We start from the raw sequence: 288,358 nt of genomic DNA on the forward strand, positions 1-288,358 counted from the left end.
GAGTCCGGAGAAGGCAATGGCACCCCACTCCAGTACTCTTGTATGGAAAATCCCATGGGTGGAGGAGCCTGGTGGGCTGCAGTCCATGGGGTTGCGAAGAGTCAGACACAACTGAGTGACTTCACTTTCACTCTTCACTTTCATGCATTGGAGAAGGAAATGGCAACCCACTCAAGTGTTCTTGCCTTGAGAATCCCAGGGACGGGGAGCCTGATGGGCTACTGTCTGTGGGGTCGTATAGAGTCAGACACGACTGAAGCAGCTTAGCAGCAGCAGCAGCAGTAGCAGAGTCAGAGCAATTTAACCAGCTCATTAACAAAACTAATGAACAGGAGTTAATTGATCTTCATATCAAAAAAAGACATACTGGAAAAAAATTTGATTGGCACACCTCCAGGTAGAAATACATATGTATCACAGAGAAAAGAGCGAGGCTTCTGGAGAAAATAAACTTACACCAGAACACACAGTCTGGAGGCATCTACAGCCCTTCTGAGCAGCAATAAACAACAATTTGTGTTTCAACTGCCCATGGAGCTTCAAGCAACCAGTCCTCACTGCAGCTCAACTATTGACAGAACCTCTACTCAGAACACAGGGAGATCCCACCAGCAACAGTGAAGTGAATGGCAGTCCTGGGAATTTGGCTCACAAGTGAGTCTGCATTTGGCATTGTTACACCTTTAAAAGAATCACCTAATGCTGTATCCCATTTGTGTGAAAACTAATTTTGTTAGCAGTAAGCACTTGAGTCCACGTGTTCCCAGGCAAGGTTGTGCATGTTTCTGTGCTTTCACCCCAAGCTAGACCGGAGCCATGGAGCTTGCAGGGAGCTGTGCACATGACATCAACAAAATTAAAACTTGTCTAATGAGCTAAAACTTGCCTCAGTCTTTGTCACCAACATTTTTAAAGAGTACTGGCCCACTGTTTAGAAGAGTGTCCTCATTTTGAGTTGTCTGTTGATTTGACTCAGGCTATGCTTTTTTCTTCTTTGGAGTGGGGGTAAGAACGTAGAAATGATGTATTGTTGTCACATTGAGAGCCAAATGATGTATTGTGTCAGTAGGCCCGTTATTGGTCATGTTAAATTTGGTCACTTAGCCTGTTGTCTGCCAGATTTTTTCCACTTTAAAAATACCATTCTCCCCAAAGAATTAATCTAGGAAGATACTTTGAGTCTATGAAAATGCCATTTCCCTCAACCCCCCAAACATTCACCCTATATTCATTTATCAGGTAAAGCCAAATTTTGTCTGAATTATTTTATGACAACTATGGCTGCCAAGTGGTACTTTTCTATCAATCTTTCTACACTTGTAAGTTAGCATTCTACTGCAGAAAAGTTTTGCCTTCTTCCTATCTATCTTATGTTTATCAGAAGTACTATAAACTCATGGATTTTAAAAATCCATTGTTATAAAATATAAGGTTTAAAATCCTTATTGACTGTTACTCTCTTACTTGCAACATTTCTACTTGATACATAAACTCTGTCTTCAGAGATCAGATCAGTCTCTCAGTCGTGTCCGACTCTTTGCGACCCCATGAATCACAGCACGCCAGGCTTCCCTGTCCATCACCAACTCCTGGAGTTGACTCAGACTCATGTCCATCGTGTCAGTGATGTAAACCAGCCATCTCATCCTCTGTCGTCCCCTTCTCCTCTTGCCCCCAATCCTTCCCAGCATCAGAGTCTTTTCCAATGAGTCAACTCTTCGCATGAGGTGGCCAAAGTACTGGAGTTTCAGCTTTAGCATCATTCCTTCCAAAGAATCCCAGGGCTGATCTCTTTCAGAATGGACTGGTTGGATCTCCTTGCAGTCCAAGGGACTTCTCAAGAGTCTTCTCCAACACCACAGTTCAAAAGCATCAATTCTTCGGCGCTCAGCCTTCTTCACAGTCCAACTCTCACATCCATACATGACCACAGGAAAAACCATAGCCTTGACTAGACGGACCTTTGTTGGCAAAGTAATGTATCTGCTTTTGAATATGCTATCTAGGTTGGTCATAACTTTCCTTCCAAGGAGTAAGCGTCTTTTAATTTCATGGCTGCAGTCACCATCTGCAGTGATTTTGGAGCCCCCAAAAATAAAGTCTGCCACTGTTTCCACTGTTTCCCCATCTATTTCCCATGAAGTGACAGGACCAGATGCCATGATCTTTGTTTTCTGAATGTTGAGCTTTAAGCCAACTTTTCCACTCTCCACTTTCACCTTCATCAGAGGCTTTTGAGTTCCTCTTCACTTTCTGCCATAAGGGTGGTGTCATATGCATATCTGAGGTTATTGATATTTCCCCCGGCAATCTTGATTCCAGTTTGTGTTTCTCCCAGTCCAGCGTTTCTCATGATGTACTCTGCATAGAAGTTAAATAAGCAGGGTGACAATATACAGCCTTGACGCACTCCTTTTCCTATTTGGAACCAGTCTGTTGTTCCATGTCCAGTTCTAACTGTTGCATCCTGACCTGCATACAAATTTCTCAAGAGGCAGATCAGGTGGTCTGGTATTCCCATCTCTTGAAGAATTTTCCACAGTTTATTGTGATCCACACAAAGGCTTTAGCATAGTCAATGAAGCAGAATGGATGTTTTTCTGGAACTCTCTTGCTTTTTCCATGATCCAGCGGACGTTGGCAATTTGATCTCTGATTCCTCTGCCTTTACCAAAACCAGCTTGAACATCAGGAAGTTCACGGTTCCCATATTGCTGAAGCCTGGCTTGGAGAATTTTAAGCATTACTTTACTAGCATGTGAGATGAGTGCAATTGTGTGGTAGTTTGAGCATTCTTTGGCATTGCCTTTCTTTGGGATTGGAATGAAAACGGACCTTTTCCAGTCCTGTGGCCACTGCTGAGTTTTCCAAATTTGCTGGCAGAATGTGGTCCACTGGAGAAGGGAATGGCAAACCAATTCAGTATTCTTGCCTTGAGAACCCCATGAACAGTATGAAAAGGCAAAATGATAGGATACTGAAAGAGAAACTCCCCAGGTCAGTAGGTGCCCAATATGCTACTGGAGATCAGTGGAGAAATAACTCCAGAAAGAATGAAGGGATGAATCCAAAGCAAAAAGAATACCCAGCTGTGGATGTGACTGGTGATAGAAGCAAGGTCCGATGCTGTAAAGAGCAATATTACATAGGAACCTGGTATGTCAGGTCCATGAATCAAGGCAAATTGGAAGTGGTCAAACAAGAGATGGCAAGAGTGAATGTCAACTTTCTAGGAATCAGGGAACTGAAATGGACTGGAATAGGGGAATTTAACTCAGATTACCATTATATCTACTACTGCAGGCAGGAATCCCTCAGAAGAAATGGAGTAGCCATCAGGTTCAACAAAAGAGTCCGAAATGCAGTACTTGGATGCAATCTCAAAAATGATAGAGTGATCTCTGTTCGTTTCCAAGGCAAACCATTCAATATCACACTAATCCAAGTCTATGCCCCAACCAGTAATGCTGAAGAAGCTGAAGTTGAACGGTTCTATGAAGAACTACAAGACCTTTTAGAACTAACACCCAAAAAGATGTCCTTTTCATTATAGGGGACTGGAATGCAAAAGTAGGAAGTCAAGAAACACCTAGGAATAACAGGCAAATCTGGCCTTGGAATACGGAATGAAGCAGGGCAAAGACTAATAGAGTTTTGCCAAGAAAATTCACTGGTCCTAACAAACACCCGTCTTCCAACAACACAAGAGAAGACTCTATACATGGACATCACCAAATGGTCAATACAAAAATCAGATTGATTATATTCTTTGCAGCCAAAGATGGAGAAGCTCTATACAGTCAGCAAAAACAAGACCAGGAGCTGAATATGGCTCAGATCATGAACTCATAATTGCCAAATTCAGACTTAAATTGAAGAAAGTAGGGAAAACCACTAGACCATTCAGGTATGACCTAAATCAAATCCCTTATGATTATACAGTGGAAGTGAGAAATAGATTTAAGGGCCTAGATCTGATAGATAGAGTGCCTGGTGAGCTATGGAATGAGGTTTGTGACATTGTACAGGAGACAGGGATCAAGATCCCATCCTCATGGAAAGGGTCTTGATCCCATCCTCATGGAAAAGAAATGCAAAAAATCAAAATGGCTGTCTTGGGAGGCCTTACAAATAGCTGTGAAAAGAAGAGAAGCCAAAAGCAAAGGAGAAATGGAAAGATATAAGCACGTGAATGCAGAGTTCCAAAGAATAGCAATAAAGATAAGAAAGCCTTCTTCAGCGATCAATGCAAAGAAATAGAGGAAAACAACAGAATGGGAAAGACTAGAGATCTCTTCAAGAAAATCAGAGATACCAAGGGACACTTCATGCAAAGATGGGCTCGATAAAGGACAGAAATGGTATGGACCTAACAGAAGCAGAAGATATCAAGAAGAGGTGGCAAGAATACACACAGAAAAACTGTACAAAAAAGATCTTCACGACCCAGATAATCACGATGGTGTGATCACTGACCTAGAGCTAGACATCCTGGAATGTGAAGTCAAGTGGGCCTTAGAAACCATCACTACTAACAAAGCTAGTGGAAGTGATGGAATTCCAGTTGAGCTATTCCAAATCCTGAAAGATGATGCTGTGAAAGTGCCACACTCAACTCTGTCTTAGAGACACACTTTGCCTAGGTAGTCTTCAAATTTAATTAATTTTTTTTTCACATAATATCCTCCAAATTTAAATATGATTACCTTTTGGATCAAACACTGGTTTGGAATACCCAAAGCTTCCACCTATTAGGATGGGTAATTGTAACTTGGCTTGTTTTACAAGCATGATTGCTGAGTGAAAGAGAGAATTTAGTCAAAATTGTCTGATGAAAGCTTCCTGCGAAACATTCTTAATGTATCTAAATCTTAATCTTGGTTCTCCATTAAAAAATCATACAATCTCAATTTGACCCCCAAGACAGGTTAGATGATCCTGGAGTACTATAAATGAAGGTCTCATAGGGCTGGGGCATCGTATTCCTTCTATTAATGTTATTCTTTAGTTGTAAATTCCAACAAATTATCTATTTTTCCCAGCTTTTCAACATACGTTGCTATTTTAGTTTTTGGGGGAAATGAGATTATTGTTCTTGTACTATCAGGTTTAAAAATAAAAATCTCAGCTAATCCATATTCTTTCTGTTTTTAAAGGAAAATTAAAAACTTACACATAAGCATTGTGTTTAAAAAAACCTCTGAAGGGTTTTAAAGTGACCTATTGTGTTTCCAGGTACCTTTTTCAACATTAGTACCACACTGCTGATTCAAAAACAAGAATGGGTATAAATACATGCACAGTATTGTTTTCAGACATGAGAGGGAGGAAAGCCCTCTAAACTTGAATAAGAACTTAATTATTTCTAACTTTTAATGCTATTGATAATAGTGTTAATGTATAGTAGGGCATTTTGAAGCCCGTATGGTCTAATTTTAAACATAAATATCATGGTAAGTCCTCCTCAGACAACCACTTTGCCTTATTGAATTTCTTTTTCTTGGGGATGGTTTTGGTTATCATCTCCTGTACAGTGTTACAAACCTCCCTCTACAGTTCTTCAGGCACTCTGTCTACCAGATCTAGGCCCTTGAATCTGTGCATCACCTCCACTGTATAATCATAAGGGACTTGATTTAAATCATATTTGAATGGCCTAGTGGTTTTCCCCACTTTCTTCAATTTGAGCCTGAATTTTGCAAGAAGAAGCTGATGACCTGAACCACAGTCAGCTCCAGGTCTGGTTTTTGCTGCCTGTGTAGAGCTTTTCCATCTTTAGCTGCAAGAGAATCTAACAAGCAGAAGAGATTAAGAAGAGGTGGCAAGAATACACAGAAGAAATGTACAAAAAAGGTCTTAATGACCCAGATAAGCACAATGGTGTGACCACTCACCTAGAGCCAGACATCCTGCAGTGTCAAGTCAAGTGGGTCTTAGGAAGCATTACTAAGGCATGCATGCTCAGTCATGTCCTACTCTTTGCAACCCCATGGACTATAGCCCACCAGGCTCCTCTGTAAATGGAATTTTCCAGGCAAAAATATTACACTGGGTTGCCATTTCCTCCTTCAAAGGGCCTTCTCAACTCAGGGATCAAACCCTAGTCTCCTGCATTGCAGGCAGATTCTTTCCCACCCAACCCACTGCAAACTAATCAACAATCCCACTGTACTCGGCTCATGTGCATCTCAATCATGTGTATCTTCCCTTTCAAGTACAGTACTCACACTGGTCTCTGGCCTGTTCAGGATCCCAACCATCGTAAGTGTGTGGGTGTCACTGCTATAGCAGATGGCTGCACATGTCTATCTTTCTTGAATTTCCTGTATTTATTGCAGACCTAGTTACAAATAGTTCATGGACCAGCACTAATGCACAAACTACATTGTGTCACTGTCGTATTTAATCTTTGCAACAACCCTCCAAGAATTGTGCTGTTCTTATCTCAACTTTCAGACAAAGAAACTGAAGCATAGTGGGTTTTTCAACCTTAAGAGCTCATGATTAACAGGTAGCAGAACTTGTATTCAAACCCAACCTACAATGCTGTTATTGTTCAGTCGATCAGTTGTGTCCAGTTCTTTGTGACCTCATGGACTGCAGCATGCTAGGCTTCCCTGTCCTTCACTATCTCCTAGAGTCTGCTCAAACTCATGTCCATTGAATTGGTTATGCCATCCAACCATCTGGTCCTCTGTCATCCCCTTCTCCTGACCTCAATCTTTCCCAGAATCAGAGTCTTTTCCAATGGACCAGCTCTTTGCATCAGGTGGCCAAAGTATTGGAGCTTCAGCTCCAGCATCAGTCCTTCCAATGAATATTCAGGGTTGATTTCCTTTAGGATCGACTGGTTTGATTCCCTTGCAGTACAAGGGACTCTCAAGAGTCTTCTTCAACGCTACTGTTCAAAAGCATCAATTCTTCAGCACTCAGTCTTTTTTATTGTCCAGCTCTCACACCCATACATGACTACTGGAAAAACCATAGCTTTGACTATATAGATTTTTGTTGGCAAAGTAGTCTCTGATTCTTAATATGCTGTCCAGGAACCAGTATTTGTCCCTGGAAGGCTGATTCCAGGGCTTGTCCTCCTTCTTATGTGCTTACGTTAACTACATATGAGGGAAGAACAGTTTGGTTTAGGCCATCAAATGAGGACTATCTGAAATACAACTTCCATGGTCTCCAACCTACCTTCATCCACACATATCCTGCTCTCCTTCAGTAGAGACTAACAGTCACTATATTCAAAGACTCCACTCTGTGTCTTTGGATGCTGTTGGTCCATCTACCAACCCAACCAAAGAAATTATTCAAGGGCAGGAACTGTATTCACTTTCCAGGTGAAGAAGTTAAAATTCAGAGGTTGAGACACTTACCCAAGCATATACTAAGGTTATATGGCTATAGGGTGACCAGAGCCCATTTTGCCAAGGATGGTGCCAGTTTGTTGACCTGACATCTTGGCTGGTTATTGCTTTCCTTTCACTCTCTGGTGTCCCACTTTGGACAGTACATTCTTTGGACACACACACTGCTAGTAAGTGACAGAAAAAGAACTAACATGCAGAGCTGTATGACTGACTCCAAAACCAGGGCTTTCTGTTATCCCAGGCTACCTCTTAAAATTTCAAAATCATGAAGTTTAGAAGGAAGGATTGTTCTTAGTTAATAGTCATTCAGCAAACATTTATTGAGCACCCCCAGTGTGACAGATACTGTGCTGCAACATGCAGTTAAAAAGTGAATAGGGCACAGTTTCAAGTCTTTATTTAGAAGCTCATGGTTTACTAAGAAAATGGACCACCTAAGAACTCATAGTCAGGACAGGCTACAAAATTTAAAGGACTGAGTACAAAATGGAAAGAACAGGGTCCCTTGTTTAAAAATTAAGTATCACAAGATAGCAATAACAGGCCACCAAATCAAGTATAGTTCTTTTAAACAAAAGACATATGGTAAGGTATAACAAAAATACAAACTACCTAGGATGACGACTGATCTTCAGGTGACTTTCTAGAAGAGGTGACAACTGGACTTACCCTAGAGAATGAGGATATCTCCCCTATATAGGTCTCCTGCTCTTTTTTAGACCACAGGGTATTGAAGAGAATCACTCAGTCAGCATTTTGACTTAAACATCAATCACTAAGTGTTTCCCACCACAGTATATTCTAATCACCTACCTCTGGAGCTGTGATATATGGCATGGGGAGACATGGAGACATGCTGTCCAGACTTCCCTTCAAGGATTCATTGTTCAACTGCTCTGTAAGTGCTGCCAGTGGGCAACCTTAAACTACCAGCCCCTCTGGGGGCAGACTGTGTGCAGTGACCCATCCAGGCGGAGGCATAAAGGCCTGGCCAGTGGACATATCAGGACAACCCTGAAGGGCCATCTTCACTCCAGACACCACATGGAGTCAGCTAAGTCATCTGGACAGTGATTCAGCTTGATATTTTCCTCTGCCCTAATCTGTTCCTCCCTGATTCTACAAATGCTGAGTCTAAGGGCACCTGTAATACACATCCCAACACTAAAGTCTGTCTGAGTCTGCATCCCAGAGAACCAGTCTGCAGTACATTAACAACAACAACAAAATCCTAGTATTTGAGAAGTTTTATTTTAAAATTACTGGTTATATACATATAACATTTCAACCCCCCCAAATAGAATAGAAAACGGTAGAAACAAGGACTTCATTGTGAATGTGGTTACCTTTGGTTTAAAATCCTCAATCTAATCCTCAATTTAATGTTCTCTTATCAAAATGAAATTGTTATATATTAATAACAAAAGAAAAAAATTATGTTGAACCATATTAAACTGCCTTTTTATGGGTTACAAAAAAATATTGAATGCAAACAATTTCACTTGGTTAAATCTAATAGGAAAAAGTCATTAAAATTAGGTTTAGAGAGCATTACACTTATGAATAACTCATGGGTAAAAGACATATTTAATTAAATTAGAAATACATAAAATTATGATTATTAGTCAGTTCTAAGTACCAAAACTTACAGATTACAGCTACAAGACTTAGACTGTATGTACTCATATAGGAAAAATATTGTTAAAAATTAATGTTTCCAATTCAAAAATTTAGAGAAAAAAAAAATCTCAAATGAAGAAAAGCCGAAGGAAAGAAAACATAATATAATGAGCTAGAAAACAGAAGACCATAAAAGGTCAATCAAGCCCTAAAAATGGATACTTTGAAAATTAATAAAAAAAAATGTCATGTAAGATCATTCAAGAAAAAAAGGGAGCCATTTCAAAGAAAATGAAAAAGCAAAAAAGAACACAATTATAGATGCTATAGAGATAAAACACATAAGATATTATAAGTAATATATCAATCAAGCTCAAGACTCACAGAGTATAGATTAATTCCTAGAGAAATAAAACTAAAAATAACTGCTGAAATAACAAACTGAATAGTCCTAGAATAATTACCAAAAACAAACTAGATGGTAATGGTTACATAGCAGTGTGAATGTGATTAATGTACCTGAATTATATGTTTAAAAAGGTTATAATGGCAAATTTTATGTTATGTATATTTTACCACAGTAAAAAATATAAAAAATAAAATATAATAAAATCTTCCATCCAGAAGATGATCAATGATCACATAACTGTCCATTACCAAATCACCTATAAGGCTCCTGATAGCACATTTCTCTATTTTCTTTTCTGGAACATATAATCAATTATTGTTCTTCTATATTTTAACTATGTCTTTTAATTTGATGGGTAGAACCTCTCTCCTCTGTTACTTAAACTAAAGTATAATTTTAGTTTTTCTTATTAGTTTTATCTGTACTATTTTAATTAGAGGTCTTTGGATAGAATAACACAGCCTAGTTCTGTTAAAGAAAATGGTGAGACAAGATGGCAATTTTATAGTCTTCAAATGAACATAATTCCTGGTACAGTTGGAAAGTATTATGTAATTTTGGAAAGAGTAAAAAAAAAACATCTGTGATAACTATGTCTTATACCTTAGAAAGTGAGTTTTGGTTATAGTCTCTCACAGCACAAAACCTGGTAGACAGGTGAACTGGTAGCCTGAATATCTGATTTGGCTAAGACAACAAATAGTATAACATATAAATAAAAGGCTAGAAATAATTGGGTGAAGTTGGAGCAAAAGGTCCAAACAAACATATTTTTTTTGTGCCAACATTTGTTACTTATAGGTGATTTTTTTTTTGTTTTTGTTTTTTTGTTTTTTTTTAAGTACAATACAGCTTATGCAGTGCAAAAACTATTGGGAAAATGCCTTTGAAATAAATTTGACATCATGGTAGGATCATGGCGCTGACGTGAAAATTGTTGCGGTTAGGGTCATCCACTGGAAGCATTCATAACCACAAGGTCACTGTGAGAGATATCTGGCTATTTCTTTTTGAGGTGTATCTGAAGGAGAAAAAGACAAATAAAAACAACATGTTTAAAAGTTTTAAAGTCCTCCATCCTAAGGCAACGCACATCTATCTCCACTCCTTCATGTGAAGCAATTCATACCACTAGTGGAGGCATAGTTGAAAAAACCAGGCATGTATTTATTCTGGAGGAAGCAGCCCTATTAAAAACCTCAGTGGGGCTGGGCTTAATGTCAAATAACCTGTAGATTGACTAGAGTTCTGATTGTTCTGATTCACAGATATGCTTTGTTACTACATTAAATTAAAAAGCAAAATTATTTTACTGACTCAAAACCTAGAGATAAGTTAAAAACAGGATGACAAAGAGGCTGGGAAAGCTAGCATCTGCATAAAGGTTTGTCATTTTCACACAAAATGAGCAACAATAGATTTGGATGTTAATATCAGAATGCAATCCTGTATTTTATAAAAATCTGAGTGATAAGCATTGAAATGCTGGCATATATGTATGAAATATCCTGGCATTTAATTTCCATGGCAAAACAGTTATGGGCCTTCAGAATGTGATCTGTGGATAGTGGATCCCAAGAATGAAAATAGAATCAAAAGCTTTAACAATGACTCTACCAAACAACTTCACTAAAACGGAAGATGATACCAAATAATAGGGCAGGTCCTTGCCAGGCCTCTGGGTTCTTGAATTCTACCAAATTTCTAGCTGAACTGGAAGAGATACAGGTTTTCTGACAAATGTGTCACCAGAACATAAAGGAAATGAAATGTTGTCAAGTTGTTGTCAAATCAAATGTTGTCAACTCTGCTCATAATCATCAGATTTTAGTAGCTGTATCATCTCAGTTTCTTGACAGAGGCACCAAACAAAATGAAATAATGTCAAGGTTTGTGAGCTCTTATCTCAAAGTGTGTTTGGTTGTAAAAGCACTTCAATAGTCATTTTATTCCCCCAAACAAGAATGTGAAAAGTTTTGAGTCTTTAAAATGTACCATCTATCTGAGGCTGACTCACATACCAAGCTGGTTCACTTGGACATATGATTCTAGATCTATTTGATAAAATCTGGCTCCAAATACATTAGTAGGTCCTATCAACAAAGTTATCATGAGAGACAGTGGATATCATACATGAAATAGAATAGCACTAAGACATCCACCTTCATAATAAGTGTACTTTCTTTTTCTCTTGTTGCTTGCATACTTGCTACTGCCCAAACAACACCGCATATGAAATGTTAAATATGAAAATGTCATTTAAAGAGAAAAATTAGAAATTCTGCAAAATTTATTTCACCCACTGGATGATCTGAGGCTATTTCCATTATAATGCAATGGTTTAAAAATAAGGTCTTCTGGTGGCTCATTGCATATTATCTCCCTCTTCCATTTTTTTTTTAAGCTAGCCACATTTTGTGTTGTTATATATTTATGTACTCTCTTGGTGAAACTAAGACCAGCTAAAAGAACAAAAGGAAATACACTTCACTTTCTACTGTTTGAATGTCCCCCCCAAATCAGTTGATTCCTCTCCCCATAGCCCTTCTCAATGTAATTTTTTATAAAGAAAATGCTATTCTTAGCAACTTCTAACCAAAATGGCCTTTACTTGGCAGTCTAAAATACTTGAAACTGAAAGCTGAGACCTAGCTTCCTATTTATAGAGCCATTGTTCTGACCTTTCTTTCTCTCATCTGTTGCCAAGGTGTAGACCACACTGGCTGACAACACAAGTAAGAGAAGCCTTCCCCCCCTCCCCCGCCACCCCCGCAACAGGGCAAGTTATAAAGGGAGTTGAGACATCTGAATGGTTATTAGCAGAGTTCTCGTGGATGGGCTGAGCCTGGGATGGACATGCCCAGTCTCACCTCTCTCTCCTGGTACCACTGCTGACCCTGGAAAAAAATCACTTAAATTTCTCTCTGCATCAGCTGCCTCATTTGTGAAATGAGACAATGAAACCTCACAGGAATTAACTGATGCTACAAACTGCAGGTTGAAAGTACACTACGCTAAGTGTTGGACGTGATTGTGTAATGCTGCCCAGAGATGTGGTCTCTTAGTAGCAGCACCACCCCACTTGAAAGATGAAAACAAAACCTCTTGGAGTCCCTTTTGTGAATCTTCTGATTTTATCTTTAAAGAAGCCCAGAGTCAAAGTTGAGGCACATTTAATTCAATGAATATGGTAACTCAGAAGACAGAAAGGTTACTAACTAAAAAATTACTGCTGCTGCTAAGTCACTTCAGTCGTGTCCGACTCTGTGCAACCCCATAGATGGCAGCCCACCAGGCTCTGCTGTCCCTGGGATTCTCCAGGCAAGAACACTGGAGTGGGTTGCCATTTCCTCCTCCAATGCATGAAAGTGAAAAGTGAAAGTGAAGTCGCTCAGTCGTGTCCGACTCTTAGCGACCTCATGGACTGCGGCCTACCAGGCTCCTCCGTCCATGGGATTTTCCAGGCAAGAGTACTGGAGTGGGGTGCCATTGCCTTCTCCTTTTTCTAACCTGGGACTCTGAGAAGTTACTTAGGTTCTTCTGCCTCACTTTCTCAGATCCCTTCCACCTGGGACCTGTTAAGACCCAGTCATGAGGCTTTTGTTTCTGGAGGCCTCTGATTGAAAGGGCACAGAGTGCTTGTTATCAGACCCTTAGTGGAGATTGTGAGAAGTGAACCTTGGAGACAAATTTCAACCACAACTGCCTGCAGCAGGCTCACCTGTTTTGCTCTTTCAGTAAGAGCAGCGGCCTCAGTCTCACCCAGTTGTTGCACCATCTTATAAAATAGACTGTTTGTGTTTTGTAGCAAATCATATGGATGGCCATATTCTTTCATTCTCCCTGAATCCAAAACCTGTTAGTCAGCAAAAAGAAACTTATTAGGACACAATGTTTTGCAGTAACATAATTCAGACAATATTTTGCAAAGGGGCAGGAGAGGAAGAATTAGAATTTATTCTGGTGGTAGGCCTAGCTGGTGTTTAAATGGTTTGCTTACCCAGTTTGCTAAGTAGACCTAATCTAACCTTTTGTGTTATAATGTTACAGGAAAAGGAAGAAAATGAAAGTTTTAGACTATGGTTACAGGCCCTCAACAGTCTGTAGTATTTTATACTCTGCCCAAGGTATCTGGGGTTGTAATTATTAGTGCTTTTAGTTCAGACTCTGAGCTCTATTTATATAAACATTCAGAGTTGGGAGATTTCTTGATTTAAAAAAATCAAACAATTTAACTAAAATGTAGGTTGATGTCATACAAACCAGATGGCAGTGACTTGATAGCAAATTAATTGCCAAGTTGGTCTGACAGAACCTGAGCAACATTAGGGGTAAAAGTAAATGTTCCTGGAATTTCTTTAAAGTCCTCGACTATGTTCGCTGCCAAGAGAGCCAGAATCCCTAGAGAGATTGAGATGCTTCTTGAAGTTGGCTGTGGTTATAGTTTATTCTTCTGAAAGTGAAAAGTTGGCCAAAAAAAGAACTGCTATCTAATAAGCTTTAGCAGAATTTTTTTACATGGAAGAAATCTATAGAAATCCAGTTTTCTCTTTGGATAAGGCTAAAGATGCAGTTAAGAAATTAAGTTTCAAATTCAGTGATAACGGCCTGCAGAGCACACAGGCACAGCCTAATCTGAGCTCCCGAGGATCTGAATCATTTTCAAAAATTGTCTTTCTTTGTTTCTGTTCTTTCTTCAGTTGCCTGCCTTTCACTCACATTATTGCTCATTAATCTGTCCACTAATTGGAGGAAAAGGAAGAGACTCGTAACTCTGCTTTTCTACTAATTAGTGGCTTTGGTTCACAGTTTCAGAGGGAAGAAAGAATTTGAAACAATTGGCCCAAATGAGGTACCTAGGAAAACAGTTTGATAGTAAGTGCTACTTCATTAAAATCATCTTCAGAGTAAATGCATCTTAAGAGAAAAACGTGAAACTCTAAGCAAGACACAGGTTGTTTTCTACATCTAGGTATTTCAATTAATTCTGTCCCAGGGCAGTTAGAAATGTTTAAGTGTCATAAAGGCCATTTTCTTGTTAATCATTTGTTTACTACTGTGAATCACTGCTAACAGTGACTTTCTCAAAGGAATCCAAGAATAATTGAATCTGTCACATCCACATAATATTTAAAATGTCCTATAATTTACTGTGTCACTTTAGATGTCCTGAATGTGCAATTTACTTAAGCATAGCATGGCCATCCAGGAGTTGGTGATTGACAGGGAAGTCTGGAGTGCTGCAGTCCATGGGGTCACAAAGAGTCGGACACGACTAAGCGACTGAACTATACTAGTGTGACCAAACATAACTACTCCTCCAGACAATGAAGAAGAAACGCAATTTTAAAACATAGGTCTCTCTCATGCTGAAAACTAAATATCAATAAATAAGTAAATTGAATTATTTCATACAGTGAACAACTTTACCTTCAGCAAAAGTAACAACTTTTAAAAATCTCGTATTGAGAGTTGGTGGAAAAGAATTCTGTGACCATAAAGACTTTATATATATTTTAATGGAAGCATTACTCATATATTATCTGTGTCCAACTTTTTATTTATTTAAATTTGAATGAATACAAATTTTTCCATTTCTCTCATATTGTCTAAATCACATGAATGCCACTGAGATGAGTAGTTCTCATCATCTCAACTAATTATTTAAAAAGTCAAAGACAGAAAAAAGTTAATACTCTCAAAAAGCAATAGGACTAACAACATAATGGCAGAAAGATCATTTGGTCAAAATAGTTTGAGCTTTATAAATCTTAGCAACTTAATGGCCTGCATAATATTTTTAAGGGGAGTTTTCAACATTGGAGAGAAGTGACAAAATTGTTATAATCTGTTATAGGGCTTGAACATTTATTAGAACTTGAATTTTAACTTCTAAAGGATAACTTTAGAATGTAAAACACAATATACTTCATTGATACTCTTTTGATATGCAGTTAAACAAATATAGTACCTTAAAGTGAACTGCGTTATGGATACGCCCCAAATGGACAGACTCAAAAGTAACAAACACCATGGTGACTATAAGATCAAAGAAAGCACTCCATAATTAAAATAGCAGTCTTTGGATTTGAAAAGCAAAATAAAATTAGCTGTGAACTGAGGATTTATCATGTAACATGCTTTATAACTATCACTGTTAGTTCTCAAGATACAGTAGACAAACAATGTACATAATTTCCATCAATCCACTCTTCCATTTATTATTCCTTCCTTCTTTCCTTTCATCCTCCCCATCCATCCATCCTCTAAGTACTGAGTATCTATCACTAGAGCACTGTTCTAGGAATGGGAGATTCAAAGGTGAATAAGGCAGTCTATTAGGAAGTTCACAGCCAAAAATGAAGACTGAGTAACTCAGCCAAGGCGACAGAATCAGTTGATGGCAGAGCTGGGATTTGAATGCAAGTCTGAACTTTCATTAATTCTTTCCCATGTAAACTACCAGTGAAAGACACTATTAGATAACATTATCAGAAGTAAAAGAAGGGGCATGAAAATTTTAACATTCAATTTTCTAAGATAGCTTTCCAAATAAATACTTTATAGTATTATAAGGTATCCATGTATTATAAGGTATCCCTCCTCCAGGGGATCTTCCAACCTAGGGACTGAACCCAGGTCTCCTGCATTGCAGGCAGATTCTTTACCATCTGAGCCACCAGGGAAGCCCTATATTATTATATATCTTATAAATAAATATAGTTTTTCTAAGAAAATATGCCTATAATTATAAACATTTCCCCTGTCTACTTTCCAGTGAAATTTTATTATATTCAGGCTCAAATTATTTATTGAGTGCCTTGTATATACTCACAGAAAAAGAAAACCAATTTTATTTAACTTTTAGGATTAATAAAGAGCAAGTTACACATAGTATTTTGGATGTAATGTAAGTAAATTTTCATTAATTTCTGAATTTATTCAGCAAACACTTATTTTATATTTAACTGCATTGATGTCATTATGCAAGGTGCTGTGGAAGAGACAAACACAAGTAAGTCACAGCCCCTGCCTTCAGGGAGCCTATACTGAGAGGAGAGCAAGAAGCAAATCTTCAAGTGTCTATAATGCAAGATAAAAAGCACCACAAGGAGGAGTTTTGTAGTAAATGTTATAACTTCTGGCCAGAGGCTGTGAGAATGAGCTTCAAGAAAGACAGAGGTCAGTGAACTGGGCCTTGAATAATGTATAGACATGAACATGCAGAAACGAGGGTAAGTGACTGAACAGAGCTCATTCCAGACAGGGAACAACAAAGGCCTACAAAAATGGAGGTGAGCCTAGCGGATCCTCAAGGGCAGGCTTATATGGCTTTCCTTGTTCACTGTTGCATCTCAGGGCCCTGGCATTGTACATGGGAGGTAATAGGCATATAATATATGCCAGTTAAAAGTTAAATACAAAAGAAACTAAATTCAGGGCATGACTGGGTAAGCGCCCAATGCTGTGGTTTGTCAAGACTACAGGGTGAGCTCAAGGAGGCAATGAGTCCAGCTGTCACAGGAAACAGTTAAGGCAGGGGATACAGGGATGACAGGATGAGGGATGTGGACCTGGAGGACCACATGCCTCAGGTTGATGGCTGTGGACAAGACGGAGAGTGAGAGGGAAAATGAGGGAGGGTCAAACCAGGGCTGAGGATGGAGGCTTGAAACTCTTTTATGGAAAATATCAGAAAATAGAAGAAAAGGGACAGTCAGAGAGGAAGGGGAGTTAAAGCAATAGAATGTAGTGTGGTCAAGTCTCATCTCAGGGGCTACAAGAGCTGCACTGGAACACAGACTTAAAAAAAGGCCAGGAATAGAATTTTACCAACTCAGCCTATACATTTACTTGTTTGATCAAGGTTCTAGATATTTCAGAACAAATAAATATAAAGCAATTTCAAATTCTCTTTATGTACAGAAAAATATATAACTTTGAATTTTAGCATACTTTATACCTATAAAAAGTGAAAGTCATTCAGTCACATCCGACTCTTTGCAACCCCGAGGACTATAGAGTCCACAGAGTTCTCTAGGCCAGAATACTGGAGTAGATAGCCATTCCCTTCTCCAGGGGATCTTCCCAACTCAAAGATCGAACCCAGGTCTCCTGCATTGCAGGCAGATTCTTTACCAGCTAAGTCACCAGGGAAGCCCACCTATAAGAAAAGTTTCCTGTAATCTCCCCATGTGTTCCCACTCTTCCTGTAACCCAAGTTAAACTATAAACTAAAGCACACACTCACGTTGTTATAACAATCCCTCAACCCCAAGATCTCTCTGGAAATGCCAACCTCAAATTCCTTGTCACTCTCCAGTAGGTTAAAACATACACACACACACACACACACATTCTATTGGATGAGTCAGCCAGTTATATAAACTCGGTGGAGATGCGTTTACCAGATCTGTGGATCTGTAGATATTCCAGGTCCTAGACATAAAAATTAAATGAACCCACTGCAAAATAATTTGATCCATTTTCATTGGCATGATGCCATCAGTGATAATGGGGTGGGTGAAGGGTGATGTGGGGAGGAGGACAGGGTGGAGGAAAAGCCTGGTAAGAAAGAGATGCCAGGGACAGTTTTCAATATGGCAACAGGCAATAAAGGTAGATCCCACTTAGGGATAGGTAGAATGGAGACAAGAAGATCTGAGCCTCAGATCTCTGATCTTGGCTGCCAGGTGACACAGGGAGAGTTATCCAATCTTGGAAGTTGGGTCCCTCATTGGTAAAATGGGTGACTGTGCTTTTCTCAGTGACTACAGTGTGCCAAGTATTAACTTAAAATCCTTTCTTAGGTCTTGAAATAATAAATCATTCTTCTCACCAAGGAAATGATGAAGACTGTGTCACAGTCACCTCCACAGCCACTCTCTCAAAGTTGTTGTGTTTGCACATTAGCAAAAGTTTTTTTTTCTCCCTGACCGGGATTTCTATCTCCAGGTTAGGTATTGTTCCCTCTGAAAACCTGAGTGAAATCTCTTGGCCTGTTTTTGAAGGAGCTTTGCTCTTCTGAAATGTTCTAACTTGGCTCAGCTGGTAAAGAATCCGCCTGCAATGCAGGAGACCCCAGCTCAATTTCTGGGTTGGGAAGATCCCCTGAAGCAGTGATAGGCTACACACTCCAGTATTCCTGCCTGGAGAACCCACATGGACAGAGGAGCCTGACGGGCTACACTCTACAGAGTCACAGAGAGTTGGACATGACCGAGTGACTAAGCACAGTACACAGGCTTATGAAAGCAAAGTTCCTTGCAGGTGAAAAAATAGAGTTCAAGTAAACCTCTGCTTAGTTATGAACTGTTTTGTGCATTTCCAGGTGGGTATGCTACAACAGTTTCTGGCTTTGATTCCTCAGGAAAAAACTATACTAAGAAGAGGTTTCATTTGAGCAGGAAAGTAAAGATTACAAAACCATAAGACTGCCTATGAACAGAAGAGTAGGATCTGAGTTTCCTGGCCCTGCTTTTGGTTATTCAAAATTCATTTCCAAAGAATTCTGTAACTACAGACAGTGAAAATGTTGACCACAGGCAAGGATACTGATAGAGCAATTGCAGATCGTCACGTGCTTCCTTTGCTCACACTTCTAGAGACTCTGCAATGTTACAAAGACTGTAGTGAGGAGGGACTGGAGGGAAGACCTATGCTACTGGCTGAAGAGAAAACAGGTCACAAGCCGCCAGCTAACCCTAAACAGCACAGGAAGAAGCCCTTAATGTAGACACAGTAGTGGTCTTAGAAGAAAGAGGACTTCTAATCTGTCTTGTCCCACTGTTTTGTGGCAGTGGAGCCAGTAAAATTAAATTAGCTATCATTGTGACTTTAATTATTAAACACATCCTATTTAATAAAATTGAAAGAACATCCTTGTAAAATAGAATTCTAAACCTGACACATTAATGGTGCTTCAGTTCAGTTCACTTCAGTCGCTCAGTTGTGTCCGACTCTTTGCGACCCCATGAATTGCAGCACGCCAGGCCTCCCTGTCCATCACCAACTCCCAGAGTTCACTCAGACTCACGTCCATCAAGTCAGTGATGCCATCCAGCCATCTCATCCTCTGTCGTCCCCTTCTCCTCCTGCCCCCAATCCCTTCCAGCATCAGTCTTTTCCAATGAGTCAAATCTTCACATGAGGTGGCCAAAGTACTGGAGTTTCAGCTTTAGCATCATGCCTTCCAAAGAAATCCCAGGGCTGATCTCCTTCAGAATGGACTGACTGGATCTCCTTGCAGTCCAAGGGACTCTCAAGAGTCTTCTCCTACACCACAGTTCAAATGCATCAATTCTTCGGCACTCAGCTTTCTTCACAGTCCAACTCTCACATCCATACATGACCACTGGAAAAACCATAGCCTTGACTAGATGGACCTTTGTTGGCAAAGTGATGTCCCTGCTTTTGAATATGCTATCTAGGTTGGTCATAACTTTTCTTCCAAGGAGTAAGTGTCTTTTAATTTCATGGCTGCAGTCACCATCTGCAGTGATTTTTGGAGCCCAAAAATATAAAGTCTGACAATGTTACCCCATCCATATCCCATGAAGTGATGGGACCAGATGCCATGATCTTAGTTTTCTGAATGTTGAGTTTTAAGCCAACTTTTTCACTCTCCTCTTTCACCTTAATCAAGAGGCTTTTTAGTTCCTCTTCACTTTCTGCCATAAGGGTGGTGTCATCTGCATATCTGAGGTTATTGATATTTCTCCCGGCAATCTTGATTCTAGCTTGTGCTTCTTCCAGCCCAGCATTTCTCGTATGTACCCTGCATATAAGTCAAATAAGCAGGGCAATAATATACAGCCTTGATGCACTCCTTTTCCTATTAGGAACCAGTCTGTTGTTCCATGTCCAGTTCTAACTGTTGCTTCCTGACCTGCATATAGGTTTCTCAAGGGGCAGGTCAAGTGGTCTAGTATTCCCATCACTTTCAGAATTTTCCACAGTTTATTGTGATCCACACAAAGGCTTTGGCAAAGTCAATAAAGCAGAAATAGATGTTTTTCTGGAACTCTCTTACTTTTTCGATGATCCAGCTGATGTTGGCAATTTGGTCACTGGTTCCTCTGCCTTTTCTAAAACCAGCTTGAACATCTGGAAGTTCATGGTTCACGTATTGCTGAAGCCTTGCTTGGAGAATTTTGAGCATTACTTTACTAGCGTGTGAGATGAGTGCAATTGTGTGGTAGTTTGAGCATTCTTTGGCATTGCCTTTCTTTGGGATTGGAATGAAAACTGACCTTTTCTAGTCCTGTGGCCATTGCTGAGTTTTCCAAATTTGCTGGCATATTGAGGGCAGCACTTTCACAGCATCATCTTTCAGGATTTGAAATAGCTCAACTGGAATTCCATCACCTCCACTAGCTTTGTTCATAGTGATGCTTTCTAAGGCCCACTTCACATTCCAGGATGTCTGAATCAAAATTGGGTAAATCCTTCTAGAGAGCCAACACATAAACAAAGTCACAGTTGTTTCTCAATAAGTCTTTTGCTTGATTTGGTAGTGCTAGTGGTAAAAAACACTTGCCTGCAAATGCAGGAGAAGCAACAGACGTGGGTTTGATCCCTAGGTAGGGAAGATCCTCTGAAGGAGGAAATGGAAATCTACTCCAGTATTCTTTTCTGGAAAATTCTGTGGGCAGAGGATCCTGGAGGGCTACAGTCCATTGAGCTGCACAGAGTCAGACATGACTGAGCACAGCACAACAACCAACATAACTACATCCATCTATCTTTGTGCAGAAGTATTCACCAGTGCAACAAAATGTTGTTATGTTATTATTACTCCTTAAGCACTTGTAGTTACATGACTTTATGGGGATAACACTGTTGGTTATGCCCTTCATCAGCATTTGTCACTTCCCAGCCACTTCCCAATTCTTACCACTCATCCTCTGAAGCATTAGACTTTGTAGCAAATTGACTTTTCTTTCTGTCCTTAAATTTCAGAACAATTTTTTGGCATCAAAAGATGTACAAGCATCCCTCAGAGGCTTGGGAATTCAGTTTCAGCACACTACAAGGATGTGACTATCACAATAAACTGAGTCACGAAACCTTTCTGGCTTCCCAGGGCATACAACAAGTATGTTTACACTATACTGTGCCTGTCAAGTGTGCAATGGCACTATTTTTGGAAAAACGAAGTACAGACCTTAACAATAATTAATTGCCAAAAATGCTAATCATCATTTTAGCCTTCAGCAAAAGTCACAATAATAACAACAAGGATCACTGATCACAGATCACCAATATTGATAGCGGATAGTGAAAAAGTTTGAAATACTGTGAGAATTTTCAAAATAGCAAATGCTAGAAGACTCTTGAGAGTCTCTTGGACTGCAAGAAGATCCAACCAGTCCATTCTGAAGGAGATCAGCCCTGGGATTTCTTTGGAAGGAATGATGCTAAAGCTGAAACTCCAGTACTTTGGCCACCTCATATGAAGAGTTGACTCATTGGAAAAGACTCTGATGCTGGGAGGGATTGGGGGCAGGAGGAGAAGGGGACAACGGAGAATGAGATGGCTGGATGGCATCACTGACTCAATGGACATGAGTCTGAGTGAACTCTGGGAGTTGGTGATGGACAGGGAGGCCTGGCGTGCTGCGATTCATGGGGTCGCAAAGAGTGGGACATGACTGAGCGACTGAACTGAACTGATTATAAAAACAGCCCTGAAAGACCTTCAACACTGGGTTGCAATCAAATTTTAATTTGTTTAAAAAAAAAAGCAGTATATGAAAAGCACAATAAAACAGGGTATAACTGTATTTCTAAAGTAAACAAGAAAAAATGCCTAAAAAATCAAAGGTTTGACACAGAATATTACTTTCAAATGGTAATCAGAAAATCTAGAATAACATATAAGGTTTACAACTGGGGAGGATGGATCATAGAGGATAAATACCCAACTCTGAAGCTGGGGGATGCATGTCTCTTGGGGCCCTTAGGTCTAATCCTGCTGTTTCTAACAGAGGAGTCAGCAACTACAACCAGCTTAGACCAAGATGTAAACAAGTGACCTAGTTTACATCTCCTGGTGGGACCTCTGCATGACATCACTGATGACCTCAACCAGGGAGAACATCACTGATGACCTCAACCAGAACTCTTGCATCTTCCTTCTCTCTCAGTCTTCCCTGTTCGCCCAGATGTTCAGTCTCCACACCTAGAACCCAGCATTGACTCCTCTCTCTTCCCTCAGAAAAATGAAAGTAAAAGTTGTTCTGTCATGTCTGACTCTTTGCGACCCCATGGACTGTATAGTCCATGGAATTCTCCAATACAGAATACTGGAGTGGGTAGCCTTTCCCTTCTCCAGGGGATCTTCCCAACCCAGGGACTGAACCCAGGTCTCCCGCATTGCAGGTGAATTCTTTACCAGGTGAGCCACAAGGGAAGCCCTCTTCCCTCAGATCCCATGTTCAATCCATCATACAGTCCACTTGGCTCCACGTCCTTATCTAGCCTAAATACAACCATTTTACCATTTCCACTGCTTGTTGTTATTCAGTTGCTAAGTCGTGTTTGAGTCAGTGATGCTATCTAACCATCTCATTCTCTGCTGCCCTCTTCTCCTTTTGCCTTCAATCTTTCCCAGCATCAGGGTCTTTTTCAATCAGGCTCTTGGAGCTTCAGCTTCAGCATCAGTCCTTCCAATAAATATTCAGGGTTGATTTAATTTAGGACTAACTGGTTTGGTCCCCTTGCAGTCCAAGGGACTCTGAAGAGTCTTCTCCAGCACCACAATTTGAAGACATCAATTCTTCAGTACTCAGCCTTATTTATGGTCCAGTTCTCACATCCATACATGATTGCTGGAAAAACCATAGCTTTGACTACATGGATCTTTGTTATCACCTTAGTCTAAGCTGTCAACAGTCTAGAGAGAAGGCACAGTTATGAGAAACAGTGAACACTGCATTTGGGGAACTGAAAGACCATCAGTGTGGTTTTAGCCATAAAGGAAGGAGGGAGAGCAGAGTGGGACAAAACTAAAAAGGTAGGGAGGGGCCGGGTTGTAAATTGCTTTGTAAAACCACTTTAAGGATTTATTCAAAGACACTGACCAAGAAGGAAAATTTTCAGGCTACAGAAATTAACCAGGAGATACTGGTGGTAAAGCATTAAACAAATGAACCTATTTTGTTAACAGCAACAGAGTTGATTAGTTAAGGGGATAGATACAAACTTTTACATCTGTGGATCAAATGCTGAGTAATAAGACTTAGATGTGGCTGACATATCTGCCAACTTCTGTCCTTTCTTACTGTTTCGCTAACCAATTATACACTCCAAGGTGACAGCATTTTGAAGAATTAAGATAATAAAAGGAAGCTGCTACTATCAATGTAGTAATACCAAAAACATAAATCTAGCATACATTTAGTCCTGTTTGGACAGACCCCTAATTGAGCTGGAGATAAAGCCATCTTTGTGCTGCTGCCTCTAAAGCCTGACAAAGGACTCAATACAGGTAAACTTCACATCACTCATTTCTTGTGAAAGAAGGATGCTTCTGGGACAGTCTGTGAAATACAATACTGAGAGGTGAGGACAAGAAAACAACAGGTAAAAAGTAGAAATAAAGGTTACTTTTCCAATTAGCATTCAAGAACACAAAAATGAGTAAGGATGTTCAATGCTGAACAACGTTTCTGGAATTTGAGTCTCTGTCCTGCAGTCTTGGAATGCTACCCCATCCCTCATGAAAGTAAGCTTGCTTCCTATGGAAATGCTCTAGTCCAGCTGACCAGACACATTGCTTGGAGCCTAGAGCATCTCTTTGGTTAGGGATGTCCCATTCCTGTTATCTGTCTCACCAGAGCTCACTCCTGTGAACATCCAGCTCAGAGGAGTGAGGCCACAGGCACTGTCTCATTGCTGACAGTCTGGTATCTACTCAGTGTCCCCACTGATGATCCCATCTGACAAAACATGTGAAGTAGGGTAGGAGATGATATTCCAGAAATTGCCTAAATCAAAGGAGACAGTAGATATAAGGACATTTAGGTATTACTGTTTTGCCGGGAGCCAGCATATTGCACATTGAGTGCATATTGCATATTGAGTGCAGCACTTTCCACAGCATCATCTTTCAGGATCTGGAATAGCTCAACTGGAATTCTATCACTGCCGGGATCCAGCGTGAGGAGCTCCACCCATGACAAAGGTCATGAGGAAGGAGGCTTGGCATACGCAAAGGCGGGATCGAGCCTCAGGAGTCCCCCTGGAAAGTCTCGAGCATTTACACCCAAAACCAGAGTCTGCCTACTTTCTGCTTTCACCTACACCTCTGACTTTACGGGGGGCTGTCCCCCACTACCTCTCTGAAAAAAGAGTTAGCTTACAGCTCCAGTTAATAATTCCTGGGTGTGACAGTGTTTAACCTACAAACTCCTTTGGAAATCCTCTAGCCTGCCTGAATAGGTTTTTCTGGCCACATGTGATTGTTCAGAGCCTCCCAACTGTGAGAGGCAGGAGATGTTCTAAATTGTCTAAACACAGATTCTTTTGAGTAGTTAAAAGATTGATTAGAAATTGTATTGGTGAAGGGATTTTCACTTGTTGGGCCAATGTTTGCTGCTAAGTTTCCATATCCCTTACCTGCTGTGTCCCTGGCAGTGTATTGATTAATATAATTGGTGTAAGTAGTAGCTTTAATGTTTGTAACCTGGGACCCTTGAGTTAATTCTTTTTCTTGTTATAGCCCACCACACCTTTGCTCTGTAGGAATGCAACTTTATCTAATGCTTTTTGGAGGGTGGCTCCTGACCAATCACCTTTAGAGAAAAATAAGTTTTCTGAAGAAAGGGTCTTAAAATGTTAACAGGCCTCTGGGCCAGAAGATGATGCAAATCACCTAAGCTTTTGCATATGATAAGTTTGCAGGAAGAAAGCGTGGCTTACTGCATGACTCTACCCCTTCCCCCATTATCCTCTATGCATAACTTAAGGTATAAAAACTACTTTGGAAAAACAAAACAAAACAAAACAAAAAAACTACTTTGGAAAATAAAGTGCGGGCCTTGTTCACCGAAACTGGGTCTCCCCATGTTGTTCTTTCTCTTAACTTCTGGCTGAATTATTCAGCCTCTTTTCTCCACTGAATTTCCTCACTGAGCTATCCTTATTCTATTACTCTTTATATCCTTAATTAAAGTTTAATTAAGCAATTGTTTCCTGATCTTCGCCTACGCCATCTCTCCTTCGAATACCCTGGATCAGCTGGGGCTGGTCCCCGGCACTGTTTATTTCGGATTATTACCTACTTATTATGGACATAAAAATCCCTGTTTAACTCCATCTTTTGCTTTTTATGCATTTTGCAGATCTTCTCTATTTGCTTCATCACTAATCAGCATCACTGGATACAGTGACAACAGTTAGCATCTGTAAAATGAGTGAAATCAGATCATTTTCACAGGCTGAAGATTATCTTGAAAATACCTTGCATTCCTTTGGGATTATTTGCAGCCAAAGGTTTTTACTTTGAGGGATGAGTTGCTTAGCATTTCATAAAGCCACACCCTAAGTTTTATTGAAACTCAGCAGGCATCAGAGAGATAGGACAAAAGGAAAGAGAAAAAAAGAAATAGAAAAGAAAAGGATGGACAAAGAAAGGGAATGAAGCTATGGAAGGAAATATTAACTTACTAAGAAGGAAGAGCAAATCAGGCCAGGAAGGAAGATATTAGACTAATATCAGAGACTAAGCCTAGGGCCTACTGTCTGTGCAGAGTCCAGATTTACTGTGTAAGAGATTTGCTAATTGCTTATCTACAGTGTCTCATCCCCTGATCTACTTTTTTTTCTGCACTCTCATTTGTGATGCTGAGGCTGATCTCTGTAAATCACATTTCAGAGATTCTTTGGCCAGCTCCCCTCTGTTAGGTTCTGCCAGTAGGGAGCATAGAGGGAGATTCAAGGTGGGAAGCAGAGCAAATGGTCCATGTGATATCTGCTACTCCTGCAGCATCACCCTAGCAATGGGACCTGACTCCAACTCCCAACTTTTATCAGCACAAGAAGAACTAGCCTCATCCTGCTCCCTCACAAATAAGACCAGCAACTGGGCAGTGACCTCTTCCTGGAGGCCTGAGCACTGACTCTTTAGAGCCTCGCTTCTAAGTTCTTAGTACTGGAAATCCTAGGACATGGTAGCTGTGTCCTAAAATTATTACCCTGATGTTTCTTTCCCTTTCCTAGCCCTCCAATTCCTATGTAACAAATTCCCTATATTAAACCCCTTCTGCTGAAATACTTTGTTTTTATCACTAGGTTTTTTCTTTTTTCTTTTTTTTCATGGAATCCCCCTACAGCAACAAATATGAAATCCTATAACCTCAGTCAACAACCTCGTGGCAGTCTAATTTTTGATTAAGGGAATCCAAAAATGCTGAAACAACCATGACTTAATGAAAATGACTAAGTTCTACCACTCTGAGAGGGCAATGGCACCCCACTCCAGTACTCTTGCCTGGAAAATCCCATGGACGGAAGGGCCTGGTGGGCTGCAGTCCATGGGGTCGCTAGGAGTCGGACACAACTGAGCGACTTCACTTTACTTTTTCACTTTCATGCTTTGGAGAAGGAAATAGCAACCCACTCCAGTGTTCTTGCCTGGAGAATCCCAGGGATGGGGGAGCCTGGTGGGCTGCCGTCTATGGGGTCACACAGAGTCGTATACAACTGAAGCAACTTAGCAGCTACCACTCTGAATAATATGGAGATGTATCTGGGATTTGCAATATTTTCATGGTTGGCCATCTTAAAGTATAATGACAATTCAAATAAACTTTCAATATGACAATATGAAATTACTGAATATATTACTTAGTAGCACATTCTTAAAGCATAAATAAGTACCTGAGTTATTATCAGGAATGAGAGGAAAAATTAAGAAAAAATTAACTTATTGGAGATTCCTATCAAGTTTTACAATGATGGATACTTTGAAAAAATTAACATAAATGGAAACAACTTAAATTCCACAGATGAGGGTCTTACCATTATCCATTTACTGTCAATAATGGTATTCAACCTGTGTGCAATGGTCAGTATAGTGCACTGGGCAAATTTCTCATGGATTTCTTCTTTTATTAATTCATCAGTTCTAGAAACAAAGAAGATAAATTTAGTTCAGTAAATACAAGAAAAGTAGACTTAAGGCTTAAAAATTTCATAAGATATTTTTGCAATGCTTTTTTTTTAATCAATATATTAAGATATAATCATGTTCTTGAAAATCTAAGTATAAAAAATCTCCTTAGAAATTTACTATTTTTCACAAAAAAAAAAAAAAAAAAAAAAGGGAAATTACTTGAAGCTATCAGGAATTATCCAGTTCCTGATCTAGCTTTCTTGGGATGCCTCATAATAACATTAACATGATATAATATGTTTTGGTTTCTTTGTTTTCTGGAATTAATGTTATTAAGAGTCGGTGTGGGCAAAGAGAGCACTTAGAAATTTCTCTCAGAATCACTAAATGTTTCACTTTTACCACATTTAAAATCCAGATTCCAAGTTTCATAGATCTCAGTTCCATACCTTGGATCCACGTGTGATGTTGCTTTGTCAATAATCAATATCCGATTTTTCCTGAGAATAGCCCTGGCAAGGCACACCAATTGTTGCTGTCCAACGCTAAAGTTCAATCCATATTCTACTAATTCAGTATCCATTTTACCAGGAAGATCTCTGATGGTTTCTTTAAGTTGTACCTGTGGATACAGAAAGAATGACATTTTCCTAAACTAACTACTAGTGAAGTAGACAAGCTTCTTAAACATTAGACCTTTGAAGTCTTCAGGACTTATATATCTTAACATGTACAGTCAAGTGATGGGAAGAGCTCCTTCAAATTAGTGTTCACTGAGAAAGATGGTGTAAGCAGCTTTTGACAGGAAACTGTTCTCTGCAGGTGGTTCCTCTGTCTTATCACTAACCTTGAACCAGGAACCCCCATGCTAGCACATTTTTCAAATCTTTTGATCACACGATACTTTCCCTAACTTGTTGGTTCTTTCCATAGATCAAAGAGGGAGGAATAAAGAACAAGTAATTAACAGATGACCAAATCTCTTCCCTAGCTTTCCCTTCAGTAATCTCACTAACAAACTGTGTGAACAAAATAACATCTTAAAAAAGATCCCAACAAGTTCACAAGCCTGCACACAAACCTGTAAACAGTGGAGGATGGCAATGACTTTGACTCTCATCTCAATAATTAACTGGCATTACTTTTCTTTTTAAAAATAGATTTAAGCTGAAAAGAATCTTCAGAAGTGGCTTTAGGGGGACAGTGAGTCAACCATCTACCCAGATTGCCAGCATTCTGAATAAAACCAACTTTCCTTTCTACCAACATTAGTCACTCTTTCAAGTATTGATTTTTGAGTGGTGAGCAGCTGGACTTTGTTACCTAATCGGTAACAATGGTAGAATCAACTCAGGACAGAAAAATCCAGGTGTCCCTCATTCCTGCCACCTGAAATCCACCAGAAACTCTACAAAGGGATTAGTTAAGAAGTCTCTCAAAAAATGAAGCTATTTCTCCCAGTGTGGTCTAAACAAAAAAGTTGAAAAGGATCTTCATGGTTGGGTCTTATTTCCCAAAGTACATTCTGCATGGGAGTTGCTACAATAAAGGGGGACATTTTCTTTTTAATTATTGTAAGAAGTGTGGTTCTCTAAAGATACAATTTATCAGCATTTTTCCATTTTGGAAGATCTAAAGGTCTCTAAAAAAAAAATACAAACAAGGCAAAGTGCACCTCATACATTAGTGAACCTGGGGCCTATTTTGGCAATGGTTCTTTCCCAAGTTTAATCTAATAACTACTGGACTATTCAAGTGTATTTTATTCAATGTCATAAATGTTTTGCAGTGAATGAAAACTCAGGAAAAACAGGACACAACATAACATCCTATTCCCCCCAGGCTATGGGTATAGATGGTTTTTATATTAATCTATCTTCATAAAGTTGTAACCACAAGATCTAAATAAACTAAATTGCCAAAAATAATCTGAAATTACACTGGGTGGCAGGGATCAATTCAATGAATATCTTTTTTGAGAAATATTATACAGTAAGAACCAAACTCAGGATATAGTTGAAGTTAAAGAACAAAACATAAAAATACTTCAAAAATAAAGAGTTTAACAGGCTTCTGGTTCAAGATGGCAGAGTAGAAGAAAGTATCTTCTACTGCAAGAATACCAAATCTCATCCTGCAAGAATACCAAAATTGCAACTAGCTGTTGAACAACCATCAACAGAAGAACACTGGAACCCACCAAAAAAAGATGCCTCATGTCCAAAGACAAAGAAGAAGCCACAGCAAGACGGTAGGAGGGGCACAATCATGATCAAATCAAATACCATACTCACTGGGTAGGTGATCAATAGACTGGACAACCATAATATCAAAGAAGTTTTCAAACTATTGTAAAGGTTCTGAACCCCATGTCAGGCCTCTCAGTCTAAATATCTGATAAAGGGACTGGGAATCCCCTGGTAATCTGTTCTTAAAGGTCAGTGTAATTTGATTATAGGCCTTCCAGAGAAGTGGGGAGAAAAGAGACTCCAGTCTTGGAGGGCACAAACAAAATTTGGGGTACACCAAGACCCAGAGGAGAGGAGCAGTGAGACAACATGAGACTGAACAAAAACTACCTGCTAGTGTTAGAGGGGCCTCCTGTAGGGGCATGGGTCAGCAGGGACTCACCACAGGGACGGGCACACTGGAAGGTCCCCTTGGTGTAAACCCTTTTGGAGGTAGCCATTAACCCTAGCATAGAGCCCAAAGAACTCAGGGCTGAGTAGCCTCAGGCCAAACAACTACCAGGGAGGGAGTGCAACCCCACCCATCAGCAAATAATTGGATTAAAGCTTTACTGAGTAAGGCCCTGCCCACCAGAGCAAGACCCAGGTTTTCCCATGCCAGTCCCTCCCCCATCAAGAAGTTTACACAAGCCTCTTAGCCTCATCCATGAGAGGGTAGACAGAAGAGGCAAAAAAAAAAAAAAAAGCAGTCTTCCAGCAGCTAAAACAAACAAAAAAACATATTACAGAAAGTCAATCATGATGTAAAATCAGAAAGTTATGTCCCAGATGAAGGGACAAGATAAAATCCCAGAAAAACAATTAAATGAAGTGGAGATAGGCAACCTTCCAGAGAAAGAATTCAGAATGATAGTGAAGATGATCCAGGATCTTAGGAAAAGAATGGAGGCAAAGACTGAGAAGATGCAAGAAATGTTTACCAAAGACCTAGAAGAACTAAAGAACAGAGATGAATAATACACTAGAAGGAATTCATAGCAGAATAACTGAGGCAGAAGAATGGAAGTGACTTGGAAAACAGAAAGGTCGATATCACTGACACAGAATAGAATATAGAAAAATGAATGAAAAGAAATGAAGATAGTGTAAGAGACCTCTGGGATAACATTAAAGGCAGCAACATTTGCATTATAAGGGTCCCAGAAGGAGAAGAGAGAGAAAGGACCTGAGAAAATATTTGAAGAAATAATAGCTGAAAGGTTCTCAAACATGGGAAAGAAAATAGTCAACCAAGTCCAGGAAGCACAGAGAGTCCCAGGAAGGACAAACTCAAGGAGGAACACACCAAGACACATAGTAATCAAACTGACATATATTAAAGACAGAGATAAAATATTAAAAGCAACAATGGAAAAATGACAAATAACATACAAGGGAACTCCCATCAGGCTATCAGCTGATTTCTTAACAGAACTCTACAAGCCAGAAGGGAGTGGCATGATATACCTAAAGTGATGAAAGAGAAGGACCTAAAACCAAGTATACTCTACCCAGCAAGACTCTCCTTCAGATTTGATGGAGAAATCAAAAGTTTTCCAGACAAGCAAAAGTTAAGAGAATTCAGCACCACCAAGCCAGCTTTACAGCAAATGCTAAAGGAACTTCTGTAGGCTAGAAACACAAGAGAAGGAAAAGTACACAAAATAAACCCCATCAATTAAGAAAATGGTAATAGGATCATACATATTGATAATTACCTTAAATGTAAATGAATTAAATGCACCAACCAAAAGACATAAACTAGCTGAGAAGATGAGAACATGTGTATGAATGCACTTCCACTTACCATGTCACTCTGCTTGATCCCCCCCAAATTGTATGTAATTATTTTATATTGTTAAGTTCATCATGTTCTCATTACGGCTTACAATTGTAATTATTTTTTATTTTTGTCTGGCTATTGATTGTGAAAACTGATAAACATCTTTTACTATCGTGATTATGTAACTATTGCTCACTTAATACCATTGTATCATGATTGGTCAACAGAAAAATAATAGAACTTTGTATCACCAAAACTAGGATCTAAAAAACAAAAAACAAAAAACCCTATAATCACTTTTTAAAATCCAGATGCATATCAGAATTATCTTGGAGTTTTTTGAAAAATAAAAATGCTCAGGTACAGCTGTTTTTCTTCAGAGCTGCAGATGTTTCTAATGAGAAGCCATGTTTAAAAACAATTGGACTATATGACAATATTTTACTTATCTAGTTTGTTTCACTTTTTCTATTTCATATTCAGTGCTCCCATTTCATTTAGTTTATTTTCTCCATCACGTTTTTGATGTTCTTTCTCAAGTTTTTATCTAGTATAAAAGCTTTTGTATACATATATAAATATGTCTATATATATTTTAGAAATTTTATGAATTTTGCCTATCTAAAAAATTATGACATTTTGATTTCACTTATTTGACTTAGCATAAATAGAATGCTAGATTACTAATTAAAAATATACAAAAAGCAATAAAGGTTTACTGTATAGGATAGGGAACTATAGTCAATATCTTGTAATAAACTATAATGGAAATAATTTCAAAAATAAGATATGTGTATTTGTATAACTGAATAACCTTACTGTGCACCTGAAACATTGTAAGTCAACTACACTTCAATAAAATACATATATTATCAATTTTTTTAAAAAGAGTTTAACAAAATTGATGAGTGATGGCCAATAAGCAGGGATACAGAATTACAATGTCAAGTAACAAAATACCAAGGTTGAATGGGTAACGTTTTCGTGGTATCCTATATGCTGGAGCACTTCTGTGAATGTAATCCTGAATTGTGCTCCTTATTATGTCCAATCCAAAGAAACAGGAATTCTGAGTGAGAATTAAATATGGTACTGGTATTTAGCAATAGCATTAAAGGTACACAAAATCTAAAGGGTAAGATTTGAATTGTGATGCAAGTGGTTGTACTGAAAATTACAAAATGGAAAACATCAGCTTAGTCTCCCACTCCCATTACAAAAAAAGAGAACTTGCTAAGTATTCTTTCTCTGAAATATATTCATAGATTTGCACCAGGTGATGAGACTGACCAAAAGTGTGACAATAGCAAGGCTGTTCTTGCTTTTCCCTCTGAGTTGACTTTGGTAATCCTTGTACATGTAAAATGGTCTTTCTTAAGACTGATGTATTAACTTTGAAGAAATAATCCTACACTTGCCTGACTCAGATAACACCTTGTCATTAATCTGGTTTTTTACTTTCCTTCAGATTGTCCATATCAGCCTGATGAAGAATAAGAATTGTAAGGTGAAAATGTTTTCCAGAAACCATTGTTTCCTGAGACTCAGTCTTCATTTATGAATCAGGATGGTTATGAGAATGATATGAATATGAAGGCCCTTTGTAGTGTAATCATATGATCAAATTATAATTTTAGAAAAAGAGAAAAAGATAATAGAGGCAGTAGACAATAATACCAAGAAATTATAATTAAAAGACTATTGCTTCTTGGAAGAAAAGTTATGACAAACCTACTGAAAAAAGAAGGTGAAAGTCACTCAGTGTTGTTCAACTCTTTGTGACTCCATGGACTGTAGCCTTCCAGGTTCCTCTGTCCATAGGATTTCCCAAGCAAGAATACTGGAATCAGTAAACAGTCGCTTCTCCAGGGGATCTTCCCAAACCAGGGATCAAACCCAGGTCTCCTGAATTGCAGGAAGATTCTTTACCATATGAGCCACCAGGAAAGCCTATGGCAAACCTAGGCAGCATATTAAAAAGCAGAGACATCACTTTGTCAACAAAGGTCTATATGGTCAAATCTATGGTTTTTCCAGTAGTCATGGATGGATGTGAGAGCTGGACCATAAAAATGGCTGACCATCGAAGAAATGATGCTTTCAAATAGTGGTGCTGGAGAAGACTCTTGAGAGTCCCTTGGACTTCAGGGAAATCAAACCAATCAATCCTAAAGAAAATCAACCCTGAATATTCTCTGGAAGGACAGGTGCTGAAATTCTAGTACTTTGGCCACCTGTTGCAAGGATCTGACTCATCAGAAAAAAAAAAAAAAAAAAAAACATGATTCTAGGGAAAATCGAGGGCAAGAGAAGTGGACCACAGGGAATGAGATGGTTAGATAGCATCACTGATTCAGGAGACATGAGTTTGAGCAAACTCTAGGAAACAGTAAAGGCCAGGGAAGTCTGGCATGCTGTAGTTCACAGGGGTCACAAAGAGTCAGGCACAACTTAGTGACTGAACAACTGAAGAATCTGAAAACATATGATATTCCTATTAAATTCCTTGAGTAAGAGAACAGTATAATGTTACATAGGAGAATGTCCTTCTTACTTGGTATATGTTTATATATTTAAGATGAGTTGCAAACTTTAATGAAAATTCTGCAGCTTTCAAAAGTTCAGCAAAATATAGATTGCATAAGAAAGAAAGTAAATATGGAAACATTAACAACTGGTGAATCTAAGTATGTTCATCATATTATCCCTTCCACGTTCCTGTAATTTGAAAAATTTAAAACAAAAGAATTGGGTCCTTAAAGCCAGACAGTCTAAGTGCTGCCTGGTCTGCAACTGGGCAACTTGCTGAACTTTATCTTAGCTTCCAGAACTCTAAATAAAATTATAATGTTGTAACAATAAAGATGTCGACCTCCTATTAATAACATTGTTAGTATAAAATGTGAGTCAGTATAATTCACAACAGTGCTTGATACAAAGAGGTCAGCAGATACTGCCCATTATTAATAACATTATCAGTTAGGCCCTCTTCATATTCTGCCTTATTTTCCTCCTTTATATGTATCTGTACTGAAATTTTATTACAGGGCTTCCCTGGCGGTCAGTGTTTAAGAATCTGCCTACCAATACGGGAGACATTGGTTCAATCCCTGGCCTGGGAAGATTCCACATGCCATGGGGCAACTAGGCCTGTGCATCACAACTACTGAGCCCATGCTCTAGAGCCCTCAAGTTGCAACTACTGAGCCTATGCATTGCAACTACTGAAGCCTGCACACTCTAGAGCCCATGCTCTGCAACAAGAGAAGCCACCACAGTGAGAAGTTTGTGCACCCCAACTAGAGAGAAAGCCCATACATAACAACAGAGACCAAGTGCAGCCAAAAATAAATAAAAACAAAATTTAAAACAAACTTAGGAAGATTTATTACATATGCATTAGCTTGTTTGTCATTTTCTCCATAAGAATGTAAGTTCTAAAAGGGTAGAGATTTTGTCTCATCTGATGACTGTTACAAACCCAGAATCTGCAACACTGAGTGTGTAAAAAACTCTCAAAAGATATTTCCTGGTGGCTGTATGAATAAAATCACAAGTGAATCCGGTCTTGTGACATATCTGTTCCTATAAATTAGAAAATAAATCCATACAGATAGATAATTTATATATATAATACAATTTTCCTATTAAATGTCATTCTAAAAGAAATATACTCTTTACAACAATTAACTGGCACCAGATATTGTAATATAATACTTTAAACTTTGGAAAACACTTAAAAATTATAATTTAAGGGAAATGGAGCAAATAATACTATTCAACATTACACATCCCAGTAGAGAATACTTCAGATCATTTTTAAGCTTGGGAAAATAATAAACTACAACAAACCTGAAAATAATAAACTGAACTTACAAATTCATAACATTTATATCATAAATGTTTTCAAAGTAACCTACTGCATGTACCAACCATGTGCCAATGTCTCTTACAAGAGGTCAACATAGGTATCAGGTGATTTCCATATTTTGTGGAATCTTCTTCTCAAAAGAAAGGCTGGGCAGGAAGGAGACAGTGAAACGCAAGCAACAGATGGGGAAGAGCTTTTACTAGAGCAGGACGAGCAGTAAAGGAAGTAAAGGGGGAGCCCATTCACCTAATACAAGCCCCAGGAAGTCGACATGTGACCTGTCTCCACAACAAGGAATAAACCGTGTGTTTCCTGATGCAGATTTCTGTATCTTGGTTTCCTGTGTGATAAAATCTACTTGTGCCCTAACAGAGACACTATCAATATCGAACCTTTAACTACATGCTTTTTTTCCCAGTTTTGACAGGACAGACTATACCCTTATAAATAATTTCATATACCAGTTACCTAAGCTGTTGTACTTCTGGTTTTTTTTAACAGAAGCAACACATCGATGATTCATTTCCAGTTTTATCTACTGTGATCCTTTAAGATTTGTGGAATACAGTGCTTCATCTTCAAGAACTATTCATGTTATATTTGGAGAGCCGCCCTTGCTTTTTAGGTGACATAATTGGCACTAATTTATGATTAATCTTCTTCAGTTAACTTCAGTTCAGTCGCTCAGTCATGTCCGACTCTTTGCGACCCCATGAACTGCAGCACACCAGGCCTCCCTGTCCATCACCAACTTCCGGAGTTAACTCAGACTCACGTCCATTGAATCAGTGATGCCATCCAGCCATCTCATCCTCTGTCGTCCCCTTCTCCTCCTGCCCCGAATCCCTCCCAGCATCAGAGTCTTTTCCAATGAGTCAACTCTTCACATGAGGTGGCCAAAGTACTGGAGTTTCAGCTTTAGCATCATTCCTTCCAAAGAAATCCCAGGGCTGATATCCTTCAGAATGGACTGGTTGGATCTCCTTGCAGTCCAAGGGACTCTCAAGAGTCTTCTCCAACACCACAGTTCAAAAGCATCAATTCTTCAGCACTCAGCCTTCTTCACAGTCCAACTCTCACATCCATACATGACCACAGGAAAAACCATAGCCTTGACTAGATGAACCTTTGTTGAAAAGTAATATCTCTGCTTTTGAATATGCTATCTAGGTTGGTCATAACTTTCCTTGCAAGGAGTAAGCGTCTTTTAATTTCATGGCTGCAGTCACCATCTGCAGTGATTTTGGAGCCCCCTCCAAAATAAAGTCTGACACTGTTTCCACTGTTTCAGTTTACCATAAAACCAGCAGTTTTTTATAAAGATGAAAATTAATTCAGAAAAAAGTATTTTTCCTTCAAAAATAACCAAAACGAGATGGGCAGCATCCATAGGACTATCTCCCTTCTGAATGCCCATCTCAGTCAAGGGAGAAGGAGGAGAATGAAAAGCATCTTTGCCTTTTAATTGAAGTTCTTAAAGAGGAAAACACTGTCTTTTACTCACTTTCAGGTCAATTCTATGAGTTTGTGCTCAAATTATCAATTTGGCATCATATGTAAACCAATGTCTGGGGTTGGTATCATCCCTTACTGTTTCCCTAGGAACTATTTCTTTATGACATTTGTACACTTTTCAATGAAAGATTTAGTTGTTGTTGTTCAGTGGCTCAGTCATGTCCAACTCTTTGCAACCCCATGGACTGCAGCATGCCAGGATTCCCTTTCCTTCACCATCTCCCAAAGCTTGCTCAAACTCATGTACATTGAGCCAGTGATGCTGTCCAACATATCATCCTCTGTTGTCCCCTTCTCCTCCTGCCTTCAATCTTTCCCAGCATCAGGGTCTTTTCTAATGAGCTGGCTCCTGGAGTAAGGTAGGCAAAGTATTGGAACTTTCAGCATTAGAATCAGATCTTCCAATGAATATTCAGGATTGGTTTCCTTTAGGATTGACTGGTTTGATCTCCTTACAGTCCAATGGACTCTGAGGCATCTTCTCCAACATCAGAGTTCAAAAGTATCAATTCTTCGGTGCTCAGCTTTCTTTATGATCCAACTCTCACATCCATACATCACTACTGGAAAAACAATTCCGGTTCAGTTCAGTCACTCAGTCGTGTCCTACTCTTTTTGACCCCGTGAACTGCAGCACTCCAGGCCTCCCTGTCCATCACCAACTCCTGGAGTCCACCCAAACCCATATCCATCGAGTTGGTGATGCTATCCAACCATCTCACCCTCTATCGTCCCCTCCTCCTCATGCCCCCAATCCCTCCCAGCATCAAGGTCTTTTCAAATGAGTCAGCTCTTTGCATCAGGTGGCCAAAATATTGGAGTTTCAACTTTAACATCAATCCTTCCAATGAACAGCCAGGACTGATCTCTTTCAGGATGGACTGGTTGGATCTCCTTGCAGTCCAAGGGACTCTCAAGAGTCTTCTCCAACACCACAGTTTAAAAGCATCAATTCTGCAGTGCTCAGCCTTCTTCACAGTCCAACTCTCACATCCATACATGACCACTGGAAAACCACAGCCTTGACTAGACGGACCTTTGTTGCCAAAGTAATGTCTCTGCTTTTCAATATGCTATCTAGGTTGGTCATAACTTTCCTTCCAAGGAGTAAGCATCTTTTAATTTCATGGCTGCAGTCCCCATCTGCAATGATTTTGGAGCCCCCAAAAATAAAGTCTGACACTGTTTCCACTGTTTCCCCATCTATTTGCCATGAAGTGATGGGACCGGGTGCCATGATCTTCGTTTTCTGAATGTTGAGCTTTAAGCCAACTTTTTCACTCTCCAATTTCACTTTCATCAAGAGGCTTTTTAGTTCCTCTTCACTTTCTGCCATAAGGGTGGTGTCATCTGCATATCTGAGGTTATTGATATTTCTCCCGGCAATCTTGATTCCAGCTTGTGTTTCTTCCAGCCCAGCGTTTCTCATGATGTACTCTGCATATAAGTTAAATAAGCAGGGTGACAATATACAGCCTTGACATACTCCTTTTTCTTTTTGGAACCAGTCTGTTGTTCCATGTCCAGTCCTAACTATTGCTTTCTGACCTGCATACAGGTTTCTCAAGAGGCATGTCAGGTGGTCTGGTATTCCCATCTATTTCAGAATTTTCCACAATTTATTGTGGTCCACACAGTCAAAGGCTTCGGCATTGTCAATAAAGCAGAAATAAATGTTTTTCTGGAACTTTCTTGGGAAAAACCATAACTTTAACTAAATGGACCATTGTTGGCAAAGTAATGTCTCTTCTTTTTAATATGCTTTGTCACTCTCCTCTTTCACTTTCATCAAGAGGCTTTTTAGTTCCTCTTCAGTTTCTGCCATAAGGCTGGTGCCATCTGCATATCTGAGATTATTGATGTTTCTCCTGGCTATCTTGATCCTAGTTTGTGCTTCATTCAGCCTGGCATTTCACATGATGTACTCTGCATATCTAGGTTGGTCATAGCTTTTCTTCCAAGGAGCAAGTGTCTTTTAATTTCATGGCTGCAGTCACCATCCACAGTGATTTTGGAGCCAAAGAGAATATAGTCTGTCACTATTTCCATTGTTTCCCCATCTATTTACCATGAAGTGATGGGACGAGATGCCATGATCTTACTTTTTTGAATGTTGAGTTTTAAGCCAGCTTTGTCACTCTCCTCTTTCACTTTCATCAAGAGGCTTTTTAGTTCCTCTTTAGTTTCTGCCATAAGGCTGGTGCCATCTGTGTATCTGAGAATATTGAAGTTTCTCCTGGCTATCTTGATCCCAGCTTTTGCTTCATTCAGCCCGACATTCACATGATGTATTCTGCATATACGTTAAATAAGCAGGGTGACAATATACAGCCTTGATGTACTGCTTTCCCAATTTTGGAACTAGTCTGTTGCTCCATATCCGCTTCTAACTGTTGCTTCTTGAAACCTGCATACAGGTTTCTCAGGAGGCAGGTAAGGTGGTCTGGTACTCCCATCTCTTGAAGACTTTTCCATAGTTTGTTGTGATCTGCACAGTCAACAACTTTAGCATAGTCAATAAGACAGAAGTAGATGTTTTTCTGGAATTCTCTCGCTTTTATGATGATCCAACAGATGTTGGCAACTTGATCTCTGGTACCTCTGCCTTTTCTAAATCCAGCTTGAACATCTGGAAGTTCTCGGTTCATGTACTGTTGAAGCCTAGCTTGCAGAATTTTAGCATTACTTTGCTAGTGTGAAATGAGTGCACTGTGCAGTAGTTTGAACATTTGGTAGATATTCTAAAAATTAGGATACTAAATCTTTCATTGAAAAACACACAACAATCATAAATAATTCCTGCAGAAACAACAGTGAGATGATTTTTCAATAAGATATATTATTAAGATAACAGGGTCAATTCCAAAATGAATACAGAGAAATCACACACTTCATTTTGTGAAATAAACTAGCTTCTTTCTTTTTACAGAAAGTTCCAAATGTAGTTTAAATAAAGGTAGATCTTAGTGTCATTGACCACTTCCACCACCTCATTGTTTTTAGAATTGAAAGGCTACTAAAATTTAATATTGGTTTCTACAGATGAACCAATGGGGAAACAATAGAAACAGTGACAGACTTTATTTGCTTGGGCTCCAAAATCACTGCAGATGGTGATTGCAACCATGAAATTAAAGGACACTTGCTCCTTGGAAGAAAAGCTATGACCAACCTAGACAACATATTAAAAATAAGAGACATTACTTTGCCAACAAAGGTCCATTTAGACAAAGCTATGGTTTTTCCAGTAGTCATGTATAGATACGAGAGTTGGACTATAAAGAAACCTGAGAGCCAAAGAACTGATGTTTTTGAACTGTGGTGTTGGAGAAGACTCTTGAGAGTTCATTGGACTGCAAGGAGATCAAATCTCTCAATTCCAGTCCAATTCTTTGGCCACCTGATGTGAAGAAATGACTCATTGGAAAAGACCCTGATGCTAGGAAAAATTGAAGGCACAAGGAGAAGGGGATGACAGAGGGAAAGATGGTTGGATGGCATCACTGACTCGATGAACACAAGTTTAAGCAAGCTCCAGGAGTTGGTGATGGACAGGGAAGCCTGGCATGCTGCAGTCCATGGGGTCGCAAAGAGTGAGACATAACTGCGACTAAACTGAACTGAACAGATGAATTAAGTATAAGCTAGAGATAGTTTTTAACAGTTTTTCCCCCCAATTAATATTTCTTCATTGTCCATGGAACAATGTGCTCTAACATTCTAGAGAAATTTTACTACCTGTGCACCTGTGAAGGCAGTTCTCATGCTTGAAAACAAACAGGAAAATAAGTTACCAGTATTTCAGCTTTTTTTAAAGTGTGTGACAATTTTGCAATTAATTTTATACTATGAATTTAAGAGTAGTGAATCATCCTATCTTTCTTTATATATGATGGTTAACTATTCTCCCCATGTTTTCTCTTCTAGAATTTCACTATAGACTCTTAAGTTAAAATGAAATCAGAGATGCACTTCTTTTCAGGCAAGAGGAAGTGAAGCAATTGGTCCAATTTAGGAAAATAAAACCCCCACATTTGCTGGAAAGCAAGGTGGGTGTGTAAATACTCAGTGCTGATACCCTTCAGAAACCAGAATCACTGGCAGGATATTGTCAAACCTCCAAATCTACTTGCTCACAGTAAAAATTCATTTATTTTTTACAGATTTCAGAGCTATCCCTGGGTGTGTCAGTCACTTGGTCATGTCCAACTCTATTCAACTCCACGGAATGCAGCCCACCAGTCTCCTCTGTCCATGGGATTCTGCAAGCAAGAATACTGGAATGGTTTGCCATTCCCTTCTCCAGGGTATCTCTGGAAGGGTGACAGTAAATGACAGAAAGTGCAAATTCATAACAAAATTAGTGTAAGCAATTGGTCACTGGAATGTGTGCAAAAAGATAAAACCCAAACACAAAAACATAATTCTTTTTAAAGAAGTAAACCACACTTCTCTGAAATGAAGATTAATCAGACATTTAGTACCTATTTATAAGGGCTTACTTTTTAAAAGCAAAAGACTAAGCTAGATCCTATGAGGAATTAAAAGTCTGTCTGTGGTTTAGAGGTCTGGATACAGTTTCTGCCATCATTAGCTTAAAATCAATTTTCAGAACTAGGGCAAATACACAAAATTATTAGTATTAAAATATACAAACCAGCAGTACCTTAACAGTCAAAATTCTTTTCCTGCAAGGGTGAGGAAATTCAAAGTGTTCCAAAGGGAAATAATACACAAATATAACATCCTTTAGAAATGAACTCACCCCTAAAAAACTTAGCAAAAGGTCCAGGCAGGGTTCTATTACCAGTATTCACTCTGAAGCATTATAATGACATGACTGCCAATAATTATTATCACATTCCAATTGTATAATGTAACTTTATAAACACTTTCTTATGAAATTTCATAGCATCTTAATAGTATTATCTCATTTTTCTTTCAGTTAATATTGAAAAACTATTACAGTCTCTACTTAGTAGATGTTTCCAAAGACCAAAGGAATAAAGTAAACACTGTAGGGTAATTAACTTATTAGGTCAGTAGTAGAATTTGAACCAATGGTTTTAATGTTTAGTTTAGTGCACTGCTAAACATGAGTTAGTATATCTAGTTGCTTTGGGTCATGGGGAAAAAGCTAAAATGAAAGCATGAGGGATTATCTTGTTCATTGTTATTATCATCAATATACACATTTTAAATTCACTGATGTCATCAATGTTTTCCTAGGAGGTAAACAAAGTCAGTTAAACTGATAAGCTCCCCTTAATTATCTGCAGTGCTATAAATGTATGCATGCAGATACTGAGGCTAACAAGTGAATTACATTGAATAAATTACCTCTTCTAAGGCATTCCACAGTTCCTTATCCAGATGTTCATTAAAAGGGTCCAGATTGTTTCTCATTGTTCCCGTGAATAAAACAGGTTCCTAAGTAGCCCAAAATAGTAAATGTTATTAGATATTCTTTTAAAATTTAATTCTAATGCCTAAAGAATAGAATTAAAGTACAAAAATATCAAAATTCACTGAAATCATTAATAATAAAGTTGCAAATATCTGCTTACAAAGTAGTATCTCTCAAATAACTTCATTGTACTTCAGTTCAGTTCAGTTCAGATCATTCACTCAGTCATGTCCGACTCTTTGAGACCCCATGAATCGCAGCATACCAGGCCTCCCTGTCCATCACCAATTCCCGGAGTTCACCCAGACTCAGGTCCATCGAGTCAGTGATACCATCCAGCCATCTCATCCTCTGTCGTCCCCTTCTCCTCCTGCACCCAATCCCTCCCAGCATCAGAGTTTTTTTCCAATGAGTCAGCCCTTTGCATGAGGTGGCCAAAGTACTGGAGTTTCAGCAACAGCATAATTCCCTCCAAAGAAATCCCAGGGCTGATCTCCTTCAGAATGGACTGGTTGGATCTCCTTGTAGCCCAAGGGACTCTGAAGAGTCTTCTCCTACACCACAGTTCGAAAGCATCAATTCTTCAGCGCTCAGCCTTCTTTTCAGTCCAACTCTCACATCCATACATGACCACTGGAAAAACCATAGCCTTGACTAGACGGACCTTTGTTGCCAAAGTAATGTCTCTGCTTTTCAATATGCTATCTAGGTTGGTCATAACTTTCCTTCCAAGGAGCAGCGTCTTTTAATTTCATGGCTGCAGTCACCATCTACAGTGATTTTGGAGCCCCCAAAAATAAAGTCTGACACTGTTTCCACTGTTTCCCCATCTATTTCCCATGAAGTGATGGGACCGGATGCCATGATCTTCGTTTTCTGAATGTTAAGCTTTAAGCCAACTTTTTCACTATCCACTTTCACTTTCATCAAGAGGCTTTTTAGTTCCTCTTCACTTTCTGCCATAAGGGTGGTGTCATCTGCATATCTGAGGTTATTGATATTTCTCCCGGCAATCTTGATTCCAGCTTGTGTTTCTTCCAGTCCAGCGTTTCTCATGACGTACTCTGCATATATGTTAAATAAACAGGGTGACAATATACAGCCTTGATGAACTCCTTTTCCTATTTGGAACCAGTCTGTTGTTCCATGTCCAGTTCTAACTGTTGCTTCCTGACCTGCATACAGATTTCTCAAGAGGCAGGAATCCTCTGGACCACTGGGCATTAATAAAAGAAAGTGCTAAAGTATATCATCTTAAGAAAAAATTGAAGACAAAAAAGGAAGATTTGACTTTTTATAAAAATACCTTCCTGGTAATACCTGCTTAATTAAAGAACAAGGCTATAATTATTTGAGGAACTTTATTCAAAACAGCTAAATTATCAAACCTGCTGTGATACTGGGAAATACCAACAGCATGATTAGCTGAAGTTTGTGCCTCAAAGTAAAACACTAAAGATTTTCACATTTGCACTGAAGAATACAGAATAGTCTATTTCCTCCATTGGTAAAACAGTCTTCCAGGAACTAGAATCTCTCCACACGTTCACATGGAATATCTGCACACATGCAAAGAGAATGTCAGTTCCTGGGGTCTGCAGCACCTCTGTCCTTGGAAAGATCACCTCTGATCCTGTACCAGCTGGTCCCTACATTCTCTCACCTGTCCATCAGGATGACCTGCCTCACAGAACATCATTACTACCTGCAAGATCAGGATGACCTGAAACCCACTGTGACATGAGCCATAATAAAGTTATTTTAATTTAAATAGTTTTTCCTCTTTATCTGTTCCAGAAGGAGCCACAAGTAATTTACTATGGAAATATATTCCTCCTCCAGGGTTTCAAGAGAGAATCTTGTTCATAAGTTCATGTAGACCATTTAAGTTTCTTCTGGAAGTCTTCAGTAACCCAGACCACAAGATTATGGGCAGCAGAGAAGAGCCCTGTTGGCTCCAAGAAGTGAAGGGGGCAGAACAAGGGGATGCACATGTGTGGGAACAAGAAGAGAACTGACTCTTCCACAAGTGCCCAGAACTGCTTGGAATCATGGTGTTCAAATCCTGCCTGGCCTTGGGGCTGGACTTTCCTCCTCATTTCACAAAGCTTGAGAAGAAAGATGAAGAAAAAAGACATTTCTTTCCCCTAGACATGAAGAAGAGTGACACTCAAAAAGACCACTGTATCTTCTTTCACTTTTGTCTTAGTTTCAAGTCTGGTGAGACAGAAATGGATACAGAAGACACAAAGTGTGCCACAAAAAAAGATGCATCCCTAGGCAAAATCCAAACTTAAAAAGATAAAGACAGCATTATCTGCACAAAGTTGATTAAATGGCTGATACACATCAAAAGCAATGAAAATCACTGGTCATACAATATTTCAAAATGATTATACAATTGACTAAAAAATCCAAAGACCCAAGTTTAAAGTCTCCCTTGAAGCTAACAAATTTAGAATCAAAGACTGCTTAGACAACCACCTAAGGAGAATAACTATCTTACTTCAGATTTTGAAGAAAAAAAAAAAAAAGTCTTACTTTTTTGCCCAGAGCCACCACGGGAGATCCCACCCATGACAAAGGTCATGTGCAGAGGACCTGACAGGCAAAGGCGGAACAGGACTTGAGGGATTCCCTGGACTTGCTCGAGCATCTACCCCGAAACTAAAATCTGTCTGTCTACTGTTTATTATATTATGCCTTTCACCAACTCTTCTGACATTAATAGGGGGCTATCCCCGACCACCTTTCTCTGAAGAAAATCAACTTAGGGCTCTAGTTAATAGGTCTCCTGGGCTTGAAAGGAGCATTTTAACTTTAACCCCTCTGTCACTATTTTAGCTTGCTTGGCAGGTTTATCCACACTTTTGCAACTAACGCACATGATTGTTCACAACACCCCAAGCATAACCTTCGAGGGATAAAAAAGCTTTATTAGAATAATACTGCATTGTTGAGCCAATGTTTGCTACCAAGTTTCCTTGTCCCTTACCCAATGTGGGCCTGGGAGTGCATTAGCTAGTATAGTTGGTATGCAAGAAAAACAAGCAGTAGCCTTGGCATTAGCAACATAAGACCCTTGAGTTAATAAGTTTTTTCTTTGTTGTAACCCACTGCACCTTTGCTCCATAAGAATGTAACTTTATTTAATACTTTATAAGGGAGACACAGATTGGATAAATAAAGAAGAAGCACTTTAGGGAAAACAAGTTTTCTGGTTGATCAACCTTTAACAAAATAAGGTTATAAAATGTCAATAGGCCTCTGGGCCAGAAGATAATGTGCATAACACAAAGACCCTTGTAAATGGAAAAGTGTGCAAAAAAATCCTGGTCCCGATGAAGGTCAAACTGATGTAATGTTGAGCTGACTCTGCATGACTCTGTATCTTTCACTTCTGGAAATGTGTAACTCAGAGTATAAAAGCTCCTTTTGAAAATAAAGCTGCAGACCCGGCTTCATCAGAGCTTGGTCTCCCCGTGTCATTCTTTATCTCTCTTTCTTTCCTTCCTTTTCTTTCTTTCTCTCTCTCTTCTTCTTTCAGGATGACTCCTTGGAGCACAGGGGCTCTCTGAGTCCATTTTTTTGCCGGGGCTTCTAAGACCCGATTGGGAAAGTGCCCTGCATCTTCACCGGGGAGGGGGCGTCCTGCGTCCTCACCCCACCAAGAGAGCGCCTGCAGCCTCCGTGAACAGAGCAAGTTCTGTGTCAGGAGCTTTATTGGCTTTCTGTGTAAACCAAGGAAGATCAAGCCTCTTTCTCTCCTCTTTACTTTCTTTACTGCCAATGCCGTCCTCCTGAGGGAATCCCTGGATCCTGCTGGGGCTGGACCCCGGTACTCTTTGTAATTATCAGCTTGAAGATTCCAATGAGCCAGGTGATTTCTCTTCCTTTAGCTGTTTCCATATAAGGGGAGGTTGGTACCAGATAGGGGGAGGTTGGTATCCAACAGTCCTCCTCCTCTGATTCTCCTCCACCTTTCCTCCAAGGCTCTAAACCATGGACATGATTCTACCCTGGGATCCAAGCTGAAAGACTCATTTTTGAGGAGATAAAGGGCCTGAAAGAAGTCCCTAAGGTAAGAAACCAGTTTTGAACCCAACTGGAGAAGTGAGACAGGGTCTCTGCTTATAGAAACAAGAATGTTTCTTTGCTCATCATGATTTCTGTGATTTCATCATTTTTTCCTTCAGGTTCCTCTCAGATTGCAATTCACAGCACATAAGGGATCTAGGGTTTGATGAAGTGTTCACCTGGTTTTCAAAGTATATCTAGAGAGGCATTACCTAAGCTAATTTATGGAAAAAAAATATTTTTTTTAAGGTGGATCTTTCTTGCATCATTAAGCCATCATTTGCATGTTTGGGAACAGCAATTTTTGTGGTTCAGGAGAACAGGCACAAGGACCTCATTTAAAGTTCAATCACTGATTTCATAGTCAGTCTCTGTCTACTGTCATCTCCCTTATCTTATTCTCTTCAGGAAACTCCTTGAAGCAGATGAAGCCTGCCAAAGTCTCAGACACTAAAATGGGATCCTTTGAAGAGAGAGAAGTTCCCAGCTTCTGAAGCCCTGACCAACACCTACGGTTGCTTTATGCTGAGCTTTAAACAGCCCTCAGATACTCTATAGGCCTTAAGGAGGTTTTGCTAATTACCACCGAAACACAGCTGATTGTTATGGAAAGAAAAAAGTTTAAGCATGTACCACTGCTATAAGGGTCCACGCTTAAGTCTATCCTGTCAGTTTAAATGAATATATTTGATGATTATGCATATTTATTTAGCAGTATTACATGGAATAATACAGTTAATAAGAATATTTCTGTCATGACATGTCAAATAAATATTTCAAAATCAGTAAAATTAATGAAAACTTGTTGAATGAAAAGAATAATTTATTAAAACATTAACTGATTGAAGCTATATTTTTCTTGGCAGGCAGTTTAAACAAGGTCTATTTGAATATGTTAATCTGTTTCATGCATGGTGTTCATTTTGATTTCTACTCATTCTATTTTCATCCACTTGCCAAGTAAGAAACCATTATATCATCTCCAAAGGGTAGTAAAAATATTCACGGTAGACACATACTGCAAGGGCAGATAAGGGCCAAGTTAATGGTAATTTCTGATAAATATTATTTCAAGTATCCACCTCCAAGCAATGACATATATAAATTAATCTCCTAGGTAAGTGTTGTACACTTCAGTGTAGAGATTGACAGTAGATTGACAGTCAAATAAATATACACTAAATTTATTGGCAAATGTTTATTTTTTATGAAGGTACAAAATGATGCCTCATTTGATAAGAATTAGCCAGCATGGTATGGTACAGACAGAAAAACAAATGTCTCTGTTTAATGTAGGATTTTAAATGAGCACTCATTTTAAATATGTTTTTCATCACAGTTTAAGGTTTTTGCTTTTAAATTTTAATCCTTTGTGCCATATTTAGTAGTAATTTTTCCTTCATTACTTAACATAATACAAATTCATATTAGGCATATGACAAAAATGTCCATTTTGAATCAGAGCATTAAGTGTGGTAAATTGATAATCCTTTAACTGCAAAACTGAAAACTGCAGTCATACTAGGCCTTCTGTATATATTGCTAGAAGACAAGACTTTCATTATCTTACAAAGAAACCCTTCTCACTGATCTTTAGAAGCTTAAAACAACCTGGGACCAAGACAAAAACCATACAAGTAGTTATAAGCAAGATAAATAATAGCACAATCTGTACCCTAATGATTTCAGTCCCAAACCAGAAAACAACCTTCTACTAAAGTATATAAAGAGCAGCTACTGCTGGGGCAGTGGCGGGGGTGGGGGATTCAAAAGCTTTACAGACAAGTAAAAACTAAGAGAATTCCACACCACCAAACCAGCTTTACAACAAATGCTAAACTAAAGGAACTTCTCTAGAGGGGAGAGAGACCAGCAACTTAAAACAATTTTGTGTTAATACATATATCAGATCAGATCAGATCAGTCACTCAGTCATGTCTGACTCTTTGCAAGCCCATGAATTGCAGCATACCAGGCCTCCCTGTCCATCACCAACTCCTGGAGTTCACTCAGACTCACGTCCATCGAGTCAGTGATGCCATCCAGCCATCTCATCCTCTGTCGTCACCTTCTCCTGCCCCCAATCCCTCCCAGCATCAGAGTCTTTTCCAATGAGTCAACACTTCGCATGAGGTGGCCAAAGTACTGGAGTTTCAGCTTTAGCATCATTCCTTCCAAAGAAATCCCAGGGCTGATCTCCTTCAGAATGGACTGGTTGGATCTCCTTGCAGTCCAAGGGACTCTCAAGAATCTTCTCCAACACCACAGTTCAAAAGCATCAATTCTTCAGCGCTCAGCCTTCTTCACAGACCAACTCTCACATCCATACATGACCACTGGAAAAACCATGGCCTTGACTAGACGAACCTTTGTTGGTAAAGTAATGTCTCTGCTTTTGAATATGCTATCTAGGTTGGTCATAACTTTCCTTCCAAGGACTAAGCGTCTTTTATTTTATTTTTTTAATTAATTTATTTTAATTTTTAAACTTTACATAATTGTATTTTAATTTCATGGCTGCAGTCACAATCTGTAGTGATTTTGGAGCCCAGAAAAATAAAGTCTGACACTGTTTCCACTGTTTCCCCATCTATTTCCCATGAAGTGATAGGACTGGATGCCATGATCTTCATTTTCTGAATATTGAGCTTTAAGCCAACTTTTTCACTTTCATCAAGAGGCTTTTTAGATCCTCTTCACTTTCTGCCATAAGGGTGGTGTTATCTGCTATATCAAAACCTCATAAGAATAGCAAATATCAAAACCACAATATATAAACACACACAAAAAAAGAAAAAGCAACTAAAATACAACACAAAAGCTGGTCATCAAACTACAAGAGAATAAAAAGGAAGGGAATAAGAAAGACCAACAAAAAGAAACACAAAACAATTAAGAAAATGTCAATAGGAAAATACATATTGATAATTACCTTAAATGTGAATGAATTAAATACGCCAACCAAAAAACAAAGACTGGGTGAATGGATTAATAAACAGGACCCATATATATGCTGTCTACAAGAGACTCACTTCAGACCTAAGAACACTTATAGACTGAAAGTGAGGGGATGAAAAAAGATAACCCATGCTACTAGAAATCAGAAGAAAGTTAGAGTAGCAATAGTCATATCATATAAAATAGACTTTAAAATAGACTGTTACAAGAGACAAGAAGAATACTACATAATGATTAACCAAAGAAGAAGATATAATAATTGTAAACATATATGCACCCAACATAGGAGTATCTCAATATTTAAGGCAAATGATAATAGCCATAAGAGGGGAAATCAACAGTAACACAAAAATAATGGGAGACTTTAAAATCCTACTTATACCAATGGAAAAATCATCCAGACAGAAAATTAATAAAGAAACACAAGCTTTAAATGACACATTAGACCAGACAGATATAATCAATGTTTATACAACATTCCTCCAGTAGTTTGGTCATCTGATGTGAACAGCTGACTCACTGGAAAAGTTCCTGATGCTGGGAGAGATTGAGGGCAGAAGGAGAAGAAGGCATCAGAGGATAAAATGGCTGGATGGCATCATCGATGCAATGGACATGAACTTGGGCAAACTTTGGGAGATGGTGAGGGACAGGGAAGCCTGGTGTGCTGAAGTCCATGGGGTCACAAAGAGTCGGACACAACTGGGTGATTGAACAACAACAAAGACATTCCATCTGAAAGCAACAGAATACATTTTCTTCTCAAGTGCACATGGAACATTCTCCAGGATAGATCATATTTTGGGCCACAAATCAATCCTCAGTAAACTTAAGAAAACTGAAATCCTATCAAGCATTTCTTTTTAAACCACATTATGAGATTATGTTAGAGGGGAGGACTAGATTGGGAGTCTGGGACTGACATGTACACAGTGCTATATTTAAAGTAGATAATCAACTAGGACCTACTAAATGGCATAAGGAACTCTAATCAATATTCTGCAATAACTTAAAAGGGAAAAGAATTTTAAAAAGAATAGATACATGTATACATGTTATATACTATAACTGAATCACTTTGCTGTACACCTAAAATCACCACATCACTGTTAATCAACTATATTCTAATATAAAATAAAAAATTTTAATAAATCAATTATAGGGAAAAAACTATAAAAGTCACGAGCACATGGAGGCTAAAAAACATGCTACTGAGCAACCAATGGATCACTGATGAAAGCAAAGAAGTAATTTAAAAAATACTTAGAGACTAATGACAATGAAAACTCAGTGATCCAAAACTTACAGAACTCAGCAAAAGCAATTTTAAGAAGGGAAGTTTATAGCAATACTATTGTACCTCAGGAAACAAGGGAAAAAAAAAAAGTCTCAAACAATCTAACCGTACTACTAAAGCAACTAGAGAAAGAACAAATAAAACCTAAAATTAGTAGAGGAAAAGAAATCATAAGATCAGAGCTGACATAAGTGAAATAGAGATAGAGAAAATAAAAGCAAAAAATGATAAAACTAAAAGCTTTTTCTTTGAGGAGATAAACAAAATTGATAAACCTTTAGGCAGACTCATCAAGAAAAAAAGGAGAGGACTCAAATCAATAAAATTAGAAATGAAAAAAAAAAGTGACAACTGTCACCATAGAAATACAAAGGATCATAGGAGACTACTCCAAGCAACAATGTGCCAATAAAATGAACAATCTGGCAGAAATAGACAAATTCTTAGAAAGCTACAACCTTCCAAGATTGAATCAGAAAGAAACAGCAAATATGGACAGGATTTCCCTGGTGGTCCAGTGGTTATGAATCTGCTTGCCAATGCATGGGACACAGGTTTTATTCCTGGTGTGGGAAGATCCCACATGCTGTGGGGCAACTAAACCCATGCTCCACAACCACTGAGCTCTCACTTTAGAGCCCTCATGCCCAAGAGCCCATGCTCTGCACCAAGAGAAGCCATCACAATGAGAAGCCAGCCCAGTGCAATAAAGAATAGCCCCAGCTCATTGAAACTAGAGAAAGTCCGCATGTAACAATGAAGACCCAGGACATCCAATAAATAAATAAATTTTTAAAAAGAAAATATGGATAATTCTGGTGGCAGACCTAAGATGGCAGAGGAATAGGATGGAGAAACCACTCCCCACCCCCTATCCCCCCCCCCCCCCACACACACACACATTCATCGAAACATCGTTTGAGCGCTGAGCAAATTCCACAAAACAACTTCTGAATGCTGGCGGAGGACTTCAGGCACCCAGAAAGGCAGCCCATTCTCTTTGAAAGGAGGTAGGACAAAATATAAAAGATAAAAATGGAGACAAAAGAGTTAGGGATGGAGACCTGTCCCAGGGAGGGAGTCGTGAAGGAGGAGAAGTTTCCAAACACCAGGGAACTGTTTCACCATTGGTTTTGTGGGGAGTTTTGGAATCTTAGAGGGCAACATAACCTGGAGGAAAAAAAATTTAAAAACAAAGACTACACGCCTCACTGCAACTCCCATTGGAGAAGTAGCCTGGATGCTCATGTCTGCCAGCAGTGAGCGGGGGCTGAACAGGGAGGCGTGGGCTGCCTGCTTAGGGTAAGGACTGGGCCTGAATGCCCTGCAGACAATCTGAGGGAGCGGACATGAGATAGCAACCCAAACTGTGGGATAGCCAGAGAGAGAGAAAAAAGAGAGAGAGAGAGAAAGAGAGACCTTTCCCACGAAAAGCTCTAAGGCACAACCTGACCTGCTCACAGAACAAAGGATTGACAGAATACCAGAGGAGAGCTAGCCGGCTGTGGATCTGCCCCTCCTTCCAAGGGAAGCAGAGAAGTAGGCAGGCGACAGCAAGAGCCAGAAGACCAGAGGCAATCTCGGCCCCAGAGATGGCATCCTCCACCAAACTGTGAGCAGGCTCCCAGTTGCTAAACAAGTCTTCCTGGGATCCTGGGCAGTTGATATCTGCCAGGAGGGTCGCAGTCAGAGATAAGCTCCCCAGAGGAGACACATGGCATACCTGAGATGGTTCTCTCTCTGCGCACCCAGGAAACCAAGCAGCTGGGACTGGGGAGGTGATAAGGTCCACGGTACACCTAGGAGAGCGTGCTCACCAAGCACCTGGTTGCCTGAGCTGCTCGGACCAGGGAACGGCACAAAACACAGGCCCAACCAAGTCTGTGCCTTTGTGGAGTACCAGAGAACCTGAACTTGCGCGGCTTAGTCCTGGGAACTGCACACAACCAAGGGCCTGCTTTAGACAGTTCCCCTGCAGAGCAACCTAGAGCCTGAGCAGTGAAGACCAGGAAAGCACACACACGCTGTGAGTGGGGCAAACCCAGTGTGGCCCAGACACTGCGAGTACTCCCCACACATGCCAGTAATATTTGTTTGCAGTGTTCCTCCATCCTCACAGCACAACCGAACAATGAGCCTAAATAAGTGACCACCTTCGTCCCCTTGTGTCAGGGCAGAAAATAGACACTGAAGAAACTTGCAAACAGAGGAAGCCAAAATAAACAAAGAAGAGGGAACCACTCTGGAAGTGACAGGTGCAACAGATTAAAACCCTGTGGTTAGCACTGACTACATTGGAAGAGGTCTGTAGATCTTGAGAAGAAATATAAGCTGGAACAAGGAACTATCTGAAACTGAGTTGACCCCACATAGCCCTCAACAGCTCCAGAGAAATTTCTAGGTATATTTTACTATTATCATTTTTTAATTTTGTAAATTTTTTTTTATTTTAAGTTTATTACTCCTTTAATTTTCATTTTTATAAACTACTATTACCTTGCCAAAAAAACCCTATTTTTAAAGCTAATTTCATATTTTTTAAATAATTTTGGTGATTTTTTTTTAATATTGTATTTTTGAGAGTCTAACCTCTACTCTAGATTTTTTATCTTTGCATTTGGTATTTGTTATCAACTTTATACCTTTAAGAATCCAATTTTCAGTACCCATTTTTACTTATGAGTATGATTACTGGCTTGATTGCTCTCTCCCCCCTTTGACTCTACTTTTTCTCCCCCAAGTCACCTCTGTCTTCTCCCTCCCCCTTCTCTTCTCTACCCAACTCTCTGAATCTCTTTGGGTGTTCCAGGCTGTGGAGAACACTTAGATAACTGATTACTGGCTAGATCTGTCTCTCTCTTTTTGATTCCCCCTCTTTGCCTCCTGGACACCTCTATCTCCTTCTCCCTCTTCTCTTCTCTATGTAACTCCATGAAACTCTCTGAGTGTTCCAGACTGTGGAGAGCACATAGGAAATTGATTACTGGCTAGATTGCTCTCTCTCCTTTTGATTACTCCTCTTCTCCTCCTGGTCACCTCTATCTCCCTCCTCCTCCTTCTCTTTCCATGTAACTCTGTAAACTTCTCTGGGTGTCCCTCACTGTGGAGAATCTTTTCAGCATTAACCTAGATGTTTCCTCAATAGTGCTGTAAGGATGAAGAAGTCTTGAAGCTACTGTAAGAATCAGACTAAAAGTCAGAGGCAGGAGGCTTAAACCCAAAACTTGAGAACACCAGAAAACTGACTTCAGGGAATATTAATCAACTAGAGCTCATCCAAAAGCCTCCATACTTACACTGAAACCAAGCTCCACCCAAAAGCCAACAAGTTTCAGAGGAAAACATACCAAGCTAATTCTCCAGTAATGCAGGAACATAATTCTGAGCATTAAAACACAGGCAGCCCAAAGTCACACCAAACCCATAGACACCTCAAAACTCACTACTGGACACTTCATTGCACTCCAGAGAGAAGAGATCCAGCTCCACCCACCAGAACACATATGCAAGCCTCCCTAACCAGGAAAACTTGACAAGACACTTGTCCAAACCCATCCACAGGGAGGAACCTCCATAATAAAGAGGAAACACAAACTTCCAGCATACAGAAAGGCCACCCCAAACAGAGCAATCTAAACAAAATGAAAAAACAGAGAAATACTCAGCAGGTAAAGGAACATGATAAATGCCCACCAAACCAAGCAAAAGAGGAGGAGATAGGGAGTCTACCTGAAAAAGAATTCAGAATAATGATAGTAAAGACAATCCAAAATCTTGAAAACAAAATGGAGTTACAGATAAATAGTCTAGAGACAAGGATTGAGAAGATGTAGAAATGTTTTACAAGGACCTTGAAGAATAAAAAAGAGTCAATCAATAATGAATAATGTAATAACTGAGGTCTAAAACACTCTGGAGGTAACCAACAGTATAATAACTGAGGCAGAAGATAGGATAAGTGAGGTGGAAGATAGAATGGTGGAAATAAATGAAGCAGAGAAGAAAAAAGAATTAAAAGAAATGAGGACAACCTCAGAGACCTCTTGGAAAATGTTAAACACCCCAACATTCGAAACATAGGAGCCCCAGAATAAGAAGACAAAGAAATACCATGAGAAAATACTTAAGGAGATAATAGTTGAAAACTTCACGAAAATGGGGAAGGAAATACCTAGCCAAATCCAAGAAATCCAGAGTCCTAAACAGGATAAACCCAAGATGAAACACCCAAAGACATATATTAATCAAATTAGCAAAGATCAAACACAAAGAACAAATATTAAAAGCAGCAAGGGAAAAACAACAAATAACACACAAGGGGATTCCCATAAGGATAACAGCTCATCTTTCAATATAAAACCTTCAGGCCAAAAGGGAATGGCAGGACATACTTAAAGTGATGAAAGAGAAAATCCTACCATCCAGATTACTGTACCCAGCAAGGATCTCATTCAAATATGAAGGAGAAATCAAAACCTTTACAGACAAGCAAAAGCTGAGAGAATTCAGCACCACTGAAACAGAACTTCAACAAATGCTAAAGGTTCTTCTCTTGACAGGAAACACAGACAAGGTGTATAAACCTGAACCCAAAACAACAAAATAATTGGCAATGGCATTATCAGTTCAGTTCAGTCATTCAGTCGTGTCCGAATCTTTGCAACCCCATGAATTGTAGCATGCCAGGCCTCCCTGTCCATCACCAATTCCCAGAGTTTACTAAAACTCATGTCCATCAATTTGGTGATGACATCCAGCCATCCCATCCTCTGTCATCCCCTTCTCCTCCTGCCCCCAATCCCTCACAGCCTCAGAGCCTTTTCCAGTGAGTCAACACTTTGCATGAGGTGGCCAAAGTACTGGAGTTTCATCTTTAGCATCAGTCCTTCCAATGAACACCCAGGACTGATCTTTAGAATGGACTGGTTGGATCTCCTTACAGTCCAAGGGACTCTCAAGAGTCTTCTCCAACACCACAGTTTCAAAGTATCAATTCTTTGGCACTCAACTTTCTTCACAGTCCAACTCTCACATCCATACATGACCACTAGAAAAACCATAGCCTTGAATAGACAGATCTTTGTTGGCAAAGCAATGTCTTTGCTTTTGAATATGCTATCTAGGTTGGTCATAACTTTCCTTCCAAGGAGTAAACGTCTTTTAATTTCATGGCTGCAATCACCATCTGCAGTGATTTTGGAGCCCAAAAATATAAAGTCTGACACTATTTCCACTGTTTCCCCATCTATTTCCCATGAAGTGATGGGACCAGATGCCATGATCTTCGTTTTTCTGAATGTTGGGCTTTAGGCCAACATTTTCACTCTCTTCTTTCATTTTCATCAAGAGGCTCTTTAGCTTCGCTTCAATTTCTGCCATAAGGGTTCTGTCATCCGCATATCTAAGGTTATTGATATTTCTCCCAGCATTCTTGACTCCAGCTTGTGCTTCTTCCAGCCCAGCGGTTTTTGTGATGTACTTTGCATATAAGTTCAATAAGCAGGGTGACAATATACAGCCTTGATGCACTCCTTTTCCTATTTGGAACCAGTCTGTTGTTCCATGTACACTTCTAGCTGTTGCTTCCTGACCTGCATATAGGTTTATCAAGAGGCAGGTCAGGTGGTCTGGTATTCCCATCTCTTTCAGAATTTTCCACAGTTTATTGTGATCCACACAAAGGTTTTCACATAGTCAATAAAGCAGAAATAGATGTTTTTCTGGAACTCTCTTGCTTTTTAAATGATCCAGCAAATGTTGACAATTTGATTTCTGATCCCTCTGCCTTTTCTAAAACCAGCTTGAACATCTGGAAGTTCATGGTTCACATATTGCTGAAGCCTGGCTTAGAGAATTTTGAGCATTACTTTACTACTTATCAATAATTACCTAAAATGTAAATGGGTTGAATGCCCCAACCAAAAGACAAAGACTGGCTGACTGTATATAAAAACAAGCCTCCTATATATGCACTCTACCAGAGACCCACGTCAAAACAAGGGACACATATAGACTGAAAGTGAAAGTCCAGGAAAAGATACTTCACACAAATGGAGACCAAAAGAAAGCAGGAGTAGCAATACACATATCAGATAAAATAGACTTTAAAGTAAAGGCTGTGAAAAGAGACAAAAAAGGACATTACATAATGATCAAAGGAACAATCCAAGAAGATGTAACAATTTTAAATATATATGCACACAACATAGGAGCACTGGGATATGTAAGGCAAATGCTAGCAGGTATGAAAGGGGAAATTATCAGTAACACAATAATAGTGAGAGACTTTAATACCCCCACTCACACCTATGGATAGACCAACTAAACAGAAAATTAGCAAGGAAACACAAACTTTAAATGATACAATGGACCAGTTAGACCTAATTGATATCTATAGGACTGATGCTGCTGCTGCTAAGTCACATCAGTTGTGTCCCCATGGTCACTTCACTTTGCAACCCCATGGACTGCAGCCTACCAGGCTCCTCCATCTATGGGATCTTCCAGGCAAGAGTACTGGAGTGGGGTGCCATTACCTTCTCCAATATATAGGACATTTCACCCCAAAAATGAATTTCACCTTTTTCTTGAGTGCACACGGAACCTTCTCCAAGATATATCACATCCTGTGCTATAAATCTTGCCTTGGTAAATTCAAAAAAATTGAAATCATTCCAAGCATTTTTTCCAATCACAATGCGTTAAGATTAGATGTCAACTACAGGGGAAAAAAGACTATTAAACATACATACATATGGAGGCTAAACAACACGCTTCTGAATAACCAACATATCACAGAAGAAATTAAAAAAAAGAAATTAAAATATGCATAGAAACGAATGAAAATGAAACACAACAACCCAAAACCTATGGGATTCAGTAAAAGCAGTATTAAGCAGAAGGTTCATAGCAATACAAGTTACCTCAAGAAACAAGGGACAAATCAAAGAAATAACCTAACTCTACACCTAAAGCAACTAAAAAAATGAGAAATTAAGAACCCCAGGTTTAGTAGAAGGAAAGAAATCACAAAAATCAGGACAGGAATAAATGAAAAAGAAACAAAGGAGACTGTATCAAAAATCAACAAAGCTAAAAGCTGGTTCTTTGAGAAGATAAATAAAATAGACAAACCATGAGCCAGACTCATCAAAAAAAAAAATAAAGGGGGGGGTTAGAATTAAATCAACAAAATTAGACATGAAAATGGAAAAATACAACAGACAACACAGAAATATGAAGGATCATAAGAGACTGCTGTCAGCAGCAATATGCCAATAAAATGGACAACTTTGAAGAAATGGATAAATTCTTTAAAAAGTATAACTTTCCAAAAATGAACCAGGAAGAAACAGAAAATCTTAACAGACCCAACACAAACATGAAAATTGAAACTGTAATCAGAAATCTTCCAGCAAACAAAAGCCCAGGACCAAATGGCTGCATAGCTGAATTCTACCAAAAATTTAGAGAAGAGCTAACACCTATCCTGCTCAAACTCTTTCAGAAAATAACAGAGTAAGGTAAACTTCCAAACTCATTCTGTGCGGCCACCATGACCCTAATATCAAAACCAGACAAAGATGACACAATAAAAGAAAACTACAGGCCAATATCACTGGTGAACATAGATGCAAAAATCCTTAACAAGATTCTGGCAAACAGAAACCAACAACATATTTAGAAGATCATACATCATGACCAAATGGGCTTTATTCCAGGGATGCAAAGATTCTTCAATATTCACAAATCAATCAATGTGATATACAAATTGAAAGATAAAAACCATATGATTATCTCAATAGATGCAGAGAAAGCCTTTGACAAAATTCAACTTCCATTTATGATAAACATTCTCCAGAAATCAGGCATAGAAGGAACATACTTCAACATAATAAAAGCCATATATGATAAACTCACAGCAAACATTATCCACAATGGTGAAAACTGAAAGCATTTCCCCTAAAGTCAGGAACAAGACAAGGGTGCTCACTCTCACCACTACTATTCAACATAGTTTTGGGAGTTTTAGTCACAGCAATCAGAGAAGAAAAATAAATAAAAGGAATCCAGATTGGAAAAGAAGAAGTAAAACTCACTGTTTGCAGATGGCATGATCCTCTACATAGAAAACACTAGAGACACCACCAGAAAATTACTAATCAATGCATATAGTAAAGTTGCAGGATATAAAATTAAAACACAGAAATCCCTTGCATTCCTATACACTAACAATGAGAAAAAAGAAAGAGAAATTAAGGAAACAACTCCATTCATCATTGCAACAAAAAGAATAAAATACTTAGGAATAAATCTACCTAAAGAAACAAAAGACTTATATATCAGTTCAGTTCAGTCACTCAGTGGTGTCTGACTCTTTGAGACCCCATGAAATCGCAGCACGCCAGGCCTCCCTGTCCATCACCAACTCCCGGAGTTCACCCAAACTCATGTCCATCGAGGTGGTGATGCCATCCAGCCATCTCATCCTCTGTTGTCTCCTTCTCCTCCTGCCCCCAATCCCTCCCAGCATCAGGGTCTTTTCCAGTGACTCAACTCTTTGCACGAGGTGGCCAAAGTACTGGAGTTTCAGCTTTAGCATCATTACTTCCAAAGAACACCCAGAACTGATCTCCTTTAGGATGGACTGGTTGGATCTCCTTGCAGTCCAAGGGACTCTCAAGAGTCTTCTCCAACACCACAGTTCAAAAGCATCAATTCTTTGGCGCTCAGCTTTCTTCACAGTCCAACTCTCTCATCCATACATGACTACTCGAAAAACCATAGCCTTGACTAGATGGACTTTTGTTGGCAAAGTAATGTCTCTGCTTTTTAATATGCTATCTAGGTTGATCATAACTTTCCTTCCAAGGAGTAAGCCTCTTTTAATTTCATGGCTGCAATCACCATCTGCAGTGATTTTGGATCAATGCAACAAAATAGAGGAAAACAACAGAATGGGAAAGACCTATATATAGAAAACTATAAAAACTGATGAAAGAAATCAAAGATGACACAAATAGATGGAGAAATACACCATGTTAATAGATTGGAAGAATCAATATAGTGAAAATGAGTATACTACCCAAAGCAATCTAGATTCAATGCAGTCTCTATCAAGCTACCAACAGTATTTTTCAGAGCACTAACTAAAACAAATAATTTTATGATTTTTGTAGAAATACAACAAACCTCGAATAGCCAAAGCAATCTTCAGAAAGAGGAATGGAACTGGAGGAATCAACCTGCCTGACTTCAGACTATACAACAAAGCTACAGTCATCAAGACAGTATTATACTGGCACAAAGACAAAAATATAGATCAATAGAACAATATAGAAAGCCCAGATATAAATCACACACCTATGAACAACTTATCTTTGACAAATGAGGCAAGAATATACAATGGAGAAAAGACAATCTCTTTAACAAGTGGTGCTGGGAAAACTGGTCAACCACTTGTAAAAGAATGAAACTAGAACACTAACACCACACACAAAAATAAACTCAAAATGGATTAAAGATCTAAATGTAAGACTAGAAACTATAAAACTCCTAGAGGAAAACATAGGCAGAGCACTCTCTGATATAAATCACCCATCTCCCAGAGTAATGGAAATAAAAGCAAAAATAAACAAATGGGACCTAATTAAACTTAAAAGTTTTGCACAATGAAGGAAACTATAGCAAGGTTAAGAAACAGCCTTCAGAATGGGAGAAAATAATTGCACATGAAACAACTGACAAAGAATTAATCTCAAAAATATACAAGCAGCTCCTGTCTCTCAATTCCAGAAAAAAAAAGAACCAATCAAAAACTGGGCCAAAGAACTAAACAGACATTTCTCCAAAGAAGACATACAGACAGCTTACAAACATATGAAAAGATGCTCAACATCACTCATTATCAGAGAAATTCAAATCAAAACCACAATGAGGTACCATCTCACACTGGTCAGAATGGCTTCTATCAAAAAGTCTACAAATAATAAATGCTGGAAAGGGTGTGGATAAAAGGGAACCCTCTTACACTGTTGGTGGGAATGCAAACTAATACAGCCACTATGGAAAACAGTGTGGAGAGTCCTTAAAAACTGGAAGTAGAACTGCCATACGACCCAGCAATCCCACTGCTGGGCATACAAACCAAGGAAACCAAAACTGAAAGAGACACGTGTACCCCAGTGTCCATCGCAGCACAGTTTACAATAGCCAGGACATGGAAGCAACCTAGATGTCCATTGGCAGACAAATGGATAAGAAAGCCATGGTACATATACACAATGAATATTACTCAGCTATTAAAAAGAATACATTTGAATCCATTTCAGTGAGGTGGATGAAACTGGAGACTATTATACAGAGTGAAGTAAGTCAGAAGGAAAACACCAATACAATATATTAATGCATATATTTGGAATTTAGGAAGATGGTAACAATGACCCTATATGCGAAACAGCAAAAGAGACACAGATGTAAAGAATAGACTTTTGGGCTCTGTGGGAGAAGGTGAGGGTGGGATAATTTGAGATAATATAATTGAAACATGTATATTATCATATGTGAAATAGATTGCCAGTCCAGGTTCAATGCAAGAGACAGGGTGCTCAGGGCTGGTGTACTGGGATGACCTTGAGAGATGGAATAGGGAGGTAGGTGGGAGGGGATTTCAGGATGGAGAACACATGTATACCCATGGCTGATTCATGTCAATGTATGGCAATAACCACTACAATATTGTAAAGTAATTAGCCTCCAATTAAAATATTTTTTTAAAAAAATAAAAATAAAAAGGGCCATAATTCAAATAAATAAATAAATACAGTTTATAAAAATGAGAAAGAAAATCTGGAAAGATTGACTACAAGTACTGAGTTAGTGATTTTAAAAGTTTCCAACAAACTGAAGTCCAGCACCAGATGACTTCACAGATGAACTCTATCAAACATTTAGAGAGGAGTTAACACCTATCCTTCTCTAATTATTCAAGAAATTGCAGAGGATGGAAAACTCCCAAGATCATTTTATGAGGCCACCATCACCCTGATACCTAAAACCAGACAAAGATACCATAAAAAAGAGGTAAAAATTAAAGGTTAATATCACTGGTGAACATGGATGCAAAAATCCTCAGCAAAACCAATACAATATTGTAAAGTAATTAGCCTCTAATTAAAATAAATAAATTTAAATTAAAAAAAATATTCAGCAAAATATTAGCAAATTTAGTCCAACAATTCATTAAAAGTGTTGCACAGCATGATCAATTAGGATTATCCCAGAGATGTAAAGATTTTTCAATATATGTAAATCAGTCAATGTGATACATAATATTAAGGATCTGAAAGATAAAAAACTTATGGTCATCTCTATAGATGCAGAAAATGCTTTTGACAAAATTCAATACCAATTTATGATTAAAAAAGAAACATCTCTCGAAAGTGGGCATAAAGGAAATATATCTCAGCATAATAAAGGCCACATGCAACAAACACATAGCAAACATCATTCTTAGCAGTGAAAAAATGAAAGCATTTCCTCAGAAGACCAGGAATAAGAAAAAGATGTCCACTCTTTCCAATTTCATTCAACATAGTTTTGTAAATCCTAGTCATGACAATTAGAGAAAAAAGGAAATAAAAGGAATAAAAATTGAAAAAGTAAAGCTGTCACTGTTTGCTGATGACATGATCCTATACATAGAAAATCCTAAGATGCTATCAGAAAAGTACCAGCGCTCATCAATGAATTTGGTAAAGTTGCAGAATAAAAATTAATACATAGAATCCATGATCTTGGTTTTTGAAATGTTGAGTTTTAAGCCAGCTTTTTCACTCTCCTCTTTCACTTTTATCAAGAGGCTCTTTAGTTCTTCTTCATTTTCTGCCATAAGGGTGGTGTCATCTACATAGCTGAGGTCATTGATATTTCTCCTGCCAATCTTGATTCCAGCTTGTGCTTCTTCCAGCCCAGCGTTTCTCATGATGTACTCTGCATATAAGTTAAGCAAGCTGGGTGACAATATACAGTCTTGATGTACTCCTTTCTTGATTTGGAACCAGTCTGTTGTTCCATGTACAGTTCTAACTGTTGCCTCCTGACATGCATACAGATTTTTCAGGAGGCAGGTCAGGTGGTCTGGAATTCCCATCTCTTTCAGAATTTTCCAGAGTTTGTTGTGATCCACACAGTCAAAGGCTTTGGCATAGTCAATAAAGCAGAAGTATATGTGTTTCTGGAACTCTTTTGCTTTTTCAATGATCCAACGAATGTTGGCAATTTGATCTCTGGTTCCTCTGCCTTTTCTAAATCCAGCTTGAACATCTCGAATTTCAAGATGAAGCCTGGCTTGGAGAATTTTGAGCATTACTTTGCTAGTGTGTGCTGCTGCTGCTAAGTCGCTTCAGTCGTGTCCAACACTGTGCGACCCCATAGATGGCAGCCTACCAGGCTCCCCTGTCCCTGGGATTCTCCAGGCAGTAACACTGGAGTGGGTTGCCATTTCATGAACGTGAAAGTGAAGTCGCTCTGTCCTGTCTGTTAGTGACCCCATTGACTGCAGCCTATCAGGCTCCTCCGTCCAGGGGATTTTCCAGGAGAGAGTACTGGAGTGGGTTGCCATTGCCTTCTCTTGCTAGTTTGTGAGATGAGTGAAATTGCATGGTAGTTTGAACATTCTTTGGCATTGCCTTTCTTTGGGATTGAAATGAAACCTGACCTTTTCCAGTCCTGTGGCCACTGCTGAGCTTTCCAGATTTGCTGGCATATTGAGGCAGCACTTTCACAGCATCATCTTTTAGGATTTGAAACAGTTCAACTGGAATTCCATCACTTCCACTAGCTTTGTTCGTAGTGATGCTTCCTAAGGCCCACTTGACTTTGCATTCCTGGATGTCTGGCTCTAGGCAAGTGATCACACCATTGTGATTATCTGGGTTATGGAAATCTTTTTTTGTATAGTTCTTCTGTGTATTCTTGCCACCTCTTAATATATTCTGCTTCTGTTAGGTTCATAACATTTCTGAACCTTTATTGTGTCCATCTTTGCTTGAAATGTTCCCTTGGTATCTCTAATTTTCTTGAAGAAATTTCTAGTCTTTCCCATTGTATTGTTTCCCTATATTTCTTTGCATACTTAGTGAAGGCAAAGAACAATATTGCTTATATTTGGAATCTAAAAAAAAAAAAATGATACAAATGCACCTATTTTCAAAACAGAATTAGGGTAATTAATGTAGAAAACAAGCTTACAGTGACCAGGAGGGATAAACTGGGAGATTGTTATTGACATGCACACAGTACTATATACAAAATAGTTAACTAGTAAGAACCTACTGTTAGGGAACTCAGTACTCTCTAATGACCTGTATGGAAACAGAATCTAAAAATGAGTGGATATATGTATATATATTACTGATGCACTTTACTGTACAGCAGAAAATAACACAACATTGTAGATCAGCTATATTCCAATAAAAATTAATTCAAAAATTTTTAAAAATAGTAGCCACCGCTGCTATTTCTTGAGTCCTATGATCTATGTTTTCATTTCTAATCTGAGGCCCTTTCTAAGGGGCAGCTCATCACTGTTTCAAGATAAGAGAAACACCTGAAGTAACTTTAAATCTTGTTTTCCTTTTTTTTTTTTTTCCTAAATCCTGTATCATCTGAATGAATTGATCATCAACCATATTCAGAAGAAAATGACATTGTTCATCAACATAGGGGAAAGAATTTAAGTCATGTATTATAAGTCCTCTCTGAAGGGCTCAAAGGAGCAGTTTCTTAGGATTTAATAAAGACTTCAATATCAGAAACAAAGGGCTTACTGCATTAGAATCCAGTTGTATTTCTTTACGAGTAACAACATATCCCTTTCTATTCCCTTTGAGTTTTATTCTTAACAAGAAAAAAAAGGGAAAGAAAATAAGGTAACCAAAAAATCTTAAAGAGACAGCTCTGGTTTACTTTCTTCAATCTACTGGGGGTGGGGGGGAACTGAGGGAGGGATTTCCCTGATTGTCAGTGGCTAAGACTCCATGCTCCCAATGCAGGGGGCCCAGGTACAAGCCCTGGCCAGGGAACAAGATCCCATATGACACAACTAAGAGTTCACATGTCACAACTAAAGATTTATTTATAAATAAACTAACATTAGAAGAAAATTCATGGAATGGAAATACCAAAAGAGCAGACTAAGCTTTCAGGATGGGGAACATGTGTGCACCCTTGGCAGATTCATGTTGATGTATGGCAAAACCAATACAATATTGTAAAGTAACTAGCCTCCAATTAAAATAAATAAATTTATATTAAAAATAAAATAAAATGGGGAGGGAGGAGGGAGAAGGGTTCAGGATGGGGAACACGTGTATACCTGTGGCGGATTCATGTTGATATATGGCAAAACCAATACAATATTGTAAAGTTAAATAATAAAATTAAATGTAAAAATAAAAAAATACTCAATATATGACTCAGTAAAAAAAGATAAATAAAAATAAAATAAATTAAAAAAATAAAAACACTCAGCTTTTGCTTTAATTAAAAAAAAAAAAAAACCTATTAAATGTAAAAAAATGACTCTGTTTTACCATGATAAAGACATTGTTGATCTGTGCCAACCAGTGTGTTACAATTATAAATATTGTTTTTGCCTGGAATCCCTCTTCAATTGAAAACATTTTCTTTGTGTCAATAGTATAAAGAGCTATTGGTTCAGAGTAACATCCAAAGAGGTTCTGAAATCCATTCCAGATGCTTTCAGATAAACAGCTACTCCTTAAATATAATCTCACCTTGGTGCTCTTTCTGGGGAACATATTTAACTACTTCAGATCCTGAGGACAAAAGGATGCATGCACTTCAGCTACCTGTTGTGTTTAAGAAAATTGTCTAGGAAGTGTTTTCATTTTTTGGCTTATTCCTGAAATTCTGAACACAAATTGAGGAGTCTCTTCTTAAGAATACAGTATTTATCTTTGAAAGTTCCCCCAGGACTCTAGGACTGATGGTCTATTTTACCACTCCCCTGCCTCTGGTTACTATGCAGGTCTTTTCTACTCTCCCATCTCCTGCAATTCTGATCTGCTCATAGTGGGATCAACAGTTACAGGATGAGTCTGGGAGAGAGAAACCACTCTGGAAGCTCGCTGCTGCTCCCAGGATCACAGGAGGCAGGCATCCAGGGAAGATGGTGTGGGCCTGATTCACTTGAGTGGGGAAGCTCAAAGAAACATCACTGGGCTCCTCCTCTTCAGAGTCTGCTCTCAGCTTCCTAGGTTCCCTAAATCAGGGTGTTGAGACAATCATCACTGCTTCCTACTCATTCATGGGTAAAAGGGAAGTAAACTTTATGCACTTAGACAAATAAGTTCAAGTAACCAAACCAACAGACTTTCTCCATCTCTGTAGTCAGCAAGACATTGTAAAGAGAAAAGGCTCTTGGCTGGGGAGGAGTGAGATTTTGAATATCTTCTCCTGATACTTAATAGCCCATGATATATGTAAATAAACACATTTCTAAATTGATACAGTCCTTCAAATGAGGGACACAGCACTAGGAGAAATATATTCTGGCTTTGTTTTACATTTATTCACTTTTGTAATGGTCTGAGAATTCTTCTAAGTGGGATAGTAGAAAAAATGGGGAAAATTACCATAAGAACATCATTCAGTTCAACAAATATTTGTTCAAAAAATATCTGTTTGGAGTCAGAGAGTCCTAAGTCCTGATTCTATTGCTTATTAGCTATTTGACTCAGTTTAAGTTATTAATCTCCCCAAGACTCAATTCCCTTACTGGAAAATGGGGCCAATCTTGTGGAGCTGAGTGAGAATATAGAACAATTAAATTCCTGGTGTGATGCTAACATGGACCAGGAGCCCAGCCCAACAGGAGACAATGAGGGGTGGTGTTTGACAAACCGCAGGTACAGCCAGTGGATCAGGAAATAATTTTGTGCCTCATGACCATCATTTCCTATTTTATACTAACTAGAATAGAATGGATATAATAATCAGAATACAGAGTAAGAGTAATATTGTTTTTTGAAAATTTTGTTCCTTTGTATGTGTGTGAGTGTGTGTGTGTACATGAAATCATGATACAAAGCAAGTTCTACTGAGGATTACAAACAAGAGCAAGTTGAAGTCAAGTCCACAGCAGAGTGATTAGCTGCTTGGGCTCTGGAATCTCCCTACGTTAAATTTGAATCCTGGCTCTGCTGTATACTTGGTAAGAGAGTTAAGTTTCAGTGCGTCAGTTTTTAAAATTTGCCAAATAAGGATAACCATAGGATTGTTGTAAGGAGTAAGTGGGAGATGGCAGGAAAAGAGACTAAACAAGTTTAGGATTTCACGAATTTTAAGAATTATTATCAACACTTGTGTAACTTGTTAGGGCCTGCAACAAACACTGGAGCAACAGAAATGACAGACATGGGCCCTATCCTCAAGGAGAGGGAAAAAAAAAAAAGTGAGAATGTGGGGAAGGCTGAGAAAAAAGCCAGCGTTCTTTGTTGGGGACCTGGAAAGTATGAATGTGTACAGGGTTGTGGTCAGGAAAGAAGCTTGTGGGAGGGGAAGCAGAAATCAAAAGAAAACAAAAAAAGTGATATTCTCTCCTTTTGTTCCTTACAGAAAAGATGTTAGATATATTCTTCTGTTTTGTCTTTCCCTAAAACTCCTATGTCCTAATTTTTTTCCCTTCACGTTTAAATTTATATAAACAATATAGTTTATGCTATAAGCAATAAATGTAAAAGAAAATCACCAAGGACCACAAAAATATAAAAACAAAGAGCAAAGTCCTTCTAGAATGAATTACTCTTTTTACTTAAGTAGAAATAATACCCAAAGGCCAGTGCCCTGATATTTAAGAATAATTTTACTACTGACTGAGTGTTCCTAAGAACTAGGCATGGTCCACAAACATTTTCTCACCCAGTTACATCTTCACAACAAATCTGTGTGGCAGTAATTCCTAGACCTGTTTTTAAGGATGAAGACTATAAAGCTTGGTAGCTAAGTGACTTCATCAAGTTCTCACATTTGTTTGAGGTCGACCTCCTTTGGGGTGATGCTATGCACTATTTATAATAGCCAAGACATGAAAGCAACCTAAACATCCATGGTCAGATAAATGGATAAAGAAGATGTGGTATATACATACAATGGAAAACTACTCAGCCATAAAAAAAATGAAATACCATTTTCAGCAACAAGGAGGGACCTAGAGATTATCATACTAAGTGAAGAAAGTCAGGAAAAGAAATACAAATATAGTATTATATCACTTATGTGCAGTCTGAAATATGACACAAATGTACTTATTTAAAAAACAGAAACAGACTTAAAGATGTAGAGAACAGAACTATGATTGCCAAGGAGATGGGGCTGGGAAAGGAATGGGTTGGAAGTTTGGAACTAGCAAATGCAAATTATAAAATATAAAATGGATAAACAACAAATTCCTACTGTATAATAAAGGGAAGCATATTCAATATTCTATAATAAGCCATGTGGAAAAGAATATTAAAAAGTATATATATATATATATATATATATATAAATAACTGAATCACTTTGCTGCACATCAGAAACTAACACAACAATGTGAATCAACTATACTTTAATGAAAAATAAGCAACAACAACAACAACAAAAAAACCCTGGTATCTAATGAAAATATCTGTTAAAAAATATTCTCTATTGGGAGAAAAAGGATCAACTGTTCTATGCAATTTGAAAAATCAATCAAATTAAAAGCACTTAAACTTAGATGTCTTATAAAAAGAACACGTGATAATACTCCAACATGCATACCTGAGGTACAACAGAAATTTTCGTCCTTAAATCGTGAAGTCCAATTTCGTTTGTCCTGATTCCACTAATCCAAATAGTACCTGTGGGTTCTGACAGTCTAAAAAGGGTAGAGATGAGGGAACTTTTTCCAGCTCCTGTTCTTCCCACAATACCAACCTAAACAGATTAAGAAGGAATTAAGAATTAACAATAAGCAACAAACCTAATAAGCAATAAGGTTAACCTAATAAACCTAACAAACAATAAGCAACAAAAATTCTGGTTGTTAAAGATGACTATACAGAGTATAATCTGAATGTTCCTAAATCATAGCACTGTTGAGCTTTTAGGCCAAACACTTCATTGCAGAGGGCAATTCATAGGCCTGCCCTGTATACTGTAGGATGTTTAGCTATATATCTAAATTCAACCTACGGGAGGGTAGAAACATCACTTACACTGTGGCAACCAGAACTGTCAGGCATTGACAAAAGTCCCCAGATTGAGACTCCCTTGTCCAAAAAAGAGCTGAAAATAACAACATCAATCTACAGGCAGCAAAAGCCAGCAGTCTCCTTAGTGGACCAAAAAAATTAAGCGTAAATTAACTTTATTACTAGGGATACAGACCTTGAGAAATTATGTCAATAATTTTACAGAGATGGTCAATAACTCATCAGAAGTGTTATACACAAATAACTATTAATTTTCCATGGGTTCTATTATTTATTTATTTATTTATTTTTTTAACCATTTCTTCTTATATTAATAGACCAGGACTTGACGTAACAAAAATATATTAGGTTGATTCACACACTCCAAAATAAATACTCTTAGGTAATCTTCAGCCTGAAATAAGTCTTCATTTATTGACTACTTACAGTACAGCGATTTCATCTTAGCTGGTATTCAAAGATGGTTATGATTTAAGTGAGAGAAGGCATAATCTCTCTTTCAGATACCACCTCTCAGAAATCTGGGCTAATTCAACTTTAAGAACTAGAATTGCATCTCCTGGTAACCACGTGACAGTTGTCACCCTGAGAAGGGGAACAAGGCAAAGAAACTATACAGAACTTTGATTCTCCTACACAGGTTCACATAAAGTTAGTTTATTAATGACTACAATTTGAAGCCAGCCATTTTGATCCAGTATTTAAATAACAAGCTGTTTAATATTAAAGCAGAAGATACTGCCACAATGTGACAGAAATACAGCTTTACCCATAAACCTTTCACACAATTATACATTAAATGCTATTTTTATTTAAGCAAGGCACCCCTACTTGTTCTAAAATATGGGATGTGCTACCCCACTGAAAAAGCAAATGAGGAGACAAGATTTTTTTCCTACCTAGAGCTGGTTTAAATTCAAGTGAAGCCATTAATGTCCTTACAAGTCAGGACTGTTATGACATGTCACTTCACAGTTCTTAGACTAACACACACCTTAAGGTTTACCCCAAAATCAAAACAAGATGATTGAGCGGGGGGGCGGGGGGGGCTCACTGGGATGAGGAGGGGATGGGTTAGACAACTTTTAAGTTGAGACTATAATTCCCTCCTTAATTATACAGGCACCAATATTAAATGCCTTTAGCACAAGGCTGAAAAAGGCAAAACATTTCTAAGACATAAAACTGCCAAATTATTATCATTTACACTCACTAACATGTGGTATTTATTTTGTTTTGTTTTTTAATTCCTACCCCATCTAAGAAATCAAATACATCTAAAATTAAAATAGCTCTGCAAAACTATAATGGTTCAAGGGCCTGAAACTTTTCCTTGCTTTGGTGAGTATTTGGCTAAAATAAATCAGTATTTTATTCCATGAAAAGTTTTACATTGTATCTCTTAATTTATAGGCAAAATCCAAAACCTCAAATGGATAACTTTTAAAATGGGAGAAATATTTTAAAGGACAGTGCTGAATAAAAATATGTAGCCTTCTGGGTCACAAATCATCTATGAAAACAAACTTTAATTATATAAAATAAAGACCAGATTTTTAAACCAGATCCTGGACAATTTAACCAAAAAAACTAAATTTGAGGTTTGTATCATAATCCTAAACTGAATCTTTTTCTCTGAACAGTCCACTATGGAATTTTTCTTTTAAGCAATTAACCCAAAATCTTGAAATCGCTTCTCTAGCAGTTGCTGCTAAAAAACTGGAACTTTAGATCCCAAGTCCAAGAAAGACGTGCAAATGAAATGCTTCTTGCTTCATCCTTATTATCTGGAATCCTTTGAAGTTTTATTTTCCTTTCGGACATGAATTCAGGAACAATTCAATATACCTATGATGAACATGGGACCGATCCTTGAGCATAGCTGCAACAGCATCCTCATGGGTATCGAAGTGCACATCAGCTTCTCCAGTGGCCTTCCCACTGGAACTGTATTCCATGGTGATTCTAACAGGCTTCAATGGAGCAAAAAAATTTATAATGTCTTGGGCATTGGCTTGGAAAGGCAATCCTCTCATATGGACAAAATGTAGTGAAGACGTAGTTCCAAAATCAACAGCCTCTGGTATCTTTTCTGACATCTCCTTAGGCAATTCTATTTCTTTCTCACTTTCAAAAGCTGTCATGGGTCGGATATCCTCATTTACTTCATGCTCTTCAAAGACCATTTCTGGCTCAGTTATATATTTAGCAGTGGGAGAAGATGCTATTTTTTTTCCCTTATGAGAACCAACATGTGTTCGAACTTCATTCCTTCTGCTTGGAAATATCTCTATATATCGGTTGCCAATTTATTCCCTGTGTTTCAAAAGGGCTTGGCTGGCCATTTCTGGTTCTTCAAACTGCACATAGGCTTCTCCTGTTTTTCTTCTCCCTCTATAATCCATGACAAAAGTAATGTCTACTATATTCAGTCCTGCAAAAAAAATCTACGATGTCTTTCTCGTTGCAACTATAAGGAAGTCCTCTCAAGCGAACCACTCCATCATTTACCATAGGTGCAGATTTGACATGCAGGCTCTTCATTAAGGCATCCACATCTTCATTGTTTATCTCATAGACTTCCACATACCGCTGCCCCATGTACATGCGGTGTTTTTCTAAGGCTTTTTGCACATCCTGCTCGGACTCCATTTCAATTAAGGCATCACCCCTTCGTTTCCCATCTCTATTTAAGAGGAAGTGAATTCCATTCTCACCATTGCGAATTCTGCAGTCTGAGAAAAAGCTAAGCACATCTTCTACAGTGCAAGACCATGGCAATCCTTGAGCTCGAATGAGATAAACATCATCCACTTCCTCTCCCAACTTGGACGGAGGCAATTCATACTCAGGGAGAGGTGGAAGATCCTCCAGGTAGGTAGTTTTGGATTCCTGGCTGTAACCCCGCGCCGGGCCCGCCGCAGCCGCCGCCAGTGACTGCGGCAGCAAAGGGGTGCGCAGGGCCGGGTACGAGGCAGCGGCCGCGGCGGCGGCGGCGGACACGGCCGCTGTGGGAGGGCCCGCCAGCCTCCCGGCGGTCACAGGCCCGCTCTGGAAGCCCCGCGTCTGAGAGGCGGCGGCCGCGGCGGCCCCGAGCAGCAGCAGCAGGCGGCGGCGACCCGAGACTCCCGAGGGAAAGGAGCCGGCGGTCGAGTAGAAGGGCAGGCAGGCGGCGCCGGTGCGCCGGCAGCTGCTGCAGTTGCAGCCGCAGCCTCGGAGCAGCGCCCCGAGCACCCAGCGCGTCCCGGCCATGGACTCCGGAGGCGGCGTGGGGCCTGAAGGCGGCTGCGGCGGCAGCGCCAGCGGAGAGGAAGTGGAATCCAGGGCCGGGGAGGCGTGGCCAGGCACATGCGCCGCCGGCACCCGGGTTCTATTATTTAAAAGAATCATTCTTTAATAGAGAAAATGAAATCATTTCCTGATACTAAATATCTCAATTATGTTCTCTCTTGGAAGAAAATACCTTTAAATTTCAAAACACAACCAGTAGCCAGGCAGTATTTAAAAGTCAGAAAAATGGGCTTCTGGTTAAAGACGGCAGAGTAGAAGCATATGCATTCATCTCCTCCTGCGAGGGCATAAAAATTGCAACTTGTTATTGAGTAGCCAATGACAGAAGGACACTAGAATCCACAAAAAAAAAAAAAAAAAAAAAGGATACCTTAATCAAAAGAAAAAGAAGAAACTGCAATGAGATGGTAGGAGACGCCCATTCAAGATAAAATCAAATCCCATACCCACCAGGTGGGCGATCCATAGACTGGAGAACAATAATAGCAAAGAAGTTCTCCCATTTTTGTGAAGGTTCTGAGCCTCACATTAGACTTCCCAGCCTGGGGATCCTACAAAGGGACTGGGAATCTGCAGGGAATCTGACTATGAAGGCCAGTGGGATTTGATTACAAGACTTTCACAGGATTAGGGGACACAGACTCCAGTCTTGGAAGGCACAGACAAAATCTTACATGCACCAAGACCTAGAGGAAAGGAGCAGTGACCCCGCAGAAGACTGAACCAGCCCTCCCTACTAGTGTTGGAGGGTCTCCTGTGGAGACATGGATCAGCAGTGGGTCGCTGATGGGATGGGGGCACTGGCAACAGCAGTCCTGGAAGGTCCCCCTTGGTGTAAGTCCTCTTGACGTCTCCACTAACTCTACCATAGAGCCCAAAGATCCCAGGGCTGGGTCAAGCTAAACAACTATCAGGGAGGGAGCCCAAACTCACCCATCAGTGGATAATTTGATTAAAGTTTTACTGAGCATGGCCCTGCCCACCAGAGCAAGACCCAGTTTTTCCTACCACCAGTTCCTCACATCAGGAAGCTTATACAAGCCTCTTAGCCTTCTCCATCAGAGGGCAGACAGAAGCAAGAACTACTGTAATCCCACAGTGGCTAGAACAAAAATCACATTATAGAAAGTTAATCAGGATGAAAAAGCAGAAAGTTTTGTCCCAAATGAAGGGACAAGATAAAATTCCAGTAAAACAACTAAATGAAGTGGAGATAGGCAACCTTCCAGAAAATGATTTCAGGATAATGATAGTGAAGATGATCCAGGATATCAGGAAAACAATGGAGAAGATGCAAGAAATGTTTACCGACCTAGACCTAGACCTAAAAGACCTATAAGAATGAAAGAACAAACAGAGATGAATAATACACTAGAAGGAATCAGTAGCAGAACAACTGATGCATAAGAATGGATAAATGACCTAGAAAACAGAATGGAGGAAATCACTGCCACAGAACAGAATATAGAAAAAGGAATGAAGAAAAAAAAAAAAAAAAAAATGAAGATAGCCAAAGAGACTCTGCTGCTGCTGCTGCTGCTGCTGCTAAGTCACTTCAGTCATGTCCGACTCTGTGAGACCCCATAGACAGCAGCCCACCATGCTCCCCTGTCCCTGGGATTCTCCAGCAAGAAAACTGGAGTGAGTTGCCATCTCCCTCTCCAATGCACGAAAGTGAAAAGTGAAAGCAAATTTGCTCAGTCATGTCTGACTCCCAGCGACCCCATGGACTGCAGCCTACCAGACTCCCCCATCCGTGGGATTCTCCAGGCAAGAGTTACTGGAGTGCTCTGGGACAGCATTAAACACACCAAACTCACATTATAGCATTCCGAGGAGAAAAGAGAGAAAGGACCTGAAAAAATATTTGAAGAAACAGTAGCTGAAAACTTCCCTAACATGGGAAAGGAAATAGTCAATGAAGTCCTAGAAGTACAGAGAGTCCCAGGCAGGATAAACCCAAGAAGGAACACACCAAGACACATAGTGAATCAAACTGACAAAAATTAAAGATAGAGATAAAATATTAAAAGCAACAAGGGAAAAATGGCAAATAACACATAAGGAAATTCCCATAAGGTTATCAGCTGATTTCTCAGTAGAAACTCTACAAGCCAGAATGGAATAGCATGATATATTTAAAGTGATGAAAGGGAAGAACCTAAAACCAAGAATACTCTATCCAGAAAGACTATTCTTCAGATTTGATGGAAAGATCAAACGCTTTACAGAAAAAAAAAAAGTTAAGTCACAACAATCCCAAAGAACTTCTTTAGGCAGAAAACACAAGAGAAGGAAAAGACCTACACAAAATAACCCAAAACAATTAAGAAAATGGTAATAAGATCATATGTATCAATAATTACGTTAACCATAAATGGATTAAATGTACCACCAAAATACATAGACTGGCTGGGCAGATGAGAATATGTGCATGTATGCACTTCCACTTACCACATCACACTACTTAACCCTCCAATTTGTAGGTAATTATTTTATATTGTTAGGTTAATCATGTTCCCATTATGGTTTGTACTTGTAATTATCTTTTATTTTTTTGTCTGGCTATTGATTGTGGAAACTGATAAACATCTTATAGTACTGTGATTTTTGCTTAATAATACAAATAATTGTATCGTGATTGGTCAACAGAAAAGAACAGAATTCTATATCACTAAAGCTATCATTTAATATAAAAATCTGCAATCACTTTTTAAAATCCACATGCATATCAGAATTACCTTGAAATTTTATGAAAAATACAAATGCCCAGATATTGCCTTTCTCCAAAGCTCAAGATGTGTTTCTAATGAGCAGCCATGTTCAAAAGCAACTGGAATATATGATGATGTTTTTACTTTTATCTAGTGTGTTTCTGTTTTTCTATTTCATATTCAGTAGTCATATTTCATTTAGTTTGTTTTCCAATTTCTTTATCTCTCTTTTTCTTTGTTTGATGTTCTTTCACAGGCTTTACCAAGTATAGTTGAAAAGATTTAGTTGTGTGTATATATATAGCGAGAGTATGCATAACATAATATATATATTTTAGAAAGCTCACAAATTTTTGCCTAGCTATAAAAATTATGACATTTTGATTCCACTTGTTTGACATAGTATGCCAGATTTCTAATTTATATTCACTCAAAACTGTGATATACTTCCATGTATTTTGGCATAAAGTATTACTACTAAAAGTCTAGAAAGTTTATTAGCTTAAATTATTTCAAAAAAGTTTTAATGAGGCTTTAAACTTCTAATCCAATTCTGAGAATATAAAGATATACTATGTTGTAAATAAAAAACAACAACAACAGGAAATTAACATGTGATACAGTACTATTAGCCAAAGTACAGATTTTGTTCAAATCTCACAAAATTTTATTCTAGTATCCATTATTTGTTTTCACACTTTATTCCAGATTCCACATTGTATTTAATTGCATTGAGCAGCTTTAGCTATAAGTAGCAAATTCTGGTAAGTTCTCTTTTCATTTTTATTCTGTTACAAATATTTTCCAATTTTCCTAGTGACAGCATCTTAGATATACCCCTCATTTAAAAGCAGACATTTACCTTCCAAGTACATGGGATTTTTAAAGTATCGTTCATACTAATTTTTCATTTTTACATTACTTTCTCATTCAAATGTTTTCTTCTCTGCAATCACCTTCTGTTTTTTCAATCTTCTAACTTTATTGAGGTTTGCAATGGCTAAGTCAAAGATCTCTCTTGGTAAATGTCACACTGCACTTGAAAATTTTGATATTCATCTCTAACATAATTTCATAGTAATAAAAGAACAGACTCTGTATGATTTCAATACCTTTAGATCATGAAATTTCTACACCTGGTCTTATGTCTCTGGATATGTTTCAGTGTCTCCTAGTTTACAGTCTATAGGAACTTGAATAGAAACCGTATCTTTCTGTTGTGTGAAAACTGTATAAATCTTAATTACGTTGAATTGGTTCATAATGCTTTTCAGGTCTACAATATTCTTCTACTTCTCTCTACATTCATTCTATTAATTTCTGAGAGTTTGATATTGAAACTCCAACTAAAAATCTTAATTTATCTACTTAAACAATTGTAATATATTGTGCAACAATATGTAACTTTGGTCTGTATTTTCCTAGTCTCCTGTAAAGTGTGATCATATTTTCATAATTTAAAAAATAAAAATAATAAAGAGAACAATACAGTTATATAACTAAAATGAAAAGACTGTCAAAGAAAAGAGGCAGTAGTCAGTAGACAAAATACACATAATGAGATCAACAACAGAAACACAAAGAGCACTTGCTATTTATATGGGACCATTCATCTGAGCACTTCAAAGGCATTTTACAAACCAATTAATATGTATAATTGCACCTTGGAAAGACACATGTCAAATATCAGTCTAGTTACTAAAACCAAAGCAGAGAGAAATTAAGTGTACCAACCATATGATCAGAGAATCAATATAATGCAGGTGAAATGCTGGTCATGAATTAAACTATATTACAGTAACTAGCTTTTAGTGGTGTGCATCAATCATGAATGCAGAAACTAGCCTTTTTTACCAATGAGCTTGCCCAACTGCAAATTCTCTGGTAGTAGCCTCCTTAGGGATGATTTTATTTAGACTTCTAAATAAAAGGAAATGAGGGGCATAAGATATGCTCTTAGTCATTTGTAAATTAATTCAGTAAATGAGGACTGATTATTTGGTGGGAACACTACATAGTTTCTCATTTGAATTCCTCCAAAGTTTCAAAGTTTAATATGTAAAATACATAATTGCATTTCAAAAAATAATTATCTTTATAGAGATTAAATGTAAGAAAAGTGGGTTGACTTTACCTACCTTTGTAGCCATATTGTACCTTATGGTAAATTCTAATTTGTATAATTTAGGTAAACCCTCACTGCATAGGCAGGTTTTAGTGCATATATATGTGACTCACATGTTCTGTATACAAGCAGACTTTGAGGATATTGCAGATTTAGTTCCACACCACCTTAATAAAGTGAGTTATCACAAAATAAGGTGAGTCATACTTATATTTTTTCTCTTGCACATTAAAGTTATGTTTATATACTATATATAAACTATATACTATACTGTAGTCTACTATATCTACTACTGCAGGCAGGAATCCCTTAGAAGAAATGGAGTAGCCATCATGGTTAACAAAAGAGTCCAAAATGCAGTACTTGGATGAAATCTCAAAAATGACAGAATGATCTCTGTTCGTTTCCAAGGCAAACCATTCAATACCACAGTAATCCAAGTCTATGTCCCAACCAGTAACGCTGAAGAAGCTGAAGTTGAATGGTTCTATGAAGAACTGAAGAACTGTTAGTTCTATGAAGAACTAACACCCAAAAAAGATGTCCTTTTCATTATAGGGGACTGGAATGCAAAAGTAGGAAGTCAAGAAACACCTGGAGTAACAGGCAAATTTGGCCTTGGAATACGGAATGAAGCAGGGCAAAGACTAATAGAGTTTTGCCAAGAAAATGCACTGGTCATAGCAAACACCCTCTTCCAACAACACAAGAGAAGACTCTACACATGGATATCACCAGATGGTCAACACCGAAATCAGAGTGATTATATTCCTTGCAGCCAAAGATGGAGGAGCTCTATACAGTCAACAAAAACAAGACCAGGAGCTGACTGTGGCTCAGATCATGAACTTCTTATTGCCAAATTCAGACTTAAATTGAAGAAAGTAGGGAAAACCACTAGACCATTCAGGTATGACATAAATCAAATCCCTTATGATTATACAGTGGAAGTCAGAAATAGATTTAAGGGATTAGATCTGATAGACAGAGTGCCTGATGAACTATGGATGGAGGTTCATGACATTGTACAGTAGACAGGGATCAAGACCATGCCCATGGAAAAGAAATGCAAAAAAGCAAAACTGCTGTCTGGGGAAGCCTTACAAATGGCTGTGAAAAGAAGAGAAACCAAAAGCAAAGGAGAAAAGGAAAGATATAAGCATCTGAATGCAGAGTTCCAAAGAATAGCAAGAAGAGATAAGAAAGCCTTCCGCCATGATCAATGCAAAGAAATTGAGGAAAAGAACAGAATGGGAAAGACTAGAGATTGCTTCAAGAAAATTAGAGATACCAAGGGAACATTTCATGCAAAGATGGGTTCGATAACAGACAGAAATGCTATGGACCTAACAGAAGCAGAAGATATTAAGAAGAGGTGGCAAGAATACACAGAAGAACTGTATAAAAAAATATCTTCACGACCCAGATAATCACGATGGTGTGATCACTCATCTAGAGCCAGACATCCTGGAATGTGAAGTCAAGTGGGCCTTAGAAAGCATCACTATCAACAAAGCTAATGGAGGTGATGGAATTCCAGTTGAGCTATTTCATTTCCTGAAAGATGATGCTGTGAAAGTGCTGCACTCAATATGCCAGCAAATTTGGAAAATTCAGCAGTGGCCACAGGACTGGAAAAAGTCAGTTTTCATTCCAATCCCAAAGAAATGTGATGCCAAAGAATGCTCTAACTACCGCACAATTGCACTCATCTCACACGCTAGTAAGGTAATGCTCAAAATTCTCCAAGCCAGGCTTCAGCAATACGTGAACCGTGACCTTCCAGATGTTCAAGCTGGTTTTAGAAAAGGCAGAGGAACCAGAGATCAAATTGCCAACATCTGCTGGATCATGGAAAAAGCAAGAGAGTTCCAGAAAAACATCTATTTCTGCTTTATTGACTTGTCAAAGCCTTTGACTGTTTGGATCACAATAAACTGTGGGAAATTCTGAAAGAGATGGGAATACCAGACCACCTGACCTGCCTCTTGAGAAGCCTATATGCAGGTCAGGAAGCAACAGTTAGAAGTGGACATGGAACAGACTGGTTCCAAATAGGAAAAGGAGTATGTCAAGGCTGTATATTTTCACCCTGCTTATTTAACTTATATGCAGAGTACATCATGAGAAACCCTGGGCTGGAAGAAGCACAAGCCGGAATCAAGATTGCTGGGAGAAATATCAATAATCTTATATATGCAGATGACACACACCACCCTTATGGCAGAAAGTGAAGAGGAACTAAAAATCCTCTTGATGAAGGTGAAAGTTCAGAGTGAAAAAGTTGGCTTAAAGCTCAACATTCAGAAAACGAAGATCATGGCATCTGGTCCCATCACTTCATGGGAAATAGATGGGGAAACAGTGGAAACAGTGTCAGACTTTATTTTTCTGGGCTCCAAAATCACTGCAGATGGTGACTGCAGCCATCAAATTAAAAGACGCTTACTCCTTGGAAGAAAAGTTATGACCAACCTAGATAGCATATTGAAAACCAAAGACATTACTTTGCCAACAAAGGTCCGTCTAGTCAAGGCTATGGTTTTCCAGTAATCATGTATGGATGTGAGAGTTGGACTGTGAAGAAAGCTGAGTGCCAAAGAATTGATGCTTTTGAACTGTGGTGTAGGAGAAGACTCTTGAAAGTCCCTTGGACTGCAAGGAGATCCAACCAGTCCATTTGAAGATCAGTCCTGGGATTTCTTTGGAAGGAATGATGCTAAAGCTGAAACTCCAGTACTTTGGCCACCTCAGGCGAAGAGTTGACTCATTGGAAAAGACTCGGATGCTGGGAGGGATTGGGGGCAGGACGAGAAGGGGACGACAGGGGATGAGATGGCTGGATGGCATCACTGACTCAATGGACGTGAGTCTGAGTGAACTCTGGGAGTTGGTGATGTACAGGGAGGCCTGGCATGCTGCAATTCATGGGGTCGCAAAGAATCGGACATGACTGAGCGACTGAACTGAACTGAACTGTAGTATACTAAGTTTATAAAAATATTTTGTCCAAAAAAATATATGTACCTTAAATTTCAAATACTTTATTGCTAAAAAGTGCTAACCATCAGAGCCGTTAGCAGACTGTAGTAACATTAAAGATCACTGGTGTCCATAACAAATAGTAATGAAAAACTATGAAATATTGGGAGAATTACCAAAATGTTACAAAGAGACACAAAGTGAGCAAATGCGGTAGGAAAAATGGTGCCAATGGACTTGGTTGATACAGGATTGTCACAAATGTTCAACTTGTAAAAAAATGTACTATTTATGAAGCACAATAAAACCAGCTATGTCTAGGACTTCCCTGGTGGCTCAGTGGATTAGAATCCACCTGTCAATTTCAGGGACATAGGTTCGATTTCTGATCCAGGAAGATTCCACTAAGCTAGTACACTGCAACCACTGAGCCCTTGTGCTACAACTACTGAGCCTGAGTGCCTAGAGCCTGTGCTCTGAAACAAGAGAGGCCACAGCAATGAGAAGCCAGTGCACCACAAGAATAGCCCATGCTCACTGCGACTAGGGAAAGCATACGTAAACCAACAACAACAATAATAATAATAAAATCCAGCACAGCCAATAATAAATAAAACTTAAAAAAAAAAAAAGTATGCCTGTACTTCTGGCTGTTCTCATATGTAAACTGACACACATCAGGACACAGGTGAGAACTGTGTCTGTGAGAGTGTGTGTATGTTCCCATACTATCAGCTCTACTGAAACTGATCCATCTGTATAAACTGGAATATTTGCAAACCGGGTAAAAGGGCCACGATATACAGGGGCACCAAGAGCTGCTCTCAATCACAAGACTATAAGCTATAAACTTCAGCGAGGACCTTATGAAGAAGACAAGTGAAAGAAAACCCAGCCCAGGCTATTCCTGCAAAGGAGTCATGAAAACTATAGTCTGTGTATTTCCTGGGTTGCAAATGGGTTTTACCAATTTCCTGTGGAGATTATCATGAGTATAAATAAATTTACATTCCTAACACCAAAAACTGGAGAAAATCTTAATTAAGCTGCTTTGTGACTACTATTTTCCATTTTTCCAAGAGCAGGGTTGGTCTCTGACAACCACATGAATTTAAGACATGTGCAGTTAGACATGATCAACTGGATCTCTCTTTAAACATCAAACTCAACATGACTGATACCCAGTGACCACACAAAACCACAAAACAGCCCCTTCCTCCAACTTCGCTAATTTACTCTCATTACTTCTTTGCCAAGCTGATAGACTCATGACAGCCATATTACTTCCAGTTTTCCCTGAGTCTGGAATGGTGCAACCCCTGAATATTCTACTGCAATGTTTCATGACTCAAACTCATTTTTATGCCTACATTCAATACCAGAATGCCAGGCTGCATCATCTTTTTAAAAATAAAATAAACTCTTTTCTTAATAATAATAAGTGCCAGTGCAAATGAACCTGAAAAGCTAATAAATACTACCCATTATCCCAGCACTCTGATAAAACCATTATTAAGATGTTGATATATATATATATTTTTTTAAATCAGGAAATTGTGATAACACATTTATAGGAGACTTGGAAAATATAGAACAAGGTTACATATGTTTCCACTATATAATTATTTTTTAAGTAAATAAATTAAGATTTTCAGCTGGAGTTTCAATATCAAACTCTCAAAAATTAATAGAATGAATATACAGAGAAGCAGAAAGATATAGCTATGGATATCCATAATAGAATGAATACACAGAGAAACAGAAGGATATAGACCTGAAAAGCACTATGAACCAATTCAACATAATTAAGATTTAAACAGTTTTCACACAACAGTAGGATACAAATTCAAGTTCCCACAGACTGTAAGCCAGGAGACACAGGAGCATATCCAGAGACATAAATCAAGGTGCAAAAGTTTCATGTTCCAAAGGTATTGAAATCATACAGAGTCTGTTCTCTTATTACTGTGGAATTATGTTAGAGATGAATATCAAAAGATATTTGAAAATAACCCACATATTTTCAAGTGCAGTATGACATTTACCAAGAGAGATCTTTGACTTAGTCATTGTAAACCTCAATAAAGTTGGACTGAAAAAAACACAGAGGGCTACTGCAGACAAGAAAGCATTTAAATGAGAAATCAGTATAAAGATACTATAAATTAAATCTCAAGTATTTGGAAATTAAATGTCTATTTTTAAATGAGTGCATCTAAGAAGCCATAAAAAGGACAATTAAAAAAAATATATTTGTAATAGAATAAAAATGAAAAGAGAATTTACCAGAATTTGTTGTGTGCGTCTTAAGCTGCTCAATGCAATTAAATACAATGTGGAATCTTGAATAAGGCATGAAAATAAATAATGGACAATGGCATAAAATTTTGTGAAAACTGAACAAAATCTGTACTTTAGTTAATAATACGGTATTACTTGTTAATTTTTGTTTTGTTTCATTTTTACAACATAGTATTTCTTTATATTCCCATAATTGGATTAGAAGTTTCAGGCCTTATTCAAAATGCTTTTTAAGTCACTAAGATAATAAATTTTCTAGATGTTTAGCAGTAATATTTTATGTCAAAATACATGGAAGTATATCAAAGTTTTGAGTGAATATAAATTAGAAATCCAGCATTCTATGCATACCAAGTCAAACAAGTGGAATCAAAAGGTCATAATTTTTTTCATCTGGGCAAAAATGCATAAATTTTCTAAAACACATATATTATAAATACTATACATATATTTATACAAAAGCTTTGCAACTATGCTTGAGAAAGAATAATAAAAAAGAGATGGAAAAGTTGGAAATATGGACTAAATATACTGGAAACACTGAATAGAAAATAGAAAAAATGAAAGATACTAGATAAAAGTGAAAGATCATCATATAGTCCAGTTACTTTTTAAACATGGCCACTCATTAGAAATACATCAGGAGCTTTGGAGAAAAATAGCAATACCTGGGCATTTGTACTTTTCAAAAAAATTCCAAGATAACCCTATTATGCATCTGGATTTTAAAAGGTGATTACAAGTTTTTCTATTAAATGGTAGCTTTAGTGATATAGAATTCTATGATTTTCTGTTGATGAATGATGATACAATGGTATTAAGTGAACAATAGTTATGTAATTACAATACTAAAATATGTTTATCAGTTTTCACATTGAATAGCTAGACCAAAAAAAAAAAAAGATAATTACAATTGCAAGACATAATGGAAACATTATTAACCTAACAATATAAAATAATTACATACAAATTGGAGGGTTAAGTAGAGTGATGTAGTAAGTGGAAGTGCATACATGCACATATTCTCATTTGCCCAGCTAATCTATGTATTTTGGTTGGTACATTTAATCCATTTACAGTTAAGGAAATTATCAATATGTATGATCATATTACCATTTTCTTAATTGTTTTGGATTTATTTTGTGTAGGTCTTTCCCTTCTCTTGTGTTTCCTGCCTCCAGAAGTTCCTTAAGCATTTTTTGTAAAGCAGGTTTGATGGTGCTGAATTCTCTTTTTTTTTTTTTTTTCTGTAAAGCTTTTGATTTCTCCATCAAATCTGAAGGAGAGTCTTGCTGGATAGAGTATACTTGGTTTTAGGTCTTTCCCTTTCATCACTTTAAATATATCAGGCCATTCCATTCTGGCTTATAGAGTTTCTATTGAGAAATCAGCTGATGATTTTATGGGGATTTCCTTGTATGTTATTTATCATTTTTCCCTTGTTGCTTTTAATATTTTATCTCTATCTTTAATTTTTGTCAGTTTGATTCACTATGTATCTTGGGTGTTCCTTCTTGGGTTTATCCTGCCTGGGACTCTGCACTTCTAGGACTTTGTTGACTATTTCCTTTCCATTGTTAGAGAAGTTTTCAGCTATTATTTCTTCAAACTGGGTTTTGGTCTGGTGGGCAGGGCCATGCTCAGTCAACCTGTAATCCAATTATCCACTGATGGGCAGGGTTGGGCTTCCTCCCTGCTCCTTGTTTAGTCTGAGGCAACCAATCCTGTACTCCATAAGGACTTATGCCAAGGAACTCCTTCCAGGACTGCTGTTGCCAGTGCTCCCATCTCCATGGCAAACAATTGCCCACCCATACCTCCACAGGAAACCCTCCAACACTAGCAGGTAGGTCTGGTTCAGCCTGCTTTGGGGTTACTATTTCTTTTCCCTGGATCTTGATGCACACGAGATTTTGTTTGTGCCCCCCAAGAGTGGAGTCTCTGTTTCCCTAGTCCTGTGTAAGTCCCACAGGTCCCACTGGTGTTTGAAGACTGATTCTCTGGGGATTTCCAGTCCCTCTGCTAGATCCCCAGGCTGGCAAGTCTGACATGAGGCTCAGAACCTTCACAACAGTGGGGGAACTTCTTTGGTATTATTGTTCTCCAGATTGTGTATTGCCCACCCAGCAGATATGGTATTTGATTTTATCATGTTTACACCCCTCCTACCATCTTTTTGCAGCTTCTTCTTTGACTTTGGACATTGGTTATCTTGTTTTGGTGGGTTCCAGCATCCTCCTGCCAGTGGTTGTTCAACAGCTAGTTGAGATTTTGGTGTTCTTGCAGGAGATGAGCATACACCCTTCTACTCCACTATCCTGAACCAGACAAGATGTTGATACATTTTCTTTCTTGTGTGTGTGTGTTATTTCTATTATTTTTTTCTTTATTTCTGTGTATGTGTTTTTAAAGATGTAAGTTCATATATTTAAACAAAATAAGTTTAATATGAGTATATTGTTATAATCTGTTTTCATTTAGTATTTCATAAAAATATTTATTTAATGGGTACATAATATTACAGTGTATTTTATCATTTATTTAGCAAATCTCATATTGGTGGATATTCAGTCTCTATATTTTATTACATATTATATATTATATCATATATAATATATATTATTATAAATAACTTTATTATCCTTGAAGCTAAATCTTTGGAAACAACCTTCTTTCCTTAAGATAAATTCTTGGATGTGAAACTGCTGAGAATCAGGTATGAACATTTTCAGAAGACGCTGTTAAGTACTGCCAACCTACCCTCCAGAAATATAGTATCATTTTCTATTCTCATCCATTTTCCTGCACATTCACAAACCACATAATTTTGTTTTGATTGACATCAGTTTGATTCCAAAAATGGGAATCAGCTTCCTAGGCACAACAGCTCCTGGCTCCCTGCCCACCACATCTGTCCGCTCAGGTCCACATGCATTCACTTCTCAGATTAAACTACCGAAGGACATCTCTGTGCCTGGCACTCCACCTCAGGAAGTCTCTTCTACAAACCTGTCCCCACTAACTTCTCCATTCTTCCTCTCCATGAATCAGCTTCCTTGGGGTCACTAGGTAGTTATGAGGGTTGAATGTGAAAATGTGTGCTAAACACCTGGTAGTTCATTTCTCTAAATGCTTTGAGGTGCCTAATTCTTCATTCACTGAATCATGGCACAGGGCCTTTGTTTATGCTGATCTCACCTCCCCAAATGTCTTTTGCATACATTTCTACCTGCTGAAACCCTATCCAAAGGTCACTAAGTGTCTCACATGCCTAATTCCTCAGAAATGCTCTCCCCTGTCCCTCCACATGGCCTTCTCCCAACCCTAACAGATGCTATATCATCTTTTTCTAAATTTCTATACAAATTGTGGCCACCTTCTATTTTATAAGCACTTCCCCAGTGGCTCAGCAGTAAAGAATCTGCCTGCAATGCGGGAGATGCTGGAGATGTTGATTCAATACCTGAGTTGGGAAGATCCCCTGCAGTAGAGCATGGCAATCCACTCCAGTATTCTTGCCTGGAGAATCCCATGGACAGAGGAGCCTTGCAGGCTACAATCCATAGATTGTACAGAGTCAGACACAACTGAAGCAACTTAGCACAAGCTATAAAGCTAATATAGCCATTTACTCATTTCTTCAACTGGACTATATATGTTGACAGCAGGATATTTACTGGATTTACCTTTATATTATTTGGATTATCTGTGATGTTCTGTGCAAAAGAGGCATTCCATAGAGATCTGAGGTTTTTAACTGAAGCTGGAGAAATTTATGTAAAATTGATTACCATATTATTTAGGTATATGATAAGCTAGAAAGAGATACACACATAGCAGTTAAATCCTCTAGCCATAAATACACCTGAAAAGGCCAACCTCTCATTTTCACGGAAGAAACAATTTATACAGTATAAGTGATGAAGGTCATTTTATAGCTCATGAAAACGAAAAGTATCTGTGTTTAAGCATTTACTGTGGGCTGGCCTATATTCCAGGTGCTTTACATGTCTTATCTTGTTTAATTTGTATTAATCTGTGTGTTTGTAAAGTTGCTCATTTTTGTGTCTGACTCTGAAACCCCATGGACTGTAGCCTGCCAGGCTTCTCTCTCTGTGGGATTTTCCAGGCAATAATAGTGGAGTGGGAAGCCATTTCCTTCTCCAGGAGATCTTCCTGACCCAGGAATTGAACTCACATCTTCTAAGTCCCCCGCATTGGCAGGCAGGTTCTTTACCACTGCACCACCTGGGAAGCCCTAATTTATATTAATACAACAACCCTAACGGTTTGGTCCTATCACTTTCACTTTGCAAAAGTAAAGACTGAGGCTTTTAAGATTAGTCTGTCTGAAACAACAGAGCTCATAAGTCACAAGACAGGACTCAAACCCATGTGCACTGGCCTCTTTTCCACCTGCTGGTTTCCTTCTTATCTCCTGGATATCCTGGCACCTTATCATAGCCCTCTGGGTAGCTAGAACAGAGAAAGTGGGGAGAGGTGTACCTGTAGTTAAAGGAGAAGGCCTACCATATAGATCCTATGGCCAGAGAGGTAAAGCATGACAATGGACACGTGTGTGTATAACGTGGTGGGTGTGTCAAAAAGGATGACATCTCTAAGCAGAGAGGGTACCCGTGGTCAGGTGGGCTGGCTGTCAGCAGGAAGAATCGGCACCCACAGCTGGGCTGGGAGAGAAACCTGCTGTTAAATGGGGCTCGTGGTCCCTGGGCAACAGGCCAAAGAGACCTTGTGCCCTGCTCAGGGCAGCAAGACATTTTTGATCCCATCAGGTAAAGAAAGAGCTGCACATACGCTGCTGCATGGGGTTGCCTCTGACTTCAGGTCCAGGCAGGACTGAATCTGTGGGAAATCCCTCCAGTCCCTACAGGAGGCTGGTGGTGGGGAAGGCGGGAGCAGGATGAAAACTGCCTGTGATAAAAACAGACTCCACTAGAAAGGTACAAATAAATGCAATGGAATCACATAGAGTTGAATTATAATGTAAAAGTGCAATTTGTAGAACATAAAAGCAAATAAATCTGTAGGGTAAGTGGCACAGAACTTTCTATAGCCTCATGCTCAGTTACAACATGGGTTTGGTTGATTAACGAGCTCAATTTCAAACTGTCAAAGGACACTTCATGGAAATCATGGATTATCAGTCATGAAAAACTGTCTGTGGGATAGAAAGGGCTTTACTGGGAGTTTCCTGTTCAAATGTGATGCTGAGTCAAGAGGTCTGGGTGGACCTGAGACTACATTTCTAAGAAGCTCCCAGGTGATGTAGGTGCTGCTGGCCCTGGAAACACAGTCTGAGTCTCAGGAAATTAGAAACCTGGGAGGGGAAGTGGGACAATCTGGAAGTAAGGACAGGGGTTATTGAAAAAATATTAGGTAAAAAATGAGAAAATGTAGGATAGTAATAATTTTCACATTATAACAAGGTCTAGTAAGCATCTGTAAAAATGTATTATCCGAGTAATAGCTTTGAGCAATAAAAAGAATAAATAAATAACAAACCAATCTACCTCTAGAGCTGGAAAATGTTTTACAATGGCCCAGAAAGTACCCTCAAAAATGATCAAATCAATCACAAAATCACCTAAACGAAAAACTTTTAGCCCATGTTAAGAATCTACCTGGAAGATGGCGGAGGAGTAGGACGGGGAGAACACTTTCTCCCCCACAAATTCATCAAAAGAGCATTTAAACGTCGAGTAAATTCCACAAAACAACTTCTGAATGCCGGCAGAGGACATCAGGCACCCAGAAAAGCAATCCAACTCTTCGAAAGGAGGTAGGAAAAAATATTAAAAACAAAAAAAAGAGACAAAAGAGGGAGGGACGGAGTTCCGTCCCGGGAAGGGAATCTTAAAAAGAGAGAAGTTTCCAAACATCAGGAAACCTTCTCACTGCCCAATCTGTGCCGAGCTTTGGAAGCACAGAGGGCAACATAACAGGGAGAAAAAATAAATAAACAATTTAAAACTCGCAGATTGCGAGCCCTACGGTAACTCCCCCAGCAGAGAAGCAGCACAGACGCCTGCATCCGCCATTAGCAAACCGGGGCTGGGCAGGGAGGCGCGGCGTGGGCTGCATCGCTGAGAGTAAGAATCTGGCCTGAATACCCTGAGCGCTATCTGAGCGAAATAATTTGGGCTAGCAAACCAGACTGTGGGATACCTACCACGCGAAAAGCCAGCCCTAACCTAAGACCTCCAGGCCCGCGCACGGAACAAAGGACTGAACAGAGATAGCCGGCTGCAGACCTTCCCCCTCCGGTGACAGGCAGCCAGAGCCGGAAGGGGGCAATCGCAGCCCCAGAGAGACATTATCTATAAAATTGTAAGCAGGCTTCTTTGCTAACTAAAACTTCTTGGGGGTCTGGACGGTCAGCATCTGCCTGAGAAGGTGCGCCGGTTTTACATCCAGATAACCGAGTGGCGGGGAGGCGATAAGTCGCAGCATTGGCGCTCGCCTGAGAAGAGCAAATTGGCGCTCGGACTTGGGAAGAGCACAAAACGCAGGCCCAACTGAGTCTGCGCCTCTGAGGACTACCCGAGTGCCTGAACCTGAGCGGCTTGGACCTGGGAGGTGCATGCAGCCCAGAGCCAGCCTCGGATTGTTCCCGGCGGAACAACCTAGAGTCGGAGCAGTGTGGACAGGGAGGCTACACGCGCCGTGAGCGGGGGCAGACCCAGGGTGGCTGAGGCACTGCAAGCCCACGCCAGTGTTATTTGTTTGCAGCATCCCTCCCTCCCTCCCCACAGCGCGACTGAACAAGTAAGCCTAAAAAAAAAAAAAAAAAAAAGTGTCCTCCACCGTGCCCTTTGAGTCAGGGCGGAAACCAGATACTGAAGAGACTAGCAAACAGAAGAAGATATAACAGAGGGAAACGCCTTGGAAGCTACAGGCAATAGATCAAAACCCTGTGGTTACTACGGACTACATAGGAAGGGGCCTATAGATCTTGAGAAATATAAATCTGACCAAGGAACTAGCCAAAAATGAACTGAACCCACAACACCCACAAAAAAAAAAAAACACAAAAAAGTCCTAGATATATTTTTATTATTTTTACGATCATTCTTTCTTTTTTTTTTTTAATTAAAAAAAAAAAAATTTTAAGCCCTCTATTGTTCCTTTAATTTTCACTTTTATAACCTATTACTTTGCAAAAAAAAAAAAAAAAAGACCCTATTTTTTTCTTCTTCAGCAAACTTCATATATATATATTTTATAATTTTTTGACCTTGTTTTTTTTGTTTGTTTGTTTTTGTTTTTTTCTTCTTTTCTTTAACATTGTATTTTTGAAATTCCAAACTCTACTCTAGATTTTTAATTTTCGCTTTTTAGTATATGTTATCAATTTTGTACCTATAGTTTTTTTTTATATAATTTCTGTGACTTTTTTTTTTTTTCTTCTTCTCTGTTTCTTTCTCTTCTTCTTTTATATAACATTGTATATCTGAAATTCCAAACTTTACTCTAGATTTTTAATTTATGCTTTTTAGTATTTGATATCAATTTTGTACCTGTATTTTCTTTATAATTTTTGTGACATTGTTCGTATTTGTTTGTTTGTTTTCTCTCTTTATTTTTCTTCTTCTTCTTTTTTTTTTTTTTTTTAACATTGTATTTTTGAAATTCCAAACTCTACTCTAGATTTTTAATTTTTGCTTTCTGGTATTAGTTATCAATTTTGTACCTGTACTTTCTTTATAATTTTCGCGACCTTGTTTGTTTTTGTTTGTTTGTTTTTTCTCTCTTTCTTTTCCTTCTTCTTTTCTTTAACATCGTATTTTTGAAATTCCAAACTCTACTCTAGATTTTTAATTTTCGCTTTCTGGTATTAGTTATTAATTTTGTACCTGTACTTTCTTTATAATTTTCGCGACCTTGTTTGTTTTTGTTTGTTTGTTTTTTCTCTCTTTCTTTTCCTTCTTCTTTTCTTTAACATCGTATTTTTGAAATTCCAAACTCTACTCTAGATTTTTAATTTTTGCTTTTATGTATTTGTTACCAATTTTGTACCTTTAAGGACCCAATCTTCAGGACCCATTTTTCACTAGGGAGTGAGATTACTGGCTTGACTGCTCTCTCTCCCTTTGGACCCTCCTTTTTCTCCACCAGGTCGCCTGTGTCTCCTCCCTAACCCCTCTCTACTCTACCCAACTCTGTGAATTTCTGTGTGTTCCAGACGGTGGAGAACACTTAGGGAACTGATTACTGGCTGGATCTGTCTCCCTCCTTTTCATTCCCCCCTTTTATCCTTCTGGCCACCTCTGTTACCTTCCTCCTTCTTCTCTTCTCTGTATAACCCCGTGAACATCTCTGAGTGGTCCAGTTGTGGAGTGCACATAAGGAAGTGACTACTGGCTAGCCCACTCTCTCCACTATTGATTCACCTCATCTCATTTGGGTCACCTCTAACTCCCTCCTCCCTCTTCTCTTCTCCATGTAACCCTGTGAACCTCTCTGACTGACCCTCACTGTAGAGAAACTTATCATCTTTAATGTACATGTTTTATCAATGGTGCTGTATAGAAGGAGAAGTTTTGAAACTACTGTAAAAATAAGACCGATAATCGGAAGCAGGAGACTTAAGTCCAAACCCTGACTCCAGGGAACTCCTGACTCCAAGGAACATTCATTCACAGGAGCTCATCAAATGCCTCCATACCGACACTGAAACCAAGCACCACACAAGGGCCAATAAGTTCCAGGGCAAGACATACCAAGCAAATTCTCCAGCAACAAAGGAACACAGCCCTGAGCTTCAAGATACAGGCTGCCCAAAGTCACCCCAAAACTATAGACATCTCATAACTCATTACTGGACATTTCATTGCACTCCAGAGAGAAGAAATACAGCTCCACCCACCAGAACACCGACACAAGCTTCCCTAACCAGGAAACCTTGACAAGCCACCTGTACAAACCCACACACAGTGAGGAAACGCCATAATAAAGAGAACTCCACAAACTGCCAGAATACAGAAAGGACACCCCAAACTCAGCAATTTAAACAAGATGAAGAGACAGAGGAATACTCAGCAGATAAAGGAACAGGATAAATGCCCACCAAACCAAACAAAAGAGGAAGAGATAGGGAATCTACCTGATAAAGAATTCCGAATAATGATAGTGAAATTGATCCAAAATCTTGAAACTAAAATGGAATCACAGATAAATAGCCTGGAGACAAGGATTGAGAAGATGCAAGAAAGGTTTAACAAGGACCTAGAAGAAATAAAAAAGAGTCAATATATAATGAATAATGCAATAAGTGAAATTAAAAACACTCTGGAGGCAACAAATAGTAGAATAACAGAGGCAGAAGACAGGATTAGTGAATTAGAAGATAGAATGGTAGAAATAAATGAATCAGAGAGGATAAAAGAGAAACGAATTAAAAGAAATGAGGACAATCTCAGAGACCTCCAGGACAATATTAAACGCTACAACATTCGAATCATAGGGGTTCCAGAAGAAGAAGACAAAAAGAAAGACCATGAGAAAATACTTGAGGAGATAATAGTGGAAAACTTCCCTAAAATGGGGAAGGAAATAATCACCCAAGTCCAAGAAACCCAGAGAGTACCAAACAGGATAAACCCAAGGAGAAACACCCCAAGACACATATTAATCAAATTAACAAAGATCAAACACAAAGAACAAATATTAAAAGCAGCAAGGGAAAAACAACAAATAACACACAAGGGAATTCCCATAAGGATGACAGCTGATCTTTCAATAGAAACTCTTCAAGCCAGGAGGGAATGGCAAGACATACTTAAAATGATGAAAGAAAATAACCTACAGCCCAGATTATTGTACCCAGCAAGGATCTCATTCAAGTATGAAGGAGAAATCAAAAGCTTTTCAGACAAGCAAAAGCTGAGAGAATTCTGCACCACCAAACCAGCTCTCCAACAAATACTAAAGGATATTCTCTAGACAGGAAACACAAAAACGGTGTATAAACTCGAACCCAAAACAATAAAGTAAATGGCAACGGGAACATACTTATCAGTAATTACCTTAAATGTAAATGGGTTGAATGCCCCAACCAAAAGACAAAGACTGGCTGAATGGATACAAAAACAAGACCCCTACATATGTTGTCTACAAGAGACCCACCTCAAAACAGGGGACACATACAGACTGAAAGTGAAGGGCTGGAAAAAGATTTTCCATGCAAATAGGGACCAAAAGAAAGCAGGAGTAGCAATACTCATATCAGATAAAATAGACTTTAAAACAAAGGCTGTGAAAAGAGACAAAGACGGTCACTACATAATGATCAAAGGATCAATCCAAGAAGAAGATATAACAATTATAAATATATATGCACCCAACACGGGAGCACCACAGTACGTAAGACAAATGCTAACAAGTATGAAAGGAAAAATTAACAATAACACAATAATAGTGGGAGACTTTAATACCCCACTTACACCTATGGATAGATCAACTAAACAGAAAATTAACAAGGAAACACAAACTTTAAACGATACAATAGACCAGTTAGACCTAATTGATATCTATAGGACATTTCATCCCAAAACAATGGATTTCACCTTTTTCTCAAGCACACATGGAACCTTCTCCAGGATAGATCACATCCTGGGCCATAAAGCTAGCCTTGGTAAATTCAAAAAGATAGAAATCATTCCAAGCATTTTTTCTGACCACAATGCAGTAAGATTAGATCTCAATTACAGGAGAAAAACTATTAAAAATTCCAACATATGGAGGCTGAACAACACACTGCTGAATAACCAACAAATCACAGAAGAAATCAAAAAAGAAATCAAAATTTGCATAGAAACGAATGAAAATGAAAACACAACAACCCAAAACCTGTGGGACACGGTAAAAGCAGTCCTAAGGGGAAAGTTCATAGCAATACAGGCACACCTCAAGAAACAAGAAAAAAGTCAAATAAATAACCTAACTCTACACCTAAAGCAACTAGAAAAGGAAGAAATGAAGAACCCCAGGTTTAGTAGAAGGAAAGAAATCTTAAAAATTAGAGCAGAAATAAATGCAAAAGAAACAAAAGAGACCATAGCAAAAATCAACAAAACCAAAAGCTGGTTCTTTGAAAGGATAAATAAAATTGACAAACCATTAGCCAGACTCATCAAGAAACAGAGGGAGAAAAATCAAATCAACAAAATTAGAAACGAAAATGGAGAGATCACAACAGACAACACAGAAATACAAAGGATCATAAGAGACTACTATCAACAATTATATGCCAATAAAATGGACAACGTGGAAGAAATGGACAAATTCTTAGAAAAGTACAACTTTCCAAAACTGGACCAGGAAGAAATAGAAAATCTTAACAGACCCATCACAAGCATGGAAATTGAAACTGTAATCAAAAATCTTCCAGCAAACAAAAGCCCCGGTCCAGACGGCTTCACAGCTGAATTCTACCAAAAATTTAGAGAAGAGCTAACACCTATCCTGCTCAAACTCTTCCAGAAAATTGCAGAGGAAGGTAAACTTCCAAACTCATTCTATGAGGCCACCATCACCCTAATACCAAAACCTGACAAAGATCCCACAAAAAAAGAAAACTACAGGCCAATATCACTGATGAACATAGATGCAAAAATCCTTAACAAAATTCTAGCAATCAGAATCCAACAACACATTAAAAAGATCATACACCATGATCAAGTGGGCTTTATCCCAGGGATGCAAGGATTCTTCAATATCCGCAAATCAATCAATGTAATACACCACATTAACAAATTGAAAAATAAAAACCATATGATTATCTCAATAGATGCAGAGAAAGCCTTTGACAAAATTCAACATCCATTTATGATAAAAACTCTCCAGAAAGCAGGAATAGAAGGAACATACCTCAACATAATAAAAGCTATATATGACAAACCCACAGCAAACATTATCCTCAATGGTGAAAAATTGAAAGCATTTCCTCTAAAGTCAGGAACAAGACAAGGGTGCCCACTTTCACCATTACTATTCAACATAGTTTTGGAAGTTTTGGCCACAGCAATCAGAGCAGAAAAAGAAATAAAAGGAATCCAAATTGGAAAAGAAGAAGTAAAACTCTCACTATTTGCAGATGACATGATCCTCTACATAGAAAACCCTAAAGAGTCCACCAGAAAATTACTAGAAATAATCAATGACTACAGTAAAGTTGCAGGATATAAAATCAACACACAGAAATCCCTTGCATTCCTATACACTAATAATGAGAAAACAGAAAGAGAAATTAAGGAAACAATTCCATTCACCATTGCAACAGAAAGAATAAAATACTTAGGAATATATCTACCTAAAGAAACTAAAGACCTATATATAGAAAACTATAAAACACTGGTGAAAGAAATCAAAGAGGACACTAATAGATGGAGAAATATACCATGTTCATGGATTGGAAGAATCAATATAGTGAAAATGAGGATACTACCCAAAGCAATTTATAGATTCAACGCAATCCCTATCAAGCTACCAACAGTATTCTTCACAGAGCTAGAACAAATAATTTCACAATTTGTATGGAAATACAAAAAACCTCGAATAGCCAAAGCGATCTTGAGAAAGAAGAATGGAACTGGAGGAATCAACCTACCTGACTTCAGGCTCTACTACAAAGCCACAGTTATCAAGACAGTATGGTACTGGCACAAAGACAGAAATATTGATCAATGGAACAAAATAGAAAGCCCAGAGATAAATCCACGCACATATGGACACCTTATCTTCGACAAAGGAGGCAAGAATATACAATGGATTAAAGACAATCTCTTTAACAAGTGGTGCTGGGAAATCTGGTCAACCACTTGTAAAAGAATGAAACTGGACCACTTTCTAACACCATACACAAAAATAAACTCAAAATGGATTAAAGATCTAAACGTAAGACCAGAAACTATAAAACTCCTAGAGGAGAACATAGGCAAAACACTCTCTGACATAAATCACAGCAGGATCCTCTATGACCCACCTCCCAGAATATTGGAAATAAAAGCAAAAATAAACAAATGGGACCTAATTAACCTTAAAAGCTTCTGCACATCAAAGGAAACTATTAGCAAGGTGAAAAGACAGCCTTCAGAATGGGAGAAAATAATAGCAAATGAAGCAACCGACAAACAACTAATCTCAAAAATATACAAGCAACTCCTACAGCTCAACTCCAGAAAAATAAACGACCCAATCAAAAAATGGGCCAAAGAACTAAATAGACATTTCTCCAAAAAAGACATACAGATGGCTAACAAACACATGAAAAGATGCTCAACATCACTCATTATCAGAGAAATGCAAATCAAAACCACTATGAGGTACCATTTCACACCAGTCAGAATGGCTGCAATCCAAAAGTCTACAAATAATAAATGCTGGAGAGGGTGTGGAGAAAAGGGAACCCTCTTACACTGTTGGTGGGAATGCAAACTAGTACAGCCACTATGGAGAACAGTGTGGAGATTCCTTAAAAAACTGGAAATAGAACTGCCTTATGATCCAGCAACCCCACTGCTGGGCATACACACTGAGGAAACCAGAAGGGAAAGAGACACGTGTACCCCAATGTTCATCGCAGCACTGTTTATAATAGCCAGGACATGGAAGCAACCTAGATGTCCATCAGCAGATGAATGGATAAGAAAGCTGTGGTACATATACACAATGGAGTATTACTCAGCCATTAAAAAGAATACATTTGAATCAGTTCTAATGAGGTGGATGAAACTGGAGCCTATTATACAGAGTGAAGTAAGCCAGAAGGAAAAACATAAATACAGTATTCTAACACATATATATGGAATTTAGAAAGATGGTAACAATAACCCGGTGTACGAGACAGCAAAAGAGACACTGATGTATAGAACAGTCTTATGGACTCTGTGGGAGAGGGAGAGGGTGGGAAGATTTGGGAGAATGGCAATGAAACATGTAAAATATCATGTAGGAAACGAGTTGCCAGTCCAGGTTCGATGCATGATGCTGGATGCTTGGGGCTGGTGCACTGGGTAGGCCCAGAGGGATGGTATGGGGAGGGAGGAGGGAGGAGCGTTCGGGATGGGGAACACATGTATACCTGTGGCGGATTCATTTTGATATTTGGCAAAACTAATACAATTATGTAAAGTTTAAAAATAAAATAAAATTGGAAGAATAAAAAAAAAAAAAAAAAAGAATCTACCTGGAAAGCCTAGAGTGTTTTTTAATATCATTTTGGGTCTTTATTTTTACTTGCTGTTTATTTCATTAATTAGAAACATGCATGGTACCTACTACATTTTCCTGTTGACTCTTAACTTCTGAGAATCGGGACAGTAGAGGATATGATGGAAAGAGAATAGAACCCCACTTCTGCTGGGCTGGCTCATTGCCACGTCCTTCCCTGAAGCAGCCTCTCTCAATCAAATCCAACACCAAAGGGGTGTCCCAAAAGGGAGGCAGAAGAGGTCTGTTCTGGTTTAGTCTCTTCTTTAAGACTGCCCTGGTCTCAGCCAAGGGCCTCAAGTTGCGTGTGAAAGGAACATCACCAACAGACCTGGAGGCTGGCAGGTCCAGGTCACAAACCTCTCTGCCATCTCCCACTTGTATCTTTCTCTATTCCTTTGACTTTTCTTTCATTGAGTTTCATTGCTTTTATCCCAGGAGAGAAATACTGGGATGTACACAGGTGGAGTGAAATGGCTTCACTACTAGGCTGCCTGAGTATAATCTCCCAACACAGAAATTAAGCTAATGGTGATGCTGTGGTTGGACAATGACACATGTCAAAAGTCATGTTATTGCAATTATTAATTCAGTCTCCAGATTCAGTCTTCCCTCAAACATTTTAGAACCTCAGGTAACTCTATGATTTGAGGGTTTAAGATGATAGAATACAAATATGTTATGTTCCTAACATATACTGCAGAGTTTCTTAGATAATTCATATTTTTGGCTTTGTGGGAAATTTAAGATGAGTGCAAATTAACAGAAATAAATTTACAACCAAAAATATGGTAGAAACATTGCTGTTGTTGTTGTTCAGTTGTTAAGCAAACATCACCTACAGTGCTCTCAGGGACAAGACTGCATCAAAAGTGCAGTGAATGTTTCCCCAGCACAGGAGTCCTCACCTTTCCCCAGGTCGACAATAAAACTGGAAATAGATAAAAGGGAGCTTTTGCCCTGTGACTAACTGAAGCTGCTTCCTGGGTATCATTTGGGCACTAAATTAAATATTTATTCTCCCATGTCACAAGGGTTTCATTCATTAAATTATGGCTATAGTCCACTAGATGAGTCTGTAGTGGAGAGAGCAATTTTAAAGTATTTAACATGCTAGGTAATCAGTTGTTTATGGAATTATCATCTGTGTGTTGGTTACTGGCTGCTCACACCTGTGTGTTACTCACTCACCCAGCCAGAAGTCCCTTAGCACCCTCTATGTGCCCTGTAAAATGTCACTTTCTGGGGAACACATATGAAAATAAGATGATCCCTGAACTTAAGAAGCCTCAGGGTTCTGTGTGACACAGACCCAGATTTATAAGTCATGCCACAGGTGCTATCTTTTAACTGTGGTAAAATTCACATAACAAAATTGACCAACTTGACAATTTTTAAGTGTACAGTTTAGTGTTAGGCATAGTCACATTGTTGTGCAACCAATCTTCAGAACATTCTATGCTTCATAAAACTGAAATTCTATACTCATTAAACAGTAACTCCTCATTTCCCCTCCCCAGTTCCAGGTGACCACATTCTACTTTCTGTCTTTATGAATTTGATTACTCTAGGAACCTCATATAAGTGTAATCATACAGTATTTGTTGCTTTTATTTCTGGCTTATTTCATTTAACATAATGTCCTCATGGTTTATCTATAGGTTGGACTTTTCTTCCTTTTTAAAGCTGAACAATATTTCATTGTAAGGCTACACCACATTTGTTTATCCATTCATCTGTTGATGGAATTTGGATGCTTTCAAGTTTTGGCTACCATAATTAATTCTGTTGTGAACACAGATGTGCCATAAATGCTATCTTGAAAAGAATATATAAGATGCTGAAGAAGAATTGAAGGTCTCGCAGAGAAGATGCATTAGAATTAACTCAGAAAATGAAGACATTCATCAGCTAGATGATGGAGGGGACGGGTCTGTGAGGCAGAAGGGCTGTGTGTGCACACTGGAGGCTGGGAGAATGTGGTGCTTTGAGGGGAACCTACACACTACCTGAGTACAAAGAGGGTGTGTAAGTCAGGAGACATACTGGCTAGAGAGGTAGATGGGAGAAGAGCCTCCTACCACCTTGTCTGTTCTGGTTTAGTCTCTATAAGACTCTGCCCTGGTCTCAGCCAAGAGCCTCAAGCTGAGTATGAAAGGAATATCAATAGACCTGTAGCCTGGCAAGTCCAGGTCACAAGCCTCTCTTATGTCTCCCATGTGGATCTTTCCCTGTTCCTGTGGCTCTGCTTTCATTGACTCTGATCAAATTTCTGGACTTTGCCTTTAGCTGGGGCCTCTGGTTCCTTTGGAGAAGGCAATGGCACCCCACTCAAGTACTCTTGCCTGGAAAATCCCATGGACGGAGGAGCCTGGTAGGCTGCAGTCCATTGGGTCGCTAAGAGTCGGACACGACTGAGCGACTTCACTTTCACTTTCACTTTCTGGTTCCTTACACATGATTGAGTCATGATTCTGGGCCTGCTGGTATAGATTTGGGGTTGTGCTATGGTTCCAGCATCATCTTAACACAGACTGGTAAGTAGGGATAAGATCTGTGCTTCAGAAAGAAGCAGTCTGTGGGTGGGATGGGAAAGTGTGGGTTAGCAGAGAGCAAGTCTACAGAAAGAGTCAAGAGACAGAGGAGGAGGCTGCAACTGAAGGGCACCATGGGAGGAAGAGAAGATTTCAGAAGTACATAAAAGAAAAAATGGAAAGGAATGAGATATTGGTGACTTAGGGACAAGGAGCCAGGGCTGACTTCCAAGACCCTTCATGAATAATCAGGTGTCACATACAGTGTCCTGGATTAGGTAAAGTCCCAGTTCCAGAGCCCAGAGCCCATCAACCACCATGAGGGAACTCAAGACACAGGGAAAGAAAGCCCAGGATCCCCATTCTGTGATCAGTTTCCAAGAAAGATTCACCCACAACGTCACTGATCTAACCTGCATTCACAGAGGAAGAAAGAGTCCCCAGACACACTAACAAAGAATAACAGCAGCAGATACAGTGGTAAATCTTTAGCTGGATTTTAAAGAGGTAAACGGCTTAAACAAACCTTTTCTCCTGACTTAATGTCTGGTGACAGGTCCACAAGTACTGGAGGCCCATCTAAGCTGTATGCGAAGTTAATCCTCTGAAAGGTAATCCATCCATTATATGGCCAGCCTGGTGGTGCACGATACTCATATTCCCAGCGTGCTTCTTGCTTGAGGTTTGTATATTCAGTCACCCTTTCTACTGAAATCATCTGAAAGACATGATATCACATGAGTTAGGAACAGAGCATCTTACTTATAGATGCTCAGAAACTGTAAGTGAAATTTCTGCATTTGTATCTATATCTGCTTTTATAATTTTAAGGATGTCTCTGGTCTGCTGTTGCTGCTGCTGCTGCTAAGTCACTTCAGCCGTGTTCAACTCTGTGCCACCCCATAGATGGCAGCCCACCAGGCTCCCTCGTCCCTGGGATTCTCCAGGCAAGAACACTGGAGTGGGTTGCCATTTCTTTCTCCAATGCATGAAAGTGAAAAGTGAAAGTGAAGTCACTCAGTCACTGGTCTAAGCGACCCCAAAAGACAGAAGCAGGAGCTTGATGAAGCCTTTGATGATTTGCAGATTTATTGTCTTTTAACCCTTTCACTTACAGCGACTTCCTTAAACATGTTAAGATTTTACTGATCTACTTTTCACATATGAATCAAAAACAAGCGAATTTTGTCAAAGAAAAGAACACTTAAAGACCAAACAGCAATGTGTGGCTACAGAAGGGCCACCTGTGATAGACAAACATAACTGGATTGTCATCAAACCTCATTTAACATTGTACTCTATTAGGGGAATGAAATGGAAAATGTTTGTTTTTATTGTTTTTCTTCTTTTAGGAGAAGGTATAGATACTCAAAAGAGGAGACAATTTACATATTGACTAAGGCCTCCTAAACAACCATAACTCGATACCTCTGATAGCACATTCCAAGAGGAACACCAGCAAATTTAGATGTTCAACACATACAAGAATAAATGCTAAAATGGGGGGAGGGGAACGAGATCTGTTAACTAAACAAAAAACTCAAAATACTAAATTCTCCATTTACCAAGAATGAAGAGTTATCCATTAAGACACGAAAACAAACAAGCACCTAAGAAATTAGCTAATATCATCTTTAGGATTTCAGAACCTTCCTCCTACAGACATATTTATTACATGTGAAGTTGGCTTGTGATGAATGTAAAACCTGCTGCATACATGTCTGAGAAAAAGATATATTTTTAATTTTTAATTTTACATTAATTTTAAATAGATGGAGGAACATATAAAAAATTGTTATCTATGATATAAAAATAACAGTTTTAATACATTATATAAGAAGAGCTTTTATGCCATTTAATGGCAAGAAAACTTAAAAAGATAAAGAACATTAAGATAAACATCACCAGGTTCTCAACTTCAATGCTTTGCCTGATGCACCACTGGAACATCCCCATGAGTGTGAGGGCAAGAGACAGGACCAGGCCAACCTGCCCAGGAGTCAAATCTAAAAAAGGAAGAAGAAGGGGAATATAATCAATCCTGTTCTTAACCATGAGCCCAGCGCCTCTGTCAATTTACTAAAAAGACTCATTTATATATTTAAACCACTTGCATATAAAGATAATGTTACACATAGTTTTACTATTTGTTGATTGAAACCATAATACAGTGAAAAAAAACCCACTAGAATTTAAAAAGACTACAAAATGAGTTTATTAATCCTAACAGGATTGACATTCACTGGACAGTATTATATAGGTGAGAAATAATATTATTCAAATTTCCATCATTATGGTTTCAAGAACATTTATACAATTTCACTTTGTATATCCAAGGCAGCTGCAGTTGAAACTATGGGGCGGGGGGGGGAGTGGGGGCGGGGGTGGGGGGTGGGGAAGACAACTGGTTCTAACAGCCAGTGTTTTTAAATCTAAAATATTATTCTCATTGTCCCGTATTATAGATTTTGATTCAATGCTGTTACCATGGAATAGTTAGAGATGGTGAATTCATGGCATACATGCCAATACCTGCTCATCTGGTACCCACACAGCAGTGAGGACACTGTTCTTTCCTACAGAGAATCTTTCTCATCTCAGTGAACCAGGCACCTGCAACTAATCCAAGTAACCCTAAAACTAACTGGACAAAAGCTTAATGTAATAGTAAACTTGGTTTTCTCCTCCCAACTCATGACACTATCTGGAATGTTCAGAAGGGCAGCTTACCACAGCTCTATAGACCTCAACCCATTCAAAGATAAAGATAAAAGATCTCATTGAAACACAGATGATTTCATACAGTCCACACCATGGAATCATATGCTGAAAACACTTTAATACAATTCATTAGAACCGAACAGTACATATTAGACAAGATGGGAAGAGTTTAATACATGTAAGTAAAACTATAAATTATAATGATATGACACATAATTACATTTATACTTACTTTCTGCCAGAACCAGGGACACAAAGGCAACAACAGTGACAAAGATGGCACAGATGACATCCAGATACACAGCGAGCCATCGGGACGTCGTCAAAAGCAGGAACAAGGTCTCTGGATTTTTGAACCATAATACATACAATAAAATCGTAGAAAAATCATGTTAACTGATTCTAATGAGGAAGAGCATTTTGCTCAGCTGAGCTATAGAAGATTTTACACAAGGTAGGACAGCAAAGTTACATATCCAAGTAACCTAAAGAAATCACAAGACAATGTGTGATACACATAGGAATCAATCCAAGGGCTCTGTGGAAAGCATACACTGAAAACTTAAATCCACAGGTTGTCAACAGAAAGATAGTTCTAAGAAAGAAGAGGGAAAATGGCCTCATTGGTGCATTTTCTGCAGTTAAGTTCAGTTCAGTTGCTCAGTTGTGTCCGACTCTTTGCGACCTCATGGATTGCAGTATGCCAGGCTTCCCTATCCATCACCAGCTCCTGGAGTTTACCCAAACTCATGTCCATTGAGTTGGTGATGCCATCCACTATTCCTGCAGAGCTGGGCCTCAACCTGAAGATCATCCTCTCAAAGGGTCAACTGTTCCCAGCTCTCTGACAGCAGACAGCACAGCTCACACTCCGATTCCAGCACCTTCTGCTCTCACTACAGGGCCCGGCACGTGTTTATTCTTCGGAGCCAATGTCTAAATGACCATCAGCTAACAGGATCTGCATGTGGCTTTCAAAATGCCATTTTATCTTCAAAATACAGTATAAATTGAAGATATGGGCCAGGATTTTATAGACTTAGAGTAAATTCTGAAATTTCTACCTAGAAAAAACTTCACTGATAGAAAGAATAATATACATCAAGCAGAAAGCAAATCTGATAATCAGGAAATTATTTTTCGCAGTCAGGTCTACCACTTTACATGCCCATGCTCTACAAAGAGAGTCAGCCACTACAGTCTGGGGGCCAAGAATGGCCACCACCTGGTTTTGTGAATAAAGTTTTATTGGAACACAGCCACATTTGCTGCCTGTCTTTGCTCTACAACAGGAAAGTTGAAAAATTACAATAGAGACAGTATAGCACACAAAGCCTACAATATTTTCTGTCTGGATCCTTGCAAAAAAAAAAAAGTTTGTTGACTTTTACTCTAAAGGAACAGAAGACCAAAGGGCACAGTGATGGAAGCACAATGCAAGTCAATGAAGGTGAAAAAGCAGAGGTGTGACAGGAGAAGAGAGGAATACAGAAGGGATGTTGAGAGGAGGGGTCGGGGAGGCAGGTGTGCAGAGGGGGATGAGGGGTGGCACAGAGAGAGGTGCTGGCCAGCCAGGCCACCCGAGAGGGAGGTCAGGCCTCAGAAGGCAGCACATCCCATCCTTAGAAATCATCTCCAGAAACTTACAGACCTGAGTGCAAATCCTGGTATGCATCAAACAGTTCCTGAAATTTCTGTTCAGCTTTGTATGCCCGGATGGTCCAGAGTCCCCGGAGAGAAGATGTTAAGTGGGAAAACACTGGGCTCCGTGCTGGGGAAGCAGAGACAGACACACCACAGAGAAAGTCAGGGAGGTTGAATGCAAGGAAGCCAATGGTCTCCTGTGCTCTGTGGTCACTGGTCAGGCTAAATGGTATACTTAGGGCTTCCTGGCAGGCTGCCTAGAAGAGGAGGGACAACACCCCTTTAGGAGAGGATCCTCCATGTGACCTTCAAACTCCTGATAATACCAAGCTTCACTTTAACAACCTGGAAATTAAAGATTCTCTTGAACCCATTTTTACCAAATTCAAATTACAGCTAGATTTAGATAAAGAAATTCTTTATTAGCTCATTTATCAAGGTCCTTCTCAAATATGCCTCCCTCCAAATTCGTCCCTGGCATCTCTCCAGCTGGAAATCGTTCACTACTTTTTTCTTAATGTATTAAAATATGATTGATTTATGATAATGTGTTTCAGATACACAGCATAGTGATTCAGTTATTTTATTGATTATATTCCATTATAGATTATTACAAGATATTGAATAAAATTCCCTATGTTTTACAGTATATCCTTGTTTCTTACCAGTCTGATCTATAGTAGTGTATATTTGTTAATCCCATATTCCTCAGTTGCCTTTCCTTGCCTTTCTTTCCCTTATGGTAACTGTAAGTTTGTTTTCTATCTCTTAGTCTGTTTCTGCCTTATATATAGATTAATTTGTATTATTTTTTTAAGATTCTACATATAAGTGATATCATATTTGTCTTTCTCTGTCTGATTTCACTTACAATGTTGCTCTCTAGGTCCATCCATATTGCTGAAAATTGCCAACATTTCATTCTTTTTATGGCTAATTATTACTCACTAATTTTTGAGTCAGTAGCATTCCAAATTTTAATTCTCTGTGAAAGTCCTTACTACACTGTGCCGGGAGCCGGCATACTGCATATTGAGTGCATATTGCATATTGAGTGCAGCACTTTTCAGGATCTGGAATAGCTCAACTGGAATTCTATCACTGCCGGTAGCCAGCGTGAGGAACTCCGCCCATGACAAAGGTCATGAGGAAGGAGGCTCGGCATACGCAAAGGCGGGATCGAGCTTCAGGAGTCCCCCTGGAAATTCTCGAGCATATACCCCCAAAACCAGAGTCTGCCTACTTTCTGCTTTGTGCTTTCACCTACACCTCTGACTTTACGGGGGGCTGTCCCCCACTACCTCTCTGAAAAAAGAGTTAGCTTACAGCTCCAGTTAATAATTCCTGGGTGTGACAGTGTTTAACCTACAAACTCCTTTGGAAATCCTCTAGCCTGCCTGAATAGGTTTTTCCGGCCACATGTGATTGTTCAGAGCCTCCCAACTGTGAGAGGCAGGAGATGTTCTAAACTGTCTAAACACAGATTCTTTTGAGTAGTTAAAAGATTGATTAGAAATTGTATTGGTGAAGGGATTTTCACTTGTTGGGCCAATGTTTGCTGCTAAGTCTCCATATCCCTTACCTGCTGTGTCCCTGGCAGTGTATTGATTAATATAATTGGTGTAAGTAGTAGCTTTAATGTTTGTAACCTGGGACCCTTGAGTTAATTCTTTTTCTTGTTATAGCCCACCACACCTTTGCTCTGTAGGAATGCAACTTTATCTAATGCTTTTGGAGGGTGGCTCCTGACCAATCACCTTTAGAGAAAAATAAGTTTTCTGAAGAGAAGGTCTTAAAATGTTAACAGGCCTCCGGGCCAGAAGATGATGCAAATCACCTAAGCTTTTGCATATGATAAGTTTGCAGGAAGAAAGCCTGGCTTGCTGCAAGACTCTACCCCTTCCCCCATTATCCTCTATGCATAACTTAAGGTATAAAAACTACTTTGAAAAATAAAGTGCGGGCCTTGTTCACCGAAACTTGGTCTCACCATGTCGTTCTTTCTTTCACCTTCTGGCTGAATTATTCAGCCTCTTTTCTCCACTGAATTTCCTCACTGAGCTATCCTTATTTCAGCCTCTTTTCTTCACTGAATTTTACTGAGCTATCCTCATTCTATTACTCTTTATATCCTTAATTAACGTTTAATTAAGCAATTGTTTCCTGATCTTCGCCTACGCCGTCTCTCCTTCGAATACCCTGGATCAGCCGGGGCTGGTCCCCGGCAACACTGAATTTTGATGAACTGCCTGTGTGTTAGATGAGTACCCTAAGGGCTGGGATAGAGTCAATACATCCCCCACACTGGACCAGAGGCAGACATAGGACAGGGGCTAGATGAATAATGTGAGCAGACAGTCTGTCATCTCACAGGGCCTCTCCCTGCACCTGTGCCAGGAGCCTCTGTGCGGGTCATGGAGAACCTGGTACTGCACCACCCTTGTGCCCACAGGACCCAGCAGATGAGGAGTCTTTGAATGGTCTTGACTTCCACTCCAGAGAACCTGATTGATGCTTTTATAACTTCCCTGCTAGAAACTTGAGGTATTTGGAGATCACTGTGGCATGTGACACTCACATCACCCTTTTAGAATCTGACAGTGGCCTTAGTGCCCATTCTCTTTTGAATGATTTCATGTGGGTTAGGGGTCTGGTGTCACATCACTGGTCATTCACTTCCTGCCATCTTCTCTAAGAGCACACTGACCATGAGCACCAGGGTCAGGCTCCTACCCATCAGGGAACAGGTGGGCTTCAGGCTGGGAGGAACAGGGCAGGGAGGACCCCTTTAGGTTCTCATTCCCCACCATGAACAAGGCTGTAACTTGCTGTTGTCAGGGGCATATAGTGAGTCTGTGACCTCTGTTTGGGATGAGTAATAACTTGTGCTATATCAGCAGGAAATACTGACATCACTTTGTTACCTGTGCATATCCTAGACAAGACCTGTTAATAAAACTTAGAGGTTAAAGGGAAGGTAAGGTCACTTATCTTGTTGGAGGCTATAGAGACTTTAAAAGATGATGGGGAAAAAAATCAAGGGCGGTAAACTCCAAAGTATTTTCAGAATATTTCCATAGTCCAGCATTCAAATACCTGCCTGGGTAACAGTTCAGTCAATACTGAGGTGTACTGGGTGCTACAGGTGTGGATGGTGGGCAGGGTTGGTGTACAAATGAGCAAAGACATAGGACTTCCTCTTCTGCGTGTGTCCCTGGTTCCATAAGGCAGGAAGAAGCAGGCTTCCTCCTGTGAGACACTGGGGCTCAGAGAGGGTGAGTTCTGGGCAGTGGGAGGACAGCCTCAGCTAAAGGCCAGCTAACCATCCACTGGGCCCTGGGGCTCTTTCCACCTGGGAAATCTGACCAGAAACCCTGTTTTTTGTTTGTTTGTTTGATTTAATATTGATGCAATATGTTTGTGCATTAATGAAATAAGCTCTGAATTATTTTATCCTCTATGATTACCTGTAAAAGAGAATTATTAATCATAAAATGTATTCCCCATCATTCTAAAGCTAGAAATTTGGATGGAATAATAGACTACATGCTTACTGAATGGAACCCCCATCTGTGTCCTTCAAAGGGGATTATTTTCAGCATCACTTATATGAACAGCCTTGGGAAGAATATACTTTAAACAGTGTGGTACCAACTCAAATACTGGGTGATGATAAAACGCAAACCTGAAAATTACAGGACTTATCTTTTCTAAACAATCCAACCACTCCATCCTAAGGGAAATCAGTCCTGAATATTCATTGGAAGGACTGATTTTAAAGTTGATACTCCAATATTTTGGCCACCTGTTGCAAAGAACTGACTCATTTGAAAAGATCCTGATGCTAGGAAAGGCGGGAGGAGAAGGGGATGACAGAGAATGAGATGGTTGGACGGCATCACCGACTCAATGGACATGAGTTTGAGCAGACTCTGGGAGTTGGTGATGGACAGGGAGGCCTGGCGTGCTGCAGGCCATGGGGTTGCAAAGAGTGGGACACAACTGAGTAACTGAACTGAACAACTGCAACTTAATTGCCAACTTTTAGATATGTGAAAGAATGTATTTTTCAAATGTATCACTTCTGACATATGAGTTTATTTCCTGAGGCTTCCTTTCCTTTTCCTAATATTTTTCTTCCTTGTAATTTCCGGTAAATTCCGGGTAAGAAAAACCCTCTATTTTTCTTCTAAATTAGTTCCAACAAGATGAAACATTTCATTTTTTAGAAAAACATTTATTGAGTGGCTGCTCTGTTAGGAAGTATGTCATGAGTAAGATAGAAACAGTCCCTGTCCTCATGGTGCTCACATTGTGCTCCTTGTGTTAAAGTGCAAAGCAGCAGCTAACCTGCCACCTTAAAGGGCCACAGTGACTCACAGGGGCCATAATATTCAGTCACCTAAGATTAACTTAGTGAGAAATTCCAGAAGACAGAGTCTTCAGAATTTCAGGGGTCTCGTTAATTGTGACATAACTGGAAGTCAGTCTGCATTACCCTCCCAAACCTGAGAGCCCCGGTACTCACTTGTGCATTCCAGGCGTTTCACATTTCGTGACGTCTCTAAGAAATATCGCCGGAGAGCAAAGACAATGATGCCAAGGGGAATCACAGGTATAGCAATCCAAGGAATCACAGCCACCATCACACCCACCACACCAACCACAAGTAGAACTGTCTGAAATAGTGAAAATAAATAAGAGGCCACTTTTTCAAGGAGATTTTTCAAAGAAAAACTACCATTTTGGTTTTTTTAGGTTTAAACTCCTTCCTCGAAAGACATGTAGGAATGGTAGGGAATGTTTTCCTATCCAAAGAAATAAAATAATTGGTAGTCCACGTGGTATTTATTGTGTGTGTCAAACACTATAAGAACTTTGTAGGTATCAGCTCGTGTGATACACTCAGTAGCCCTATGAGGCAGGCATTACTACTTTTAACAAATGAGAATATTGAGACTCAGAAAGGGATTTTAATCTCAAACTATCAGGAGATAACATCTGAGTAAGATAGAAACAGTCCCTGTCCTCATGGTGCTCACATTGTGCTCCTTGTGTTAAAATGCAAAGCAGCAGCTAACCTGCCACCTTAAAGGGCCACAGTGACTCACAGGGGCCATAATATTCAGTCACCTAAGATTAACTTAGTGAGAAATTCCAGAAGACAGAGTTACTAGAGATGAGCGAGCAGGTATCACAGGTGAAGATTCCAGAAGCCTCAGCTATACATGTAGGGATAAAGAAATGGTTAATAACACATTCAGTGTCCAGAAAAGTAGGGAAAAAATTCAAATGTTGACCTTTGGATGTAGGAATTCCTCTTTCTTAGTTTTCTATCCATAGTTAACATTTACTGAGTGCTGTGTATAGAGTCACACATTCAATATTTCTTAGGTATTAATTTATTATTCCTCACAATAACCCTATTAAGTAATATTATTATCTCATTTTACAGATGCAAATACTGAGACACAGGGAGAGGAAAAGCAACTTGATTGAGACTGCAAGGCATAAGTGCAAACCTGGAGAGCCCATGTCATGAGCCATTATGACATTTTATATGTCACAAAAAATACAACCACAACACACAAACAACTTTCCACCATTATGCTAAGTATGTAAAATGTCCATTTCAAAGATTAATCATTATAACAGCAGATACCATTTACCAGATGTTTACTCTATATGCAAGGAACAGTGCTAAGAATTCCATGAACAATTCATTTAATCATCATCTTACCCCATAATGTAATTTTAACTTGGGAAATGACTTTGGTTGAAAATGATAGCTGAAAGAATAGAAACTGAACATTAGATGATGCTGACTTAAGTATACATATTTATTAGGAAAATTATGATATCATGATGTACAGCTTCAGGCAATAGGAATGCAATCAACACTTAGTGTTAGCCTGCTATGAAAAGGAGTCAAATAGGAGGGACGTGCAGATCCATACAGTCTGGGCAAAGGCCTCCAAAGTTTAAAATCTCAGTTGGATACACATCCATAGAGATCTGCACAAGGCACAGAGTCCTGGGGAGACACAGGGAAGAATATATGAACACTTTTTTGAGAATTCCAAGAAGAGACTGATAACTGAATTTCATAGGCTAGTTTAACAGAGTGGCATGAATAATTTGCAGGCAGTAAGCACGTTGATAGAAATTATGACCCAAAGGGAACTGGGATGAAAGTGTTGAGATGCCTGTCTGAGTTAACACTGGTTTTCCTGTGGCCTCTCAGCACCAGCACCTGTATCCCATGCTCGCCAGCCCAGGGCCTCCCCACCTTATCACACAGGGCAGCTGGCCCAGGCACATCTCCAAGAGATGGGTTAGGAGGGTAGTGCCTATATCACAGAGACTCAGGTTATCATTTCACAGCTCTTCCAGATCAGGTGGTGAGTGAGCAGATATCACAGGTGAGGATACCTGTGGAAACCTTTCTCAGAGAATCCTCACAACCACCTTGTGAATGAGAAAAGTAAGAGCTATCATTTCTATTTTCAGTTAAGGCATGAGGCTGGGAGAGCAAGTGGTGTCCTAAGTTTTCCCAAGAAGGTATTGTATGTCATGGAGAAAGCCAGGGATGGTTTGTACTCTTGGAATTCCAGAACCATAGCTGCAGGAAGAGGAGCCTGGAAGGAGGAGGAAACTTCCAGGACTGTGACTCTGTGGCCAGGAGCCCTGGTGAACCAAGTTGTATTATCTGGAGGGAGACCCATGTGCTTTTCCTATTTCTCTCATCTGTGCCATGGTATCAATATAAAACTCAGAATGAAGAAGATGGAATTCTGAAAGAATAAATTATAATCATAAATGGGGAAAAATAGGGCTGTCTTATCTCTCTCCTATTAGACCTATAGATGAACAATTTCTTACAACCACTGGTTTAACTGTGCAACCTGCCCTATTACAACCTTCATGTTCATGGGGAGGGGTCCTTCCAGCTCCTTCCATGTCTGGTCTTAAGTAAAGTCACTAGGAGTGTTATCTGGTTATCAGGGGAAAAAAAAAAAAAAAAAAAAACCTGCTGAAATGTCAATTAGGAAAAAATCCAAATTACACTTTAGCAGATTCACATTATTTGATTGGACAATATTCACCAGTTTCAATAATTTGTTTCTATACAGTTAAAAACTAACCCAGCCTGGCAGATAACCTGAGAAACAGAAGTAAGATCAAAATGAAGGGAGTTGTGCCAGTGCTCTTTCCTTGAATACCAATTAAAAATTGGTAATTTGTTCTCAAAAGCTTTCTAGGTTAGGTTAGGTCCTTCAAATCTCATGCCCCTAAATTCTGAAGCAATTCAAATAGACTTTGTCTAAGAGTTTTCTTTCTACATAGGTCATACTATAGCCAGTCTCATAGAGGATTAAATATTATATTATGTAAACATATGTATAAAATGTATAGGTTTACATCTATATGTATATAATATACAACACACAGACACATTTGTGAATCTTTTAATTATTGCCAGCTCTCTCAAACTCTTTACAAAAGTTGGTAGAAGGCACAAAAAGTCAACACTCTTGAATAGGGAAACAGAAGATTTCTTGAGTGCAATAAGCCCATTTCATTTCTTCTTTCCACATTTCTAGGAATTCCAAGGAGCCTAATCCAAGCTACACACACAATTCTCCCCATCTGATTGGATTCCAGCCCCATCTGACGGCCCACCTCACCATGGCCAGTGCTTCTGCACCTCTGTCTCACTATGGCACAGAGACAGTGATGTGTATACAAGAAACATGTTGACCAAGAATCAAGTGACCCAAGTCCTGATGCCCCAAGAAATAAGGGGAATCATTATTTTGACATGCTTATAACCAATTTGGAGCACACCATTTGAGAATTCTAGCCAAAGTCTATTATTCCATACGAATAAATGCAAAAATTCTAAAATAAACCCACTTGAGAGTACATAGTGATTTCCATAAGTCAGAATATTTCTTTAGTTTTCGGAGAATGACAACCTACATCTAGATCAGAAATCCCATTAGACAAATATTGTGGTGTCTGAGATAGGGTTTAGGGCTCACTCTCTCAAAAATTAACAGGGATGGTAAGACCCTATACCCACTCTTAATCTTAGGAAAGACTAGAACATATCAACACTTTAAAAGGCTTGTGGTGAGAATTAAATGAGATCATGTATATAAAGGGCTTACCAGTCTATGCATGACAAACAGAATACAAACTCTAAGTTCATTATTACCAGGAGAAGAAAGGTGATGTATTAATAGATTTAAGGCCCATAGAACCTTAAGAACCCCATGAACTTGGACACTTAGAGGCCATTCATGCTAATCACTGGAACAGCCTAGTACTATCCAAGGATGTATCAGAGCAGGTGCTGTTTTTTTTTTTAAATGTGATGATGATGTCACATGTACCAAAGAGACTGTGGCTTTTCTCTGGTCACAAAGAGAATGGACTCTGAATGCTCTTTGAAGATGTACTTTTAAAAATACTATGACCAATAAACCTCATGCCTACTACAGTTTTTGTCCTCTCTGTATTTTCTTCTCATAATCTGAGGAATATGGCAGCATTCAACATTTTTTGAGATGTTTATTTTCTCATTCCATATTCTGTTTCAAGTTCTGCTTCTTGGTGAGGACTTACTGTTACGAATGTTGAGCATTTGTGGGAGACTAATGAAGAGTGGTGGACCTTTGAATTAACTAAACCAAACAAGATTACTCAATATTTCTAAAGATACAATTAATTTCACCTTTTCTATTTCATGCACCATGAACTGGTATATTGATACCAATGGAAGCACAAGAGCTGGGAAGCTGGGATTGGAAATCAGTGAAACCAAAGTTTTCTTTCCTCATTACTGAGAATGTTTTATCCTGAATTCAGACAGCATCTATCCCTATCCCTCTATAAGTCATGCAGAAATATGCAATTTAAAAAAAATAAATAAAAAATATAAAATTAATTCTGATTATAAGGGCTAATTAGCCATGTGCTAAGCACACAGTGGGCCAGCCAACTTTGGAAAACCAACCTTGGCCTAGCTTGTAATAGCACAGGAACAGAACTTTTCACAAAATCTTTTCAAAGTAATTAGCAATCACTATCAAGATATGACACTGCTTTACTGAAAGAGTGCTTCTGGGGATAAGTAGCATAGCTAAACCCAACAGGACACCTTAATAAAATAAGCTTGCAGAAAATAAAAAATAAACAGATATATCTTTGCAGTAAAAGTACTCTGCATCTGAGACTCAGCTTACTTCTCACTGGTAACAGTGGAAGCCTTTGCCTATAGGCTGCATTGTACAGATATTCATTGCTGCATTTCTGTGTGTAGCTTTTGATAAATGCATTTCATTTATAAAATGAACACGTGGAAAGTTGCCAAAGCTTGAATCACTGAAAAGCAGACAAAATTAAACCACAACAAAAAATGTATTCTAAATCAGCATTCTGAATGAGGAGATGAGAGCCAAGAGGACCCAACACCATTCTTTAGAATCTCAAGTTCACAGACAAAACAAAGGCTGGATAGAAGGTATGTCTGTGTTATTTCTATATTTTGTTTTAAAAACACCTTGAAACAGAGCAATTACCACTTGAAAAGAAATATTGCTTACAAAAACAAAAAAGACATTTTCTGAGATAACTTTGATACCTTACTCAAATTACTGGCTTAAAGGCTTTGTATCCTCAGTAACTGCTCTTTATTGTCCTTGTTCAACTATTACTTTTCACCTTGTTATTTATTAATATTTTCTTTGTAAGCAACCACACCTGGCCTTATTAAAAAAAAAAAAAATGCAACAAATACTTGTCTTCTGTGGTAATGGGCTTCCCTGGTGGCTCACAAGAAGATCCCCTGGAGAAAGGAATGGGTAAAAGAAAGCTGAGTGCCAAAGAATTGATGCTTTTGAACTGTGGTGTTGGAGAAGACTCTTGAGAGTCCCTTGGACTGCAAGGAGATCAAACCAGTCCATCCTAAAGGAAATCAGTCCTGAATACTCATTGGAAAGTCTGATGTTAAAGTTGAAGCTCCAATGCTTTGGCCACTGCCAGGGTCCAGCCCCAGTGGATCTAGGGAAATTTGAAGGATAGACGGCTTTGGTTATCAGGATACGATAGCTTTAATTAAATGTTACTTAGAGATATAAAGAGTAATAGAATGAGGATAGCTCAGTAGGAAAATTCAGTGGAGAAAAGAGGCTGAATAGCTTGGTTTATGTGGAAAGCTAATAATTCCAAGGCAAGGAATTTATGTCACCTACGTAGGCCACAGGCATCCTCCCATTCTTCCGAAGGAGAGGAGACACTAAAGCCTCCCCGGTCAGATCTTAGAAGCCCAGGCATAATTAGTAGGCTTGACGAGCCTCCACGTTCCAGATGGGGGTTCAGCCAGAAGGTGAGAGAAGGAACGACATGGGGAGACCAGTCTTTCGAGGAACTGATCCCATTCTTTATTTTCCAGGGTCTATTTTTATACACTGAGATGTTATACAAAAGTCACGTGGGGACAGCAGTCCTGACTTTTATTAAAGTCAGGGGCTTCAAACAAATGTATACAGAGGTCTTAGGGGTGTTTCATCATCTTATGGCCAGGGGGGGCCTGCTGACAATTTATGACCCTCTCCTTGTGACAGCAGTCAGTCAACCAGAACACTTATTTCTCCAGGGGTGATTATTTTTGAAATAGACGCCACCTTCCCAAGGTACCAGATAAAGTTACATTCCTATAGGGTGAGCGTGTAGTGGGTTTTAATTAAGGAAAGAATTTGCTTAGCCTAAGGTCTAACATGATTAATATCAAAGGTTAATACTTATTTCTTCTATATATTCATTAATGTGTATAAGGGCAGGGGATGTGGAGACTTAGCAGTAAACATTGGCTCAAAAAATGAAAAACCCTTCACCAATATGATTTCTAATTAGCCCACTATACTTATACTAATAGTTTTCTAACTTCTCTAAAGAACCTGTTTTCAGAAAGTTTAAAGCATCTCGTGCCTCTCACAGTTGGGAGGCTGTGAGCAATCACATGTGGCCAGACAAGCCTTTCAGGCAAGCTAGAGAACCTTCAGAGGAGTTTGTAGGTTGAAACACTCCTATCACGCCCAGGAATTATTAACTGGAGCTCTAAGTTAACTCCTTCTCCAAAAGAGGTGGTGGGGGACAGCCCCCCATAAAGTCAGAGGTGTAGGTGAGAGCACAAAGTAGTAAAGTAGGCAGACTCTGGTTTTGGGGGTAGATGCTCGAGAATTTCCAGGGGGACTCCTGAGGCTCGATCCCGCCTTTGCATATGTCAAGCCTCCTTCCTCATGACCTTTGCCATGGGCGGAGGTCCTCATGCCGGCTCCCAGCATCTCCCCCTTTTTTATTCCTTAAAACAGCCAGATGCAGCTCAGTCGTGAGATTTTGAATGTTCTGCCAAAGAATCTTGACAATATAAGGAAGAATGATTATGAGAAGTAGGATTAGAGCACCAACAGCAGCATAACTAAGGATATTAGACAGGATTTTTTTTTTCAGAAATAAAGTTAGAGAAGGTGTGAAAAAAGTCATTAATTGTTCTAGCGGTGGTAAAATCCAGTCGAGAGTGTTTCAAGGTCTGTATTTGATTATGAAGTTTTTCTAAGTCCAGGCCAATATCAGAACTGTTCCAAACACCTGAGACATGATTTTTAATCTTTTTTTTAATTTATAATCTGTCTCGTTTACTTTTAAAGATGTCACGCATATCCACCTGTAATCAGCATGGCTTGTCAAAGCCATTTTTACGTTTAAAGCCTGTAACTCAGTCCCAATATGTATAATTGTCTGTTTTAAGGCATCTACCCTTATTTCCAACTTTTTATCTATAGCTTTTTGTGTTGTTAGAGTTAGAGAAACATTTTTAGACATGGCATCAACATATTGGGCAGTATGTACCTGTTGAGCCAATGATATTGTTGTCACAGTAACAGAAGTAATTGCTGTTATTAAAGCTGATATTTATAAAATAAATAAGCCCACAAACCATCATGATCACATTAAATCTTGTAGTTGTTGTAACACAGTAAGACCATAGCTATCATATAAGATAGGGTGGGCGTTGTAACACCACAAAGGAGCAAACATTACATTGAGAGTTTAAACAAGATGAAAGCATATATTGTTCACAAGTTACTATATTAGGTCCACCTCTTTTTTACTGACTGGTTTAGCCCTGATCACTATGTCTGCATTGTAAAACGCCTGTTGCGGGTGCACCAGGGAGCAGCTGCAGGCGTCAGCCCAGGGGAGCAGTGTCCCCAGCAACAGGAAGCAGAACTCTAGTGGCAGGCTGTGGGCTGCGGTGCCCTTGGCGGGCAGAGGGGCCGGGCTCACAGACTTGGGCTAGCTGCTGTTGCTTGGACTCGGGGCATTTTCTTTTCACCAGCAGGTCTGCGCTTTCCTCTCTGGCCCTCACTCGCCCTACAAACTTTTTTGTTCTAGGTCGCAGGGTGCAGCGAGGAGGGTGCAGGGCAAGGCTGGCGGCGCGGAGGCGAGAGCTGGCTGGGGGGCGGGGCGAGTGAGTGCACGAGCCGCGGACCTGGCCTGTCTGGAATCTAAATTGGTGAATCTGTGTCCTGTGGGAAAATATAAGCACATCTTCTACCGCTGGTTAATAATGGGTCAGGACCCTTTCATTGTCTGGAGAGGAGGTCTTTTCATTTCACCAACAGCTTTGTATCTTGTTGTTCCAGATGAATCAGCATTTAGGTTGTTTATTACAAAGAGAGCATGTTGTAAGACCTGATGGGGGGAACTATACTTAAATTCCCCTTCCTTTAATTTTTGAATTTGTATTTTTAATGTTTAGTGTGTTCTATCTACTATAGCTTGTCCCTGGGGATAATAAGGGATGTCCGTGTTAATGTTTTATTTGAAATTTTATACAAAATTTTTGGCATCTGGAATAGGGAACTGTTTGTATTTAACAGGGAAAATAACTGGGTGTCTAGATATAAAATTTAACAAAACATTGGAGGGTAAATGATGTAAACATTTTACCAAAATAGTTTTTTATAGCAATTTGTCAATTTTTATCAAACATTAGAAGAGCATCAAGTTGTTTTTTTATTATATGGAATCACAATTTCTGTTGGCTCTTTACCGAACAATTTAATGTTCCACTTTTTTTCTTTTAATATCAATGTAGCTATCAATCCTGGATAAGAAGCTACTACCTTTTTAGCTTGGGCGGGGAGATGGACCCATTTTAGGGGGCCATTTTGCCATAAAACCAATTTTTTGTCTGGCTACCTCAGTTACACCTATGGGGGTTTTATGGCAAAGGAATTGTCAAGCAGTTGTCAATTTAATTTTTTAAATTTTTTAAATTTACATTTTAACAACATAAATTTAGGGATATTTAATTTAGGTCTAATGTTTAGTTTAGGTCTCTGTATAAATTTAAATAATAAATGTATAACCTCTTTATCTCATTTTGGTATACAGATATACCTAAATGTAAAATGTATTTAAATATGTATTTATATATGGCAACAAGTATAAACTTATTGACATATAATATAATAAATCAATATACTTGAATTAATCCTTATAATTAATATATTAATTAATATATATTACAGCAATACAACACATACACAGCTAATACCAACCAACACAAACCAGTGTACTGTAATAATATACGTCACACATATATAATATAATTAGTATATAGAACATATATCATCACAGCACATCAATCCATACCAATTAATATCAGCCACACACACATTATATTACTGTAATACATATTTAATTATACAGTATATATATAATATGTATATATAGTATACATATTAATTTATATATAAATTAATTAAGTATAGATCTATAAATAGAATTAGGTATACTTTTATTTTATTTATACCCATATCTAATTAGGTAAACTGTAATTAGGCAAATATATTTATATTATGTATTTATTACAATATATAAAGTATTGTTAATTGTACCGCCTGTTGATAACTAAGAAATGGAGAAAACCCTTTTCTGATTATCTCCTATTTGAGGCAGCACGTCCCTCCCCCATAGGGTAAAGGGGAGCGTAGGAGCTACATAGAGTTAGAAAGTTTTACAGGTATCTTCAAACTGTCAATCTAACATATTTGAACTTTTAACTACTGTGGGGGCTTGAGGTTGCCCAAATGAAACAAAATTTGACCCCTGAAATCTATCAGGGCAACTTGTCAATCATCACTATTTTGTAAAAGACTTGTAGTTGATCTTTATTGAATGGAATTATTATATTTGTTACTTTAAAAAAAAAAGTTTTATACTTTTTTTTCTTCCTTTTATAATTAATTGTGTCACCAAGCTGGGATAAAATAAAATTATTTTTTTGGGGGGGGTCACTGGTAGATGGAACTAATGGGCCTTTTTGTCACAAGCACCCTGTAGGTGTATGTTTTGTGGCAAGAATAATTTAATCTAATCTTTTGGTAATATTAATCTTAATTAACTGATCATTTAGTCTCATCTACTTTAACAAGAGCCGACTCTGTCTCATTAGTCAACCTTTTTTTAGAACTGGAATTAGGATCGCTTTTTAAGCAATCAAACAAAGGCTTTAAATCTGTAGTAGTCAGTTTTAAATGTGGGCATATCCAATTAATGTCCCCTAATAATTTTTGGAAATCATTTAAAGTTAGTAAACAATTTCTCCGCAGCTTCAAATTCAAAACTTTTGGCAGACCTAAATATGAAAAGCAAGTAAAGAGGTGTTGCACAACATCTTTATAAGCTTCTCCAGTTATCGTTTTGTAACCTAAATCTGGTCTATAGCTTTTTAGATGACAAGCAACCGTCTAATCTTTGCTTGAATACTTTCAGTAACGGTGAACTGACTCAAAGGAAAAGACCCTGATGCTAGGAAAGACTGAAGGCAGGAGGAGAAGGGGTTGACAGAGGATGACGTGGTTGGATGGCATCACCAATTCAATGGACATGAGTTTAAGCAAGCTCCAGGAGTGGTGATCCACAGGGAAGTCTGGCGTGCTGCAACTGAGTGACTGAACTGAACTGAACCCTCTCTAGTCTTCTTATCTGGAGAATTCCATGGACAGTGGACCCTGGTGGGCTCCAGTTCATGGGGTCGCAAAGAATCAAACACGACTGAGCAACTAACACGTTCTCTTTTCTGTGGTTATATAACATATAATTTAGTTCCTCTAGGTTATCTTTCCAGAGAAGGCAATGGCACCCCACTCCAGTACTCTTGCCTGGAAAATCCCACGGATGGAGGAGCCTCTTGGGCTGCAGTCCATGAGATCACTAAGAGTCAGACAGCACTGACCGACTTCACTTTCACTTTTCACTTTCATGCGTTGGAAAAGGAAATGGCAACCCACCCCAGTGTTCTTGCCTGGAGAATCCCAGGGACGGGGGAGCCTGGTGGGCTGCCGTCTATGGGGTCGCACAGAGTCGGGCATGACTGAAGCAACTTAGCAGCAGGCTATCTTTCTGTAAGAGATTATTTCTATATCATGATTATTTCTATATCATGAAATGTGCTCACAGTAAAGGGAATCCACGCCAGACACCTGGAAGGCAGAGGGAGAATCACTTACCCAAAATGTTGCTGCTTTGGGCAAACCTTGACATGACTGTGTAGATGAGACACTCCTGTGCCAGGTATTACTCATGCTAACTCAGCCTCCCAATCACTGCCACATCTTTCTCTTACAAACATAACATTTCATTTAAGATAACAGGACACATTGCCACTCTGAAAGGATCACCATCAGCCCATATGAAAAGGCCTTAAGAACAAATAATTTCACAATTTGTATGGAAATACAAAAAATCTCGAATAGCTAAAGCAATCTTGAGAAAGAAGAATAGAACTGGAGGAATCAACCTGCCTGACCAGGCTCTACTACAAAGCCACAGTCATCAAGACAGTATAGTACTGGCACAAAGACAGAAATACAGATCAATGGAACAAAATAGAAAGCCCAGAGATAAACCCACGCACCTATGGACACCTTATCTTTGACAAAGGAGGCAAGGATATACAATGGAGAAAAGACAATCTCTTTAACAACTGGTGCTGGGAAAACTGGTCAACCACTTGTAAAAGAATGAAACTAGAACACTTTCTAACACCACACACAAAAATAAACTCAAAATGGATTAAAGATCTAAACTTAAGACCAGAAACTATACAACTCTTAGAGGAGAACATAGGCAAAACACTCTTTGACATACATCACAGCAGGATCCTTTATGACCCACATCCCAGAATATTGGAAATAAAAGCAAAAATAAACAAATGGGACCTAATTAAACTTAAAAGCTTCTGCACAACAAAACAATCAGCAAGGTGAAAAGACAGCCTTCAGAATAGGAGAAAATAATAGCAAATGAAGTAACTGACAAAGAACTAATCTCAAAAATATAAAAGCAACTCCTACAGCTCAATTCCAAAAAATAAATAAATAAATAAATAACCCAATCAAAAAATGGGCCAAAGAACTAAATAGACATTTCTCCAAAGAAAGCATACAGATGGCTAACAAACACATGAAAAGATGCTCAACATCACTCATTATCAGAGAAATGCAAATCAAAACCACTATGAGGTACCATTTCACGCCAGTCAGAATGGCTGTGATCCAAAAGTCTACAAATAATAAATGCTGGAGAGGGTGTGGAGAAAAGGGAACCCTCTTACACTGTTGGTGGGAATGCAAACTAGTACAGCCACTATGGAGAACAGTGTGGAGATTCCTTAAAAAACTGGAAATAGAACTGCCTTATGATCCAGCAATCCCACTGCTGGGCATACACACTGAGTAAACCAAAAATTAAAGAGACACATGTACCCCAATGTTCATCACAGCACTGTTTATAATAGCCAGGACATGGAAGCAACTTAGATGTCCATCAGCAGATGAATGGATAAGAAAGCTGTAGTACATATACACAATGGAGTATTACTCAGCCATTAAAAAGAATACATTTGAATCAGTTCTAATGAGGTGGATGAAACTGGAGCCTATTATACAGAGTAAAGTAAGCCAGAAAGAAAAACACCAATACAGTATACTAATGCATATATATGAAATTTAGAAAGATGGTAACGATAACCCTGTATGCAAGACAGCAAAAGAGACACAGATGTATAGAACAGTCTTTTGGACTCTGTGGGAGAGGGTGTGGGTGGGATGATTTGGGAGAATGGCATTGAAACATGTATAATATCATATAAGAAACGAATCACCAGTCCAGGTTCGATGCAGGATACAGGATGCTTGGGGCTGATGCACTGGGATGACCCAGAAGGATGGTATTGGGAGGGAGGTGGGAGGGGGTTTCAGGATTGGGAACACGTGTACACCCATGGCGGATTCATGTTGATGTATGGCATAACCAATATAATATTGTAAAATATTTAGCCTCCAATTAAAATAAATACATTTTAAAAATAATTTAAAAATAACTAATAAAAAAAGAAAGAAAGAAGCAGACTCTGCACTCTTCCTGTGAGAACTCTAACAGGACTGTTATGTTACCTGGATGAAATCAAGAAATGTCAGGGGAAGCAAGTCATCCATATGCCCAATGTCTTTGGAGAAACGATTCAAAATCCTTCCTGCAAGAACAGGACATGAGAAATTACTTATTCCCCCAGACAAGCCCTTTAAGAGAAACAATTCATAAACAAATCAAAACAATATTTTTAAACTATATAGATTCATATAAAATAAGCAGATGTCAATGGTAAAGAAAGAAAATAGGGTGATATCTAAAGAGAAACAAAATTACACAAAATGGCAGTGGGTGGGGTGTGAAATTGAGCTCTGATTTTAAAAAGAATGGTGGAAAGTCTTGTGGCAGCATTAAGAAGACTTCGTGGATTTGAGAATGTTCTCTATTATTAGATCCATCCTATCTAAAGCTCATTTCAAGTGCTAAGTCAGTAAATAAACACCTGCAAAATACTTCAGTTAATCCCAATTGCTATACTAATTTCGCTTTAGTTATCAAAATTAATTTTGATAAGTGATACTTTTTAAACAAACATTATTATAATCTCTCTGCAATTTTTTTCCCAGAAAAAGGTTCACAGAAACTCACGTTTTGGGAAACTGTAGATTCCTGTCATTTTCATGTTTTTTTTTTTTTTTTTGTCACTGCTCCGTCTTGCATCCCCTATTTCTTTTCTTTTTTTTTTTTTTTCTTTTTAAAATTAAAAAAATTTCAGGTATACACGTGCTCCCCATCCTGAACCCTCCTCCCTCCCCCCTCCCCATACCATCCCCCTGGGCTGTCCCAGCGCACCAGCCCCAAGTATCCAGCATCGTGCACTGAACCTGGACTGGCATCTCGTTTCATACATGACATTTCACGTGTTTCAATGCCATTCTCCCAAATCTTCCCACCCTCTCCCTCTCCCACAGAGTCCGTAAGACTGCTCCATACATCAGTGTCTCTTTTGCTGTCTCGTATACAGGGTTATCATTACCATCTTTCTAAATTCCATATATATGCGTTAGTATACTGTATTTATGTTTTTCCTTCTGGCTTACTTCACTCTGTATAATAGGCTCCAGTTTCATCCACCTCATTAGAACTGATTCAAATGTATTCTTTTTAATGGCTGAGTAATACTCCATTGTGTATATGTACCACAGCTTTCTTATCCATTCATCTGCTGATGGACATCTAGGTTGCTTCCATGTCCTGGCTATTATAAACAGTGCTGCGATGAACATTGGGGTACACGTGTCTCTTTCCCTTCTGGTTTCCTCAGTGTGTATGCCAAGCAGTGGGATTGCTGGATCATAAGGCGGTTCTATTTCCAGTTTTTTCATGTTGAGTCTGTCATGGTTGTAAGTCATTATTTTCACAGGTGTACCAGGTGTGACAAGCACAGCCTCATGCTTAAGCATCCAAGAAGATCAGAGGGATGTAGGCAGGAAAATGGCAATATTGTGTAATGACTGAAGATCACTTATCATTGTTGATTTTACCCCCCTTCTCAAAATCCAAAAAAACAGTATATCCTAAGGGCTGCAAGACTGGAAGATTAGCACTAATTTCTAATGAATATTTAGTCCTTTAATGATCAAATTTAAAGAAATTGAAGCTACACACGTGCACATACACATGACTTTGGTATAGCAACTCCTGTTACCTAGACCCCTGAATTTTTTTATAACTGAGACTCCAGGAAGCCAGCCTGCAGGTGAAACATAGGAACCTGGCCTGCTCTTTCTGACCTCTGTCAGAGATGACTTCCTCCCAAGGCCTGCACAGCAAGCCATAGCAAGACCGTGAATAAGCAGCAGCTGAGGGCTGAGTTTCTGTGGCCTGAATGTGGCTCTGCTGTCCTCCACAGGGCACCTGGCTGCACAGGGTGTGCCCATGCCAGGAGCTGGAGCTGCCGGAATATTTCATCCTTGGTCAGGCCATTACAGCCTATGTCTCAATTTTCCTGTCTCAGGCTTAGGAAATACAGACTCCAGAAACCGTCTCTTGTGACACTTTTGCAGGCCCAGTGACAACTTCTCTGAGCCTCTAGGAATGCCTGCCCTAGAAGACAAGTCTCAGGATTAAATGGGTTCAAGCAAGTGAAAGAACCCAGTCATGATGCCACGTAAGTTACCAGGTGCTCAACCACCAATGAGATGATGACTCTGAGCCCCAGGTGCTGCAGCATCACGTCCCCTGGGAAAGTCCACCAGGAGCTGCAGGAGGGTCAACTTGGTAAAATGCAGATTCTGACTCAGGAGCGCTGGGGGAGCCAGAGAGTCTGCATTCCCTCCAAGCTGTCAGGCGATGCCCTATTTCCCAGACCATTTTCCAAGGGGCAAGAAATTGGGTTATTATTTAATTAGTTCTGCTTCAGGAACATTAAAATCAGACGGGCAATTTTTGCACATATTCTTATGAATGTTGTGACCCCTCTGTTCATTTTTTAAACTTCTCAAAGTAGCAGTTTTGAATAAAGAAAATATATGTCAAAAATGTTAAAGACATGGTTTAAATGCTTGTAATTTGTTTGGAAAATACAACTTTTTAACATTGACAAGATACAGAAACACTACAAGTATGATTCTTATACATGTAATAAGTCTAAAACAGACTTTCCAGGTGTTCAAGAAGTTGAACTAGTTCCCCATATGATACAATCTATTAAAATGCAAATGAAAAAAAAAATGAAAGGAAAATATTTCCAGAATAGAGAACTTGATTTTATGATAGCTTTCCTCTTAACTACAGTATTTTTTAATAAATTTCCACTCAAAGTGTACTTTGAAGCTTGTCATCTTTTTTTCTAGATAGTAGAATTTTGCCCAAATAAGGGAGAAATTTCTAACAGATTAATCCTGGTTACCAAGAATGGAAAGAACACTGAACAGATCATAATTGATTTCATTAATTACAGAGAAAAAGTCATTGCTTATGTTTCACCTACTATCAAAACATTTTTAACACACTTCAAAAAAGCCTGAAGAGAAGTATATGTAGATATTTGTAAAAAGCAATATTAGAAGTGCTGGCTTCCCTCTTCTTTCCCTAACACATTTTCAGAAATAAGCTCCAGCACCTAGACAGTCCCTGATGTGTCAGAACATTTTAGAAATTGGGATGAATTTGCTGTAAGCTTAGAGATTTAGAGATGATGATCTTAAATAATCACTTACTTTATTTCCTAAATTCCTCCTCCTCCCACTGATGTGATTTCACTTTGAAAATAATTCATGTCAAAGTTCCTGGAAAAGTCTTTGTAAATTTTCTGAAACCAAGGGCAACCTTTACATAACTAACTATGAAAAAGATCTACATCATAGGGCTATGCTTGTCAGTGTGTATGTGGTGTGTATACATGAATTGAGATCTCCAATTGACAGCTGTATTAAAATGTGAATCTGTATCTTTTCTATATGGAACCACAGAATATTGACACCATTTGTTTTAAGCAAACAATCCACTGCAATCAATTATTTATGTTTGTAAATGCCTGGAAAGACAGGGACTGCCAGAGTTTCAGTCAAGATGGCAGAGTAGGATGTGCACTCATCTCTTCCTGCAAGAGCACAAAAATCACAACTAGCTGTTGAACAGCCATTGACAAAAGGATGCTGGAACCCACCAAAAAAAGATACCCCTACATCCAAAGACAAAGAATAAGCAAGACAAAAGGAGGGGCACAATCACAATAAAATCAAATCCCATACCAGTTGGGTGGGTGACCCACAAATTGGAGAATGGTAATACCAAAGAAGTTTTCCCACTGTGTGAAAGTTCTGAACCCTACATCAGGTTTCCCAGCCTGGGAATCCAACAAAGTGACTGGGATTTCACAGGGAATCTGACCTTGAAGACCAATGGGACTTGATTATAAAACTTTCACAGGACTAGGGGAACCAGAGACTCCAGTATTGGAGGACACAAGCTAACCCCTGTGGTTACCAAGACCCAGGGGAAAGGAGCAGCGACCCCACAGGAGACTGAACCAAAACTACCTGCTAGTGTTGTAGGATCTTCTGAGGAGGTGTGAGTCAGCAGGGGCTCACCACAGGGACAGGGACACTGGCAGTAGCAGCCCGGGAAGGTCTCCCTTGGCATAAGCCCTCTTGGAAGTGGCCATTAACCCTACCAAAGACCCAAGAACTGGGTCACCTCAGATCAAACAACTAACAGGGAGGGAACACAACTCCACCCATCAGCAGATAGTTGGATTAAAACTTTACTGAGCAAGGCCCTGCACACCACAGAAAGACCCAGTTTTTCCTACCACCAATCCCTCCCATCAAGAAGCTTACATAAGCCTCTTAGCCTGTCCATCAGAGGGCAGACAGAAAAAGCAAAAAGAACCACAGTCCCACAGTGGCTAAAACAAAAACCACATTACAGAAAGTCAATTAGGATGAAAAAGTAAAAAGTTATGTCCCAGATGAAGGGACAAGATAAAACCCCATAAAAACAAGTAAATGAAGTGGAGGTAGGCAATCTTCCAGAAAAAGAATTCAGAATAATGATATTGAAGATGATTCAGGAACTCAGGAAAACAATGGAGGCAAAGACTGAGAAGATGCAAGAAATGTTTACCAAAGACCTAGAAGAACTAAAGAACAAACAAGCAGAGAGGAATATTATACTAGAAGGAATCAATAGCCGAATAACTGAGGCAGAAGAACATATAATTGACATGGAGGACAGAATGGTGGAAATCACTGTCACAGAACAGAATATAAAAAAAAAGAATGAAAAGAAATGAAGACAGCCTAAGAGAACATTAAATGTTGTCTGGAACAACATTAAACACACCAAAATTCACCTTATAGGGATTCCAGAAGGAAAAGAGAGAAAGGACCTGAAAAACATATTCGAAGAGATAATAGCGGAAAACTCCTTTAACATGGAAAATTAAGTAGTCAACCAAATCCAGGGAGCACAGAGAGTCCCAGGTGGGATAAACCTAAGGAGGAACATACCAAGATACAGAGTAAACAAACTGACAAAACTTAAAAACAAAAATAAAATATTAAAAGCAACAAGACAAAAACAACAAATTACATAGAAGTGAACTCCCATCAGTCTATCAGCTGATTTTACAATAGAAACTCTACAAGGGAATGGCATGATATACTTAAAGTGATGAAAGGGAAGAAACTAAAACCAAGAATACTCCACCCAGCAAGACTCTTGTTTAAGATTTGATGTAAAAATCAAAAGCTATCCAGACAAGCAAAAGTTCAGAGAATTCAGCACCATCAAACCAGCTTCACAATAAATGCTAAAGGAACTTCTGTAGCCAGGAAATTCTGGAGAAGGAAAAGACCTACACAAAATAAACCCAAAGCAATTAAGAAAATGGTAATAGGATCATACATATAGATAATTACTTTAAATATAAATGGATTAAACGCACCAACCAAAAGACAGAGACTGGCTGAGCAGATGAGAACATGAGCATGAATGTATTTCAACTTACCATGTCACTCTGCTTGATCCCCCCACATTGTATGTGATTATTTTATATGGTTAAGTTAATCATGTTCTCTTTATGACTTGCAATTTTAATTGTCTTTTATTTTTGTCTGACTATTGATTTATTTGATAAACATCTTTTACTATTGTGATTATGTAACCATTATTCACTTAATACCACTGTATCATGATTGGTCAACAGAAAAATAATAGAAATCTGTATCATCAAAACTGCTATTTAATAGAAAAACCTGTAATCACTTTTTAAAATCTAGATGCATATCAAATTATCTTGGAATTTTTTGAAAAGTGTAAATACCCAGGTATTGTTTTTTTTTTTTTTTTTTCTCCAGAACTTCAGATGTTTCTAATAAGCAGCCATGCTTAAAAACAACTGGACTATATGATGATCTTTTACTTTTACCTAGCTTGTGTTATTTTTTCTATTTCATATTCAGTACAACCATTTCATTTACTTTGTTTTCCAATTTTTCCATCTTTTTTTATGTTCTTTCTCAACCCCTCATCAAGCATAGTAGAAAAGCATATGTATAAATATATATATATATATATATATATATATATATATATATATATATATTTATGTATAATATATGTATTTTAGAAAACTTACAAATTTTTTCCTAACTAAAAATTTGTGACATTCTGATTCCACTTATTTGACTTAGTATGAATAGAATGCTACATTTCTAATTTTAAAAATAGATAAGCAACACGTAACAGAAGTTTACTGTATAGCAGTAAACTATATATATATTTATAGTTATATATATATATAACTATATATGTATTTATAGTTTTTATTATATATATTTATATTATTTTATATTATATTTTATATTTATAGTTTATATATATATAAATATTTTACTATTTTATTATATTTATATTATATTATATTTATATTATATTATATTTATATATTTTATATTATATTTATATTATATTATATTTTATATTTATAGTTTATATATATATAAATATATATATATAACTATATATATAACTATATATATATTTATAGTTTATATATATATTACATTTATAGTTTATATATATATAAATATTTTTATATTTTTATTATATTTATATTATATTATATATATTATATTATATATTGTATATATTATATTTATATTATATATTATATATATTATATTTCTATTATATTATATTTTATATTTATATTATATTATATATATTATATTTATATTATATTATATTTTATATTTATAGTTTATATATATATAAATATATATATATATAACTATATATATTTATAGTTTATATATATATATTTATATATATAAACTATATATATATAGTAAACTATATATAAACTATATAGTTATAGTTAACTTCTTATAATAACCTGTAATGGAAAATAATATCAAAAATAATAAATATGTATAACTGAATCACCTTGCTGTGCACCTGAAACATTGTAAGTAAACAATGCATATATATATATATGAAATTTAAAAATAAACACTTCAAAAAAAGAAAGAGGTCCAACAGTCTAACACCACAGTACTTAACAATAACATCTCTCTTGCGTGGGTGTCAGGTGTTGGGATATGACCTTACATAATTTTTCTTAATCACTTACTCTCAGATGGTCTTTTGGAAATTCTTTCCAGTCTAGCAAATTGGAAAGAATTCCAACTTTCACTATCACTACTTCCTTGTTTCCAGATTTAATAATGGAATCTCCTCCCTCTCATTTAGACATATTATCTTTTGGGGATGAAAAATAATTTTCTAAAGATTTATTTGACAATGGGCCACATCACAATAATCTTTGCACATGATGACTTTAATTGGGGGCACATTTTTTGCATGCAGCATAATTAAGGATTTATTTGAAATACTTTATGTTATAAACTGAAATAAACTTGGCAAACTACAAAGAAATAAAAAAGAATAAGAAGAAATACAGGGACTGTTTGTCCCAATGCTGGGGACCACAACTTACAACCAGTAGATGATCAGTAGATGCTTGATGAGTGAAAAGGCCCCTTTTTCTTACCTTTCAGAATGTGAGGCTAAGAGAAGTGACTGGCACAGCTCTTCCAAAGCTCTGTTCCAGCAGAACCAAGACATCCAACATCTCCACCTACATCCCAACTCTCTGTCCATTAATAGTTTTTAAATGTCTACTTATGTTTAAAAATGGCTGAATTGCTCCTCATTAATTCTTAATGGCCTTTAGTTTGTGAGGCAAAAACTATTAGGTACCAAATATTTAACCCACATAAGCACCATGATTTGCCTTCAATGCTTGACTAAACCCCAGGGAAATGTATTAGGTGTCTGACAGTTTCATTTCCTTGATTGACAGACACAGAACTTGGATGCTTGGATAGTCTGGTTCTATGAACCACAGCTTCCAAAGTATCACTATATGTGGTTTTCTCTTTATGTGATCACAAACCAGAAACAAAGTTCACCATAAATAATCTATTATAAATTTTACTTTTGACAACAAACTATAGGAAAGAGTTTAACTGAATATACCACTGAAGGAGTAAATAATTGATGGCCCTGAAGCTTTTTGGGAAAAGCGGGCCTATCTTTGCAATATAATATTTATTTGGGCTTCTATTTTCTTGAAGGAATGAGCTCCTGCTAAGAGATAGATGAAGGGGAGGCAAGATAAGCACCAGTGCACCGACTGCTCTAAGATTAGTGACTTTGAAGATTTAAACTTGATCCCAAATCCTTGAATAATAAATAAATCAGCATCTGGAGAATCCTACAGGTCTTGAATATGAAGAACCTGATTAACTGTGGTCACGAGCACCCATAGGCTGAACTAACAGAAACCCAGTCCCACTTAAGGCTCCCAACTTGATGACTATAGTTTTTATGTTAACTGACAAAGTGGAGCAACTTCACAGCCATAATAGTATGGAATCCTCCAAATACTTCCTCACTACAGCTTCAAAATAAGATGAGATCTGTAAGGGCCTCTGTAGTTAACCATTCTGTGCATGGCTCACTGCCTGGACCAAACAATCTGTGTTTTAACTTGCTTTAATCCTCACAAGAGTCTTGTGAAACAGGAAGAGCACCTGAAATTATTCTCATTTCACAAGAAAGGAAGTTCCCAGATAGCATTTCTTCATCAGTAAGGTTCACTAGGCACTGACCATGAGCTAAGTGTTATGAGTATATCAAACAGATTAATTCTAACACAGTCAAAAAGTGTATGAATAGTATCCCCATTTAGAGATAAGAAAACAGATACAGACAAATTAAGTAATCAGCACATAAGAATTATATTAATATAGCTGCTGCTGCTAAGTCACATCAGTTGTGTCCGACTCTATGCGACCCCATAGACGGCAGCCCACCAGGCTCTCCCATCCCTGGGATTCTCCAAGCAAGAATACTGGAGTGGGTTGCCATTTCCTTCTCCAATGCATGAAGTGAAAAGTGAAAGTGAAGTCGCTCAGTCGTGTCCGACTCCTAGCGACCCCATGGACTGCAGAGCACCAGGCTCCTCCGTCCATGGAATTTTCCAGGCAAGAGTACTGGAGTGGGGTGCCATTGCCTTCTCCCATTAATATAGCTATAACCTGATATTACCATTTGTAACTAGCACCAGGACTGAACCCAGGAAGCTGGCTTCAGGCAGAGCCACACTTTTAAACCAAGACAGAACACATCCTGCCTTGAGATTTGCCTGCCTGATTGGATCCCTCTGCTTTGGCCTCGGTCACGTGGTGAGTTGATGGCCATGCCAAGATTACTCCTGTCCTCCCTCCAGTTCACATACTTACCTCAACAAATCCTGTCAATCATCGCCTACAAAAACAAAGCTGCTCTGGGCCTCAGCACAAGCCCAACAAACTGAAAGGAGGGGCATGTACACTGATGAATTAACTCTTCACAGAAACCCAAGTCAGGAGGCTACATTCAGAAGCAAGAGAAGTCAAAGGCCTCAAGGTGGAAGAAACAACCACTGGGAAACCTCCAGGGACACTCATACTGAGAAATTTACTACTGAGGATCCATGTGCTATGTACCACAAAGGGACTTACATGTCACTAAGTGTCCACTGTAAAACTATAAAGTTAGTTTCTTTGAAAAAGATGCTTACATTTTACCAATCTTGTATTTTAATGATTTTTTATTACTATTTGTATGTTAACCTCAATGCATGGGCATATGTCAGAGTTCTGTGATCCAAGAAATGAATGGGAAAAGAAAGAAAGAAAGACACAGCCTGTCTCTTGCAGATTCATTGTAGGAAGGTCCTATCTAGACAACAACCTAGGTTAACACTATATATAACATATCCAGCTTTTAAAACTGGTCAGCAACATTAAAATATGTTTCCATCTAACATAGGATATTTTATGCGCCACACAGCAAATGGGTTCCTAAATTATTCTGCAAAGTGAACATTTATCTTTACACACAAAAGAAAATTGGAATAAAAACTTGTATGCTCCTATATTCAGATTTTCTCTGGTAAAAGAAAAACATCAGTAAAGCTTTTTGTAGAAAATGGATCAATATGCACAGTGATTTTCTTCTAAGTATCTCATCCATTTTCAAATATCAAATGTAATCAGAAACTAAATGCATTAATAAGACATACTTACTGAGAAACTTGGTGTCTGACTTACCTATTGGATTTCTATTGAAGAACAGCATTGGAGCTCTGAAAATGGACTCCAACATTCTGTTGTGTAAAGTTTGTGAAGAATTAACAAGGACGTAGAATATCAACAGAGATCTTGTGATGCCAAAAAGGATGGTACCTACAGTTAGAGCTGAAATAAAGCAATATCACTCAGCACAAGATCTCTGCCTTTCCTTCAATTATGCAAAAGCATGGCAGACAGTTTACAAATGTTATGTGTTTTACTCTATAAATATAATTTATATATAAATTCACATATAGACTATACAATAAATGTCTATATTTATAATAGATTCTATGAGAATTTAATACACTCACTAGATACATTTATAAAGAAGAATATAAAAATAAGTATGGTTCTCTTATTAAATAGAAACAACATGAGAAAAAAAATCAGGTGCAAAATACAATTTCAGCTTTTCCTAATCCAATTACAAGTACTAAAAAAAGCTCAGAAGGAAGAAAATAATAAAAAGTAGTATCTTCCTTTCTCCATATTTCAAATATGATTGTTTACAACATGTCCCATAATCTAAAATTGAGAAAAGCTTTGATACCACCATGAATTAAAACCGCATAGGAGAGACGACTTATCATTTCCTTGTAAATAGTAAATTTGTATGGAAATTCACTTCCATGTAAAGTAATTATTTCCATGCCCAAGCAGTTTTAAAGAGTATGAAAAGACGACATTAAGTTGAAAACAAACAATCTCTTAAATAATTGAATTACAGGAAAATATGTGCTGTATTTTAAAATGAGACAATTAATTGAAATGAGCAACTAATCCCTCACTAAGTGTTTTATAGAAACACAAAGTATTTGGAAATGAACATAATAACCTAAATTTATACTTTATTAATGACACGAGTATCTGCTATGCATATAAAACTGAAAATAGCCCTCCTAATATCCCTTGAATTCGCAATGCTAAAGAGAGTGGAGAAACCTCCGTAATAAACATGTCATCAAATATTTTGTTTTCCTCTTTAACTGACACATCACTGTTATTTCATCTTTTAAAGCCTCTCAAACTCCTGAATTCCATCAATAGGCATTTGCCTTAGCCCACTGGGCTTCCCTGGTGGCTCAGACAGTAAAGAATCTGCCTGCAGTGAAGGAGACCCTGGTTAGATCCTTGGGTCGGGAAGATCCCCTGGGGGAGGAAATGGCAACCCACTCCAGTATTCTTGCCTGGAAAATTCCATGAACAGAGGAGCCTGGTGGGCTACAGTTCATGGGGTCTCAAAGAATCAGAATGACTGAGCAACTAACACACCATCCTATAATATGAATATATAATATAAGTCCTTTTTTCTTTATGTCCCTATAGCTCATCAATTCAGAAGGTAAATAACTAATGGATTCACATTTCTTAGCAAGTGATAAACATAATAAATACCAAATTTCAATGGCTGGGTTCTGACAAAGATAACACACTTTATCTTTGTAGAAAGCTTTTATGAGGGTTTCCTGTGGGAATATATAATATTTTAGGTGAGGATTTCATTTAAAAAGTATCTAATGTGAAGGCGACTCTAAGATGGCAGACGAATAGGATGGGGAGACCACTTTTTCCCCAACAAATTCATCAAAAGAAAAAAAAAACCTGAACGCTGAGTAAATTCCACAAAACAACTTCTGAATGCTGGCAGAGGACATCAGGCACCCAGAAAAGCAGCCCATTGTCTTCAAAAGGAGGTAGGAAAAAATATAAAAAATAAAAGAGAAACAAAAGAGGTAGGGATGGAGATCCGTCCTGGGAAGGGAGTCTTAAAAAAGAGAGGTTTCCAAACACCAGGAAACACTCTCACTGGCAAGTCTGTGGTGAGCCTGGGAACCTCAGAGGACAACATAACTGGGAGAAAATAAATAAATAATTAAACCCCACAGGTTACATGCCTAAAGGTAACTCCCAGCAGAGAAGCAGTGCTGAGGCCAGCATCTGCCACTTGCAAGCGGGGCCTGGGCAGGGAAGGGCGGGCTGCATTGCTTAGAGTAAAGACCAGGCCTGAATGCCCTGAGAGCAATCTGAGGGAACTAACTTGAGATAGCAAACCAAACTGTGGCATAGCTACCCTGAGAAAAGCCCTAACTTAAGACACCACCAACCTCACGTCCAAGGAGCATACAGGAGGGCAGAGAGGAGCTACTCTATGTTCAAAGTCAGGAGGAGTGGCAGTGAGGAGACACCCCTCACACAAGGTAAGGAGCAGCAGCTACACTTTGCTGAAGCAGCCATGAAAAGATACCCCACATCCAAGGTAAGAGAAACCCAAGTAAGACGGTGGGTGTTGCGAGAGGCATCAGAGGTCAGACACACAAACCATAATCACAGAAAAATAGTCAATCTAATCACATGGACCACAACCTTGTCTAACTCAATAAAACTAAGCCATGCCCTGTGGGGCCACCCAAGACAGGGGGGTCATGGTGGAGAGGTCTGACAGAATGTGGTCCACTGGAGAAAGGAATGGCAAACCACTTCAGTATACTTGTCTTGAGAACCCCATGAACAGTATGAAAAGGCAAAAAGATAGGAATACTGAAAGAGGAACTCCTCAGGTCAGTAGGTGCCCAATATGCTACTGGAGATCGGTGGAGAAATAACTCCAGAAAGAATGAAAAAATGGAGTCAAAGCAAAAACAATACCCACTTGTGGATGTGACTAGTGATAGAAGCAAGGTTCGATGCTGTAAAGAGCAATATTGCATAGGAACCTGGAAAGTTCGGTCCATGAATCAAGGAAAATTGGAAGTAGTCAAACAGGAGATGGCAACAGTGAATGTCAACATTCTAGGAATTAGCAAATTAAAATGGACTGGAATTGGTGAATTTAACTCAGATGACCATCATATCTACTACTGTGGGCAGGGATCCCTTAGAAGAAATGGAGTAGCCATCATGATCAACAAAAGAGTCAGAAATGCAGTACTTGGATGCTATCTCAAAAATGACAGAATTATCTCTGTTTGTTTCCAAGGCAAACCATTCAGTATCACAGTAATCCAAGTCTATGCCCCAACCAGTAATTCTGAAGAAACTGAAGTTGAACAGTTCTATGAAGACCTACAAGTCCTTTTAGAACTAACACCCAAAAAAGATGTCTTTTTCATTATAGGGGACTGGAATGCAAAAGTAGGAAGTCAAGAAATACCTGGGGTAACAGGCAACTTTGGCCTTGGAATACGGAATGAAGCAGGGCAAAGACTAATAGAGTTTTGCAAAGAGAATGCACTGGTCATAGCAAACACCCTCTTCCAACAACAAAAGAGGAGACGCTACACATGGACATCACCAGATGGTCAACACCGAAATCAGATTGATTATATCCTTTGCAGCCAAAGACTGAGAAGCTCTATAGAGTCAATAAAAACAAGACCAGGAGCTGACTGTGGCTCTGATTATGAGCTCCTTATTGCCAAATTCAGACTTAAATTGAAGAAAGTAGGGAAAACCACTAGACCATTCAGGTATGACCTAAATCAAATCACTTATGATTATACAGTGGAAGTGAGAAATAGATTTAAGGGACTAGATCTGATAGAGTGCCTGATGAACTATGGACGGAGGTTCATGACATTGTACAGGAGACAGGGATCAAGACCATCCCCATGGAAAAGAAATGCAAAAAAGCAAAATGGTTGTCTCGGAAGGCCTTACAAATAGCTGTGAAAAGAAGAGAAGGGAAAAGCAAAGTAGAGAAGGAAAGATATAAGCACCTGAATGCAGAGTTCCAAAGAATAGCAATGAGAGATAAGAAAGTTTTCCTCAGCGATCAATGCAAAGAAAGAGGAAAACAACAGAATGGGAAAGACTAGAGATGACTTCAAGAAACTTAGAGATACCAAGGGAACATTTCATGCAAACATGGGCTCAATAAAGGGCAGAAGTGGTATGGACCTAACAGAAGCAGAAGATATTAAGAAGAAGTGGCAGGAATACACAGAAGAACTGTACAAAAAAGATCTTCAAGACCCAGATAATCATGATGGTGTGATCACTGACCTAGAGCCAGACATCCTGGAATGTGAAGTCAAGTGGGCCTTAGAAAGCACCACTACAAACAAAGCCAGTGTAGGTGATGATATTACAATTGAGTTATTTCAAATCTTGGAAAATGATACTACGAAAGCACTGCACTCAATACGCCAGCAAATCTGGAAAACTTAGCAGTGGCCACAGGACTGGAAAAGGTCAGTTTTCATTCCAATACCAAAGAAAGGTAATGGCAAAGAATGCTCAAACTACCGCACAATTGGACTCATCTCACATGCTAGTAAAGTAATGCTTAAAATTCTCCAAGCCAGGCTTCAGAAATATGTGAATCGTGAACTTCCAGATGTTCAAGGTGGTTTGAGAAAAGGCAGAGGATCTAGAGATCAAATTGCCAATATCTGCTGGATCATGAAAAAGCAAGAGAGTTCCAGAAAAACATCTATTTCTGCTTTATTGGCTATGCCAAAGCCTTTGATTGTGTGGATCACATTAAACTGTGGAAAGTTCTGAAAGACGTGGGAATACCAGACCACCTGACCTACCTCTTGAGAAACTTATATAAAGATCAGGAAGCAACAGTCAGAACTGGACATGGAACAACAGACTGGTTCCAAATAGGAAAAGGAGTACGTCAAGGCTGTATATTGTCACCCTGCTTATTTAACTTATATGCAGAATACATCATGAGAAACGCTGGGCTGGAAGAAGTATAAGCTGGAATCAAGATTGCTGGAGAAATCTCAATAACCTCAGATATGCAGATGACACCATCCTTATGGCAGAAAGTGAAGAGGAACTAAAAAGCCTCTTGATGAAAGTGAAAGAGGAGAGTGAAAATGCTGGCTTAAAGCTCAACATTCAGAAAACTAAGATCATGGCATCTGGTCCTATCACTTCATGGGAAATAGATGGGTAAATAGTGGAAACGGTGTTAGATTTAAATTTGGGTGGCTCCAAAATCACTGCAGATGGTGATTGCAGCCATGTCATGACCAACCTAGATAGTATATTGGAAAGCAGAGACATCAATTTGCCAACAAAGGTCCATCTAGTCAAGGCTATGTTTTTTCCAGTAGTCATGTATGGATGTGAAAGTTGGACTGTGAAGAAAGCTGAACGCCAAACAATTGATGCTTTTGAACTTTGGTGTTGGAGAAGACTCTTGAGAGTCCCTTGGACTGCAAGGAGATCCAACCAGTCCATTCTAAAGGAGATCAATCCTGGGTGTTCGTTGCAAGGACTGATGCTAAAGCTGAAACTCCAATACTTTGGCCACCTCATGGAAGAGCTGACCAATTGGAAAAGACCCTGATGCTGGGAGGGATTGGGGGCAGGAGGGGAAGGGGACAACAGAGGATGAGATGGCTGGATGGCATCACTGACTTGATGGACATGAGTTTGGGTGAACTCCAGGAGTTGGTGATGGACAGGGAGGCCTGGCGTGCTGCAATTCATGCGGTCACAAAGAGTTGGACACGACTGAGCGACTGAACTGAACTCAGCTGAATATAGGAATGGGCCTATAGATATTGAGAAGTATAAGCTGGATCAAGGAACTATCTGAAAATGAACTGACCCGACACTGTCCACAACAACACCAGAGAAAGTCCTAGATATATTTTTACTATTTATCATTCTATAAAGAAAGAAAACAATAAAAAATAATATTTTTTTATTTTTAAGTCCTCCATTACTCCTTTAATTTTCATTTTTATAACCTACTATTACTTTGCAAAAAAATCTATTTTTTAAAGTAAACTTCACATATATATATATTTTTTATAATTTTTTAACTTTGTTTTTTTTTAATTTAATACTATATTTTTAAGAATCCAACATCTACTCTAATTTTTAATCTTTGCTTTTTGGTATTTGTTATCAATTTTGTACCTTTAAGAACCCAATCTTCAGTGCCCATTTTTACTTTGGGTGAGATTACTGGCTTGACTGCTCTCTCCCTCTATGGACTCTCCTTTTTATCCACCAGGTCGCCTCTATCACCTCCCTCCCCCTTCTTTTCTGTACCCAATGCTGTGAATCTGTTTGTGTGTTCCAGACCGTGGAGAACAATTAGGGAACTGATTACTGACTGGATCTGTCTCTCTCCTTTTGATTCCCCTCTTTATCCTCCTGGCCAACTTATCTCCTTCCTCCCTCTTCTCTTCTCTGTATAACTGTGTGAACATCTCTGAGGGGTCCAGATTGTGGACAGCACATAGGGAAGTGATTACTGGCTAGCTTGCCCTCTCCTCTTTTGATTCCCCCTCGGCTCATCCTGGTCATCTCTATCTCCCTCCTCTCTCTTCTCTTCTCCATGTAACTCTGTGAACCTCTCTGGGTGTCCCTCACTGTGGAGAAACTTTGCATCTTTAACCTATATGTTTTTTCATCAGTGCTGTATAGATGGAGAAGTCTTGTGGCTACTGTAAGAATAAGACTGAAAACCAGAGGCAGGAGGCTTAAGTCCAAATCCTGAGAACACCAGAGAAATCCTGACTGCAGGAAACATTTATCAATGGGAGCTCATCAAAAGCCTCCATACCTACACTGAAATCAAGCACCACCCAAGGGCAAACAAGTTCCAGAGCAAGACATACCACAAAAATTATCCAGCAACACAGGAACATAGCCCTGAGCTTCAATATACAGGCTGTCCAAAGTCACTCCAAACCCTTTGACATCTCATAACTCATTACTGGACACTTCATTGAACTCCAGAGAGAAGAAACCCAGCTCCACCCACCAGAACACCTAAACAAGCCTCCATAACCAGGAAACCTTGACAAGCCACCAGTCCAACCCCACCCACAGTGAGGAAACTCCACAATAAAGAGAACTTCACAAACTGCCAGAACACAAAAAGGCCACCCCAAACGCAGCAATACAAACAAAATGAAGGGGCAGAGAAATAACTAGAAGGTAAAGGAACAGGATAAATTCCCACCAAACCAAACCAAAGAGGAAGAGATAGGGAATCTACTTGATAAAGAATTCAGAATAATGATAGTTAAAATGATCCAAAATCTTGAAAACAAAATGGAATTACAGATAAATAGCCTGGAGACAAGGATTGAGAAGATGCAAGAAAGGTTTAACAAGGATCTAGAAGAAATAAAAGAGAGTCAATATATAATGAATAATGCAATAAATGAGATACAAAACACTCTGGAGGGAACCAACAGCAGAATAACGGAGGCAGAGGATAGCAAAAGTGAGGTAGAAGATAGAATGGTAGAAATAAATGAAACAGAGAGGAAAAAAGAAAAATGAATTAAAAGAAATGAGGACAAGCTCAGAGACCTCTGGAACAATGTTAAATGCCCCAACATTCGAATCATAGGAGTCACATAAGAAGACAAAAAGAAAGACCATGAGAAAATACTTGAGGAGATAATACTTGAAAACTTCCCTAAAATGGGGAAGGAAATAATCTCCTAAGTTCAAGAAACCCAGAGAGTCCCAAACAGGATAAACGCAAGGTGAAACACCCCAAGACACATATTAATCAAATTAACAAAGATCAAACACAAAGACAAATATTAAAAGCAGCAAGGGAAAAACAACAAATAACACACAAGGGGATTCCCATAAGGATAACAGCTGATCTTTCAATAGAAACTCTTCACGCTAGGAGGGAATGGCAGGACATACTTAAAGTGATGAAAGAAAATAACCTACAGCCCAGATTACTGTACCCAGCAAGGATCTCATTCAAATATGAAGGAAAAATCAAAAGCTTTACAGACAAGCAAAAGCTGAGAGAATTCAGCACCACCAAACTAGCTCTCCAACAAATGCTAAAGGATCTTCTCTAGACAGGAAACACGGAAATGGTGTGTAAACTTGAATCCAAAACAATAAAGTAAATGGCAACGGGATCATACTTATCAATAATTACCTTAAATGTAAATGGATTGAATGCCCCAACCAAAAGACAAAGACTCGCTGAATGGATACAAAAACAAGACCCCTGTATATGTTGTCTACAAAAGACCCACCTCAGAACAAGGGACACAGAGAGTCTGAAAGTGAAGGGCTAGAAAAAGATATTCCATGTAAACAGAAACCAAAAAGAAAGCAGGAGTAGCAAGACTCATATCAGATAAAATAGACTTTAAAACAAAGGCTGTGAAAAGAGACAAAGAAGGACACTACATAATGATCAAAGGATCAATCTATTAATAGCCCACTCACACCTATGGATAGACAACTAAACAGAAAATTAACAAGGAAATATAAACTTTAAATGATACAATAGTCCAGTTAGACCTAACTGATATCTAGAGGACATTTCACCACAAAACAATGAATTTCACCTTTTTCTCAAGTGCACACGGAACCTTCTCCAGAATAGATCACATCCTGGGCCATAAATCTAGCCTTGGTAAATTCAAAAAAATTGAAATCATTCCAAGCATCTTTTCTGACCACAATGCAGTAAGATTAGATCTCAATTACAGGAGAAAAACTATTAAAAATTCCAACATATGGAGGCTGAACAATACATTGCTGAATAACCAACACATCACAGAAGAAATCAAAAAATAAATCAAAATATGTATAGAAATGAATGAAAATGAGAACACAACAACCCAAAACCTGTGGGACACTGTAAAAGCAGTGCTAAGGGAAAGGTTCATAGCAATACAGGCATACCTCAAGAAACATGAAAAAAGTCATAAATAACCTAACTCTACATCTAAAGCAACTAGAAAAGGAAGAAATGAAGAACCTAGTGTTAGTACAAGGAAAGAAATCTTAAAAATTAGAGCAGAAATAAATGCAGAAGAAACAAAAGAGACCATAGCAAAAAGCAACAAAGCCAAAAGCTGGTTCTTTGACAATAAATAAATAAAACTGACAAAGCATTAGCCAGACTCATCAAGAAGCAAAGGGAGAAAAATCAAATCAATAAAATTAGAAGTGAAAACGGAGAGATCACAACAGACAACACAGAAATACAAAAGATCATAAGAGACTACTATCAGCAATTATATGCCAATAAAATGGAAAACTTGGAAGAAATGGACAATTTCTTAGAAAAGTACAACTTTCCAAAATGGAATCAGGAAGAAATAGAAAATCTTAACAGATGCATCGCAAGCATTGAAACTGTAATCAGAAATCTTCCAGCAAACAAAAGCCCAGGTCCAGACGGCTTCACAGCTGAATTCTACCAAAAATTTAGAGAAGAGCTAACACCTATCCTACTCAAACTCTTCCAGAAAATTGGAGAGGAAGGTAAACTTCCAAATTCATTCTATGAGGCCATCATCACCCTAATACCAAAACCTGACAAAGATCCCACAAAAAAAGAAAACTACAGGCCAATATCACTGATGAACATAGATGCAAAAATCCTTACCAAAATTCTAGCAATCAGAATCCAACAACACATTAAAAGGATCATACACCATGACCAAGTGGGCTTTATCCCAGGGATGCAAGGATTCTTCAATATCCACAAATCAATCAATGTAAAACACCACATTAACAAATTGAAAAATAAAAGCCATATGATTATCGTAATAGATGCAGAGAAAGCCTTTGACAAAATTTAACATCCATTTATGATTAAAAAAAAAAACAAAAAACTCCAGAAAGCAGGAATAGAAGGAACATACCTCAACATAATAAAAGCTATATATGACAAACCCACAGCAAACATTATCCACAATGGTGCAAAATTGAAATCATTTCCCCTAAAGTCAGGAACAAGACAAGGGTGCCCACTTTCACCACTACTATTCAACAGTTTTTGAAGTTTGGCCACAGCAATCAGAGCAGAAAAAGAAAAAAAGGAATCCAAATTGGAAAAGAATAAGTAAAACTCTCACTGTTTGCAGATGACATGATCCTCTACATAGAAAACCCTAAAGACTCCACCAGAAAAGTACTAGAGCTAATCAATGAATATAGTAAAGTTGCAGGATATAAAATCAACACACAGAAATCTCTTGCATTCCTGTACACTAATAATGAGAAAATAGAGAAAATAAGGAAACAATTCCATTCACCATTGCAATGAAAAGAATAAAACACTTAGGAAATATCTACCTAAAGAAACAAAAGATCTATATATAGAAAACTATAAAACACTGGTAAAAGAAATCAAAGAGTACACAAATAGATGGAGAAATATACCGTGTCATGGATTGGAAGAATCAATAGAGTGAAAATGAGTATACTTCCCAAAGCAATCTATTTATTCAATGCAATCCCTATCAAGCTACCAACGGTATTTTCCATAGAGCTAGAACAAATAATTTAACAATTTGTATGGAAATACAAAAAACCTCGAATAGCCAAAGCAGTCTTGAGAAGGAAGAATAGAACTGGAGGAATCAAACTGCCTGACTTCAGTCTCTACTACAACGCCACAGTAATCAAGACAGTATGGTACTGGCACAAAGAAAGGAATATAGATCAATGGAACAAAATAGAAAGCCCAGAGATAAATCCATGCACCTGTTGACACCTTATCTTTGACAAAGAAGGCAAGAACATGCAATGGAGAAAAGACAATCTCTTTAACAAGTGGTGCTGAGAAAACTGTTCAACCACTTGTAAAAGAATGACACTAGAACACTTTCTAACACCATACACAAAAATAAACTCAAAATGGATTAAAGATCTAAATGTAAGACCAGAAACTATAAAACTCCAGAGGAGAACATAGGCAAAACACTCTCCGACATAAATCACAGCAGGATCCTCTATGACCAACCTCCCAGAATATTGGAAACAAAAACAAAAATAAACAAATGAGACCAAATTAAAATTAAAAGCTTCTGCACAACAAAGGAAACTATAAGCAAGGTGAAAAGACAGCTTTCAGAATGGGAGAAAATAATAGCAAATGAAGCAACTGACAAACAACTAATCTCAAAAATATACAAGCAACCCCTGCAGCTCAATTCCAGGAAAATAAATGACCCAGTCAAAAAGTGGGCCAAAGAACTAAACAGACAGTTCTCCAAAGAAAACATACAGATGGCTAGCAAACACATGAAAAGATGCTCAACATCACTCATTATCAGAGAAATACAAATCAAAACCACAAAGAGGTACCATTTCATGCCAATCAGAATGGCTGCTATCCAAAAGTCTACAAGCAATAAATGCTAGAGAGGGTGTGGAGAAAAGGGAACCTCTTACACTGTTGGTGGGAATGCAGACTAGTATAGCCACTGTGGAGAACTGTGGAGATTCCTCAAAAAACTGGAAATAGAACTGCCTTATGACCCAGCAATCCCACTTCTGGGCATACACACCAAGGAAACAAGAATTGAAAGAGACACGTGTACTCCAGTGTTCATCGCAGCACTGTTTATAATAACCAGGACATGGAAGCAACCTAGATGTCCATCAGCTGATGAATGGATAAGAAAGCTGTGGTACATATACACAATGGAGTATTACTCGGCCATTAAAAAGAATACATTTGAATCACTTCTAATGAAGTAGATGAAACTAGAGCCTATTATACAGAGTGAAGTAAGCCAGAAAGAAAAACACCAGTACAGTATAATAATGCATATATATGGAATTTAGAAAGATGGTAACAATAACCCTGCATGCGAGACAGCAAAAGAGACATAGATATATAGAACAGTCTTTTGGACTCTGTGGGAGAGGGAGAGGGTGGGATGATTTGGGAGAAGGGCACTGAAACATGTATATTATCATATTTAAAGCGAATCACCAGTCCAGGTTTGATGCATGATACAGGATGCTCGGGGCTGGTGCACTGGGATGACCTAGAGGGATGGTATGGGGAGGGAGGTGGGAGGGTGGTTCAGGATGGGGAACACATATACACCCATGGTGGATTCATGTCAGTATATGGCAAAACCATTACAACATTGTAAAGTAATTAGACTCCAATTAAAATAAAAAATATATTATAATTTAAAAAAAAAAGTATCTAATGCTACATATATTCTAAGCACTCCTGTAAAAACACAGAGAGCTATGTTGATATTAGCCTGGCAAGCCAGTTGTTAACCATATAGTTGAGGACACAATAACATTGTGATTTCAAGGTAAGAAAGAGAAGAAATTCTAATTTCTAGACACTGAATTTCTCCCTGCTTGACTTCTCTCAAGTAGTAAGTAAAGCCCAAGAGATGAACAGTGTGGTGAAGGGGAATTTGCATACCTGCGAGGGAACAACTATTTGGGACCTTGCTGCCAGAGGATTTCATTCAGGATCAATAAAAGCCACAGTTTATTCAGAAAGAATTGGAACAATCCAAACAACAGCATGGGGATCCATTTCTAATCCCCTTGCCCATTCATATAATGATGTAAGTTTTAGGTAAAACAACCTTTTATAGCAGACAATAGCACATATTTCCAGTGCCTGATTTTCTCAATGTGCAATTCTGGTTTAACTACCAAAATCCAGTACAGAACAAATTAAGAATCTTCATGCACCCTCTTTATTCTAGTAGATTCTAAAAATAATCATTCTAATTAATTCACAGAGTAAATGCAACTCAGAGTCTTCATCTATTAAGACATTACTGAATTATTCCTGGGAGCTCTAATTGTTCACACAGGCTACTAGTGAATACCTCAGACTCTCGTATAACAGACCAGATGATTTACCTGAGTAAGCTGTTAAGTACCAGTCAGGATCAGGTATCTCAATCATCCTTCCATTTCCAGATACCAGGACATATAGGGTACTCTGTCCATTTGCCCTAGGGAAAAGGAAAGAAAAAGTATTATGCTCTAGATAGAATTTAGGTAAATAATAGAAAAATTAACCTCGATTTAGGACACGTGTTTTATGGTGGAAAATGGTTCCCAGCTCACCGGGCCCTATGTCCAACTACCTTATAAAAATTCCATTTGAATCACAGTTTTCAGCTCTCAAGATTGTGAGGAAGCTGCTGAGGGCCAAATATGGGGAGAGTTGCACTCCACCAGCCAGAACTTTACTTCTTTTTCAGAGAAACTGTGAGGGTCATAAGAGGAGGCTGAACAAGTTCCACCTATCCCCTCTGCTGTGGGAAAGTGAGACTTCATGTAAATTTCACAGACCTTTGGGTCAGACCAGGAATCACTCACCAGTATGCAAGCCACCAATCCTGCAGGATGTAGGCAACCTGGAGCAGGAAACAACAGTCACTCACACACTGACATCACTGAGCCTCACACCCCGCTCACCAGGATGGGGGATGGAAAGGCTCCAGAACATAGAGACGATCCTTCCAGCTCAGGTCTGTACCAAGTCCCACACCCCAGATGACCACAGGTCAGGGGAGGGCATGATACATTTTATTTTTTTTAATATAAACTTATTTATTTTAATTGGAGGTTAATTACTGTAAATATTGTATTTGTTTTGCCATTTACAGCCACTATGGAGAACAGTGTGGAGATTCCTCAAAAAACTGGAAATAGAATTGCCTTATGATCCAGCAATCCCACTGCTGGCCATACACACCAAGGAAACCAGAATTGAAAGAGACACGTGTACCCTAATGATACATTTTAATATCTTTACAAGACATTCTTTTTCTTCTTAGAATCTCTCTGTTTGTATATATCACCAGTAAGCCTCACTTATTTTCCTCACAGATTTCATTCAGTGCAAACCAAAATGGACTGCAAAGCATAAGAATAACAGCATAAAAGTCAGAACTTTTCAAGGAGAAAAAAAATTGATAGAAACTCTGATAATCAAGTTTCTGTGTCAGCTTGGCCAGGCCAGTTTCTAGTGGTTCAACCAAACACTCATCTAGATTTGGCTGTGAAGTTATTCTGCAGATGTGGTTCACATCATCCTCAGAACTGAAGTAGAGGAGATCACCCTCAATTTTGTGGTGGCCTCATCCAGTCAGTCAAAGGCCTGATGAGAAAAACCTGAGGCTTCCTGGAGGAGGAAGAAATTCTGTCTCAAGACATCAGGGTCAGCTCCTGCCTGAGGTTCCAGCCTGCAGGCCTGCCTTTCTGATTTCACCTTCACCAAGCTAGGCCCACAACCTCAGGAGCCAGTTCTCAGAAATAAATGTTGTAATATACATATTAAACAAGATAATATTAATAAATTAGATAAATACAGTATAAACAATATGTAAATACCAAGAAGAGGGCACAAACCAAAATAAATGTTCTTATTTACCTGAGCTGCAATGTTCACTAGAATAAGGAAAATGATGATAAACCAGTGAGCACCAGCTGTGAAGTAATTCTCATAGCTCTTAAAACCAACTCTTCCAACCAACCGGTCCTCCAGTGGTAATATAACCTGTATATTCTCAGTCTGGGAGGGAAAATGGCAGTGAAAACAAAATTTTAAGTAAGGAACCCCCAAATTTCAAAAGTTTACAATGCCTTCCACTGCAAAGCTGTGAGGAAACAGACACATCTCACATGCTCATAGGAGTGCAGGATTGTCTATTTCCTACAGAAAAGGGTGTGCAAATGTCTAGCCAAACCACATATGCATTTACCCTTGGACCCAGCCATCCTACTCTCAGATATCTATTAGAAATAAGGACATCATTTGCATGAAATTATTCACTGTTGGGTGGCTTTGCTTAAAGTTGATCATGACTCTTAGCACAAGTACAACTTGTACAAGTAAGCTTAAGCTTCTGCATTTGTACTTGTACAAGTTGTACTTGTGCTAAGAGTCATGATCAATTTTAATATGGCACTAACATATCACTCTAAATGACTTGCATCACTTCCAATAATAGAAACATAAAACATACTTGGCGCTCAAAATTCTAGACAAATACAGTAAAAAGAGTTCACACAGGAAGTTGAAATAATGTGAATCTGGATAGCACAGGACAGCATATGACCCAAACCTATTTAATTCCTGAATTTCAGGGAGTGATTCCTGAGTGTAGAATGTGAGGGACTAATCTGAATATTTATCAGAATCATCCAGATTCCTAGGTCTGGATATTGTGGGCTTGGATACCAAGGAGTACCTGTGTATGTTTTTAAGAGAGCTAGTGCTTTTCTTCATTTCTGTCTGTAGGGCCTAGAATGCATTATAGAGTCACATGAGCCAAAGAAGTACTCAACTCTATGCTGACCACTGGGCATTTAAGGTGAATAAGATGTGGCTCTAGGTTTCAAAGGGTAATAAAAAATAGGAAGACAAGAACTAACTGTAAAGTGTCTGGCCTACAACAAATGATCTGACAAAGGAGTAAGATATTAACATCAGTCACCTGCAGTGCCAAAACATTCCAACATATAGGAAAAGTAGCTGATTTAATGTGGTAACAGAAAGACTCAGTCTAAGGGGGGTATTCACATTAAATCCCTGGATGCATAAGGGAAGTTTGGAGCCACCAGAGCAAGTAGGATGTAACTATGGTAAACTGATGAGTTCGCATATCAGGGTGAGCCACAATCAGCTGAAAATTGATAGCAGTTCACCCACTACTGAGCTCCATAAGATTCGCCATCCTATACCTAAAGGAGAACACTAAGCAAGCTTGCTCCTAATGCTCTTCTAATTCTACCAATTCCATGGAATGAGGCTTGGAATCTTAGGATCTATTTTGGGATAAATAAAGATCTCACGAGAGAAGCAGACTGAAGATCCACAAAGCCACCAAGAGCAGACAGACAAGAGCATGTTGCAGGATGAGAAACTTACATCTTGGTCCTTTGGAGCTGCATCTTTCAAAGAGGGTCTGGAAGACAGTTGAGACTGAACTGAAGACTCGGAAATCAGAGTGAGAGTTTCTGGACCTGGAGATGGTTCAGCCTCCTCTATCTCCTTTCTTAAAAGAATATCTTCAAAATCTATCCCAGATTTTGGAAACTCAGCAAAAGTTCCCTTTTGCATAATTTTGCCCTAAAATAAAGAATTTTAGAAGAATTCATTTATATTTGATAATATCAATCCAATCTACATACTAATTAAGGAAAGTAAACTAGTCTTAAATTATTATTTTCCTAAAAAAATTATCTCTAGGTTTGGAATTCTGGTGAACAAATCTAGTTCAGTTCAGTACAGTCGCTCAGTCATGTCTGACTCTTTGCAACCCCAGGCTTCCCTGGTGGCTCAGAGGGTAAAGCATCCACCTGCAATGGTAGACCTAAGTTCGATCCCTGGGTGGGGAAGATCCCCTGGAGAAGGAAATGGCAACCCACTCCAGTTATTCCTGCCTGGAAAACCCCATGGACAGAGAAGCCTGGTAGTCCATGGGGTCGCAAAGAGTCGGACATGACTGAGCAACTTCACTTTTGGAATTCTGGTGAACAAATCTAGTTCAGTTCAGTTGCTCAGTCATGTCTGACTCTTTGCGACCCCATAGACTACAACATGCTGGGCCTCCCTGTCCATCACCAACTCCTGGAGCTTGCTCAAACTCATATTTATCAAGTCAGTGATACCATCCAACTATCTCATCCTCTGTCATCCCCTTCTCCTGCCTTCAATCTTTCCCAGCATCAGGATCTTTTCCAATGAATCAGTCCTTCACGTCAGGTGGCCAAAGTTTTGGGGTTTCAGCTTCAGCATCAGTCCTTCCATGAATATTCAGGACTGATTTCCTTCAGGACTGACTGGTTTGATCTCATTGCAGTCCAAGGGACTCTCAAGGTTCTTTTCCAAGACCACAGTCAAAAGTATCAATTATTTGGTACTCAGCTTTCCTTATGGTCCAACTCTCATATCCATACATGACTACTGGAAAAACCATAGCTCTGACTAGTTGGACCTTTGTTGGCAAAGTAATGTCTCTGCTTTTAATAAGCTGTCTAGGTTGGTCATAGCTTTTCTTCCAAGGAGTGAAATGAGCATGGTGTTCATTGCCAAGCCCTATGTTAGGTGCTGGGGGATATGAAAGAAATGTATGTTCATGTTTTAAAAATGGAGGCCATTGACATAACTACCATGGGAACTGAGGAATGCTAAAACTACAGATGTGGGTAGAAGTATCAGTACAGTATTTTTGGACAACATGGAAATTGAGAGAAGCATCATGTTAAAATGCAAACAAACAGTTAATTGAGGAAGATATTCCAGGAAAGAAACTTAAGGCTGACCCAGATGTGGCCACAGGCACATCTCCAGAGGTAACAGTCTCTCATCATATCTTCACAGACCACTGTTATAGCATCATGTGCTCCACTTGAAGAAAGACATGTAGAAACCAGCCCTAGACAGAGAACCCATGAGCTTTATCATCATGGTCTTTACCACTTCCCCACAAATGCAGGAAGTTCCCAACTTAAAATTCAATATTCTACCTGTCAAAGTATTAAAGTAAAGAGGCCATGAGACTGATATGGCTCTAAATCCTTGACCTCCTATGCCAGTAGACCAACACCTAAGAACCAATGCACTCAGATCTAACAAAAAAAAAAATTAAAAAAATAAAAACTTAAAAACAACCAGTCACAAGCAGTCAACCAGGTATACTCTACTTAGGCAGCTGTTTAAGCTACAATCTAATCATTTTCTTTGAACACATGTGACCCATCATTGCAGTTTCCCTCCTTTTTTTGTTGTTCCATTGCTCAGTCACATCGAACTCTTTGCGACCCCATGGACTGCAGCACACCAGGCTTCCCTGTTCTTCACTATCTCCCTGAGTTTGCTCAAACTCATGTTCATTGAGTCGGTGATGCCATCCAACCATCTCATCCTCATCCCTCTCTTACAAAGTCCTATAAAATAATGTGCAGATATCTTCACTATATTCTGACCCCACGAAATAAGGCTCAGCTCTTTCACTCAGTGTCAAACAAAATATAGGGAAAAATCACAGGATGCAAAACTAAACAGAGGAGGGCATCTCTGGTTAAGGCAGGTCAGATGGAAGAAGGTGCCCCAGGGCCCTAGCTGGGACCTCTCTCACCCTATCTCCTGAGGTGGTCCATTGTGAGAAACTCAATGAAGCATTTGGGTACTGTCTATACTACAGAATTAGAAAATTATTCAGGATATACTGTGCCTTGTTCCACTTGGGAGGCAATATTAAAGGACTGTATTTAATAAAATTACCATTTTCTACATAGTACCTATAAGACACACAAGGAAACAAGTAGTGGTACAAGGATAGCAATTTCACTGAGCAGCCAAGGATGGACAACTCTGAGGGGATGAGAGGGCAGCCATTCCCTTTCTGGTGTTAGGAACCAGACAAAGAGTAAGGATGGACCCCAACTCATCCGGGGGTGCTCATGTGGACAAATAGTTGTTCTGATAGCACTAAAATTGGGGGTAGTGTCCTCAAAAGAAGCAATAAGGGACCCTAAAAGATCTAGGGACAAACTAAATAGGTTACTCTGTCTCCCACTGATCCTGTGCTCATAATACTGTCATCGTTCAGGTTTTACACACTAGTATCACCCTCTTCCTCGAGAAGGCAATGGCACCCCACTCCAGTACCCTTGCCTCGAAAGTCCCATGGACAGAGGATCCTGGTGGGCTGCCATCAATGGGGTCGCACAGAGTCGGACATGAGAGAAGCAACTTAGCAGCAGCAGCAGCATCACCCTCTTCCAAACATGAAATTAACTGCTATCAAATCTGAGAAACCTGAACTCCCCATTCCTGAAAGAGTGGTTAACAGTTGACACAGGATATTGCTTCTAGAGAGGCAGAGGTTCTGCATTTAATAATCTTTCTTAGGACAGAAGTTCATTTGATAAATGAGGGATCTGACCAACCTAGACAGCATATTAAAAAGCAGAGACATTACCTTGCTAACAAAGGTGCAACTAGTCAAAGCTATGGTTTTTCCAGTGGTCATGCATGGATGTGAAAGTTGGACCGTAAAGAAAGCTGAGCACCAAAAAATTGATGCTTTTGAACTGTGATGTTGGACAACACTCTTGAGAGTCCCTTGGACTGCAAGCAAATCAAACCAGTCAATCCTAGAGGAGATCATCCTGAATATTATTGAAAGGACTGATGCTGAAGCTGAAACTCCAATACTCTGGCTACCTGATGTGAAGAGCTGACTCATTTGAAAAGACCCTGATGCTGGAAAAGATTGAAGGCAGGATGAGAAGGGAATGACAGAGGATGAGATGGTTGGATGGCATCACCAACTCAATGGACATGACTTTGAGTAGACTCTGGGAGTTGGCAATGGACAGGGAGGCCTGGCGTGCTGCAGTCGATAGGGTCGCAAAGAGTCAGACACAACTGAGCAACTGAACTGACTGACCAAGGGCCTGTGGAACAGACAAGGATTAATGATGGAGGTGCTGGGGCCCAGAGACAAAAAAGCCAATGTCTGAAGCATCAAACAGTCAGTAAGCCTGAAATATTCTCACTAATCTCCACCCCATCCCCAGCCATGCTAGGAGTTGGGATTGATTGGTAGCTACCCAAGAAGTAAGTTCAAGCCCTAAACATTATGCCTGTGAACATGATCTTATTTGCATTCAGTGTCTTTGTAGATGTAATGAAGTTAAGATGAGGTCACACTGGAACAGGGTGAACTTAAATCCTATGTGAATGATATCCTTATGAGAAGAGACTCAGACACGGGGACAACAGCCATGTGACATCAGAGGTAGAGACCATAGTGCTGCAGCTGGAAGCCAAGGAACACAAGGAAGATCCGTGAACACCACCAGCTGGACGGAAGGATTCTCCCCTGGAGCCTTCAGGGAGAGCACGGCCCTGCTGGCACCTGGATCTGGGACCTATAGCCTCCAGAACAGGGAGACGATAAACTTCTGTTGTTTTAAGTCACCCAGTTTGCAGTGCTTTGTTACAGCAGCTCTAGAAACTGATACCCTATCCTGAGCCCACACTTCTGTCTCCTAAGCTTTACTAAGACTTCTAACTGCTTCTGCTGTCGCCCCTCCAATGACCATCAGAGGAATATCTTAACTCCAGGATAAGAACACATCGCTTCTCTGCTCTGGACCATCCAAGGCTTCAATCCCACTTCCAGGCTCACTGCCCACTGCTCAGGGACCATCTCCCTCCAAATCCTCCTGCTCACTCTCCTCAGACACACTGGTCTTCCTGCCGTTCCTCCAATCTGCCAGGTCAGCTCCTTCCTCAAGACTCCCTGCCTCAGATCCCCTCCTCCAGGTGTTGCATGGCCCCCACCTTCATGTCATTCAGACCCTATGAGGCACCAGCTCCTCAAGGAGACAGCCAGGATGTCACCTTCTTTATTACATCCATCCCCATAAGAACAGGAGTCCCATGAAGGCAGGGCCTTGTCCTCCTGTTGCACAGGCTCCCACACATATTGGGCACATAGAGACCCGGGCAGGGAGACCTGCAAAGTGGGCACCTCTGACCCAGGTGCTTGGCTACCCAACCTCGCTTCTAGTGTTAATGGAAGATGCTCTTTAGGAAAATTGTGCTTGACAATCATGTGGATACAAACAAGTCTCAGTACCTCTAATTTCCAAGTGAAAAACTTTGACTTAAGTTGTATAAGGGGGAAACACAAGTTATAAATAAAATAGCATCATTATCCTTAACAAATTTCAATAGAACAGTCATATTTCAGTAGTCCTGTGGTAGCACTCCTATATGCTTTAGTGTTTATGTGGCTTCAAGTTTAATAGTGACACTTTACAGGTCTTTGGCTTGATCCTCAAAGACAAGAATAGCATCAGCTTTGAGAAAAAGAGGGAGTTAAATTGAGGGAGAAGAGGACATTTACCATGAATCCAAGGAGAGTGACCTGCTGGGAGGTCTGGCCTTCAACACACCTGAGTGCTAGCAATTTCACAGGCTTCTAGAAACTACTTACATCTCTCAGTATCAGAATCTGACTTGCATCTTTTAGGTACTGCAGCTGATGAGTCACTAAGATTGTGATCTTCTCCTTCAAGGCTTGACGAATACACCTACAAATGTAAAAAGTATAGAATGCAAATGCACATTAGTGGGGGTGCTCCAAACTGAAAACACATATTCTGAAAACGTAATGAGACAAAAACAACACAGCAAAGGTCTATAGTTTAAATAAAAAATGAATAATACAAATTAAATACAAATATGTCAATGATCCTGAGTAGGTCCTCAAATTTATCAGCAGCAAATGTGAACCCAGTTCTGCTAAAAAAAATTCTAAAAACAGCCCAGTGAAGGAGGCACTTGCTAAATTTTTTCTAAAAACTCAGCTTGACAATAACTTACATTTCATAATGAAAAATAATTGAGCAATACTTAGATTCCAAAACTTGACTGAACTTAATATTTTATCACTACGTGGGAAGGGGAAAAGAGGCATCTATGTTATATAAAATGTGTGCATTTTCCTTAGACAATTTTCTAGGGGATTATTATTTATGATGTACACATTAACAACAAAAAAATAATAGAATCTTGGTAACCTTTGCTAGAGTGCCTTTTCTACACACTTCTTCCCAAATAATATTAAAGAGAAAATGAATGCCAACATGGCTTCCATCAGTCTCTACAACAGTCCCAGTCCCATCCAAGAAACCAGACTTCTTTCATAACGACTGAACACCTTCCAAATATGAAAATAAAGAACAGAATTCAGATGGCCCAAATCATAATGGGACTCATCCAATGGCCAAAAGACACACCAGTTCTCTTACCCAAGACCCTTGTGTGATCAGGCCACCCAAAATGACTGTTCTCTTGCTCTCTATACATCCCCTGCTCGACCAATGTCTTCTTCACCTACACCTACTTACATGACTGACCTTCCTATATGCTTGACCCAGGGCCCAGCTAATGACTGTTCTAGCTTTAGATAACAACCCTCCACAATGCTTGTCAAAGGGGCAAGAGGGACATGACCCTCTGCTGGTTTTCATGGTGACCAATGGCCCAACCTGACATCAACTTCCCCTATAACAGTTAATCTCCCCCCTCTCCTGCCCGCTTCCCCTGGAAGCAAAGACTGCCACCATGTCTTGTTCCAACATGGGTCTCAAATGATAGGATGCCCTTCCAGGATTTCCTTTGCACATGTAAGTCAGCCCTAATCATCAAACCATATGTGTGTCTGTCACTGATTCTAGGCTCTTTCTTAAGTCTAACCTGGGCAAGTAACAGGCCTGGCAGGTCTGGAAGGCCAACAACCTCTCTCAGTATCCAACCTTAAGTGTGTTTTTACAGTAACTTTTCCAACTGCTTCACATTTTTAATGCAGACCCCTAGGAACTCAGCCCCAGTCTCATCCCACAAGGTCCACAACCCCTCCAGGGAAGCAAGTAGTTGGATTTAGGGCCCTGGTGACCATAGTCAGGGCTGCAAGCAGGTACTCTGGGTGCTCAAATCCCTCACAGAGCAAATCTCAGGAACCTGAGCCAGAGCTCAGCCTGTGAGTGAGTCAGATGGAAAGTGTGAAGGCAGAAGACTGCAGCTCAGTTCAGTTCAGTTCTGTCACTCAGTCATGTCCAACTCTCTGCAACCCCATGAATCGCAGCATTCCAGGCCACCCTGTCCATCACCAACTCCCAGAGTTCACCCAAAATCATGTCCATCGAGTCGGTGATGCCATGCAGCCATCTCATCCTCTGTCGTCCTCTTCTCCACCTGCCCACAATCCCTACCAGCATCAGAGTCTTTTCCGATGAGTCAACTCTTCACATGAGGTGGCCAAAGTACTGGAATTTCAGCTTTAGCATCATTCCTTCCAAAGAAATCCCAGGGATGATCTCCTTCAGAATGGACTGGTTGGATCTCCTTGCAGTCCAAGGGACTCTCAAGAATCTTCTCCAACACCACAGTTCAAAAGCATCAATTTTTCAGCGCTCAGCTTTCTTCACAGCCCAACTCTCACGTACATACATGACTACTGGAAAAACCATAGCCTTGACTAGATGGACCCTTGTTAGCAAAGTAATGTCTCTGATTTTCAATATGCTATCTAGGTTGGTCATAACTTTTCTTCCAAGGAGTAAGTGTCTTTTAATTTCATGTCTGCAATCACCATCTGCAGTGATTTTGGAGCCCCTCCAAAAATAAAGTCTGCCACTGTTTTCCCATCTATTTCCCATGAAGTGATGGGACCAGATGCCATGATCATAGTTTTCTGAATGTTGAGCTTTAAGCTAACTTTTTCACTCTCCTCTTTCACTTTCATCAAGAGGCGTTTTAGTTCCTCTTCACTTTCTGCCATAAGGGCAGTATCATCTGCATATCTGAGGTTATTGATATTTCTCCCAACAATCTTGATTCCAGCTTGTGCTTCTTCCAGCCCAGCGTTTCTCATGATGTATTCTGCATATAAGTTAAATAAGCAGGGTGACAATATACAGCCTTGACATACTCCTTTTCCTATTTGGAACCAGTCTGTTGTTCCATGTCCAGTTCTAACTGTTGCTTCCTGACCTGCATATAGGTTTCTCAAGAGCCAGGTCAGGTGCTCTGGTATTCCCATCCATTTCCGAATTTTCCACAGTTGATTGTGATCCACACAGTCAAAGGCTTTGGCATAGTCAGTGAAGCAGAAATAGATGCTTTTCTGGAACTCTTTTGCTTTTTTAATGATCCCAGCGGATGTTGTCAATTTGATCTCTGGTTCCTCTGCCTTTTTTAAAACCACCTTGAACATCTGGATGTCCATGGTTCACGTATTGCTGAAGACTGGCTTGGAGTATTTTGAGCATTACTTTACTAGCGTGTGAGATGGGTGCAATTGTGCGGTAATTTGAGCATTCTTTGGCATTGCCTTTCTTTGGGATGGGAATGAAAACTGACCTTTTCCAGTCCTGTGGCCACTGCTGAGTTTTCCAAATTTGCTGGCATATTGAGTGCAGCACTTTCACAGCATCATCTTTTAGGATTTGAAATAGCTCAACTGGAATTCCATCACCTCCACTAGCTTTGTTCGTAGTGATGCTTTCTAAGGCCCACTTGACTTCACATTCCAGGCTGGTTCTAGGTGAGTGATCACACCATTGTTATTATCTTGGTCGTGAAGATCTTTTTTGTACAGTTCTATGTATTCTTGCCACCTCTTCTTAATATCTTCTGCTTCTGTTAGGTCAATACCATTTCTGTCCTTTATCGAGCCTGTCTGCATGAAATGTTCCCTTGGTATCTCTAAGTTTCTTGAAGATATCTCTAGTCTTTCCCATTCTGTTGTTTTCCTCTATTTCTTTACGTTGATCGCTGAGGAAGGCTTTCTTATCTCTCCTTGCTATTCTTTTGAACTCTGCATTCAGATGCTTATATCTTTCCTTCTCTCCTTTGCTTTTGGCTTCTCTTCTTTTCACAGCTATTTGTAAGGCCTCCTTAGACAGACATTTTGCTTTCTTGCATTTCTTTTTCATGGGGATGGTCTTGATCCCTGTCTCCTGTACAGTGTCATGAACCTCCATCCATAGTTCATCAGGCACTCTATCTATCAGATCTAGTCCCTTAAATCTATTTCTCACTTCCACTGTATAATCATAAGGGATTTGATTTAAGTCATGCCTGAATGGTCTAGTGGTTTTCCCTACTTTCTTCAATTTAAGTCTGAATTTGGCAATAAGGAGTTCACGATCTGAGCCACAGTCAGCTCCTGGTCTTGATTTTGTTGACTGTATAGAGCTTCTCCATCTTTGGCTGCGAAGAATATAATCTATATTATTTCAGTATTGACCATCTGGTGATGTCCATGTGTAAAGTCTTCTCTTGTGTTGTTGGACTGTGCAGCTCAGTCCCTCTCATGAGTCTGATGTCAGACGAGTGATGAAACCTCAGTTTCTTCATCTCAAAACAAGGCCAAGGACTACTCACCCACGTGTTCTGGGCAATTAAACCACCAATCCACTCAGTAAATGTCAGCTTCCCTTTTCCACTTCTCCCTAACCATGAGCAGTCATGTGCTTTGGACTCATGACAGAAAAGTCCTAAGGGGACACTCCAGACACTGGGTCTGCGATCAGAAGCAAGACACCAGGATGTAAATACATACACCATTGCTTCATTAAGTCCAACAGGGTGCATTTTTCCCTTTGACATGTCTTAGTTCATTGTTTGTATCTAAGATTCCTGAGTGAGTAAACCTCTTCAGACTTAGTACTAAAGCTTTTAATGGAACTGTTTCTCCTTAATTCATAATCACTTGCCAATAGTTCCTGAAGGCAGATGTTAATCAAATCTTATGGGATTCTATGTCCAAGACAGAGCAACCCAGAAGTGGTAAAATGTTTGCTTCCTAACATTCCATCAGAGATGAAGTAATATAAATAATTACAACAAAGTGGCCAATTAATGACTTTGAAATTTTCCTAAATAATTGCCAACATCTGCTGGATCATCGAAAAAGCAAGAAAGTTCCAGAAAAATATCTATTTCTGCTTCATTGACTATGCCAAAGCCTTTGACTGTGTGGATCACAGTCAACTGTGGAAAATTCAGAAAGAGATGGGAATACCAGACCACCTGACCTGCCTCTTGAGAAACCTATATGTAGGTCAGGAAGCAACAGTTAGAACTGGACATGGAACAACAGACTGGTTCCAAATAGGAAAAGGAGTACATCAAGGCTGTATATCACCCTGCTTATTTAACTTATATGCAGAGTACTTTATGAGAAATGCTGGGCTGGAAGAAGCACAAGCTGGAATCAAGATTGTTGGGAGAAATATCAATAACCTCAGATATGCTGACGACACCACCCTTATGGCAGAAAGTGAAGAACTAAAGAGCCTGTTATGAAAGTGAAAGAGGAGAGTGAAAAAGTTGGCTTAAAGCTCAACATTCAGAAAACGAAGATCATGGCATCTGGTCCCATTACTTAATGGGAAATAGATGGGGAAACAGTGGCAGACTTTATTTTTGGGGTCTCAAAAATCACTGCAGATGGTGATTGCAGCCATGAAATTAAATGACGTTTACTCCTTGGAAGAAAAGTTATGACCAACCTAGATAGCATATTGAAAAGCAGAGACATTACTTTGCCAACAAAGGTCCATCTAGTCAAGGCAATGGTTTTTCCAGTAGTCATGTATGGATGTGAGAATTGGACTGTGAAGAAAGCTGAGTGCCAAAGAATTGATGCTTTTGAACTGTGGTGTTGGAGAAGATTCTTGAGAGTCCCTTGGACTGCAAGGAGATTCAACCAGTCCATTCTGAAGGAGATCAGTCCTGGGTGTTCTTTGGAAGGAATGATGCTAAACGTGAAACTCCAGTACTTTGGCCACCTCATGTGAAGAGTTGACTCATTGGAAAAGATTCTGATGCTTGGAGGGATTGGGGGCAGGAGAAGAAGGGGATGACAGAGGATGAAATGGTTGTATGGCATGACCAACTCGATGGACGTGAGTTTGAGTGACCTCCGGGAGTTGGTGATGAACAGGGAGCCCTGGCGTGCTGCAATTCATGGGGTCCCAAAGAGTCGGACAGAGCGACTCAACTGAAACTGAACTGAATGCTTTTTATCCATCTCCAACAAGATAGACTATTTTTCAAGTTTTAGAGTAAAGATTTCCAAGTTATGTCATAAAAATGATTGATTCAGAAACAAGTTAACTGTTAATTCTATATAAGTGCTGTGTTAATTCTGTTTATTGGGTTGGCCACAAAGTTCCTTTGGGTTTTTCCATAATATCTTACAGAAAAAAACAGCTGAACTTTTTGGCCAATCCAATAGCATTCTATATAGGGGCTGTGTTAAGAGGAGACACATTTCATGGTAGAAGGGATACAAATAATTCAGAATCCACACCTTCATCCATTCAATCAGCAGAGGTTTACTGAGGTGCCACTCCCTTGACTTACATCGCAGGTCAAGAAAGCAGACATTACTTTGCAGCATGTAAAAAGGGGATACACTGAACGAGTATAGCAAATGTACAATCAGGTGATGATGTGTGCTCTGAAGAAAAAGAAAGGGGGCTGCTATCTTCAATGGGGAGACATGGGAGCCCTGAGATTATCTGGGGAAACATCCCTGGAAGAAGACACAGCAGGTGCAGGGGTCTGGGACAGAACATGCTATGCTGAGGCGACTTCCTGCAATCACAGCTTCTAGGGGGTGGGGAGACTCATAAATCGTCAAGTGCACCCACTGAGGGCTGTGGGAAGACAGAGGGCATGGGCAACCCCTGGAGGAATTGGAGGGAATGGCAGGTCCAGTCTTGCATCTTCCTTCTGTGTCCTGGCACACTGCTCCCTGGCTCTGGGACAGAGGGGCCAGTATGTATAGACAGACAGGGGTGAGAAAGGACCCCCACAAAGCCAGCACAGTGGATTACCAAGTTGGTATGGGGATGAGCTGGAAAGGCTGATGGGGGCAGACGGCAAAGAAGTCTGTTCTCTGAGGACCTGGAGTTGCTTCCTGAACATGGCAGGGAATGGGAGGGGAGGGCAGGGCGAGGTTTATGAAGGGCCGGAGCAGGAGGATGAGCTGCATAGACAGCAGCATGGGAGTCTGCTCAGGGCAGACCTGAAAAGCTGATGATGCAGGAGGCAGGGGTCTGGTGATGTGGGACTAAACCAGGAGAGGATCCATGGCTGGACACAAGTGAGACTGCATCAGTTCATCTAAGGACTCTCACCTTCTATAGGTAATAGAACCCACTTAATCATCACAAAATATAGTTATAAAAATCACAAACATTAGTAACCTGGTATATATTAATATATTCATGACTAAAGGAAGCTGATAATGGCAAGTAGAAGTGTGATTCATTCACTTTTAATAGAAAATATTCACCACGACTAAGCTTCAACATGACCACCATCTCTCATAGCATATTGTTCCATCCAATTGCCTAATTGAGAACATTCTCAGTCTCTGTTGAGTGATTTCCTAAATTGCCTTTGTGATCCCTGCCTTAAATTTCCCCAGAGAATGTGGTTCTGATTAGCAAAGAACTGTTAACAAGCTTGCTTCTATCAAGTGTACATCCAAGGTCATTAAACCAAAAGGTTGGAGAGGACTTTATAAACATGTTATAAACACCTCACCTTTATAAACACCTGAGAGAGTTTTTGTGTTCAGCACACTGATACATGGCAATCAGTAAGCTTTACTTTCCCCTCCCTGTGACACAGACACAAGAGCCAGCAAAAACTGCTCTTGCAGTGATGGGGAACTTTTGCAGATAGAAGACATTTGCAAGTTCAGGGTGGAACTCTGGGAACAGGAAGGCTGAGCTACTCATGATGCCAGGAGAGTGGGGGATGAAAATTCATGTCTCAGTACTAGTACCCCATTACTGAACTTATGACAAGCCACAAGGCACTTCCTAAGGGAAAAGTCATCAGTGAAAGTGTTGGTCACTTAGTCATGTCTGACTCTTTGCAACCCCATGGCCTGTAGCCTGCCAGAACCTTCTATCCATGAGGATTCTCCAGGCAAGAATAGTGCCCTGCTCCAGGGGATCTTCTCAACCCAGGGATTGAATCCAGGTCTCCTGCATTACAGGCAGATTCTTTACCATCTGAGCCACTAGGTGCTTTAAATAAGAGAAAAATTATCAAATCACAATCAAAAGAGAGTGGGAAAGGGGGAGGGGGGTCAGATCAGAGAGTGGGAGGCCATGCCATGTGTCAGCTGCCCTGCTCTCTTTTGTTCTGAAAGACTCAATGTTAATGTGTAATTTTTGTGAGTGGTAAAATATACATAACATGAAATTTACCATTTTAACTATTTTTTGTGCATACAGCTCAATGGCATTAAGTACATTCACATCATTGTGTAACCATCACCACCATCCATCTCCAGAAGTCTTTCATCACTCCAACACTAAGCACCTTTCACATACAGCCTTCAGTGGTACCTGCCTCATGACCCCTGCTTAATGGATGTGGAATCCCAGCTCCTCATATCCAGAGCTCAGAGCTCCTCACATCTCTCTCTCACTCACTCCACTGATCTGCTTAAGTCTCTTTACTTTTCTATTTAGGACTTGCTGTGAATGAATTCTGTTCCCCCAAAAATTCATATGATGGCACATTGACTGCCAGTACCTTAGAATCTGGTGACAGAACCTTTAAAGAGCTAACTGTTACCCTTAACTAGAGTGGGCCTAATCCAATCTGACTGGTGTCCTTAGAAGAGGAGACTAAGACATAAGGACAGAAACACAGGGGTGTGCATGAACAGAGGGAGGACCATGTCTGAGGACACAGGGAGGAAGCTGTTATCAGAAGATAAGAAGGTCTAAGGAGAAACCAAACTGCCTACACCTTGATCATTAGAGTCTAGCCTTTAGAACTGCAAGAGAATACATTTCTATTATTTTCACACTGCCCCCCCAGCACTGTCATCTCTAACAACCTGCTGTGACTGAATGTTTGTGCCCTCAAAATACATACATTGAAACTTAATCCCCACTGTGAAGGTACTGGAGATGGGGCCATTGGGAGGTGAGGTCATGAGGGTGGAGTCTACCTGAATGGGACTAGTGCCATTATAAAAGGGACCCATATGGCTCCTTCACCCCTTCCACCACATGAGGACACAGGAATTGGGTCCTTACCAGACACCAAATCTGTCAATACCTTCACCTTGGACTTTCCAAGGCTCTGGTCTCTATGTGAACAGCTTGGACAGACATAGCCCCAGCAAACTAACACAGGACCTGACAGCAAGAATTCCCAAACAGCTTCTCTCTGATGTACAACCTGCCTCCTCCAGGTGAGGATGTGCCTTCTGTTCTCATAGTCTCGCTTCCTGTGCTTCTACTCTTCCTCCAGCAAAGGGAACTGGGTCCTGTTTTCAGCCTCTACATACACACCCAGCCTGCATGCCCCCAGGGCACTTCCCGCACAGCCCGGGGCACAGGGAGCTTTCCAACATCCACTTCCATTCAGCACTTACTATCCTGTATGCTGCTAAGTTGCCCCAGTCGTGTCCGACTCTGTGTGACCCCATAGACGGCAGCCCAACAGGCTCTCCCGTCCCCAGGATTCTCCGGCAAGAACACTGGAGTGGATTGCCATTTCCTTCTCCAATGCATGAAAGTGAAAAGTGAAAGTGAAGTCACTCAGTCATGTCCAACTCTTTGTGACCCCATGGACTGCAGCCTACCAGGCTCCTCCGTCCATGGGATTTTCCAGGCAAGAGTACTGGAGTGGGGTGCCACTGCCTTCTCCAACTATCCTGTATAGAAACCTCTAAACCCTGATTCAGCTGACCTTTTCCCAGGTATCTGTCTTAACGAGCTCCACATTGAGATAGGTTCCTCAGAGGCAGAAATGAGAGCTGGGCATCTTAGTCTCCCTTATTCTGCCCAGTGTGGGTCCTTCCCCTCTCCTGGCTCTCTGTCTTCCTTGTAAACTAAGAGGTTTTGTGCAGGGACATCTGTAAGGGCATTGATCCCAGTGCACACAGCAGGGCATTAATAAGTGCAGCTGGAAGGCTTGTTGCCTTTAACAAGGTGAACAACAGCAAGGTAAGCAACCATGGGGTAGATGTGGATGCTGTTGTAGCAAAAGCAAGCTCATGCAGCTTTCAAAAAGGCCAGTCTAGACTCCATCAGAGGCTTCAGTCAGTGTGTATTAGGACACATTACTCACAGAAAAGCATAAGAATTGTTCTACTTCAGTCATTCTGTGGCCAGGCAAGAGCAATTTGTATTCCAGAAACACAAAAATGAGAGTCAAGATTTCCACCAGATTCTAGATCTCTAGTTCCACATTCAGGCTAACCCTACATCATGGGTCTAAGTATTAATTCAAATAAGCATCCATGAAGCAACGCTAAATGATTAAATTCATACTTAGATGTGGAATAAGTTAGTCTTAATTCTAGGCCTTATTAAAAATTTCCAAACCTACAGAATAATAAGCATAAACCAACAGAGCCTTTCTATAGAAGCCCTGTGTCAGTACCGAAAATGTTGCTTCTAATGTGCCTTAAACACATGATGGAGGAAAAGGACTGACACTAAGTACTAGATTACTGGTCCAACTCTACGATTTAAAAACCATTCATCATCTTTCTTATTTCAAGGGTATGGATCCATCACAGTGTCTGGTTATCAACTGCAGGTCACAGGGAAATCTCCCATCTATTCTTTACTCGGTAAAAGCACAGACCCCACTGTCCTTCACACATTGGAAGCACCTTCTGGATTTTCCTGTCCTCATGACAGGAAATACCTTCTGTATTTTCATGACCTCATCATGATGCAAAATTTCTCTACGATGGATCTTCTGTGGAGGAAAGGGAGGGGAGAGAGGGACACCAAGGCAGAGCGAGCTGAGTTTCCTGAAGCACAAAGGCTTTCCTGAGCTCTCGTCCCTGATCTCTACAGGGTTCCTGGAAAGCAGAGATGATAAAAAATAGGAGCAAACTCACTGTTCAAACAAATGCCTGCTGACTTCTGCATCCACTGCGCTGAGCGGATCATCCAGGAGGTAGATGTCTGCATCCTGATACACGGCTCTAGAAAACAGACAGAGACGTCAGGAGAGGACACATCACACTCCTTGGGTCTCATCTCTGAATCACGATGGCGTCCAACAATTCCAGGTTCATTCCAAGAGCCCAGGGAAAGGGCCAAGACCCTGCTTCACACAGGCCCACGTTGTGAGCGGGGTCTGTGTGCTCACATCCACTGGAAGGTGCAGAGGAGCAGGGGCAGGATGGCAACTGAAACCCCATTTACCTGGCAAGGCTGACCCGGGCTTTCTGTCCTTCACTCAGCGGGGTTCCCTGGTCTCCTATCTCAGTTAGATCATTTTCCTTCAAAAGCTGTAAATCCTACATGGAGATAGAAAAGGAGAAAAAAAAAAAAAAGATCTAAAATATGTTCTGCTCCTGCCATCCGAACTTTTTAGCATCAGTTCTCCCCACAGTGTTTGATCAACAACAATGAGTATATTTCATGGTGGCTAAACCATAACACTGAACAATTTAAAAAATCCTCAGGTTTTTTTTTTGTTTGTTTTCATTCTGTAGTTTTTCACAACATTTATGTATCTGACCATTCTAACAGATATTTATTGTGGATCAATATACACCAGGCACTGTTCTGGGCACAATGAATTTAGCCATGAGGAAACAAAGCCACTAGAGTTTCTTTCCACAGTGGGGGATGAACAATAAGGAAAATTAACCTGAGTGCAAGTACTGAGGATGAGAAGGAAAAGGAAGTGGGCTCAAGGGAGTGGAGAGTAAAGGAGGGGAGTGAGTCCACACTGGGGTGTGAGGGCTCTGCTCAGAGCGGGGGAGGGGTGAGCAGATCTGGGTGAGGGGGAGAGGCTCAGGCAGACCTGGAGAGGCTGCTCCACACAGAGGGATGGGCAAGTGCAGGGGCCACAGGGAGGTGCCCAAGGTGTTCAGGACAAGCAAGGAGGCAGGAGAGCAGAGCTGAGTAAGAATGAGGGAAGTGAGGGCAGAGACAGAGCAGGAGGAACCTGGGGTCACTCCAGTAACAGGAGGAGAGGGAGAAGGGAGGACTGACTTGGTCTGAGATTTCTGCAGAATCACTCCTGTGCTTTGCAGAAAACAAGCAGTAAGGGAGAATGAGTGAGGATAGATACAAGTATGGAGGCTACTGGAATAATCTAAGTGAGAGATGACGGTGGCCAGGACCACAGCAGGAGCAGCAGGGATGGAGAGATGGAGCATACTTCAGACACATTCTGAAGGCAGAGTCTGTAAGACCTACTGATGGGATGGGTGTGGGTTGTAAGAAGAGCACCAAGGTGGTTGGAGCATGAGGAAGAACAGGGTCACCATTTACTGAGTTGTTACTGATGAAAGTCAAAGTGAAAGTTGCTTAGTCATGTCTGACTCTTTGTGACTCCATGGAATTCTCCAGGCCAGAATACTGGAGTGGGTAGCGTTTCCCTTATACAGGTGATCTTCCCAACCCAGGAATCAAACCCAGGTCTCCCACACTGCAGGCGGATTCCTTATCAACTGAGCTATCAGGGAAGCTCTGCTACTGATGATTGATGCCTATTTTCTCATTAATCCAACAGGGGGACCCTATTCACAGTGTGAATCACAACATGCAAAGCTTGTAACCATGAGGATAAGAAAGAGAGTGTCTGCATCATAACCCTCCCTGACAGCCACAAAGACACATAAACACACACAGGTTCCCTGCTCACTCAAAGCTTAACAAGGGAAGATCAAATGAAAAGCAGCCATTGTTCGGTCATGAAAATTCATTATTTCATCTTATTTCTCCATCAAGCTCAGAAGTTAACACCCTCACTCCCTCCTGGTTTTCATACCATTTTAAGATAGGCTCCAGCAATACATACACACACACTGTTTTCTGGACCTCCATTTCACTGTTGACAATCCTTGCAGACTGTCATTAGTTTCTATCCTTTAATTTTATTAATGTATTTTTCTGGTTTCCTTCCCCAAACAGCATCACATTATAGCACAGCAATCGCAACATGCTCTAGAAAAGTTCACTCTTTCACTTAGCTCAGTTCTAGCATAAGAAACAGGCTCTCTTCAACTCTGGTGGTAGGACTTTGAGCGTGTTGTTCACTTTGCAAATTATTAATGGACAAGTCCAAGATGGGAAGAACATTTTAAAGGATTTGATATAAAATCCAAGTCAGGCTAATTTCCCAGCCACGATTTTCTGATTAGGTTAAAAGGAAAAGCCTGACTTGAGCATATATTACAACACTTCTCACTGACAGGAAAGTGTTCTTATTCATGTTCTTTTCCTCTAAGTTAAATTTAACCAATTTTCACTGAACAGCAGATACACAAACTAGAGGCGAACTAGGAAATGAAGAAGCTGGTTTGATACCATCTACCAGAAACATACCAAGGACCCTTCAGCAATGGTGGAGACTTAACAGTAGAAACGCTATGAAGCAGACTCTTGAAACAGTTGATGAACGCCCTGGCAGACGATGGCTGGATTCTGGAGTCAAACAATGGAAGCCCACACCTCCATTTACTGCTTGTCTTCCATTTGGAATTGCCCCTCCTCTCACGGCCTGTCAATATCCTGCCCATTCTTCCAGGCTCAGCCCGAACACACTCTCCCATGAAACCATCCTGGACTCACTCTCTTCCTGCTGGGTTCCTAAGGCTTTGCGTACATTTCTTCTGAAGGACCTGTCCTATTCTGCTCAATAATTTGTATGCATGCACATAGCTTCTCTCAGCTCCTGGTGGGTAAGATCTGTGAACCAAGAACTGTGCTGCACCCTGATACTGACTATCTCTAATCTTTGCAACAAGCTACATGGTAAGTACTCACCCCATTTCCCAGATGAGGAAACTGAGACTAAATGAGGTCACATCACTGTTCTGAGGGTCAGTTCAGTTCAGTTGCTCAGCCGTGTCTGACTCTTTGTGACCCCATTGACTGCAGCAGGTCAGGCCTTCCTGTCCATCACCCATTCCCGGAGTTTGCTCAGGCTCATGTCCATTGAGTCGGTGATGCCATCCAACCATCTCATCCTCTGTCATCCCCTTTTCCTCCCGTCTTCAATCTTTCCCAGCATCAGGGTCTTCTCCAATGAGTCAGTTCTTCATATCAGGTAGCCAAAGTATTGGAGTTTCAGCTTCATCATCAGTCCATCCAAGGAACATTCAGGACTGATTTTATTTAAGATGGAGTGGTTGGATCTCCTTTCAGTCCAAGGGACCCTCAAGAGTCTTCTCCAACACCACAGTTCAAAAGCATCAGTTCTTCGGTGCTCACCTTTTTTTATAGTCCAACTCTCACATCCAAAGATGACTACTGAAAACACCATAGCTTTCACTAGATGGACCTTTGTTGGTAAGTAATGTCTCTGCTTTTGAATATGCTGTCTAGGTTGGTCATAACTTTCCTTCCAAGGAGTAACTGTCTTTAAATCTCATGGCTGCAATCACCAATTGCAGTGATTTTGGAGCTCAAAAAAGTAAAGTCTGTCACTGTTTCTACTATGTCCCCACCTATTTCCCATGAAGTGATGGGACCAGATACCATAGCTTAGTTTTCTGAATGTTGAACTTTAAGCCACATTTTTCACTCTCCTCTTTCTCTTTCATCAAGAGGCTCTTTAATTCTTCTTCACTTTCTGCCATGAGGTTTGTGTCATCTGCATATCTGATGTTTTTGATATTTCTCCCAGCAATCTTAATTCTAGCCTGTGCTTCATCCAGCCCAGCATTTCTCATGATGTATTCTTCATATAAGTTAAATAAGCACGGTGACAATATACAGCTTTGATGTACTCCTTTCCTGATTTGGAAGTAGTCTGTTGTTCCATGTCCAGTTCTAATGTTGTTTCCTGACTTGCATACAGATTTCTCAAGAGGCAGGTCAGGTGGTCTAGTATTCCCACCTCTTGAAGAATTTTGCAGAGTTTGCTGTGGTCCACACTGTCTAAGTTTTGGCATAGTCAATAAAACAGAAATATATGTTTTTCTGGAACTCTCTTTCTTTTTTGATGATCCAACATATGTTGGCAATTTGATCTCTGGTTCCTCTGCCTTTTCTAAATCCAGCTTGAGCATCTAGAAGTTCACAATTCATGTACTGTTGAAGCCACGCTTGGAGAATTTTGAGCATTACTTTGCTAACATGTGAGATGAGTGTAATTGTGTGGTAATTTGAGCATTCTTTGGCATTGCCTTTTTTTGGGATTGGAATGAAACTGATCTTTTCCAGTCCTGTGGCCACTGCTGAGTTTTCCAAATTTGCTGACATATTGAGTGCAGCACTTTCACAGCATCATCTTTTAGGATTTGAAATAGCTCAACTGGAATTCCATCACCTTAACTAGCTTTGTTCGTAGTGACACTTCCTAAGGCCCACTTGGCTTTCTATTCCAGGATGTCTGGCTCTAGGTGAGTGATCACACCATCATGATCTTCTGGGTGGTGAAGATCTTTTTTGTATAGACCTTCTGTGTAGTATTACCACCTCTTCTTAATATCTTCTGCTTCTGTTAGGTCCATACCATTTTTTGTCCTTTATTGTGTCCATCTTTGCATGAAATATTCCTTTGGTATCTCTAATTTTCTTGAAGTGATCTCTAGTCTTTCCCATTCTGTTGTTTTCCTCTATTTCTTTGCATTGATCACTGAAGAAAGCTTTCTTATCTCTCCTTGCTATTCTTTGGAACTCTGCATTCAAATAGGTATATCTTTCCTTTTCAGCTATTGAACAGAAGAGCTATAATCTGACCCAGCTCATGTCAGTTCAGAGACTTCTGCTGTTTCACATCATACTGCCTCTAGTTTCCATGCTTATCCATGGTGTTGTGCTGCCTCTCAATTGAGGAAGTTTAGAAGTAAGAACTTCTTAAAAAGTGAGCAATGGATGAAGGTGTAAGGGGGGCATGTAAACAGAGACCCTAACCAGGGTGTGTCTCTTTCTTCAACAGAAAAGCAAGGTCACGAAAGAAACAGGCACACCCTGGCTGCTTCTCTGGAATTTGATCTGGGTATCAGGAGCTGGATGTGATTAAGGTAAAGAGGAAATGCCTGAAATCTGTTTACGCCACACCCCACCTTCCATGGAATCTAGGGTTATGCAGAACCAGATCTGAACTTGAGCTGTAAACGCAGAGATGAGCTGTTTGACCCCTCAAGTATCAGTTTCTCCTACTATAAAATGAAGATAGGAACATCAAGGACACTCATAAAGAATTAATAAATCATGTGACCACGCAGAAGCCCGCCGGCTGCGACAGACCATGCATAAGCGTGCCGGCTGAGAAGGACCGCGCAGAAGCATGGCCGAGAGGAGCTACCCCTCGCCCAAGGTAAGGGGCCACAACCGAGAATGCCAGACTGCGACGGTGCAGGAGCAGCCAAGAGGAGCTACCCCACGTCCAAGGTCAAGGGCGGCAGCAGAGAGAAGCTACCACACGCCCGAGGTCAGGGGAAGCAGCAGAGAGGAGCAACCCCACATCCAAGGAACAGCAGCTGCACAGGCACAGGAGGGCCGAGAGGAGCTATTCCATGTTCAAGGTCAGGAGGGGTGGCTGTGAGGAGATACCCCTCATCCAAGGTAAGGGGCAGCAGTTGCACTTTGCTGGAGCAGCCATGAAGAGATACCCCATGACAAAGGTAAGAGAAACCCAAGTAAGACAGTAGGGTTATAAGAGGGCATCAGAGGGCAGACACACTGAAACCATAATCACAGAAAACTAGCAATCTGATCACACAGACCACAGCCTTGTATAACTCAATGAAAATAAGCCATGCCATGTGGGAGCATGCAAAATGGATGGGTCATGGTGGAGAGGTCTGATAGAATGTGGTCCACTGGAGAAGGGAATGGCAAACCATTTCAGTATACTTGCCTTGAGAACCCCATGAACAGTATGAAAAGGCAAAATGATAGGATACTGAAAGAGAAACTCCCCAGGTTGGTAAGTGCCCAATATGCTATTGGAGATCAGTAGAGAAATAACTCCAGAAAGAAAAAAGAGATGGAGCCAAGGCCAAAACAATACCCTGTTGTGGATGTGACTGGTGATAGAAGCAAGGTCCAATGCTGTAAAGAGCAATATTGCATAGAAACTTGGAATGTTAGGTCCATGAATCAAGGCAAATTGGAAGTAGTCAAACAGGAGATGGCAAGAGTGAACACTGACATTCTAGGAATCAGCAAACTAAAATGGACTGGAATGGGTGAATTTAACTCAGATGATCATTATATCTACTACTGTGGGCAGGAATCCCTTAGAAGAAATGGAGTAGCCATCATGGTCAACAAAAGAGTCCGAAATGCAGTACTTGGATGCAATCTCAAAAACAACAGAATGATCTCTGTTCATTTCTAAGGCAAACCATTAATATCATGGTAATCCAAGCCTATGCCCCAACCAGTAACGCTGAAGAAGCTGAAGTTGAATGGTTCTATGAAGACCTCCAAGATCTTTTAGAAATAACACACAAAAAAGATGTCCTATTCATTATAGGGGACTGGAATGCAAAAGTAAGAACTCAAGAAACACCTGGAATAACAGGCAAATGTGGAGTCTTGGAGTCTTGCAGTTTTGCCAATTTTGGAGTAATAGAGTTTTGCCAAGAGAACACACTGGGCATAGCAAACACCCTCTTCCAGCAACACAAGAGAAGACCCTACACATGGACATCACCAGATGGTCAACACCGAAATCAGATTGATTATATTCTTTGCAGCCAAAGATGGAGAAGCTCTATATAGTAAGCAAAAACAAGACCAGGAACTGACTGTGGCTCAGATCATGAACTCCTTATTGCCAAATTCAGACTTAAATTGAAGAAAGTAGGGAAAACCACTAGACCATTCAGGCATGACTTAAATCAAATCCCTTATGATTATACAGTGGAAGTGAGAAATAGATTTAAGGGACTAGATCTGATAGAGTGCCTGATGAACTATGGATGGAAGTTCGTGACATTGTACAGGAGACAGGGATCAAGACCATCCCCATGAAAAAGAAATGCAAAAAAGCAAAACGGCTGTCTGAGGAGACCTCACAAATAGCTGTGAAAAGAAAAGTGAAAAGCAAAGGAGAAAAGGAAAGATACAAGCATCTGAATGCAGAGTTCCAAAGAATAGCAAGGAGAGATAAGAAAGCCTTCTTCAGTGATCAATGCAAAGAAATAGGGGAAAACAACATAATGGGAAAGACTAGAGCTCTCTTCAAGAAAATTAGAGATACTAAGGGAACATTTCATGCAAAGATGGGCTTGATAAAGGAAAGAAATGGTATGGACCCAACAGAAGCAGAAGATATTAAGAAGAGGTGGCAAGAATACACAGAAGAACTGTACAAAAAAGATCTTCAGGACCAAGATAATCACAATGGTGTGATCACTCACCTAGAGCCAGACATCCTGGAATGTGAAGTCAGTGGGTCTTAGAAAGCATCATTATGAACAAAGCTAGAGGAGGTGTTGGACTTCCAGTTGAGCTATTTCAAATCCTAAAAGATGATGCTGTGAAATTGCTGCACTCAATATGCCAGAAAATTTGGAAAACTCAGCAGCAGCCACAGGACTGGAAAAGATCAGTTTTCATTCCAATACCAAAGAAAGGTAATGCCAAATAATGCTCAAACTACCATACAATTGCACTTATCTCACACGCTAGTAAAGTAATGCTTAAAATTCTCCAAGTCAGGCTTCAGCAATACGTGAACCGTGAACTTGCAGATGATTAAGGTGGTTTTAGAAAAGGCAGAGGAACCAGAGATAAAATTGCCAACATCTGCTGGATCATCGAAAAAGCAAGAGAGTTCCAGAAAAACATCCATTTCTGCTTTATTGACTATGCCAAAGCCTTTGACTGTGTGGATCACAATCAACTGTGGAAAATTCTACAAGAGGTGGGAATACCAGACCACCTGACCTGTCCCTTGAGAAACCTATATGCAGGTCAGGAAGCAACAGTTAGAACTGGACATGGAACAACAGACTGGTTCCAAATAGGAAAAGGAGTACGTCAAGGCCGTATATTGTCACCCTGCTTATTTGACTTATATGGAGTACATCATGAGAAACGCTGGGCTGGAAGAAGCACAAGCTGGAATCAAGATTGTTGGGAGAAATATCAATAACTTCAGATATGCAGATGATACCACCCTTATGGCAAAACGTGAAGAGGAACTCAAAAGCCTCTTGATGAAAGTGAAAGAGGAGAGTGAAAAAGTTGGCCTAAAGCTCAACATTCAGAAAACTAAGATCATGGCATCTTATGGCATTCCATCTCTCATTGCAAATAGATAGGGAAACAGTGCAAACCATGTCAGACTTTATTTTTGGAGGGGCTCCAAAATCACTGCAGATGGTGATTTCAGCCATGAATTAAAAGACGCTTACTCCTTGGAAAGAAAGTTATGTCCAACCTAGTTAGCTTGTTCAAAAGCAGAGACATTACTTTGCCAACAAAGGTCCGTCTAGTCAAGGCTATGGTTTTTCCAGTAGTCATGTATGGATGTGAGAGTTGGACTGTGAAGAAAGCTGCATGCTAAAGAATTGATGCTTTTGAACTGTGGTGTTGAAGAACATCCTTGAGAGTTACTTGGACTGCAAGGACATCCAGCCAGTCCATTCTAAAGAAGATCAGTCCTGGGTGTTCGTTGGAAGGACTGATGCTAAAGCTGAGACTCCAATACTTTGGCCACCTCATGCAAAGAATTAACTCATTGGAAAAGACTCTGATGCTGGGAGGGATTGGGGGCAGGAGGAGAAGGGGATGACAGAGGATGAGATGGCTGGATGGCAACACTGACTCGATGGACATGAGTTTGAGTAAACTCTGTGAGTTGGTGATGGACAGGGAGGCCTGGCGTGCTGCAAATCATGGGGTTGCAAAGAGTCGGACATGGCTGTGCAACTGAACTGAACTTAACTGTTTCCTGTTTATATGTGTGTATGCCCACGTATGATACAGATACAAAAATGATTTGCACATGAACTCTGAATAAATAGGAGCTATTGTCTCACTGTTTCACATTTGTTTCCCCTCTTCTTTTCTTACACAGTCTATGTACCATTTAATAAAAATCTAGTTCATTCCTAACTTCACATCATTTCTGCAAAAGCACAATCTCCCACTAACATGAGCCCAAGAGAAAGAAATAGCAGCCATTAAATGAATAATTCTGTTCTGTCCACATTATCATAAAATGCTGCTCACCTGATACAATCTATGGTGTTCAAGCCATTGTTTAAACAGAATTACTATTTCCTCACAAAGAGAGTTTGCAGCCTTTAACACCAAACCTTTAAAAGTCTGTCCCAGCTTTTGCCTCACAGTATAAAAGTATAGTCAGATGTCCAAATTGCCCTGAAGAGACTAGGAGGAGCCCTTTAAAACTGTTTTACACTGATGTTTATAACCCAAGAGAATAACAAACTATTTATCGGTATTTACAGTTTTCTTTTTTTCTGCCAAATTATATTCTATCAGATAAGTTTAGTTTTCCTCATTCATTCACTAATTTCATCTAAATCCTAATATAGAGTTAAACATTTCACTTTGCCATTTTCTGTGAAAATTGATGCCCTTTCTTGAAAACAATCTCTTCTCCAACAAAATGATGCAGTATTAAGGAGAAACATAAGTATTCTATTTTCTTTAAATAAGAAATTATAAATCAAAAATGAAGTAAAGAGGGAAACCTACAGACTGAAAGGGATCAAGGAGGCAACAACCAAGCACAATGGACAGACCTTGTGTGTAATCTGATTCCAACAACGGTGAACAAGATTTCTCAGTGAGATGTCTAACAACATGTAAACTCAGATTAGAAGGTTGATGACATTCAGGAATTTGGGTTTTTTTTCAGGTGAAATAATGTGGTGATTTTTTTCGAAAGAGAAAAGATTTTTTTTTCTCTGAGACAAAACTAATGAAATGTAGACAGATGAACTAATATAATGTCTAGGATCTGCTCCAGAATACTCTAGGTTGGGGGTGGGGCAGGCAGAGCACAGGGGTAGAGATGCACCAAGACCGGCCACCAGCTGATCCTGGCTGAAGCTGGGAGTGGTACAGGAGGATTCATTACACTGTGCTTGCTATTTTAGAAATTTCTATAATTGTTAAAAGTGAATGAAACTTCATAGAATGGACTGATCCCCTCAAGGTGAAAAAAAAAAAAAAAAGGCATTCGGTGAGTGTTATCACATCAGGATTAAAACAGCAATGTATATACCTGCATATTTACCCAGAAGACCAGTTTCAAATAATCAGCAACAATCAAAGATTTTTCAAATTAAAAAATAAAATAAAAACTCTCAACAAATCTTGTAGGTTAAACCAATATTATCATTATTTAAAATTCAAGTATATCCAACTTAGGAGTTATTACTCACCTCTTTCAAAGCACAAGCCTTTATTACTTTTTCATATTGTTCTTCTTCATATTTTTTCCCAAATAAAATGTTACTCCTCACAGTTCCTGAGAACACCCAAGGTTGCTGAGAAACATACATGATCCTCCCGTGCACATTGACCTGTCCCTGGCTCGGGGGCAGCTCCCCCAGCAGAGCATGTAACAGTGACGACTGAAACAGAGGGCAACACACACATGTGAACAGGCAGCACTCAGGATGGAACATGCCCCGCAGCACAGCCGACCCCACCCTGGCACTTGATACATGATAGAACGCTTGTGTTTAGAACAGGATAATGTATAGTTCTGGCAGTAGCAACCAAAAAGTTGGAAATAACAGTGTTGGTCAATGTAAACCCACAGTTGACAAGAAATACTAATAAAATGCTATAATAATCTAGTGTGCCCAAGAATTTCCCCCAAATGAAGCACTATACTCAACAAAGACTAAATAAGAATGTTTAACATTCTTAACTAGCAGAGCAGCACAGCAGGATGTGTATTTCTTGCATCTGATGCTTATGCAACTGTTCCTACATCTGGGTATACTTCACTTGACAAATGTGAAAGTCAAAATGAAGTCACTCAGTCGTGTCTGACCCTCAGCGACCCCATGGACTACAGCCCTCCAGGCCCCTCCGCCCATGGGATCCTCCAGGCAAGAGTACTGGAGTGGGGTGCCATTGCCTTCTCCATTCCAATGCACTTGACAAATACTTTTGCTTAAAAACTACATGTGAAAACCATATCCAAAGATGATTATTGAAAGAACTCTGAAGTGCACTGTGTCCAAAGAGCAAAAGTCCATCACAGAAGAAATCATCAACCTCTCATGTACACATTTATGTTTAGATTTCTGTATTTTGTTGTACAGAACACAAAAGACTAAGTGAATGTACATATGTCCTTCAAATCTTGTACACCACACAGATGTGGTGTGTCTGTGTCCCCACATCACAGTGCTAGCACACTGGGCTAAAATAATCTGCCTGCATATCTGTCTCACCCCAGAACCTGGTTGTCTCTGGATGGCAGAGGTGTCAGGGTCTCGCTCACATCTGTTTCTTTAGCTCCAGCACATGGTTGCACATTCACTACATGTGCACTGAGCGGATCAAGTCAAGTCATGTGAGAAAATGCTCAAAGCTTCCTGGAAGAGCCTTCACAACCTCCAGACTTCCTGGAGGTCACAAAAAGAAGTCCCCACTGTCTTATTCTGTCCTGAATAGATGTCACATAAATAATGTCCTTCACTGAGATGTCCAAACTTCCAACAAGCAGTTCCCAACTGTGCAACATGAAGCACCAAGAAGGAAAACACAGTGTGCATTTACCCAGATTTATGTGGCCGTGAAACCTTTTTGCAACACGAATGTCCCATGGAACACACCTAGAGGAAAGCGATTCTAGATTTGCCCAGTTCAAACTGTGTTATACATGGCTTTAGGCTCAACTCTTAAGAATTTTTAAAAATATTTATTTATTTATTTTTGGCTGTGTTGGGTCATAGTTGCAACACTTAAGATCTTTCATTGCAGCACACAGGCTTAGTTGCCCCGAGGCATGTGGGATCTTAGTTCCCCGACCGGGGATCCAACCCCTGTCTCCTGCATTGGAGGGAAGATTCTTAACCACTGGACCACCAGGGAAGTCCCTCAACTCTGAGAATTTAACAGGGGCTGTGGCGTTGCAGCAAGCTGAACAAAGTATCATGGCTTACCTTTCCTGCTCCCACAGGTCCAACCACAACTAACAGTTCACCAGGTCTGACAATAAACGAAAGGCCTTGTAGGGTTGGGGTTGCTGATTCCTGCAAATTAAAGTTTATAAAGATGTGCCCCTTTCAATAAAGTAACACACATTACTTTAGAAAGTGGAGAAAATAACAAAATAGTCATTGATATGCTAAACATAGCCCACATTTTTCTCCTTCCTATTTTAAGATAATGTGTTCTACAGGACTTTTCATCCAATCTTTTCTCTTCCAGGGTCTGAAGCAACTTCAGTTGCCTTTAGAAGGCTCCTTTTACCAGCTATCCATATGGACACAGTATTAGATAGCCACAGAATTTAGCAGTTGAAATGACAAGCTGAAATTTGAAATGCAAATTTTATGATGTATACCAAACATCATATTTTATAACTTATTAGAATAATATACTTAATAGAATAGTCAATATAGGAAGTTTTTAATCATTTATGTTTTCATTATGACCCTTGGTTTTAACTATTTCATTAATCTCCACGATGTGGCAGCTTAAGTACATGATGAGCCTTGCCCTCGACTAATAAATTGAAACCTCCACTATCTCTCCATTTTCATTTGATAAAGAATGAATCTCAGTAATGCTAAGGAAGCAGGTCACTTTGTTTGATGAAGTCTTTCTTGGCAAAGTAACTCTTAAAAATACCCGTCAAAGCTCTAACTTCACAAGAGCTCTAATTTAACACCAACAATGACAACAACAAAAATAGGGAATTAAGAAATTAATTATGACTTTGTGGGTCAGAGTGATAAGACCTCAATTTTAATATGTGTTACATGCGTTGGGGCCATAAAGTCCTTCTGCTGTAAGAAAGCAAAAAAACATGGAGGTACATGCAACAGCACACAATCCAGTGTGAGGGAGAAGTCATGGCAATTACAGGTCATATTCCTGAGAGACTTAAGGGTGTGTGTATGTCTTTACATGTTCTTAGTGTTGAGAAAATTGTCAGTAACTGATAATTTTTGTTTTTAAAGAGAGGTTACAGTTCATCAATAAAATGCCCAAAAAACTAAAAGTACAAAGCCTGGACAAACTATTGCGATAATCTTCAAAATGAAAAAATTTCTCTGGGAAGAAATGAATTATAAAACATTAACTTTTTTTTTTCTTTTTTTCCTTTTTTAGAATTTTTTGCCATGGGTTTACATGTGTCCTCCATCCTGAAACCCCCTCCAACCTCCCTCACCATCCCATCCTTCTGGGTTGTCCCAGTACACCTGCTTTGAATGCCCTGTTTCATGCATTGAACTTTGACTGGTCATCTATTTCACATATGGTAATATATATGTTTCAATACTATTCTCTCAAATCATCCCACCCTCACCTTCTCCCACAGAGTCCAAAAGTCTGTTTTTTATATCCGTGTCTCTTTTTCTGTCTTGCATATAAGGTCATCATTACCATCTTTCTAAATTCCACGTATATGCATTAATATACTGTATTGGTATTTTTCTTTCTGACTTACTTCACTCTGTATAATAGGCTCCCATTTCATCTGCCTCATTAGAACTGATTCAAATGTGTTCTTTTTAATAACTGAATAATATTCCATTGTGTATATGTACCACAACTTCTTTATCCCTTCATCTGTCAATCTAGGTTGCTTCCATGTCCTACCTATTGTAAACAGTGCTGCAATGAACAATGGGATACATGTATCATTTTCAATTTTGGTTTCCTCAGAATATATGCCTCAGAGTGGGATTGCTGGGTCATATGGCCAGTACTCTTGCCTGGAAACTCCCATGGACGGAGGAGCCTGGTGGCTGCAGTCCATGGGGTCGCAACGATCGGACACAACTGAGCGACTTCACTTTCACTTTTCACTTTCATGCATTGGAGAAGGAAATGGCAACCCATTCCAGTGTTCTTGCCTGGAGAATCCCAGGGTCTGGGGAGCCTGGTGGGCTGCCATCTATGGGGTTGCACAGAGTCGGACACGACTAGAGCGACTTAGCAGCAGCAGCAGCAGCATGGTGATTTTATTCCTAGCTTTTTAAGGAATCTCCATACCATCTTCCATAGTAGCTGTATCAATTTACATTCCCACCAATAGTGCAAGAGTGTTCCCTTTTCTACACATCCTCTCCAGCATTTACTGTTTGTAGAATTTTTGATGATGGCCATTCTGATCAGTGTGAGGTGATATCTCATTGTCATTTTGATTTGCATTTCTCTAAAAATGAGTGATGTTGAGCATGTTTTCATGTGTTTGTGAGCCATCTGTATGTCTTCTTTGGAGAAATGTTTGTTTAGGTCTTTTTTCCCACTCTTTGATTGGGTTGTTTGTTTTTCTGGCATTGAGTTGTATGAGCTGTTCAAATATTTTTGAAAATAATCCCTTGTCAGTTGTTTCATTTGCTATTATTTTCTCCCATTCTGAAGATTGTCTTTAAATCTTGCTTATAGTTTCCTTTGAAGTACACAAGCTTTTAAGTTTAATCAGGTCCCACTTGATTACTTTTGTTTTTATTTCTGTTACTCTAGGAGGTGGTCATAGAGGATCTTGCTTTGATTTATCTCATTGAGTGTTCTGCCTATGTTTTCCTCTAACAGTTTTATAGTTTCTGATCTTACATTTAGGTCTTTAGTCCATTTTGAGTTTATCTTTGTGTATGGTGTTAAGAAGTCTTATAATTTCATTTTTTTACAATGTAGCTGTCAAGTTTTCCCAGCACCCCTTATTGAAGAGGCTGTCTTTGCTGCATTATATATTCTTGCCTCCTTTGTCAAAAATAAAGTACCCATAGGTGCATGGGTTTATTTCTGGGCTTTCTATCTTGTTCCATTGGTCTATATTTCTGTTTTTGTTTCAGTACCATACTGTCTTGATGACTGTAGCTTTGCAGTATAATCTGAAATCAGGAAAGTTGATTCCTTCAGCTCCATTCTTCTTTCTCAGGACTGCTTTGGCTATTTGGGGTCTTTGTGTTTCCATAAAAATTGTGAAATTTTTGTTCTAGCTCCATGAAAAATGCCATTAGTAACTTGATAGGGATCACATTGAATCTTTGGTAGTATAGTCATTTTCACAATATTGATTCTTCCTACCCAGGAACATGGAATATCTCTTCATCTGTTTATGTTGTCTTAAACATAAACATACTAAAAAACATTCTAAAATATGTCTAAAACATTAACATACTAAAAGAATGACAATTATTTTTCATTACTAAAAAGGAGTCTTGGATATTATAGGAATACAAATCTATCAGTAAGAAGCTAGATTTTTAAACATGAGAAATTTTTTAAGCTTCTCCAGTCCTTTCTTGTCTGATACTGAGAGTTCTATTTTACTACTTTCACTCAGTTATGACAACAAAATAATGAGCCACATACATTCAGCTTCCTGTCCCCACACCTCACAGTTTCCCAGGGCCAGACACTGAGCACCCTCCCTGTTCAGGCTTCAGAATCTGGCATTGCTCTGCCATTTTGTCTCTCCAGTCCTGTAAATTCTAACATTACGAACATATGTACTTTAAGTTCAAGATGTGCTAATATGTTGAAAGCTCTCTTGAAAATGAAATAGACAACACGTCAAATGTCTTAGGCTGATTTTACACATAATCTTTGTTAGTTGCAAAAATATCTCTGATTTTGAGAATTTTTATAACATACTTTCAGTAAATGTGAAAGTCACATTTTATACCATGGGTAAAATCTCAAAATTTTCCAATAAATCTATGTTACAGTTATCTATTAGCAGTCATGATCTAGGAATGGAGGACTTATTACCTTATCCCAAAAAGCAGTAAAATCTTTCATGTGCACGATTGTTTTATCATCTGATGGCAGTTGAGTGGTGAGCTGTGATATCTCATCAAGTAAAAAAAAGTTCTACAGAAAAAGGAAAAACATAGACAATTTAGTCTGTGGGATGAAACACAAACAAAAATAATTGCTTCCTTGGAATTTGCAATAAAAATCTGTACAACCTATAAATTGTTTTGCCATTTGTACTTGAAGTGTTGGTTCACATCAGAACAAACCATTATATAGAATAATATACACTATTATTACAGCATATAGTATGTACATTCATAATATAGTACATATGGTATACATAGAGTTCTTTATATAAGGGAGTGTGTGTGTGTGTGTGTGTGTGTGTGTGTAATGTGTGTATATGCATGTGTATATATGATATAAATAGAGAGTGCCTGGCCCTGAGTCTGTCTGCAACTTTCTCAGCATTTCTCAGTGTACAAGTTTTTCCCTAAGTAGAAAATATAGCTCCAACATCCAACACATTTAGAACCTGAACATTTATATTGCTTTAGTCTTGTGTTACCAGAAATAAACATGGGAGCTGATAGGAAATTATTCCATACATATTTACTGAATCCCACTATGCACCAAGCATCATGTGACACTGCTAGGAACATAGAGAGGAAGGCCATTCCCAGGCCTTCTTCAATCCGGTGGCACAAGACAGGCTGGAAACACAAGACCTATAGCAGAGATGCTGAATGAAAACTCTGGCCCTGCCTGTTGTGGGTTGTGACCCTCATGTGAGCACTTAAGACCACTCTGCTTTGCTCATGTGTGTTAAATCAATATCACTGCTTTTCGTTAACTATCACTTGTTATCATTCTAAAAAGAAAATGTTCTTATTAAATTTCTACCTCTTAAAAGTACTTCACAAGCATCTTTTCACTGTCACTTATCGCTTCTCTTTAGCCAGTGCTTTCTCTCCAGCTCGACAGGAATGGCTGCATCTTCCACTTCTTGCTATTTTCACAGCACTTAGCAGTTTTTCAATGTGATTTAGCTGAATAAAACCAAGTCCTGTGAACCACTACAAAGCTAACATAAACATATACCAGAAAACTCTCTCTTGCCCTGCCAAATGTGAGATGTATTAATAACTCAATGAAAGAAACTACAGTGGTAGAGAAATTGAGTAAACAACTGAGACCACCTCCATTACCCACACCCCTAAGAACTATGAATGTGTGGCAGAGAATGCTGACTGTCCTCAAAATCTGCTCTCATTCTTCTATGGTAACAAACCCTGGATTTTGGCTGCACGTGGCAGTTTGGAAGGAGGGCCTCTCTCTCCAGCCTCACAAGCAGATAGGCACAGCCATGTGGCTAAAAGGTCAGTAGAGAGTGACAGCAACCAGGACCTTCCTCCACCCGACAGCCTGGGCCTTGGAGGCTGCCAGCGGGGTCAAGGTCACATGCAGTGGAGTAACATAATAAGATAGAAAGAATCTGGGTCCCAACACCACAGAGGTTCACACTAGCCATGGGACTTGTTATGGGGAGAGTTGTATCACCACAAAAAAAGATATGTCCTAACCCCAGTTAGCTCAAAATGTGACTCTATTTGGAAATAGGGTTGTTATAGGTGTAATCCATTAAGGTGAAATCACAGTGGAGTAGGGTGGGCCCTGAATCCAACATGATTAGTGCTCTTATAAGAAAAGAGGTGCAGAGACAGACACACTGGCGGAAAACAGGCAGTTGATGATGGAGACAGAGGCTGGAGTGATGGCACTTACAAGCCTAGGAAAAACAAGGTTTGTCTGAAACCATTTAAGTTAACAGAGCTGACAAAGGAGTCCCCCTTACAGGATTTTGAGGGATCATGGCCCTGCTGACACCTTGATTTCAGACTTTCAGCCTCCAGGTCTGTGAAACAATATACTTCTGTGATTTTAGGTCTTGTGGTTTTGTTACTTTGTAAAGGCAGCCCCAGGAAGAGAATATAGAGCCTTACAAGGACTCTTGCATGAGAGAAAAGCAAACTATCCTTGTAAGCAGCTTTAATATGGGCAATTCTAGGACCAAGAGGAAAACCAAATCCCTACCAACACAGGGGCAACTGATAAAAGCTTCTGGGGATGTTTGAGAAAGAAAACATTTGAATAGGAATCTACTCCCCTAAAATCATAAACATCCTTCAAGTCCTTGACATTCTCATCTATCACACCACAGAGCTACAAATGTGATTGCAATCTTCCTCTTCAAAAGAACAACTGGCAAAAACTGATCATGAAAACCTGCTTCTGTGCAGGAAAAAGAAAGCAGTACCCTTGCATTTCTCTCAAACACCAGTCAGGAGATTAGATCCTCTCATTTCCTCCTGCTCTCATCCAGACTCACTGCGAACCTAACATGGGGCACAGCTACCCCTCCCCACCCTGAGCCCATGTCCAGCAGAAGGCAGGATGGATGGACGGTGGCCTGAGGACTCCTCTGCAGGCTCTCAGTCACCACAGCCTGAGTTCTCTCTCCACATCACCTCTCCCATCATCAATCACATAGCAGCTCTTGTCTGTTCTGCCACAGCTCATTCATCTCCCAATTTTCCTTTTCTCTTGAAGCAAAATAATTTCAGAGTCTAACTTACTATTAATCATTTCAAATACTGATACAATGTTCTTGGGTTTTTTCCCTAGTTCTTTCCCTGGCCCTCCCCAACAGCACTCCTTCCTGATCTCTTTACAACACCTCTGAGAATGTCCACCATACTTAATATCCCCCAGTGATCCATAAGCACCTAAGTCCACACTCTCCAGGTGGCCTCTGCCTGGACACCCTGAGTACTAACCCACCCACCCTTCCAGTCCATCTCAAAAGCTAATCCTCCTGGGAACCTGTCAGGACATCACCAGCTGGCACTGTCCTCCCTACCCCTGAATCCCATGAGGGATTCTCCTATATGTCACACAGGAGATATAGACACTACATCACTCACACACTTACAGACACTAGTTCCAACTCCAACAGAGACCAAGCCTTGTACAGAGTCAGCAAATCATGGGTAAGGGAAGGAATAGATTACAGGGCTCTTCAAATCCATCCAACCTGCATTGCTACAGCTTTACATAGACTGAGCTAACACAACAACAAACAAAAAGTTGTATGCATATATTGTACATCTTGTCTAGACAGAATCAAATGCCATTTCAGCTTAAATATATTACCAAGACAAAAACTCAATATTCAGTGGGTGCATGTGTTCGGTTCAGTCACTCTGTCATGTCTGACTCTTTGCGACCCCATGGACTACAGCATGCCAGGCTTCCCTGTCCATCACCAATTCCTGGAGCTTGCTCAAACTCATGTCCATCAAGTCGGTGATACCAGACACCATCAGTGTGTACATAGTAGGAGAGAAATTCCCAACACTTCTCCACAAATAATAGATTTGAGTGAAGAAAGACGTCACAATCTTCCAGGGATTAAATGAGATTCCAACACATAACCAGCTTGTAAAGGTGTCAGAAGTGCTGGCTGGATTTTTTTCTAGGGCTCAGGCTGATTTAAAAAAAAAAAAAGCTGAAAATAAATTACAGATTATGTGCAGACCCAGAACAGATCGTGTGGGAAAATACCAAAGTCAGAACTTCAGCCAAAAAGATTGACTTCCTAGTGGCTGGTGGAGGAAAATCTAAGGAGTTTTATGAATAATATAACTTCAGATACACATTTTACTGGATGTGAAAGTCACTGAAGACTTATAGTGCTTTTGAGATATTTACAATACTATTGGAGTTATTCAAAGAAAAGAGATTCAGTCAATTTTCCTTATCAAAGTACTGTTTAGAATAGCCAGGACATGGAAGCAACTTAGATGTCCATCAGCAGATGAATGGATAAGAAAGCTATGGTACATATACACAATAGAGTATTACTCAGCCATTAAAAAGAATACATTTGAATCAGTTCTAATGAGGTGGATGAAACTGGAGCCTATTATACAGAGTGAAGTAAGCCAGAAAGAAAAACACCAATACAGTATACTAATGCATATATATGGAATTTAGAAAGATGGTAACAATAACCCTGTATATGAGACAGCAAAAGAGACACTGATGTATAGAACAGTCTTTTGGACTCTGTGGGAGAGGGCGAGGGTGGGATGATTTGGGAGAATAGCATTGAAACTTGTATAATATCATATATGAAACGAGTTGCCAGTCCAGGTTCGATGCATGATACTGGATGCTTGGGGCTGGTGCACTGGGACGACCCAGAGGGATGGTATGGGGAGGGAGGAGGGAGGAGGGTTCAGGATGGGGAACACATGTGTACCTGTGGTGGATTCATTTTGATATATGGCAAAACCAATACAATATTGTAAAGTTAAAAAATAAAATAAAATTTTTAAAAAGATAAATAAAAAATATAATTTAAAAAAAGATAAAATAGAGGGACTTCTGGGGCCTATAAACTCACAGTAAATCATTCATATTTTGTACATGGGAAAAATGACATAGAAAAGCACATGTAAACAAGAAGACACAACACTATGAAGACCATGTGTAGTTCTGCCCATGGGGATGGACCACCGCACCCCCTCCAAGGTGGGCAGAGGTAGTGGTTTTCCTTCCTGTGGCTGCCAGGCATGACCTGAGCAGATATCCTGGATGATGAACCACCTAGTCTGCTGAGCCCCAGGTTGCAGGAGGCTGTGGGGCAGCAGGGCTCAACACCACACTGTGTTCTAAACTCTGCATGCCCACCACACCTCCAGCCCATCTGTGGTCAAATCTTGCCCAGTTCTGACCACCTGGTCAGTAAACTCAGTTGACCTTTTCTTCCACTCCTGCAGCCCTTTTCACCTTCTAGTTGGGCATCATCACATCTAAGTGAGAGGCAGGGAAAGGAAGAAAATGATTATCCGATAATTGCTGCTACCTGTTAGAGAACAGCACAGGAGGTTGAATCCGGCCAGTGGCTGCTCAGGGAGGTGGGTCTTACAGCAAACACAGTATTTTAAAATGCTCTCAGAATCCAAAACTAAGTCCAGGCTAGTCATCTCCTCAGATTTGGTTATCTCTTAACATTCCTTATCATAGTGAATCCAGGTGATTTTACAGCCTGAAAAACCAAAGCAGCCTGACATCCACCTCTCCCTCCCTGCCCCTAATTCCCAACTCAAAATGTGCCCCTGAGTGGCTCTCAAATATTGCCAAGTCTCTCTATTTCACCCCAAACCAAACCACATCATCTCATCCCTGGACCATGTACTGCATTAGCCTCCTGACACCCTCATCTCCCTGCCTCTGCTCTGGGTCCCTACTCCACCTCACTGCCCTGTTCTCCAGGCTGCAGCCAGGCTGAGTTTTGAGATTATAAAAACCTTAATGTTTCCTGTAGTATCCTTCATGGTCCCCTGCTCAGGCCTCCAGCTCTCTACTCTGCAGCCTCAGACATTTCTGGCGCCTCAAATGCATGGATCCCCCTTCTTATCCTCAAAAAGCCTTTGTCACATGACCATCCCCAGGAAAATGCAAAGCTTCAGCTTCCCACTTCCCATACTCCCACACAGGGAATTCTCCAGATAACCTGCTTAGTCTTCCCTGCTCAAACTTCTCAGCACAACCTTCAAAACTACACCAGTGACTCTGACAAAGCACCTCATGGCCCCTCAGACTTTTCCTTCCAGGGACTATTGACACAGAAATGTACATCAAGTTTCACTGTTTGATTCTTTATTAACCTCCCACTTGGTGAAACATAAATTGCAGGTAGGAAGGACTTCTCTGCAGTTGCTTACCTGCCACTGTATATACTCATCTGCACCATACTCAAGGCTGCACCAGACTTGTTATTTTGTGGAATGATTGGATGAATAAATTCAAATTTGACCCCCAAAAGTCTAGCATAAATCAAGCAGCTTTTTCCTCTCAACTGATTTTATTTTTTAAAAGATTCTGTTATCTTTTGCATTTGCTAATGTACATTTTAGATTTCTTTCTACAAATAGGGCAATGTTTCCCAAATGTGATTTATTTTCAAGGATACAGGGACACTTACTAAAGACACAGGCAAATTGGACCCCAGCAAAGGAATAGTGAGTCAGAAACTCTAAGATGTGATCATTTAGTTTTAACAAGCACACCAGATTATTCTCATGAATTAAAGAACTACATTCTTTATAGGGTTGTAAAACTAAATGGGCTGAAGAAGTTTCTATTAATAGGATCTAAAAGAAAAAAAAAAGTACTTCCAAGATTATTTCAACACACCATGGAGCAGTTTCCAATGCAAACACTAACCTTCTCACCACTTTTATTCTCAGCTATTTGCCCTGACTTTACTGCAAACAACTACTGCCAACAGATCTCTACATTCTAGGACCACCTTCCCGCCATGAAGAGAAAATTTAGTGTCTTGCCCAAGTCAAAGGTGTGTCCTTAATCAGGACACAAAGCAGCCTGACAAAGTCAGCACCAGGAAAATTCAAAGTTCTCCCCAGGTCATAATGTTAATGTTACTGCACAAACCTACACAGGAAGGAGTCTCAGGCCTTAGACATTGAGTTCATTTTAGTAGAAAAGTAATAAAAAATCCACCCAAGTATTTGAGCACAATTTCCTGAAAACCTTCTGCAGGACCCCTTTCATGCTATACTCTTTGGTGAGTCACATCATCCATCACAGAATCAGAGTTATCACTGTCTCCACTACAACCATGTTTAATGGTTAGGTATTTGCAGGATCCCAGACATGATGGAGCTGGAAGGTCCCTTCAGTTGCACATTTTCAGAGCATCTGCTATTTGTGAGCACTACGAAGATGAAAGAGGCACTGTCTGTAAGAATTCTGGAGTTCAGGGAAGGAAAAAAAAAAATCCATGAACACATGCCTTAGTGAGGACAAAGTCACATCCAGGAGCTCAGAGGAAGATATGGGGATTCAAGAGGGTGTGATGGTTCATTTTATTAACCAGACACTTGGCAGATCAACCCCCATACACTTACTCAAACACCTATTACAGTGAAAGCAATTTTAGATGAGATTGACATTTAAATCAGTAGAGTCTGAGTAAATCAGATTATCCTCCATAATGTGGGTGGGTCTCATCCAATTAGTCAAAGGTCTTAAGAGAAACTAGACTGACCAACTCCAAAGAGGAGGGAATTCTGTCTCAAAAGCACCTTCAGACTATAGATTAATTTTAGCATAAAGTCTCATGGTATAAATCTTCTTTTATTTCATAATGGCCATCAAAACAGACTAATTTTGTTAAACAAGTAAGAGTGTTTCTAGTTTACTATAAGGCCCAGGAGCCAGGCCAGCAGGAGCTACATGAACACCTGGCTGTGCAGGGCACAGCTAGCTCCTCTCTTTAGAGAGCAGGTTCACCAATTTCAGTCAGGCTGGGTACACAGATGGATGCACAGAACAAGCAAGAGATTCAGACCTATTGCCCCTCTGGATTAGATTCAGCTCCCCTGATTTTAGACTCCCATCAAGACCCAATGTTATAGGGATGCCTAACTCCAATCTGCTCCCTCCTCTGCATTTCTCCAGCTTCTAGTGCAGACTGACCACCCTGGGCTTTTGTGGGGCCCCAGTCATTTTCTATAACTGTTGTCTCAGTCAACCCAGCATTTATTTGATACCCATGATGTGTCCAGCACGGGCCATGCACTACACTAAAGAACCACTAGAGACTGTCTGCTGTCAAGGGGCTCAGAACACTCCCAGAGAGTCAGCATCACCCCACCTGACATGAGGCTGGCTGTGCACACAGATGGAAACCCCAGATCAATGTGAACAAAAGTGCTGGGAGAGGGTTATGGGGCTGCTGGGGGCTCAGCAGTATTCACTTAAATCAAGGACAGAGGAGAAGGCAACCCAGGAGGATGAACAGAGTGAGCCAAGCTTCAAAGTGGGGATGAATGTGGCAGGTCACAGAGACAGGCCTTTTCCTCCTCCCCACCCCAATCCCATGCCAGAGAGGAGGGTCATGTGCTGAGAAACAGAGAAGCTAGTGGAGCCCAGAGTTTAAAACTTGATGCTTCAAGAACAGGGGCTTCAAAGGTCTTCAGAGTAAGAGGAGATGATAAAAACCATACTTAATTAAACTTATACGCAGAGTACATCATGAGAAACGCTGGACTGGAAGAAGCACAAGCTGGAATCAAGACTGCTGGGAGAAATATTAATAATCTCAGATATGCAGATAACACCATCCTTATGGCAGAAAGTGAAGAGGAACTCAAAAGCCTCTTGATGAAAGTGAAAGTGGAGAGTGAAAAAGTTGGCTTAAAGCTCAACATTCAGAAAATGAAGATCATGACATCTGGTCCCATCACTTCATGGGAAATAGATGGGGAAACAGTGGAAACAGTGTCAGACTTTATTTTGGGGGCTCCAAAATCACTGCAGATGGAGACTGCAGCCATGAAATTAAAAGACACTTACTCCTTGGAAGGAAAGTTATGACCAAACTAGATAGCATATTAAAAACCAGAGACATTACTTTGCCAACAAAGTTCCGTCTAGTCAAGGCTATGGTTTTTCCAGTGGTCATGTATGGATGTGAGAGTTGGACTGTGAAGAAAGCTGAGAGCCATTTTGAGTTTATTTTTGTGTAAGGTGTTAGAAAGTGTTCTAGTTTCACTCTTTTACAAGTGGTTGACCAGTTTTCCCAGCACCACTTGTTAAAGAGATTGTCTTTAATCCATTGTATATTCTTGCCTCCTTTGTCAAAGATAAGGTGTCCATAGGTGCGTGGATTTATCTCTGGGCTTTCTATTTTGTTCCATTGATCAATGTTTCTGTCTTTGTGCCAGTACCATACTGTCTTGATAACTGTGGCTTTGTAATAAAGATCTAAACGTAAGACCAGAAACTATAAAACTCCTAGAGGAGAACATAGGCAAAACACTCTCCGACATACATCACAGCAGGATCCTCTATGACCCACCTCCCAGAATATTGGAAATAAAAGCAAAAATAAACAAATGGGACCTAATTAAACTTAAAAGCTTCTGCACAACAAAGGAAACTATTAGCAAGGTGAAAAGGCAGCCTTCAGAATGGGAGAAAATAATAGCAAATGAAGCACTGGACAAACAACTAATCTCAAAAATATACAAGCAACTCCTACAGCTCAACTCCAGAAAAATAAATGACCCAATCAAAAAATGGGCCAAAGAACTAAATAGACATTTCTCCAAAGAAGACATACAGATGGCTAACAAACGCATGAAAAGATGCTCAACATCACTCATTATCAGAGAAATGCAAATCAAAACCACTATGAGGTACCATTTCACGCCAGTCAGAATGGCTGCGATCCAAAAGTCTACAAGCAATAAATGCTGGAGAGGGTGTGGAGAAAAGGGAACTCTCTTACACTGTTGGTGGGAATGTAAACTAGTACAGCCACTATGGAGAACAGTGTGGAGATTCCCTAAAAAACTGGAAATAGAACTGCCTTATGATCCAGCAATCCCACTGCTGGGCTTACACACTGAGGAAACCAGACGGGAAAGAGATATGTGTACCCCAATGTTCATCGCAGCACTGTTTCTAATAGCCAGGACATGGAAACAACCTAGATGTCCATCAGCAGATGAATGGATAAGAAAGCTGTAGTACATATACACAATGGAGTTTTACTCAGCCATTAAAAAGAATACATTTGAATCAGTTCTAATGAGATGGATGAAACTGGAACCTATTATACAGAGTGAAGTAAGCCAGAAAGAAAAACACCAATACAGTATACTAACGCATATATATGGAATTTAGAAAGATGGTAACAATAACCCTGTATACAAGACTGCAAAAGAGACACCAATGTATAGATAAGTCTTATGGACTCTGTGGGAGAGGGAGAGGGTGGGGAGATTTGGGAGAATAGCATTGAAACATGTATAATATCATGTATGAAACGAGTCGCCAGTCCAGGTTCGATACACGGTACTGGATGCTTGGGGCTGGTGCACTGGGATGACCCAGAGGGAGGGTAGGGGAGGGAGGAGGGAGGAGGTTTCAGGATGGGGGACGCGGGTATACCTGTGGCGGATTCATTTTGATATTTTGCAAAACTAATACAATTATGTAAAGTTTAAAAATAAAATAAAATTAAAAAGAAAAAAAAAAAGAAATGCAGTAAAAAAAAAAAAAAAAAAAAAAGCTGAGAGCTGAAGAATTGATGCATTTGAACTGTGGTGTAGGAGAAGACTCTTGAGAGTCCCTTGGACTGCAAGGAGATCCAACCAGTCCATTCTGAAGGACATCAGCCCTGGGTGTTCTTTGGAAGGCATGATGCTAAAGCTGAAACTCCAGTACTTTGGCCACCTCATGCGAAGAGTTGACTCATTGGAAAAGACTCTGATGCTGGGAGGGATTGGGGGCAGGAGGAAAAGGGGACGACAGAGGATGAAATGGCTGGATGGCATCACTGACTCGTTTGGCATGAGTCTGGGTGAACTCTGGGAGTTGGTGATGAACAGGGAGGCCTGGCATGCTGCAATTCATGGGGTTGCAAAGAGTGACTGAACTGAACTGAACTGAATGAGACAGTCCACATGACGAAAGGTATATAGAAAGCAATGTAACAGTGGTTAAGAAATCAGGCTGTGGTCACAATCTTAACTTCTGTCATTTGTAAGCTGTGTGAGGATGGATGAGTTATTCCAACTAATACATGAACCTATTTCCTTATCCGTAAAGCAGCGACACTAATGTTTACTCACTCAATTGTTTTTCAGATTAAATGACATGGCATGATGCATAAAGGGTTCAAGAGGGCCAAGACGGCAAGATCACTGGTAGCCACAATCAAAGATAGCAGCTGTGGCATCAGTAATAACAAAACCCCAATAGCACAATACACATATGAAGCTTCCATCTGGATGGGTTAATGTATCACTAAGAATGTCACTACAGTCCAAGAATATTCCTAAATGTCTTATTTCAAGATGTGAAAGCCATGAAAAAGGAATTTTTTAACAAGTAGAATGGACCAAGCCTTATAAGTATTGCTAGAAGCCCCCATCAGAAAGAATGACAAACTCAGGGGACCAGAACTGAACCCATATGACTGATGTGTTTTATGGGAAATGGTTTTTTATAGCATAGAAACTTCATCACACACACAAAAATGGCTTTTATGATGACCCAAAACTAAAATATAATCACATTGGAGAACTATCTAACTTCACTAGAGACCTATTGTTAGCAGCCCATCACTGTGGCGAGGTAGAAACAAATCAGATTTTTCATAAAGCCTAGACACTCAAGCTCATGCCCAGGCTGACTCACAAAACCAATTTATTTTAATTCTAGATTTATTCATAAAGACATGAATAACTGAGCACCTACCGTGTGCCAGGCCCTTGTTTTGGTGATGTAAATTATTTGCTCAGGGCAATTTAGGGACAGTCAGGAAAAAACCATAGTGGATATGGTGGGAATCTCAAATTTGAAGGAAAGAGTCCAGCTAGAGACGTGATTAAGCAGTAAGTGAAAAGAGGCAGAGAGGAAAAGGCAGATCCAAAAGGCAAGCTCAGAAATTAACAAGCAAACCACCTATGGAGGAAAGAAACCTTTCCCACAGAGAACTAAGTGACTCTTCCTGCCCAAGGAGCAAGGATCTCTAAGCAATCTTTTTCCCTCCCAGCCCAGAGAAGAATCCTGTTCACTCCAGAACTGTGCACACTCAGTATCTAGTCATTTGAGTTAGATACTTAGTTAGCACAGGAGAGGCAACCTGTTCACCTCTCTTGTCTTTAGACATATTAATCACCTTGAAGTCATCGCTTGTATGGAGAGAGTCCTGTACTGCTGCTACTGATGCCAATAAATGAGCAGGGAACGTATGATATTTATGATATACTCTATCAAAGAAGAGAGGGGAGTACATAAGAGAGTTTGGAATGACTACCAGCTTTAGCACTGAGAGAGCTAAACCTCATCTAACTGGCACACAGTCACACCAAATAAAAGAAGGCATTTTATGTAAAATATACCTACAACTTAAAAAAGTTATTTGTTCCCAAACCTTGATTCTTCGGATGCTAATGACGGCCTCTGACACCTTCTCGATGGCTATGGGGAAGTACAGGGTGCTTGTAAACCGCAGAGCCTCATACAGCGTCACCACCACAAACACTTGGCTGGCTGTAATCACCTTGTTGAGACCCACATTGGTGATGAAGGTGACGAAAATCATTATTTTGGTTACAGCAAAAAATGATGCCAAATTCATTCCTCTAAGGTAGGAACTATTCAGAATCTTGGAAATTTCCTTCCTGGAAAAGAGGACAGAAAATAGTTTTTAAAACAATCATTGACATTCAAGGCATGAATTTGAGTGCCCTGTGTGAGTGGCCCCTTTCAAGGGAGTGGACACAGTTAAACTATCCCTCACATCATGGAAACACTATACAGTGCACACCCTGGGGTCTGCCCCCAAACCAGGACCATACACTACATCACCACTTCACTCTTCCAACTAAAGGAAGACTTAGTGTCACACTTTTTAAAACATTTTGGATCAATGAGACTGGGTTTGAACATTCAGTCAACAAGTATTCATAACCACAAGTCCTGGGCAGGGCTCCTCACTGATGACAGAAAGCACTGTCCGTCCCCTCCAGGAGCTCATGAACTTGTGGGGGAAGAGAATAAGACATCTGAAAACTGTGACACACCAGACATTAGAAAAAGGCAGCCACACAGCCCCCACAGGAGCTCAGAGCAGAGTTGTGTAACACAGAGCAGTGGAGTGAGAGCAAGTTGCATAAATGTGGATCTTGAGAAGATAAGCTGGCATCAGGGTTGGCAGAGGCCAGAGAATAAGGAAGATGAGAGTGCATTCCCAGCAGAGGGAGGGCCCCCACAAAGGTGCAAAATAAGAAGTGAGAGAGACCTGCCAGAGAATTCTAAGTACTCTGTGCTGGAGTAAATCACTCATCAGATATTTAAATGAAAGATGGAAAAGTATTCTACAAAGAAAAAGCAAAGAAAACAACATAGTGTTTTCATGGCTCTGTTTGGAATGAATAATGATTCATAAAGTTTTTCTTGATACAGTTACATCCAGTCTCTAAAATCTCACCATTTGTACTACATCAAACTATAGTTTTAGTTTTAATGCCATCATTTCAAATACCAGTATCTTCTATGGATACGGAAATGGCAACCCACTTCAGTATTCTTGCCTGGAAAATCCCATGGACAGAGGAGCCTAGCAGGCTATACTATATGGGGTCATAAAGAGACAGACACAATTTAGAGACTAAATAATGACAACAAGCCCATCCTGTACCCTGCATTGACAATAGGCAAAAGCCACCTGCTTCAAAGAAGAGAGAAAACCAGCTTCTGCCCAGGATCCTGAAATTGTAAAAAAAAAAAAAAAAAAAAAAAGGACATCAGCTGGGGCAGAGAGAGGAAATTCCTCACACAAAAACTCCACCAATATAGGACAGAAAGACAGAAAATCCACTTGCTATCATCATCAGAAGAAAAGGCTTTGGACTTTTCAGCTAAAGACTGATTCCAGCAATTACATACTCTACTATCTGAAACATTTAACCGTCAACCATCATGTTTCTGTTTATGTTTCTATATTGGGTAAGAAAACAAAACTTACCTTGTGGAGTTCTTTTGTAATTGATTTCCATACGTGACAAAACTTTATAGAGAGTGAAAAAGCTAAAGAGTATTGTTAGGTAAAATTAAATATAAAAGACAGGAAAAAAATACTAACATCTTGAAATTACTGCTTTTGGGGGGTTTCTGGTACTAATAAATAATTGGAAATTCATTTCTATATAAGTAAGAAGCACATATAAATTTTTCCTTTAAGAAGACAGTAAGTGGGAGAGCATGTTAAAATGATGTCTCCCCTATTCTACTTAAACTTTCTGCCACATGTTGGGGGTGGAGTGCATAGAATTTAAATTCATTGTAATGTGAAAAACTTGGTAAGACTTCAAAATTCATTCAGAAAAGTCAACTGAAGTAATGTAGGTGAACCTAGAACCTGTTATACAGAGTGAGGTAAGTCAGAAAGAGAAAAGTGAATATTAACACATATATATCGAATCTAGAAAAATAGAACTGATGAACTTATTCACAGAGAATAAATGGAGACACAGATGCAGAGAACAATCTCAGAGACACAAAGCGGGAGGGAGAAGGTAGGACAAATTGAGAAAGTAGCATTGACATGTATATGCTATCATGTGTAAAACAGATAACTAGCAGGAAGCTGCTATACAACACAAGGAGTCTAGCCATATATACTGCTGCTAAGTTACTTCTATCATGTCCGACTCTTAGCGACCCCATGGACTGCAGCCCACCAGGCTCCTCCGTCCATGAAATTTTCCAGGCAAGAGTACTGGAGTGGGTTGCCATTGCCTTCATATATATATATATATATGACTGATTCACCTTGATGTATAGCAGAGACCACCACAACATTGTAAAGTAATTATCCTCCAAAAATAATAAGTAAATTCAGTAAAAGATGTGGAGGGGAGTACAAAAATATGGTGTGATATATACAAAAACTTACCTTCTCAATCTGGTAATAAGGTCTATAAGTGACTTTTCCCAAGCATACATTTTTACTGTTCTGATGCCACTTATAAATTCACTCATGGTCTTGATCCTGTCGTCTGTGAGAGCTGCGGTCTTACTCCTAAGGGGACAGATGTGAGAGATAAGCCTTAGTGATCACAGCCTAACTTTCTGTAGCATCAGCAGCAGAGGGCAGAGGGAGGGACCAGAGATCAAATGATTCCCTACAGCTCCTCTGTGCTGACATCACAGGCAGGTCCTACTCAAAGTACAAATGGAGAAAAAGACTTCTAGGAAGTCAACAACTCAGCCTAATGCAAAGACTAATTCAGAGAACTTGCAGTATCAGCTAAGGAAGACCTGAAGTGAGTCAAATACAAACCATCTGCCCAAGAAGATGGTGGTTGAACAGGAAAGGCAGAAAGGAATCTAACAGGAAAACAGTGTCTGTGCTGTAATAAAATAGGAGTAAAATTCTGGGAAGCAGAAAAGATGAGGCTGTTAATAACGTCAGGAAAGGAGAACAAGAAAAACTTCAGAGACCTTGTAGCACTGGAATAGGACCTCAAAGGATAAGGAATATCTCTCCACAGCAAAGAGAGGAAAAGAAATTTCAAGTAAAGAAAAATACCACATGTAATGGTACACACAGACACAAAAGAACTCAACTAGCTTCAAACAACACACCTTCACCACCTGACATTCTGAACAATGACCTACTTCCAACCCTCTGGAACATGCCTCAGCTCTAACTCATCATCATTATGCCCTTCATCACCAGTTACCTTTCCATCACATATGCTGCTGAGACTGTGGGACTTTATGAAAGTGAAGTCGCTCAGTCATATCTAATTCTTTGCAACCCCATGGACTGTAGCCTACCACACTCCTCTGTCAATGGGATTTTCCAGGCACGAGTACTGTAGTGGATTGCCATTTCCTTATCCAGAGGATCTTTCCAACCCAGGGATCGATCCCAGGTCTCCCTCATTGTAGGCAGACACTTTAGATGTCTGAGCCACCAGGGAAGTCCTAATAAAGACACAATTAATCAAGACTGTTGGTGGTCCCAAGATGGCAGAGGAATAGGATGGGGAGACCACTTTCACCCTACAAATTCATCAAAAGATCATTTGCCTGCTGAGCAACTTCCACAAAACAACTTCTAAATGGTAGTGGAGGACACTAGGAACCCAGAAAGGCAGCCTAATCTCTTCAAAAAGAGGTACGACAAAATATAAAAGACACAAAGAAAGACAGAGTTAGGGACAGAGACCTGTCCTGGGGAGGGAGTTGTGAAGGAAGAGAAGTTTCCACACAGTAGGAAACCCTCTCACAGGCAGGTCTGTGGGGAGTTTTAGAATCTCAGAGGGCAACATAACCAGGAGAAAAAAAAACAAAAACAAATATGCACCTAATTGCAACTGTGAGCGAAGAAGCCCAGACACTCGCGTCTGCTATCAACAAGTGGGGACTGGACAGGGAGGCACAGGCTGCATAATCAGTACTTAGTGTAAGGACCAGGCCTGAATGCCCTCAGGACAATCTGAGGGAGCTAACATGAGATAGCAACCCAACTATGGGATTGCCAGAGAGAAAAAAAAGAGAGAGAGAGAGAGAGAGAACTTGCCCATGAAAGGCTCTAACACACAGCCTGGCCCACTTACAGAAAAAAGGATTGAGCTAACACCAAAGAAGAGCTAGCTGGCTGCATACAGGCCCCTCCCCTGCAGCTCCCCAGAGGCAGACAGGCAGGTCTGTGACACCCAGAGCTGCACGGTAAGGGGGTGCTGCAATATTGGCCCCAGGGACCGGCATCCTCCACCAAATTGTGAGCAGGCTCCCAATTGCTAACCATGTCTTCCTGGGATCCTGGATGGTTGACATCTGCCAGGAGTGTCGTAGCCTGAGATCAGCTCCCCAGAGGAGACACACCTCTCACACAGCACACCTGAGATCATGCTCTCGCAGCACACACGGGATACCAAGCAGCATGAACCAGTGAGGTGATTAAGATGCATGGCCCACCTGGTACAGTGTGTTCACCAAGTACCTGGTGCTGCTTGGGCCTGGGAAAGACACAAAATGCACACCCAAATGAGTCTGTGCCCTTGTGGAGTACCCAGGAACCTGAGAAGCTTAGACCTGGGAAGTGCACGAAAAGGCAGGCCTGCTTTGGACAGTACCCCCGCAGAGGACCCTGGAGTCTGAGCAGTGTGGACCCAGGAAACACATGCCACCTTGAGCTTTGGCAAATCCAGTGTGGTCCTTACACTGTGAACACTCCCCACACATGCCAGCAATATTTGTTTGCAGTGTCTCCCCCTCCCCACAACAGAACTGAACAAGTGAGCCTAAATAAGCGACCACCTTCACCCCTTTATGTCAGGATAGAAATTAGACACTGAGGAGACTTGCAAACAGAGGAAGCCAAAATAAAGAAGACGGAACCACTCAGGAAGTGACAGGTTCAACAGATTAAAACCCTGTAGTTAACATTGACTAAGCATTGGAGGGGGCCGATAGACCTTGAGAAGAAGTACAAGCTGGAACAAGGAACTATCTGAAACTGAACTGACCCCATACTACCCACAACAGCTCCAGAGAAACTCCTAGATATATTTTTACTATTATCGCTTTTTAATTTTTTAATTTAAGTTCCTTATTACTCCTTTAATTTTCATTTTTATAACCTATTATCTTGCAAAAAAGACCCCATTTTTAAAGCAAATTCACATATATATTTTTCATAATTTTGTGATTGATTTTGTTTTATAATTTTAATATTGTATTTCTGAGAGTCTAACCTCTACTCTAGATTTTTAATCTTTGCTTTTTGGTATTTGTTTTCAATTTTGTACCTTTAGGAATATAATCTTCAGTACCCATTTTTACTGAGGCGTGTGAAATTGCTGGCTGGCTTTATTGCTGTCTCCCTTTTTGACTCTCCCTTTTCTCCCCCAGGTCATCTATATCTCCTCCCTCCCCTTTCTCTTCTCTATTTAACTCTGTGAATGTCTCTGGGTTTTCTGGGCTGTGGAGAACACTTAGGGAATTGATTACTGGCTAGATTGCTCTCTCCGCTTTTGACTCCCCCCTCTTTTCTTCCTGGTCACCTCTATCTTCATCTCCCTCTTCTCCATGTAAGTCTGTGAACTTCTCTGGATGTCCCTCACTGTGGAGAACTGTTTCACCACTAACCTAGATGTTTTATCGTCTGTGTTATATGGATGGAGAAGTCTTAAGGCTAATGTAAGAATAAGACTTAAAACCAGAGGGAGACGGTTTAACTCCAAAACTTGATAACATCAGGAAACTCCTGATTCCATGGAATATTTATAGACAAGAGCTCACCCAAAAGGATACATTCCTACACTGAAACCAGCTCCACCCAAGAGTTAACAAGTTCCAGAGCAAGCTATACCATGCTACTTCTCCAGTAAAGCAGGAACACACCCCTGAGCATTAAAAGGCAGGCTGCCCAAAGCCATACCAAAGCCATAGACACCCCAAAACTCACTAATGGACACTTCATGGCACTTCAGAGAGAAGAGATCCATTTCCACCCACCAGAACACAGACACAAGCTCCCCTAACCAGGAAACCTTGACAAACCACTAGTCCAACCCCACCCACAGGGAGAAGGCTCCACAATACAGAGGAACCATGAACTGCCAGCAAACAGAAAGGGCACCCCAAACACAGCAATCTAAACAAAATGAAAAGGTAGAGACATATTCAGCAGGTAAAGCAATATGATAAATGCCCACAAAATTAAACAAAAGAGGAGGAGATAGGGAGTCTACTGAAAAAGAATTCAAAATAATGATAGTAAAGGTGATCCAAAATCTTGAAACCAAAATGGAGTTACAGATAAACTAGAGACAAGGATTGAGAAGATGCAAGAAATGTTTAACAAGGACCTAGAAGAGATAAAGAAGTGTCAATCAATAATGAATAATGCTTAATAACTGAGATCAAAAGCCCTCTGGGGGGGAACAAACAGTGGAATAATTGAGGCAGAAGATAGGATAAGTGAGATGGAAGATAGAATGGTGAAAATAAATGAAGCAGAGAGGAAAAAATAAAAAAGAATTAAAAGAACTGAGGACAACCTCAGAGACCTCTGGGACAATGTAAAATGTCCCAACATTCAAATCATAGGAATCCCAGAAGAAGAAGATGAAAAGAAAGGGCATGAGAAAATTTAAGGAGATAATAGTTGAAAATTTCCCTAAAGTGGGGAAGGAAATAGTCACCAAAGTCCAAGAAACCCAGAGAGTGCCAAACAGGATAAACGCAAGGTGAAACACCCCAAGACACATATTAATCAAACTAACAAAGATCAAACACAAAGAGAAAATATTAAAAGCAGCAAGGGAAAAGCAACAAATAACCCACAAGGAGATCCCCATAAGGATAACAGCTGACCTTTCAATAGAAACTCTTCAGGCCAGAAAGGAATGGCAGGACATATTTAAAGTGATGAAAGAGAAAAAAACCTACAACCCAGATTACTATACCCAGCAAGCATCTTTTTCAAATATGAAGGAGAAATCAAAAGCTTTACAGACAAGCAAAAGCTGAGAGAACTCAGCACCACCAAACCAGATCTTCAACAAATGCTAAAGGATCTTCTCTAGACAGGAAACACAGAAAAGGTTTATAAACTCAAACCCAAAACAACAAAATAAATGGCAACAAGGTCATTATTATCAATAATTACCTTATATGTAAATGGATTGAATGTCCCAACCAAAAGACAAAGAATGGCTGAAAGAATATACAAAAACAAACCCCTCATATGCTGTCTACAAGAGACCCACCTCAAACCAAGGGACACATACAGACTAAAAGTGAAGGGCTGGAAAAGGTATTTCATGCAAATGGAGATCAAAACAAAGCAGAAGTAGCAATACTCATATCAGATAAAATAGACTTTAAAAGAAAGGCTGTGAAAAGAGACAAAGAAGGACACTACATAATGGTCAAAGAATCAATCCAAGAAGAAGATATAATTATAAATATATATGCACCCAACAAGGGCTTCCCTCATAGCTCAGTTTGTAAAGAATCTGCCTGCAATGGAGGAGACCCTGATTTGATTTCTGAGTCAGGAAGATCCTCTAGAGAAGGGATAGGCTACCCACTCCAGTATTCAGTATTCTTGGCCTTCCCTTGTGGTTCAGCTGGTAAAGAATCCAACTGCAATATGGGAGACCCCGGTTTGATTCCTGGGTCGGGAAGATCCACTGGAGAAGGGATGGGAGACCCAATCCAGTGTTCTTGGACTTCCCTTGTGATTCAGCTGGTAAAGAATCTGCCTGCAATACGGAAGACCTGGGTTCAATTCCTGGGATGGGAAGATCCCCTGGAGAAGGGAAAGGCTACCCACTCCAGTATTCTGGCCTGGAGAATTCCATGGACTATAAAGTCTATGGGGTCGCAAAGAGTCAGACACGTCTGAGTGACTTTCACTATCAGTTTCATACACTCAACATTGGAGCACCTCAATATATAAGGCAAATGCTAACAAGTTTGAAAGGGGAAATTAACAGTAACACAATAATAGTGGGAAAATTTAGTACCCCACTCACACCTATGGATAGATCAACCAAATGGAAAATTAGCAAGGAAACACAAACTTTAAATGATACAATGGACCAGTTAGACCTAATTGATATCTATATGACATTTCACCCAAAACAATGAATTTCACCTTTTTCTGAAGCGCACATGGAACATTCACCAGGATAGATCACATCCTAGGCCATAAACCTAGCCTTAGTAAATTCAAAAAAATTGAAATAATTTCAAGCATCTTTTTGAATCACAATGTGGTAAGATTAGATGTCAACTAGAGGGGGAAAAAACTATTAAAAATACAAACATATGGAAGCTAAACAACACGCTTCTGAATAACCAGCAAATCATGGAAGAAATCAAAAAGGAAATCAAAATATGCATAGAAAGAAATGAAAATGAAAATGCAACAACCCAAAACCTATGGGATTCAGTAAAATCAGTGGTAAGACAAAGGTTCATAGCATTGCACGCTTACTTCAAGAAACAAAAGAAAAATCAAGTAAATAAGCTATCTTTACACCTAAACCAACTAGGAAAAAAAAACAAATGAAGAACCCCAGGGTTAGCTGAAGGAAAGAAATCATAAAAATTAGAGCAGAAATTAATGAAAAAGAAACGAAGGAGACTATAGCAAAAATCAACAGAACTAAAAGCTGGTTCCTTGAGAAGGTAAATAAAATAGGCAAATCATTAGCCAGACTCATCAAGGAAAACAATGGAGAAGAACAAAATCAACAAAATTTATAAATGAAAATGGAAAAATCACAACTGACAACACAGAAATACAAAGGATCATAAGAGACTAGTATCAGCAACTATATGTGAATAAAATGGCCAACTTGGAAGAAATGGATGAATTCTTAGGAAAGTACAACCTTCAAAAGCTGAACAAGGAAGAAATAGAAAATCTTTACACCAATCACAAACATGAAAATCAGAACTGTAATTAAAAATCTTCCAACAAATAAAAGCCCAGGACCTGATAGCTTCACAGGTGAATTCTACTAAAAATGTAAAGAGGTAACACCTATCCTACTCAAACTCTTCCAGGAAATTGCAGAGGAAGGGAAACTCCCAAACTCATTCTATGAGGTCACCATCACCCTAATACTGAAACCAGACAAAGATGCCACAAAAAAAGAGAAAACTACAGGTATCACTGATGAACACAGATGTAAAAATTCTCAAAATTCTAGCAAAGAGAATCCAACAACATATTAAAAAGACCATACATCATGACCAAGTGGGCTTTATACCAGAGATGCAAGGATTCATTGATATTTGCAGATCAATCAATGTGATATACCACATTAACAAATTTAAAGATAAAAACCATACGATTATCTCAATAGATGCAGAGAAAGCCTTTGACAAAATTCAACATCCATTTATGATAAAAACCCTTCAGAAAGCAGGCATAGAAGGAACATACCTCAACATAATAAAAGCCATATATGATAAACCCACAGCAAACATTATCCTCAATGGTGAAAAACTGACAGCATTTCCCCAAAAGTCAGGAACAAGACAGGGATGCCCACTCTCACCACTACCATTCTACATAGTTTTGGAACTTTTGGCCACAGCAATCAGAAACGAAAAAGAAATACAAGGAATCCAGATTGGAAAAGAATTAAAACTCTCTCTGTTTACAGATGGCTTGATCCTCTACACATAAAATCCTAAAGACACCACCAGAAAATTACAAGAGTTAATCAATGAGTATGGTAAAGTTGTAGGATATAAATTAATACATCGAAATCCCTTGCATTCATATACATTAACAATGAGAAAACAGAAAGAGAAATTAAGGAAACAATTCCATTCACCACTGTGATGAAAAGAATAAAATACTTAGGAATAAATCTACATAAAGAAACAAAAGACCTGTATATAGAAAACTATAAAACACTGATGAAAGAAATCAAAGATGACACAAATAGATGGAGAAATAAATCGTGTTCATGGATTAGAAGAATCAATATAGTGAAAATGAGTGTACTACCCAAAGCAATCTATAGATTCAATGCAATCCCTATCAAGCTACCATCATTATTTTTCAGAGAACTAGAACACATAATTTCACAATTTGTATGGAAATATAACAAACCTCGACTAGCCAAAGCAATCTTGAGAAAGAAAAATGGAACTGGAGGAGTCAACCAGCCTGACTACAGGCTATACTACAAAGCTACAGTCATTAAGACAGTATGGTACTGGCACAAAGACAGAAATATAGATCTATAGAACAAAAAGAAAGCCCAGAGATAAATCCACACACCTATGGATACCTTATCTTTGACAAATGAGGCAAAAATATACAATGGAGAAAAGACAATCTCCTTAACAAGTTTTGCTGGGAAAACTGGTCAACTGCCTGTAGAAGAATGAAATTAGAACACTTTCTAACACCATACACAAAAATAAACTCAAAATGGATGAAAGATCTAAGTGTAAGGCCAGAAACTATAAAACTCCTAGAGGGAAACATAGGCAAAACACTCTGACATAAATGACAGAAAGATCCTCTATGACCCACCTCCCAGAGTAATGGAAATAAAAGAAAAGAAAAAACAAACAAATAAACAAAACAAAAACAAATGGGAACTAGCTAAACTTACAAGCTTTTTTACAATGAAGGAAACTATAGTAGGAGAAATAGTAGCAAATGAAGCAACTGAAGAATTAATCTTAAAAATACACAACCTGCTCATGCAGCTCAATACTGGAAAAATAAATGACCCAATCCAAAAATGGGCCAAATAACTAAACAGACATTTTTCCAAAGAAGACATACAGAGGGCTAACACATGAAAAGATTCTCAACATCACTCATTATCAGAGAAATGCAAATCAAAACCACAACGAGGTACCATTTCATGATGGTCAGAATGGCTGCTATCAAAAATTCTACAAACAATAAATGCTGGAGAGTGTGTGGAGAAAGGGGAACCCCCTTACACTGTTGGTGGGAATGCAAACTAGTACAACCACTCTGGAGAACAGTGTGGAAATTCCTTAAAAAACTGGAAATAGAACTGCCATATGACCCACCAATCCCACTGCTGGGCATATACACTGAGGAAGCCAGAATTGAAAGAGACATGTGTACCCCAATGTTTATCGCATTGGGTACTGTTTACAATAGCTAGGACATGGAAGCAACCTAGATATCCACTGGCAGATGAATGGATAAGAAAGCTGTGGTACATATACACAATGGAATATCACTCAGCTATTAAAAGAACACATTTGAATCAGTTCTAATGAGGTGGATGAAACTGGAGGCTATTATACAGAGAGAAGTAAGTCAGAAAGAAAAACATCAATACAGTTTATTAATGCATATATATGGAATTTATAAAGATGGTAATAATAACCCGATATGTGAGACAGCAAAACAGACACAGATGTAAAGAACAGACGTTTTGACTCTGTGGGAGAAGGTGAGGGTGGGATAATTTGAGAGAACAGCACTGAAACATGTATATTGCCATATGTGAAATAGATGACCAGTTCAAGTTTGATACATGAAACAGGGCAATCAACGCTGGTGCATTGGGACAACACAGAGGGATGGGATGGGGAGGGAGGTGGCAGGGGTGCTCAGGACGGGGGCGGGGCACATATATACATGTGGCTGGTTCAAGTCAATGTATGGCAAAAATTACCACAATATTGTAAAGTAATTAGCCTCCAATTAAAATAAACAGACTTATTTTAAAAATTAATCAAAACTGACTTTGTCCTTGGACACTTATAAATTAATGGAAACATTGAATTAAAAATAAGACATGAATATACATACTGGAAAAATCACTCTAACCCAAGCATAACAAAAATGCACGCAGTGAAGATTGAGCCTGTAGGATTATTACTATTTCAATTCAGTTCAGTTCAGTCCCGCAGTCGTGTCCGACTCTTTGCGACCCCATGAATCGCAGCACGCCAGGCCTCCCTGTCCATCACCAACTCCGGAGTTCACCTAGACGCACGTCCATCGAGTCCGTGATACCATCCAGCCATCTCATCCTCTGTTGTCCCCTTCTCCTCCTGCCCCCAATCCCTCCAAGCATCAGAGTCTTTTCCAATGAGTCAACTCTTCACATGAGGTGGCCAAAGTACTGGAATTTCAGCTCTGGCATCATTCCTTCCAAAGAAATCCCAGGGCTGATGTCCATCAGAATGGATGGGTTGGATCTCCTTGCAGTCTAAGGGACTCTCAAGAGTCTTCTCCAACACCACAGTTCAAAAGCACCAATTCTCAGCCTTCTTCACAGTCCAACTCTCACATCCATACATGACCACAGGAAAAACCATAGCCTTGACTAGACGAACCTTTGTTGGCAAAGTAATGTCTCTGCTTTTCAATATTCTACCTAGGTTGGTCAAAATGTTCTTTCCAAGGAGTAAGCGTCTTTTAATTTCATGGCTGCAGTCACCATCTGTAGTGATTTTGGAGCCCAGAAAAACAAAGTCTGACACTGTTTCCACTGTTTCCCCATCTATTTCCCATGAAGTGATGGTTCCTGATACCATGATCTTAGTTTTCTGAATGTTGAGCTTTAAGCCAACTTTTTCACTCTCCACTTTCACTTTCATCAAGAGGCTTTTGAGTTCCTCTTCACTTTCTGCCATAAGGGTGGTGTCATCTGCATATCTGAGCTTATTGATATTTCTCCTGGCAATCTTGAACCAGCTTGTGCTTCTTCCAGTCCAGCGTTTCTCATGATGTACTCTGCATATAAGTTAAATAAGCAGGGTGACAATATACACCCTTGACATACTCCTTTTCCTATGTGGAACCAGTCTGTTGTTCCATGCCCAGTTGTTGCTTCATGCCCTGCATACAAATTTCTCAAGAAGCAGATCAGGTGGTCTGATATTTCCATCTCTTTCAGAATTTTCCACAGTTTATTGTGATCCACACAGTCAAAGGCTTTGGTATAGTCAATAAAGCAGAAATAGATATTTTTCTGGACCTCTCTTGCTTTTTCCATGATCCAGCAGTTGTTGTCAATTTGATCTCTGGTTCCTCTGCCTTTTCTAAAACCAGCTTGAACATCTGGAAGTTCACAGTTCACATATTGCTGAAGCCTGGCTTGGAGAATTTTAAGCATTACTTTACTAGCATGTGAGATGAGTGCAATTGTGCAGTAGTTTGAGCATTCTTTGGCATTGCCTTTCTTTGGGATTGGAACAAAAACTGAATTTTCCAGTCCTGTGGTCACTGCTGAGTTTTCCAAATTTGCAGGCATATTGAGTGCAGCACTTTCACAGCATCATCTTTCAGGATTTGAAATAGCTCAACTCGAATTCCATCACCTCCCCTAGCTTTGTTCGTAGTGATGCTTTCTAAGGCCCACTTGACTTCACATTCCAGGATGTCTGGCTCTAGGTGAGTAATCACACCATTGTGATTATCTTGGTTGTGAAGATCTTTTTTTGTAGAGTTCTTCTGTGTATTCTTACCATCTCTTCTTAATATCTTCTGCTTCTGTTAGGTCCATACCATTTCTGGCCTTTATCGAGCCCATCTTTGCATGAAATGTCCCCTTGGTATCTCTGATTTTCTTGAAGAGATCTCTAGTCTTTCCCATTCTGTTGTTTTCCTCTATTTCTTTGCATTGATCACTGAAGAAGGCTTTCTTATCTCTTCTTGCTATTCTTTGGAACTCTGCATTCAGATGCTTATATCTTTCCTTTTCTCCTTTGCTTTTCACTTCTCTTCTTTTTATAGCTATTTTTAAGGCCTCCCCAGACAGCCATTTTGCTTTTTTGCATTTCTTTTCCATGGGGATGGTCTAGATCCCTGTCTCCTGTACAGTGTCACGAACCTCATTCCATAGTTCATCAGGCACTCTATCTATCAGATCTAGGCCCTTAAATCTATTTCTCACTTCCACTGTATAATCATAAGGGATTTGATTTAGGTCGTACCTGAATGGTCTAGTGGTTTTCCCTACTTTTTTCAATTTCAGTCTGAATTTGGCAATAAGGAGTTCATGATCTGAGCCACAGTCAGCTCCTGGTCTTATTTTTGCTTACTGTATAGAGCTTCTCCACCTTTGGCTGCAAAGAATATAATCAATCTGATTTCAGTGTTGACCATCTGGTTATGTTCATGTGTAGTCTTCTCTTGTGTGTTGGAAGAGGGTGTTTGCTATGACCAGTGCATTTTCTTGGCAAAACTTTGTTAGTCTTTGCCCTGCTTCATTCCGTATTCCAAGGCCAAATTTGCCTGTTACTCCAGGTGTTTCTTGACTTCCTACTTTTGTATTCTAGTCCCCTTTAATAAAAAGGACATCTTTTTGGGGTGTTAGTTCTAAAAGGTCTTATAGGTCTTCATAGAACCGTTCAACTTCAACATCTTCAGTGTTACTGGTTGGGGCATAGACTTAGATTACTGTGACATTGAATGGTTTGCCTTGGAAATGAGCAGAGATCATTCCGTCATTTTTGAGATTGCATCCAAGTACTGCATTTCAGACTCTTTTGTTGACCAGGATGGCTACTCCATTTCTTCTGAGGGATTCCTGCCCGCAGTAGTAGATATAATGGTCATCTGAGTTAAATTCATCCATTCCAGTCCATTTGAGTTCACTGATTCCTAGAATGTCGACATTCACTCTTGGCATTTCTTGTTTGACCACTTTCAATTTGCCTTGATTCATGGACCTGATATTCCAGGTTCCTATGCAATATTGCTCTTTACATCATCAGACCTTGTTTCTATCACCAGTCACATCCACAGCTGGGTATTCTTTTTGCTTTGGCTCCATCCGTTCATTCTTTCTGGAGTTATTTCTACACTGATCTTCAGTAGCATATTGGGCACCTACTGACCTGGGGAGTTCCTCTTTCAGTATCCTATCATTTACTATTTAATAATGTTTAAATAACTTCAGTATAGGTACACTGTGCACAAGGACAATCTACATATTCAGGTGTAGTGCTGAGAGGGTCTGGAAAATCCCATAACTTTTCCTGCTTCAAGATTATCCTTCAGCTTAAAGTTGGAGCTACCACTGGCTAAACTAAGCCTGAAGGGTCTACAACACACACAAAGAAGAGATCAGAGAAGGCATTTTATTTTTTAAACAAAAGTATCCAACAGATTGTAGTTGTCACCAAATATATGTTGCTGCTGCTGCTGCTAAATCACTTCAGTTGTGTCTCACTCTGTGCGATCCTAGAGATAGCAGCCCACCAGGCTCCCCCATCCCTGGGATTCTCCAGGCAAGAACACGGGATTGGGTTGCCATTTCCTTCTCCAATGCACGAAAGTGAAAAGTAAAAGTGAAGTCGCTCAGTCTTGTCCAACTCGTAGCGACCCTATGGACTGCAGCCTACCAGGCTCCTCCATCCATGGGATTTGCCAGGCAAGAGTCCTGGAGTGGGTTTCCATTGCCTTCTCCAAAATATATGTTACCTATTTTTGAAACCAGTGTTTCACTTACCGGAGTGATGAAAACCACATCCCAAAGCAGCTTTGCAACAGCAGAAGGAAAATGAGAACTGCCATCCCAGCAAGACAGGATATTCCTGTTTCCATCCAGAGCAGGGCAGTCACTGCAATTGCCTGCAGTGGCCCCACCCACAGATAGTGCAAGAACACTGTTACCTTAAAGAAAAAGATAAGCCTTCTTAGGATATTATAAAAAACAACACAAGTAAGGACACAGTATAGAAATAGTATGCTTGTACAAACAAAGGTCCGTCTAGTCAAGGCTATGGTTTTTCTAATGGTCATGTATGGATATGCGAGTTGGACTGTGAAGAAGGCTGAGCACCAAAGAATTGATTCTTTTGAACTGTGGTATTGGAGAAGACTCCTGAGAGTCCCTTAGACTGCAAGGAGATCCAACCAGTCCATTCTGAAGGAGGTCAGCGCTGGGATTTCTTTGGAAGGAATGATGCTAAAGCTGAAACTCCAGTACTTTGGCCACCTCATGCGAAGAGTTGACTCATTGGAAAATACTCTGATGCTGGGAGGGATTGGGGGCAGGAGGAGAAGAGGACGACAGAGATGAGATGGCTGGATGACATCACTGACTCTATGGACGTGAGTCTGAGTGAACTCCGGGAATTGGTGATGGACAGGGAGGCCTGACGTGCTGCGATTCATGGGGTCGCAAAGAGTCGGACACAACTGAGTGACTGAACTGAACTGAAGGAAGATACAGGAACCAAAACAGAAATGATCACAGTGGGTTTTAAACCTGCTAAAGCATAAATCCACACATCCACCTCAGATGACACTGTTCTGGGGCAGCACAGGACTGGCCAGGGAGAACCCAACCAGCAGCACTGGGAGGAAGATCTGAATTTTATTCACAACACAGATGAGCTCAGGGTTTCCCCAAACTCTCTTTGTTCCAAAATTCAGCCACCATCTCCCCAGGAGAGCCTATATTATGGTACCTCCTACTCTCTCCAGTAATTACTTAAGTATTTACCTCCCTGACAGGCTGTGGCTTTGAGGTGGGGGGGGGCAAAAACTAAGCCTAATTTATCTCTGAAACTGAGTAGAAGTCTTACTTCATGTTTGATGAATGAATAATTGAAGGAGAAGTGGTCTAGTGCAGTACAGATCTTACCAACAGCTACAATGCTCTGGGTAATGTGGTCTATTCATAAAGTAAGTGGGAAAAAAGAGTGTGAGGGGATGGCAGAGAGTAGGTTGTATCTGGCTGAGGACCATCTACTTGGCATTATTCCTCACGGGCTCCCTATACAGCAGGCACTGAACAGGGAAAGAACAACCCCTGCCCACCAGGCCTTCATCATCCAGAGGAGGAGGAGGACAGCCCAGCAACACCAACACCATGTGCCAAGAAGGGCCATACCAGGAGGACCCCTAGGGACACTAATCAAGCTGGGAAAGAATCCTGCTGCCTATTATTAGAAAAACAAAATTCTCATCCACAGGACAACACACATTGTTATATCTAAGCTGTATACAGAAGACATGAGAGTTGGATAAAAAGGACTCTTGTCTTAGGTCCTCAACAGGACCCTGGCTGACACCAAACCCTGGCACCTGGCGTCCCAATAAGCTACACTCAGTAAGAAGGATGGGAAATGGAAGAGGATCCCTCAGGGGCAGCTTACCTGATCAAACCTGTTCACATCGTTGGACAGCAGGTTGACTATCTGGCCTGTGGTGGTCTTCCCCATGGCTGAGCTACTCAGACGAAGTACCTAGTGAGAGAAAGATACAGAGAATTGGATTGCTAAGGTGATACCAAGTCAATCTTACAACATAGCAAAATGGAGTGTTTTCATGGGATCTTGAACAGTGCTAGGACAAAGAGGGTGACCCCAAACAGCAGGATTCTAGGGACCTACATTCATCCTTTTTCTCCCCAATGTGGCACAGCCCTACCCACAAGAACAGCAAAGGGAGGAGCAGGAGGTATAAGCAAAATCCCCCATCCTGTTTCTCAATGAACTTGAACCTGCCTGAAGGATAAAGGGATGTTGATTTAGACTTCAGAACAAACCAAAATAAATTTGAGCCAAACTAGATGTGAGTGGAAAGGCTGCCTTAAAGAAAGAAATTAGAGGACTTGGATGGACTATAAATCTGGAATTGATTCTTAATTCTATGTGTGACCTCATTTAAACCCTTTGGGCTTAATTTATTCATTCTGAAATGAGTGATTATAATGTTCAAAACTGTTTCTGTGAGGAAACTCTGTTCTTAATGCCAGTCTGCTGACTTTACAAAAAACACATCCTCTGCTGCACAATTCCTTTATTTGTTAAGAAAAATGCCCTAGAGATCTGAGGAACATGAACAGACACCATGAGCTTCTTCAAAGACCACCAATCAGATCCAAACAGAGTCTCACGGTTCATAAAACTGTTTCATTTAGTCCTCAGGTTAAACAGAAAAATCAATGATAAAGTGGGAATGTAAAACAACATAGCTGCCATAGAAGACAGTATGGCAGTTCCTCAAAAAACACAAAATTAGCATATAATACAGCAATTCCACTTCTGGGAATGTACTCAAAAGAACTGAATGTGTGAACTTGAACAGATATTTATACACTTGTGTTCAGAGCAGCAATGATCACAACAGCCAAAAGGTAGAAACAACCCAAATGTTCACTAACAGATGAATGGATACAGAGAATGCTGTATATACCTATAATGGAATATTATTCAATTGTAAAATGGAATTAAATCTGATAGCTGCTCCACCATCAATGAACCCTTAAGACATTGTGCTACATGACATAAACAAGACACAAAATGACAAATATTTTATGATTCCACCTACATGGGACACCAAGTCAAATTCAAATATTGAAATAGAATGGTGATACCTGGTAGGGGTGGGGTGGTGTGGCTGGAGAATTAGTGTTTATTGGATAGAGAGGATCACTTTGCAAAGATGAAATTCTGGAGATGAAGAGCAGTGTTGATTCCTCAACAATGTAAATGCTCTTAATGTCACTAAATTGTTGTTGTTCAGCCACTAAGTCAAAGAATAAGAACTCTTTGCAATGCCATGGACTGCAGCACAGCAGTCTCCTCAGTCCTCCACTATCTCCTGAAGTTTGCTCAAATTCATGTCCATTGAGTCAGTGAAGGTATCTAAACATCTCATCTTCTGCCACCCCTGTCTCCTTTTGCCTTCAGTCTTTCCCAACATCAGGGTCTGTTCCAATGAGTCAGCTCTTCATGTCACTAATGTCACTAAACAATGTTCCCCAAATTAGTTAAAATTGTAAATTTTATGTTGTGCATATTTTATAATAATTTTTAAAAAACAATGACCAAAAGCCAAAAGTAACTTTACCAAATTTGTAGAAATGACAAATCATTTTATTTATGACACATCCCACAAGATCATTCAAAGTTCATAAAAAGAGCCTAAAAATTTCCCAAAGGTCACATTCCAAAGTATTAGTAGGAAGAGGAAGAAAAACAGGTGGACAATGGCTCACCTGTGCAGCAAACAGTGAGCTTTGCCTGAACCATGACCTCACACCTAACAAGGTTTTCACAGTGCAGTTCTGGTGAAATTTCACACATACTTATGGGAGCTAAGCACGATCTAGAAAGACAAACATCTAGCTAACTTGTGGAGAAATCTGAGTACTCTTCTCCTAAACAGTGAAAGGTGCAAGAGAATAAGAAATATATGATGGGGGACAATGAAGAACCCTGGCTAGAGTGTACAGTCACCACTGCCATTTCCATGTCACCCAGGAGGAAACCAGCTCTTGTGCCAAACACACACAGTGAGATACCAGGGGCCCTGGGTTCATACAGCGCTGAGATTAACAAGAGTCTGCTCAAGGAAAGATGAGGAGAAGACACTTTACATTTTGTCAAGCAAAACATTCCCAAGAAACAGAAGCTCTAGATAAGCAGTATAAGTAGCAACTAGGTAATAGAAGTGATAATTTCAACTTAAATTGTTTGGTTTTAGCTTTTGATTAGGATTTTATCTTTAATAAAAATTATATGTATTAAGGTGGACAACATGATTATTGTTAAAAATATACATTGGGAAATGATTTCTGTAGTAAAACCAATTGACTTATTCACACTTTATGTAGTTACCATTTTGTGTGTCTCCTGAGAACACTTAGGTCTTCCCTTTTGGCTCAGCTGATAAAGAATATGCCAGCAATGAGGGAGACCTGGGTGTGATCCCTGGGTTGGGAAGATCCCTTGGAGAAGGAAAGGCTACCCACTCCAGTATTCTGGCCTGGAGAATTCCATGAACTACATAGTCCATGTGGTCAGAAAGAGTCGGACACTACTGAGCGACTTTCACTTTCACACTTTCACTTGAGAACACTTCATATCTAGTCTCGCAGAAAAATTCAAGTATATAATACAATTAAATAAGGATTTTTTTTTTAAAGCAAATAACCCAGGGCAACAAGATACTGAGAAACAAGTTTACACAGAGCCTTTCAACAGTTGACATGGTGTATCTGTGTCAATTTCTTTGTAAAGACACCTGAAATCCTAATTCCTTTTACACTAGCTAAGATCAGGGTAACTATGAAATAGTTGTGTGGCATTTCTCAATATAAAAATCACTGAACACATCTAATCAGGTCTTATTAAAACTTCTATAATGCATACTAAAGAGAAAAAGGAAGCATAGTATTATGAAAATAACTTGAAAGAACAGCAACAAATTCTCTCCCAAATTACTAAAGACAATGGAAATTTTCAAGTTTTATCAAAAATATCCAATTATTGTCTTTAGTGCCAATAAAACAATTGTAACTATAGCATATAGCATATAGTGAGTCTGTATTAAGCCTGAGTTATATTTATATTTTTCTTTAGTAACACAATTGTACTGAATGTGATTAAATGGGCTATTGAAAAATATAATCATTCCCTTTCTCAAATCCATTCTGTTCTCCAAGATTTAATTTTATGGATCCAATCCTGAAGTTCACTTTTAAATACAGCTTTGAAGGTTTTAATGAACAACAACAACAAAATTTCCAGAAATACCACTATGAGAATTAGGCATAAAAACATTGAAAATCAATGGGATACCTTAGATACTTTAATTTTTAATTAGATTTTATTACAGATTTAGTGGATATTATGCAACAGTGGCTAAAAATTATGTGGCTAAAAATCATAAAAGGTAGCCCTGATCCAGTCTCAGTAGAAAACTTTTTATTATATATTGGAAAAGCAACAACAAAAAACTTGACTTGGTGCAAATACCAAGCTTCTCCAGTAAAGTACAAATGATCCCAGTTACAAAATGTTTAGTTTACAGAGAACTTTCCCTAAATGTTCCTGATCCTTCAGGGGAGGTACACACAGTTGTACCTAGCGACACTCACCTTGCGGTAGATCATATGGCACACGGCTACTCTCAGCCTCATCCCCACACGCTGCATGTGGTAGAAGTACAAGTGGTGCAGAACAGCCCACAGGAGCACGCAGGCGCTTAGCCCTGCCGCGTAGCCATAGGCTTCGTGCAAAGCGGCAGAATCATTGGGATCATAGTTTTCAACATAACTAATCATTTTCCCCAAAAATATGGGTTGAACTACTCTGGTGCCTTCCTAAAAGAAAAGAAAAAAGTCTTAATTAGAAATGTCAGTTTTTCTTTACACAAGATTTACTTTTATCATTAGCATATTTAAAATGCATTTTGACAAAACGTTACATTCGTGATTAATTTAAAAGAAAAATATGCAGATTTATTATCTCCTATAAGGCAAGCAGGCGACAGTTTAACCTGAAGGCAAAATTTTCCATTCAAACATAGTAAAGCCTTAGTACATTGTGCTTAGCACACCGTGGGTGCTCAACAAATATCACAAACAGGCTCAATACCAACTGAGCCTTAAGATGAATAAAGAAAAAGGTGGCAGAAGAAGAGGAAGAAATCTGCTTCCACAGGAACAAGCCTGCTGGCAGCCTGCCCCTGTCCCCCATACTCTCAATGTCCCAGTCCAATAGAAAGTCAATGTGGCTCATGTATGGGACACATGTTTTTATCACCTTCTTCATGAATCTTTATGAACTGAGACACTGGCGTAAACAAATCCACTCTTTTCTACCCCAAACTGCACAGGTAGATCCAGGGAATGCAAACCAGCTTTGGCTGGAATACCACAAAGAAACAAGGCTTGGCAGCTCTGCAGGCTCTCAGCTCCTGAGAGCACTGCCTCACTATGCCTCTACCCTCTAGAAGTTGGAATGTTCCTCGGAGTAAAAAATTAAATACGGTGGAGGCCAAGCTAAAAAATCATGTCTTCCGTAGTTCTTGATCCACCATCCACTGAAGTTGGTGGTTTGGAAGAAATGTTACCAATCCTTTCTTCCCCAAGGCCTAAACCAATTGACTCAGGGTGCACTGAGGCTTCCACCCTGAGTAAGACTTGGGGAAAGCAAGTTTCTTTCTCAAAGAAAAAGGTAAAGGAATAGCAACACCTACCCACCCTGCCAAACAGCCACTCCACCTCACAACCTACTTCCTCTCTCTAGTCACCCCTTGAAGGTCCCCTTCTTCCTAGGTCCCCTTCTTCACCATCAAGGAAAATCACTCAACAAATCCAAGTTACCAAAACTAAACACCTTGGGCCACAATATCATTTCCTTCACAGACTTCTCAAAAGACAAAATTCCAAAAGTTTGGAAGTCTTTCAGGAACAGGGCTTTTCCTTTTTTTGTAAATCCCACCTTACTAACACAGACAGGGTAAGCTTGGCTTACCTGAAAGGTATGCTTTGATAGCTCTCTTCTGTCTGTCTGAAGCTGAGGAACACACACACAAGAGGAGGGAAGGAGAATCCATAACACCAAACACCAAAAAAAAAAAAAAAAAACAAGCATTTTCTGCTCAGCCAACCAGTGCCTGATCAGGATATTTATCAAAAGATGTCCCCATCCCTCACATGGGGGTCTCATTAAACCTTAACATTCCTGTCTTGTTCTACACAAATGGACACATGCTCACACACACGTTAACAGGCTGCACCAGCTGCCTCTCCCTCCATGAAGTCAAGGAAAGTTTCATCTACTATAGAGGATAAGGGGAACACTATTTAGTTAAAGAAGTGTGAGTAAGATGATCAGACGTGAGTAAAATGATCAGTTCTGATACATTTCCACCATGTCCTGTCATCCATCCCAAGAGGCACAGAGAGCTTTTGGAAGAGTCCCTCAGACAGTGGACTGTCAAACACACTGTTAATAGTTTCCTGAGATGGAAATGTGGGGGCCACACAGAGAAGCAAGAACATCAAACTGTACACACAGGCAGTCCCAGCCCAGTCCAGTGCTGCAGCCACAAACAACCAGAAGCCCAGCAATAATACCTGACATCCCAGTTTTTCCTGAAACTTATGATTCTATTTGGGAAACACTGTTTGCTGTTACTCAGCTCTCCATTTGAGCTTAACATCCTTGTAATTACAGGAGAAATAAGATTAATAGCACTCACCAAAGAGAATAGGATAAATTCAATAAATCCAGCAAAAAGGAGTGTAAATAAAGGCAGGTCATTACTGCCTAAGTACATCTGGAGTTTTTAGCTGAGAAATAATATTTAATATCCTAGTTGAGGGACTTCCTTGGTGGTCCTTTAGCTAAGACTCCACACTCCAAGTGTAGGGAAATTTGGTTTGATCCCTGGTCAGGGAAGTAGATCCCACTTACAGAAACTAAGACCTGGCACAGCCAAATAAATCAATATTAAAAAAAAAAAACAGTTGGATAGATAGCCTCATTAAGGTATAATGCCACTTCATGGCTCATATCTTCCACTCATCTGTGAATTCTTTTTATTCTTGATAACAATTGTTATTTAATTGGGATAGAAAATTTATCTTTCAAAAAGGTAAAAAAGAATTTCAAATATGAACTGTTACAGATGTAATTTGGAGGGAGAGTCATTTTTTATTTTGGGGCTTTCTCCAATGGCTCGATGGTAAGGAATCCATCTTAATACAGGAATCACAGGAAATGCAACTTTGATACCTGAGTTGAGAAGGTCCTCTGGAGGAGGAAATGGCAACCCACTCCAGGATTCTTGCCAGGATAATCCCAGGGACAGAGGAGCCTGTCTGTCCAGGGCTATAGTCCATGGGGTCACAAAGAGTCAGACACAACTGAGTGACTGAGCACACATGCACAATTTTGCCTCCAGCAAGGAGCTGTCACAGCAAATCAGAGAAGTAATGAAAAGTATAACATACAAGGAATTTCCATTCTGGCATAAGTTGCAACTATGGAAAAAAGAAAATTGATACTATGCTCCATATGAAAAATAGCAGCAAGTAAAAAACAATTTTCCAGTAATTTGTCTCAAAAAAAATAGAAAGCAAAATAATGAATAGCACAAAATTGTGAAAACAAAACCCCAAGAACATATAGAGAGTAAGAAGACACATATTAAATCTGGTTCTTCAAAGCTTCCAGAACACACAGAGCAGAAGTGACTGAGGCCATCAAAGGTAGACTGAGTAAATCCATCCCCTCCACACACAAGAAAAGGTTAGAGATGGAGAGTCATTTAACAGGACAGCTGGCAGCAGCATTTGTAATCTGTGAGTGTTTCCATTTCTGACATTTGGTAAAACTGCCTGAGGAAATCAGGCAAAAGTTTGTCCAGCTACCAGAAGATTAACTCCTGCATATGCTAAATGCTCTAGTCCAAGTATTAAGTCCAAATGAAACAGCGGTGTGAATTCCAAGGATAGACCAAATTTCAGAAGACTCTGCTTGCCTTGGAGAGTCTCTCAGAGAGGCAAGGAGTGGCTGTGGCTCACCCTGCGGACACAGGGTGGCAGCCATTCCTGGGAGCTGCCCCCACCACGTGTACACTGATGTGGGCAGACACCACCAAGGAATTCTCTCATCTGTACATTCCCGATTCTCACCATAAACTAAAAAGACATAAAACAACTGAGAAAATATTCATTATCAATCATGAAGCTAACCGAGATAAAACTTTCTTTATAAACAGGAACAAGGTCAAACACTGTCCCTTAAACCTTTCCTCTCTGACATCAATCTATGACCACATGTATATTCTTTCCACAAACCAATTGAGAATATAGTTCTTATTCTTTCACAAGAATTCTTCACAGTTCTGAAATCATAAAGGATCTTTAAAAGAGCTGAATTTAATACCACAACATCCATTATTCAGGATTATCTGAGAGTCTGAGTCTCTGAGGCAGACTTTTTATTTTGGCCACACCCTGTGGCATGCAGAATCTTAGTTCCCAGTCCAGGGATCAAAAAACCTCATATCTGCATTGGGTACATGGAGTCTTAACCACCGGACTGCCAGGGAAGCTCATGGTAGCCATTTCTTGATAGAGTCCTTGGTATTCAGCCTCCTGAAAGCACATGATATTGGGTCCCACCTTTTGCTTCTTAGGATAATTTCTTGCAGGGTTCAGTTAGAAACTAGAACTTCTACAGAGTATAGAATTCCTCCTCCAAGTTAAGGTACTTGAAACATTTCTCACCCAATTTCCCCACATCTCATTCATGGAAATAAACACACAAAAATAGAAGCAAGCTAACAAAGAAAAACACTTGAGTGAAACATGTAAGCAGAAAAGAGTGAGCTTGTAGGGAAAAATTGAACAGGCAGTTAATCTTTAGAACTAAGTTGAGAAAAATCCAGAGATAAGGAGGAAAAGCAGTGAATCTGGGAAATCATAACCACCAGCATTCTAGATATCCTAGCCTTCACTCCTGACTGCACCTTAGCATCACCTGGGTGGGAATAAGGCACTCTGACGCCTGAGGCCCAGCCTCCAGAGACTGGTTTATGTTCAACTGATTAGGGTGGAGCCTGAAGATTCCTCTCCCTGGAAGATTCTGGATGCAGAAAGTAACCCCATGTAAGCATTTGCTAACCTCCACTCTTGCGCTGTCTTGGCATCTGAGCCTGGAATAGCTACAGACCTGCTATGAAGGAGTTACCATGATCACAAAGAGTTTTAACCAGAGTCCCATGACATATTTCATGCTTCCAGAAAAATCCTTATAAACCCAAGTCCAGAGATTACAGTATTGAAATTTAAAATTTTCATTCCTCACAGTAGGAAAACTAAAATTTCAGATAAAACTATATTTAAAAAACATTAATAAAAAGATGAGTGAAAATCAGCCTGGAAAGTTATCTCTAAAAGGAGAAGGAGAATTAGAATAGCGCTAACAAGGATATCAGCCTTCTTTAAAAGTAGCCTTGTCTTGATTTTGGAATCATGAAAACATTATACAGAATTATAATTATAAAATAACTAATTTTTTAAACAACAATTCTTAAAATTTCAGAGTAAATTTAAGTAAAAGTACCTAAATATCTACCCATCCTGTTGGTTCAAAGAGCCATACAAAAAAACTATCAAAAGTGGTTTTAAACAAAACAATTTGAAAACACATTCTCTGCGTGACACACCCAGGTGAAGACAGTATGAACTGCCAAAAGATAAATCTTATTATGTTTTCAGAAGTCACATTATAAGGTAAAACAAATGAATAATTATGTTGGTATCATTGAGAATTGGGCTTAGACGTGGGACAAAGACATTAGATGATGGGAGAAAAGAGATACAGATGTAAGCACAATAAGATGAAGTAAAAAACTAGTGTCTTGTATCTGATTTGGATTGGAAACACCCATATAAACATATTACCTTAAAAATGTATTCTAATTTGGTCTAATGAAAAAAAACCAAGAAACAATAAGCAAGAGCAATAAGCCCCTCTAACATCCAGACTATAGTCTTTAAATACCATTTCACACTAAAAGAAGACAGGGCTGCTTGGAGAAATGGATGATTCCAGGGCTGAGCAAATGCTGTACAAAATGAACTAGAAACATCCTGTCACACCAGAAACCAAAAAACCAAACAAACAAAAATACATTAAAAAAAAAATAGCCAAGATTTCTAGAGTATGTGCAAAAGACTTAGGACCCAACCTGAATATACTCCCACTGCCCAAAGATGGCACAAGGATAATATAAGCATAACAAATAAAATGGACTGAAGCAGATCAGAAATGCTTAAATCCATGAGCTCAAACTGACATTCACAAAACCAAACCAAACAACCAACCATGAAAACTCACTAGCCTTTCTCCTCAATAGAGGAGAACCAATTCCCCATTTTTAAAACACGTTTTAAAAACAGAAAAAATTATTTTCCCCTCAGTTCAGTTCAGTTCAGTTGCTCAGTCGTCTCTGACTCCTTGTGACCCCATGAATCGCAGCACGCCAGGCCTCCCTGTCCATCACCAACTCCCAGAGTTCACTCAGATTCACGTCCATCGAGTCAGTGATGCCATCCAGCCATCTCATCCTCTGTCGTCCCCTTCTCCTCCTGCCCCCAATCCCTCCCAGCATCAGAGTCTTTTCCAATGAGTCAACTCTTCGCATGAGGTGGCCAAAGTACTAGAGTTTCAGCTTCAGCATCATTCCTTCCAAAGAAATCCCAGGGCTGGCTGATGTCCTTCAGAATGGACTGGTTGGATTTCCTTGCAGTCCAAGGGACTCTCAAGAGTCTTCTCCAACACCAAAGTTCAAAAGCATCAACTCTTCGGTGCTCAGCCTTCTTCACAGTCCAACTCTCACATCCATATGTGACCACAGGAAAAACCATAGCCTTAACTAGATGGACCTTTGTTGGCAAAGTAATGTCTCTGCTTTTGAATATGCTATCTAGGTTGGTCATAACTTTCCTTCCAAGGAGTAAGCGTCTTTTAATTTCATGGCTGCAGTCATCATCTGCAGTGATTTTAGAGCCCCCAAAAATGAAGTCTGACACTGTTTCCACTGTTTCCCCCTCTATTTCCCATGAAGTGATGGGACCGGATGCCATGATCTTAGTTTTCTGAATGTTGAGCCGTAAGCCAACTTTTTCACTCTATTTTCCCCTACTCTCCCTATAAACACTATAGTTCAGCATTAACCAAAGAGCTTAGAACATCCCCACTTTGCAACCCTTAATAAATTAATGGACCTTGAGCAAGGATCATGAATAGCTCCAACATCACTCACATACACACAAAGATGTTATGTACCTTATAAGGGTGATATACAACTCTACTCCTACATAGACGAAAGGGGTGAAGAAAATCCAAATGAGCTATATCAAACTTCTAGACCTAAACACTACCTAAGGTGTCAGGGGAACAAGTTAATTGACACAGGGGGAGATGCAATCAGCCAACTCCAGACTGTGGGAATCTCTACTGGACAAACAACCTAGAGATTCGGGGTGGAGGGGAACAGAAAGGCAATCTGAATAACCTGTGTCAGCCAAGTGTACCTTATTTATTTATTTATTTTGTGTGTGTGCGTACCTTATTTAATACTGCTTCCAACAGAAGAGGGGAAAAAGACAACTGTGAGCACTGGCTAGATACTAATGATATTAAAGTTAATATTTATGCATAAAACAATAAACTGAAAGTGAAGGCGCTCAGTTGTGTCCAACTCTTTGCGACCCCATGGACTGTAGACTACCATGTTCCTCCGACCATGGGATTTTCCAGGCAAGAATACCAGAGTGGGTTGCTATTTTCTTCTCCAGGAAATCTTCCCAACCCAGGGATTGAACCTGAGTCTCACTCATTGAAGGCAGATGCTTTCCGTCTGAGACACAAGGGAAGTCTATAAAAATAATGCTTATGCTAAATATGTTTAGGGGGAGGAGATTCCACATCTTTTAAAGATACATACTAAAATATTTATGGATAAAAATGATTTGATGTCTTGGAACTTCTTTAAAAGAATCTTGGGAAGTGAGGGTGAGTTTCAGATGAATCAAGACTGCTCATTGTGGCAATTATTGATGCTGACTTAGGGTGACATAGGGGCTTATTTCCCTTTACCCTTCTGAGTTCTTAGCTGAGGATCCCTGTAGTAAATGACAGAATATCAAGAGAAAATCAAACAGAAGTTTATTAACATGTATATTTCTGATACACATGCGAAATATCAAGAAGAACTGAGTAACTCCCTGAGATAGCCCAAGCCACCACCTTAAATGCCATCTCCCCCTAAAGACAAAAGAAAAGGTGATGGAGCGCCAATGAGAGGTTAGCAGGAGAAGCAGCTTAAACTACAGCAGGGTTGGGTGTGTTATGCAGATTTCATCCTTCTTGAAGATGGTTCTTCAACAGGATTCTGCTGTGATTTAGAGCCATCCTTCTTTTTCTGGTACAGAGAGGGAGACACCTTTACAAATGGAGATTTCCTTTACCAGTGTAAATGTCCCTCAGAAGAATAACTTCTACTCTGTCTTCAGAGTTTCTCCTGTGTCTATTTCTGAAAAACGCAATCAACTCACAACAATCTTTCTGCCAGAGAGCCCTACTCTGGAATGACACATTGAGTTACCTTTCCATTCTATTCTATTTTTGTATTTTTGAAATGTTCATAAAAATCTACAGGAAATTAAAAAGAAAAAAAAAAAAACACTATAGAAAGCAGTTGACAGAGGAGCACAGAGCTGTTGCTAGAAAAGCAGCTCCTCCTAGCTCTGAGCCTCAGTGGAGGCTGTGGGAGGAGAGGACAGAACACAGAGAACAAGGGTCTAGCAGTCAGAACACCGCACCTCAGAGACCAGGTCGGCCACCTGCGAGTCACATGACCCCGAGCCCATCGTGTGCCCTCCTGGGCCTCCGGGTCTTTATCTGTGAAAATACCCACCGTGCCTCCCTCAGAGGAATCCTGGGACACCTAAATAAGCTACAACAGTGAAGAGTGCTCTGAAACCACCATAAAAACAAGGATTTTTCATCACTTTTATTATTAGAAGTCCTGGTAAGAGACTTACTGTATTCTTAATGGCAGAGGCTGGATTCATAAAGGCTTGGAAACAACTCTTGTTTCTAACAACAACTCTTGAGAAAAGTCATGTGTAAAACCAAATTTTCTAGACTGTAATTAAAGTTTCACTTCTACACAGATTGCCAAAATTTTTAACCATTATGAATGCAATCTTTCAAAAAGAGTCTCCTAATTCCCTGACTACATAAAGAAAATGGATCGAGGAGGGTGGAGGAAACAAGTGAAACAGGTGAGGGAACTTAAGAGGCACAAACTCCAAATTATAAAATAAGTAAAAGGGGATTGGGTGAAAAAATAAAATATAAACGTTTAAAAAATAAATAAATCATGGAATTATACAACATAGGAAATACATTCAATAATATTGGAATAATTTTGCACAGTGGCAGTTGGTAAATAAACTTATCGTGTACTGTATAAAATATTAAATCACTAATTAAGGCAGAAAGTAAAGAGGAACTAAAAAGCCTCTTGATGAAAGTGAAAGAGGAGAGTAAAAAGTTGGCTCAAAGCTCAACATTCAGAAAACTAAGATCATGGCATCTGGTCCTATCACTTCATGGGAAATAGATGGGGAAACAGTGGAAACAGTGTCAGACTTTATTTTGGGAGGCTCCAAAATCACTGCAGATGGTGACTGCAGCCATGAAATTAAAAGACACTTACTCCTTGGAAGAAAAGTTATGACCAACCTAGATAGCATATTCAAAAGCAGAGACATTACTTTGCCAACAAAGGTCCTTCTAGTCAAGGCTATGGTTTTTCCTGTAGTCATGTACGGATGTGAGAGTTGGACTGTGAAGAGAGCTGAGCACGGAAGAATTGGTGCTTTTGAACTGTGGTGTTGGAGAAGACTCTTGAGAGTCCCTTGGACTGCAAGGAGATCCAACCAGTCCATTCTGAAGGAGATCAGCCCTGGGATTTCTTTGAAGGGAATGATGCTGAAGCTGAAACTCTAGTACTTTGGCCACCTGATGTGAAGAGCTGACTCACTGGAAAAGACTCTGATGCTGGGAGGGATTGGGGGCAGGAGGAGAAGGGGACGACAGAGGATGAGACGGCTGGATGGCATAACCAACTTGATGGACGTGAGTTTGAGTAAACTCCGGGATTTGGTGATGGACAGGGAGGCCTGGTGTTCTGCAATTCATGGGGTCACAAAGAGTCAGACATGACTGAGTGACTGAACTGAACTGAACTGATGTATACCAGAAACTAATATAACATTGTAAGCCAATCATACTTCAATTTTAAGAAATTCTTTTAATTTTACATTAAAAACTTACATATGCTTAGAAAAAGAAAAGAAGGTGGATATAAAACCCTAATTTATAACTCAAGGTGATCACTGTGGATATTACTAACACATAATGGCTAACACTGTGCTCTCAGGAACCAGTAGGGTGCACACAGCACGTCTGCTCAGCAGGTCCCTTTCTGCTTGCCTCAAGGCCTGCTCCTCCTCTCCCACTGTGTGGTCCTCAGTGGTTGCTCTCAGCCCACAGTATCTTTGCCACCAGCAGCCACTCCTCGGCCTCCTGGGTTGAGCAAAGTGAGGGACACATGGAAGAAAGGATTGGGAAATAAATGCAAAGACCACTCAGCTCTTGGGGAACCAGCCGTGAGTTAAGGCACAAAGCCCACTGTGGGATGCAGAGGATTCTATTTACTTCAACTGAGCTCCAAGGTGAAGGTTTACACACACATGGGCTTCCCACAGCCTCCATCTGGACCAGAGACCATCAGCAAAAGTGGCTTCAAACAAAGGCCAAGTGACTGGACAAGGCCACTTCTAAGAGTCCTGGGAAAAGGACACAACTCCTGACAACACCTCCCTTCTCAGGTGAAGGGGCTGGGTGAACCCACTCTGGCACCCCACTTACACACCAGCAATGGAGACCTCACCTCTCAGAGAGAAGCGCTGATGACCTGGGGAGGTAGTCTCTGTGACTCAGGTCCAGGTAGAGGCTTCAGGCTCCTCCTCTCCACCCTGAGGCCCCTGGGCAGGTGATGAGCTATCCTCTCCACCCACAGTACCCGTGGAGGTGCACACAGGGGCCAGGGGTGCTGGGAGCTCTCCGGCTGTTCTGTTCTAATTAGGGGTGACCGGCAAGTGCTCCACAGCCTGGTACTTGTTTCTCTGAGAGGAAGAGATATTCCTCAGTTCCATAGGACAGCCCATGGAATTCTCCAGGCCAGAATACTGGAGTGGGTAGCCTTTCCCTTGTCCAGGGGATATTCCCAAACCCGGGATCGAACCCAGGTCTCCCTCATTGTAGGCAGATTCCTTACCAGCTGAGCTATCAGGGAAACCCTTCTCATAGGACAGAGGTTTTCATATCTCAAAACTCTAAAAGCCTCACTCTGGACTGGCATCACCCTGCTTTCCCCTACTGGTGCCACCAGGAGTACCTGGGAGGCCCTGCTCATGCTGTGGGTGGAAAGACCACACTTCTTGGGATCATGGATGATCCACAGGATGTTCTGTGCATCTGAGGGATTAAAAGAGGGCCAGAGATCAAAAAGGAAACATGTTTGTGTTTTAGAAAATCCTGGGCTGAGTTTAGATTTCCACCATCTAAAACATAAAGAATAACAAGCAGTATAGATTGATCACAACAAAGGAATTGCTTCATAAAATCAATTATTTAACTAACTAGCACTGCTACTAGTACTAGCAGTACTGCCACACAGATGAACCCCTAAATTTATGTCCTCTACTCCCCACTTCTCTGCCATGACCACCGAGAGACCAACCACCTGAAAGGGCCTAGGGCTCTACCAGTTGCACCTTATGCAGCCCCAGGCCTGGCCTTACTGGATCCCCAGCAGGAAGTATTACTGGGGCTGGACAATTTTGAAATCAACACTCCCAGCACCACAGTGGGGAGGATTTCCTTTCAGGAAGAACCCCTGATCCTGTGGCCTCTCCCTCTATGTCTGCTTCTCCCATGAGCTGCCACAGCCAAGACCCAGGACTCATATTAGAATGGGAGCCATCCAAGGCTTAGTGACCCCAATCAAGGGGCTAACAGCCCAGAACAGCAAGAAAAACCAGCAGCTCAGTTCAAACCCAGCCACATGGGCTATGCTTTGAACCCACCTGACTTTAAGACTCTTTGGCATCTGGTACCAAAGAGAAACTAGAGAACCAGGGACAGCAGAGAGAGATCTGCTCCAGGATATGATTCAACATTAAACCCTGAGGCCACTCATCCAACCAGGCACCTGGCATGAGCCATAGGCAGACACCGAGGCCCCAGGCTTTCCTGATAAGCAGAATTCATGAGAGCTCTGCTGTGTGAGGTCAGGAAATCCTGCACAAACAGGCCACACCAGCTTGCCACCTGTGTATTTCAAACAGACTTACTGTGACTAAGTGGAAATTCCATGAGTGGGACAGCTGCACACGGGACAAAGAAGGGCTGGGGCAGCCTGTTGGGCTCCTGCTCGCTCTCCCACCCCTGCCCTTCACAAGGCACTGCAGTAGCTAGGTGGTCAGTGTCCTCTCAAAGGCGGCACCCTGCCCCATATACCTGTCCCACCCTCTGGCACAATAGCCAATCCTCTTCTGAAATCAGTGAGAACTCCATCCCCCAGGACCATCCAGTCACCTGGGAGCTGACAGATTCTCTGGTCTCTCCAGTTGTGTGGGGTGGACTTCACCTGCTGCCACTGCCCACAGTGCCCTTCAGTCCAGCACAGCCTTTAAACAAGAGCCCCGCCGCCCACCTGTAAACCACCTGGCCCACCCACCTCACCCCCAACATGATGGACTGAGGACAGCTCACACCTTCTCCACCTTCTCCACCCCTTTCACAGCACCTGCATCTTCCACCCGTCCTGCTCTCACACACTCACAGGCTGCCCATGTCCCTAAGGCAGCACTAAGGGACCACGGAGAGCACGAGCCCCCCAGGAGGGTCTGCATCAGACCCCCAGCAGGCTCAGCCAGAACAGAGCGGCTGACGGCACTGTGTCCCCAGGTGGATTGTCCTCTAGGGGATCTTGACCCAGGATCTTCAGGGTCATGGAGGTCACTGACATCACAGCTTTCTGCCTCTGGTTTGCCCTGCACATTCCCTCCTACACCCTCTGCCAATACCAGGATACCAGGATCCTTCTTCAACCAGGAATCTGCTCCCACAACCAGGGAAAGAAAGCAGCGTGGAGGCTGCACAGAATTCACGGTGAAGCTGGAGCTCCTCCCCACGGGGGCTTTGCTCACAGTTCCAGCCCACAGGGAAGGGGGCAGCCTGGGGAAAGGTGTGCTCTTAGGAGTTCTGGGCAGCTATGGTCCAGATGCAGGGCCCTGGGTTCTGTTCCCCTGGAAGAGGAGAGGCGATGTTATCTTCTTAGAAAAACATTTATCAGATGTGACCTGGTCAAGGTAACAATTTTTACCTTGTTAAACTATAACAAAGTGCCATAAAAGGTACTTTATTCTGGGCTTGGGTCCAAATTACCTTCCTCTAAATCACAGGGCACATATTGCCTGAGGCTGTTGGAATCTTCTTTTGGTCAAAGATCAGTCAGCGTTTATACTGAACACCAGGAACTTTCTACCATAATATAAAATGTGTTTTATTTCAAGGCCATCCTTCCACAACACTCTTTAACCAGTTAAAAGAAGAACAGTAACCCTTGGAGTCCAGTTCTCACCATTCTAAAGATGAATACAACCTCTGAGCTCTATCATGTTTCCATGAGGTTTTATCCTCAGACCTTAGACCACTGGCCTCTCTCCCCACTGGCCCCATCCACCTCAGTGCTGAGACACATACACCAAAAAGCAGTGCACAGTATGAAAATCTTTTACCTCAAGAAATGTAAACATTCCCCAAATTAAATAGGATTTCCAGTAACACTTTATGATTGCTTTCACTAAAGAGGGTTCCTGTGCATCCTTCTGGGCTCTCTTAACTTCTTGATCCCAGTACCTGTGATACAAAACAAATCATAGTAAAGAACAGCGTGTCCACCAAAGGGAAAATGGGAGAGGGACAGAGTGGAAGATAAGCCTTCACTACAGGGCACTCTGTGGCTGCCCCATAGATGCTGGCTACCTGCTCACAGGGCTCCTAAAAGATAAGCAGTGCAGACTCTGAAGCACCAGAGAAACAGGCCTTGAGGGAAAAGTTCCAGATTCTAGAAACAAGTTCCTGCCAAGATTTGCTGGACTCACAGGTCACAAGCAGCTCAGGCAGGCAGACTCCCTCCTCCAGGGACCCCAATTCCGGGGACAGAGCTTGGCCTGCAGGGCCATGGCTGTGGGCTCCCTCCATGCCCACAGATGTACAGGGAACACGGGCCTCCAAAGTGGGCTAAGCCTGGGATCAACCTGAATGGCTGAGCATGCAGTGTCAGGAGAGGAGTCTCAGAAGAACCCAGAGGAAGGCAAAAACTCCCCCCAAACCTTTAGCCCCATATGGAAATTCTCACTCTTTCTTCCCTTCTCGCTGATGTCTGTGCTCACCCTTGCAGCTCTTCTCCAAGGTGCTGGGAGCGATCTTCTGGAAGCACCGAGTACATGTCATCTGGTTCTAATTTCCGTTTGTGACCAATTTTAAACAAGGGGTTTAGCCACCTGTTAAAAATTTAAAAAATAAAAAAAATTAAAAGGAGAGTGACATATATTCAAATTACATATCTCTAATTAGAAACCTACATTCATGGACATTGTTAAAAAAAGTCTACATTTTAAATATATAAAGATATGGGGAGAATTAGATATATGCTTACAAACACACATACATTCTAGGTATAGGAAAGTCATGCTGGCTTATATATTACATAATTAAAGCAGCCTCTTTGTGGCCTACTGAACATACATTGTACATCTGCTTTAATTATTAAGAAAAAAAATATGTTTAGAAATCAAATAAAGTAACAGTGGGTCAGTCACGCAGAATAGAGCTGAATGGCCATTGTGGGTAAGGCTGCAGATATGTTCCTGTATTCCTGAGGACTTAAATCTGAAATGTATCAGATTGAAGGATACCTACATGCGCTGCTGCTGCTGCTGCTGCTAAGTCACTTCAGTCGTGTCCGACTCTGTGCGACCCCGTAGATTGCAGCCCACAAGGCTCCCCCATCCCTGGGATTCTCCACGCAAGAACACTGGAGTAGGTTGCTATTTCCTTCTCCAATGCATGAAAGTGAAAAGTGAAAGTGAAGTCGCTTAGTCATGTCCGACTCCTAGCGACCCCATGGACTGCAGCCCACCAGGCCCCTCTGTCCATGGGATTTTCCAGGCAAGAGTACTGGAGTGGGTTGCCATTTCCTTCTCCCCTACATGTGCTAGTGGTAAAGAATCTGTCTGCTAAAGCAGGAGATGTAAGAGATGCTGGTTCGATCCCCAGGTTGGGAAGATTCCCTGGAGAAGGAAATGGCAACCCACTTCAGTGTTCAAACCTGGAAAATCCCATGGACAGGAGAGCGTGGTGGGCTATAGTCCATGGGGTCACAGTCGGACATGACTGAAGTGTCTTAGCACCAGTCATATTCAAAGCAGTTGCAAACTTGAGGTCTCAAGATCTCCTTAGATCAGTTGTCAACACAGAGGAGTTTTTACAGGGAGTTATCTTATGGACACAACACCCTGAGTCTAACAGGCTCTGGACCCTGAACTACTTACAGTCCTGTCAGACTCCCCTCAGCCAGAACACTCATGTGAGCCTCTTTCTGAACCCAACCTTCTGAAGACAACCTCGAGATAAGTAATAGCTTCCTAACTAAAATGCAATTGATTCTTCTTATGGTCCTCCTCGGTATCACTCTCAGGAAAATTCATTTATTTTTAAAAGTAACATTCAAACATCCAAAAGGGCTGGAATTTTACTGATTGTTGGATCTGTCACCATCAGCCTCAGTTGGGGAATAAATATAGCCCACCAGACTTTCAGGGAACTTTAGCTGACAATATCACCAAACTACGGTTTAATTCCACCATGCCCAGGCTTCTGCCCAGGGACATCAAGGTTGCCCCCACTGCCACCACACCCCTGCAAAGACTTATGTGTTAGTCAAATCCCTGTTTTCTGGGGGTCCAACCAATCATTTACTATGAGCCCTCCACCTACAGGCATGGCCGACTCTAGATAATTACCATGCTTAAGGGCTCTGAGGACAGGATCATACCAAACATGGAGGGGCCTGGCCATGCGCAAGTACCCTGGATGGAAGGGCGCCACCATGAGCCTAAACAAGACTCAATAAAATTCAAAGACCATGTGTGTGCCCCTGAGGGATGTTTGTTCCTCGAGGACCGTGTAGCAAGGGCCACCCATGTTGGGCCATCAACTGTCTCCAAGAAAACTACCAGGGGACAGTGGGCTATATGTGGTTCACACCCAGATCAAGGTTACATTCAGATTTTAATTACACTCACACAACCTGTGAATCAAAGGGGGCCATTCATCTAGTCAGGAGGGGAGCTGGACTGGTAATAGCAGTTGTCACTCTTGTAGAATCCCTGGTGAGCCTAGCATGAGAAAGAATTTATAATAACCTAAGTATAAAAAAAAAAGAAATTAAAAAAGTCAGAGACTGGCCTAGGTAAGTAGAGAACCCAGTTCTAACCTTAGAATGACAAAATCTTCACTAGACACTCTGGCCAACATGATACTTGACCACTGCAAAGCTCTTGACTCCCTGCTGGCTGATCAAGGGGGAATTTGTCCCCCAACCATTTCCTGTTGTTTTTATGTTAACACTTGTGGTTAGATAGAAAAGAGCACATCCAAATTGCCAGAGAAAACTGCTTTCAGACAAAGACAAATATCATACGGTATCACTTATACACGGAATCTTAAAAAGCAGTATAAATGAACTTATCTACCAAAGAGAAACAGAGTTACAGATGTAGAAAATGAACTTATGGTTACCAGCGAGGGAGGGAGGAAGGGACAAATTGGGAGACTGGGAGTGACATACATAAACTACTATATACATATCCAACTCTTTGCAACCCCATGAACTGCAGCCCGCCAGGCTTCTCTGCCCATGGGGATTCTCCAGGCAAGAATACCTGAGTGGGTTGCCATGCTCTCCTCAGTGGATCTTCCCAACCCAGGGATCTAAGCCAGGTCTCCTGCACTGCAGGCGGATTCTTTATGGTCTGAGCCATCAGGGAACTATATATGAAAGAGATAACTAATAAGAACCTACTGTGTAGCAGAGGGAACTCTACTTAATACTCTGTAATAGCTTTTATCTTTTTTTAAAGAAAAGAACCTTTTAAAAATAGTGGATATATGTCTATTGATTTACTTTGCTGTACTCCTAAAACTAACACAACACTGTAAATCAACTATACTCCAATAAAAATTCTTCTTTAATAGAGAGAAGGTCACTTGGCCAAATACTCAAAACAGAAGGGGCCTGGCTGAACAAATTTGTGACAGGAACAAAAGAAGGTTCCCCAGCTTCCCTGGGCTTCTAAGGCCATTCTTAGAACCCCTTACAATTATTCTTCTTTTCTGGCTTTTTGGCCCATGATTCTTCAATTGTCTCTTTAGCTTTATCTCTTAGAGAACTGAGACAACCAAGTGGCAGATGGTCTTTACCTAAGGCTATGAGCAATTGGGACTCTAGGCTGGTGACAATCAGATTCATTTTGGTGGAATCAGGAGAAATCTGCTCCTCTAACCCAAAGCAAAAACAACACCCAGTTGTGGATGTGACTGGTGATGGAAATAAAGTTTGATGCTGTAAGAACAATATTGCATAGGAACATGGAATATTACGTCCGTGAATCAAGGTAAATTGGAAGTGGTCAAGCAGGTGATGCCAAGAGTCAGAATCGATATTTTAGGAATCAATGAACTAAAATGGGGTGAAATGGGTGAATTTAACTCAGATGACCATTATATCTACCACTATGGGCAAGAATCCCTTAGAAGAAATGGAGTAGCCATCATAGTCAACAAAAGAGTCCAAAATGCAGTACTTGGGTGCAATCTCAAAAATGACAAAATGCTCTCTGTTCATTTCCAAGGCAAACTATTCAATATCACGGTAATCCAAGTCTATGCCCCAACCAGTAATGCCAAAGAAGCTGAAGTTGAATGGTTCTATGAAGACCTACAAGACCTTCTAGAACTAACACCCCCCAAAAGATATCCTTTTCATCATGGGGACTGAAATGCAAAACTAGGAAGTCAAGAGATACCTGGAATAACAGGCAAATTTGACCTTGGAGTACAAAATGAAGCAGGGCAAAGGCAAACAAATTTTTGCCAAGAGAATGTACTGGTCATAGCAAACACCCTCTTCCAACAAAACAAGAAAAGACTACACATGAACATCATCAGATAGTCAATACCAAAATCAGATTGATTATATTCTTTGCAGCTGAAGATTGAGACACTCTATACAGTCAGCAAAAACAAGACCAGGAGCTGACTGTTCAGATCATGAACTCCTTAGTGAAAAATTCAGTCTTAAATTGAAAAAAGTAAGGAAAGCCACTAGACCATTCAGATATGACCTAAATCAAATCCCTTACGATTATAGAGTGGAAGTGACAATAGATTCAAGGGATTATATCTGATAGACAGAGTGCCTAAAGGACTATAGACAGAGATAAGTGACATTGTACAGGAGGCAGTGATCAAGACCATCCCCAAGAAAAAGAAATGCAAAAAGGCAAAATGGTTGTCTGAGGAGGCCTTACAAATAGCTGAGAAAAGAAGACAAGAAAAAGGCAAAGGAGAAAAGCAAAGATATACCCATCTGAATGCAGACTTCTAAAGAATAGCAAGGAGAGATACGAAAGCCTTCCTAGTGATCAAGGCAAAGAAATGAGAAAAATATTAGAATGGGAAAGACTAGAGATCTCTTCAAGAAAATTAGTTGAAACCAAGGGAAAATTTCATGCAAAGATGGCCAAAATAAAGGACAGAAATGTTATGAATGTAACAGAAGCAGAAGATACTAAGAAGAGGTGGCAAGTATACACAGAAGAACTATACAAAAAAGATCCTCATGACACAGATAACAACGGTGGTGTGATCACTGGACAACAGCCAGACATCCGGGAACATGAAGGCAAGTAAGCCCTCGGGAAGCATCACTACGAACAAAGGTAGTGGAGTTGATGGTTTTCTAGCTGAGGTATTTCATATCCTAAAATATGATGCTTTTAAATTGCTACATTCAATATGCCAGCAAATTTGGAAAACTGAGCAGTGGCCACAGGACTGGAGAAGTTCAGTTTTCATCAATCCCAAAGAAAGGTAATTCCAAAGAATGTTCAAAGTACCACACAATTGCATTCATCTCACACGCTAGCAAAGTAATACTCAAAATTATCCAATAGTACGTGAACCATGAACTTCCAGATGTTAAAGCTGGATTTAGAAAAGGCAGAAGAACCAGAATCAAATTATCAACATCTGTTGGATCACAGAAAAAGCCAGAGAATTACAAAAAAATCTACTTCTGATTTATTGACTATTGCTAAGTCTTTGACTGTGTGGATCACAACAAACTGTGGAAAATTCCTCAAGAGACAGGAATACCAGACAACTTGACCTGCCTCCTGAGAAATCTGTATGCAGGTCAGGAAGCAACAGTTAAAACTGGACACGGAAAAAGAGATTGGAGAGAGGAGTATGGCAAGTTTGTAGAGTTCCAGAAAAACATCTATTTCTGCTTTATTGACTATGCCAAAACCTTTGACTGTGTGAATCACAATAAATTGTGGAAAATTCTTCAAGAGAGGGGAATACCAGATCACCTGACCTGCCTCTTGAGAAACCTGTATGCAGTTCAGGAAGCAACAGTTAGAACTGGACATGGAACAACAGACTGTTTCCAAATAGGAAAAGGAGTACGTCAAGGCTGTATGTTGTCATCCTGCTTATTTAACTTATATGCAGAGTACATCATGAGAAAGCCTGGGCTGGATGAAGCACAAACTAGAATCAAGATTGCCAGGAGAAATTTCAATAACCTCAGATATGCAGATGACACCAACCTTGTGGCAGAAAGTGAAGAAGAACTAAAAAGCATCTTGATGAAAGTGAAAGAGGAGAGTGAAAGAGTTGGCTTAAAGCTCAACATTCAGAAAATGAAGATCATGGCATCTGGTCCCATCGCTTCATGACAAATAGATGGGGAAACAGTGGAAACAGTGGCTGACTTTTTTTTTTTTTTTTCTCCAAAATCACTTTAGATGTAATTGCTGCCACGAAGTTATGACCAACCTAGACAGCATATTAAAAAGCAGAGACATTACTTTGTCAAAAAAGGTCGATCTAGTCAAGCTATGGTTTTTCTAGTAGTTATGTATGGATGTGAGAGTTGGACTATAAAGAAAGCTGAGTGCAGTAGAATTGATGCTTTTGAACTGTGGTGTTGGAGAAGATTCTTGAAAGTCCCTTGGACTGTAAGAAGATCCAACAGGTCCATCCTAAAGGAAGTCAGTCCTGGGTGTTCATTGGAAGGACTGATGTTGAAGCTGAAACTCTAATATTTTGGTCACCTGATACAAAGAGCTGACTCATCTGAAAAGACCCTGATGTTGGGAAAGATTAAAGGCAGGAGGAGAAGGGGATGACAGAGGATGAGATGGTTAGATGGCATTACCAACTCAATGGACATGAGTTTGGGATAAACTCCGGGAGTTGGTGATGGACAGGGCAGCCTGGTGTGCTGTGGTTCATGGGGTCGCAAAGAGTCAGACACGACTGAGCAACTGAACTGGCTGACTGAACTGATGGCAGAAAGAAAAGAAGAGCTAAAGAGTCTCTCAATGATGGTGAAAGAGGAGAGTGAAAAAAGCTGGCATAAAACTTAACATTCAAAAGATGAAGATCTGGTCCCAACAGTTCAGTTCAGTTCAGTTCAGTTGCTCAGTCACGTCCGACTCTTTGTGACCCCATGAATCGCAGCACACCAGGCCTCCCTGTCCATCACCAACTCCCAGAGTTCACTCAGACTCACGTCCATTGAGTCAGTGATGCCATCCAGCTGTCTCAACCTCTGTCGTCCCCTTCTCCTTCTGCCCCCAATCCCTCCCAGCATCAGAGTCTTTTCCAATGAGTCAACTCTTCGCATGAGGTGGCCAAACTACTGGAGTTTCAGCTTTAGCACCATTCCTTCCAAAGAAATCCCAGGGCTGATCTCCTTCAGAATGGACTGGTTGGATCTCCTTGAAGTCCAAGGGACTCTCAAGAGTCTTCTCCAACACCACAGTTCAAAAGCATCAGTTCTTTGGTGCTCAGCCTTCTTCACAGTCCAATGCTCACATCCATACATGACCATAGGAAAAACCATAGCTTTGACTAGATGGACCTTTGTTGGCAAAGTGATGTCTCTGCTTTTTTGAATATGCTATCTAGGTTGGACATAACTTTCCTTCCAAGGAGTAAGCGTCTTTTAATTTCATGGCTGCAGTCACCATCTGCAGTGATTTTGGAGCCCAGAAAAATAAAGTCAGCCATTGTTTCCACTGTTTTCCCATCTATTTCCCATGAAGTGATGGGACCAGATGCCATGATCTTAGTTTTCTGAATGTTGAGCTTTAAGCCAACTTTTTCACTCTCCACTTTCACTTTCATCAAGACGCTTTTTAGTTCTTCTTCACTTTCTGCCATAAAGGTGGTGTCATCTGCATATCTGAGGTTATTGATATTTCTCCTGGCAATCTTGATTCCAGCTTGTGTTTCTTCCAGTCCAGCGTTTCTCATGATGTACTCTGCATATAAGTTAAATAAGCAGGGTGACAATATATAGCCTTGACGTACTCCTTTTCATGGCAAATAGATGGGGAATCATGGAAACAGTGACAGACTTTATTTTGGAGGCTCCAAAATGACTGCAGATGGTGACTGCAGCCATGAATTAAAAGATGCTTGATCCTTGGAAGAAAAGTTATGGCCATCCTAGACAGCATATTAAAAAGCAGAGACATTACTCTGCTGACAAAGGTCTGTCTAGTCAAAGCTATGGCTTTTCCAGTAGTCATGAATGGATGTGAGGTTTGGACTATAAAGAAAACTGAGCACCGAAGAACTGATGCTTTTCAACTGTGTTTTGGAGATGACTCGTGGAGCACAAGGAGATCCAACCAGTCAACCCTAAAGAAAATCTTTCCTGAATATTCATTGGAAGGACCAATTCTTTGGCCACATGATGTGAAGAACTGATTCATTGGATAAGACCCTGATGTTGGGAAAGTTTGAAGGTGGGAGGAGAAGGGGAAGACAGAGGATGAGATGTTTGGACGGCATCACCATCTCAATGGACATGAGTTTGAGCAAGCTCCAGGAGCTCACAATGGACAAGGAAACCTGGCGTGCTGCAGTACATGGGATCGCAAAGAGTCAGACACACTGAGCAACTCAACTGAACTGAACTCAGTATGTGACAATGCCTATGCTTAGCAGGTAGCAAGATCAGAAGATGAACCTTTGCCCCTTCAGAGTCCTTCAGTAATAAGGAGCAGTAAAAAGGAAAGGCTGATAACCCAGAAATATATCCCTGTCCCTCCCTCGAATGGAAACCAACTGCTCTTATCTGAGTTTCAGGTTCAATCATAAAAGCAAAGAAAAAAATAAGAACTGATTAGAACTAGGTAGGACCCAAATGGCAGAAGCTTGAATATCTAGTAGACACAGAGCCTCATTATGCATCCACTGTAATATATAAGCATGATAAATTACACACCAACCAGGACCACTACAGTTGACAATGGCTATAACAACAAAGCAAAGAGCTCATACAAGGACTAAAAAGGAGTGCTACCTTAATTTCAGGTCCAAATCACACTGCATTATTGGGTAAGCCATGAATATTCCTCCCTCTCTTAACCTGATTCCCTTATTTTTACTTCAACCCTGCTATATACCCAGTTGGGCTGAGAGGTTGACTTGCAAACTAAGTCCTGCTTTTCCATTCTTTGGTCACTGAGCAAAACCTGTGCTCTACCAGTCTCACCATCAGTTTACTTACTGGTTGTGGGAATCTGAGGGAGAAAGAACCTCCCCATCATGATAAGGGGTCTCATCCTGGGCTAGGCCCCTGGCACAATTCCAGGCAACCAATTCCATGACAAGCACAACAGTTACATACACAGGAAACATAGACCCCAGAACCAGACTTCCTGGTTTGAGATCCCACTCCACCACTTACAAGCTGTGTGATGGTAAGCAACTTATTCAACCTCTATGCTTCAGAGTCTTCAAGCATGAAATAAGAGGTAATAGCTCCTTCCTCCCCAGCAGTAAAACTGGAAATGGGTGCCAATGAAAATGGAAGTCTTCACCTTCCATTTCTATGCACATACATTTTCAAAGTCAACAAACAGAATGTGCTTTGAGAGTTTCTTGCCCTACTTGACGTTAAAGAGACATTTGTCTACTTTGCTATTATTTATGGTAACCACACACATATTCCTTCCTCTAGGTCCCTCTTTCCTAAAGGGCGATCAAATAGCCAAGGGATGTAGCTACATGCACTGAATACATCACCATCAAAACAAGCATAGGAGCTGCCATCCCCCTGGGGATCCCCTAGGCTGTCCAATAAAAGAAGTATCAGAATTTGTGGAAAAGATAAATGGGTTATCTTTAAGACCTAATAATCACCCAAGTGGGATTAAAATCCAAAGGTTCAGGCCTGCATATCTGTAGTCCCAGCTGTTAGATGAAGACTTCCATTAAGAGCTTTAACTCTCTGCAGTGCTTTTCATTTCTGTGTTTCCTCCCAGCTCACGGACCTGTCAGTGGTTTCGGGACCAAAGGACTCCTGGGCAGGACCACCTGCATCAAGACCATGCACTGCTTCTCTGAGGACAGAGATCGGGATAAGACCCCACAGGTTTCAGGGACCCCATCCCCAGGGTTTGGTTCTCAAAGGTAGAAGTGGAGATATTCACAATAGGGCCAGGGGCTGTGGTCAAATACATACTCTACTCCTGGCCGTGTGCCCCAGGCAAAAGCAACACATGTTCCAGAATAAAGTCCCTATTCATTTCATACAAAACAATAGTGTTTTGTACACACATGAAATTGGCCAAAACTAGGTACTAGGACATACAGGACCACACAGGGAGTAAAGGAGGGACAGAAAGAAATACATGGTCATAGACAGGGGGAAAGAGGGAGTGTAAGGAACATGGGAAAAGGTGGGGACGTTATTGGAAGATGGCAAAGATGCAGGGCACTAAATAGATAAAGAAAATTGTTCACAAGCTGCTTGCTTGGGGGTGGGGGGGCAGGGGGGACTTGCAGCTTATTTCAGAACTGACAGCAAATTCCTGAATGGTTCTGAGGCCACTGGAAAAGGTGGAGAGTAGGGAGCCCAGTCCCTTCTCCCACTGGGCAGTGACTTCCCCTGAGCAAACCTCCTTGCCTTCTGCTCCTGCTGCATCAGCTCTCAGGCTCCGGGGCTGGCTGGGTGGAGAGCAGCAAGGCAGGGAGACTCAGTTCCCCTGACACCAGGTTCCTTGGTACCCTTCCCAAACCTACCCTCCCAACATCCCAACCCCACCGGCCCCAGACACCCAGGCACGCTCCCTCGCCTTGTCCCTTGGTCCCCAACAGAAGCTGACAGTGTCAGGCTTGCCCCGCAGTGGAATGTCACAGCTCAGACAGGGCGCTCACCAGACAAACAGGCGCGAGCAGAAGTTCGCCTTCTGCACCGGGCTGGTCTTCACCTCCGCGGACACAAGCAGCATCTTGCCAGCCAAGGTGGTCACAGACCAGGGTCTCCCTGCTCAGGCGGCGGTGGGGGGCTCCTGCTGCTCCTGGAGGCGCCGGCGGGGATGCTGGAGACTGGCCGCCTCACAGGTCCACTGGGCCAGAGCCTGAGAACACCTGCTTCTGAGAGTGGAGCACCCTTTGTGCACCACCAGGTCCGCCTCCCAAGACTGAGCAGCCTCCAAGGTCCACCTCTGAGACACCCGCTCTGTGCAGGTGTTGCCACAGGCATAGGATAGAGACAGGGCACCACGTGCGGGACTGCAGGACCAAGAGACAGCCAGGTAGATGCTTCCAGAAGCCTCACGCAGGTGGGAGGCAAAGTTATCAGCTCTTTGATAAAGGCAGCAGGCTGACTGAGGGGCACAACCAGCCCAGCTCCCAGGAACACACCTGGCCGCAAACTCTGCGGAAGTTCCTGCTCTGTGCCCAGGGACTCACCCAGAAGGTGGAGACGAGAGGCTCAGGCCCTGCCCATCTCTGCTGCTCAGAGGCTCCCCATGGGCTGCAGAGGAAACCTGGAGAAAGCTAGCAGAAGGAGATAGAAGCCTCCTCTCTTGGCCCTCTGCCCTCATCAAAACCAAACAAGGGCCCTGTGGGAAGTTCTCCAACTGTAGTGAAGCAGAACCCAGTGGGGCCTTCCTGGGATAGATCCTACCCCAACCTCATGCCCTGTGCCTGTCTCTTGTTTGTCGAAAATCTTCAGTCTCCCAGGCCTCATCTGAATCACAAAAGGCTGGCTCAAGGATTAATGACTGGAAAAATGTGAACACGTAATAAAATAAATAAATAAATAAATAAAACTTTATCAATAGATTAGCCATACTGCAGTCACAGAATCTTTAGTTCCTCCCAGAAGGCTACAGATAATATGTTTGGTGCATATTCCTGAGTTGTTTTGCAGATGCTAAAAAGTCCACCGGGTGGAAGAAGTTAACTGCATGACGACCATGATAAACTGGAACCTAAGGATTTATGATGATAATCCCTGTTGCATTACCATGCTCCTCAACATCAAGCAGAGAATAGTGCATGAGCTAAATCAAGTACTCTCCACTCTCTCCCCTAGTCTGCCTTTAAAAAACCTCCCCTGAAATCTACTGGGGTGTTCCAGCTTTCTGAGCATGAGCATCCTTACTCCTTGTTTGGCCTTTGCAATAAACCTTTCTCTGCTCAGAATGCCAACATTTCAGTGCATATCACCTCAGTGTACATTGGGCACAAGGGCTTGGTTTGGCCAATACAAACCAGGCACTAAACATTTGACTATGGCCAACAACAGGGTTTAGCACAGATTATGTTTGTAGAGCTATAAGACTTAAACAAATGTAACAAAAGATTAGAAGACTTAAAATGATTTCAAAACATGAATTCATTGGATATTGCCACAACATGTGAGGTGTCTTGCATCTCACAGGTTACATTGTGGGGGGATCTCTGTGAGCTTTTTGCTGCCCTCTTTGAAGAGGAATTTGGGACAGAGAGATTGCCTTATGATTTCTTTCATCATGAGCTCAGAGCCTGCCTAGTGGAGTAATAGTGGCAATATGTTATAGAATACAGGTTATGTGCATTTGTGGGAAACTTAATTCACTTTTAACTCCTACGATGCCCTGTTCAAGAAGATATTATCTTTATTTTACAGATGAGAATGATGAGGCTCAAGGACAGCATTCTCCAAGATCTTTGAATCAGTAAATGACGAATTTTGATTTGGATTCAAGTCCAAGTCCAGCATGACTGTCTCACTGTTGGATGGTCAGTGTGTGAAAAGTGTCTGGAATATTCTATCTGAATGAATCAATGCTGTAGGACTGAGAATAAAATCATAAGTGATAAGTTATTTGTGTGGCCATCTTACCAGCTCAGCAGCTTCTCTTCTCTTTCATTCTAAATGAAGAAAGATCAAAGTTTGTGTGCTTATAATAATATCATCTCATTATTCTTTGATAATTTCCCATGTACCTTGGCTAAAATGGTGTTATTAATAATGACTTTTAGCTTCAGTTATGCAAGATGAATATGTCCTGCAGAACTAGTGTACAGTAATTTGGTTACAGTTGACAGTACAATACTGTGCCCTTTTCAGTTGCTGAGAGAGTAGAGTTTGGGAGTTCTCAACATACAAGAGAGAAAAAACTAAATGATTAAGATGTGAAGTGATAGATATATTGATTGGCTTGGTATGATGAGCATTTCACAATGTATATGTATGTAAAGTCATCAAGTTGTACATCTAAATAAATACAATTTTTGATCATCAATTAGACCTCAATAAAGCTGAAGGAGAAATTAATTTTAAAGAAATCCTTAATGTATTCAAATATTTTTTATAACTCAAACATATAAGAATGGCAAACTGATGATAATTTTCTATTGATGGCATGCTGGTGGTTTATTATACTATTTTCTTGATATTTCATGCATGTTTGAAGTTTTCTATTGAAAAAAGGAAGACAAAGCTGAAAACTGTCAATGTCCAATTACCCATCTTTCTGGTGTTAACTCTTTCTCAGATAATGCAATCAAACAACCTAAATAATCACTCCTCACTTGATTTCCAGTTCTCTTTGAAATTCTCTACATTTCTCCATCCCTATAAATGTTCAGCTACTAGCTCTACTTCAAAGATGAATAAATTGCTTGTTGAAGTTGGAAGTCTAGTGGCTTCTCTCATCACACTTCCCCAGACTGTTCTCTCTGGTCCCCACAACTGTCTCAAGACCATAATTAGTGTCTCCAAACTGTCAAATACACTCAGTCCCTACAGCTTCTGCTGTATTTTTTTTTAATAAGATTTTTTGAAACTTCTTAGGAATATTTTCTGAACATACACTACTATGATATTTAGAAGAAATGTTCAAATCCAATGTTACAATGTTCAGAGGACTGGCTCTGGAGCCAAGGGATCAGAGCTCTAGATGCCTCACTCATCCTGCTTCCAACAGGGTTACTCTCAGCCTCAGAATTTGTGAAAGTATTTTGTAAAAACTAAAACAAATACAAACAAAACTCTGTTTTGAAATGACTATACTACTAAGTGCCATCAACAGATTCAATGCAATCCCTATCAAATTACCAATGGCACTTTTCACAGACCTAGAACAAAAAAATGCGCAGTTCATATGGAGACATAAGAGACCCTGAATATCCAAAACAGTCTTCAGAAAGAAGAATGGAGCTGGAGGAATCAACCATCCTGACTTCAGACTAAACTACAAAGCTACAGTAATCAAGAGAGTATGGTACTGGCACAAAAACAGAAATATAGAACAATGGAACAAGATAGAGAACCCAGAGATGAACCCACCCACCTATGGGTACCTAATTTTTGACAAAGGAAGCAAGAATATACAATGGGGCAAAGACAGCCACTTCAATAAGTGGTGCTGCAAAACAGGACAGCTACATGCAAAAGAGGGAAATTAGAACACTAGCTAAAACCATACACAAAGATAAACTCAAAGTGGATTAAAGACCTAAATGTAAGACCAGAAACTATTAAACTCTTAGAGGAGAACATAGGCAAAGCACTTGATGACATAAATCAAAGCAAGATCTCCTACCCACCTCCTAGAATAATGGAAATAAAAACAAAAGTAAACAAGCACAGCCTAATTAAACTTAAAGCTTTTGCACAGCAAAGGAAACTACAAACAAAGTGAAAAGACAACCCTCAGAATGGGAGAAAATAATAGCAAAGGAAACAACTGATAAAGAATTCATTTCTATAATATACAAGCAGCTCATACAACTCAATACCAGAAAAGCAAACAACCTAATCAAAAAGTGGGAAAGGGACCTGAAGAGACATTTCTCCAAAGAAGACATACAGATGGGTAACAGGCACAACATCACTCATTATTGGACAAATGCGAATCAAAAATACAAGAAGTTACCACCTCACACCAGTCAGAGTGCCCATCATCAAAAAGCCTAAAAACAATGGATGCTGGAGAGGGTATGGAGAGAGGGGAACATTCTTGTAATGTAAACTGATACAGTCACTATGGAAGACAGTATGGAGACTCCTTAAAAAGCCAGGCATAAAACCACCATATGACCCAGCAATCACACCCCTAGGCATAAACCCGGAGGAAATAAAAACTGAAAAGACACACGTGCCCAAATGTTCATTGCAGCACTGTTTACAATAACAAGAACACGCAGGCAACCTGGATGTCCATCGACATATAAATGGATAGAGAAGCTGCGGCACACATACATACAATGGACTAGTGCTGCTGCTGCTGCTAAGTTGCTTCAGTCGTGTCCGACTCTGTGCGACCCCAGAGATGACAGCCCACCAGGCTCCCCCGTCCCTGGGATTCTCCAGGCAAGAACACTGGAGTGGGTTGCCATTTCCTTCTCAATACTCAGCCATGAAAAGGAACAGATTTGAATATGTTCTAATGAGGTGGACAAAACTAGAGCCTATTATGCAGAGTGAAGTAAGTCAGAAAGAGGAATATAAATATTGTATACTGACACATATATATGGAATCTGAAGAGATGTCACTGATGAATTTATTTTCAGTGCAGCAATGGAGAAACACACATAAAGAACAGACCTATGGATAGAATGGGAGGAGAGGAGGGAGAAGGAGAGATGTATGGAGAAAATAACATAGAAATTCACAATATCATATATAAAATAGATAGCCAATGAGAATTTGCTGTATGACTCAGGGACCTCAAACATGGACTCTGCGAAAGGCTGAAGGGTGAGGTGGGGAGGAAGATGGGAGGGAGATCCAGGAGGGAGGGGACATGGGTATACCTATGGCTGATTCTTGTTGATGCATGACAGAAAACTACAAAATTCTGTAAAGCAATTACCTTTCAATTAAAAAACAACAACAAAAAACTTTTTGTTTTGAACAGGTGTTCAGTGAATGCCTTTCAGGTGCAGGACCTCTAGGCCAGACACAGAGCTTACAAACATGGGGGAGATGTCATAAGACCTCTATCTGCCCTTATTTACTGATCTGAAATTGTTCAATACTACAACTAAAAGAACAATAACAAGTGATGGAAAGGATGTACAGAAACTGGAATTCTCATATATTGCTGGTGGGAATGTAACATGGTACAACCACAAAGTTACCACATAACCCAGAAATTCTGCTCATAGTTATCTATTCAGGATAAATGAAAACATATGCCCACATGAAAACTTAGTTACTAATGGTATAACACCATTATTCATAAAAAGGTAATAATTAGGGGTGTTAGGGGTGGGAGGAAGCAAGTGTACACCACCTAATGAATGGATAAATAAAATCTAGTATTACATGCAATAGGATATTATTTGTAAAGATAGATACATGTATGTATGCCACAACATGGATGAACATTGAACATATTATGCTGAGTTAATGAAGCCAGCCATTGACAAAACAACATCTAAGGAGAAATTAAATCTTGTTGGACTTGATGATTCGTTTCCAGATAAATCTAAGGGATCATAGGGGAAATCTGTATCTGTGCAAACTATAAATTATTATATGGTCTACAGCAGGAGTTCCCAACCCCTGATCTATGGCCTGTTAGGAACCAGGCCACAGAGCAAGAGGTGAGCAATGGGTGAGGAAGAGAAGCTTGATGGGTATTTAGAGCCATTTCTCATCACTCACATTGCCATCTGATCTCCACCTCCTGTCAGATTAGCAGCAGCATTAGATTCTCATAGAAGCATGAACCCTACTGTGAACTGCTCATGTGAGGGATCTAGGTTGAGCACTCCTTGTGAGAATCTAATTATGATCTGAGGTGGAGCTGAAGTGATGATGCTAGCACTGGGGAGCATCTGCAAGTACAATTATCATTAGCAGAGAGGTTGACAGCAGAGGGTCTGTAATAAGCCATTTGCTTGCAGATTCATATCAAGACCTTTTCAATGAGTGGCAAGTGACAAGCTGCATCTGTTGGCAGGCCGTACAGGAGCACATGAGTTGGTACTTCAATTGCACAGCTGCATCTCGTGACAGTCTTTAAGGCAGAATCCGACACTAATTTTACTGTGCACAAGGCCTGCCCATTACTTCCATCAGTGCCTCTTTCCTGCATTGCATACTTGTCTCTGTCACAGTTTTGGTAAGCCCACAAGCTAACTTTAGCCAAAATGAGTAAAAAACAGAGTCAGAGCTTCTTTGATAAGGGGGAGAGACCCAATGATGAGACAGCAAAAGAGTCTAAGACTGCCAACAAAAGAAAACTTCAATTAAGATAAAATATCAAGAGTTCTACTTCAATTACAGGTTAATTGCAACACATGTATTTGCAACCAGTTATGCAATGAAGCCACAAAACTGTCACAACTGTTTTCACATGGAAAACAAGCACCCTGCATTGAAAGACAAGCCTTTGGAGTTTTTCAAAAGGAAATATGTGAACACGAAGAACAGAAGCAATTAGTGATGGCCACAACTTCATCAAATGTGTCTGCACCGAGAGCATCTTTCTTAGTGGTGAACATCATTGCTAAAGTTAAAAAGTCCTTCACTCTTACTGAAGAGTCAAACCTTCCTGGTGCTGAGGACAGCTTTCATGAACTTTTAGGAGAGGCTGCAGTTCAAAAGGTGGCACCGTTCCCTCTTTTGGCTAGTACCATAGCTAGATGACGGAAAAGGCAATGGCACCCTACTCCAGTACTCTTGCCTGGAAAATCCCATGGACGGAGGAGCCTGGTGGGCTTCAGTCCATGGGGTCACTAAGAGTCGGTCACAACTGTGTGACTTCACTTTCACTTTTCACTTTCATGCATTAGAGAAGGAAATGGCAACCCACTCCAGTGTTCTTGCCTGGAGAATCCCAGGGACGGGGGAGCCTGGTGGGCTGCCATCTACGGGGTCGCACAGAGTCAGACATGACTGAAGCGACTTACCAGTAGCAGCATAGCTAGATGAATTGGTGAAACAGCAGAGGATATTGAAACACAATTGTAGGAAAGATTAATGAGTCACTGTGGTATGCAATCCAACTTAACAAGTCTACTGATGTTGATAAAAAGGCAACAATGCTTGTTTCTATGAGCTATATTTTCAGGTGGTTGTGCATGAGGATATGTTGTGGGCACTTTTGTTGCCAACCAATACCACAGCCACAGAACTATTTAAGTCTTTGATATTACATATCAGGAAAACTGAATTGGTCATTTTGTGTTGGTCTGTGTACACAGTGGTTGCCATGACTGGATGGCTTTCTTGTTTCACTACTTGAGTCAAAGAGATCGCTTTTAAATGTGAGTCAATATACACTGTTATCCATAGAGAAATGCTGGCTAGTTGAAAAGTGTCACCTGAACTTAACAATGTTTGCAGGATGTGACTAAATGATCAACTACATCACAGTGCATGCCCTTAGCTCACATCTGTTCATGCAGTTCTGTGAGGCAATGGATGCAGAGCACACACATTTCTTATGTACAAAAAAGTGAGAAGACTTTCAAAGGTAGATCACTGGCCAGAGTTTTTGACATACAAGAGATGCTCCAGATATTTCTGGCAGCACCTTTCAGTGACACAGAAGGGATTGCAAACCTTGCTTACCTGTGTGACATACTATACCTCCTCAATGAACTCAATCTATCTATCACTTTGAGGGAGAAGGACAACTGTGTTTAAGTCAGCAGATAAAGTGGCTGCATTGAATGCCAAACTGGAGTTATGGAGGTAACAAGTGAACACTGGGGTTTTGACATGTTTCAAATATTAACAGAGATTTTAAAAGAGACTGAGCCAGGGCCTTCTTCATCCTGGCTGGTGTGTGATCACCTATTTCAGCTTTCGAAAGAGTATGAGCATTACTTCCCAACCACGAAACAGTCTTGAACTGGAAAGGAATGGATCTGTGATCCATTTGCAAATAAGCAAGGTGCATCGACTTTATCTGTTGTAAGAGAGGATCACCTTCTTGAGATTGTAAATGATGATGATCTAAAAAGTATGTTTGAGACAATTTCAAATCTCTATATGTTCTAGATTAAAGACAGAATGTCCTGAGATTGCCACAAAGCACTGAAAAGTCTGCTTCCATATTCAACAAGCTATCTTTGGGAAGCAGGGTTTTCTGCAGTGACAGCAACCAAAATGTGATTGCAGAGTAGATTGGACATAAACAGCACACTTCAGGTGTCAGTCTCTCCCATCACCCCAAAATGAGACTATCTAGTTGCAGAAAAACAAGCTCAGGGCTCTCACTGCTTCTGCAGTATGGTGAGTTGTATAATTATTTCACTATATAGTCACAACATAATAATAAAAGAAGTAAGTACACAGTAAATGTAATGAGCTTGAATCATCTCAAAACCATCCCACCCTCCCTGGTCCATTGGAAAACTGTCTTTCACGAAACTGGTCCCTAGTGCCAAAAAGGTTGGAGACCACTGGTCTATAGGATCTCTGACATATGGTCAAAGCTGTGTTAAGTCTGCAGCAGGTTTAACAACAGAACTCAAATGGCTCGGGTGAGACAAGGCTGGTCCTCAAGCATTTTTCTATCAAGACATACATGACAAATGGGATTCACAATTTAAACATAATCCTGTGGGTATCCATAGCTCTGAATATGGTGACAATCTCTCTATCACTCCTCCTTCTAGAAATATATCTACCTCTGTAAACTCAGGGCTGGGCACCCAACTGAAATCTAGCCAATCATAATATGCCATGTCAATATGCAAAGGGCTTGACCCACAGATAACCTCATGGCTAAGCAGACCAACTGGATTTCTTCCTTGAGAATGTTAAGTGGGGGGTAATTTCTGTTTTCTTTTTGCTTGTGCTAGAAAGAGGAAACCTCTCTTTCCTTTCTAATGAGGGACTTTTAAGGACATGACACATGATTGGTGACCATGTGCTCCATTTATTTACATGGAGAGCCTGAAAGAGTAGAGCAGGTACTCAGGGAAAGTCATATAGTCAACAATTATTTATTGAACACCTACTATTCCAGAAACTAGGGATACATAAGTGAACAGGACAATTGGTACAAAGCAGATTCTCAGTGACATCAAGTCCCTAGGGCTCCTGAGGCTAACAATCCCTCCTTGGATGGTGTGACCTGCTGGAGCAGAAGCTGTTACTTTCTGGCTCATGTCCTCTGTCTCTTCTACAGGACTAAGGAGCTCACTGCTTATCAGCAACTCTCCACTTAGGGCCTCTTTCTAGCTATGGAACCACACTGGGGCCATATGCAAAGCAAGTAAAAAACCTTGGATTCAGCCCTTAACCAGTGATGGATGGGGAGTGGGTAGATAAATGCCCCAGTGCCCTTGCCTGTCAGCTGGAATAATTCTGTCTCCCAGGGTGACTCTGAGGGAAGGAACCCCATTGCAAAAGCAGTAACTTTCTTGATAACACACATTTTATTGGTTTCCTTCTCTTTTTTGTCTCACTTATCCACTCCATACATGTGTTTTCCTATGCTCACTTCTAAAATAAACCACTTTCATGCAAATGTTTGCCTCACGGTCTGCTACTAGGGGAACTCAAACTATGACACCTATGAGGAACATCCTTCCAATTATGAAAACTACATTCACTCCCTTGAACCCATGAAAATCCTTATTAATATTATAAACCCTGGGTTGTCAAATACAGTAACACTATTCACATAAAGATTTTGAGGACTTTAAATGCATCTGGTCCAAACTGAGTTGTGCTTTAACTGTATAATACACCACAGATTTCAAAGATAGCATAAAACTCTTTTTTGTCTCAATGATTTTTTCCTGTTTATTACATGCTGATATATTTTTGACACATAGTTTCAAAAAGTTCTTACTAATATTACTTTCACTTGTCCCTTTTAACTTGTTCACATGGTTATTGCAAATTTAAATTTATAGATGTGGGTCACTATATATTTCTGTGGACAGTACTGCTGTAACCAATGGACAGAATTTAACACCACAAATTTCTCTCCCACTTAAGAAAGTAAATAGGTATCATGTTAGTATTCAAATCTCGAATGTGATCTAGTTCATGGAAAGAAGTCACACTCACATTTCAGAACTTTGTTATTAGTAATGAGTTACCTGTGTTACATCCCACTAGCCCTCAGTCATATCTGTATCATTACACTCTCATAAGAGCCCTGATGTAAAAACTGAAGCAAAACTGCTCAGTGTGGGCCAATGACTTCTCTGGGGGCTCAGTGGTAAAGAATCTGCTTGCCAAACAGGAGACTCAGGTTTGATCTCTGGGTCAGGAAAATCCCCTGGAGAAGGAAACAGCAACTCACTCCAGTATTCTTGCCTGGGAAATCCCATGGGCCGAGAGGCCTGGCAGGCTACAGTCCACGGGGTCACAAAAGAGGAAGACTGAGTGACTAAACCACATCAAGATATCATAATAAAAATAAGATCTTCAGTTATTTTGATTTCAGCCTTTTGGAAAACTAATTCATTATTTACATAAGTGTCCAGAAACTTCTAAGAGTTGATAAAGGTATCCTCAGAAAAGAATATACCTAAAAAGATGAAATCCCTGTTTTCATTAGGCTCGCAATCTAGAAAAAGAGTAAGTAAAAAGAAAATTACAGTGAAGTAATACAAATAATAAGATAATCAGTTCAATGTAGTAGCTCAGTCGTGTCTGACTCTTTGAGACCCCATGAATCACAGCATGCGAGGCCTCCCTGTCCATCACCAACTCCCGGAGTCTATCCAAACCAATGTCCATAAAGTCAATGATGCCATCCAACCAACTCATCCTCTGTCATCCCCTTCTCATCTCACCCCCAATCCTTCCCAGCATTAGGGTCTTTTCCAATGAGTCAACTCTTCGCATGAGATGGCCAAAGTATTGGAGTTTCAGCTACAAAAACAGTCCTTCCAATGAACACTCAGGACTGATCTCCTTTAGGATGGACTGGTTGGATCTTCTTGCAGTCCAAGGGACTCTCAAGAGTCTTCTCCAACACCAGAGTTCAAAAGCATCAAATCTTTGGCGCTCAGCTTTCTTCACTGTCCAACACGCACATCCAAACATGACTACTGGAAAAACCATAGCCTTGACTAGATGGAACTTTGTTGGCAAAGTAATTTCTCTGCTTTATAATAATATGCTGTCTAGGTTGGTCATAACTTTCCTTCCAAGGAGTAAGTGTCTTTTAATTTCATGGCTGCAATCACCATCTGCAATAAAATAATATAAACATACAAATATATTCATTCTCACCTATTAAATTAGCAACACTTTTTAAAAACCAGAATCAGTTCAGTTCAGTTGCTCAGTCATGTCCAACTCTTTGTGACCCCACAGAGTGCAACACAACAAGCCTCCCTGTCCCTCACCTACTCCCAGAGTTTACACAAACTCATGTCCATTGAGTTGGTGATGCCATCCAACCATCTCATCCTCTGTCATCCCCTTCTTCTCCCACCTTCAATCTTTCCCAGCATCAGGGTATTTTCAAATGAGTCAGTTCTTCATATAAGGTGGCCAAAGCATTGGAGTTTCATCTTCAACATCAATCCTTCCAATGGACACTCAGGACTGATGTCTTTTAGGATGGACTGGTTGGATCTCCTTGCAGTCCAAGGGACTCTCAAGAGTCTTCTCCAACACCAGAGTTCAAAAGCATAAGTTATTCAGTGCTCAGCTTTATTTATAGTCTAACTCTCACATCCATACATGACTACTGGAAAAACCATAGCCTTTAGTAGATGGACATTTGATGGCAAAGTAATGTCTCTGCTTTTTAATATACGGTCTAGGTTGGTCATAACTCTCCTTGCAAGAAGTAAGAGTCTTTTAATTTCAAGGCTGCAGTCACCATCTGAAGTGATTTTGGATCCCCCCAAAATAAAGTGAGCCACTGTTTCCACTGTTTCCCCATCTATTTGCCATGAAGTGACGGGACTGGATACCATGATCTTAGTTTTCTGAATGTTGAGCTTTAAGCCAACTTTTTCACTCACCTCTCTCACTTTCATCAAGAGGCTCTTTAGTTCTTCTTCACTTTCTGTCATAAGGTCATCTGCATATCTGACATCACTGTTATTTCTCCTGGCAATCTTGATTCTAGCTTGTGCTTTATCCAGCCTAATCCAATGCTAAATAAAAGTGTGATAGGCACTGTAATCTAATATTGGTAAACTATAAATTAGAATAGGCTTTTCAGATAATAATTTGACAATATTTATTAAAATACTTGAAGTGTTCACCTTATTTTACCCAATAGGATTTTTACCTACAAGATGACGAAGACAAAAAAGTCATTTACAGAAAACTATTTATGCACAACTTTATTTATATACAAATGTTTCTCAGAGCAATGATTATTATTAAATTATAATAGAATTTAGAAACACCCTAACTTCCAAGTTTAGCAACAGCAACATGATCAAATAAATTATGAATCATTTTTTAAAAAGTGCTTTTGAACACCTATCACACATCACATACCCTTTAAAGTACTAAGAATCAATGGCTTACAAAACATTTAAGGTTTATCTTCTCACACTGTTTACATTAAATTAGTAGGAGGTAGACAGTGGCATGGGCGGCTGCGACCTGCGCATTTAGCGCGGCGAAAAGGAGCTACCCCACGTCCGAGATCAGAGGCAGAAGCCCAGAGGACCCCATGCCCGAGGGGAGGTGGCCAAGAGGAATTATCCCACGTCCGAGGTCAGGGGCAGCGGCCAAGAGTGCCAGGCTGCGATGGCACAGGAACGGCTGAGAGGAGCTACCCTGCGTCCGAGGCTAGGGGCCTTGGCCAGGAGGACCTACGCCCATGCTCCCGAGGCCAGGTCACGCTCTTGAGGCCAGGGACGGCAACCAGGAGGACCTACCCCACACCCAAGGCCAGGGGCTGCGGGTGGGAGGAGCCATCCCACCTCCAAAGAGCAGTGGCTGCACCGACGCAGGAGGGCCTAGAGGAGCTATTCCACATTCAAGGTCAGAAGGGGCAGCGGTGAGGAGATAACCCTCGCCCAAAGTAAGGAGCAGCCGCTGCGCTTTGCTGGAGCAGCGGTGAAGAAATACCCCATGTCCAAGGTAAGAGAAACCTACATAAGACGGTAGGTGTTGCAGGAGGGCATCAGAGGACAGACACACTGAAACCTTACTCACAGAAAATTAGTCAATCTAATCACACTAGGACCACAGCCTTGTCTAACTCAATGAAACTAAGCCATGCCCATGGGGCAACTCAAGACTGGCGGGTCATGGTGGAGAGGTCTGACAGAATATGGTCCACTGGAGAAAGGAATGGCAAACCACTTCAGTATTCTTGCCTTGAGAACCCTATGAACAGTATGAAAAGGCAAAATGATAAGATACTGAAAGAGGAATTCCCCAGGTCAGTAGGTGCCCAATATGCTACTGGAGATCAGTGGAGAAATAACTCCAGAAAGATTGAAGGGATGGAGCCAAAGCAAAAACAATACCCAGCTGTGGATGTGACTGGTGATAGAAACAAGGTCCGATGCTGTAAAGAGCAATATTGCATAGGAACCTGGAATGTCAGGTCTATGAATCAAGGCAAATTGGAAGTGGTCAAACAGGAGATGGCAAGAGTGAACGTCGACATTCTAGGAATCAGCAAACTAAAATGGACTGGAATGGGTGAATTTAACTCGGATGACCATTATATCTACTACTGTGGGCAGTAATCCCTCAGAAGAAATGGAGTAGCCATCATGGTCAACAATAGAGTTCGAAATGCAGTACTTGGATGCAATCTCAAAAATGACAGAATGATCTCTGTTCCTTTCCAAGGCAAACCATTCAATATCAGAGTAATCCAAGTCTATGCCCCAACCAGTAACATTGAAGAAGCTGAAGTTGAATGGTTCTAAGAAGACCTACAAGACCTTTTAGAACACCCAAAAAAGATGTCCTTTTCATTATAGGGGACTGGAATGCAAAAGTAGGAAGTCAAGAAGCACCTGGAGTAACAGGCAAATTTGGCCTCAGAATACGGAATGAGGCAAGACAAAGACTAATAGAGTTTTGCCAAGAAAATGCACTGGTCATAGCAAACACCCTCTTCCAACAACACAAGAGAAGACTCTACACATGGACATCACCAGATGGTCAACACTGAAATTTGATTGATTATATTCTTTGCAGCCAAAGATGGAGAAGCTCTATACAGTCAACAAAAACAAGACCGGGAACTGACTGTGGCTCAGATCATGAACTCCTTATTGCCAAATTCAGACTGAAATTGAAGAAAGTAGGGAAAACCACTAGAACATTCAGGTATGACCTAAATCAAATCCCTTATGCTTATACAGCAGAAGTGAGAAATAGATTTAAGGGTATAGATCTGATAGATAGAGTGCCTGATGAACTATGGAAAGAGGTTCATGACATTGTACAGGAGACAGGGATCAAGACCATCCCCATGTAAAAGAAATGCAAAAAAAGGAAAATGGCAGTCTGGGGAGGCCTTATGAATAGCTGTGAAAAGAAGAGAAGTGAAAAGCAAAGGAGAAAAGGAAAGATATAAGGATCTGAATACAGAGTTCCAAAGAATAGTAAGAAGATATAAGAAAGCCATCCTCAGCGATCAGTGCAAAGAAATAGATTCATGTTGATATATGGCAAAACCAATACAATATTGTAAAGTTAAAAAATAAAATAAAATATATATTAAAGAAAAGAAATAGAGGAAAACAACAGAATGGGTAAGACTAGAGATCTCTTCAATAAAATTAGAGATACCAAGGGAATATTTCATGCAAAGATGGGCTTGATAAAAGACAGAAATGGTATGACCTAAGAGAAGCAGAAAATATTAAGAAAAGGTGGAAAGAATACACAGAAGAACTGTACAAAAAAGATCTTCATGACCCAGATAATCACGATGGTGTGTTCGCTCACCTAGAGCCAGATATCCTTGAATGTGAAGTCAAGTGGGCCTTAGAAAGCATCATTACAAACAAAGCTAGTGGAGGTGATGGAATTCCAGTTAAGCTATTTCAAATCCTGAAAGATGATGCTGTGAAAGTGCTGCACTCAACATGCCAGCAAATTTGGAAAACTCCGCAGGGGCCACAGGACTGGAAAAGGTCAGTTTTCATTCCAATCCCAAAGAAAGGCAATGCCAAAGAATGCTCAAACTATCGCACAATTGCACTCATCTCACACATGAGTACAGTAATCCTCAAAATTCTCCAAGCCAGGCTTCAGCAGTACATGAACTGTGAAATTCTAGATGTTCAAGCTGGTTTTAGAAAATGCAGAGGAACCAGAAATCAAATTGCCAACATTCACTGGATCATGGAAAAAGCAAGAGAGTTCCAGAAAAACACCTATTTCTGCTTTATTGACTATGCCAAAGACTTTGTGTGGATCACAATAAACTGTGGAAAATTCTGAAAGAGATGGGAATACCAGACCACCTGACCTGCCTCTTGAGAAACCTGTATGCAGGTCAGGAAGCAACAGTTAGAACTGGACATGGAACAACAGACTGGTTACAAATAGGAAAAGGAGTATGTCAAGGCTCTATATTGTCACCCTGCTTATTTAACTTATATGCACAGTACACCATGAGAAAAGATAGGCTGGAAGAAGCACAATCTGGAATCAAGATTGCTGGGAGAAATATCAATAACTTCAGATATGCAGATGACACCACCCTTATGGCAGAAAGTGAAGAGGAACTCAAAAGCCTCTTGATGAAGGTGAAAGAGGAGAGTGAAAAAGTTGGCTTAAAGCTCAACATTCAGAAAACGAAGATCATGGCATCTGGTCCCATCACTTCGTGGGAAATTGATGGGGAAACAATGGAAACAGTGTCAGACTTTATTTTTGGGGGCTCCAAAATCACTGCAGATGGTGACTCCAGCCATGAAATTAAAAGACGCTTACTCCTTGGAAGGAAAGTTATGACCAACCTAGATAGCATATTCAAAAGTGGAGACATTACTTTGCCAACAATAGTTCGTCTAGTCAAGGGTATGGTTTTTCCGGTGGTCATGTATGGATGTGAGAGTTGGACTGTGAAGAAGGCTGAGCACCGAATAATTGATGCTTTTGAACTGTGGTGTTGGAGAAGACTCTTGAGAGTCCCTTGGACTGCAAGGAGATCCAACCAGTCCATTCTGAAGGAGATCAGCCCTGGGTGTTATTTGGAAGGAATGATGCTAAAGCTGAAACTCCAGTACTTGGCCACCTCAGGCGAAGAGTTGACTCATTGGAAAAGACTCTGATGCTGGGAGGGATTGGGGGCAGGAGGATAAGGGGACGACACAGGATGAAATGGGTGGGTGGCATCACTGATTCGATAGACATGAGTCTGAGTGAACTCCGGGAGTTGGTGATGGACAGGGAGGCCTGGTGTTCTGCGATTCATGGGGTTGCAAAGAATTGGATATGACTGAGCAACTGAACTGAACTGAACTGAGACAGTAAACAAGTTAAAGAATAGACAATTGATATCAGAAGAGCAGACTTATAGGAAAAGACCTGATGCTGGGAAAGATTGAGGGCAGGGGAAGAAGGGGATGACAGAGGATGAGATGGTTGAATGGCATCGCTGACTCAATGGACATGAGTTTGGGTTAACTCTGGAAGTTGGTGAACGACAGGGAGGCCTGGTGTGCTGTGATTCATGGGGTCACAAAGAGTCAGACATGGCTGAGCGACTGAACTGAACTGACGAAGAACAAGAAGTGAGAGTAGCTGGAGATGGCTGACAAGCCCTGATTTTAATTGGGTAGTCAAGAAGGCTTCTCAGATGAGAAACATCCAAAACATGAAAACCAAGGAGTTAGTCTTCTATAAACCTGGGAGCAAAAAGAAAAAATTTAAAAAAAAAACCAAAAATGTAAAAATGTAAAAAAAAAAAATGAAAAACTGTCCTTGGTATTGGATAAGATAACTTAGGTGAGAGTAGATTTTAAAAAGGAAAGGGAGACTTCCTTTTGCCTCTGTCAGAGGAGGCAAACTGCCGCCCTTGAGGCTGGGGAGGCCCACAGATGAAAAGAGGAAGTTGAGGCTTCTCAGGGTGAAACCACCATGGGAGCCTGCGCTTGGAGAGGAAACCAGAGCCATAACTGAAAAACTGCTGGAGGCTCAGTGTGAACAATCTGAGAATAAAAACCCCAGGGGGACCTGGTAATGAAGGGACTCATAATACTGTGAACCTTACCTCCAGGAGTTTCACTGGGATCCTACAAGGAAATACCAAGGAAAGTCCCCTCAGCCTTCCTCCTGGGAGTGGGGGATGGGGAGGAGCCAATTTGAAATAATCAGAACACTCAGTCTTCTGGAGAAGGCCTTTCCCAGGGGAAAACTAGTACGAGAGTCTAATCATCTAGAGTATTAACTGAGCCAACTGACCCGGGGAAGGAAATACCCAGCTCCAGCTGGCTTGAGCTATTCTGTCCCATAAAAGGGAAGGTGTGGGGGAGAGAAAAATGAGAAACTCTTGTGAGGTTCACAGTCCAGAGGAAGAGGCTCACCGAGGGGCTGAGACATAATCATGGGATATGCCTGCCCTCACACCTCACCTCCTCATTACTAAAACCCACTTATAGCAGTGCCTTTAATCCAGGGCATCATGTCTACATTTCAAGAAAAAGTTACAAGGCACAGCAAAAGGCAAAAAAACAATTGAAGAGACAAAGCATCATCGAAACCAGACATAGCAGGGATGTTGGAAACATCAGACCAGAAGTAAGCCAGAAAGAAAAACACCAATACAGTATACTAACGCATATATATGGAATTCAGAAAGATGGTAACAATAACCCTAAATGCAAGACAGCAAAAGAAACACAGATGTATAGAACAGTCTTTTGGACTTAGTGGGAGAAGGCGAGAGTGGGATGATTTGAGAGAATAGCACTGAAACATGTACATTATCATATATGAAACAGATCACCAGTCCAGGTTCAATGCATGAGATAGGATGCTCAGGGCTGGTGCACTGGGATGACCCAGAGGGATGGGATGGGGAAGGAGTTGGGAGGGGGTTCAGGATGGGGAACACATGTACACCCATGGCTGATTCATGTCAATGTATGACAAAACAACTACAATACTGTAAAGCAATTAACCTCCAATTAAAATTTAAAAAAAATTAAAAAATAAAAGCAACTCCAGCTTCCCCAGTGACTCAGTGGTAAAAAATCTGCCTGCCAATGCAGGAGACCTGGGTTCAATCTCTGGATCAGGAAGATCCCCTGGAGAAGAAATCGGCAATCCACTCTAGTATTCTTCCCTGGGAAATCCTATAGACAGAGAAGCCTGGTGGGCTACAGTCCATGGGGTCACAAAAGAGTTGAACACGACTGAGTGACTAAACAACAATCACAATACATGATTAATATATCAAGGGCTCTAAAGGATAAAGTATACAGCATGCAAAAATAGATGGCCAATGGAATCAGAAAGATGTAGATTCTAAGAAGGAACAAAGAAGAAATGCTAGAAATAAAAACAGTGTAACAGAAAAGAAAAAAAAAAAAACCCTACAACTATGCTTATCATTTTCAAATTAAAGAAAAACACTTTGTCTATAAAGGAATATATGGCAAAACCAATACAATATTGTAAAGTTAAAAAAAAAAAATTGTATCCGGTTCTATTCAGAAACCATCCAAACAAGGAGAGAGTGAAAAAGTTTTAAGTGTTAAGAGAAAACAAACAAACAAACAAACAAAAAAAAAAAACCCACCAATTAAGAATTCTATAGTTTGTGAAATGATTTTCAAAAGTAAAGGAAAAATGAACACTTCTTCAGACAAACAAAAATTGGGAAAGGAGTATGACAAGGCTGTATAATGTCACCCTGCTTATTTAACTTGTATGCAGAGCATCATGCAAGGTGCCATACTAGATAAAGCACAAACTGGAATCAAGATTGCCAGGAGAAATATCAATAACTTCAGATATGCAGTTGAAGCCTAGTGTGCTGCAGTCCATGGGGTTACAAAGAGTCGCACACGATTGAGCAAACGAACTGAACTGATGAAGATGATACCACTCTAGAGGCACAAAGCAAAGAGTAACTAAAGAGTCTCTTGATGAAGGTGAAAGACAAGAGTGAAAAAGCTGGCTTAATGCTCAACAATCAAAAAGCTAAGATCATGGTATCTGGTCCCGTCATTTCATGGCAAATAGATGGGGAAAAAGTAGAAGCAGTGAGATTTTAATTTCTTGGGCTCCAAAATCACTGCAGACAGTGACTGCAGCCATGATATTAAAAGACGCTTGCTCTTTGGAAGGAAAGCTATGATAAACCTAATAAAATCTAAAGGGAAGATGTAGACGTTCTAGAGATGAATTCACAACAATGTGAATATAATTAATCCCGCAGAGCAGTACATTTAAAAAAATGGTGGAAATGGTTTGTTTTACATTATGTATATTTTACTATGTAGGGGAGAGGAAAATTCCTCATTCTTTGACTCTTCTAGGCTCTCTGGCTGGGGCCTTGGAGATTCAAACGATGTAAGACAGATGAACAAGAGAAATACAGTTTATTAACTTGTATAGCACGCACACTTATGGAAAGATCTTCTATCATTTACAGATTGTTATTGTTGTACTCAGACAGTATTACAAAGTGCTTCATCTTCCAGAAGATACATAGGAAGGACTTTTGACAAATACAGGTTTCTGATAAATTTTATACCTTGCTGCTAAACTTTGTAAGGAATTATATAATTCCAACAGAAAGTCTGATGGGTTCATAAAACTGTTAACAAAAAGGAATGGTTGCTGAGTAAACTTATGAATATGGTTATAAGTTTTATGATTTTTGTCTAAAATATTACTGGTTTTAGCTTGCATTTTCCAGATGTAAGGAAACCCTTCCTTTCAAGATAATGATTACTTAAAACAATTTGGAAAATTAGACCTTTGTAAGTATAATTAAAACATGTCTTTTCTTTCTACCTGATCCCTCCAAATCCTGGAAACTCTTAGGTTCCCAGTAGATTTATCAGATAAATAAGGGAGGGCATCTCCTAACAGGGGCACTCTTCCAAACTCCAGCTGATAATTATATTCTCTGAATGAAATTTATCATCTGTAAATTGGGTACTGAAAAGTAGTATCAATTTCATGGAGTTATTGTTGATGTGAAAGTGCTTACTGCAGTTCATAGCACAGAAGAGAAAATCAATAAGTAGCGACTATTACAGCAAGCTATTTTACCAGAGTATTAAATTGACTGTCCCTTGCTATGGTGTGAATGTTTGTGTAAAAGGAATGAAAATGGAATTATTGAGGTTATAGCTAAGGAGCACTGGTGCTGGTATAAAGAGCACAGTTGGCAAGAAAACAGCCAACCAAGATTTCCTCCACAGAAGAGAGATCAAAACCCAAGTCAGAGGCGAATACAGGTCTGGGAATGAGAGGCAGAGAGCTGGAGAGGCCTGTCCCCAGTGATGACCATCCCCAAAGTGGAGTGGACACAGGATATGATAAAACCCCTTCAAGTATGGCTCATGACTTACCTCCTGCTAGAAGCCAGCAGAGTTATCAGCTTTGTAGAGGAGACTCCCATGCCATAAACCTGTGTTACGAGTGAAGTAGAAACCCCCAATTTCCCACTTGGGCTCTGAAAAACTCAGAAAGAGGGAGACAGCAGGCTTATGGAGTCTGGAGCCAGGATGAGAGAATGCCATACAAGAAGATGAAATATGTGCCTTGCAACTGGGGAGCAGATGAGAACCAGCTACATCCTTCCTTCAAATTGAGAAGTTCTATACACTCGGCAAAAACAGGACCACGAGCAGACTGTGGCTCAGATCATGAACACCTTATTGCCAAATTCAGATGTAAATTGAAGAAAGTGGGGAAAACCACTAGACCATTCAGGTATGACCTAGATCAAATCCCTTTTGATTATACAGTGGAAGTGAGAAATAGATTTAAGGGACTAGATCTCATAGACAGGATGGCTGACCGAAGAACAGAGGTTCATGACATTGTAAAGGAGACAGGGATCAAGACCATCACCTAGAAAAACATTCCAATATTGTAGAGTAATTAGCCTCCAAATATAGTTTTTTAAAAGAGGCAAAATGGCTGTCTCAGGAGGCCTTACAAATAGCTGTGAAATGAAGAGAAGTGAAAAGCAAAGGAGAAAAGGAAAGATATACCCATTTGAATGCAGAGTTCCAAAGAATAGCAAGGAGAGATTAGAAAGCCTCCCTCAGCAATCAATGCAAGGAAATAGAGGAAAACAATAGAATGGGAAAGACTAGAGATCTTTTGAAGAAAATCAGAGATACCAAGGGAACATTTCATACAAAGATGGGCTCGATAAAGGACAGAAATGGTATAGATATAACAGAAGCAGAAGATATTAAGAGGTGGCAAGAATACACAGAAGAACTGTCCAAAAAAGATCTTCACACCCAGATAATCACGGTAGTGTGATCACTCACCTAGAGCCAGACATCCTGGAATGTGAAGTCAAGTGGGACTTAGGAAGCATCACTACGAACAAAGGTAGTGGAGGTGATGGAATTCCAGTTGAGCTATTTCAAATCCTAAAAGATGATGCTGTGAAAGTGCTGCACTCAACATGCCAGCAAATTTGGAAAACTCAGCAGTGGCCACAGGACTGGAAAAAGTCAGGTTTCATTCCAATCCCAAAGAAAGGCAATGGCAAAGAATGTTCAAACTATCATACAATTGCATTCGTCTCACACATGAATAAAGTAATCCTCAAAATCTCCAAGCCAGCCTTCAGCTACATGTGAACCGTGAACTTCCTGATGTTCAAGCTGGTTTTAGAAAAGGCAGGGGAACCTGAGATCAAACTGCCAACATCCAATGGATCATGGAAAAAGCAAGAGAGTTCCAGAAAAACATCTATTTCTGCTTTATGGACTATGCCAAAGACTTTGTGTGGATCACAATAAATTGTGGAAAATTCTGAAAGAGATGGGAATACCAGACCACCTGATCTGCCTCTTGAGAAATCTGTATACTGGTCAGGAAGCAACAGTTAGAACTGGATATGGAACAACAGACTGGTTCCAAATAGTAAAAGGAGTACGTCAAGGCTGTATATTGTCACCCTGCTTATTTAACTTATATGCAGAGTACATCATGAGAAACATTGTGCTGGAAGAAGCACAAGCTGGAATCAAGATTGCTGGGAGAAATATCAGTAACCTCAGATATGCAAATGACACCACCCTTATGGCAGAAACTGAAGATGAACTATAAAGCCTCTTGATGAAAGTGAAAGAGGAGACTGAAAAAGTTGGCTTAAAGCTCAACATTCAGAAAACTAAGATCATCGCATCTGGTCCCATCACTTCATGGGAAATAGATGGGGAAACAGTGGAAACAGTGTCAGACTTTATTTTTGGGGGTTCCAAAATCACTGCAGATGGTGACTGCAGCCATGAAATTAAAAGACGCTTACTACTTGTAAGAAAAATTATGACCAACCTAGATAGAATATTGAAAAGCAGAGACGTTACTTTGCCAACAAAGGTCTGTCTAGTCAAGGCTATGGGTTTTCCAGTGGTCATGTATGGATGTGAGAGTTGGACTGTGAAGAAAGCTGAGCGCCAAAGAATTGATGCTTTTCAACTGTGGTGCTGGAGAAGACTCTTGAGAGTCCCTTGGACTGCAAGGAGATCTAACCAGTACATTCTAAAGGAGATCAGCCCTGGGTGTTATTTGGAAGGAATGATGCTAAAGCTGAAACTCCAGTACTTTGGCCACCTCATGCAAAGAGTTGACTCATTGGAAAAGACTCTGATTCTGGGAGGGATTGGGGGCAGGAGGAGAAGGGGGAGACAGAGGATGAGATGGCTGGATGGCATCATCGACTCAATGGACGTGAATTTGAGTGAACTCTGGGAGTTGGTGATGAACAGGGAGGCCTGTCGTGCTGCAATTCATGGGGTCGCAAAGAATTGGACCCGAGTGAGCGACTGAACTGAACTGTGCCCCCTCCTCATTCTATAAACAACTGTGCCCCCTCCTTCCTATCTCAAAAGCATTCTGTTCAGTTCAGTTGCTCCAATTTTTAATATGCTGTCTAAGTTGATCATAAATTTTTTCCCAAAGACTAAACGTCTTTTAATTTCAGGGTTACACTCACCATCTGCAGTGACTTTGGAGCCTCCCAAAATAAAATCTGACACTGTTTCCCCATCTATTTGCCTTGAAGTGATGGGACTGCATGTCATGATCTTAGTTTTCTGAATGTTGAGTTTTAAGCCAACCTTTTCACTCTCTTCTTTCACTTTATCAAGAGGCTCTTTAGTTCTTCTTCAATTTCTGCCATAAGGGTGGTGTCATCAGCATATCTGAGGTTATTGATATTTCTCCCAGAAATCTTAATTCCAGCTTGTGTTTCTTCCAGCCCAAAATTTCTCATGATGCACTCTGCATATAAGTTAAATAAGCAGGGTGACAATATACAGCCTTGATGTACTCCTTTTCCTATTTGGAACCAGTCGGTTGTTTCATGTCCCGTTCAAACTGTTGCTTCCTGACCTGCATGCAGGTTTCTCAAGAGGAAGGTCAGGTGGTCTGGTATTCCCATCTCTTACAGAGTTTCCCACAGTTTATTGTGATCTGCACAGTCAAAGGCTTTGACATAGTCAATAAAGCAGAAATAGATGTTTTTCTGGAACTCTCTTGCTTTTTTGATGATCCAGCAGATGTAGGCAATTTGATCTCTGGTTCATTTGCCTTTTCTAAAACTGGCTTGAACATCTGGAAGTTCATGGTTAATGTATTGTTGAAGCCTGGCTTGGAGAATTTTGAGCATTAATTTACTAGTGTGTGAGATGAGTGCAGTTGTGCAGTGGTTTGAGCATTCTTTGCCATTGCCTTTCTTTGGGATTGGAATGAAAACTGACCTTTTCTAGTCCTGTGGCCACTGCTGAGTTTTCTAAATTTGCTGGCATGTTGAGTGCAGCACTTTCACAGTATCATCTTTCAGGATTTGAAATAGCTCAACTGGAATTCCATCACCTCCACTAGCTTTGTTCATCGTGATGCTTCCTAAGGCTCACTTGACTTCACATTCCAGGATGTCTGGCTCTAGGTAAGTGATTACACCATTGTGATTATCTGGATTGTGAATATCTGTTTTTTGGACAGTTCCTCTATGTATTGTTGCCACCTCTTCTTAATGTCTTCTGCTTCTGTTAGGTCCTTACATTTCTGTCCTTTATTGTACCCATCTTTGTATGAAATGTTCCCTTGGTATCTCTAATTTTCTTGAAGAGATTTCTAGTCTTTCCCATTTTACTGTTTTCCTATATTTCTTTGCACTGATCACGAACAAGGCTTTCTTATCTCTCTTTGCTAATCTTTGGAACTCTGCATTCAAATGGGTATATCGTTCCTTTTCACCTTTGCTTCTCACTTCTCTTCATTTCACAGATATTTGTACAGCCTCCTCAGACAGCCCTTTTACATGTTTGTATTTCTTTTTCTTGGCGATGGCCTTCAACCCTGTCTCCTATACAATTTCACAAACCTCCACCCATAGTTCATCTAGTACTCTGTCTATCATATCTAGTCCCTTAAATCTATTTCTCACTTTCACTGTATAATCATAAGGGATATTATTTAGGTCATACCTCAATGGTCTAGTGGTTTTCCTTACTTTCTTCAATTTAAGACTGAATTTTCCAAAAAGAGTTCATGATCTAAGCCACAGTCAGCTCCCAGTCTTGTTTTTGCTCACTGTATAATGCTTCTCCATCTTTGGCTGCAAAGAATAAAATCAATCTGATTTCCATGTTGACTATCTGGTGATGTCCATGCATACAGTCTTCTCCTGTGTTATTGGAAGAGGGTGTTTGCTATGGCCAGTGTGTCTTCTTGGCAAAACTCTATTAGCATTTTCCCTGTTTCATTCTGTACTCCAAGGCCAAATTTGCCTGTAACTGCAGGTGTTTCTTGACTTCCTACTTTTGCATTCCTGTCCCCTAAAATGAAAACATCTTTTCTTGGTGTTAGTTCTAGAAAGTCTTGTAGGTTTTCCTAGAACTGTTCAACTTTGGCTTCTTCAGCATTACTGGCCAGGGCATAGACTTGGATTACTATGATATTGAATGTTTTGTTTTGGAAATGGACAGAGATTACTCTGTTGTCTTTGAGATTGCATCCAAGGACTTCATTTCGGACTCTTTTATTGACTATGATGGCTATTCCATTTCTTCCAAGGGATTCTTGCCCACAGTAGTAGATATAATGGTCATCTGAGTTAAATTCACCCATTGCAGTCCATATTCGTTTGCTCATTCCTAGAATGTCGACGTTCACTCTTGCCATCTCCTGTTTGACTGCTTCCAATTTGCCTTGATTCACAGACTTAACATTCCAGGATCCTATGCAATATTGCTCTTTACAGCATCAGACCTGGCTTCCATCACCAGTCACATCCACAACTGGGTGTTGTTTTTGCTTTGGCTCTGTCCCTTCATTCTTTCTGGAGTTATTTCTCCACTGATCTCCAGTAGCGTATTGGGCACCTATGGACCTGGGGAGTTCAACTTTCAGTGTCTTATCTTTTTGCCTTTTCATACTGTACATGGGGCTCATGTATTCAAGGCAAGAATACTGAAGTGGTTTGCCATTCCCTTCTCCAGTGGACCACATTTTGTCAGAACTCTCCAGCATGACCCATCTGTCTTGGGTTTCCCTACACCACATGGCTGATAGTTTCATTGAGTTAGACAAGGCTGTGAGCATAGATACTGTTTCCATAGTGAAGAGGCCATCTTAGCTCCTTTCCCAGGAGCTCAGACCTGGTTCTGTTGCACCCTGATGCCTAGGCCCTTCCATTCCTTATTTAAACAATACTCAGTTGTCTTCCTCAACTGATGGACACCAAGGAGTTCCACTCATTTCAGGAGCAACATCAAGCCCCTGCCTAGAGGGAGTTACTTTATCGGTAAGAAAGCTACAAAACAAACAAAATTGATTATATGACTACCTTCCTTCAGGTTTAGGAAACAAATTGATTTCTTTCTTTTCATCAGGGTGATCACCACAGGAAACAAAGGAAGCAGTCATTAAAGGTGAGGTGGTACCCTTAATATTCCAGGAAGCTGGGTGCTGATAAAGCAGTCACTAGAAAAGCCCATAAATTCCCTGGTGTAAAAGTAGACTCTGGGTCTTCCCAGGTGGCTCAGTCATAAAGTACATGCCTACCAATGCAGGAGACACAAAATATATGGGTTTGATCCCTGTTCAGGAAGATACCCTGCAGAAGGAAATGACAACCCACTCCAGTATTCTTGCCCAGGAAATCCCAAGGACAGAGGAGCATAGTTGGCTACTGTTAATGGGCTCACAAAAGAGTTGGACACGACTGAGCAACTAAACAACAAAAAGTAGAATCTGGGTCACAAAATAAAAATTTAACCTTTTTTCTTTCCCTTTGTGCTGAGTTGACTTTCACTTGCTCACAGATCATCTCCTGCAGAGGCCTCATTCCTAGCCCTTTAGACCAGGTTCCTGGGGAGAAATGCCTGCTCTGACACCTCAGCTCCGAGGGTCATGTGAAAAGATGCTGCTCAGGGTGCTGTGATTCAAGACGGGGGCCAGGGGCCTGTGGGAAGAGACGATGCACCTAACACTGCGATCTGGGCACACAGCTACACAGATGAGCCCACCCAGCAAGAACCGTGCCCCTCTCCACTCACATGAACCACAAGCAGCATCCCCGTGGAGGGTTTTTAGCGGAAAGCATGTGCTCCAGAGCAAGTTCTATTGGAACAAGCCACAGTGGCAAAGGATACTTCTTGGGGTCTGACGTGGGAGGATGGGTAACAGACTAGTAAGAAATCCAACCCTCTTCTGCCCAATAACAGAATGTGATTCTCCAAGAGACCTAGATAAGGGAAAAGCAGCAGACTAGTTTAGAAAATTATTACTTAATACCATTGTGGTCCACATCATTCCCTTTAAAAGTGATGTTTACTCTTGGAAACATGTGCCTCCCCTCCTGATAGAAGCCAGGTGAGACTTATAGACCTTCCAGTTCTATCAGGTTAAAGACATAAAGAACCAGAAACTCGGGAACCTCTCAGAGTGGGATTCTTGAGGGAAATCTGTTGTCTGGGAGACCCATACTCACACTAGACCCAGAAGCCAAAAGCATCATAGTGTTTTCTCCTTCAGACTTCCCCACTCTTCCTGACCTGAGCCGCAGGAAATACCCTGTCATGCTAATCTGAGGATTTAAACTCGAGATTTGGTGACTGGCCAGGGAATGGAGCCTGACTCAAGTGATGAGACCTTCATAAGGATGAGATTTTCCTATGAGGATGTATCTCCTTCAGGAGGCAGGTACAGATTCATGTGAAGACAGCAGAAGGGGGCCCTCATTAAAAAACAGGTTCAAGAGGGATGGTGTTGCCCTGGGGATTTTCTACAAAAGAAAGAAAGTGTAGTTGTTCAGTCTTGTCCAACTCTTTGTGACCCCACATACTGTAGCCTGCAAGGCTCCTCTGTCCATGGGATTTTCTAGGCAAGAATACTGGAGTGGGTTGCCATTTCCTTCTCCAGGGAAGCTTCCCAACTCAGGGATCAAACCTGGGTCTCCCACATAGCAGGAAGATTCTTTACCATCTGAGCCACAAGAGAAGCCTAAAGGCTCAGTTCTTTAAGTGATTTTCCCTTTAGAATATGGGGAAAGACTATTGGAAAAACTTTAGCTATTTCCCTGCTTACTGAAGTAGATATTTTAAATATATTCTGGTTCTTGAGTTAACTGAGACCATCCCTGCCCAGTGCAGGACTGCAGTTCCAGGGAGGCTGATGGGACAGGTTGGTGAGATGGGAAAGGGGAACAGTCTCCCCATCTCCACTCACTGACCCACTGTGGAGAGAGTGTCATCCTTTCAAGTGGACTGTGACTCAGAAACTCAGGTCCTGAGGCCAGTCCAGTGAACACGACAGAGCAGGAGGTAAGGGGATAATTCCACACAGTATCAGCAGTCCTTGGAAGGGGGCAGAGCAGGAGGTGAGGGGGGAATTCCCCACAGTAGCAGGGAGTTCTCCTTACTGTACAGTCAGGAACACCAGAATGAATGAATCTGCATGATATAGTATGTCACTATATCAGTCACCTGAGACATCAGTAGCCTAAAGCTGTGATCCCTTATTCATTACTCAGTACAGTTGTGAGGGCTGATGAGGCAAGGCTATTGTTGGTCTCCTGGGCTCACTCACAGGCGTGCCCACAGCCAGGGGCCCCGCTGGCACTGAGTGTCCAGATGGGCCTCACTTCCACTGTGGGCTGAACTGGGATGGCGGGAGGACCTGGGGTGGCCTGGTTTCTCTCCTCACGTGGCCTCTCATCTCAGGCTGGTGACAGCTCGGTGGTCAGGGAGGGAGTCTGTGATGGAGCCACCTCCAAGCTGAGGTCTCTAATCCTCCTAAAGGATTAGAAGGCAGCAGTGAGGAGGGAAAAGGGGGAGAGGCTGGTGAGAGGGTGGAAATTGACTTATAAGAGAGAATAACATGTGTCTGTGAGGTAGGAGGAAGTATGACCCTTTCTAGAAAAACAGGAACAAGGTTAGGTTGGTTAGTGCACGTAATATAAGAAAAGAGGGGAGGTGAGTGTCAGGTCATGCAAGTTCAAGGAGCTAAGGAGTTTTTTTCTTTGTTTTTAATCTTTGTACCAAGAGTGGGAAACCACTGAAAAGTTTTAAATAATGGGGTGACATGATATGATGTTCTCTTTAAAGAAAGAGCATGGTTATGTGCGGGGAGCTGGTGGGAGGCACTCCGCCCATGGCAAAGATCATGAGAAAGGAGGCTCGACATACGCAAAGGTGGGATCGAGCCTCAGGAGTCCCCCTGGAAAGCCTCGAGCATCTACCCCCATAACCAGAGCCTGTCTACTTTACTACTTTGTGCTCTCACCTACACCTCTGACTTTATGGGGGGCTGTCCCCCACCACCTCTTTCAGAGAAGGAGTTAACTTAGAGCTCCAGTTAATAATAATTCCTGGGCGTGACAGGAGTGTTTCAACCTACAAACTCCTCTGAAGGTTCTCTAGCCTGCCTGACAGGCTTGTCCGGCCACAAGTGATTGCTCATAGCCTCCCAACCATGAGAGGCACAAGATGCTTTAAACCTTCTAAAAACAGTTTCTTTAGAGAAGTTAGAAAACTATTAGTATAAGTATAGTGGGCTGATTAGAAATTGTGTTGGTGAAGGGTTTTTCATTTGTTGAGCCAATGTTTGTTGCTAAGTCTCCACATCCCCTGCCCTTACACACATGAGTGAATATATAGAAGAAATAAGTACTAATCTTTGATATAAATCACGTTAGACCTTAGGCTAAGTAAATTCTTTCCTTAACTAAAACCCACTACACCCTCACCCTATAGGAATGTAACTTTATTTGAGTGGTGTCTGTTTTAGGAATAATCACCCTTGGAGAAATAAGTGTTCTGGTTGAATGACCGCTGTCACAAGGAGAGGGTCATAAATTGTCAGCAGGCCCCCCTGGCCAGAAGATGATGTAACACCCCTAAGACCTCTGTATACATTTGTATGAAGCACCTGACTTTAATAAAAGTCAGGACTGCTGTCCCCGCGTGACTTTTGTATAACATCTCAATGTATAAAAACAGATTCTGGAAAATAAAGAATTGGGATCAGTTCCTCGAAATACTGGTTTCCCCATGTCTCTCTCTCTCTCTCAAACTCTGGCTGAGTCTCCATCTGGAGCACGGAACCCGCCATGCTTACTAATTATGCCTGGGCTTCTAAGATCCGACCGGGGAGGCCTTAGTGTCTCCTCCTTCAGGAGAACAGAAGGACGCCTACAGCCTACGTAAGTGGTGCAAGCTTCTTGTCTTGAAGTTTTATTGGTTTCCTGCGTAAACCAAGCTACTCAGCCTTTTTTCTGCACTGAATTTTCCTGCTGAGCTATCCTCATTCTATTACTCTTTATATCTCTAATTAATATCTAATTGAAGCTATTATATCCTGATCCTCACCCACACCGTCCCCGCTTCGAATACCCTGGATCAGCCAGGGCTGGACCCCGGCAGTTATGCATTTCAGGTTTTACAGGGGGACTGGAGCAGACTTACTCAAGCTTAGCAGGATTGACATTTGGACCAGACAAGTCTTTGTTCTTGAGGGGACCTGTACACTGCAGGGTGTGTCACAGCATCCCAGACCTCTATCCACTGGATGCAGTAGTCACCTATCCCTCAGTCGTGACAACCAAAAATGTGTCCAGACATTGTTAGCGAGATATCCTCTGGGAAACCAGTTCCTGGTTGAGAATGACTGGGCTGGAGTGAATGCAGGGTTTCCTCTGTCTTCTGGGACAGAAATTTTCCTCACCGGGCTTGAGTGGTGGAGATGGAGCTGAAATGAGCAGATGGGATAGCAGAGGCCAGTAGATGAACTCAGCAGTATTTGGGGGGACAGACTCATGATGATCCAGTCCTCAGTATTCTCTCTGCTTCCCTCCTTCAACATTCCACCTGCTCTGAAGAAAGAATCTGGTCTTGTGTGGGGGATACTCCTGATTGGGTGGCAAAAGGATAGGATATGGAATGTAAAGTTCCATGTCCAGTTCTAACTGTTGCTTCCTGACCTGCATACAAATTTCCCAAGAGGCAGATCAGGTGGTCTGGTATTCCCATCTCTTTCAGAATTTTCCAGAAAGAATGAAGGGATGGAGCCAAAGCAAAAAGAATACCCAGCTGTGGATGTGACTGGTGATAGAAGCAAGGTCCGAAGCTGTAAAGAGCAATATTGCATAGGAACCTGGAATGTCAGGTCTATGAATCAAAGCAAGTTGGAAGTGGTCAAACAGGTGATGGTAAGAATGAACGTTGACATTCTAGGACTCAACCAACTAAAATGGACTGGAATGGGTGAATTTAACTCAGATGACCATTATATCTACTACTGTGGGCAGGAATCCCTCAGAAGAAATGGAGTAGCCATCATGGTCAACAAGAGTCAAAAATGCAGTACTTGGATGCAATTTCAAAAACGACAGAATGATCTTTGTTCGTTTCCAAGGCAAACCATTCAATATCACAGTAATCCAAGTCAATGCCCCAACCAGTAATGCTGAAGAAGCTGAATTTGAACGGTTCTATGAAGACCTACAAGACCTTTTAGAACTAACACCCCAAAAATATGTCCTTTTCATTATAGGGGACTGGAATGCAAAAGTAGAAAGTCAAGAAACACCTGGAGTAACAGGCAAATTTGGCCTTGGAATATGGAATGAAGCAGGGCAAAGACTAATAGAGTTTTGCCAAGAAAATGCACTGGCCATAACAAACACCCTCTTCCAACAACACAAGAGTAGACTCTACACATGGACATCACCAAAGGGTCAACATGGAAATCAGATTGATTATATTGTTTGCAACCAAGATGGAGAAATGCTATACAGTCAACAAAAACAAGACCAGGAGCTGAGTGTGGCTCAGATCATGAACTCCTTATGGCCAAATTCAGACTTATATTGAAGAAAGTAGGGAAAACCACTAGACTATTCAGGTATGACCTAAATCAAATCCCTTATGATTAAACAGTGGACGTGAAAAATAGATTTAAGAACTAGATCTGACAAATAGAGTGCCTGATAACCTATGGACTGAGGTTTGTGACATTGTACAGGAAACAGGGATCAAGACCATCCCCATGGAAAAGAAATGCAGAAAAGCAAAATAGCTCTCTGAGGAGGCCTTACAAATAGCTGTGAAAAGAAGAGAAGTGAAAAGCAAAGGAGAAAAGGAAAGATACAAGCATCTGAATGCAGAGTTCCAAAGAATAGCAAGAAGAGATAAGAAAGCCTTCCTCAGCAATCAATGCAAAGAAATAGAGGAAAACAACAGAATGGGAAAGACTAGAGATCTCTTCAATAAAATTAGGGATACCAAGGGAATATTTCATGCAAAGATGGTCTCGATAAAGGACAGAAATAGTATGCACCTAACAGAAGCAGATGGAGAAGGCAATGGCACACCATTCCAGTACTCTTGCCTGGAGAATCCCATGGATGAAGGAGCCTGGAAGACTGCAGTCCATGGGGTCGCTGAGGGTCGGACACGACTGAGCGACTTCACTTTCACTTTTCACTTTCATGCATTGGAGAAGGAAATGACAACCCACTCCAGTGTTCTTGCCTGGAGAATCCCAGGGACGGGGGAGCCTGGTGGGCTGCTGTCTGTGAGATCGCACAGAGTCGGACACGACTGAAGTGACTTAGCAGCAGCAGCAACAGAAGCAGAAGATATTAAGAGGAGGTGGCAAGAATACACAGAAGAACTGTACAGAAAAGATCTTCACGACCCAGATAATCATGATGGTGTGATCACTGACCTAGAGCCAGACATCCTGGATTGTGAAGTCAAGTGGGCCTTAGGAAGCATCACTACAACCAAAGCTAGTGGAGGTGATGGAATTCCAGTTGAGCTATTTCAAATCCTAAAAGATGATGCTGTGAAAGTGCTGCACTCAATATTCTAGCAAATTTGGAAAACTCAGCAGTGGCCACAGGACTGGAAAAGATCAGTTTTCATTCCAATCCCAAAGAAAGGCAATGCCAAAGAATGCTCAAACTACCCCACAATTGCATTCATCTCACACCCTAGAAAAGTAATGGTTAAAATTCTCCAAGCCAGGCTTCAGTAATACGTGAACCATGAACTTCCAGATGTTCAAGCTGGTTTTAAAAAAGGCAGAGGAACCAGAGATCAAATTGCCAACATCTGCTGGATCATGGAAAAAGCAAGAGAGTTCCAGAAAAACATATATTTCTGCTTTATGGACTATGCCAAAGCCTTTGACTGTGTGGATCACAATCAACTGTGGAAAATTCTGAAAGAGATGGGAATACCAGACCACTTGATCTTCCTCTTGAGAAATTTGTATGCAGGTCAGGAAGCAACAGTTAGAACTGGATATGAAACAACCGACTGGTTCCAAATAGGAAAAGGAGTACATCAAGGCTGTATATTGTCACCCTGCTTATTTAACTTATATGCAGAGTACATCACGAGAAACGCTGGGCTGGAAGAAGCACAAGCTGGAATTAAGATTTCTAGGAGAAACATCAATAACCTCAGATATGCAGATGATACTACCTATATGGCAGAAAGTGAAGAGGAACTCAAAAGCCTCTTGATGAAGGTGAAAGGGGAGAGTGAAAAAGTTGGCTTAAAGCTCAACATTCAGAAAACGAAGATCATGGCATCTGGTCCCATCACTTCATGGGAAATAGATGGGGAAACAGTGGAAACAGTGTCAGACTTTATTTTTCTGGGCTCCAAAATCACTACAGATGGTGACTGCAGCCATGAAATTAAAAGACACTTACTCCTTGGAAGAAAAGTGATGACCAACCTAGATAGCATATTCAAAAACAGAGACATAACTTTGCCAACAAAGGTCCGTGTAGTCAAGGCTGTGGTTTTTCCAGTGGTCATGTATGGATTTGAGAGTTGGACTGTGAAGAAATCTGAGTGCCGAAGAATTGATGCTTTTGAACTGTGGTGTTGGAGAAGACTCTTGAGAGTCCCCTTGAGTGCAAGGAGTTCCAACCAGTCCATTCTGAAGGAGATCAGCCCTGGGATTTCTTTGGAAGGAATGATGCTAAAGCTGAAACTCCAGTACTTTAGCCACCTCATGCGAAGAGTTGACTCATTGGAAAAGACTCTGATGCTGGGAGGAATTGGGGGCAGGAGGATAAGGGGACAACAGAGGATGAGATGGCTGGATGGCATCACTGACTCAATGAACGTGAGTCTGAGTGAATCCGGGAGTTGGTGATGGACAGGGAGGCCTGGCGTGCTGAGATTCATGGGGTCACAAAAACTCGGACATGACTGAGCGACTTAACTGAACTGAACTGATGGATGTATATACTCATACTCATTACTGTATCTCACGAACATCTTAAGAAACTGACAGTTGCCTGCTAAAATCTTAATACTAGGATTTCACTAGTTTTCTTCAGATCCATCAGCCTTTATAAGCATATGCATTTAATTCAGCATTAGAATCCTTTATTTATTGAACCCAAGAGGTTGTTCCAATTATGACTGCTTCCTTTTCTAAATCATCACAAGCCATTGGTTTAATACTGCACTTAGGCTTCCCTGGTGGCTCAGTTGGTAAAGAATCTACCTGCAATGCAGGAGACCTGGGTTCAATTCTGGGTTGGGAAGATCTCTTGGAGAAGGGAAGGCTATCCACTCTAGTACTCTGGCGTAGAGAATTCAATGGACTATATCCATGGAGTCGCAAAGAGCAGGACATGACTGAGGCACTTTCACTTTCTTTCACTCTTTCTTGCGAATTTTACATGAGGGCAGTTTCTGCAATGATTTATTTCTTCCCTTTGAAACACTGGATAAGAGCTCAAGTCTTATCTTGATACCACTCCTTTTCTTTTATCATTATTATGCAATAAGCTAATGAGATAATTTTCCACCCAACAAATGGAGTCAGGTAATAAACATGAGTTTGAGGGTTTCCCTGTGTTTCAGATGGTTAAGAATCTGCCTGCAATGTGGGAGACCTGGGTTTGATCCCTGGGATTGGGAAGATCCCTTGGAAAAGGTAATGACCACCCACTCCAGTATTCTTTCCTGGAGAATCCTTGGACAGAGAAGCCTGGCAGGCTACAGTCCATGGGGTCACAAAGAGTAGGAAATGACTGAGTGACTAATACTTTTACTTTCACTTTGAGGAGAGATAAGAACAGACTAAAGACCTGGAGTATATTGGGAGGGGCTGCTGGTGACATGGAGGTCAGGGGCCAACAAATGTACCTTTTCCTCCCTGTCACAGTTGTAGGGGATCTGGTTCTGGTGAAAATGCTGTGATGTTTACCTTTGCTTTGTGTTAAGTGCCCCACACCCTAGTTTAAAAGTGAGATAAGAAACTAATCAACACCTCAGACCCTCCTGCCTTTTCCGTACTCCTGTTTCTCCCCTTGTCCTCCTGAGTGAAGTCACTCAGCTGTCAAGGAATAAGCTTTTAAACAACAAAGAAGATGGCTTAAGAAAAATTTCAGCTCTGAGATAGAACTCTGGGAAACCTTGCATGAATATGAGAGGAAATCCAAGGGCAAGTCCAAGGGCAGAGGGAATGGAAGGGTGGAGGTGCTGGGGGTGGGACAGGGGGAGCACTGGCTGTGGGACCAGAGGACACTCATTCATCTCGCCTCCTCCCCACCTCTCAGTCACAGGCTGATTCAACAGTCAGGGGGCTGGGGATGGAGTCACGACAAGCCCTCTCCTAACCCTCAGCCCTGCTCTTCTGGGGAAAGTGAGTGAAGAGTTCTCAGAGGTTGAAAGATAGGACTCAGTGATAACCAGTCCATTCTACTCTGGGAGTGGGTGAGAGATTTGGACACTGTAAAATGTGTGATGTCCCTATTTAAGTGGCTTGTTTGGGGGTGCAGAGTAGCAACCATTTTTACAAAGAGACACAACATGTCTTTCCCTCAAGTTGAGCTTCCATTCACAGCCTTGACCGCAGAGCCTCAGCATATTAGAGAACCACCCAGAGTGAGCCCTCAGGGAACGTCTCCATGGCACGTTCATCCTGGAAGACCTTCACACACACACAGGACAGGCTTTGTGCGAATCACAGCAACTGGCTGTCGGCCATGCTTTTCCTGAACTTCCAAGTACTTTTCTCCCTTCTCTCTCCAACTGTCTTCTATTTAAATCATGCAGGTGTCCTTACCCTCCCCGCAAACACCTGAAGTTTATTAGCCACTAACTCCTAAGTCCAAGGGGAAGAGAGAAGCAAGTGGATACATTTGAGACTTGGAAAGTTGTTCACCTACCCCCTGGGTGCTTTCAAAGTCAGCCACCAAATACTGAGCCCTCCTGTGCCCAGGCTCCCAGACAGGTGCTGGGGTCCCTGGAGGAGACACAGCTGCCCCTCTTCCAAGCTAAAGGAGAGGAGAAAGGGGAAAACACAGGGGAGTCAGGAGAGGTGGGGATAAGTAAAGGGGAGGGCTCATCTCAGGGAGAAGGAGTCCTGCTGGGTAGAGCCATGTCTCATCTGTGACCTGAGAGGAGAGTAAGAGTCAGTCAATAAAAAATGTGGGGGTGGGGGTGAGGGTTCCTTGGTAGAAAGATTGGTCCAAAGGTCCAGAGCAAAGGAGAGGTTAGTGGATTTGAGAAACGAAAACAGATAAGACATGTTCGACTTCAGGCTAGAGTGAGAGAAAGTCTGGAGATGAAGCAGGAGAGGAGGCAGGACTTGGGTGGTGGAGGCCTGTCCCTCTGGACAGATTGGAGTCCCTCCCACTTCCTCCTGTGGACACAGTCTTCTGCCCTAAAGGAGTCCTTCCCCAACTCCTTACATGCCCCATTAGGGTTTTTCACTGAGTAGTTAAAATCCAACTTTCCTCAGCGCCTACTAGGGCAGACCTGGGACTAGATCTGGAGGAAAACAGTGATAACACTCAGTCCTCCCAATCACTCCTAACAGTGATAACACATGGTCCTCCTAATAAGGGGGCCATGTAATTATGTTCTTTTTGAAATACCAAATATTAACCACAATGAATATACCTAAGACATAAAAATAATAATAATAATAATAAAGACTACAAAAAATAAATTAAAAACCCCACATAATCAACTCCTTTCAGTCCAGTTGCTCAGGCATGTCTGACTCTTTACAACTCCTTGGAATGCAACAGGCCAGGCCTCCAAGTCCATCACCAACTCCCAGAGCTTACTCAAACTCATGTCCATAGAGTAGGTGATGCCATCCAACCATCTCATCCTCTGTCTACCCCTTTTCCTCCTGCCTTCAATCTTTGCCAGCATCAGGGTCTTTTGAAATGAGTTGGTTCTTTGCATCAGGTGGCCAAATTATTGGAGTTTTGGCTACAGCATCAGTCATTCCAATGAATATTCAGGACTGATTTCCTTTAGGATGGACTGGTTGGATCTCCTTGCAGTCCAAGGGACTCTCAAGAATCTTTTCCAACACCACAGTTCAAAAGCATCACTTCTTCAGCGCTCAGCTTTCTTTATAGTCCAACTCTCACATCCACACATGACTACTGGAAAAACCGTAGCTTTGACTAGATGGACCTTTGTTGGCAAAGTAATGTCTCTGCTTTTTAATATACTGTCTAGGTAGGACATAACTTTTCTTCCAAGGAGCAAGTGTCTTGTAATTTCATGGCTGCAGTTACAATCTGCAGTGATTTTGGAGCCCCCCAAAATAAAGTCTGTCACTGTTTCCATTGTTTCCCCATCTATTTGCCATGAAGTGATGGGACCAGATGCCATGATCTTCATTTTTTTTTTTTTTTAATTTTTTAAAATAAATTTATTTATTTTAATTGGAGGTTAATTACTTTACAATATTGTATTGGTTTTGCCATACATCAACATGAATCCACCACAGGTATACACGTGTTCCCCGTCCTGAACCCCCCTCCCTCCTCCCTCCCCGTACCATCCCTCTGGGTCGTCCCAGTGCACCAGCCCCAAGCATTCAGTATCATGCATCGAACTTGGACTGGTGATTCATTTCATATATGATATTATACATGTTTCCATGTCATTCTCCCAAGGAAACCAGAATTGAAAGAGACATGTGTACCCCAATATTCATTGCAGCACTAGTTATAATAGCCAGGACATGATCTTCATTTTTGAGTGCTGATTTTCAAGGCAATTTTTTCACTCTCCTCTTTCATTTTCATGAAAAGGCTCTTCAGTTTCTCTTCACTTTCTGCCATAAGCATGGTACATCTGCATATCTGAGGTTACTAATATTTCTCCCAGCAATCTTGATTCCAGTTTGTGCTTCTTCCAGCCTGGAATTTAGCATGATGTACTCTGCATATAAAATAAATAAGCAGGGTGACAATATACAACTTTGATGTACTCCTTTCCCAATTTGGTACAAGTCCGTGGTTCCATGTCTGGTTTTAACTGTTGCTTCGTGACTTGCATACACGTTTCTCAAGAGGCAGGTTAGGTGGTCTGGTATTCCCATCTCTTGAAGAATTCTCCACAGTTTGTTGTGATTCACAGTCAAATGCTCTGGCAGAGTCAATAAACCCAAAGTAGATATTTTTCTGGAACTCTCCTTTTTCTATGATCCAATGGATGTTGGCAATTTGATATCTCATTCCTCTTCCCTTTTTAAAAGCCAGCTTGAACATTTGGAAGTTCTTAGTTTACATACTGATGAAACCTCTCTTGGAGAATTTTGAGCATTACTTTACTAGCGTGTGAGATGAATGCAATTGTGCGGTAGTTTGAGCATTCTTTGGCATTGCCTTTCTTTGGGATTGGAATGAAAACTGACCTTTTCCAGTCCTGTGGCCACTGCTGAGCTTTCCAAGCAGTGGAAAGGAGTGCAGCACTTTCACAGCATCATCTTTAGGATTTGAAATAGAGCAACTAGAATTCCATCACCTTCACTAGTTTTGTTCATAGTGATGCTTCCTAAGGTCCACTTGACTTCACATTCCAGGTTGTGTGACTCTAACTGAGTGAGCACACCATCGTGGTTATCTGGGTCATTAAGATCTTTTTCGCATAGTTCTGTGTATTCTTGCCCCCTTTTCTTAATATTTTTTGCTTCTGTTAAGTCCATAACTCTTCTGTTCTTTATTGTGTCCCTCTTTGCTTGAAATGTTTCCTTGGTATCTCTAATGTTCTTGAAGAGATCTCTAGTCTTCCTCATTCTATTGTTTTCCTCTATTTCTTTGCACTGATCACTGAGGAAGGCTTTCTTTTCTATCCTTGTTCTTCTTTGGAACTCTGCATTCAGATGGCTATATCTTTCCTTTTCTCCTTTGCCTTTAGCTTCTCTCCTTTTCTCAACTATTTGTAAGGCCTCCTCAGACAGCCATTTTGTCTGTTTGCATTTCTTCTTCTTGGGGGTGACTTTGATCATGGCCTTCTGTACAATGTCACGAACTTCCATCCATAGTTCTTCAGGCACTCTGTCTATCAGATCTAAGCGTGTGAATCTATTGGTTACTTCTATTGTATAATCATAAGGAATTGGATTTAGGTCATACCTGAATGGTATAGTGCTTTTCCCTACTTTTATGAATTTAAGTCTGAATTTTGCAACAAGGAGTTCATGATCTGAACCATAGTCAGCTCCTAGTCTTGTTTTTTCCCACTGTATGGAACTTCTCATCTTTGGCTGAATTGACCATCTGGTGATGTCCTTGTGTAGAGTTGTCTCTTGTATTGCTTTGAAGAGAGTGTTTGCTATAACCAGTGTGCTCTCTGGGCAAAACTCTGTTATCCTTTGCCTTGCTTCTTTTTGTACTCCAAGGCCAAATTTGCCTGTTACTCCAGGTATCCCTTGACTTCCTACTTTTGCATTCCAATCCCCATATGATGGAAAGGACATCTTTTTTTGGTGTTAGATCTAGAAAGTCTTCTAGGTTCTCATAGAACCATTTAACTTCAGCTTTAGTGGTTGGGGCACAGACTTGGATTACTGTGATATTGAATGGTTTTCCTTGGAAATGAAGGAGATCATCCTGTTGTTTTTGAGATTGTGCCCAAGTACCTGCATTTCAGACTCTTTTGTTGACTATGAGGGCTACTACATTTCTTCTAAGGGATTTTTGCCTGCAGTAGTAGAAGTAACGGTTTTCTGAATTAAATTCACCCATTCTGGTCTATTTTAGTTCACTGATATCCCAAAGTCTTGATGTTCACTCTTGCCATCTCCTGTTTGATCACTTCCCATTTACTTTGATTCACAGACCTAACATTCCAGGTTTCTATGCAATATTGTTCTTTACAACATCAGACTTTACTTCCATCACCAGTCACATCCACAACTGGGCATTGTTTTCTCTTTGGCTCTGTCTCTTCATTCTTTCTGGAGTTATTTCTCAACTCTTCTCCAGTAGCATGTTGGGCACCTACCAACCTGGAGAATTCATCTTTCTGTGTCCTATCTTTTTGCCTTTTCATACTGTTCATGGGGTTCTCAAGGCAAGAATACTGAAGTGGTTTGCCATTCCTTTCTCCAATGGACCACATTTTGTCAGAAATGTGAATGAAAGCAGTTGCCCTTTGGGAAGAAATGAGATAGTTTCCCTCCAACAGTGGTTCTCAATTGGCTGCAGGGTGGAATCACCTGTGGGGTTTTATTGATTAAAAAGTGTTGACTCCTGCCTCCCCTCCCCAAGATTCTGATTTAGCTGAGATGAGGCCTCAGCCCTGGGATTTTATAGAGTTCTCCTGGTGATTCGAATTTGCAGCCAAGTTTACAAACCACCGTCCTTTGCCATAATGAGGATATAAAGGACTGTACCTGGAGGAGATAACTGAATATACAGGGATCAGGTGATTTTGCAGGAGCAGGAGTGTGCGTTTATGTGTGTGGAAAGTGGGCTGAATGAGGGTGAGGCAAAGCTAGAGCCTCCTCCGCCCTTGCCTGCTGTGAGGCCTTCTTGGCCCCTCATTCCCTGGCCTTTCCACGCTCCTCACCTGGACTCGTGGATTCTGCTGCCCCCTGGTGGTGATTTTCAGTATGGTACCGTTGCCCCTGGAGGTTTCATACAAGCCCAGCCTTGGCTCATAACAAACCTATGAGCAGGATTCCCAAGATGTGGTTTGCCGGGAGGGAAATCCTGGGAACCGTACACAAGGAGCAGCTCGGCAGTAACTTCAGGAGTCGCTCCTGAACAGGGAAGCTAAGGGAGCTCTAGGTCACTGGCCACGCACGGGTCTGGCACATGCCTGTGACTGCAGCCTTCCTGTGCCTGTGGTCTGAGGAAATTGGTCTTATCAGCCAGTGACAAGTGCCTATGATATCAAGCATCAGGAAGTGCAGAGGTGTAAGGTGACAAGCTTCACAGTAAACAGCAACTACCCTGCTGTATATTCTGCCTTGTATAGCAAAGATTTTTTTTTTACTTAATGACCATGTTTACCTGTAACACAAGCCTAGAGGGTGTTAGGATCCCCATCTCACAGACAAGGAAACAAGCCTACAGAGCTTAAGGAAATTGCTCAATGTCATACAACTCCTAACTGACAGATGCGGCCTCTGAGCCCAGGCAGGTGGGACCCCACAGTCTGTCCCCGCTCCTCCCCTATCCTGGCAGGACCCGGATCAGATCAGATCAGATCAGATCAGTCGCTCAGTCGTGTCCGACTCTTTGCGACCCCATGAATCGCAGCACGCCAGGCCTCCCTGTCCATCACCAACTCCCGGAGTTCACACAGACCAACGTCCATCGAGTCAGTGATGCCATCCAGCCATCTCATCCTCTGTTGTCCCCTTCTCCTCCTGCCCCCAATCCCTCCCAGCATCAGAGTCTTTTCCAATGAGTCAACTCTTCGCATGAGGTGGCCAAAGTACTGGAGTTTCAGCGTTAGCATCATTCCTTCCAAAGAAATCCCAGGGCTGATCTCCTTCAGAATGGACTGGTTGGATCTCCTTGCAGTCTAAGGGACTCTCAAGAGTCTTCTCCAACACCACAATTCAAAAGCATCAATTCTTCGGCACTCAGCCTTCTTCACAGTCCAACTCTCACATCCATACATGACCACAGGAAAAACCATAGCCTTGACTAGACGAACCTTTGTTGGCAAAGTAATATCTCTGCTTTTCAATATGCTATCTAGGTTGGTCATAGCTTTCCTTCCAAGGAGTAAGCGTCTTTTAATTTCATGGCTGCAGTCACCATCTGCAGTGATTTTGGAGCCCAGAAAAATAAAGTCTGACACTGTTTCCACTGTTTCCCCATCTATTTCCCATGAAGTGGTAGAACCAGATGCCATGATCTTCGTTTTCTGAATGTTGAGCTTTAAGGCATCTTTTGCACTCTGCTCTTTTACTTTCATCAAGAGGCTTTTGAGTTCCTCTTCACTTTCTGCCATAAGGGTGGTGTCAACTGCATATCTGAGGTTATTGATATTTCTCTCGGCAATCTTGATTTCAGCTTGTGTTTCTTCCAGTCCAGCGTTTCTCATGTTGTACTCTGCATAGAAGTTAAATAAACAGGGTGACAATATACAGCCTTGATGTACTCCTTTTCCTACTTGGAACCAGTCTGTTGTTCCATGTCCAGTTCTAACTGTTGCTTCCTGACCTGCATACAGATTTCTCAAGAGGCAGGTCAGGTGGTCTGGTATTCCCATCTCTTTCAGAATTTTCCACAGTTGATTGTGATCCACACAGTCAAAGGCTTTGTCATAGTCAATAAAGCAGAAATAGATGTTTTTCTGGAACTCTCTTGCTTTTTCCATGATCCAGCAGATGTTGGCAATTTGATCTCTGGTTCCTCTGCCTTTTCTAAAACCAGCTTGAACATCAGGAAGTTCACGGTTCACAATTGCTGAAGACTGGCTTGGAGAATTTTGAGCATTGCTTTTGGGTTCAGGTGGTGCCTCCAGGTGCCCACAGCCCCTTTGCTCCTATTGCCTCTGATTTGGAGCCCTCTTTCTGCAGGGCAACCCCACCCACCTACCCACCCACTGAGAGCCCCATGGCTGGCAGGAGGACACCCTTGTCCCGTTCTGGCAGCTTCTCCCTGCAGCCAACTCCTGTGGGTGGAGTCAGGCCGGGTAGTGAGGAGAATCATGAGAGAAGCTGGAAGGTGTGACATGGCGGTCAGCGCCTTCTAATGATCTGGGACCTCCACCACTTGTAGCAGCTCCCCTCCCTCTCCTTCCCCCATTACATGTGCTCCTGTAGCTCTGCTGTGGATCAGAATCACCAGGGGAGGGGTCAGAATGCAGGTTACTCGGCTCCAGCCCCAAAGATCTGATTCAGGGGATTACACAAGTAGGGCCTGGGAATTTGAATTTTTAACCAACAACCCAGTCGGTTTTGATGCAGGGGGTCTTCTGAACACATGCTGAGAAACATTTAACAGACCTGCCACTCACATCTGTGAGCCCTTGGTCAAGAGTGCAATGAAGTCCATACTATATGTTTAAATATTTAAAAGTTATAAATCAATCAAACAAAACTGTCAAGTACACCTACATAACTATTAAAACCTGGTGGACTGGGATTTTGGACACTGAGCTCCAAGCTAGAAGGCAGGACAGCAGATGGAGGGGCCACCCCAGCCCCCAGCCCTCCCCCTGCTCTTCCCACCTCTGGCTCAAGCAAGAGTGCCCCCAGCCTTCAAGTCCAAGCTTAGGCCACCTCTTTCCACCCATAAACAGCTGTATCTTGACCACCTACTGGGCTGGGACATGGGCACAGGGAAGGAGGCCCTGGGGTTGGGAGGAGGGATGCTAGGGTCCAGATGCTCAGAGCACGGCCTCGATGGGTAGGGGCTCCAGATGGCCACACCCCCTGGTCCTCTCTGGCTGCCTGCACCTGGGGGAGGGTGCAACCACAGGATGACGTGAGCAGGGCCTTTAAACCAGCGCTTCTCAAACTGTACTGAGAGGAGGACTCACCTGGGATCTGGAGATTCTGATTCAGTGGGTCTGGGGTAGAGACAAGATTCCATATTCTAATGGCCCCCCAGGCCAGCCAATGCTATTGGTCCACAGGCCACACTTAAAACAGCAGATCTCTGGGCCAGGGTGGGCAGAGTTTTCCTGTAAAGGACCAGGAAGTACATTCCCAGGCTTTGAGGGCCTTATGGTTTCTGCTCAGAAAAGCATCTACTTCTGCTTCATTGATTACACTAAAGCCTTTGACTCTGCAGATCACAACAAACTGCAAAACTTAAAGAGACAGGAATCCCAGACTACCTTACCTGTCTCCTGAGAAACCTGTACGTGGGAGGAGAAGCAACAGTTAGAACTGGACATGGAACAACTGGCTGGGTCAAAATTGGGAATGGAGTATGACCTGCATATTGTCACCCTGCTTATTTAACTTATATGAAAAAGAATGTATATATATGTATAACTGAATCACTGTTGTAGAACAGAAATTAACAAAAACTTGTAAATCAATGATACTTAAATTTTTAAAGAAACAAGAAAAAAAGCCAAGGGTGTCAGTAGGTTCACTATTAATAATGTTTACTCTGGTTACTTGCTTAGCCAGGTGTTTGCCAGATATTTCTACTTTGAAAATATAATTCTTCCTAAAGAATTAATCTGAGAAGATACTTGGAGTCCATGAAAATGCTGTCTCCTCCAACCCCTGACATTTCACTGTACATTCAGATAATGATGAATTTTGTCTGAATTATTTATGACAAGGATGGCTGCTACTTTTCTGTCAATATATCTACATTTGTGAATTGACCTTCCACTTCAAAAAAGGGCTTTCCCTTCCTACTATCTATGTCTTACAGAAATCAGTATAAACTCATGGATTTTTAAAATTTTTAGTGTTGTAAAATGTAGGGTTTAAAAGCTGTCGGTCCTCTGTTTATCATTATTTACTTATGACATTTCTAATGTGAGATAAACTCCATCTCAGAGACTCATTTTTCATCTGGATAGTCTGCAAAATTTAATTTTAAAAATGTTTTTCATGTAATGTCTTCCAGAATTAAATATGATAAGCTTTTGGATCAAACAGTGTTTTGGAATACCCAAGGCTTCCACCTATTAAGATGGATACTTGTGAGCATGGTTGTTGAGTGAAAGAGTGAAATTAGTCAGAACCATACAATGTGAACTTCTTGTAGAACATTCCTAATGTGTCTAAGTCTTAACCTTGTTTCTTCTTAAAAAACAACAACAAAAAAATCACACAATCCTGGTTTGACTCCTAAGACAAGTCAGATGGGCATGGAGTACAGATGGAGGTCTCACAGGGCTGGGGCATGCAATTCCTACTAGTAATGTTATTTTTTAGGTCTAAATTCAAATAAATATATATTTCTCCCTGTTTTCAATCCACATTGCTGTTTTAGTTTTTTTTTAAAAAAGAAACACTTTCCTTAGAACATTAGGTTTAAAAAACAAAAACTCAGTTAATCCATATTCTTTCTACTTCTAAAGGAAAATTAATAGCTTACACTTAAAACTTTGTATTTTAAAAATCTCTGAAAGTTTAAAAGTGGTCTGTTCTGCTTCCAGGGACCTTCTTCAACCTTAGGACCATGCTGTTGATTCAAGAATAGAATTGACTAAAAATACACGCACAGTATTTTTTTTAGACTTGAAACAAAAACTTTACACTTAAACAGAAATTTACTTATTTCTAACTTTTTAATGCTATTAAAAATCTGATCATGCAGACTACAGCCTTGTTTAACTCAATGAAATGAAGCCATGCCATGTGGGGCCACTCAAGACAGATGGGTCATGGTGGAGAGGTCTGACAGAATGTGGTCCACTGGAGAAGGGAATGGAAAACCACTTCAGTATTCTTGTCTTGAGAACCCCATGAACAGTATGAAAAGGCAAAACGATAGGATACTGAAAGAGCAACTCCCCAGGTGGGTAGGTGCCCAATATGCTACTGGAAATTAGTGGAGAAATAACTCCAGAAAGAATGAAGGGATGGAGCTAAAGCAAAAACAACACCCAGTTGTAGATGGACTGGTGATAGAAGCAAGGTCTGATGCTGTAAAGAGCAATATTGCATAGGAACCTGGAATGTTAGGTCCATGAATCAAGGCAAATTGGAAGTGGTCAAACAGGACATGGCAAGAGTGAACGTTGACATTCTAGGACTCAGTGAACTAAGATGGACTGGAATGGGTGAATTTAACTCAGATGACCATTATATCTACTACCGCGGGCAGGAATCCCTTAGAAGAAATGGAGTAAGCTTCATAGTCAACGAAAGAGTTCGAAATGCAGTACTTGGATGCAATCTCAAAAACAACAGAATGATCTCTGTTCATTTCCAAGGTAAACATTCAATATAACAGTAATCTAAGTCTATGCCCTGACTAGTAACACTGAAGAAGCTGAGGTTGAATGGTTTTATGAAGACTTACAAGACCTTTTAGAACTAACACCCATAAAAGATGCTCTTTTCATTATAGGGGACTGGAATGCAAAAGTAGGAAGTCAAGAAACACATGGAATAAGTAACAGGCAGGTTTGGTCTTGGAGTACAGAATGAAGCAGGGCAAAGTGTAATAGAATTTTGCCAAGAGAAGGCACTGGTCATAGCAAACACTCTCTTCCAACAACACAAGAGAAGACTCTACACATGGACATCACCAGATGGTCAACACTGAAATCAGATTGATTATATTATTTGCAGCCAAAGATGGAGAAGCTTTATACAGTCAGCAAAAACAAGACCAGGATCTGACTGTGGCTCAGATCAAGAACTCCTTATTACCAAATTCAGACTTAAATTGAAGGAAGTGGGGAGAACCACTAGATCATTCAGGTATGACTTAAATCAAATCCCTTATGACTATAGAGTAGAAGTGAGAAATAGATTAAGGGACTAGATCTGATAGACAGAGTGCCTGATGAACTATGGAAAGAGGTTCGTGACATTGTACAGGAGACAGGAATCAAAACCAACCCAAAGAAAAAGAAATGCAAAAAAGCAAAATGGATGTCTCAGGAGGCCTTACAAATAGCTATGAAGAGAAGAGAAGTGAAAAGCAAAGAAGAAAAGGAAAGATATACCCATTTGAATGCCAAATTCCAAAGAATAGCAAGGAGAGATAAGAAAGTCTTCTTCAGTGATCAATGAAAAGAAATAGAGGAAAACAATAGAATGGGAAAGACTAGAGATCTCTTCAAGAAAATCATAGAGATACCAAGGGAACATTTCATGCAAAGATGGGTGCAATAAAGAACAGAAACGGTATGGACCTAACAGAAACAGAAGATATTAAAAAGAGGTGGCAAGAATACACAGAAGAACTATACAAAAAATATCTTCATGACCCAGATAATCAGGATGGTGTAATCAGCAACACATACCTAGAGCCAGACATCCTGGAATGTGAAGTCAAGTGGGCCTTAGGAAGCATCACTACGAAAAAAGCTAGTGGAGATGATGGAATTCCAGCTGAGCTATTTCAAACCCTAAAAGACGATGCTGTTACATCAGCAACTTTGTAAAACTCAGCAGTGGCCACGGGACTGGAAGAGGTCACTTTTCATTCCAATTCCAAAGAAAGTCAATGCCAAAGAATGCTCAAACTACTGCACAATTGTACTCACGCTAGAAGAGTAATGCTCAAAATTCTCCAAGCCAGGCTTTAGCAATATGTGAACTGTGAACTTCCAGATGTTCAAGATGGTTTTAGAAAAGGCAGAGGAACCAGAGATCAAATTGCCTACATCCTCTGGATCATCGAAAAAGCAATAGAGTTCCAGAAAAAAAAAAATCTATTTCTGCTTTATTGACTATGCCAAAGCCTTTGACTGTGTGGATCACAATAAACTGTGGAAAATTAAGAAGGAGATGGGAATACCAGACCACGTCACCTGCCTTTTGAGAAACCTGTATTCAGGTCAGGAAGCAACAGTTAGAACTGGACATGGAACAACAGACTGGTTCCAAATAGGAAAAGGAGTATGTCAAGGCTGTATATTGTCACCCTGCTTATTTAACTTATATGCAGAGAAACGCTGGGCTGGAGGAAGCACAAGCTGGAATCAAGATTGCTGGGAGAAATATCAATAACCTCAGATAGGCTGATGACACCACCCTTATGGCAGAAAGTCAAGAAGAATTAAAGAGCCTCTTGATGAAAGTGAAAGAGGAGAGTGAAAAAGTTGGCTTAAAGCTCAACGTTCAGAAAACTAAGATCATGGCATCCAGTCCCATCGCTTCATGGCAAATAGATGGGGAAACAGTGGAAACAGTGGCTGACTTTATTTTGGGGGGATCCAAAGTCACTGCAGATGGTGATTTCAGCCATGAAATTAAAAGATGCTTACTCCTTTGAAGGAAAGTTATGACCAACCTAGACAGCATATTAAAAAGCAGAGACGTTACTTTGTCAACAAAGGTCCATTTAGTCAAGGCTATGGTTTTTCCAGTGGTCATGTATGGATGTGAGAGTTAAACTATAAAGAAGGGTGAGCACCAAAGAATTGATGCTTTTGAACTGTGGTGTTGGAGGAGACTCTTGAGAGTCCCTTGGACTGCAAGGAGATCCAACCAGTCCATCCTAAAGGAGATCAGTCCTGGGTGTTCATTGTAAGGACTGATGTTGAAGCTGAAACTCCAATACTTTGGCCACTTGATGCGAAGAGATGACATTTGCAAAGACCCTGATGCTGGGAAAGATTGAAGACATGATGAGGAGGGGACAACAGAGGAGGAGATGGTTGGATGGCATCACTGGCTCAGTGGACATCAATTTGAGTAAACTCTGGGAGTTGGTGATGGACTGGGAGGCCTGACATGCTGCGGATCATGGGGTCACAAAGAATTGGATACAACTGAGTGACTGAACTGAATTGAAATGAAAATATTGATAATGTATTGTAGGGCCTTTTGAAAGCCTGTGTGCTCTAATTTTAAGTTAAATATGATGGTAAGAATTAATAAAGAGGATAGTGCTAGAGAGGGTAGTACTGATTGACAGCTCATCATATATACAGCATTGTTCAAAAGCATTGAACATATCCAGCATTTTTTCTTACCTGTCTGGTATTAAATATCAGTTTTATCTAATTTTACATTTTCAGTCTAATTGAGACCTAATCAATGATCCACTGTTGTCGGCTAGTGTGCAGCTCAGCCACGTGCCCTTCCACCCCATAGTGCAACCCTCACACTGGTTCCTGGGGTGTTTAGGATCCCACCCATCCTGAGGGTGGATGTCACAGCAATACAGATGGTTTTGAGTTTCTAGGTTTCTTTAAATTCCCGTACTTACTTCTAACCAGGCTACAAACAGGTCATGGACTGGTAGTAGTGCACAGTCCTCACTGTGAGTATCACTGTCATGTGATAGTTATGATAACTATGATGTCATAGTTAATCTTTGCAGCAGCCTTCTGATAATTAAGAAGGTATCCCCCACCTCACCTTTCAGACAAAGACCCTGAAGCACAGTGGGCTTCCCAACCTTAACAGCCCACACTCACCACATAGCAGAACTTGAATCCAAACCCAGTCAGTGCCCAGAGGAGCCAGTATTTACCCCTGACTCCAGAGCTTGTGCTCCTCCCCGTGTGCTTGTGCCATTTTAACTACAGGTGGAGGAGGAACAGTTTGTTTTAGGCCATCAGATGAGGACCTCCTCAAGTACACCCTCTACATTCCACAAACCTCCTTCATCCACACCCATCCTGTTCTCCTCTCCTGGTGATAAGAATCTCCAAGGTCAGTGATTCCACCCTGTGTCTTTGGATGCTCTTAGTCCATCCATCATCCCAACAAAGCAATGGTTCAAGAGCAGGAACTATTCATTTTCCAAACAAAGAAGCTGAGGTTCAGAGGTTGAGATGCTTACCCGAGCATGTAACTAAGACTACGTGGCTGTAGGCTGTCCAGAGCCTATTTTGTCAAGGATGGTGCCATTCTAATGTCCTGGCACCTTGGCTGGTCACTGCTTTCCCACACCCACACTGCTAGTGAGTAGTAAAGGGCAGATCAGTGTGGCTGACTCCCAAACCAGGGCTTTCATTATCCCAGGCTACCTCTTAATATCTCAAAGCTATAAAGTTGAGAAGGAAGGCTTGCACTCAGTCATCATTTGTTCATTCCACAAACATTTACTGAGCACCCTCTGTGAACAGGCACTCTGCTGGAAGCCATAATCAGTGAACAGGGCACAGTTTCAAGTCTTTTTCTCACTTAGTTTAGTGAGAAAAAGACAACGTGTGAACACTCATACTCAGGGCAGGCTACATGCACAACAGAAAGAACAGGCCCCTTGTTTAAAAATAAGGTCTCTCAAGATGGTGACACAGGACACTAACCCAGTATGGTTCAGTTTAACACAAGAGGTGCTCAGGGTAACACACAAATCTGAGTTACCTAGGATGCTGACTGAAGTTAATGTGACTTCCTAGAAGAGGTGACAACTGGGCTGACCCGGGAGAATGAGGATATCTCCCCTACATGGACCTTCTCCTCTATTTTTTAGACCAGAGGGTATTCAGGAGAATCACTGAGTCATCATTTTGACTTAAACATCAGTCATCAAGTGTCTCCCCCACAGTACACCCTCATCACCTACCTCTGGAGCTGTGATACATGCCCAGGGGGGACATGGAGATGTGCTGTCCTGACCTCCCTTCAGGGACCCGTTGTCCAGCAGCTGTAAGTGCTGCCAGTGGGCACCTTAAACCACCAGCCCCTGTGGGGGCAGCCAACGTGCAATGATCCATCCGGGTGGAGGTATAAAGGCCTGGTAATTGGATGTGTCAGGGCAACCCTGAGGGGCCATCTTCATTCCAGACCCCCATGGGCTCAGGTCAGGTCATCTGGCCAGTGATTCAGCTTGATCCTTCCCTCTGCCTTACCCTGTTTTTTTCCCTCCTGATTCCACAGTGTTGACCCCAACAGCAGCCCTGAAACACATCCCAGCACTAAACTCCATCTGAGTCTGCATCCCAGAGAACCAGCCTGCAACACTTATCAGAAAACATTCCAGTATTTGGGGAGGATTTTTATTGAAAATTACTGGTTATACATGTATTTATAACATTTTAAAACCCCTCAATAAAACACAAAATGGTAGAAACAAGGACCTTTTGTGTGAATGTGGTTACCTATGGTTTAAAATTCACAATCTTAATGTTGTCTGACCAAGTAAAATTAAGTTATATGTTAATAACAAAAGAAAACTATATGTTGAACCATATGAAACTGCCACTTTATCACTTATAAAAAAGACTGAATGTTAGCAGTCCCACATGGCTGAATCTAATTTAAAAAATCCATTCAAATTTGAAATTTAGAGACCAGTATATTTATGAATAACTCATGGGTAAAAGATAGAGTTAATGGATGAAATTAGGAATTAGAAAATAGATAATACTATGGCTATCAATGGTGTTGAATACCAAAACTTGCAGGTTTCAGCTAAAGTGGATCTTAGGGGAAAAGTCAGCTTTATTTATATTAGAAAAATAATGATGTTAATAATCTCTTTTCAAATTAAGAATTTAGAGGAAAAACCTCAAAGTTAAGGAAAAGTTGAAGGAAAGAATGATATGATGAACTGGGGAAAAAAGAGAGCATCAATCAAGCAGAAAGTTGATTCTTTGAAAACAGGAAAAAGTTATGCAAGATTATTTATAAAAAGAAGGTTAAAAGAAAATTAGAAAGCCAAAAGAACACAGTTAGAGGTGCTGCAGATATGAAACATATAAGATAAATAAATTTTTATCTTTATGTGAATAAATTTATGCCAATCAAGAAAAACTCACAGGAAATAACTTATCAAAATGACTCTGCGAAATAACACACTGAATAGGAAAAAACATAATTACCAAAAGTTACCCAGACAATGCAGCTACACAACACTGTGAATGTGATTAATGCCACTGGATTATGTGACTAAAAATGGTTATATGGTAAATTTTATGTTATATATACTTTACCACCATTTGTAATGTAAAAAAAAAAAACAAAAACCTAAAATCCTCTATCTAGAAGACAGTCTAGCATATGTCTGTCCTTCATTAGCAAATCCCTTAGAAGGGCTCCTATTTTGAGAAAGCATATTTTCTCTTCCTTCTCTTTTAGAACATATAATATTGTCCTTCAGTATTTTTTGTTGTTGTTGTTGTTGTTGTTACTTAAACTAGGCTTATACCAGGGCTTCCCTGGTGGCTCAGAGGGTAAAGCCTCTGCCTGCAATGCACGAGACCTGGGTTCGATCCCTGGGTTGGGAAGATTCCCTGGAGGAGGGCATGGCAACCCACTCCAGTATTCTTGCCTGGAGAATCCCATGGACAGAGGAGCCTGGTAGGCTATAGTCCACAGGGTCGCAAAGAGTCAGACACAACTGAGGACTTCACTTTCACTTTCTTTCACTTAAATTATAGTATATTATACATTTTCCTATCAGTTTTCTCTATAGTATTTTAACCAGAGGTCTTTTGGTGGAAAAATGGATCCTAGTCATGTTAAAGGAAGTGGTGACACAAAACAGCAACTTCACACAGTCTTCAAGTAAACAGAATCCCTGATATAACTGGAAAGTAATATGTAATTCTGGAAACAGTGAAAAACAAAAACACCTATGACAACTTTGTCTCAAATCTTAGAAAATGAGTTTGGCTCTGGAGTCTCTCAAGACACAAAACCTGGGAAACGGCTATTATTGGTGGTCTGCACCTCTGATATGGATAAGAAAGAAAGTAATATAACATTTAAGTAAACATAATAAATCCTTTTTCAAGAGCTTGAAATCATTTAGTGAAGGTGGAGAACTCACATTTTGTAATGTGTAAATATTTGTTGCTGGTGTAAAACAAGTAGAATATGGTTTATGCAGTGCAAAACCTATTGGAAAAAAGCCTTTGGAATAGACATGAACTCATGGTAGAATCACAGTGTTGACTCAAAAGTTGTGAAGGCTGAGGGCTGTCCACTGGAAACATTCATAACCACATCGTCACTTTGAGTAATATTTTGCTATCTCCTTTTGAAGTACACCTGAGGGAGAAAAAGACAAAAACAACATGTTTAAAAGTTTTAAAGTGCTCCTCCTAAGGCAACACATTTCTAGGTTTCCTTCTAAATGTGAAGCAATCATACTACTATTGGAGACACAGTTTTAGAAAACCAGGGTTATATTTATTCTATGGAGGAAGCAGCCCCATTAAAACCCCCAGTGGGTCTGGACGTAATGCCAAATAACCTGTAGATCTCCTAGATTTCTGATCATTCTGATTCACAGATATGCTTTACCACTATAATAAATTGATAAGCAAAATCATTTTATTCCCTGAAATAAATTAAAAACAGGTTAACAAAGAGGATAGGAAATCTAGCATCTGAACAGGGTTTATCATTTTCACACATAAAAGGAGCACAACAAATTTGGATGTTAGTATCAGGTTGTTATGTTTATATTTTATAAACTCTGATTGACAGGCACTGAAACACTGGCATATATGTATGAAATATCCTGGTGTTTAATTTGTGTGGCAAAGCAGTTATAGGG

At 40.3% G+C, this 288,358-nt stretch overlaps 2 protein-coding genes and 1 pseudogene across 5 annotated transcripts in view; all 3 read right to left on the reverse strand.

Annotated features, from left to right (window-relative positions):
- Positions 1 to 8,617: 8,617 nt before the first annotated feature.
- On the reverse strand, positions 8,618 to 235,819 carry LOC113888429 (multidrug resistance-associated protein 4-like). Its single transcript, XM_027535552.1, is given in 31 exon segments — positions 8,618 to 10,423; positions 13,124 to 13,258; positions 27,427 to 27,532; positions 27,970 to 28,142; positions 42,258 to 42,347; positions 68,483 to 68,638; positions 99,619 to 99,810; positions 100,998 to 101,098; positions 102,046 to 102,156; positions 103,465 to 103,584; positions 107,986 to 108,136; positions 120,992 to 121,071; positions 131,078 to 131,224; positions 143,708 to 143,802; positions 144,173 to 144,210; positions 145,230 to 145,370; positions 146,730 to 146,930; positions 151,816 to 151,912; positions 162,289 to 162,375; positions 162,599 to 162,693; positions 172,729 to 172,920; positions 174,469 to 174,558; positions 178,256 to 178,357; positions 190,284 to 190,533; positions 192,810 to 192,935; positions 205,861 to 206,024; positions 207,515 to 207,604; positions 211,246 to 211,470; positions 224,551 to 224,671; positions 225,208 to 225,318; positions 235,343 to 235,819. Coding segments are annotated over 31 exon segments (3,933 nt in total). The 5' UTR covers positions 235,417 to 235,819; the 3' UTR covers positions 8,618 to 10,351.
- On the reverse strand, positions 69,305 to 72,195 carry LOC113888426 (annotated as a pseudogene). Its single transcript, XR_003509974.1, has one exon. The product of XR_003509974.1 is annotated as a G-rich sequence factor 1 pseudogene (transcript).
- Positions 235,820 to 287,154: 51,335 nt separating the features above from the next.
- LOC113888431 (multidrug resistance-associated protein 4-like) overlaps positions 287,155 to 288,358 on the reverse strand; it is a 155,739-nt gene continuing 154,535 nt past the window's right edge. For all 3 annotated transcript variants that reach the window (XM_027535557.1, XM_027535558.1, XM_027535555.1), the window contains one exon: positions 287,155 to 287,847. The gene's annotated coding sequence lies outside the window, so the exon portion shown is untranslated. The remainder of the gene's footprint in view (positions 287,848 to 288,358) is intronic.

The sequence above is a fragment of the Bos indicus x Bos taurus genome, unplaced genomic scaffold, assembly GCF_003369695.1.
Source record: "Bos indicus x Bos taurus breed Angus x Brahman F1 hybrid unplaced genomic scaffold, Bos_hybrid_MaternalHap_v2.0 SuperScaffold_100126, whole genome shotgun sequence".
Taxonomy (NCBI): domain Eukaryota; kingdom Metazoa; phylum Chordata; class Mammalia; order Artiodactyla; family Bovidae; genus Bos; species Bos indicus x Bos taurus.